The 261,400-nt window shown below is 54.6% G+C and overlaps 15 protein-coding genes and 2 long non-coding RNA genes across 54 annotated transcripts; 11 read left to right on the forward strand and 6 right to left on the reverse strand.

Moving 5' to 3' along the window:
- Positions 1 to 23,403: 23,403 nt before the first annotated feature.
- On the forward strand, positions 23,404 to 98,913 carry Arhgef18 (Rho/Rac guanine nucleotide exchange factor 18). Of its 6 annotated transcripts, XM_078034832.1 has the most exons (29): positions 23,404 to 23,525; positions 31,755 to 31,883; positions 38,771 to 39,038; positions 39,867 to 40,017; positions 40,999 to 41,113; positions 41,829 to 41,886; positions 42,209 to 42,253; positions 42,922 to 42,999; positions 43,689 to 43,791; positions 43,948 to 44,089; positions 77,841 to 77,979; positions 78,806 to 78,918; positions 79,031 to 79,171; positions 80,680 to 80,930; positions 81,732 to 81,857; positions 83,487 to 83,604; positions 84,439 to 84,687; positions 85,649 to 85,725; positions 88,538 to 88,716; positions 89,521 to 89,612; positions 91,004 to 91,186; positions 92,287 to 92,424; positions 92,881 to 92,990; positions 93,733 to 93,789; positions 93,877 to 93,924; positions 94,030 to 94,500; positions 95,279 to 95,612; positions 96,381 to 96,506; positions 96,585 to 98,913. In XM_078034832.1, the coding sequence occupies exons 2-29, from the start codon at positions 31,865 to 31,867 to the stop codon at positions 96,743 to 96,745; spliced, it is 4,092 nt and encodes a 1,363-aa protein (XP_077890958.1). In that variant the 5' UTR covers positions 23,404 to 23,525; positions 31,755 to 31,864; the 3' UTR covers positions 96,746 to 98,913. The 6 variants fall into 6 exon arrangements, with proteins under 6 accessions (XP_077890958.1, XP_077890964.1, XP_077890947.1 ...); XM_078034821.1 differs by lacking the exons at positions 23,404 to 23,525; positions 31,755 to 31,883; positions 38,771 to 39,038; ... (2 more) ...; positions 41,829 to 41,886; positions 42,209 to 42,253 and having other exon boundaries at positions 42,936 to 42,999; positions 79,013 to 79,171; positions 93,724 to 93,789; XM_078034824.1 differs by lacking the exons at positions 23,404 to 23,525; positions 31,755 to 31,883; positions 38,771 to 39,038; ... (2 more) ...; positions 41,829 to 41,886; positions 42,209 to 42,253 and having other exon boundaries at positions 42,938 to 42,999; positions 79,013 to 79,171.
- Positions 29,405 to 48,728, reverse strand: LOC120891533 (uncharacterized). Of its 2 annotated transcripts, XR_005736024.2 has the most exons (4): positions 48,598 to 48,728; positions 37,183 to 37,276; positions 32,916 to 37,082; positions 29,405 to 32,677 (listed from the first exon to the last, which is right to left on the reverse strand). It is a non-coding gene; the product is annotated as an uncharacterized LOC120891533 (long non-coding RNA). The 2 variants fall into 2 exon arrangements; XR_005736023.2 differs by having other exon boundaries at positions 29,405 to 37,082.
- Positions 98,914 to 100,587: 1,674 nt separating the features above from the next.
- On the reverse strand, positions 100,588 to 106,632 carry Pex11g (peroxisomal biogenesis factor 11 gamma). Of its 2 annotated transcripts, none has more exons than XM_005332101.5 (5): positions 106,475 to 106,632; positions 104,870 to 105,058; positions 103,273 to 103,451; positions 101,679 to 101,741; positions 100,588 to 101,214 (listed from the first exon to the last, which is right to left on the reverse strand). In XM_005332101.5, the coding sequence occupies exons 1-5, from the start codon at positions 106,532 to 106,534 to the stop codon at positions 100,980 to 100,982; spliced, it is 726 nt and encodes a 241-aa protein (XP_005332158.1). In that variant the 5' UTR covers positions 106,535 to 106,632; the 3' UTR covers positions 100,588 to 100,979. The 2 variants fall into 2 exon arrangements, with proteins under 2 accessions (XP_005332158.1, XP_021586621.1); XM_021730946.3 differs by lacking the exon at positions 106,475 to 106,632 and adding an exon at positions 105,620 to 106,216.
- Positions 106,633 to 112,574: 5,942 nt separating this feature from the next.
- On the forward strand, positions 112,575 to 116,498 carry Saxo5 (stabilizer of axonemal microtubules 5). The gene is made up of 8 exons (XM_040290561.2): positions 112,575 to 113,118; positions 114,021 to 114,124; positions 114,210 to 114,310; positions 114,556 to 114,668; positions 114,748 to 114,857; positions 115,105 to 115,306; positions 115,737 to 115,822; positions 116,244 to 116,498. Exons 1-8 carry the CDS (start codon positions 112,590 to 112,592, stop codon positions 116,466 to 116,468), a joined length of 1,470 nt encoding a protein of 489 aa, XP_040146495.2. The 5' UTR covers positions 112,575 to 112,589; the 3' UTR covers positions 116,469 to 116,498.
- Positions 116,499 to 118,436: 1,938 nt separating this feature from the next.
- On the reverse strand, positions 118,437 to 121,601 carry LOC120891534 (uncharacterized). The gene is made up of 2 exons (XR_005736025.2): positions 121,054 to 121,601; positions 118,437 to 120,257 (listed from the first exon to the last, which is right to left on the reverse strand). It is a non-coding gene; the product is annotated as an uncharacterized LOC120891534 (long non-coding RNA).
- Znf358 (zinc finger protein 358) lies at positions 120,101 to 125,337 on the forward strand. 2 transcript variants are annotated; one of them, XM_078034914.1, is made up of 2 exons: positions 120,101 to 120,185; positions 123,576 to 125,337. In XM_078034914.1, the coding sequence occupies exon 2, from the start codon at positions 123,614 to 123,616 to the stop codon at positions 125,267 to 125,269; it is 1,656 nt and encodes a 551-aa protein (XP_077891040.1). In that variant the 5' UTR covers positions 120,101 to 120,185; positions 123,576 to 123,613; the 3' UTR covers positions 125,270 to 125,337. The 2 variants fall into 2 exon arrangements, with proteins under 2 accessions (XP_077891040.1, XP_077891037.1); XM_078034911.1 differs by lacking the exon at positions 120,101 to 120,185 and adding an exon at positions 121,569 to 121,689.
- Positions 125,338 to 126,908: 1,571 nt separating this feature from the next.
- Positions 126,909 to 135,358, forward strand: Mcoln1 (mucolipin TRP cation channel 1). Its single transcript, XM_013361475.4, has 14 exons — positions 126,909 to 127,069; positions 128,955 to 129,160; positions 129,934 to 130,101; positions 130,179 to 130,344; positions 130,827 to 130,935; positions 131,164 to 131,260; positions 131,465 to 131,564; positions 131,803 to 131,909; positions 132,025 to 132,174; positions 132,313 to 132,414; positions 132,725 to 132,847; positions 133,245 to 133,460; positions 134,908 to 135,038; positions 135,140 to 135,358. The coding sequence occupies exons 1-14, from the start codon at positions 127,039 to 127,041 to the stop codon at positions 135,174 to 135,176; spliced, it is 1,743 nt and encodes a 580-aa protein (XP_013216929.1). The 5' UTR covers positions 126,909 to 127,038; the 3' UTR covers positions 135,177 to 135,358.
- Positions 135,359 to 135,447: 89 nt separating this feature from the next.
- Pnpla6 (patatin like domain 6, lysophospholipase) lies at positions 135,448 to 158,702 on the forward strand. 14 transcript variants are annotated; one of them, XM_078034866.1, is made up of 37 exons: positions 135,448 to 135,584; positions 135,792 to 135,940; positions 136,036 to 136,127; positions 136,553 to 136,698; positions 136,804 to 136,872; positions 137,205 to 137,292; positions 137,426 to 137,508; positions 137,668 to 137,765; positions 140,072 to 140,212; positions 140,307 to 140,466; positions 140,749 to 140,829; positions 141,018 to 141,146; positions 141,416 to 141,496; positions 141,578 to 141,740; positions 142,057 to 142,140; positions 142,553 to 142,662; positions 142,801 to 142,968; positions 143,070 to 143,147; positions 148,481 to 148,686; positions 149,164 to 149,295; positions 149,388 to 149,511; positions 149,873 to 149,986; positions 150,182 to 150,257; positions 151,542 to 151,685; positions 151,895 to 151,958; positions 152,243 to 152,411; positions 152,564 to 152,746; positions 152,860 to 152,978; positions 153,177 to 153,333; positions 153,680 to 153,796; positions 153,880 to 153,949; positions 154,395 to 154,511; positions 156,277 to 156,578; positions 157,358 to 157,474; positions 157,663 to 157,759; positions 157,845 to 157,954; positions 158,421 to 158,702. In XM_078034866.1, the coding sequence occupies exons 4-37, from the start codon at positions 136,675 to 136,677 to the stop codon at positions 158,493 to 158,495; spliced, it is 4,050 nt and encodes a 1,349-aa protein (XP_077890992.1). In that variant the 5' UTR covers positions 135,448 to 135,584; positions 135,792 to 135,940; positions 136,036 to 136,127; positions 136,553 to 136,674; the 3' UTR covers positions 158,496 to 158,702. The 14 variants fall into 14 exon arrangements, 13 of the variants coding, with proteins under 13 accessions (XP_077890992.1, XP_077891011.1, XP_021586622.1 ...); XM_078034885.1 differs by having other exon boundaries at positions 136,640 to 136,698; XM_021730947.3 differs by lacking the exon at positions 135,792 to 135,940 and having other exon boundaries at positions 135,454 to 135,584.
- A 22,798-nt stretch (positions 158,703 to 181,500) lies between these two features.
- Camsap3 (calmodulin regulated spectrin associated protein family member 3) lies at positions 181,501 to 196,174 on the forward strand. Of its 12 annotated transcripts, none has more exons than XM_078034959.1 (19): positions 181,521 to 181,745; positions 186,875 to 187,128; positions 187,657 to 187,794; positions 187,874 to 187,969; positions 188,144 to 188,176; positions 189,084 to 189,131; positions 189,389 to 189,527; positions 190,103 to 190,242; positions 190,317 to 190,410; positions 190,481 to 190,535; positions 190,737 to 190,810; positions 191,128 to 191,197; positions 191,344 to 192,790; positions 193,886 to 194,025; positions 194,121 to 194,428; positions 194,797 to 194,896; positions 195,170 to 195,282; positions 195,362 to 195,480; positions 195,565 to 196,174. In XM_078034959.1, the coding sequence occupies exons 1-19, from the start codon at positions 181,598 to 181,600 to the stop codon at positions 195,868 to 195,870; spliced, it is 3,822 nt and encodes a 1,273-aa protein (XP_077891085.1). In that variant the 5' UTR covers positions 181,521 to 181,597; the 3' UTR covers positions 195,871 to 196,174. The 12 variants fall into 12 exon arrangements, with proteins under 12 accessions (XP_077891112.1, XP_077891085.1, XP_077891062.1 ...); XM_078034936.1 differs by having other exon boundaries at positions 181,522 to 181,745; positions 191,293 to 192,790; XM_040290548.2 differs by having other exon boundaries at positions 181,522 to 181,745; positions 187,672 to 187,794; positions 191,293 to 192,790.
- A 1,029-nt stretch (positions 196,175 to 197,203) lies between these two features.
- On the reverse strand, positions 197,204 to 206,295 carry Xab2 (XPA binding protein 2). Its single transcript, XM_005332109.3, has 19 exons — positions 206,139 to 206,295; positions 204,820 to 204,968; positions 204,436 to 204,559; positions 203,977 to 204,174; positions 203,072 to 203,206; positions 202,821 to 202,985; positions 201,611 to 201,755; positions 201,052 to 201,203; positions 200,847 to 200,966; positions 200,580 to 200,711; positions 200,363 to 200,494; positions 200,176 to 200,289; positions 198,796 to 198,958; positions 198,527 to 198,717; positions 198,226 to 198,348; positions 197,940 to 198,111; positions 197,606 to 197,735; positions 197,395 to 197,504; positions 197,204 to 197,310 (listed from the first exon to the last, which is right to left on the reverse strand). The coding sequence occupies exons 1-19, from the start codon at positions 206,187 to 206,189 to the stop codon at positions 197,249 to 197,251; spliced, it is 2,568 nt and encodes an 855-aa protein (XP_005332166.1). The 5' UTR covers positions 206,190 to 206,295; the 3' UTR covers positions 197,204 to 197,248.
- A 76-nt stretch (positions 206,296 to 206,371) lies between these two features.
- On the forward strand, positions 206,372 to 207,901 carry Pet100 (PET100 cytochrome c oxidase chaperone). Its single transcript, XM_005332110.5, has 4 exons — positions 206,372 to 206,527; positions 207,188 to 207,274; positions 207,416 to 207,448; positions 207,754 to 207,901. Exons 1-4 carry the CDS (start codon positions 206,501 to 206,503, stop codon positions 207,835 to 207,837), a joined length of 231 nt encoding a protein of 76 aa, XP_005332167.1. The 5' UTR covers positions 206,372 to 206,500; the 3' UTR covers positions 207,838 to 207,901.
- Positions 207,897 to 209,784, reverse strand: Pcp2 (Purkinje cell protein 2). The gene is made up of 4 exons (XM_005332112.4): positions 209,669 to 209,784; positions 208,978 to 209,092; positions 208,690 to 208,814; positions 207,897 to 208,085 (listed from the first exon to the last, which is right to left on the reverse strand). The coding sequence occupies exons 1-4, from the start codon at positions 209,717 to 209,719 to the stop codon at positions 207,966 to 207,968; spliced, it is 411 nt and encodes a 136-aa protein (XP_005332169.1). The 5' UTR covers positions 209,720 to 209,784; the 3' UTR covers positions 207,897 to 207,965.
- A 4,705-nt stretch (positions 209,785 to 214,489) lies between these two features.
- On the forward strand, positions 214,490 to 224,443 carry Stxbp2 (syntaxin binding protein 2). 4 transcript variants are annotated; one of them, XM_078035006.1, is made up of 19 exons: positions 214,491 to 214,628; positions 215,763 to 215,812; positions 216,064 to 216,145; positions 216,654 to 216,730; positions 216,886 to 216,964; positions 217,051 to 217,154; positions 217,511 to 217,659; positions 217,872 to 217,956; positions 218,057 to 218,187; positions 218,290 to 218,397; positions 218,704 to 218,761; positions 218,917 to 218,982; positions 219,108 to 219,188; positions 219,473 to 219,611; positions 220,048 to 220,157; positions 220,864 to 220,959; positions 221,546 to 221,631; positions 221,721 to 221,878; positions 222,925 to 224,443. In XM_078035006.1, exons 1-19 carry the CDS (start codon positions 214,592 to 214,594, stop codon positions 223,038 to 223,040), a joined length of 1,812 nt encoding a protein of 603 aa, XP_077891132.1. In that variant the 5' UTR covers positions 214,491 to 214,591; the 3' UTR covers positions 223,041 to 224,443. The 4 variants fall into 4 exon arrangements, with proteins under 4 accessions (XP_077891144.1, XP_077891132.1, XP_040146480.1 ...); XM_040290546.2 differs by lacking the exon at positions 222,925 to 224,443 and adding an exon at positions 222,256 to 222,403 and having other exon boundaries at positions 221,721 to 221,751; XM_005332114.3 differs by lacking the exon at positions 222,925 to 224,443 and adding an exon at positions 222,256 to 222,403 and having other exon boundaries at positions 214,492 to 214,628.
- Positions 224,444 to 231,614: 7,171 nt separating this feature from the next.
- Positions 231,615 to 232,971, forward strand: Retn (resistin). The gene is made up of 4 exons (XM_005332117.5): positions 231,615 to 231,763; positions 231,905 to 232,032; positions 232,434 to 232,511; positions 232,765 to 232,971. The coding sequence occupies exons 2-4, from the start codon at positions 231,915 to 231,917 to the stop codon at positions 232,896 to 232,898; spliced, it is 330 nt and encodes a 109-aa protein (XP_005332174.1). The 5' UTR covers positions 231,615 to 231,763; positions 231,905 to 231,914; the 3' UTR covers positions 232,899 to 232,971.
- A 3,683-nt stretch (positions 232,972 to 236,654) lies between these two features.
- Mcemp1 (mast cell expressed membrane protein 1) lies at positions 236,655 to 239,219 on the forward strand. The gene is made up of 7 exons (XM_040290545.2): positions 236,655 to 237,273; positions 237,552 to 237,641; positions 238,102 to 238,239; positions 238,381 to 238,431; positions 238,509 to 238,655; positions 238,905 to 238,970; positions 239,075 to 239,219. Exons 1-7 carry the CDS (start codon positions 237,219 to 237,221, stop codon positions 239,089 to 239,091), a joined length of 564 nt encoding a protein of 187 aa, XP_040146479.2. The 5' UTR covers positions 236,655 to 237,218; the 3' UTR covers positions 239,092 to 239,219.
- Positions 239,220 to 240,396: 1,177 nt separating this feature from the next.
- On the forward strand, positions 240,397 to 242,029 carry Trappc5 (trafficking protein particle complex subunit 5). 3 transcript variants are annotated; one of them, XM_005332119.4, is made up of 2 exons: positions 240,397 to 240,486; positions 241,417 to 242,029. In XM_005332119.4, exon 2 carries the CDS (start codon positions 241,429 to 241,431, stop codon positions 241,993 to 241,995), a length of 567 nt encoding a protein of 188 aa, XP_005332176.1. In that variant the 5' UTR covers positions 240,397 to 240,486; positions 241,417 to 241,428; the 3' UTR covers positions 241,996 to 242,029. The 3 variants fall into 3 exon arrangements, with proteins under 3 accessions (XP_005332176.1, XP_005332175.1, XP_005332177.1); XM_005332118.5 differs by having other exon boundaries at positions 240,414 to 240,559; XM_005332120.5 differs by having other exon boundaries at positions 240,432 to 240,580.
- Positions 242,030 to 245,139: 3,110 nt separating this feature from the next.
- Fcer2 (Fc epsilon receptor II) lies at positions 245,140 to 250,192 on the reverse strand. Its single transcript, XM_005332248.3, has 9 exons — positions 250,081 to 250,192; positions 249,758 to 249,811; positions 249,267 to 249,329; positions 249,004 to 249,066; positions 248,813 to 248,875; positions 248,644 to 248,733; positions 246,423 to 246,574; positions 246,201 to 246,307; positions 245,140 to 245,963 (listed from the first exon to the last, which is right to left on the reverse strand). Exons 1-9 carry the CDS (start codon positions 250,130 to 250,132, stop codon positions 245,765 to 245,767), a joined length of 843 nt encoding a protein of 280 aa, XP_005332305.3. The 5' UTR covers positions 250,133 to 250,192; the 3' UTR covers positions 245,140 to 245,764.
- Between the last annotated feature and the right edge of the window lie 11,208 nt (positions 250,193 to 261,400).

A 261,400-nucleotide genomic window follows, 5' to 3' on the forward strand; every position in this document is an offset into this window, starting at 1 on the left:
TGTTTCAGTCAGTTTTTTCACTGCTGTGACTAAAAGGACCTGGTCAGAACAACTGTAAAGGAGGAAAGGTGTTTATTTAGGAGTTTACAGTTTCAGAGGTCTTGGTCCATAGAAGGCTGGCTCCACTCCTCAGGGCTAGAGGTCAGGCAGAACATCCTGGCCAAAGAGTGTGGCGGAGAGAAGCAGCTCACATGCTAGGGGAGGGGAGGGGGAAGGAGGGAGGGAGGGGGAGACTCACTCTCCAGATACAAAATATATACCCCAAAGCTACGCCCTCAAGGAACCACTTCCTCTGGCCACACCCCACCTGCCTCCAGTCATCACCCGGTTAATCCCATCAGGGATTAATTCACTGATTAGGTTAAGGCTGTAGCCCCATCATTTCTCCTCCAAACCCTTGCATTGTCTCACATGTGAGCTTTTGGGGGACACCTCACATCTTATTACAGGAGAGGCCCTGTAATAAGTTGGCTTGGTGGTATAGCACTTGCCCAGCAGGTACGAGGCCCAGATTCCATCCCCAGCACGGGGGAAAAAAAGAAAGAAAGAAATTATCTAGCTCTTAAAGATGATTATTATGTAAAATTTCAAAATTAAAGCAAAATTGCTTTTCCAACATAAATATTAGATATCATTCAGTGGAATGCCATGACCTTTTAAGAAAAAAAAATGAGCTAAATCTACATGCCTAGAAATGAAAACCTCCAAAATATAGATTATTATATGAAAATCATTAAATGAAGGCTTGTGTAAATAGAATCTACCATTTGTGTTTTAAAAGGATATAGGGTTACTGGAATACACACTAGCACATACATATTTATAGGTATTTCTAGAACCATGGAATCTCTCATGATGAATGCATAAAAACTAGCAATCCTTTTATTGTCTGTTTAAATTGTTTCAACCATGTGTCTTAGTTTGCTTTTTAAAAATCAGCATATGAAAGCTGTGTTTCTTTAGAATAAGATCACCATAGCTACAAAGTGTCATAAAATAAAATACAGTGGAAAAAATGTAACAGCAATGGCTCCGACCCAACTTTAAAAAAAAAAATGTAATGCTTAATAGAAAAACGCAAAATAAAACTTGAATAAATAAAGAAATATGACTTATTTCTGAGTAAAAGATCAGAATTTGGTATGGAGGCCATCCTTCTCCTCACTCCCCCTCCAAAATTTATAAATCCAATGCAAATCAAAATCTATATCTAAAAGAATCGAGAAAATTATTCTGAAACTCATGGAGCCTGAGGTGCTTAACCTCAGGACTGTGGACTTCGAGGATCAGATTACCCTCTGCAGTGCAGGGATGTCCTATGCATTGTAGAACATTCAGCGGGCTCCCTGATCTCTACCCTGCACAGGCTGGCAGCATGTCCCCAGATGTGACTACCAAAAATATCTCCAGACATTGTCAAGTGTCCCCTGAGGGAAAAAAATCATCCCCAGCTGAGAACCATCGGCCTAAACAAATAATTAAATCAGGATGGGGCAGAAAGAGGGCTAGGGGTGCCGCTCGGTGGAAGAGCACTTGCCTAGCATAGGAGAGGCCCTGGGTTCCATCCTCAGCACCACAGAAAGAAAAAAAAAGGTGGGAGAATGACCATCAAAAGTATATTTGGAAAAGGTGATGATATCACCAGGTGTTAAGATCTTATAAAGCTAAGATAAATTTAAACTGGCACTGGTATAGGCTATTGGATCGAGATACCAGAGAAATAATCTTAAAAGGAGACTCCAATTTTAATAATTTATTTTTAAATTTGTTTCCCAAACGTTTGGAAAGAGGAAAATCTCCCCAAACACCATTATTCAATAAAAAGGGGGGGTGAAGGAAACGGCCGAGCAACTTGAGAGGAAGATCCATAGTCTTTCATGAGCGGATTTTAAAAAACAGACCTAAAAGTTCATTTAAATATAATTTTCCAGGGCAAAATCGAAAGCACAGAATGAACTAGAAGAACATACAACGGGGAAGGTCTCCGTGGCCCAAGGGAAAGCCGTGGCTCAGCACGAAGTGGCCAGGGACACGGTGACCCCTGGAGCTCTCACTCTGAAGATGAAAAGGCTGCGTCTCCAACGAGGAAGGACCACAGTGGAAACAAGGGCACCAAGGGGCTGCTCCCAGGAGGTGATAAAACCCCACGGGCCACGTGTTCTGTCTCGGCTTAGCGGGGGTCATAGATCCCTAAATCCAACAGCTTAAAGAAGGGAACAAAGTTACAGACGGCGTCACCACATGAGCCAGCAATTCCACCTCTGAGCCTCTTCACCAAGGGGCTGGGAGAGGAACTCAGCCTGCACATCTGCGCTCAGAGCAGCACCCAGAGTGGCCCAAAGCTGCAGACAGCTGAGCCCGTTGACAGAATGTGGCATATTCCCACAGTGGACTATCATTCAGCCCGGAAAAAAAAAAAAAAAGGAACGTCTGCCTCCTGCTATGACTTGGATGGACCTGAGGACGCTGTGCTCAGTGAAACGCACCAGACACAGAAGCACGGGGCTGCAGGGTCCACTCGCGGGAGATCCCTGGAGTCTCAGAGCCAAACAGGAAGCAGCATGGAGGGTGGAGGGCGGGGAGGGGACAGAGCTGGTGTTGAAGGGGCAGAGCTTCAGTCTGGGGAGACCAGGAAGCCCTGGACAGGGGTGGTGGGCCCTGCTGCACAGCCCTGTGACTGCCCCATGCTGTGAAACCGTTCCTTGTGACGCTGTGATGGTGGAGACACATCCTCATGTGTTTGTCAGAACTTAGAACGAACAACACAGACAGCAAACCCCAACGTGGGCCGTGGACACTGGCTCACAATGGTGTCTCAGCCTGGGGTCATCGGTCATCACAAACATCCCTCCTAAGCAAGACACTGAGAAGGAGGGGTGTGGCACAGAGGGAGGGTACGAGGGACTCTGTACTTTCCAAGTGTTCTGTGAACCCAAAGAGCTCTACAAAATAAAAGCTACTAATTTAAAAATTAAAAAGGATATGGAGTGGTGTATCTCGGATGCCTTGGCCACCTACATCATCGGGATACAGTAAAACCAGCAAATGGGACAAGGGAAATGGATCAGAAAGCCTCTTTCCCGATTCCAGCCTGTGTCCCTGTGGCCGACATGGGCCAGTTCCCACCTTGAACTTGAACTCCCACCTTGGCCTCCTTGTCCCGAGGGCTGAGGGTGCCTGGACTGGAGCCCGCCTGGCACCTGGCTGCCTCTTGGCCCCTCTGGCTTAGAATTCCCCAGATCCTCCCTCCTCCCAGGTCCTAGCCCTGAGGTCACCCTCCCAGCACGTGTAAGACATGTTCATTGAGCGCTCACCGGGACACAGCAAGGAGTGTTCCCATGGCTACTTCAACACACTACCACAAACGTGGTGACATGATACGGCCCCGCATCACTAACGATGGGGACACATTCTGAGAAACGCATCATCAGGCAATTTCGTCATTGTGCCAAAATCACAGAGTGTGTACATGCACGAACCTGGATGGAGCAGGTCCCTGGCTGGACGCAGCATCCTGAAGTCCTCTAGAGACCAGGTCAGTGTGCTCATGGAGACTGCTGCCAGCCTAGCACGGCATACTGTTTTTACAGTAAATTTTTTTAAAAGTATAAATAGGAGTATACCCTGAAATAACAATAAAAAAAAATTGTGTAGACTGTGGTGGTGCACGCCTGTCATCCCAGCGACTTGAGAGGCTGATGCAGGAGGATCGCATGTTTGAGGCCAGCCTGGGCAGCTTTGTGAGACCAGGTCTCAAAATTAAAATAAATAAATAAATAAATGAAGAGGGCTGCGTTGTAGCTCAGTGGTAGAGCACCCTGTGTTCAATCCCCAGTGCCGCATGTGCACACACACACACACACACACACACACACACACACGTGCATGACAGTGACGATATAAACCAGTCACGTCGTGGTTCGCTGTCAAGTACTGCATGCTGTGTGAAATTGCACAGCCACACTGCCACATGACTGGCAGGACAGTAAATCTTTTTACGCCAGCACGAACCTGGGCCGAATGTGTTGCATCACGAGGTTGGGGTGAGCACAGCATCACGAGGTGACAGGAGTCCTCCAGCTCCATCATGAACTCCCAGGAGGCCCATGGCAGCCCATCCATCTTGCAGGGCATGACCTCGCACTCATCCCCTTACCTCTCTGGAGGTCCGAAGTCCATCGAAGGTCCACTGAGTTAGAACCCAGGTGTCTGCAGGGCAGATCCTGTCCAAGGCCCCCTCCAGCTTGCAGAAGCGCCTGTGTCCCTGGGCTCCGTCTTCAGGCTGAGCCTCCCTCCTACCTCCCACCTCTGGCTCTCCTCTCCTCCCTGCTTCTTCCACGGTAAGGACCCTGTGATCACCCTGGGTGACCTAATTCCCCTCTGCCATGGGACTGGCTGCCTTCACGGGCTCCGGGGCCAAGGACCCATACGTCCTTGTTGGTGGAGTTGACATCTCAGTTGGGGGGACACTGGCAATAAACATGGCGGGTGGGGAGGGCAATAAAGATGGCTGCAGAGAGCAGCAAGTGCTACCCCAAATTTAAACAACGGGACTGATAGGCCGTAGAGCAACACTGCCTTTAAGAGGGAAAGCCCTGAGGCAGGTCACTGGAGGCTTTCCTGGGGAGCGCTCCTCGTCCTGTACCCTGCTTTTACACTCACACTGAAGTCCAAGTTAGAAAAAGAGAACCCACGGGCTGGGGGGGTGCAGAGGTGAGCCCCTCCCGGCATGCACAAGGCCTGGCTTCAATTCCCAGCACCAGGAGAGGAAGAACTCTGAGACTCATAAAGAGAGAGGATCTTTGATACACAATTCTCCACCAGGAAATCAGCTGAGGAAAATCACTCCACATTGTATTCATTCAACTAGTATTTACTGAGAGCCTACTATGTACCAAGTGACCCAGCTCTCTTGGACCCTGAGTCTATAAATGTGTCATAGCATCTCGTCTTGGAGTGACAGCCCAGGGCAGGACTGGAAGATTCGCTAGATCTACCGCAGAATAATCCCCTCCATCAAACACTGCAAAGTTATGGTCCATGATGATTGTGTACAAGACTGTGCCACAAAGCTAAGTGGACAAAAAGATCTTAAAGAAGGCATGAGCACAACTATGCTTGGAGAGGGACGGAATGAACCAAGGTATTAACCGTACTTGGGTTGAAATAATAGAATTAGAGGTGACTCTTAGTCCTTCTCTGTGTTTTCTAAATGTTATGTAATTGTCCTGAAATATCAGAAGATGAGGCATCTTAAAAGTGGAAATTATGTAATATTTAGCACATTCATCTTGTCGTAAAGCACCACCCATCTAGTTCCAGAACATTCCACCACCCCCCAAAGGAAGCCCCACACCCATTAAGCAGGGGCTGCCCATTCCGTCCTGCTCCTTGGAAGCCAGTCCTACACTTTCTGTCTATGGGTTGCCTCTTATGGAAGTTCCCCACAAGGGAAGCCATACCACATGTGACCATCCAGGCCTGGCTCCTCCTCTTACTGAATGTAACATCCTTGAGGTTCACTCCTGTTGCAGGCCAGGATTTTGTTCTGTTGACAGCTGAATAATATTCCACCATAAGCACCTGCCACGTTCTGCTTCTCCATTCAGCAGTGACGGACACTTGAGTGGGCTTCGGCTTTTGGCTTACTCTGCGTCATGCTGCTCGGTCGAGTCTCTTTGAGATCCCGATTTCAATTCTTGTGTGTTTGAACCCAGAAGTAGAACTTCTGAGTTGCACGGTAGTTCCCTGTCCACCTTTCTTAGGAGCAGGAACACTGTTTCCCATGGTGGCTGCACATCTCACGTTCCCACCACCATGCCCAGGGGTCCCAGTTTCTCCACATCCATCAACATTTAGTGTACACCCTAATAAACATCCTGCACCCCAAATCCTTCCCACAGTCTGCTTTCAGGGTGCCCCACAGGTGACAGTCAGATCTCACCATGTGCGTTCCTAACCACTGCACCTCCCGGCCTCTTTCTGGAGGACACTGTCTTCAGAGCAAACTTGAGCCACAGAATGCCCACAAGGAGGGCTTCCAGCTGGCAGAGCCACTGAGGCACTGTAGCTCAGTGCACACAGACCGTCTCCAAATCCAGGGGACACTCTTTCCCTCACTCTTGGTCAATGCACCCCGTCCCCACGTCCCCTAACCTGATTCACACCTTCCCATTCTCAATTCCTGTGACCTGACCTCCCCCTTCTGCCTCAAACACACCCAGCTCGTGGCCTCCTGTCCCATTCCCAAGAGGAAGAGAGGTGTCCACCCACGACCTCCCAGCCTGACCTCCCAGCCTGGCCTCCCAGCCTGGCCTCCCAGCCTGGCCTCCCAGCCTGACCTGCCAGCCTGACCTCCCAGCCTGACCTCCCAGCCTGGCCTCCCAGCCTGACCTCCCAGCGGGACTCAGATCCACACCCACCTTGCCTTTGGCCTTTCCTCCTCCCTGTTCCCGCCTGGGACCAGCCCTCCCCGCATCTGGAGCCTGGCCCTCTGCTGCCTTTGGGACGGCTCCCACCAGTCAGTCCATCTCTCCTGAGCCTCTGCCCTTCCTGCTCCATCCGCAGCGCAGACACCGGGAGATTGGATTCCAGGACTCCGACCCCAGCAGCTGCATAAGAGGCAGGACCACCTCTTGCAGCCTCAAGCTCTTCTTGAGGCCTTAGCATGGGGAATCAGGAAAGACTCAGCCTCAAGTGTGCTGGAGGGATGATGAAGGAGAATGTGTAGGTGGAGGTTGGCATCTGCCACGGAGCCTCGAGGCTCAGTGAAAGGAGTCCCTCTTAAAATGACAAAACTGCAGGGTCCACTCCCAGGAGGCCCTTGGAGTCACACTGGAGCCTTTATCATCCCTCACAAGCATTAGAAACCACCCCACCCCCCAGCTGGGGATAGAACCAGGGCCTCCTGGATGGTAGGCAAGCACTCTACTAGTAAGCTACATGCCCAATTCTCCTTATTATTTTTTTTTTATTTTGAGACAGGGTCTCACTAAGTTGCTGAGGTTGGCCCCCAACTTGTAAGTCTCTTGTGATTGCAGGCGTGGCCAGGGCACCTGCTCCGCGCGTTAGAATTCTTCCTAGGCGCAGGTGCACACCCCAGTACAGTCTGCATTGCTGCGCACCAACCAAAGAGTGACCTCTTTGGGATTATCACATTTCACCAGTGCCCTTGGGAAGCCCTTGGAAGGAGCGCGCCTAAGGAGCTGTGGTATTTCCTGGAGTCGGTTTAGTGAGATCAATGACTGGAGTTGGCACAGACCTTTCAGGCGCTGAGGACGCTACTCCCTCTGGCGCAGGGAGGACCTAGCCTTCACCTGTTGCTCTCTACCCTCTGTGTTGTGGGTAAACAAGCCCTTAACATAAAGTTCACCCTCTCAGCGCGTTTCAGTGCAGTCGGGACATCGCACGTTCTCCCCACCCTCTGTCTCCAGAGCTCTCTCCCTTTCCCGACTGCAGGACTCACACCTGCGGAGCCACGCGGTTCTCCACAGCCGCAGCCCAGGTCTGCACCCCTGCGCACTGCGCACGGGCTTGCGTTCCTCCGCGTCCTCCCAGCGATTGTCATTCCACTGTGCACGCTGACCCCGGACAGGCAGGGGTCCACTCCGCCATGGTGTGGAGGAAATTCGCCTATCGTCGTTCTGGGTTTTGTTTTCAGCACAGTATCCTGTACATTATGCAAGTCACTCAGCATTTTATTATGAAATGGGCTCTGTGTGGGATGGTTCTGGTGTGGAGTGTTCTGAGCCCTTGAAAGGTCGGCTGGGCAGAGCAGGGACGTCTGCAGGGTGGGCGCACTGCGTCCGCCCCGGGGCCAGATCAAGGCGCAAACTCGGAAGTATGCTTCTGTTGCGTGCACATGGCTTCTGCCAAAATGTGTGAGCACCTGTGGCCGTCCACAGGTAGCTGGAAAAAGAAAAGGCAGATACACACCCTGGAATTCTGGACAGCCTTTAAAAATCAGGAAATCCTCCATTTGCAGCAACACGGACCAACCTGGAGGTCGCTGAGCTAGATGAGGGACAACGCCACATGGCCACTCTTACGTCTGAGGGAGGCCACCTTGCAGCGGGCGGAGGGATGGTGGCCAGGGACTAGGGTGGAAGAGGAGAACCCAGTCAAAGATGACAAGATTTCACGCCGGAGCAGTAGGTTTGAGACCTCTATCCCGGTTGCCTGTCATCCCAGCTACTCCAGAGGCCGAGGCAGGAGGATCCCAATTTGGAGAACAGCCTGGGTAATGACCCTGACTAGGGCCTCTAAAAATAAATAAATAAAACCGGCTGGGAATGGTAGAGCACCCTCGTATGCCATTCCCAGGACCAGCAGTGCCCCCATAGTGACTGCAGTTAATGACAATGTAATCTATACTTGAAAATTACTCAGATACTGGACACGAAAAACATCCCCGTGTGAAGGAGTGCTCTGGCTCTGAGCTTGATGTAGCCATTGCATGATACATATGTCAAAGCATCATGTCACACACCCCATAAACACATCCAATTTCTGTTGATTATTTAAAAACAACTTTTCTCATGCAGCTGGGAAGGCAGAGACCACAGGCAAAAAAAAAAATAGCTCAGGCACAAATTCTATCCAACTGGGGTGCACATGGTGGGTAAGATTGTGGATGAGATTGCCAGAGGGTGGGGGGTACAGTTTTGAATAGGGAGATCCAGGAAGCTCTCTCTGGTGTGGTGACATTTGAGCAGAGATCTGCAGGAGGAGAGGGAGGGGAGGGACCCAGTGACAGTGGGGGAAGGGTGTCTTAGGAAAGGAGAATAACCAGTGCCAAGGTCCTGAGGCTGGGAGGTGCCTGGTGGGTCGTCGCCGGGACCCCAAAGGCTGGCGTAGCTGAAGTCAAATGGGACAGAGGAGTTGGGACAGGTCAGAGGCAGCCCTCAGACACACAGGTCTCAGAGCACATTGTCAAGGCCAGATTTGACCTCCTCAGTCTCCCGGGCGTTCACAAGTTGTAGAAGCACTGAACTTACACTAAATCTGGCCTAGAGCAAATGTTCAGGGAATGAGAGCCAGGGCTTATTTCTCAAGACCATCAACAGAGCTGGGGGGAGGGGGGGCAGGGAGATTTCTGAAAATTTCAGTGAAAAATGAACAATTACAAGTAGCCCAGACACACACACACACACACACACACACACACACACACCAGGGACTTGCACATGCTAAGCATATACTCTGCTACAGGGCCATGACCCTGCCCTAGCCCCAGCCCTAAATTCACCCTCCTCCGCCGACCCAGCCGGGTTATCAACAGCCCACAGAGTCCCAGACGCCAGCCCCAGCGCTCCAGGCTCGGGTCTGTCCGAGGCCTGACATGTGTTTCGAACCCGGGAGAATCTGAAGGTCAGTGTTGAAATCACATCCTCAGCCACTATCAGGCAAGGCCAAAGCAAGGCCCCTCTGTGCCCAGCCGGCTGCACACCCAGCCCACCCCGTCCTAGAGGAAGACTCCTGTCTCCCTGGCCTTGGCCCAGAGGGTGCTCGACCCAGCAGAGGAAAACACAAGTCCCACACGCGGGGTCCCCTCCACCAGAACAGGGCCTCTGGCCCTCGGCACTGCGGATGTTCGGGGCTGGATCCTTCTCTTTTTTATGTTGTTATTTTCATTTTATTTTTAAACAGAGTCATTTTAATTGTTAGTGGACAAATTGAAATGAATTGACCAATAGTGGCAGTGCCCATCTACGAGGTGTGTGTGGGTTTCCACCCGTGCCCTTGTGGGCAGTGAGAGAATCAGCGGTCAGCAGATTGTCCTTCCAGATAGCCGTCACTTCTTGGTGATGAGAACATTCAAATTCTTCTTTCAGCTGTTTGTGCGTACACAGTGCATTGTTGGGAACAACTCCGGGAGTTACCAGTCCTAATTGCAGCTGATCCATAGCACACCAGTCTTGTCCCCTGTAGCGACACCCCCTCGACCCCCCGCAAGGCTCTGGTAACCACCGTTCTATGCTCGACTTCTGTGAGTTCATCTTTTTAATTTTTTAATCTAAAAAATATTTTAGTGGTGCTGGGGTGGACCCCAGGGCCTGGTGATGCTAGGCAAGCCCTCTACCCCCAAGCCCTGCGATGTGTTTGGATTTCATGCACAGAATCAGTCTCTCTAGGCCTAGCTCAGTCATTAACACCATGTCCTCTAGGTTGATCCATGTTGCCCCAAATGATGGAAATTTCTGGCTTTTTTAAAAGCTCAATTTTTTAAAGCTGAATATACCACTCTCCAACGTCTATTCGCCTTGGCGGCCTGGGCTGTTCCACTCTGTGGAGTTGTAAGTGGTGGCGCTTGGCGGTGTGGTGATCCCTCTGAAGGGCCTCCTGCGCATCCTGGAAGAGCATCTCCGCCAGATGCCAGCAGCCATCCTCCCCAACGCGGCCCAGCCATGTCTCCAGACCTTGTCACATGTCCCCTGGGAGGTCACACCCCTCTGAGTTAAGAACCAAGGGATTAGGACCCTGCTGGCTGCTATGACAGAGAGACCCCAAGATGTTAGACCTTTTCTGCTCACTTCAGTGGCAGTCTCTTTTTAGGCCTCAGTTTCCACACCTGCAAAATGGGTGCTCCCCAGGAAAGAGGACTCAGGGATGCGTCCTCCCTGCCAGCCCGTACGTTGGCCAAAACTTGAAAGACGGCTCTGTGCTCCAGCATCTGGTGGAAGAAGACAAAAGGGAAACAATTCCGCTCTCTATCAGCCGGCCGCCAAGGAAGTCAATGCTAAGGGACATTCCTGCCGTGGGCTATTACCCAGGGAGATCTATGCCGTTCATGTGGTCATTCAGTTGCGTCATGGAGGGACCCCCTTCTAGAGTCCAGCTGGCCTTTCGTCTCACTGTGACTAGAAGTTATTCCAACTGGAAAGAACCTCTTCGCCATCCAGAAAACTCCTATGCATCTGTCAACACCCAGCTGAGAGTTTGCCTCCCTTGGCCCCCCTCTCTCCCACACTTCACAAATGAGTTCCTCCCTTCTCCCTCCCTCTTTCCTCATTCAGAGTAAATCAGTTTTACCCTGAAGCGTTTAACTCAACAAGCTCTCTGTGTGTTCATCCGTGTGTCTGTCCATCTGTGTGAAAATAATAGTTCCCCACAACCACAGAGGCCAATGCTGGGAACATACGGGCCACAGTGTGCTGAAACGAACTTGTAATGGTTACAAGAGCTGCCAGGGACCAGCGCTTCCCAGCCCCTCACTCAGGGAGATTTGTTTGTAGCCTGAAATTCAAACCATGGGGATTGACCGATATCACTAATCAGGACTTTCCCCCTAGCGCTCTATCAAACATCAGGAAATCTTTTACGTAAAAGGCATTGTCGGTAAAAGAAAGAATCTTTTATCTTCTTATCTGTAGTTTCATTTCCATGGTTTCGGTTACACACAGTCAACCATGGACTGAAAATATTATATGGAAAATTCCAGAAATAAACAACTCATAAGGGCTGGGGTTGTGGCTCAGCGGTAGAGCGCTCGACTCACACGTGCGAGACCCTGGGTTCGATCTGCAGCACCACATTAAAAATAAATAAGTGAAATAAAGGTATTGTGTCCAACTGCAACTAAAACATTAAAAAAATAAAATAAACAACTCATAAGTTTTAAGTTGCACATAATTCTGAGTAGTGTGATGAAATCTCATGCTGTCCTGGCCAGGGTGTGAATCAACTCGGCCCAGTGTATCCACACTGTGTATGCTACCCTCCTATTAGTCATTTAGTAGCCACCTTGGTAATCAGATCAACCATTGCACTATCAAAAAAGCTTGTGTTCCAGCACAATTCTTTCACTTAATAATGGACCTGCAGCATGAGAGTAGTGATGCTGGCGAGTTGGATATGCCAAAGAGGAGCTGCAAAGGGCTTCCTGCTCTGTCTACTTAATGACCTCATTGGAATCCTAGGTCAGAACCATCTTCCTGTGTTCACACCGACATCCCAGACTAGAGAATTTCAACTGGGTTTTCAGCCCTGACCTGACTGAACTGTCCAGCCCCAAAGACAATGAGAAAGAGCCTGCCGTGAAGCCTGGGAAGAGGACACAGCCCTAGAAAAAGGCAAGAGCAGTTGCAAAGGCCCTGGGCCTGGGGAGAGGCTGTTGAAGGACAGATGTTAACCTGTGCAGCTGGAGTGCAGTGGTGCATCTGCTAGGAGCGAGGTCTCTGTAACTGCTGTGTCCTGGATCTGGCACGCAGCTGCACTTAGCCAACGTTACAATTGTTACAGCGGTGTCCTAAAAGGGGGCGCCATGGTAGCTGCCCGGAGGATGAATCTTGGGAAGTCCCCTGGCCTTCAGATGTGGCCACGGTGCACACAGGGTGCACACAGCTGCCGTGGGAACCTCTCCCGGGCCTGGTTCAGGAAGGCCCCGTCGCGGAAGCCAACTATTCACAGCGTCATCTCCCTCAGATCCTCCAGCACAGACCTGGGGTCACCCACCTGACAGGAAGACGGCTAGAGAGTCATCACCCCCTTCCCGTTCTCCCAAGAGCCTCCTGCCAGATGACAGCTGACTTTCTTACACAATAGCAGTGTTCGGGAAAGGAATCAGCAAAAACAGACCATTCAAAACCCATTCAAAATATGACGCGTATCAGACCTATTTTATGTACTGTAATGACCGCTGCTAAGGCAGGCCTCCTAAAGAGTGGACGCCATTTATGTTTCAGTGGGTGTTTGTGCCAACCAGGGGTAGCAAACCCTGTGGCAGGGGACAGAGACATTTAGGCCAGGCTCCGTTGGGAAGCACCGCCAGCCCTGAGCATCTGGCCTAGGTGGCTCGGGTGGATGAAAAGACTCGACTGCAGTTGCGGGTAACTCAGTGAGGAGGCGAAATCCACTTCCCCAGGCCTGGACGTGGCTTAACTAAGAGGACGTGGCGGGGTATGAGTGACAATCTGGGAGACGGGATGAATGAAGAGATTGACAGGTAGATGTAATAATAGAGGAATAGAATCAAAGCTAATTAGACAGATGATAAAGTAATGGATGGATGGATGGATGGGTGGATGGATAGAGTGTTAAAGGAACGGATGGGTGGATGGATGGATGGATGGGGTGTGTGGGTGTGTGGATGGTTGGATGAACGGATGAATGGATGGATGGATAAATGGATGGATGGTTGAATAGATGAGTAGATGGATGGGTGTGTCAATGGATGGATGTATGGATGGATAGAGTAGTTAGATGAATGGGTGGATGGATGGATGAGTTGATGAATAGATGAGTAGATGGATGGGTAGATCAATGGATGGATGGATAGAGTGGATAGATGGTGGGTGGGGAGGTGAATGGATCTATAAATTAATGTACAGATAGATAATGCTATAATGGTAGGTATATAGAGGTAGGCCTATAAGTGTGCCTAGATAGATGTGTACCTATACACTTATATGCCTATCTCTGCCTGTCCTCTGTTTCTCCGGATCATAGGTGTGTAGACACATAGCACTTGTCTCTGTGCCTACCTATGTCTACATGCTGTGTCTTTGTGTCTCTGTACCTTTGCATGCGTGTGCACATGTGTGTGCACGTTCACACTCAAACACGTGGAAGCTGACTTCCTTGGCCCGAGGCCCCAGCCTCCAGCAGCCTCGTGCCATCCGTCTGCAGCCTCCCTTCCGTCCTCACACCTCCTTCTCTGACTCCGACCCTCCTACCTCCTTCATTGGCCACTGGCCCTTTATGGGTCCATCTTATTGTGAGGCATCCGTCCTGCTTTGTGCGCCCACGTCACTTTTTAATGACTCTGGATTCCCCTTGGCCTGACGGACTCCCTGAAGCTCCTGACAACCTGCCGCAGGGCACCTGCGCCCGCCCCCTGGTCAGCTAGAGAAGCATCCCTGTCCTGGTGTGGGCCGTTTCATAGCAAGGGGCGCGGCCCTGGCCTCCACCCACTAGAGGTCAGCAGCACCCCACACGCAGCGACAACCAGAAAGAATTCCAGGCCTGGATCAGTGTCGCTGGGAGGCAACGGTCACGCCCCGGAGAGAACAACCCAGGCTGGGTTCAGATCCTGAGCCCTGGCCCTCCCGGGATTTAAAATGGGGACACTGTTGACACTGGCCCTCTGGTTGTGCTGAGGATTCTTGTACGGTAACCTCCAGGAAACACTGTGTGGGACAGACAGACTGCTCTTGTCTGCTTAGCCCCCTCCTCGTGCACAGGGACCCGTCCCAAGAGTCCCGAGGGACGTCTGCAGGCCTGAAACCACGATGGCACCAAATCCCATAGGGACTGTGTCTGCACCGACCTGAGAGGGGCGTGGCCAGAGATTCTCAATAGCAATAGAGAACCAACAATCGCAACACTGTGTCGTGATAAAATGTACTATTTAGATACTGCTTGTTCCTGGAAGTTTCCGTCTCATATTTTCAGACTGGGGTTGACTGCAAGCAACTCGGGGTGTGGAAAGCAGAACAGCAGACCACCAGGGACCACCCACGATCGTCCAGTTTCCTGTCTGAATGTTGGTGGGGGGTTATGGCGCTCAATTCGGCTGCCAGCAGAAGCTGCCCAGGGCACCCCGTGTCCCAGCCCCCCCCTCGGGGAGCCAGGAGCCCCTCCCAAGGACACCATTCTCCAGACAGCCCTGGATGCCTGTAGGGACGGCCAGGGGGCGAGGGGCAGCCCAAACCTGCCAGGAGGACTTTCCTGCTCTGCAACCTGGTTCTTGAGGCTTTGGCTCTGAGGGAGGCTATGAGGCTGAGTCGAGGCTGGGAGCCAGAGAGGGAGGCCAGGCTGGTCAGACTGTGCTTGGGGTGGACAGCATCCAGACACCCCTGGGACCAGGCTCATAGCTCTGAAGGCCCACAGGGCATCGCATGAGGCTGCACTCAGGTACACACACAGGCATGTCGGGGACACACGCATGTTCATATGGGCACATCCAAAGACATGCTCAAACATGCATTCACACGGGAGGGAACACATACCAAAGAATGCACTGAACCTTTCCTGTGTACATACACACACAGACACGCCCAGCACACTGGAGTTGAATACGCACAGCTGAGCCCTGATGCGCTCACGTGGGAGCCACAGGCTGCCCGGGTACATGTGTGTGCTCACCTGGGCTCATCCGTACATGTGTGCACTCAAGTGTGCATCTCCTGGCACACACAGGGTGCTCAGACCCACCATGGACAGGCTGGGTGGTCCTCATGGCTCATGCCTCTGTCCCCACTGCCCGGCTGCACACCCTTGTGGGGTGTCTGCAAGCACCTCGTGTATCCCTGGAAGGGGACCCAGGAGGGGCTAGAGGTGGGTGCACTGCCCTCCTCGGTGCACTCAAACCAGCGAGGGGCCCAGCATCTCAATCCAGCCTCCCACCGACCTGAAGTGGCCAGGAGAACCTAGAGGATGCTGGCTCTCCAGGCTGCCCTGGGCCGGGGGCCAGGCACGGAGCAGACTTGAACCTGCTCTGTGGACAGGGAGGGTGGCACTGGGACTTCCACAGGAGGAGGCACAGCCCGTGGGTTGCACCACCCCCCACACCCTTGTTGGTCCAGGTGCCCCAAGCCTGGGTCCTCCCGCCCCCACCACAGACCTGGACCTCCTGAGCCCTCACCCGCGGGCACCTGGTGGGGCCTGAGTCCCCGAGAGCTTGGGAAGAGAGGGCCCGTGGCTATGACCCCTGGCCTGCTTGCTGGACACCCTGCCCTTCCTCCCGGGTTCCCAGAGGCTCTGGCGCAGGTTCCCCCGGAGGAAGAGGAAGAGCGTCAGCCCAGGGCACCCTCTGCCCTTCTGCCAGTGCTGGGGTGGAGGACCCGGTTCCCGGCCTCCTCCTTCCAGGATGGCCAGGGGAGTGGCTGGGAAACTCAAGGCTCAGGAAACGCAGATGGCGGAAAGGGAGTAGGGATGCTACACCCACCCATGGCGGGAACAGAGGCCACAGGTCCACACTGCTGAGCCTCGAACCTCCCCAGGCTGCGTCCCTGGAGAACCGGCCGAGGACCAAGCCGCTCCCTTGCTGTCCACACCCAAATCTACACAGTCGGGCTCATTCTGCCTCCTGAATCCCCCTGCAAGTCACCGCTTTCCTCTCCCCGACGCCTGGGCCACGTCTTGTTCCCCTGAGTGACAACAGTACCACCTCTCCAGCCTCCAGGATTCACCCTCTGTTCATTGTCCTCATGCCCAACCAGAGGGAGCCTTCTACAAATGCCCTGCCACCCCTCTGCATAAAGCCCCCCATGGCTCCCCACTTCCCTGAGGATAAACCTAAAACTCTTGCCAAACCCGTGTCTTCAGACCCCGCACACCATGGCCTCGCACTTTAGCTTCCTCCAGTCTGGCCTGTCCCTGTCAGGGCTCCCCTGTGGCCCAGTGCCTGTCACGGGGTCCTCCTGCTCATTCTTCTGCCCAGTGTCTGCTGGGCATGGCTTCCTGACGAAGCCTCCTGTACTCCCAGGTCTGGGGCCAGGAGCTGCTCACCGGCTGCCCCTGTCTGTCATCCCAGTAGACCCGAGCCCCCACCCGGCACCCAGCTAGTGGACAGAGACGGTCAGCAGATAAGAGCCAAGTCCTGTGAGGGGCAGTGAGTCGCGGTCTGACGGTTGGGAGTGACAACCTGCTGGTCCACCACTGCTCCACGGCCGGGGGCAGCAGGGACCACCAAGTCCTTCACGGTTCACCCGGAGGTGGACACAGGTGGCCCGCCCTCTGCCCTCTTGTTTGGGATAAATTTCACGAGCTGGAAGAAACATGAAGTAAGTGGCGCAGGCTCAGACACCCCCTCCTCTGTCCCTCACCGCAGATGCTGGAAAGCCGGGGTTACGGAAGCCACGAGTAGGGAAGGCAGGGGACAGGGGAGACCCGATATAGCCACCCAATCCTGCAGAGGGGAGGGGGAGTTCTAGTGCCCTGTGACCCGGGGATGGCTACAGTCAGCAACCACTTATTGCACAGTTTATAAATAATTTGAAGAGAGGAGTTTGAAGGTTCCCAACGCCAAGAAATGATCAACTGTTAAGGAGGCGGAAGTGGTGCCCCCCATCTGACCATCGTACACTGAACACGTGTCCACGACCACACTGCGCCCCAGAAACATGGGCGATTAGCAGGCATCAGGGAAAATGTTTTGACTAAAAATGAAAAACAAAACAAAACAAAAACCACTTTTTCAATGGTGCCCAGGATAGAATTAAGGTCTAGAGGTGCCAAGCCGGACTCCCTCTGGTCAGGAGCATGCGTGACCCAGGTGCCGGGAGCTCACTGTCCCTGGTTGCTGGGTCAGGCCTGCCCGGCCTCTCTCTGTACCCCCAGCATCTGAGGAGGCCCTGCCGCACCCCGGATGACCTGGAGAGGGAGCCTTGGCTGAGGAAGCAGCCCCCCAGCTGGGGTCTGAGAGTGCAGAGTCGCAGCTCAGGGACCCCCGAGGCTGCAGATCCGAACGGCAGTGAGAAGGCAGTGATGGGCGCTGGACCTGGTGGCAGGCACCTGTCACTCAGCCACTGGGGAGGCTGAGGCAGGAGGCTGGCCTGAGCCCAGAAGTCTGAGGCCAGCCTGAGCAGCATGGTGAGACCCCGTCTCAAAAAAAGGAAAAAAAATAAAAATGCAGCGGCCAGAAGGAAGCGGTGGGCGTGGCCCCTGTGCCGCGCTGTCCTCCACAGGTACCGTGGGGGCAGGTGTCCGCTTCCCCAGCCTCCGTGCAGGGACAGTCGGGGAGCAGCACAGGTGCGGGGTCTGGTCCGGCGGCTTGACCGTCAGCTGCCCCAAGCTCCGTCCCTCAACACACCCTTCCCAGGCAGGTGTCTGGCTCTGCTGGCGGCCGCTGGGCGCAGGGCACCCGAGTCCTGCCCCCGCCTAGGACCCCTCTTCTGCACAGCGGACCCGAGAGCGCCCCCTCCCGGCAGGACCGAGATGACACCCTCCACGGCAAGCGTCCAGGGAGCGGCCACCCGTCTCCGTGGCCAGCCCCGGAAGCTGCTCTGGGTCACCTCTCCCCACTGGAAATCCGCGAGGCAGCGACGCTGTCGTCGGTGAACGTGTCGCTGCGAGGACACCGAGTTCTCGGTTATATTAAGATGTGGTTTTCCTGTGGAGGCGCTGAAGTCCCTTGTGGTTTCTCTGGGAATCCAGCAGCAGGGCAGGGCAGGTCCCCAGAGAAGGGTGGCCCCCAGGAAGGGCCCAGCAGCCCCCAGCCCCTGTCAGTCCCTGAACGGGGAAACCAGGCCCTGAGGGCTCAGAGTTCACCACGAAGGGCCACTAAGCAGGGTGGCCACACGTGGCCAATAAAAACACACGTCCAGTTCCTGTGCTTCACCAGGCGACCCCAGCCCTGAGACCCCCCCTTGTCCAGATAAGTGACGTCTCCTGCATAGAGGTAGGTCTGTGGTTCTAATGTGGGTGGCACAGCTTCATTTTTAAAATGCCAATGATCTAATGACATCATGGATTTAACTAGTGCACGCGTGTGCGGACACACCCACATACTCACCCTCTAAGTAAAGTACTTGAAAGAAGAACAGAAGAATACCCCAGCAGAGGGGACCTCAAGTGCAAAGGCCCTGGGGCTGCAAAGAGGCTGGCAGAAGAAACCATGGGAAGAACTGGCCGGTGTCCGTAGCCAGCGAGGAATTGTTCTGAGCCCTTCCTCTGCTCCTCTCCTCTAATCCTATGAGATGGGGATTCTGCCTCAATCAAAGGAAGGAACTCAGCAGGTAGCTGCTTCCCCACCAGAGTCACACAACACATGACTGGCAGAAGCAGGGGTTGAGCCTAGAGCCCCACACTCCTGCACCCTGCAAACGGGCAGGGGTGATGACTGATGCTCTAAAAGGAGACACTGTTACTGAACACAGGGAGAAGCTGTTACCTATCAGAATGGCTAAACTAGTAAATGATAGTACTAAGTGGTGACAAAGACACAGAGAATGGAACTGCCGATATTGCTGGTGGGGATGCAAGGTCATGCTACCACTTTGGCACACAGTTAAATGTTTCTTTTTTCTTTCTTTTTTGGAGGGGTGGAGCTGGGGATGAACCCTTGTGCCAGGCACGTGCTGTACCACGAAGCGACATCCCAGCCCCTTAAATGTTTCTTACAAAGCAAAATGTACATTTGCCACAGAATCTAATAATCCTACTCTTACGTATTTTCCCAAAATAAATGAAAACTTACGTTCACATGAGAGACTCAACCAAGACGCTCCTGGTGGGGTTATTTCATACCTAGATATGATTTTAATGGCGTTCAGCGGGTGAGAGCCTAAGGCAGCAGTGGTACACCACAGGATGGAGTACTACGCAACAAGGGCTCAAAAGGAACCACTGGCCTGCAGAGCCGTGTCACGTGTGTGCTGCATGAAAGGAGCCAGACGAAAGGCCAAAAGACGGTAGGATTCCATTTACATGCTGAAATGAAAAAGGCAAAACCACGGGGACAGAGAGTAAAAATGTGACTGGCAGGAGTAGGGAACGATGGCCACACAGGACAGGAGAGACTCTCGGGGCCAGTAGAATTGTTCCATGTTTTTATTGGGGTGATGGTTATGGGACTGTGTGGATCAATCCAGACTCACAGAAACGTGTGCTAGAAAGATTGAATTTTACCATGTGTACATCCTAATCCCAATTATAAAAACTCAACAGAAGGAGAAGCTCTACGCTCAGAAAATGAGAGCCTTCTGGATGTGTTCCTCCCTCGTGGGTCTTACACGGAGTGGGATGAAGAAACTCAGAATGAAGTCTCTTCACACCAGACGACTCAGAGCAGAGGGACCTCCTTAGATAGGAATCATGGACACATTGCCTGGCAGAATCTCAAGTGAACTTTCTAATTTCCAATACAATGTCCACTATAACAAGATGACAACCAGATACACGTTGTCTCTTTTTCTTTGTGACTGTGACTGTCACCTTCTTCAGTGTGAATGGTGCGTTGTACTCGGACCTCCTGAGACTATGTGGAACACATTCTGTGACTCTCAAAGTAGTGCTCATCACAGATGTGCTCCTTGGTATCCTTTCTCAGTTTTCTACTGATGGCGCCTTTTTCTTATCAAATGTGTGGAAACTCTTTACATAGGAAAGTACCAACCGTTCTCAGACAACCAACTTCTCTTTACTTATTTTTTATAGTATTTTTCTCTATAATACTATTTTCCCTGATCATTTATAAGATAATTTCCCTAAGTTATTGTGTGTGTATGGGTAGGTATGTGTACACACTGCACACACATATTAACTTGGCCGAATTAGATGGTTATATTGTGTGCATGTTCAAACATGTAACAATAAATCCCACCATTATGTACAACTATAGTGCACCAGTTAAGAACAGGGGAAAAGATCATATAGTGTTTTTTTTTTTAAAATGTGTATTTCTGTATTTTCATTTGTGGCTTCTGGGTTTTCTTAGTTTTTTTTATAAAAGCATGTTTTCAACTCTAAGTTATAAAAATAGCCTTGTAAATTCCTTGTGAGATCTGTATTGGTTTATTTTACATATTTTATCTTTAACCCATTTGGAAATTTGGGGGGTTTTCCCTCCACAGCACAGGATTTTTCTAACGCGTCTCCATCAAAAGCCCATCAAAAGCGGGAGAAGTGAGGGTGGACCCAGAGTCCCCTGGGCCTGGCTACTCAGGCCAGGCCTGGCCCCAAGGCCTGGGGTTTCCACGCCCAGCGGGTTTTGGGCTTCTCCCTGGTCTTAGCGGGTGGGAGCGAAGCCACGGGAAAGTGCTGCTCTCTAGCGGCCACATCGGTGATAGCAGTTAGGAGCCAAAGGGAAAGCCATCCTCTAAGTCTTTAAAGGAGGACGAAAGCAGGAACCTAAAGACAGGGGTACACCAGTGTCCTCAGGAGCAAGACTCACAACAGCCCAAGGGTCAAAATAACCCAGTTGTCCCTCGGCAGACTCATGGATGATGGGGTCCCTCTGTGCAGTGGAATACCACCCAGCCAGGAAAAGGAAGTTCTGATTTTCAGTACTGCGGGGTGCGCCTGGAGGTCGCTGTGTGCAGTGAGGTGAGCTGGACACAACAGGAGGACTGCAGGTCCACCCACAGGAGGACCCCGGAGCCTCAGATCCAGAGACAGGAAGCAGCCTGGTGGGAGCCTGGGGTGGGAGGGCCTGGGGCCGGGTTGGAGGGGTCAGAGCTCCTGCTTGGGAAGATGAGGAGGTTCTGGAGCTGGGGAGGGAGGGCTGCAGAGCCATGGGAGTGGACCAAAGCCACTGCACCGTGAGCCTAGAAATGGTTAAAAAGGCGGATTTCACCACCCACGCAAGCAAGATGGCAGCAGGCAGAGGACCCTGCTTGGAGGTGGCACAGTGTGGTGAAGGGGTGGAAGAGACCAGGTGTGTGTGGCTGAGGGGATGGTCCTGGATTCAGCCTCCAGGAGGCTGGTGGAGATGCCACCATGGTCAACGGAGCAGGGGACAGAAGCCAGGGGACGGGGGTGGGGTGTGTCGGCGGGGAGCACGGCCAGCTCTCCCTGCAGTCCTGTGCTGCCCTCTGTGCTGGCCCCAGCCACGCTGGCCTCCTGTGGCTCACCCACTCGGACTTGCCTCCCAGCCTTTGCCCTGGCAGGGCCTGCCACCGGCTCGCCTTTCCCCCAGATCTCGATTCACATGGTCCAAGACCTCAGCTCGAATGGCCTTTCCTGACCTTGCGACGGGAGCAACCGCCTCCCCCACCCAGCCCTGGCTTCTCGCTGTTTACTTCCTGTCGCACCAACTCATGCCATCTAAATTTACCTCCTGGGCCGTTTCCTGGTTCACGCTCTCCTCCTCCACTGCACCGTGAGCCCCTGCGGGGCAACAGGCATGTCTGACTCGTTTGCCAGACCGAGCCAGGCATGCAGTGGGTGCTCAATAAATGTGTGTGGCCTTAAAAGAAAGAACCCATTGATGATGGAATGCATGCTTGCAAATTTGGGCCATTCTGTGTCCCCTCCTGCCCCAGTGGGTCTTGGTTCTGTTCCTGGGGATGGCCCTGTGCAGGTCTCCGAGGACAAGCTGGAAGTTCTGTCGGAACAACCCAACTCTTGGGTATGACCAGAATGCACTGGTGAAAGAAGGGGCTGCCCCACCTGCAGGACCGCCGGGAGTTCCCCGCCCTCAGCACCTCTGGAAGCGCCTGGTCCTGCTCAGCTAACCCTGGTCTCCAGGGCTTCCTCTTGAAGTCTGATGATTGTAGGCCCATTTAAACATGTCTGCCGCTCTGCACAGGTCCAGGGAGAAGGTTCTCTACTAACATCTCAGAGTGTAAACATAAGGTCCAATTGATGTCACCACCGCCCTATTTTTTTGTGTGTCCTGAATTAAATGATATAAAAGTTAAAAAAAAAAAATCTGGATCTGTGTTTGTGTCGAAAGGCTTCCGAGTCCTGGAGTTTGTGACTTTGGGGGTGTCACATGACAGCCAGTGTGTAAGCCAGTGTCTCCACGGGTGTTGCAGGTGCCCAGATTCCTGTGTGTGTGTGTGTGTGTGTGTGTGTGTGTGTGTGTGTGTGTTGGAGTCTACGCGTGTATGTACGGGACATTCACTGTGTGTGTCTTCGTGTTCATCCTGTGTCCACGTGCTGGTGTGTGCTCAGGTGTGAACTTGTGCCTGTGGACGCTGGCGTCTGCGTTTGAGCCTCCTGTGTGCCCTGCTCTGAGTCACCTGGATGGCCAGGCAGGGGTGCTCAGGTAGGACCATCCACAAATGTGAGTCAAAGTATCTCCAGGGTCCATGTCCCCGGGGTGCACCCTTCACCTGCCTCTGTGTCTCCTCTCTGGCATCGTCGTCCTTGCCTGTGTCCCCTGAGCATGCATGGGACTCCACACAGCCCCACGTACAGTGCTGTGTCCACAGCCTGTGTGTGACACCAGTCCACCCAGGCCCCTGCATCACACTGCCATCTGCAGACCCTGTGCTGGGGGGCCGTGTGAGAGAGTGTGAGCACTTCTCCCTGACTCCACCCTCAGTGACTCGGTGAGGTCGCACGGGTGGGCAGCGTCAGCCATGGCCAGGGTACTTGCCCAGGAGAGTCGACCCAAAAACGCTACAACCCACAGAGGTGGTTGTGAGCCCTTCCCCGCACACCACGTGGACACCTGCGTCTCTCTCCCCGTGTGTTCCCTTGTGTTCCCGTGTGTGTTGAGTGCTGGTCTCTGTGGAGACACGTGATGCCTTGCACCCATGTGCCCGGGTGAGGCCCCCACACCCCGTTCCTCTTGAGCAGTTGGTTCTGCAGGAAGCTGTGGGGGAGGGGAGGGTGCTGAGCCTCCCAGGTCCTGCTCCACCTCCCACACCTGCCTGTGAGGGGCTGGGGGAGGGGAGGGCCCGCGCTCCTCCAGCCCCTGCTCTCTGCCCTCTTCCCAGACCCCTGGTCTGCCCACAGCTGGGGCCGGCGGTTGAGGAAGGGGAAGTTGGGGCAGAGTTGTATCATCCTGTGGCTTGCGCCAGGCTCTGGGGCCAACTCCCCTGCGCTGGCTGGAAACCCTAGCCACGGGCAGTGTGGGCTGCAGGAGCTGGTAGCCAGGCTGGGTACCCACCTCACCGAGAACCAGGCGCCCTCCGGTAAGTCACCTCCCAGACAGCGGGGTCAGATGGCCCCAGGGGACAGCAGCAGGGGACCTGGAGGCCTGCGGGGTAGCAGGCAGATGGACCGGGCATCACAGTCCAGCCACCTACTTCCTAAGAGGGTGGGGAGGCTGTCCACCCTTCTAGAGGGGTCTGTGGCCAGAAGAGAGGACGGGGCTGCTGGGGTCCCTGAGGAGCCACGGGGTCAGGGGAGAGTGGAGGCCCAGCAGCCAAGGAGTTGCTGGGGACAGGGGATGGAATGAATGGGGATCGGAGGACCCCGTGGCAGTCGCCAGTCATCCGCTGTTCCATCTGCAGATTCTGGGTCCCCCATGGGCCTCCCTGGAATCTGCAGATGGAACAGCGGACTGACTGGCGACTGCCACGGGGTCTCGATCCCCATTCATTCCATCCCTGTCACCCTGCAACTCCCTTGGTGCCTGGGCCCCTCCCACTCTCCCCTGACGTGGTTCCCAGGGACCCAGCAGCCCCGTCCTCCTTCTGGCCACAGACCCCTCTAGAAGGGTGGACAGCCTCCCATACCAGCTGTGGGGGGGGGGCGCGGCCGCGGGCTGTGGTCTGCATGGGCACGCCCTCTTCTCAGCTTCCTCCCAGCCCGGATGCCGCAGGGAAGGGCCCCCTGGGGTCCCAGGATGTGGCCCCCCGAGCTGACGGCTTGGACTGGGAAGGAAGGAACTGGTGGGTTCCACAGGGGCCATTCAAATGTCTACAGAACCTGTGGTTCTGAGGAAAGGGCTTGACACCCAAGGGCAGTCAAGAGAGGGCTGTCTCCACTGAGTTCCCCTGGGGTGACTGTGAGTCCCTCTAGGAGAACTTCCGGAAAAGGAAGCCTTTTCATGAAAAGCCAGCAGAAGGCGATCACAAACCCTTCAGCGTGACTCTGGGGGCTGTCTCCACAGCCTCCCTGCTGCCCCCAGCTCCTACACAGGGCTGGACACATGCTGGTGCTCGGTCCAGCTGTTGTCTATACTATGATGACTGTTGGGCAGACGTGGGTTCAAATCCCGGCTCCCCTGCCTCTGTGTGTTCACCAGCAAGTTGGCTTAACCTCTCTGGGCTTCAGCTGCTCATCCGTGAACCGGCGGCCGTGGGGTCTGGTGCGTGAGATCTTAGTGCAGTGCCTGACAAGCCACAGTGGCTCATCTTCCCCTTTATAATCTGTTCTTGCACCAGAGCCTTGGGCCTGGGCGGTCCCCACCCATGTGACTGTCACCTGTGTGTCACCAGAAACTTTGTGTTGTACTCAAGAAAGACCCAAAACTGGTCCCAACCTCAAAGCAAGTCCCGTGGTCCCTTGAGCCACAGCTACACCCTTTGTCGTTTCCTTTACCCGGTGAACTGCAGGCTCAAAACTGTAAGGGAGAGAGATCCCGTCTGCAAACGGTCACTAGCCTATTGTGAGGGTTGCTCTACTCTCAGTTCCTGTTGTCAATCTTTGTGCCTGATTTATAGATTAAACCTTGCCATAGGTGAGGGTGCTGGAGGGACAGGTGTGCAGGACTGGGTGCTGTCTGTGGTTTCCAGCATCCACGGGGGTCTTGAAGGCACCCCTGAAGATAAGGGGGACCGCTGTACCCCAGGGTGGGCTCCTTCAGGGTCCCATCTCAAACAGGACGACCATCACCTCCTGGGACCCTGCTCGAGGGCAGCTCTTCCCTGGCGGGGTGAGGTTTGGCAGCCAGGGAAGCTGCTCCTCCACGTGGGTCCATGGGAAGAGACTTCGGGCCCCCAAAGGAGAAGCGCCTTGAGTGAAGCAGGGGACCAGGGGCAGCAGAGACCTTCGTGGAGCTGGTGCTGGGCCCTGTCTAAAAGGGGGACCTGGGAGATCCAGCTTGCAATCCCCGGCAGAGCATGGCGGGAGGTGCGGCCGCCCGAGGAGCGCCAGGGCAGGGCCCGGGGGACAGGGCTGAGAGTGGGGTGCGGGTGCCTCGGGCCTCGGGGTCGCGTCTTCTTTCGGCTTCGGGGAACGCGCGGGTGCAGAGGTGGCCGGCACTTTGCCACCCGCCGTGGGCTCCTGTGAGCGCCTCCAGGCGGCTGGGCGGCGGGTTCCAGGGCCCCGGCCTCGGTGCGCAGGAAGAGCTCTGGGCTTCCACCACCAGGGGGCAGCACTGCGTGCATGGCCCCGGGTCCCGCGTACTCGCCGCGCACCACACAGGCGCCACACTTGGGCACACACGGGATACACACCTAGAAAGAGACTCACAAATTCCAGGCAGACGCCAGAAACCCTCAGACAGCACAGCACAGACCAGACACGGAGATGCATCCCAACAGAATCCCAGGGACCACACACACACACACACACACACACACACACACACACACACACACACACACACACAGTATCACCGACTTCCAAAACCACCTAGACGCTGACTACACTCCCATCTAGACAAGTTGACACCCAAGACTGGCAAGTAAACACTCACAAGCTCCCAAATATACCCTCTGTACACTGACATCAATGCACTGTCAAACAGAGACAGAGGCACACACTCACACACACACACACACACGCACACACACACACACACACACACAGGCTGCCTACAGGACCCAGGCTGCACGTGTTCTCTCCTATGATGTCTTGTCTGGCCAGGGCGAGAGGCCCTGGGACTGGGTAATCGGGGCGCTCAGGGCTTGACCCCCCAGCCTGGGGTCCTCTGGCCCCCCAGCTGGAAACCCGGCCCTCCTCCCCCAGCCCCGGGCTCCCATCAGCTGATGCGTCTGGCAGACCCTGGCTGCAGTCTCCGCCCCTTGCTGGCAGTGGGTCCTGGCAGGGATTCCCAGCCCGCTCCCAGCTCCTCGCCCGGCTGCTCATCACTCTCACTCGGGGCCCCATGGCAGGCGCCACGCTCAACCACTCCTGGCCGGCCTTCTCCAAGCTGTGGCTCAAGCGGTGGGCTTTCAAGAGAGGTAAGCGGCAGGCGGTGACCAGCGGGCACCATCCACTCAGGAAGGGACTCCGGGCGGCCGGCTCACAATCCCCTTTTTTTGGCTGGGGGACAGATACTGCCTGAGCTGCCCCAGATCCCATGACCCCCGATCGCCCGAGCCCTGGGGACATCACTGACCTGTGGGCCCCGCTGGTCTCCCTGGGCTCCTCCAGGAACTTGTCCCTTTCTAACTCTGGGGGGAGTTTAGCTCTTGAGGGTACCCAGGTGGCGTCTGGGCCCCCGAGATATGGGGGGTCATTGTGATAGGAGCTGGCCGTGCACCCATGGCCTCCAGATTTCCTCAGCCTCTGTGCCTCCACCCACCAACAGGAGCCCCTCCTGGTCAGGCCAGCTGCCCGGCTCAGCCTCACCAAACCTGCCACCGCTGCCCTCGTGAGCCAAGTCCTTGTTGGAGTGGCTTGTGTTCTGTGAAGGAGGGGGTCAGCATGGGGCTCACTAGCTCCTTCAACCCACAGACTCTCCCTAAAGGCCTATGGTGTACCAGACACTGTGCTGGGGTCAGGGAGCAGGTGAGAGTGTCAGGGGTCCCCAGCGGGTGTGATTGGGGCTGGAAAGAAATAGGGGAGCTGGGGAACTGGGAAGCAACAGAATAGTGGTCATAAAGGTAGAAATTACTGCCAGTTGTTGAGCCTTCGTGAAGTTGAGCTCAGAGAGGTTGAGTGACTTACTCAAAAGGTCACACAGCAAATACATGCTGGAGGAGCTAGAATTTGAAGCCAAGTTTGTTCTGGGGTCACCTTTGTGGTGGGTTCTGATCAGTAAATAAAGCAGCCAATGTGGACGGCCCAAGCACCTGGGGAGGGTATAAAAATCCATCAGTGGACGCGATCCTGAAGAATCAGTGCATGAACCGTGGATGGCGGTGGTGTCTCCTGTGACCTGGGTCCCCGGGGAGGTCTGTTAATCTTTGTTGTTAATCTCTGCTCCTGGCCGGTGCCTTCCCTCCAGGCAGGTTGAGGCCGTGATTTACAGGCTGCAGGTGGGGGAGTGAGCCAAGGGGACTGACAGTGATTCTTACACCCTTTTATGGCTGATGCTGCTGGGGCTGGCGGAGGCTACCCTGGACCTGAACCCAGGCGGGTGGGCGGCCCCCTGGAGAGCGGCAAAGGGTGAGGGGGGCCGAGTGCGGCTGAGCCCCATCCCTGACTTTCCTCCCCCAGTGACTCTCACAGCAGCATCCCTTCCTCTGGGCGCCCTGAGAACCACAGCCATAGCCATTCTGGGCCCCTCGGAAGCTCGGCCATTGGCTGCCCCGGACCTAAGGGGACTTGCCAGGGCAGCCGCGGGGTTGGCCCTGGAAGAGGGGACTGAGCCCTGCAGTGAGGGGCCCATTCTGTCCACACGCTTCCCCCTCCCCAGGGAGTGCCTAGGTAGTGCCTGTAGGTCACCTGTGTCCTCCCCGCCTGGCCCCTCCCCTCTTCCTCCCATTTCTCCCCCTGCATCTCCTCAGAATGCCATCTTCGGAATGTAGCCCATCACTGCCTCTGGACACAGACACTCCACCTTCCTCCAACGTGGACCCTCCGTCCACCCACCAGCCAGTCAAGCAGCCGACAAGTCACCACCTCACCCACCCGCCCACCCCATCCAACCACCATCCTCCTGTCCATCCACCACCATACATCTAATCTAACCATTCATCCATTTGTCCATCCCACCAACCCTCCATCCATACAGCCATCCGTCTGTCCATCCAGCCAACCCTGCATCCATACAGCCATCCATCTGTCCATCCAGCCAACCCTCCATCCATACAGCCATCCGTCTGTCCATCCAGCCAACCCTCCATCCATACAGCCATCCGTCTGTCCATCCAGCCAACCCTCCATCCATACAGCCATCCGTCTGTCCATCCAGCCAACCCTCCATCCATACAGCCATCCGTCTGTCCATCCAACCAGCCATCCAACCCTCCAGCCAGCCAATTAACCCTCCAACCATCCATCGTGAATCGATCCATTCATCAACAAGCCCGTGAGCACAGACCCTGCCCAGCCCGACACGGCCCAGGACAGGCTGGTGGGTGTGAGTCCTTGTTCTGAATTCAGAAATACACGTGTTCAACCTCAGCTCTGTCCTGTGCCAGTCTGGTGTGACCTTGGTAGAGTCAATGTACCTCTCCAAGCCTCCATTCCCCGCTCGATAAGTTAGGACTCCTGGGGACACTGGGGACAGGAGAATGAGAAGCACCTAGGCAGGCATCTAGGACGTGGTCCACACACCCAAGAGTTTACTGCTGGATGCCTGAGAACCCAGATTTGCTGAGCCGTGGTTTTGCAGAGCCCTGGTCCAGGAAGAGCAAACAACAACTCAGAGCAAGGCCGGAGTTCAGCTTCCTGCAGGAAGGGCAGGAAGGAGGAGGGAACAGGCCAGAGCCACAAGCAGAATGGGGAGGTGGGGACCCGTGAGGGAGGGGACGTGAGAGGGAAGGCTGCGGAGAGCTTTGAGTGACATTCTAAGGAGACTGGTGCCTATGGGGGAGGGCAGTAAAAGGACAGTGACCACCGAAGTGTGGTGCTGGGAAGACACACCCGCCCGAAGACAGAGATGGACTGGACGGGAGAGACTGGTGGCTGAAGGTTAGCGGGAGTTGTGGTTGGCAATTGATGGCGCTCACCTAGGACACTGGGGCCAGGGCTCAGCCCAGGACATGGGGACAAAGGTCTAGCCTATGAGAGGGCATGAAGACCAGTCTGTGACATCAGATCAGGGCTCGACAGGTGAGGGGTCTGTTCATGACACTGGGATTGGGCTCATTCCTCAGATGAGGACTCCGTCTGTGACCCTGGGATGGGGGCTCAGTCCAAGACCCAGTTCATGACACTGGGAACAGGCTCAGTCCTCAGGTGAGGACCCAGGCCATGACCGGGGGTCGGGGCTCAGTGATGACACCAGGCGTTGTTATAGGTTGTAGGAAGGGCTGAAACGGAGACAAGGACCGAGTACAGAGGGGACAGAGTGATGTCACAGAGGTGAAACCGATAAGGCTGGCGTCCTGGGGGGGTGAGGAAGAGGGAGGCCGGTCTCCACCCTGCGGCCTGCTCATCGGGAAGCTGCCTCAGTCTCGCAGGAGGAGACGGAGGAGGGCAGTGATGGGCTTGTGCTCTGCAGCCCGGGGCTGGGCTGCGCTGGGGGCAGTGACGGGGGACAAACCAGGAGCCTGGCCGAATCTGTCCCCAGTATCAGGGCTCCATGTGTGACCCGAGGCTCAGGGCCCAGTCTGTGTTGGGGTCCGGGTCCAGTGTGTGGCCCTGGATTGGAAGCTCCGTCTGTGACACCAGGGTTGGGGTTGGCTTGTGACACCGGGATCTGGGCTCATCCTGACAGCAAGATGAGGCCCGGACCGTGACACCAAGGTCAGGGCTCAGTCTGACACCAGGATGGGGCTCATCTGTGACTGGGACTCAGTCTCTGAAACAGGATCAGGGCTGAGTGTGTCACCAGGTCAGACTCTGGCTTGTCCCTGGGGTCAGAAACGTCCACATAAAGACTGACCCAGCCCTGACCCCTGATCCTTGGCCTTGGATCCCAGAGCTTCAGGATTCACTAGCACAGGGCGGGAGGGTCTGTCTGTCCTCAGGCCTCCTCACAGGCCCACCTACTGGGGCAGGCAGACCCCACTGCCCCCTGCTGCCCCTGGGGACTCCCGGTCCCCCAGGGCCCCCATCGGCCTCCAGGACGGACCCCTGCGCCTGTCTTTCCTCTTCCCTCGCAGACTGTTTAGTTCTGACCAAGGCAAGAAATGCCTTAGCTCTAGGGTGGGGAGAGGGGAGCTTCAAGGCTTGATGAGGACAGGGCACCGAGTGGCTCCGACCTGCCGCGGGTAGCGAGGGGTGGGGACGGTGTCCTGGTGGAGGCCACGGCTGGCCACAGCACGGCGTGTCCTCCACCACCGGTGCCTGCCTTCCAGGGCTTGGCCCGGGGCCCCCGCCACACTGTGTTGTAACTGTTTGTTGAGATATAATTCACTTACTATGCAATTTACCAACTTAAAGCATACAAGCCCAGGGTTTTTAGCACACTCACAGAGTTGTGCACCCGAGACCACATCAATTTTAGAATATTTTCATTAACCTAAAAAGAAATTCATGAGCCAGGCACGGTGGTGCACACCTGTCATCCCAGTGGCTCAGGAGGCTGAGGCAGGAGGAGAGCAAGTTCAAGGCCAGCCTCAGCAACTCAGTGAAGCCCTATCACAAAATAAAGAATAAAAATAAGGGCTGGAGTTGCGGCTCAGTGGTAGAGCACTTGTCTAGCATGTGTGAGGCACTGGGTTCGATTCTCAGCACCGCATATAAATAAGTGAATAAAATAAGGTCCATCAACATCTAAAAATATTTTAAAATATATATACCTAGGGGCTGGGGATGTGACTCTGTGTTTAAGTGCCCCTGAATTCAACCTAAAAATACAAAAGAAAAAAGAAAAGAAATTCACCTACTTGTATCTATTGACCTACAATCTCCACCTGCCCCAGCTCCCACCACTGAATATAAAGTGGGTACAGACAGCACTGCCCATCGCCCTCCCTCGGTTCATCCCACATTGGGGTGGGCAGGGGCGTCACCTCCCTCTCCGTCCCCTGCTGGCTACATCAGCTATGGACATGGTGCAGTGTATCTTCCTACCCTTTAGGGAGCAAACCCCAGAGCACCGTCATAAGTACCCTGGAACAGGAGGACCGGGAGATGGGATCCACCCAGCCGCGGGGAACCCCCGCTGTACAGTGAACAGGAACCCTGGATACTTTCCAAACTCGTACAACCATTACTGGAGGGTTCTGGAAGGACCTGTCTGGTGGACCCCAAAGCCCTTGTTTTCTCCTCTCCACTGTGCTGCCCACGGGTCCCCGGAACTCTGGGACTTTGGGACTTCAAGGTCAGAAGGGAGATGAGGGTATGTGGAAAGAAGAGGGAGACTGAATTCCCCCATTAGAGCCTCTCCTGCATCTGGAACTTGCATCTGGTGAAGCCACGTGGATCGGCTGGCCACGGCTGCTCAAAACAGAGCAAACGCTCAGCAGGAAAGAGCTCGCGCTTGACTAGGAATGTCTGCCGTAGGCTCAGGCTGAGGGAGGTAGCGCACACAGTGGCCTCGAGGTCACCGAAAGATCTTTGCCAAAAGCTCATCCCTCTTCCCATCATCCCAACAACCCGGGTGAGCAGGGCCAGGTGCAGAACCGACCGAAGTCCTGGCCTGCTCTGCCCTCCCAGCTCAGCCCTGACCCCTGCCCCTCCTTCCTCCACAGGCTCTGAGCCCAAGCCATGCGTCCAACCCTTTGACTCCAGAGCTGCCGCCTTGGCCACCAAGAGCAGTCACGAAGCCTGGACACCTGAGAGCCCCGACTCCGTCTCCACCATGGAGGATGAGCAGGCAGGTGTCTGGCTGTGAGAAGGGCAGGAGCCCGTGACAACAGGGGCAGCAAGTGCACTTTGTGTAGCACCCGTCTGTTACCCAGTCTCAGCGAGCTCTCACTGAAGAGGGGTGAAGTGGTTACCATCTTGTGTGACAGATGAGGGACTAGAGTCCTTTCTGGAATAAGAAGAGGGAGGGAATGATGGAGGATGGATGGATGGATGGATGGATGGGTTGATGGGTGGATGGGTGGATGGATGGGTGGATGGATGGATGGATGGATGGATGGGTGGGTGGATGGGTGGATGGATGGATGGATGGTAGGGACATGGATCGATAGATAGATGGGTGGGTAGATGGATGGATGGATAGATAAGTAGATTGATGGATGGATGGATGAATAGGCTAGACAGAAGGAAGACTTGCTTCACATCAGACCCTCTGCTGTGTGGTTGAAGCTTGGGCTAGGATTGAGATTTTGGCAAATGTCCTCATGACAACCTCCAGCCTGCTTCTGGGGAAAGGCCCCACTGGGATGGGGAGGTGTAATCCTGAGGAAGAAGGGGCTGAGTCATGGCTTCATGAACACAGCTCCACTCCAGCTCTGCTAGGGAGAGAGATGACCAAGTGGTGTGAATTGGATTCCCAGGGAGCACATGCAGAAGGAGTTGATCTGAGATGGTGTATTAGTCCACTTTTCATTGCTATAACAAAATACATGAGGAAATTAATTTATAAAGAGAAAAGGGTTGTTTTGTTTCATGGTTCTGGAGGTTCCCATGCAAGATTGAGGCTCTATCCCATGACTTTGGGGCTCTGGGGAGAGAAGCAGGAATGATAGCAGAGAAAACCACTCACCTCATAAACCAGAAAGCATAAGAGAGACTGAGAACCTGGTGTTCCCTCCACGGACATGCCCCTCCCTGGTGACCTCAGGAACTTCCGCTAGGCCCCACCTCTCAATGGCTCAGGCACCTCCCCAAAGTGCTCTGTGAGCCAACTTTTCACATGAGCACAATGCCTGGCAAAGCAACGTAGAGGAGGAAGGGTTTACCTGGGCTCATGGTCTCAGAGGTCCAGTCCGTGGTCAGGCGACTCCACTGCTCCAGGCCCAGGTGAGGCAGAGCATCGTGGCAGAAGGGCGTGGCCGAGGAAAGCAGCTGGGGACAGGGAGGCCAGGCAGCAGAGGGCAGGGAGCAGGAGGACAAGATACAGTCCCCCAGGGCATGGCCCCGGCCGGCTAACTCCTCCAACTACGCGGAAGCTGGGACCTGCCTGCTCAGTTCTCTCAGGTCAGGCTGGCCGGCTCAGGGGCCAGCTCAGGGGCCAGCTGCCGGGATCTCGCCATCCACCTCCTGCATCAACACAGGAGCGTCTGGGGCGCACCTCACGTCCAAACCAACAAGGCCAAACCGGGGGCCACGCCTGTAACCCACGGACCTCTGGGGTCACTGCCCACAACCAAATCATGGCAAGGCCCGAGGTCAGTGGCACCATGGCCAGAGCACATGTGGGAACGAGAGGCCACATCTCGAGACAGGAAGCCAGAGAGTCTGGGTCCCACGGGCACACTCCCAGCTGGCCCAGGGCCCTCCCACCGAGTCCCACCTCTGGAAGGTTCCGTGCTGCCTCCCAACACCACCGCCCTGAGGACCAAGCTTCCAACCACGGACTCGGGGAAAACACATGCCAACAGCGCAGATGGCCCTGCCTTCATGTCCCCAGGTCAGTCGGCCTCTGCTGGTAGGTTACCCAGGAAAGCAGGTGACTCCTGGGCAAGGGCTCAGAGGTGACTGCCCCCCCCCCCGAATCACCCTGCTTGGGTGAGAATGGCCCGGGTGTCAGTCCTAGCCCTGTCCTAGACCTGGACCACTTTAAAGAGGACCCAGGGCGGCAGGCAGTTGGGTGGGTGACACAGTGACAGAGAAACCACGGGTCCCGGAGAGACAGGAAGCCCCGGGTGTTCGGAAGGAGGATCTGTCCCTGCGGCAAGTCCGTCTCTCTTCTGCAATCCTGTCAACGTCACCCAGTCGGCCACCAGAGCTGGAGACCTGGGCCTTGTCCTGGTTCCCTCCCTCCTGTCGGCTGCCAAGTCCCTCGAACGCTGAGCCCTGGTGAGCCCTCAGTTCCACCCAGCTCGCCCTCCTGCCACCGCCCTGGTGGACGCCTCCGTGATGGCTCACCCTGGTGACCTCACGGGTCTTACCCGGTTCCCAGCCTTCATCCTGGCCCATCCAGCCCATCTCCGCTCTGCACCTCGAACGGGCTTTCTGAAGGAGGACTGTGGCCACCCCACCCGCCAGGCCCCCCATGGCTACTGGCGGAAGCTCCAGCTGGCCTGCTGACGTCTCACCGTCTCACCAGCAGCCTCTGCCTAGCAGCTCTTCTCATTCTGGCCTTTGTCGGGTGTCCCCTCCTCCAGGAAGCCCTCCTTAGCGCCCTGTGGACAAGGACAGCTGCCTCCCAGTTCTCCCCTAGCCCACTGCCTGGTCACTTCTATCGCAGTCGACAGTAGGAGCTGGGTGCCATCCCCAGCTTCTCCACTCAGCTCCATGAGGACAGGAAGCTGACTCCCTCTGGTGTCGTCATGGACGTGGAGGGCAGCGGTGCGCCCATTTTAGAGACGGGAAAACCAAGGGTCAGTCAGGCCTAGGAGCGGGTCTGGGGTCACGCTGAGCTAACGAAGCCGCGGCAGGAACGCCCAGTGGCTGTGGCCTCCATTCTGCAGCCTTGTTGCAGCTTGAGGATCCCTTATCCGAGTTGCTTGGGGCCAGAAGTGTTTGGGTTTCAGAATTCTTTTCTTTTGGATTTGGGAGTCATTGCGTATGGGAACTGAAGTTCGTTGACGCCTTGCATGCACCTCGTACACATAGTCCAAAGGTCCTTTTCCATTTTTAGGGTCTCTGAATTTTGCTCCTTTTGCTGTGACCGGACATAAGGTCGGGTGTGGGATTTTCCACTTGTGGTGTTATGTTGGGCTCAGAACGTTTCGGCTTTTGGAACACTTGGATCTGGGGTCAGGGACGCTCAGCCTGTACTTACTGGCCATCTTGTTTTGAAATTAAGTCACTTTTAAACAGAGCAAAATGAGACCAGAGAAGCAATACGCCTGACTCCTTGGGTGAGCTGTCTTCGTCTCCCGGCAGACACCAGGACGGATGGCCGCTGACACTTTTGAAATGAAAGCGTGTCTGTGCATTCCCTCCAGAATGGGGAGCCCTGGAATGTTTAGCCTTCTGGGTTTGACTTGGGGGAGCCCATCCCCCAGGCTCCCCTGGATCTGGACAGCGCGAGCCCGGGTGGATGGTCAGGACCAGCGTAATGTTTAACCAGAGCCAGCAAAGGCCCCCGCGGGCTGCCGCCTGTCTTTCCTCTCCCAGGAAATAAGTCAGAGGATGGGCACAAGCTTCCAAGCAAAGGGTGAGCCCTCCCCGGCTCAGGGCACCTTCTGGAGGAGGGCTGGACAGCCTGTGCCACCGTTGGCCAGGACCCCTCTCCCCCCAGCTCTGGCCTGGCTCCCACCTCTGCCTCCGATGAGGGAGGCCAGATGCAGGAGAAGGAGGGAGGCCCGGGCCGGGCCGAGAGGCTGTCCTGACGTGTTTATATTTGTAGAGGATGGAAACCAGAGACGCCAGGAAACCTTGGGGGGCAATGGTAAAGAGACGGCGTCAGAAGGAGGCTGTCCAGGCACCGGGGTTGGGAATGGACGGCCTGGGGAAAAAGGCCAGATCCGGAAGGAGGCTGCCCTGGAAGTCACATCGGGGCCAGGCGGTCCTTAGCCCACCCGAGCCAGAACCACAGGTATTCCATAGGATCCAGGGATGCGGTGTTTAAAGGAAGAGGGAGGAGGAAGAGAAGGAGGGAGCAGGGAAGCAGAGGGCAAGAATGACCGAGCCTCGGAGAGGTGCAAGAAGGGCTGAGGAGAACAGCACGGAGGGGCTGCGGAAAGGTGAGCTTCACCACCCATGGCCCAGCGACTCTGCCTCTGGGCGCTCACCCCCAAGAACGGAAAGCTGGGGCGCAAAGAGAGACGCGTTCTTCCCACCAGCCAGGCGGAAGTCGCCCTGGTGTCGGGTGATGCAGGAGTCACACCGCGTAAAGACGCGTGCTGTATCCAGACAGCAGAGCATCAGCCAGCCAGCCAGGGGCCTTCCATCACGTGCTCCAACTGCACAGACCCAGAGGACGCCGCTCGGGGAGAGCCAGACACAGGACACACTCTGCAGGATCCACTCACAGGAGGTCCCCGGGGAGCCCGGGCTGGAACGGAGCGGGAGCTGGTGCTGAAGGGGGCAGAGCTTCAGCATGGGGCCATGAGAGCGTTCTGAGCTGGGACATTGTGAGTGGGGACTAATGCCATTGAAATGGATTCGCAGAAATGGTCGTCGGATGGCAACTGTCATGCTATACACATTTTACCATAATAAGAAGAAAAGGAGGAAGAGGCCCAACCCGTGGAGAGGTTAATGCAGTTGGAGTGGCCTGCCTCGCCCCAGGCAGGTGGGGACCCTGTCCTCTGCCTCCTGTCTACCAAAATCCACAGCTGACCCAAGGCCTGGCTTTGGGCTGCCGGGTATTTTCCATCTCAGCCAAGAAACGCATCTGGGAATGCCCCCCACTACGTTTTAGTGGGGGGCTTCTGCATTCTTCCCTTACCTGGGAAAGACGGACCCAGCCGGGCTGGGCCGCCCTGGGGTAGGTTCGCAGGCAGAGCAAATGAAACTGCAAGACACCGGTTTGATTTGAATCTCAAATATTGCCACGTTTGGGGTAGACTCCTGAATCACGTGTTTGCTACTTATCTGAAATTCAAATTGAACTGGGTGTCTATGCTTTATCTGGCAATGCTATCATGGGGGCTTCCTATAGAATGTACAAAAGGGACCGGTTCCCCTCAGTGGCCTGCTTTAGGCCACCAATCAGCAGAGCCCATCAAGGGCTGCCTGAGATGGCCCAGAAGCCTAGTCCACGCCTGAGCATGGGCCTCACATGGAGCCATGGATCCGGCCCACCCACCCACCTCCCCACCAAAGCCTGGGGATAGTCCCAACCAAGACAGAGAAGGGGCAGCTCCTGTCTTGCAGATCCTCAAGGAGTCTGGGAGGCAGCCTGGAGTGCATTCCCATTCTGGGCTTTGAAGGATGCACAGGAGCTCGCCAGGCCATCTCTGGGTGGGTTGAGCGCAAGCAGAGGTTCTCCAAGCAGGGGAAAGGGCGGTTCTCTGCAAAGATAGCATGACTGGGAGAGGAAAGAGAAGCAAAGGCCAGAGAAGAGGAGAGAGAACAGTTCATGAGGAACATAAGGCTTCATTTTAAGCAAACCTGAGTTTGAGTCTGGCTCTGCTGGTCATTGTGTGGCCGGGGTGAGTCCTTTCTCCTCTTCTGATCTGCACCGCGGAAGGAAGCACAGCGACCCCTGGTGGAGCAGTCGAGGGATTAGCGATCAGGCAACTTGGGATCAGGGTGAGAAATTCCAGTAGCGCCTGGGCGTTGTCCACATCTCTGCCTCTTTGGTGTCTCACAGTGCCTGGCACCTCACTGCCTCCTGGGTGGGTTGGAGATGAGGCTGCAAGGGGGCCAGGCAGGAGGTGGACAAGCTTGGAATGTTTTGTGCTGAGCTGAGTAGCCTGGGTCTCCCTACCCTGCCGGGGAGAGAAGTTGCTAAAGGGGCTTCACAGCTCCGAGTTTCAGGCTCCACTGTGGTGGGAGATGTCTGGGCTGAGACCAGTGGAAGGTGGGTAAAGCGAGCAGCACAAACACAGGGTGCAATACAAACCGAGCATCCCTAATCTGGAAAACCCCAAATCCAAAGCCCCTCCCCCAAAGCCGAAACTTTCAGGAGCACTGACCAGACAGACCCTAAGAATAGAAAATTCCACTCCCGACTACATGGGACAGGTCACAGCCCAAACACAGGTGCACCACAAAATGTGCATAAAATGACTTCAGGCTATGTGCATAATGTGTACGTGAAACAGAAACAAATTTCATGCTTAGATTTGGATCCCATGCCCACATTACCTCATTGTGTACATGCCAATATTGTGAAATCTCAGAAAACCTGAAATCCGAAACTCTTCTGTTCCCAAACATTTTGAATAAGAGACATTCAGCCTATACTGTTATTATTTAAAATTTGGGTAACATACTCACCATGGATCACCTTGCATTACTTTTGAGTTTTAAAACATATTGCATTAAAATATTTACCTGAGCAACTGAGGGGTTTTTGGCACCCACTTGCATTTTGTATCCAAGGCAAGTGGCTCACCATTCCTGGCGTGGGAGAGATACTTAGGGTCCAGGAGACCTGCGAGGAGATCCCCTAAGCAGTCCAAGAAAAAGGCGAGGAGCTCGGACGCTGCCACCGTCGGCACCAACGATTACCTGTCTCCACACAGAGCTTTTACAGACTGGGATCACAGACATCAACTTTCATGTGCCTTAAAATAAGCTGGCAAGTTGGATAACAGGTCCCCAAAGCCAATTAGATAGGAAGAGTAAGCCCTAATGTTCTACAGCACAGTGGAATGACTATAGTTTACAATAATTTCTTACATATTTTATGAAGAATTCAAGAGGAATCCAAAGCCTCTCTGATATTTAAAATTATCCCATTAGATGGTTACATTGTATACATGTAGCAAAATTGTCACACTGTACCCGGTGAATATGTACAGTGATTGTATGTCAACCAGGAATAAACACTAGCTGGTGAGCAGGAGGGCAGAGGTGACTGTCCATGATGATCAGATGGGGATGATAAGGTGAGGCATGGCCCTTGAGGGACAGGTTGAACCGGAGGGACATAGGCAGGGCCTGGGTGCTGAGCATGGGGGTCTCATGGCCAGGAGATCCTGGGTCTGCTGCCCCAGGTCAATGCTTTCTTCTCCCACCAATCTATAGGAAGATGATTTTCCAGCGCCACTCAGTGAGAGCATAGAGGACCTCAGCCTGGATTTGGAAGCCCTTCGGGGCAGCGAATATCTCCAGGACCTGGGTCTAGGGGCCGCTTCCCATAACCAGCCTGGGGAGGCCATAGGCAGCACCCCCTGTAACAAAGAAGGTGGAAGAGATTCGCCCTTGTCCAGCTCAGCAGGGGCCCAGGTCCTGCCATGGAGACGGAGACGGAGACAGAGCTGGGAGAGGTCCCGGAGCTGCTCCGGGAGCTGGCAGAGGTGAGCCCGCTCTGCCCCACACCCCACCACTGCACACCTTCATGGTGCACCCCCAGGACAAGGCAGGGGTCTGGAAAGCCAGCATACACTGCTACCCCATGCCTGCATCGTCTAGCTCCAGGGCCACGAGGGTATCTGCACTGTCAGAGGCAGCCTGGACATGAGCTTGCATGAACACGTATGTGCCTACAAACCCGCGTGCATGTAGGCACACCCAGTGGCATGCAGAACACACCTGCATGCACTAGCATGGGAGCCTGTGAGGGCACACGAATTCACTTGTGTGCTGATCAAATGTGCGTGCCCAAGCCAAATCCAAGACTGTGCTGCACACTGCAGGCACACACCAGCCCGGGCACACGCCAGCCTGGGCACACTTTCCTGAGCACATCCACGTTCAGCCTACACACTTGTACATTTGCCCTTGGAAGCCTATAAGTGGCATGGTTTGCACACTGCCCATGCAACATACACCACGTCAGAGATCACTTGTGATCCAAACACAGATACATATTCAGCTCCATGCACCCCTCAGCAGCAGCAGCAATGAAGAGAGGTCTTAGCTGCCCATCCTTGTCCCTTCATTCCTCCCATCACCCCAAATAGGAATCTAGTCTGTGCCAAAAGGTGGGTCTTTGATGCAAATGTAGCATTGGCAAATCTAACCAGGCTTCCTCCGTGCTGATGCAGGCCCCTCCCATGTGGGGAAGCCCGGAGCTCTCTGTGGCCTACACACCCCTCCCCTGCAGGTCCCCTCAAGCCCTTGGATGCCTGGGGCAGTGGTCAGGTAAACAAGACTGAAGCCCTGATACTCTCCCTTCTCCCCAGGCTCAGCCTTGATGCCTCGGCCTCGGATGCGGGACCTTGTCTCCCTCGGACACTGGCTAGCCTTGCTCTGAATCTGTCAGGAGAGGGGCTGAAAACTTGGACCCAGCGGTGTCTGTCTGGGGATGAGACCCCAGCAGAACACCCAGGCAAGGTGGGTGTGGCCTGCAGCTGTGCACAATAGCGCACCTCTGCGTCTGGAGGCCTGTTGCACATGGAGAAGGTGCCTCCCAGAGCCGCAGAACTCACTTATGAAGGGGGCGTCTCCCCTCCTGAGAGTCCATCTGAGCAGGCCATGCTCTTTCTGTTGCTAATACCACAACCCCACAGACCCGATAAGTGGTAAGGAGGTCTGTTTGGGCTCATGATTCAAAGAAGTCCAAGGTTAAGGGACTACATCTGGTGATGGCCTTCTTGCTGCCAAAGTCCCAGCATGAGGGACAGGGAGCACACGCGTGTCTTCTGGTCTCTCTCTGTCTCTCTTCTTATATAGCCACCAGGCAGGATTCAATCATGGGAGCTCCACCCTGGTGACCTTATCTGAGCCAGTCACCTCTCAAAGGCCCTGACACCATACTGGGATGAAGTTTCTGTCCTCTGAGTTCCTCGCACTGGGCACAGACTCCAGCATGGGAGGGGGAGGGGGAGGCCATATGCAAACCACAGCAGCATCCCAGGTCCGTGAGGTGCCCCTGGGGTGGGCAGAGAACCTTGGCCACAAATGCAGCTGATGAGCGCCCGGCCAGGCCCAGAGGGCCTTTGGCTGGCTGCGTCTGCAGGGGAAGGGATCTGCAGCTAGGGAGGGCCCCTCTCGGACCTGAGGCCAGCCCACAGCTGGGGGATGTGTGGCTGGGCTAGGGCCTAGGCTGGGGCATCTTGGCCCCTGATGCAGGTGGGCATTCCTGCTCCTGCAGCTTGGGGGCTGGGGTTCCAGCCCACAGCTGGGGATCCTCGCCAGAACTCTGGCCCATGGCAATGGACATTATGGCCATGTCAGTGTCCTTCGGCTGGGGCAAGTGTGTCCCCAAGTTCTGTGACTATAGCCCTGGCTACACGTGGTTGGGGCCCTTGATCTGGGGAAACTGCCTGCAGCCAGGCTGTGTCCCAGGTTCAAGGAGGTGCTTACTCCCTGCAGGAACGTGGCAGCCCCCAGCCAAGAGTGAGGTCCAGGTCAGTTCCCCTGTCCTGCGAGGAGATCAGCTCCCTGGAACTTGCTCCTGGCTTGGAAGTGCCAGCCCCATCTGTGCAAGGTAGCCTGGTCTAGAGTGCTCCTCATTCACACCAGGTCTGGGAGGGAAGGGGACAGGGAATGGGGTTCCACTAAAGGGTCCCATGGGGGAAACTCAGGGACAAAGGCTGGTGGCGGGGCTGAGGGTCCCCTGGGTAGGAACTGGGCAGTGGGCTAAGAGTCCTGCTGGTCCAGAGGTGGGAAGACATCTTCTGCATCTGCCCTCCCTCCCCCGGGGTCCTCAAACCAGGGCAGATAGCCCATTGCAGTGACATTGCCATACACCCTGGGTCTCCCCTGCTCTCTCATGGGGCACATGCTCGCTCTCTCTCTCTCTCTCTCTCTCTCTCTCTCTCTCTCTCTCTCTCTCTCCCCTCCCCTTGCTCTCTCCTTGCCCCCTCCCCCTTTGTCTCTGAATCTCCAGTGTCAGTCAGACCTCCTGTCTAAACCCCAGTGGGCCACATTCAGGCCAGTCTGTGCCCCTGTGGCTTTCTCCATAAGGAGGGACAATGAGCCTGTCTCCTTTGGCCACTGGAGTTCGCTGAGCTCATGCCTGTGAAGGACTTAACAGAAAAGCTCAGGGAGCTGGGGACACTTTCCTCCCTGGCTCTCTGTCCTCTTTCCTCCTCTCCTCCCCAAGAGTGACAAGTCCCATCAGGGTGGTGTCCAGGGGACTGGGGTGGGCGGCTGCAGGGCTGGGCCCTCTCACCTGTGCCCTCGTTGGGGGCTGCTTCTAGGCCGGGACCCGCCCGTGCTGGAATGCCTGGAAAAGGACCACGTGGAGCCAGACCAGGTGTGAGTGTCTGCCCCGTGGAGGGCCTGGGGACTGGCTGGGGGTGGGGGCCAGGGCAGAGGGTACAAGGAGCAGCATGGCTGGCCATAAGTGTCCGGGGCCAGTCACCTGCCCACTTAGTCCTCATAACCTGGGACTTCTCTCCTAGACCATCCTTCTCCCAGGGAAGGGACACAGGCCCCTGGACTGGGTCTCAACCTGCCACTGGGAAGTGGGATGGGGCTCCCAGATCGGGTTGCACCAGGAGCCAAGCCCTGCCCAGGGCTCACGGCTCATCCTGGGGAGTGGGGTGACTGTGGGCTCCTTCCTCCCACCTATCCCCAGGTTGATTGTTCAGCAAGTGCTTCAAGAACTTCGCCAGTACCATGGGTAAGTGGGGAAGGGTCAGATGTGAGGAATAGGTAGGAGGGCAGGCGTAGGGGTGGACAGGCATGAGGGACAGATGCAGAGACAGGCGAGGGAAAAGTGTGAGGAACACAAGTTTAGAGGAACAGGTGTGAGGGGACAGACGTAGAGGAACAGGTATGAGAGGAGAGTGAGGCAACAGGTACAGCAGTGGACAGGTGTGGGGGACAGGTATAGGGAAGGACGGACGTGGAGACTGGTTGGGAGAAGTGTGGGAAACACAAGTTGAGGGTAACAGGTGTCAGGGGACAGGTATGGGGGTAGACAGCTATGAGGGACAGGTATAAAGAAGTCAGGGAGCAATGGGAGAAAAACAGGGACAGGAGAAGGGAGAGGACAGGGGACAGGATCGGGGAGGAGCCAGCTGCCGTGAGCCTGGCAGATGCGGAAGAGTGCCTCCTTCCTAAGACATCGCATCTGTCAGAGAACATTCCCCTCGTACTGGTATTGTCTGGCCGATGTCACTGGTCCCTGCCACAAACCCTGTCACAGGGTCTATGTGAGCAGGCTAACGGTCAAGGACTGGTGGGCTCTTAGCCCTGGCACCTGTGCCCTGAAGCCTGGGAGGAAGGTGGGGCAGGAGGAGAGTTGGGCGGCTGCTGACCCAGGCGTCTGTGCCTCTGATCCTGCAGGGCCCGGCAGAGGGCTCGCATGTCCTGCAGCCCTGGGGATGCCCAGTCGAACCTCACCTGGTTTGAGTTCCTGTCTGAGTAAGTGTCAAGAGCTGCTGCAGGTGGCTGCAGTGGGGCGGGGCATCCCTGGGTCAGGATTCCTGAGCACGGATTTTATCCTAAGCAGCAATGGGACTTCAGGCATAATCAGTGATGGTGACAGAGGATGGGGACCTCAGACAGGACAGAGGGTCCCTGACTCTCTCTCACACTCACGTATTCACTCAACAAACATTTATAGAGATTAGCATTGTTCCAGGAGCCTTGGGGGCTGGAGGAGCGGAGTCTCCCTCCAGGACATAGATTCTGCCAGGGCTGGAAGCGAGGCTGGCTTGTTTGTCACCGGCCTTATAAATATGTATTAAATGACTGTGTACCGGCAGTCATTTAGGGGAGACGTACAGTGACGGTGTTGGTGGGAGGGGGAGGATTAATACCAATAAGACCTGAGGCAGGTAGGTGTGGGTATGGATTAGAGGGAGGGGTCAGAGGTGGACGGAGCCATTTCTGGCCCAGGCTGGGACCTCAAGCTGGAGACTCTGTGGCGCTTCCCTCTGCAGACCCAGGCCCCCTAGCTCCAGAAACATTGCAAACCCTGCACATGTTTGTTGAGTGAATGAGCAGAGGAGCCGGGGATCCTGCAACGAGTAAGGCAGGATTGGGACGTCACGGGGGAGAGAGTCCAGGATGGCTGCAGCCCCTTTCTGACCGGCCTCCCCTGCCCCCAGGAGCGAGGATGGTGCCAGTAAGAACGAGAAGAGCGACAAGAGCACCAGGGTGAAGCGCAGTCTGAGCTCCCTCCGCAGCCGGGTCACCAGGCAGAAGGAAAAGGTCAGGGGGCTGGCCCAGGGCTCTCTTCTCCTTCTTCAGCTCCACAGAGCCCTCTTGACCCCGGAGCCCTGGGATTCAAGCTGGGGCTGATGCACAGGGTATGAAAGGACCAGCCCTGACAGAGGGCATCCTGTGACCCACCTCTGTCCCACACAGGGGAAGAGCCCAGCACACGTAAAGGACAAGACTCAGGAAGCCCGAGAGAGGCGGGAATGTGTCAACGGACACCAGCTGGTGCGAGGAACCTTCCTGGGCCACTCCAGCTGCCCGCTCTGCAGCAAACCCTTCCTGAGCTCCGGTGAGTCCAGCGGCCACCCAGTCCCTGGAGGCAGCCGCTCTCTTCCTTTCCAGTCTTCCAGTTCCTCTCTCGGCCACCTTTGCTCTGAATAGCCTCACTCCGTTTCACCCTTGCCCTGTGCAGCAGATCTTGGCGGCTCCCAGGAAAGAACTTGGGTTATGTGAGAAGTGGAAAAATTCCCTTTACATACCCACTTGTGTTATTACAAGAGTCCTCCTGCGGACTCTGGGTTCTGACAAGGTATTCCTTTGAGGGGGCTGCCGTGAGAAAGTGCCAGGTGCCCACTGGTTGAAACACCAGAAATGTATCGCCCCACAGTTCTGGAGGTTGGAAGTCTGAGATCAAGGTACCTCCAGGATGCAGCTCCCTCTGAAGTGCCAGAGAAGGATCGTTCCAGGTCCCTCTCCTGGCTTCTGACAGCACAGTTCCAGTCTTCACATGATGTTCTCCCTGTGTGCGCGCCAGGGTCCCAATTTCCCCTTTCTCTGAGGACACCAGTCGTGTTGGATTAGGGGCCCCACCCTACTCCAATGTGACTTCATCTTAACTAAGTACATCCGCAAAGATCTTATTTCCTAAAAAGGGCACATTCTGGAGTACTGGGTGTTGAGGAGGGTTGGACCGCAACATATGAATGGGGGGCAGGGACAGTGGAACCCATAACAGGCCTTCCACCCTGGAGCTCTCCGTGGTGGGGACAGCAAGAGTCTCTGCTCAGAAATAGCATCAGGCTCCAAAAGCTCTGAAAGAAGAGCTCTGGTTTTGTGTGTGTGTGTGTGTGTGTGTGTGTGTGTGTGTGTGTGTTTTGTATTGAGGATCCAATCTGCAGACTGTTTACAGGCAGGACTCAGGCAAGTTCAAAGTTCCTGGACCTCAGCGCTACTAACACTCAGGGCCAGGTAATTCCTCAGCATGGAGCATCCCTGGCCCCTCCCCACTAGACCCAATAGCAACCATCCTGTCTCCAGTTGTGACAACCAAAAATGTCTCCGAATGTTGCCCAAAGTCCCCTCTGAGATTGTCCTGGATGACACTCAACAGGCTAATAAGATAACTGCAGGCCCTAGAATGGACCCAGACCTCGCAGTGAAAGCGACATTCTCCACCCACTGGGCAGGAGCCTCCTCCTGACCTGAGCTGCAGGTTTTGCATTTCTTGACTCTGCTTGCCCCAGCCTTGGGTATTTTCCTTCTTCCTTGTCCCCACTCTTCCCAGAGTGCTCTTTTGCTGACTAAGGGGCTATGGGCCTTTCACTGATGTCCAGCTTTGAGCTTTCTCTCCAGAAGGTGATCTCCAATGAACTTTGTGACACATGAGCTGTGTTCAGCCAAGGCTTGCATGAGCTTTGCAAAGTCTTGCATGTGCTGACAACCCGGAGCATTATGAGGCCCTTAATTTTAAGTAGCAGGTAGCTTCCTGTTCCTCCTGTTATTCTATTCTCTTCTGCAGGGGGTGGAGTTCGCTGGATCTTTATTAGGCATCCAATTCAAGGGGCAGGTGGGATGTTGGCAGAAGAAAGGGCAGAAATCCAGAGTCAAGCCTGCATGCACAGAGCAGGTGCCGGAAGCCTGCTCCTGAGAGTGCTTGTTTGAACAGGTGCAGCCAAATCCCTCACTTATCACCTGCACTGCTGCTTCCTTGTTCATCACTGTCCTTTAATTTCTGTTCCGTTTTTTTTTTTTCCTCAGTGCTTTTCAGAAAAAATCCTGAGGTCTCTCTGCTCAATTTTTGTGTCATTAAAGGACTTGTGTGTCTTTGTGGGCCACTCACCTGCAGTCTCACTGTCTTTAGGGGACTTAGATAAACCCAACTGAGACCGATGGAAGTAGAATTTGCATTTTCACAAGATCCCCCTAGTGTTCTGGATGACATTAGTTGCCTACAAGCCTAAGGCAGGTTTTTCCACCTCCACTGCAGACGTTTGGGGCCAGTTCATTCTTCTGCATGAAGACCTAACTTGTGCACTGAACTGCAGTACACAGACTGCAGGGATGTTGACTGGCACCTCAATGCCAATAGCAATCTCTTTTGCCCCCCTGTTGTCACCATCACAAATGTTATGTCTCCTGACATTATCAAATGCCCGTGGAGGCAAAAATCACCTCTGGTTGAGAACCACTGTTCCTAGGAATCTTCCTGTCCACCTGTGTTTTCAGCCTCAGTGTCTACAGTTTTCTCTTAAAACAAGGCTAGTTTCCCACTCTCAGGTGCACTTAGGGTCAAATCCAGCTTTTGGTATGGCCTGCAGGCTAAGAATTTTTTCCTAACATTTTTAAGTGGCTGGAAATGAATATTTGGGGACACATGAAATAGTACAAAATTCATATTTCAGAGTGCATAAATAAGATTTTGTTAGTGTACAGCCATACTGGTTTGTACACGTATTACTTGTCCCTGCTTTCAGGCAACAATGGCAGAACTGAGTAGTTTGCATCAGGGCCTGCAAAGGTGGAAATATTTACTGGAGGGCACCCCTGAGCCAGGTTATCCAGCAGCAAACCAGCCAAACCCAGCAGGGTGGCTTACCGTGACCTGCAGAGCAATAAGTCCCTTACAAATATAGCCTTTGAGATCAAGGAAGATTTGAGTGTGTGTAAAAGGTAGCACTTCGCACAGTGCCTGGTGCACAGAGGCAGTGGTACCGTGTGTCACCCTCCTCCCCCTCCCCATCACCATCATTATTGTGTTTGTTGCTGTTGTCATCTAAGGTCTTTCACCAGCAAGAGGCAATGCAAGCATTTAAATCATGTGCTCTGACCACAGCCCCCTTCACACCTGTGTCGGGAGGCATGAACCACCAGTATATGCACCTCATTTCCAACAGGTGCCCCTGGTTATGCCTCAGAGGTATCCAGGGCCAGATGTGACTGTCATATAGAGGAGCAGCCTGGCAGTGTGGTAAACAGAATAGAGAATGGGTCATGTTCCAGGTAATTAGGGCAGGTGGTCTCCAGGGGAAAGCTGGGATGCTTTCCCAGAAACCAATCCACATAGTCCTATTCCTGGTCCTGACCTTTAATGCCCTTCAGGGTCTGACCCCACCTACCTTTCAACTTCTCTCCCACCATTTGGCCACCCAGACTCCATGACCTGGCCACTGGGAAGGACTGTCTGGTAAACTATGACTGTACCTTTCTGGAACCTCCTGTTCCTTAGACATGCTCCGTCTCTTGACTAAAAGTCTGGACCTAACCTGAGTGCTATCACTTGCCCCACACCGTACCCCACACCAGCTTCCATACTGAGAGCTCTTGACAATGTAACTGTGTGTGTTGAAGTGAATTTGGTTTGGGGAGATCTTCTTGGCCTATTAACCAGCCTGAACTTTGAGAGTCACTGGGCTCCACTCCTGGTTACTGCCCAACTGCCCCACCTGGGGTGGGAGGGACCTGGATTGGACAAATAGCTTCAGGGTTGGAATGTAATGGCACCTGGGGGACTGACACTGCGGCAGTATCTGGCATGTCTACAGGTAGTCTAACAGCACCTGGCAAGGAGGGATCTGGAATGTGTTTCAGATTCTCAACACCTGTTTGCAGGTGTCTGATAACATCTGCACTGGAAATATCTGGTGTGTGTTTTGGGGTAACTGAAAGCTCCCATGTAGGGTCTTGGATATGTTTCTGAGTGTCCAAAAGCTTGTTGAGGGTATTTGCTGGTTCCTAAGTAGAAGTGTCTGGTGCTTTCAGAATATTTGGCTTGATTTTTACACCTCAATGTTTGAGGATTTCCAACGGATCTAGGTGGGGTGTCTGACATATTTCAGGGTGGCTGGAAGCCGGTATGGAGTATTTGGTGGCACTTGCCTGGGTGTCTATGTGTTTGGGATAGCTGACGCTACCCGTGTTGGGGTGTCCGAGAACACCTGTGAGGTATATGACTCATTTTTCCCAGATCCACCTTGTAATCTATGCTGGGCTTTGTCAACAGACCCTGCCCTCTCTAATCCTTGCTGCCAGAGGAGGAGTTCCCCTTAGATACTGCCAAATGCAGCACCCCCCCCCCACCGCACATCCCCAGCCCCGCGCTCACACACCCTACTGATCCCCCAAGACATCCCTCCACCCTGTGGGGATCCTCCCCCAGGATTCCCTCCTCAGACGTGCTAATCACCTGGGCTCCCACTGGCCCTAGAAAATGCCTCCAATTCCTTGTCTCCCCATTCCCGGACATCCCAGGCCCCCGGTGCCCTCCCCAGCCACCTCCCCTACACACCCCACTGATCTTCCTTCAGGATCCTCCCAACTCCAACTTCCTCTCAGGCGCCCCTAACCCCAAGATCCCCCAGGCCCGCATTGTCTCTCAAAATAAAAGTCCCTTCCCCAGCTCCACGAATCACCCAGGACCCCAGCGCCGCCGACCTCTCAGGATCCCCCCAACACGGTCATCCCGGCCCCACACACAGGGTCTCCCATCCCAGCCGACATTCTGGCTCCGGTTGGCCCGCCTCTTATGAAGGAACGCCCCCAACCCCGCAGACCCGCCTCATAGGCTGCCATGGCCCTCACCATAAGGACCCTCCCGGTGGGGGTCCCCGCGCCTCCAACCTCCGCGGAGCCGACGCTCCGCCCCGCCGCGCCCCGCCCCGTCGCTCGGCGCCGAGCCTAAGGCAAAGTCCCAGGTGCGGGGATCTACCACCCTCGAGGCCACGCCCCCGGGACCACGCCCCCTCCGGACCACGCCCCCGGGCGGGTCGCGCAAGCGCCGCTCACCCCGCGCTGGCTCCCGCTTCCGGCTCCGAGCTGCGGGCGACTGTGGTTCCGCTGAGGCCGGGCGGAGGCGGCGGCGGCGGCTGCGGCTAGAGTGGTGGAGGAGCGGGAGGAGAGCGGCCTGCGGGGAGCCGGGTCGAGGTGAGGGCAGCGGGGCAGTCCCGAAGAGGACTGGGCTCGCGGGGGAGGCCTCAGTCCCCCTGGGGGCGGCCTGGGGCACGGACCCCCCGGGGCTGCCTCAGGCCTCCCGCCGGGCCCGGTAGACTACGTTGGGCAGGTGGATGGGAGTCCGGTTCTGGCTGCCCTTTCAATGCATGGGGACTCTGGGTGGCGAATGCAGTTGCAGAGGTGCAGACATTGTCCAGCCAGTGTTAGGGCGCAGCAGCCTCTCCTCCAAGAGAGGAAAGGTCGCTCGCCTGCAGCCTCTGCTCCTGGGTCAGGGGTGCCTGGGGGCAGGACCAGAGATGAAGAGATACCCAGGACAGAAATCAGCACCCTAGTGTTTTAGGCTTCCAAAACTCAGCAGGTGCAATGCAGCTTACCTTGCCGATGGGAATGAGAAGCCATTCCTTGAGTGTTTTGTTGTAGCTGTTTTCCCCTTACCTTTTACCTGTTGCTCTGTTGATATGGCTGGCCGGGAGGGTAAAAACTTTCTCAAAGTTTTAACACGGAAGTAAGGCTAAGAGCAAAACTTTTCCCCCTTTGCCGTGTTCTCAGAGAGATGGAACTCCAGCCTGTAGCTTTCAAGGGTCCCTACTCTTTTTAACCAGAATTCCCGAATATGTGGACAGTCCCTCAAGGGAAGATGGTTTGGGGATGGTTTTTGCAGGAATCCGAGTGAATGATTAATCCTGGAGCGGTAGTGGGAAATGTCAAGAGCATAGGTTTGAGTGTCACATCAGACCTGGATTCTAGTTTCTGTTCCACCACCTGTTGGCCATGTACCCTCACCAAGCCTTAGTCTCTTCCATTTTTAAAATGGGAATAAGGGTGAGTTGGGGATTCAGCTGGTTAAATATGTGTAAGGTGTATGGCAGAGTGCCTGGCATATGGTGCATGCCCAACATAATGTTATATAACCTGTGCCTAGGTACCCAATCCCAAACCTGTATTTTTTCTTTTTTTATTAATTTTTAAAAAATTTATGTGACATCAGAATACATTGCAATTCATATTACACATATAGAGCACAATTTTTCATATCTCTGGTTGTGTACAAAGTATATTCACACCAATTCATGTCTTCATACATGTACTTTGGATAGTGATGACCATCACAGTCCACCATCATTTTTAACCCCATGCCTCCTTCCTTTCCCTCCCACCTCTCTGCCCTATCCAGAGTTTGTCTATTCCTCCATGCTCCCTCTCCCTACCCCACTATGAATCAGCCTCCTTATATCAGATAAAACATTCTGCATTTGGTTTTTGGGGATTGACCAACTTCACTTAGCATTATCTCCTCCAGATCCATCCATTTACCTGCAAATGCCAAGATTTTATTCTCTTTTATTGCTGAGTAATATTCCATTGTGTATAAATGCCACATTTTTTTAATCCATTCTTCTACTGAAAGGCATCTAGGTTGGTTCCACAATTTAGCTGTTGTGAATTGTGCCGCTTTAAATATTGATGTGGCTGTGTCCCTGTAGTATGCTGTTTTTAAGTCCTTTGGTTATAGTCCAAGAAGAGGGATAACTGGGTCAAATGGTGGTTCCATTCCCAATTTTCCAAGGAATCTCCATACTGCTTTCCATATTGGCTGCACCAATCTGCAGTCCCACCAGCTGTGTATGAGTGTGCCTTTTCCCCCATATCCTTGCCAACACTTATTGTTGTTTGTCTTCATAATAGCTGCCATTCTGACTAGAGTGAGATGAAATCTTAGAGTAGCTTTGATTTGCATTTCTCTAATTGCTAGCAATGATGAACATTTTTTCATATATTTGTTGATTGATTGTATATCATCTTCTGAGAAGTATCTGTTCGGTTCCTTGGCCCATTTATAATGATTGGGTTTTTTTCTTTCTTTTTTGGTGTTTAGCTTTTTGAGTTCTTTATGTACCCTAGAGATTCTGTCTGATGTGTGAGGGGTAAAAATTTGCTCCCAGGATGTAGGCTCTCTGTTCACCTCACAGATTGTTTATTTTACTGAGAAGAAACTTTTTAGTTTGATTCCATCCCATTTATTGTTTCTTGGTTTTAGTTCTTGCACTATAGGAGTCTTATTAAGGAAGTTGGGGCCTAATCCCACATGATGGAGATGGGGGCCTACTTTTTCTTCTATTAGATGTAGGGTCTCTACTTTTATTCCTAGGTCCTTGGTCCACTTTGAGTTGAGTTTTGTGCATGGTGAGAGATAGGGGTTTAATTTCATTTTGTTGCATATGGATTTCAGTTTTCCCAGCACCATCTGTTGAAGAGGCTGTCTTTTCTCCAATGCATGTTTTTGGCACCTTTATCTAATATAAGATAATTGTAATTTTGTGGGTTAGTCTTTGTGTCCTCTATTCTGTACCATTTATCTACCTATTTGGGTGCCAATAACATGCTGTTTTTGTTACTATTGCTCTGTAGTATAGTTTAAGGTCTGGTATAGTGATGTCTCCTGCTTCATTTGTCTTGCTAAGGATTTCTTTAGCTAGTCTGGGTCTCTTATTTTCTCAGGTGAATTTCCAGACCTGTATTTTTAGTTCGACATTCCAAGTAATAAAGGATCCAGAAAAATTTAAGCATCTCGGGTGTCATTTGAACTGGGTCAGGGTTAACACTTATCAATCTTTTGCTATTTCTGTGGATCATTGAACCCTTCTGAGGAAAACACAAAAATGAAGACGTTTGTTCTATAGCAAATAAGAGTAAATTAATTTTAATTTAATCAAAGGCATAATTAATTATATTCCTGTAAAGGCAATTTGTTTTGGTTTTGTGTGGCTTATTTCACTTTTAAATTGCATAGAGAAATGAAAAAGAGGTGCTGTAATTCTTTCTCTCTCTCTCTTTCTTTTCTTTTTGGTAAATTGACTTGAGAAAGCCCCCACTTTGTGAATTGAAGAGGTACATAGGTTGTTTCTCATGAGTAGCTGTGGAATAATTTTCATTCTTGTCACATAGTAGCAATTAAGGCCCCAGCCACTGCACTTGTTGTCACCAGCCCCAGGGACTAGGGCTGTGGCAACCAGCTGTGCCTCCCTGGGTGTTTACCTCCCACATGTTTAACATAGTTCTGATCTTGTGTCAAGGTCTCCTTGGTTCACATATGCTGGGTCATATTTCCATTTCTTCAAACTCCATCTGTGACTTTTGAAACATTTTCACTTCCAGCTATCTTAAGTAATTTCAAGACCTTTGATAAGTCCAGCCAATCGTTTCTTTGTTGCTTGTTAAGTAAACTTCACTTTCCCCCCAAAGTGATCCAGAGCTGCTGTTTTTGAAAACCCTCTCTCCAGGTGCAAAACAGTTCCAGTCTGCGGCTCTGGAGCTGCCTGTAGGAATTTGTTTGGAGGAGGAATGCAGCAGATGGGGGAGGGAGGAAAACTGGTTAAAATAATGTCCTTTGGGGGGTCTCAGCTGCAGCTATGCTTTTTTGTGTGTGTTCATATCAAGTTGTGTATACTAATATCAGCTTGCTTGGCGTCTCTGTTTTCCCATGTATAGGTAGATTCGTAATTTCAACTAAGCATAAAGTTGTAGTTAATTATGTTCAAAGTAGCAAACATACTGATTTGTGATCAAACCTTGAAAAAATATTCTAGAGGTTTCACTGAGAGTATAAACACATTATAAATAGTTAAATTTTGAATTATGTCACTTTTTTAGTATAACAGCTTCATTGAGATACAGTTCATGTATCATAAAATTCACTTTTTAAAAATGTACTACTCGGAGATTTTTAGTATATTTCACAGAATTTGCCACTATCCTCAGTATCTAATTCCAGCACATTTACATTTTACCAGTTCATTAATCTTATGAGTGGGATTCAGGAGGAGAGAGATTCAAAAGAGGGCAGCAGTTGAAGCGAGCAGCCCCTCCACTGGAACATGGGGCTGAGGAAGGAGAGGACCATGTCAGATTCTTGGCAGGAGTCCAGCGTAATCCTGCATACAAGGACATCCCAGTTTCGCAGTGTTTATGGATAACTCTAATTTGCTGAGGTTTGTTTAAAGAGTAAAATTGAATCTAGAAAGAATAATAAATCATGAAGTCATACACAGTAGGAGGTCCATGTACTCAGTAGTCCCTTTACCAGGGTGAAATGGAGAGTGACTGACCAGATGCAGTGTAGAGCAAGAAGCTGAGCATCTGTGGACAGTGCAGGTAGTGAGAAAGCAGCTCTGCGGTGTCCACAACTCCAGGCTAGGATGATTAGTGCTGGGTCCTGTGACCCTCTGTGGTACCCACTTGGGGAGTCCTAAATGAAGAGAAATCTGAGAGAGATGGGAAGATAGAAAAATTAGGATTTTTATATAATACTTGTGGGAATACAGAATGGTATAGTTGCTGTGGAAGACTGTCTGGCAGTTCTCCAAAAGCTTGGACACAGAATGAACACACAACCCAGCAATTCTAGCTTAGGTATATGCTTGAAAAGAAGGAACCCACGGGGCTACCAAATCCCTTACTGATGGTCCTTGACTTAACCATGGAGTTACATGCTGATGTTGTTAAGTTGAAGACTCATTTAATAAGCCAACATAATGTCATCGTACACTTTCTACTGAATGCATACTGATTTTGCATAATCAAAACCAAGAAATCGATTTTGATTTTATGGTAACTGACACCATCGCAGGTGGGTAATGATCAGAGCAGCATTCCTTAAAAGTCTGTCTCCTGTTCAAACCCATTTCTACTATGCTAGAAACAATCCAGCTGCCCATCTTGCAGTGGGTAAATAAAATATGGCCCATCATACAATGGAATGTTGTTCAGTAATAAAAAGGATTGAAGTTCTAATACGTGGATGAACCTTGAAAACATCAAGCTTAGTGAAGTCCCCAGATTGTATGACTCCACTTACACCAAACATCCAGAACAGGCACATCCATGAAGACAATAAGCAGATTTGTGGTTGGCAGGGGCCAGGGTGGGGGAGCAGAGTGGAGATGACAGCCAAGGGGCTCAAGGTTTCTTTTTGGTGTGATAAAAACATTGTAAAACCGATGGTGATGGATGCACAACTCTGTGAGTAACTACAGGGAGAGGTGAGAAGAGAGCTAGAAGCACAGTGGAAATGGGTTTGGACATGGGACAGAATTTTAAGGAGCAACTTGGGACTGAGTAGCCAGAGGTTAAGGACTCTTAAAGCTCAGAGAACCCCAGAGACAGAGGAAACAACTTCCAACACAAATGGCGGCCTGGATTATTGCCTGAACAGATTGCCTCCTTTGTCAGACGCTGTGCCCAGGCACTGGGGATAGAATCATGTACGGACTCAGTCCCCTACCATGAAGGAGACGGTTACCAGGCATGTGCATGCAGTCCAGCATGGCCAGGGTGGAGGCAGAGGTGTAAAGAGAAAGTTCTGTGGGCGAAGCCCCAGCACAGGCAGGAAAACCCTCTCGAGCCACAGTGGTGGGCTGAGCCTCAGCGGCAGCTGGCAGATGAGGAAACAGCACACCCACCAGCTCAGAGCCAGGACACAGCGATGAGCCGTTGTCTAGTAGCACCCAGACGGTGTGCTCCGTTTAGGCCTCATGTTATTGTAGAGAAGTCTGTGGTTGTTTTCATCTGGAGTAGAGGATGGCTCAGGAAGGGCAGAGGCTGAGGACAGTGACCAAGGGAGAAAGGAGGAGAGTGGAGAGAGGACAGAATTCAGGTCTGTTTGAAGATAGATGTGACGGGGCTTAGGTGACAGTGGGGGGGAGAGAGGAGTGTCTTCCAGTCATTACAGGGGATGTGAGCTGGGCCAGGAAGATGACAGGACCAGAGGTTGTTATCTTTCCAGGTGACACAGTTCTTGCAGCCTACAGGTGCTGCCATCCATCGGTATGATCAGCTTCTCTAAAGGGTATTTTTCAGTGGGGATGCAGAAAGCTGTCTTCTGCCCCCAGAGCACAGATCTCTTCTCCCCACCTCTGCTGCATCCCAAGGTTGTCTGTTTTTTTCTTTTCTTGCCTGCTTTTTAAGTACTGAGGTTTGAACCCAGGGATTCTCTGCCATTGAGCTATATGGCAGCGCCTTACGTTTTGAAACAGCGTCTGGCTAAGTTGCTGAGGCTGGCCCCACACGATCCTCCTGCTTCAGCCTCCCAAGTTGCCTGAACTACAGGCATGTTTATAGTGCTTTGAGAGGGAGGGGGTGAGGCAGGACAATGTTTAGAGCTGTCAGCTCCAGGCCGGTGGAGGAGGGAGGCAGAGAACCTGGCAGCTGAGGGACGCAGAGTCCATCTGAGATGGAAACCTAGTCAACCTGTCAGCAGAGCAGTGATCTGGTTAACGTGCTTATGTAACCAGAGGCGACACCTCCAGCGGTTTCCGAGTCCTTGCAGGTCTCAGGCTGCCCTGTCCACACCCACAGGTGTCAGCACGTTGTTCATGGAGAGTGGAATATCCCTTTGGAGACTGAAGGCCATACAGGTCTCCTCTCTGTTCTGTAATTTATACTGGCCTCCCCACACGCTGCTCTGTGAAAACACCATGACTGTGGCCTGGCAGGCGGAGGGGAGCGGCCCCCAGGACATCCACAGGCTAGCCCCGAGGCCTGAAAACAGGCGCCCTCACATGACAAAAGGGACTTTGCAGGCATGATTAAGGGTCTTGAGATAGGAGATCATCCTGGATTATCCAGGTGGCCCAGTTTCATCACAGGGTCCCCATAAGAGGCAGACAGGAGGGTCAGCGACAGAGAGACTGGTGGATGCTGCACTGCTGGCTGTGAAGGTGGAGGGGTGAGGCGGCCCTAGAACCTAGGTGGACTAGGCCTCCTTGGAACCTCCGCGGGAACCAGCCCTGCCACACCTGGATCTCAGACTTCTGACCTCCAGCACTGCAGGCTAATACATTTGTGCTGATTTCGGCCACTGTTAGTTATTTGCTCTAGCACCCTCAGGAAGCTCACATTCCAGGTGTCTCATCCAAAATCCAAGATCTTGAACTTGCAGACTTGACCTGGGAGTCCCTACACTTACCCTCCCTTTCAGCCTTCCTCGCAGCTCGCAGCTCAGCGGCCCCTGGTGCTCTGGGTTGGGCAGCGTTGCCCCTTCAGCAGGCTTCTGCCCTTTCCCCTTCCCTGACCTGGTCCAGGGCCCTGTCTCCTCTCAAAGGGTGGCAGCACATGACTTGCCAGCAGGAGCCTGGGCACACTCCTGGGGTGTGAGAGATGCTCCTCAGCCCACTCCTTGGCTCTCACCCGTGGGACCCGGGACATAGCAGGGCTCCTCCTTTAGTTGGCTTGTGGTGGGCGTGCGGGTGTCAGGGCACGGTGCTCATTCATTTAGCAGGCAGCTGCTGTCACAGGCGCCAGTGGAGAACACAATTTAGCTATTACATTAAATTAGAATTTTAAATTAAAGCAATTTAAAAAAAATAACTCAGTGACGAATGAAGTGTAGCAACGAATGCCATAGAGGTCCACTCCAGAAGTTTGAGGAACAATTACAAGTCAAATCTCGTAAATGTGTGCTACTAAATTTGTCATTAGCTCCACCCAGCTTATATGACCAGGAAGATCAAACCTTCCTTTTAGGATCTCTTCCTCTTTCAGAATTTTTTAAAAGCTCCAGTCAAGGGGCAGCACCCCACCACCGCCACACAACTGGCTTCTCAGCTTGCTGGGGAAAGGCCTGTCGTTCACAGTTTTTTTTTTTAATTGTAATGTTATATTTGACATAAAATTCACCCTTTTATAGTGTGCAGTTCAGTGGTTTTAAGTTTATTCACAGAGCTGTACAAGCATCACTACTAATTCCAAAAACTTTTCTTCACTCTCAAAAGAAATCCCATTCCCAGCTGTCATTTCCCTTTACCCTGTCCTCCCAGCCCCTGGCAACCTCCCTCTCTGGATTTGTCTGTTCTGGACATTTCAGATCAATGGAAGACTACAACCTACGTGGCCTTTTGTATCTGGCTTCTGTAGCGTGACATTTTGAGGCTCACCCAGGCCTGAACTTTGCTGTTTTAATCTGTAACAACATGAATGTAGAAGCAGTAGTGACAGGGACGTGCCAGAGGGGAGCACGGCTGCCCTGGGGCTGTGTCAGTTTCACTTGGTTACCCTTATCCTGTGTCTCTGACTGTGGTTGATTCATCCTTGTCCTGTCTCTGGGGTGACAGTGAGTTAGCTCCTGGCTTGAAGGGCCTCTTAGTCCTACACTATCCCATAAATACTGCCCAAATTGGAGCACTAACTGGTTTAAAACTAGAATAAACAGAAACAGCTAAGGTGAGATCCAAAAGCCTTCTACATGGTTAAACTAAACACTGAGTGTCCCTGTCCTGGAGATTTTAAAGACTAGGGTTGCAGGGCTGGGCGTGTGGCTCAGTGGGAGAGTACTTGCCTGGCTTGCATGAGGCCCCAGGTTCAATCCCAAGCACTGTCCAAAAGTGGGAGAAGGAAAAAAACAAAGCTGGCCTTCCAATGGTCTAGAAGGTTCTCCCAATAGATGAGCTTGAGGACCAGAACGGCTGGGACTCTGAGATGGATGCAGTTTCATTTTGACCATGACCATGATAAAAATGAACATTGTAAACGGTGACCCAGAAGTTTTACCAAAGAAGACTCATCTGTGTGACCCTCAACAGACCGGTATTTTCTATTCTGTTTTATTTTGTGAAAAACATTTTTTATAACTTACAAATGGGCTCCAGCCCATAATGTCAAAGTGCTGCCTGGGGATTCCAGTGCACATACAGGAGGAAAATGTGTGAAAAAGATGAAGCACCCCGCCACACAACAGGCAGTTCTGCCTCGGACTCTGCGTCCGTTTCCAAGAGCTGCTGCAGCAGATCACCATGGCGGTTTAAAACAGCAGGAATGGCCTCTGGGTTTGTTTTTCACCACTATAACAAATACCTAAGATAACCAACTCATGGGAGAACTTTGCTTTGGCTCACACTTTCAGAGGGTTCAGTCCATGGTCGCTGGCCTGTTGCCTTTGGGCCTGGGATGGCACAATACCTCTAGTGGGAGCATGGGGGAGTAAGCTGCTCACCTCCAGGAAGCAGAAAGTAAGGGGCCACCCGATAACCCCTCCAGGGACAAGGCCCCGTGACCCAGCTTCCTCCCTCTAGGCCTCACCTCTTAAAGGCTCCACCACTCAACACAGGAGCTTTGGGGGAACACTTAAAAGGCAAACTCTTGGGCTGGAGTTGTAGCTCAATGGTAGAGTGCTTGCTTAGCATGTGTGAGGCACTGGGTTCGATTCTGAGCACTGCCTATAAATAAATAAATAAATAAAATAGAGGTCTATCAACAAGTAAAAATGTAGTTTTTAAAAAAGTCAAACTCTTGCAGTTCTGAGGGTGGAACACTGAAATCAAGTGTCTGCAGGGTTGGGCTCTCAGAAGGCACTAGGGAAGAATTTTTCCACGCCTCTTCCAGTTTTTAGAAGGTAGCCAGTGGCCAATTTCTCAAGTCTCTACCTCCCTATTCACTTGGGCTTCTCCTTTTTTTCTACAAAGACATCAGTCATTGACTCTAGGGCCCACCCAAAATTGAAATTGCACCTCAGGATCTTTACCTAAGACTCCCCACAGGCTGTCTTCCCATATAAGGCCACGAGGTTCTGGGTGGGTGTGAAAGTGAGGGGGACACTGTTCAGCCAAGCGCAAGAACCTTCTGTTACAAATGACTTCAATGAGGAGAAGTCTGCTGGGTACTAGTGCTCGTGTTTTTAGGTTCTCTATGGGGCAATACAGTTTCTCTGCATTTTCAAGTCACAGTGAGTGGTAAACTTGGGCTCATGCAGAAGCCAGTTAATTGCAGAAAGAAAGAAGAAAGCTCTTGGATTCTTTCTGGAAAGCTTTGGAATCTATTCTCTGAAGATAGCTTGTTATAAAGTATAAATAGGTTCTTATATTATAATCTGTCAAATGTTTCGCTGTTTGTCTATACTCTATGTAACTATTCTCTCCCTGTGCCTTCAAACACCACTTTCACCAAATACAGATGTTAACATGGGTGCAGTGGTGTGCATGTTAAGTCTCAGCTATGCGGGAAGATGACTGGGAGGATGACTTCAGCCCAGGACTTCAAGGACAGCTCGGGCAACATAGTGAGATCCCCGGCTCAAAACAAAACAAGTCTCGTACATTTAGAAAGGGAAAGAGTTGGAACCAGCCATCACCCCTGCACCTGTCTTACAGTCTGACCTTGAGATGCAGGATATATATTAAAATATATTCAAGCTCACACTGTTGAAGTTGTAAGTGGAATATTAATGAAGGTCTTTGCAAGGTTCTGGGATTAATAGTTACATCTGCATTCCTAAGATGGGGAACTTGAGAGGCTTGGAAACCAACCTCTGGGCCACCTGTTTGCCACAGCACAGGCTGTTTCAGGACTCTGGAATTCACTAATGACTCCCCCGTTAATCCACCTTGGGCTTCCTTTATTGGGATCCCTTCTGCACTTCAGGCATATCAGTGAGCCACCTGGCGGGGCTGACTGTGGAGAAGAGGTGCTTCCTTCCAGGACAAGCCAGTTTGGTTGTAGACTATGGGATCAGCAAACTTTCTGCAGAGACCCAGAGAGTAAATATTTTAGGCCAGGCTGCTGGCCAACCCATACAGTAGTGTCAAGCTTTTGAGCTTGTTTCTGGGGCCATGGCTGTGTAGCTTTGTAAATGTCCTCCTCACCTCAGGTCTCTCTGTCCTTGCAGGGACCCTTTTTATGCTGTGGTGCCTCTTGCAGGGGAATGATGATCCTCCATGGTATTTGCAGATCAGGGAGAGGGGTCTACATGACCCACACCCCAGATAAACAATGAGACTTAGTTGTTCAAGCCCCTGCTTTGAAAAGTGGGCTCAGCCCGCCTTGGGCAGGTTCAGACTGGAAAGACAGGTGAGTCTTTTCAAAGTTCCCTACCCCGTCCCATTGCAGTTGTCTTCTTCCAGAAATGCAGTGCCCTTGAATCATTTCCCAACTCATTGAAGGCAAACAGGTTTTTTCCTGGCATTCTGATGACTCTGTGCCCTGCCTCCCCTGTGACAGAATGCTCGTTATCTGCTGAAAGAAAACCCACTGGCCTCCACCAAGTATTTGATTTCCTCTGTCCTCTTTACGGCCACCTCTACTAACATTTGCACTTTATTACCCACATTAAAATTGTCTCTGACTTAAAAAAATAAAGCCAGAAGGGTTTTTCAGAAGGTTTCAGATGTGTAATAGCTACACCTGAATTAATCTTTTCAGAATCAATTGTTTTCATTAAAATGTTTTCCAGCCATGTCATTTTGATTTCTGCACAGCCAGTTGTTTTGACATAATTGTTTAAAAGATGCCCAAAGAAAGCTGCTGCCCTTCCTAGCTGGGCCCCAGTGGGCAGAATTGTTTTGCTGAGAACCAGCAGTTCAGCCTCCAGCTTTGCTCCAGGTCTAGAGAAACACTGTCCACAGGCCTACACTTCCTCAGTGTTGGAGTACCTGTGAATGACATGGGAGGTCCTCCATCCTGGTACCAGAAAATTGTGTGAAACATGAGCCAAAGGAAGTGAATAAGCTCCGGGACAAGCCTGGGCAGTTCAGAGCCATCTCCACCCCATTCTTGGCCTTTTGTGCTTTTTTTTTTTTTTTTTTAACCCCCAAATAGGGTAAAAAATGAGATCAGACCCCAAGCTTGTCTTTCTTCTCAGTCCCTTTCTGGCCTTGAGACAGGGCTCTGGCCTCCTGATTAGATTTGCCCCTTCCCACCTCCCTCTGAAGGGCCGCTTCCTCTTAGGGTTCTCACCTCTTCCTCCTCATGAGCAGCTCCAACACTCCTCCCCTGGCCCTGTGCAGCAGTCACCTTTGCTCATCAGGAGACTCCAGACGCCATATGGAGCCGTCTTAGGTCCCCTATCTCCACTCACAGTCCTGTGATTGCCCAGGGGTTCAGTGAGTGCAGGCTTAGAGGAGGACACCTTGTAGCACAAGCCAACTCGGCGGGGTGTGCTGGAACTGATCTCTTGGGAGGCTGCCTGGGTCCTGTCACCCAGACAGCTGGCAACGGAGGCGGTAGGAAGAGTCGCGGGTGTTGTTTAGCTTCTGCCTTGTGAATGCTGTCAGGCTCCTGTAGGAAATCTAAGTCCAACCTGCGAGGAGCCACAGCTCTGAGGTTCAGGTCTCCTCCAGCAGTCACATCCTTGTAAAACGCATTTTAACCATTTCTACATGCACCATTCAGTGGCATTAAGCACAGACACCTTGTTGCACAACCATCCCACAAACTGCCACCGCCCCTGTTAAGCGCTACCCCCAGCCCCTGGCACCACCTTTCTATTTTCTGTTCTCTGGATCTGGCGATTCCATGGGCCTCCTGGGACTGGCTCGTGCTGTGCTTGTCCCTTCATGGCTGTCCTACTTCCCTCAGCATAACATCCTCGAGGTTTGGCCATGAGGTAGCAGGTGTCAGAATTCCCTTTTTAAGGCCGAGTAATAGTCTAGCAAGTGTGTGTGTTGGGGGGTGGGGTGTCATACTTTATCTGTTTTTCTGCTGGTGGATGCTCAGCTGTGTCCACTTTGTGGCTGTTGTAATTCTGCTGGGAACATGGGGTACAAATACCTGCCTGAGTCCCTGCTTGAGGTAACCCTACAGAATGGGCTTTATGAGGCAGGCTAGATTCAGGAGCCTCAGAAGCCAGCACTGATCCTTATGGAGAAGCCCTTAGCCCCTCTGGCAGATGGACATCAAGTCCAGCTGGTCAGGAAATGGGGTTGACCACATGGAAATGGACAGCTCTGATTAGATCCTGCACATACTCTTGGGGGTAGGAGAGGCAGCACAGAGATGCGGAGATCTTTCTGAGCTAATCATCCTGTAACCAGGCTCCTAACTAGCTGGGTGAAAGTTCCTGAAGCTACTCATTAGTGCACTGGTACCAATAGGAGGTCACCACAGGTCCTCTGCACTGTCGGGGTTGTCTGCTTAACATGTCAGTGAAAAAGATGAAGATGTAAGAAGCTTCCTTATCAAAACTGGGCCTTGGGGCTGGGGTAGTGGCTCAGAGTAGAGGGTTCACCTAGCATGTTCGAGGCCCTGCGTTCGATCCTCAGTACCACATTAAAAAAATAAATAAAATAAAGGTATTATGTCCAACTACAACTAAAAAAAAAAACTGGGCCTTATGCATCACATGGCAGAGTCAGGACCCAAACAGCTCAGCAGTGGAAGCAGTTGGCTGAAGCACACAAGAAGGGTCTCAGTGTAAGGCATTTGGGTCTAAATCAGGTTTCCCAACCTGGACACGGTTGCCATTGGGACCAGATCATCGTGGTGGGCTGTCCTTGGCATCACAAGGTGTGGGGCAGCATCTTTGGCCTCCACCTTTTCTGAACCAGTAGCATTCTCTTCCCCCATGGTAACAATCAGAAATGTCAAGAGAAACTAGTGGTGCAGCTCAGTAGTGGACCACGGGCTTAGCATGCAAATGGCCCTGGGAACCAGAGTAGCCCCTGGTTGGGAACTACTGGCTTAAATGAGCAACTATGTGAATATAAGATGGGGAAAACAGACCTAATGACAGCTATGAGAAAGCGTCTTAAGGCTTTTAGCTGATTAAAAAAAAAAAAAAAAAAAAAGAAGTCTGAGCCAGTGGCTGTAACTCAGCAGTCCTCCCCCTTGTCCTCCAAAATAAATGACTGATGTAATTTGGCTGCTCTGGTACCCTGACCTCTCAACAAAGCCAGACCTTCAGGACAGTCAACTCCATCTTATCTTGATTAATCCTTCCATAAAGCTGCCACCAGATCTCTAGAATCTCACCCACTTCCTATGCCCCAATTTCCATCTCCCAGTCTAGAGCTCCCTCTGATGCCAGGCTCCTGGATCAGCTGCCATCAGCTGTGACTTTAAGTTCTCATGGGGGCAGGGGCTAGACTCCTACCCACAGTGGAACTGAACTTGCCACCTCTGCCTGGCCCAACCCAAGGTCCTGGGGCCTTGCACTGCCCTAGTGTCCTCTTTCTGCTGCTCCCCAGCCACAGGCCTGGGGGCCCCAGCGGTGTCCTCAGTGCTCCCAAGGCTACCTGCAGATCCAGTCCTCATGCTGCTGCCTTTTCAGGAGCTGAGCCCAGCCACTGCTCTGCATAAACCTCTGTGACTTCAGCTTCAGGGAGAGCATCAACCCCAAGAGCCCCAAAGGCCCCCGACAGGACCTTCACAACAAGGGATCCTCTCCATTCAGGGGGACCCCAGACCAGAGACCTCCTGGAGGTCCCCTCGCTGCCTCCCTGCCTCCCTGCCTCCAGTGAACATTATCCAGCAGCACCATGTCCCAGGCCATGCCAGCGGGAAACAGCACAGAGCCCCCTCCTCCAAGGAGAGCCCTCCTCAATAAACAAATACTGTCCAAATTCACCTGCTGGGTAAAATATCTCTGTAACCCCAGATCAGTACTCGAGATGCTTTCTTGGCCCTTCACATGTGTCCCCAGGGCAGGTCCCAGCTGGGGGGAGCTGGGGCACCTGCCTCTGGTTTTAGCTCTCCTGTGGAAGGGTTGCCCTCCTCCAGGGTGCGGAGGCCAGGCAGTTCGCACTTGTGTGCTTTTCATTCATGACTTCGAAATTGAACGTGGCTCCCAAGCACTCAGGCACTGTCCAGTGTCCCTTAGGGCAATTGGGCCGTGACACACCTCACAGAAACAATGTGTTCACCAGAGAAGCTCCACTTGGGCCCGAGTGGCAGTGCTGCTGGCCACGAGTCCAGCATGGGTGGCTTAACGGTGTCTATTAAATGAGGCATCTTGGGGTGGAAACATCAGTGAAGGTCGAGTATTGACAGGTCGACAAAAATATGGTGACAGGAGGCTGGCAGGAGCCTACCCTGCTTCCCCTGGGAGGTGGGTGCAGTGTTCTCTGGTTCGCTCTGCCCGGTGACTCAGTAGGCTGAGAGTGCTCAGAGGAAAACTACAACCAGGCAGGGAACAGGTGTGTGTGTTGGCTGGGGACATTTTAAATTGTGCAATGCAGGGGCCTTGGTGACCCAAAGGAGGTGGCACAGGCAGAAGGCGCGGTCAGTCACCAAACCCTGGTACTTTTTAATGCCACTGTTGGCATAAAAATCACTGCCATCCACTTTGAGCTTTTTTGGTAACTTTTATTTTAAAATAATTTAAGATTTTTTTTTTTTTTTTTTTTTTTAGATTATAGAAGAATTTAAAGAGATTGTGCAGAGTTCCCAGGAAGGGGCGTGGGGTGGTGGAGCTGTTCTCCCTGGGGGGCCCCTTCCTATGGTCACCACCACCCCAGATGGTTCTGAACCAGTGAAGCTGTGTCCCCTTGAGAAGGTGGGCAGCCTATCACCTGGACCAGAGCTGGCCTCAGGCTGATGTGGCTTCACAGTGATGCAATGTGTGGACTCCTCCAGTTCCCCAGGTTCTCAGAGGACCACTTTGCCTTTTGAATCAGAGTTGCCAAGTTTCATAAAGAACAGCCTGTGGATAAGCGCAAAGTCAGGCGACAGCGATCACACAGAGTTTGTGAAGATAGTTACAACAGTGAACCCAAGTATTCCTGAAGAGCCCGGCACTGCCCCCATGTCCATGTCGCTAGTGTCCCTGTGATGTGTCCAAGTCGCTAGTGTCTTTGGAAACGTCTGCAAGTGTTTTATTCATGAAAGGAAAAGGAAAAATAAACATTAAAATTAAAAAAAAAAAAGCCATGGGAGCCTAGCTCGGTGGCGCAGGCTTGTGATCCTGGGGTGTGGCCTGGTGGTGGCTCGCCCGTCTCCCACACAGAGGCCCCGTGTTCCCCCAGCACCTTTCCTTTTGCAAATCCTCTTTCCTTTTGTAAATGCTCTTGTGCTGCTGGGGGAGAGGGGTGGGATTCAGCCAAGAGTGAAAGGGGAGGTTCTCCAGAGCTCCTCCCGGAGTTTCCTAGGACCCTTCCTATCAGCCAGGAATCTGGGTGAAGGTTTGCACCTCAGGCACACTGCAGGGCCCTGCTGGGAGCTGGCAGGTCTTAGGCCCGAGAGTGTTCCACACGGTTCCTTTTTTAAAATATTTTTTAGTTGTAGATGGAGACGATACCTTTATTTTACTTATTTGTTTTTATGTGGTGCTGAGGAAGGAGCCCAGGGCCTCCCAGGTGCTAGGCAAGCGCTCTACGCTGAGCCCCAGCTCAGCCCCAGTGGTTCTTTTTTCCTCCTCCTAAGAGGACTCCCGGGCCGCAGAGTGCCTTGTTAGCTCTTGTCTGTTTTAAGGGAGAATGGAGCTCTGCAGATAAGACGCTGGTGTGGAGAAAATGCCACGTTGGCGTTTGTTAGTTTCCGTCCCGAATGTGCCCCACAGGCCTGTGTGCGCAAGGCTGGTCCCAGCCGAGGAAGGTGGTGGACCTTTGAGAGGTGACGCTGGTGAAGCTGGGTCACCAGGGACATACCCTTGAAGGGAACAGTGGGACTCTGGCCCCCGCTTTCTCGCTCTGCTTCCCAGCCACTCTGTGGTGAGGAGGCCTCTGCCGTTGCTCCCACTGACGTACTACGCCACCCCAGGGCCAAGTGGCCGTGGACTGAAACCTCAAACCAAGACCAGGATGAACCTTTCCTCCTTTAAATTGACCCCAACTTAAAGGCCTCTGTCACAGCAACAGAGAACTGACTAAATGTGGTAGTAGATGTTGACTTTTTAAATGCTGTCTACACCAATGGAATGGTTCAACTAACGGGTATGCTTCCACCTTAAAAAAAAACTTGGAGGGGCTGGGGTTCTAGCTCAGCATAGAGCGCTTGCCTCGCACGTGTGAGGCCCTGGGTTTGATCCTCAGCACCACATAAAAATAAATAAAGTAAAAATATTGTGTTCATCTTTTAAAAAATCTTAAAAATGAAATGAAGTTTTAGTAAGAATGATAAGGGAGGACTGGCCAGTTCCGGGCATCACACAGGAGGGCGGTGACGTCAGCTCAGGTAGCTGCCTGGTAGAGTCCCTGGAGAGCAGAGGATGGCATGAAGTCACTTTGTGGAACCAGATGGGGAGCAGACAGCTTTGCAGGGACACAGTCGGGTCAGGTGAGGGGGAGAGCTGGCCCGGTGGACCCCCTGGTGGTGAAGAAGTGGGGACCAGCGTGCCCATGTGAGCTGGGAGGGTGGGTGAGGCCTTCATCATTGGCCTCCTCCCATGGGCTCCTCAGCCTGGGACACCTGCCTGTAGTCAGCCTCTGCCCAAGGTCCTGGGTCGCTGTAAAAAACAAGAAATCTGGATTCTGGAATATGCCATCCCTTGAGTAGGAAAGAGCAGAGCAGAGGTGAAGGGCAGCAAGCCCAGCGCTGACAGCAAATCAAACACACCTGAGCCATGTCAGCCCCATGGCTTAACCGGCAGCTTCCAGAGTCAGCCACCTCTGTTACAGTCCTCCTGCTGCCGCCCCCGACTCTGTCCCCTTCATGCCTCTGTCCCTTTAGCCCTCGACCAGCACAGGCTTTATAGGTGAAGGTTTGGCTATGTGGGAAATCCAAAGGGAGTTTGAATTAAAGAGACAGGCTCGAATTACCTTTAAACCAGCTCCAGGACGGCTTCTTGAACCCCCAGCCTCCAGCTACCCATTAAAGTAGCGAGGTTTACTGAAGAGGCTTGAGAGAGAGAGAGAGAACATGGCAGGGAATGGACTTTTATTGGGGAACAAAAAATTCTGGGGAAAATCCCATCCAATGAAGATTAAGGGGGGCAGTGTCCCAAGGTCAGGTGAGACGATTGGGTCTTCAGGGGCTGTGGCCAGGCACACCTCCACACGGACAAGCCCTTGGACCTGAGAAGGGTGGGGAAAGCTCTGGACACAAAGATGTATCTAAGCACCTCTTGCCCAGCCGGGCAGGTAACTCAGATCACGTGCGAGGATTGCCTCCCACACCTCTCATCTTGGGGCACAAAATGGCACCAAGGTTCAGGTGAGAAGAAAAGGAGTTGACACATGTGTTTGGGCTTGGCATAGACCATGTGTGCATGTTGGCTGCAGCCACTCACCTCTCCCGACTCGGCCTGGCCTGGCCAGGTCCATGTCCTAATCCCCTAATCACGTCCACGGTTCCGTCATACTGTATGGCAAGAGCAAATTGAGGGTGCAGATGGGATTAAAGTGACTTATCAGCAGACCTTGAGATGGGGGATCGTCCGGGGTCATCCGGAGCCCAGGGCTATCACAGGATCCTCATGAGAAAGAGGCAGCAGGGTTGACCGTAGTGCCTCCAGGAGCTAGAGAAGGAGGGACTGGATTCTCCTGGGACCTCAGGAGGGACCATCCCCTACCTTAATCTTAGCACAGATAGGCCCACGCCAGATTATGACCCCCAGAACTGTGCAACAAGAAGTAGGTGTTGTTTGAGGCCACCGTTTCTGGTCATGTGTTGCAGCAGCTGGAGGGAGCTCAGGACTTTGGTGAGTGGGAAAGACACTCTGGCAAGTGACGGGAGCCTGTGGTCCAAGGGGCTTCAGGTGGAGACAGCTCCGTCTTCCAGGGGCCACCTCAGGCCCCCAAGGCCATCATTAGGCGGGATTAACATGCAGCAAAGGCAAGAAGAGAATCATGGTAACCTAACAAGGTGGAATAATAAAGAGGAAAAGCCAAGAAATTAAACATAGGAGGAGAAAATAGCCTCTGACTTAAAGGAATATGGCAAGATCGTGTCAAAACTCTGGCCCATGTTCAGAATTTAAATACAAATAAAAAATTGATAAGCCAGAAAGTAACTCAAAAGTCAATGCCTGTGATAATTTTAGTGTATCCAGGTGACATTAACTCACCTCTAAGAGCACCTGCTTGAGGAAGTTGCCGACATTTTTTGTTTTTGTGAGACCGATCGGGGTGAAGAGTAACTTAGCTGATGGGGTCAGTCTTCAGTCCTGAAGAACCCAGTTCTGCTTGAGTAGCAGCAGGGTGTAAACGCATTTCCTCAGGCAGTTTCCACTCCGTTTCATTCAGCAGGTAACTCCTGGCATTTTGAGGGTGTTCCTGGTGTCCTGCCTGTCTTACTGGGTGCCCACTTGTGACTAAGGAGCCTGGTGGCCACACAGCCTGTTGCGTGGAGACTTAAGTGGTACTTAAAATCCCACCAAAGCCCTCGAAGCCGCAGTTGTCCCTGATTCTGTATTAATTTCTTTACTTTTTTCAGTGCTGGAAATGGAACCCAGGTCCTTGCACACGCTAGTCGAGCTCGACCACTGGGCTGCGCCCCAGCCTGGCTTTTCTCCTTAAGACAAGTTCAGGTTTATGATGGGGTTTGCACTGGGCCCCTGCTGGCCTCGCCTTTGGATGCCGCCCTCATCCTGTCCTCATGTAGGGCAGGGATGCAGTAGCCCATGTTTTCATGCCAAGAGAGGCTGACTAAGCACACAGATCTGATGTGATGCCGGCACCCAGGTGGGGGCATGTGGCCTCTGCCTTTGAGGTCAGGTGTAGTGATGGCCCTTGCCAGTAGTGTGCTGGGCTACAGTGTAACAGGCACACTGGCCCACGCCATGTGCCATGGACTAGCCCAAAGCTAGCCAGGCATAGGGGGCCTGGGGCAAGGTGCCAGGGGCTCTGCAGACCTCCAGTGCTGCAGGACAGTGTTGTTGGGGTCCAGGATGCAAATGATGTCAAGAGGTGAGGCTAAGAAGGATCCCAGACACCAGAGATGGGGAGATGAGAGTGAGCAGTCACCAAGAGGCCACTGCCTGGGCAAGTGACCAGGGAGCAGCCTGAAGCCCATCGGTAGGCAGAAGACAGGCAGTGTTCTGTAGGCAGCCCAGCCTGGGCTCGTGCCTCAAACATGAGGGAGGAGGTTCCAGAAGAGCCCACAGGAATGGCCATGGGAAGAATGAGGCAGAATGTCAAGTTCCTGCAGAGGGAGTGCACCATCTCCTGGGAAGTGCTGTTGAGTCCAAGTCCCCTGCAGGGGGGACCACAGTCTCCCCAGCACACCACAGTGCTCAGTAGACATCCACTGAACAAACCAAAGACTCTGAGCAAGTGCTGGGCGTGATACTGGCCAAATTATATGGTTATACAGTGTGCAAGCACAAGTATGGAGCAACAGATCCCTCATTGTGTACAACTAATGCACCAATTTTAAAATGTGAGGAAAATAAATTAAAAAAGAAAGAATTTCCGACCCTCAACCCACTTGCAGAGTTGAAAGTGCAGTGCAGTTCACCTGCAGCCTGAAGTCTAATGCTCCCAGGAAGCTTCCAGAACTCAGGTAATCTGTTAATGAGGCCAGCAGGGCTGGGCAGGAAGACGCAGCTATCCGGGCATGGGGCGAGAGCATGTCTCATGTTCCTTCTGTCACCAGCCTCCACATCCCTAGGAACTCCCTCTCAGTGTCAGTTTGCATGGCTGTGGAGGGCTCAAAGTATGAGGAAGCCATCCCTCTGGCCGGTTTCTACCAGTGAGGACACATCCCAAGGAAGTGTTCAAGATCCTTCACCCGGATGTCCTTCACAGTTGTGTTTATGCACACAGTCACGCGTCACTCAACTTGGCATGGGGATGCATTCTGAAAAATGCCTCGCTAGATGATTTCGTCACTGTGTGGACCTCATAGAGTGCACTTAAAGGAACTAAGGTATCCACAGTGTCACATGTGATGTAATCTGTGGGACCACTATCTTACATGCAGTCCCCAAACCTAAACCACGCTATGTGGTGCTCAACTGCACATGAAATGTTGGAAGCAACCAGGTATGTGACATCTGTGGAGTGCTTCCCCGTGATCAGTGCAGAGGGTTTCTGAAATCTCTTCAGCAGTGCGTGTGGCACCCACGTACCCCGCTTTCTGCCAAAAGGAGAGGCAGAGTACCCCCACCATGTGCTCGGCCAGACTGTGTGCAGTGGTCCCTTCTGCAGCTCACAAATGATTGACCCCTCAGCAATAGATTCACCCTCCTTGGAGAAACTAACAGAAGTAAGAATGGGAAGGAACATGCTAGACAGGAGTCGCGTTGATTTCTGGTTGTGAACTGCTGAGCAGTTGCTATTTAAGTGATCTCAACAGGGTGCAGTGAAGGAGATGTCAAGAGACTTGGCACAGATAGACAGGTGGGTGGGCCCCACCTGTGCAGCAGAATGAATGAAAAAACTGGGGGTGAGGGGTGATTAGGAACCTGCCAGAAGCCTCAGAAAAGTTATAGCACAGTGTGTGCAGTCCTGGGTCACTTTAGGTCATATCAGCACCAATGCAGTGACAGGAACCTGGGGGCCAAGTTGCTGGCCAGCCAGGTTCACTGGAGTTGATCTCAAGTTCAGGAAGAAGGCCCACCGCGACACTGGAAGCTGTGTCCTGACGAGCACCCTAGTGGGTTTGGATGCAAGTGGGCTGCAGATTCTATGAGGACTCAGAGATTGAACAGCGACACAGGAGTGCAACCATGACTCAAGAGGAAGGATGAGAAAATGGGGATGTGTTTGTAGAAGAAGTAGCCGAGGATGGCAGGGATGGGTCGGTTCTCGTGAAGGCTGTCCCACCAGCAGGCAGAGGACAAGGCTCTTCTAGGGGCTCTGGGTGCAAGGGCAACATTGGTCCAGACAAGGATTTCTAGTTTTGAGTAGTTCTTAGATGGCAGCTGCCCCAGTGTCTCTGCCTCTGGGGTGTGACGACTCTGGGGAGCACCTGTGGTGGAGTTGCAGTGTTGGTCCTGCTGGGATGGCTCATGTCACTGAGCATGGTATCCTCGAGGTTCTCCACACTGTGTCTGTGTTGGTCCTCTTCATGGCTGAATCATGCTCCTTGGCATGGAGGGACCTCATGGTGCTCATCTTGTGTCCATCCCCAAGTGGCCTGGGTAGTGATCTGTGAGCACACCTGTGTGGCCATAGGCAGATGGACTAGTGTTGTGCACTGCACCGCCTCTGCCCTGACGGGGACCTGACTTGTCCTTTCCTAACATGACCTGGAGTCCCCCACCACCTACCTCTTCTTCTCAAAAAATAATTAATTAATGTTATTTCTCAGCATAATGAACTCAGCAATAAACTTGGAGGATAAGATGATGGATTCTTCCTGTTGTCATGCCTGTTTGTGTTTAAATTCACTACACACACCCACACGGCCAAGACAAACACCTCGGTTTCCTTGTTGTTTGTTGATGAATGCCCCAGTGTGGAACCAGACATAAAAAGAATACCTATGATCCCATTTATATTAGGTTCAGATGCAGGTAGAATCGGCTACGTCGCCAGATGTAGGAAAGGGACTGTCGCCTGTGGGAAGGAAGGAGGGGTCTTGAGGAGAGGACATGGCAGTGCCTGCAACTCCCGAATCCCATTTCTTGACTGAATGGTGGTTGTGCGGTGGTTTGCTTTATGTTAATTATTGAGCTGTTTGTTTGGGGTACTTTCCTGTATGTGATACGCCTCCTAATTTGAAAGACTTAAAATCTTGTGAGGCCCCGCAGAGTCTCTGAAGAGGCCCCATTCCCTGTGCCTGGCGGTCACTGGTATCCCACCTCCCTCCTCCCTGTGCCTGGAACTGGCAGGTCCCATCTCAGCTCCCCCGCTCATTCGCCAAGCACCTGGGGCAAATCTGCCTGTTTCCTTGGCTATGAAATATGACAGCGATCCCTGCTGTCGAGTCACTGGGAGGATGAAGGAGTGAAGAAGTGCACAGTGCTTAGAACTCAGCCTGGGTTGGGATTGTGCCTCAGCGGTAGAGGGCTCGCTTAGCACGGGCGGGACCCGGGTTCGATTCTCAGCACCACATAAAAATAAAGGCATCGTGTTGTGTCCATCTACAAAAAAGATTCTCACTATATCTCTGTCTCTCTCTTTAAAAAAAAAAAAAAAAAAAGAACTCAGCCTGGCACATAGTGAGTCAAGAGGAGGAGCTGCTGCTACAAATTAGCACAATTTTAAAAATTACCTGGCTCGCAGTGAGGCTGAGCGGAAGAGCACTTGTCTAGCACTTGCCCTGGTTTCCATCCCCAGCACAACAGAGTAATAAATAAGCATGCAAGTAAATGATGTCGACTGGACTTGAGTTTGCAGGTGGGAACTTACAGGCTGGCTGGTTGGTGGTTGAGTGGTGCAGTCATCCTCAGTATCCACAGGGCATTGGTTCCAAGACACTCCACCAAGACCAGGATCCGTGGATGCTCAAACCCCTCTATAAAATGGTACTGTGTTTGCGTGCAACCTGCCACTGGGGGGCCATGCAACCTGCCATCTGCGGGCCCAAGGAGTGTAAGCCGTCTCTAGATGACTGCACAATGTAAATTCCCTGTAACTAGCTATACTACATTGTTTGTGAAAATGGCCGGGGAGACATTTCTACATGTTCTGTACAGAACCAAACTTCTGTGTTTGGTTGGTCACGTCTATAGACACAAAACCCATAAATTGGGGGCAACTATTCCAGTTTGAGGAAGAAGATTCTTTCTGACTCATACTTATCTTCTAATCTTCAGTGTCTTTTTAAATTTTCCTTTGTCCCCTGAGGCGTGGAGTTAAGTGGGGGTTTTTTCCTCCTATATTTTCTCTTTTACAGTTGGCTTGTGTGACATCAAAATGAGGCACAGCAAAGAAATCAATGATTTTTCTTCTCATCGATTCAATCTCACCTCAGGCGGCCAGAAAGCCAGGAACTGTGAACTGAAAACTTCATTTTGCATCAAATTCTCTCTAATTGTCTCCAAAGCACTTGTCAGTAACTGGTGCTTGCTAGAATTCTCCAGAGCCAGTAGCATTCTCAGCCTTTAACAAAAGTCTTGGTGGAAACAGAGCACAGGTGGTTGGGTGGGGATGCGGGGCCTCACTGCATAGGAGGAAAGAAGCAGGTATTTCTTAGGCTGAGTCTGTATAACTGGGAGCTGCAGGTACCCTCTTCTGGTCTGCTTTTTCCTCTGGTGGCCTTTTGCAGAAAATGCAGTGATTTCTGTGCCAGTCATTTTGCCATCAAGGGGCAGCAGCAATCTGCAGTTTGGAATTTACAGTGGTTTCTTAAACACTGGCATTTCTCGGACTGGAGTGTGGCTCACTGGTAGAGAGCTTACCTAGCATGGGCAAAGCCCTGGGTCCAGCCCCAGCACACACACATACACAAAAGCTCCTGTTTCTAGAAGCCAGTGCATTTTTCTGGATTGTGTATAAATGGTGGTTTAAAACTGAGTAAGACTGTGAATGTATATTGGATTTCTTCAAAACTTACTTTCTATGGGCAGAAGCTGTATCTTCCTCTTAACTAATCTCACTGTTGGTCCTGATTCCTGCAGGAGCTAATGGGTTTGGGGCGTCAGGAAAAAGCCTGTGACTTAGAAGCATTCGTGAGAAACTGAGTCACGAAGGAACAAAGCTGCAGAAAAGCAGTCCCTGCGAACTGGAGCTCTCTAGCATGGGCTCTTTTGCCCACCTGGTTGGAGTTCCTGGGTGGGGTCATCACACCTGCCATGTAAGCTTCCTCAGATATCTGACTTGCTCCTACAGACACTCCAAAAAATCCAAAAGCCAACGCAAAACAGGTTTTAAAAATCATCATGAGGACAGGCTGTGGTCTGAGTGTTGCTGAGAACGAGTGTATTTTTCCATTTGGGCCAGAGGAGCTTTCACACTGTCACTGTTCATCCCTGCCTCTCCTCCAGGTCCCCTTGCAGGAGCAGCTCAGTGCCGCAGTCCCAGATCAATCGCTCCTCTCAGCAGGGGCAGACAGTGTTAATTGAGTGCCAAGGGCCCCCTTTTTCCCCTTTTCTTTCTGTCTTTCTCTCGGTCCAGTGCTGGGGATGGAACCCAGGCCTCCTGCATGCTAAGCAGAAGGACTTGCTACCTCCAGGCCAAGGGCGGAACGACTGACTCCTGCCAAACACTCAACTACAAATCGAGTCTGTCCCCTGCAGAAAGGTGGTTGTATGTGTGTCCCAGCAGCTTCAGTGAGATGCTACTCACATGCCATATAACTCACCCATTCTAGCGTGCCCTTCAGTACTCTTAATGTATTCACAGAGTCGCCGTAACTGATGTTAGGGCCCAAAGAGAAACCTCATTTCCATTAGCCATTACCCTCCAGTCTTCCACAGTCCTAGACTTGGTTGGTTTCTTTTGTGGTGCTGGGGATGAACCCAAGGCCTCACGCATTCTAGGCAGGGACTCCACCACCAAGCCACATTCCCATGTGCCCATTCTGGACACTTCCATAGATAACTCATCCTCTGGGTGGTCTTTTTTCTGACTTCCTCTGCTGGGCATGGCGTCCTCGGGCTTATCTGAGCTGCAGCATGTGTGTGGTTGAACATTTCCATTGTGTGGACACCCTGGACCACATTGTATCCATCCATTCATCAGTCAATGGACTTTGGGTGGTTTCCACTTGGCTGCCATAACTTGTGCACTGTGAACAATCCTGTGTGATATTTGTGCGGATGTGTGTCTCACTTCATAGGGCGTGTAACCAAGAGTATAGAAACTGTGTACCCCTTAGGAACACCAGGCTGTTTTTCAAAGCATCATTTTACATTCTTGCTGCAGCCTCAGGTTTGCATGTGGTAACCTCCCTCTGGACTGAAGAAAACTGTCACCCGGGAGACTGGAGGCTTTCCCTCCTCTGGCAACAGACTTGCAGGCCCCTGGGCAGCAGGTGTACTAGGGGTGGCTGGGATTTGTTTTAACCAGGTATGATAAGACTCAAAAATGCAGAAGTGACCCCTGTGAAAGAAGTCATGGAGGCAGGCATGATACATCATGCAGAGCTGCACCAGGAGGACCCAGGGTGGGTCAGAAGGCAGAGGTAGTGAAAGAGGAATGTAGGCATGAGCCTTCACTGCGGTTTCTGCAGGCAGGAGTAGGCAAGGCAGAGTAAGCAGGCCCCAGGCTGCTGATGTGAGTCATTTTAGCAGGCGCTGCACATAGGGCTGGTCCTGGGGTGGTCGTGACCTGGAGTGCCAGGGCCTGATGAGGAAGGGTGGCGCCTGAGCGCTGGGCTGGCTGGGTTGCATGTGAGAGGTTCGTGTGAGTCCTTACAGTGTCTAGAATTTGATTCACCTTGGGAGGGTCGATCCCCCAGGGTCAGCAAGGCAGATGTCAAAAGCATCAAAAGAATGAAAAGATGTGATTAATACAGCTGTTGGTGGCAGAGCTACTGGCTGCCACAGTTGCAGAGATGTGATTTGTGACTGTCTGCCCTGAGCCATGAAGCTTCATGTTGTCTCCTGAATCATCCAAGGCAGCATTGAGTCAATCACCAATAGTTTATTAGCATTTTTTGGACCAGGGACTCGTACGTGGTATTGATAATGGCTTTTCTTCCAGGGACTGTGTGATTAAAGCAGAACCCATGAGACATCAGGCAAGACCTTGCTTCCCAGGAAAGTTCTGCCAGCCAGGCCAGGAGGCTGAGCCAAGGCTGCATTTCAGGATTTGTCGCATATTTGTATATTTAGGTCATAATTGCCCGGGTAGGGTTTCACGTGGTGTGAAACTGGCAGGAAATGCCCGCCCTGAACCACATAGATGAGGAACGACTTATGATTTCTTTGTACACAGGTATTTATATATGAATGACATCTTGGGTGCTTTAGTCTACCATAACAATAGTAATCATTAGCCATTTATTAACATGATGTCTGACACATAAATGGCATCGCCATTGTGCAGGGACATAGTAAGGAATGAATAGCTATGAAAAATATGCGCAGTGTGGGATCGCACAGCTAATGATTGGCATCTTCATTTACAAGCTTTCTTCATTACTCTTCTGCCAGAAAATCTTAATACATAGTGTCTTAATCCATTTTCTGCTGCTATATCAAAATACCTGAGCCTTGATAATTTATAAAGAGCAGAGATTTATTTATCTAATGGTTCTGGAGGCTGGGGACTCTAAGATAATGGTGCTGGCATCTGGCGAGGGCCCCATGCTGTGCCAGGCCATGGCAGAAGGTGGAAGGGCAAGAGAGGATGGGGCAAGAGCCACTGGGGCGGGGGGCAGCTTGCTGTTATATCAAATCCACTCTCACCACAGCTGACCCACTTCAGTGAAAGCGAGATCAATCCATTCAGAAGGCAGAGACCTGGTTTCCTGATCACCTCTTACTAGACTTCACCTCCCAATGCTATCGCACTGGGGATTGAATTTCCAACAGATGGCCAGGCGCCATGGCCACGCCTGTAATCCCAGCAACTCAGGAGGTCAGGAGGCTAAAGCAGGAGGGTCAGAAGTTCCAGGCCAGCCTCAGCAACTCAGTGAGGCCCTGTTTCAAAATAAAAAAGGGTGGGGGATATGGCTCAGTGGTGAAGGGCCCCGGTTCAATCCCCAGTACAAAAAAAACACCTCAACACATAGACTTTGGGGGACACGTGCAAATTATGCACGTACCTATCTAACATTTGCAGCCATCCAAAATTTCTACCCAAATTAGTATTCACAATGCTGAGTCCACTCCCTGGGAAAGCCCCTGAGAGAAGCATGCTTCCTCCTGGGTCAGGATCCGCGCCTAGCCCCTTCACAGACTCCATGCTGCCTAGGACCAGCCACAGCTGCCCTCTTCCAGTGACCTAGAGAAACCAGTGGGTGAGTGCACCAGGGACACAGGAGTCAGGTGGGGAAGCCACCAGATTCCCTTCTAATCCTGCTATTTGTCCTCACCTGGAGAGCACCTCCGCCACGCAGCCCATCCTGACAAGACTGGACTTCAGTGGCTGGCTGGTCAAGCAGGAGGGCGAAACTCAGCCCAGCGCATGAGCCACAGTCGAGCTTTCATTAAGAGTCACATCTTGTGACTTGATGGTGTACACTTGTAATCCCGAAGGCTCAGGAGGCTGAGGCAGGAGGATTAAAATTCAAGGTCAGACTAAGGAAATTAGTAAGGCCCTAAGCAACTTAGCAAGACCCTGTCTCAAAATTAAAAAAAAAAAAAAAAAAGAATAAAAAGACTGGGAATGTGGCTCAGTGGTTAAGCAACCCTAGGTTCAATCCCTGGTACCTAATAATAGTAGTAATTTTTTGAAAAAGAAAAAAAATTGCATCTGTCTGAGCTGGGGTATAGCTCGGTAATAGAAACCCTGAGTTCAATCACTAGCAGTGAGAGAAAAAAAAGGGCATTTTTCCATCAATAGCAAACATTTCCACCAGTGAACACGTGCATCCTCCAATCCAGACCCTTACATTGATGGGCAGACGCGTGTGGACGACCCTCTGGAGCCCCGCCGCATGTTGGGTTGGTTTACAGTCACTGTGTAAAGAGCTGGAGCTTGGCGTCTTTGATGGCAACACTCTGTTCAAGTGCTGAGAACAGGGCAGCTAAATCAGCATCATGCCCTGCGGTCCCTGGGTCTTAGCGTCGCCCTGACATCAATCTCAGACTAATTATCCGTGTGTGTGTGTGTGTGTGTGTGTGTGTGTGTGTGTGTGTGTGTGTGTGTGTGTGTGTGGTGTCCGCACGAGCCACTCCAAGCGCAGGGCGCCTGCTTCATATGCATAGGTGATTTACAGCAAGCACAGCCCACCCTCAACTCTCCACCCCCTGCAAAGACCCAGGGGGGTGTAGGAGGGTTTTATTCTTTTTTACTGTTTTACTGAAGGAGAAAATACTATGCGGTTTCCACACTAAGCGATCACAGTGGGGACCCATTTCCTGCGCTCCAGCCCCGCTGTTTCAGCCAATACAGCAAGGGAAGGCGCAGCTGTATTTTCTAGAAGGATTCCGCCAAGGCATAAAAACGGTGCAGACCAGCCTGGCACGGCGCCGGGTCCCGGAGCCCCGAGCGCCAGCATGGGGAACACACATTCCAAGGGTGGCGACAGGCACGGGGCACTCCCTGGCCACCCTGAGCTGTCTTTTTACGGCTCTTTCCCCAGGAAATGGAGCGAGAACGTCTTCTTAGATAATGAGCTGTTGACCTCTAAGATCCTGTCGGTGCTGCGGCCCCAGTCGGAGCGGGGCTTCCGGACCGGTGACCTCCGCTACCCTGCCCACTTCTTGAGCACCAACTCTGTCTTTGCCTCTGTCGCAGCCTCACTGAAGGAGCACCCAAGGAGCAGCCTTCTGTCTGATGGCAGCCCAGCCCCATCCAGGAATGTCGGCATGACGGTCTCTCAGAAAGGGGGTCCCCAGCCAATACCAAGCCCGGCCGGACCTGGGGCACGACTCGGGTAAGCCAGGTCCTCTCTGCCACCAGGTGCAGAGGGAGGGATGGGGCAATGGGTGGCACTCATCAGTGGCTTCCACGAAAGGAGGCACATTTCTTGAAAGGAGGCACATTTCTTGTCTGTGTGAATCGGCAGGGTAGCCCCCCAGGCAAAGTTCCCATTAACACTTGCTTTTACAGGATTCTTGCTTTTTGCTTTTAGAAAATGATGCGTCCTAGGGTGGATTTGGCCACCATTGAGCCAGTTTGCTTAATACCCTTGGCTCTCATTGGACAGGGCTTCTTACTGCTCAAGACGATGCTGATGCCGAGTCCTACAGCCCGGTCTCTGGGCCTTGCCCGGCTCTACAGGATGCTGAGGGCCCCTGGGTGTGCATTCAGCAGTGCTGGGGCAGAAAGTACTGCAGAAACCCAGTGCATTTGCGGCGATCTCTCCATGAGTTCGTGGAGAAAGGAGCCAATTATCTTTTTTCTCTATGAACAGACTGTCTTCCCGCCCTCCATTGTGAGGCTATGTCCTTCTAAGTCCCATAGATAGAATTCCGTGGGCTCTGGTGGGCTCTGGTGGCCAGCAGTGGAAGCCCACAAATCACACCCCTCAGATGGACCTGGCCATTTAGGTCACTGTAATGGACAAAGTCCTGGTGGTTGGTGAGTAGTCTCCTATTTTAAAAAATGACCTGTGACCAAGTTAAAGGCCTCTACTGGAATCCGGAAAGTTCTCTGATCACATCTAATCAGGTGGAGTAGCAAACTGACTTGCCTCCATAGACTGGGGAGTGTGTTCAACTCAACCTTTTGAATTGGTGGTTGTGATTATTTCCACATAGACCAGCCACAGGAGAGATGGATGAAGCTGACTCTGTGGTTCTAAAATTCAAGCAGGCAACTGATGACTCCCTAGCACTCACGTCCTCCAATACCGAGTATGTTTTTGTAGAAGGTAAGTTGGTCCCAAGTCTTAAGGCTGCCACATGGTCCCCGTCCATACTGGGAGGTGCTGGCCAGGCTCTGCCAGGCTTTGACCCCCCCAGCAGCCCCCGTCCTTCCCTCAGATCCCTACACTGCCTCGCTGAGAAGCGAAGTCGAATCGGACACCCACGAGTTTGAGGCCGAGTCCTGGAGCCTGGCTGTAGACTTGGCCTATGCCAAGAAGCAAAAGAAAGAGGTGGTGAAGAGACAGGATGTCCTGTACGGTAGGAGGCCAGCACCGCACCCCAAGCCCATTGCTTCTCTTTCTTTGTATCTTTCTCCTTTTCTGCTCCCTAGTTCCATCTGGGCGTCTGGCCTCCATGGCCACATTACCCTCTCTGCGTTACCCTAACTCTAACCCTAAACCTCTGCGCCCCCGCCCTCAGGGCAGCCCTGCCTTCCAGCCTGGGGAAGAGGTGGCCAGGAAGGGCTTTGTTAGCACAGGTCCCTGTAGTTGAGCCTGGCCAGATGCCCAGGGCTGACTCATTCTTACCTTGTTGGTGGCTGTCTCCGTCCATTTGGGTACCTCTGACAGAATTCCATAGGCCAGGTGACTTGTAAACAACAGAAGTATATTGCTCACTGGGTTCACTTTGGTTCAGAGAGAGTCCAAGGTCAAGGCGCAGGCATGTTTGGTGTCTGGTGAGGTCCACTTCCTGGTTCGCAATTGGAGCCTTCTCACTGTGTCTTCACGAGGTGGAAGGGGCAGGAGCTCCCTGCATCCCTTTCATAAGGGCACAAATCACATCCTCGGCGACTGCACTCTTGTGGTCTCACCACCTCCCCAAGGCACCACCTCTGAATAGCATCACTTTGGGGTAAGGTTTTAACATATGAAATGGGGAGCACAGACATTCAGTCCTTTGCAGTTTGGTCTGATCACAGACACACAGAGGTGTGTTACACTACAGACCACAGACATGGAGTTCCTTAGAACAACCATCTTTTTTTTTTGGTACTAGGACTAAAACCCAGAGATGCTCCACCACTGAGCTGTATCCCCAGTCCTTTTTACTTTGAGACAAAGTCTCACTAAGTTGCTGAGGCTGGCCTCAGACTTGTGATGCACCCACCTCAGCCTCCCAAGTTGACGGGGATTACAGGCGTGCACCACTGTGCCCAGCTCAGAATGACCGCCTTGCTGGAAACAGCCTTGAAAGGTCTTTGTGACTTCAGGCATGCATCTCCTGGGTCCTCTCTTTATCCAGCTTCCTTTAGCCTGGGATTCCCACAGCGCTGGACAGGGGAGGACGGGAGGCCTGGGCAATAAGAATGGCCATAGGCGCATACCTGCAGTCCCAGCCACTCAGGAGGCTAAGGCAGGGGCGGTCACCTGAGCCCAGAAATTGAAGGCCAGCCTAGAAAACATAGTGAGACCCTAACTTGAAAAAATAAATAAAAATTTTAAAAATAATAATAATTAAAAAATAAGGGGCTAGGGCTGGGGCTCAGCGGTAGAGCGCTTGCCTAGCACATGCAAGGCCCTGGGTTCTGTCCTCAGCACCACATAAAAATAAATAAATAAAATAAAGGTAGAAAAAAATAAGCTTCATTTACTAAATAAATATATAAAGATAAACAAGAAAGGCCACAAAGGCAGACTGAGGTGGAAAGCTTCCAGGCCAGCCCCACCCAGGCAGGCAGGCAGCATCCACCAGTGCCCAGCAGGACCACGGAGCCCGTGTGGGTGAGCCCGCGTGGGTAAGCCCTGCTGGCCGTCTGCACCCCACAGAGCTGATGCAGACAGAGGCACACCACGTGCGGACCCTCAAGATCATGCTGAAGGTGTACTCCAAGGCCCTCCAGGAGGAGCTGCAGTTTGGCGGCCGGGCCATCAGCCGCCTTTTCCCCTGCGCAGACGACCTGCTGGAGATGCACAGCCACTTCCTGGCTCGGCTCAAGGAGCGGCGCCGGGAGGCTCTGGAGGAGGGCAGCGAGCGGAATTACATCATCCAGAAAATCGGGGACCTCTTGGTGCAGCAGGTGGGCACCGTTGTGACCGGGGTGGTGCCTCGTGAGTCCCCGCCCCATCTCCATTCCTTCTATTAATAGAATGTAAAGGCTCTGGTTTATCTGCATGGCTATTCCAGATAATACACAGCCTTGGGCCCTCCCCTCCAGCCTGCGGCTCACGTCCTAGGAACACAGAGGCCAGAGTAGCCAACATGTCTATCTGGACACTGTTCAGAGCTGTGCTCTTCTAGGCTGTTGTTTGGTTTTTGCTTTGAGATTCTAATCGCTGTTTCTGCTGGCTAGAAACATAGTTCTGACCAGGGCTGTCCATAGAAGGCCTGCAGAGTCCAGGCAGAGGTGGACAGCGGCAGCAGCACCCATCATCTGACCCAAGACTGCTTGCCCAGAGTGTCCCAGGTCAGGCAGTAGGAATTAGGAGCCAGCGGGAGGCTCCGTGGCAGGCACCTGCCTGGCACACACAGGCCCTGGGTTCCACCCCAGCAAAGACAAAACAAATGTAAAATTACAAGTAATATTTTTATTTTCCTAACATTCTTTTGACCTAAATTTCTTTTTCTTCTTGAATCTTTGCAAGCTTTGCAGCATCTATGAGAAGCAAAGCCCTAAAGCACAGTTTTCATGTTTTACTTCGATGGTACCTTATCATTAGACACCCGAGGCAAGCACATCCTTGGTGGTGGGTGTATTAAAAGGTGAAATTGCAAGTCAATTCAATATTCACTTTAGCATAATCAGGTGGACTAGGTGAAAACATTCTGTAGCAGATTCCGGGTTTCATTTTGGTGACATTTCCATCCTCTTTCATATTAGTTTTCAGGTGAAAACGGGGAGAGAATGAAAGAAAAATATGGTGTGTTTTGCAGCGGCCACAATGAAGCCGTCAGTCATTACAAGTTATTGCTGCAACAAAACAAGAAATTTCAAAACTTGATCAAGGTAAAAAAAAAGTTGTTTAAAATACTTCTTTGCTGTGGTTGTTTTCCACCAAACTGTAATATCTTGGATTCAGAAATAGTAAGTTGTTATAAAGCAATGGTTTTCACAGTCTGGTTTGGTTTGGGTGACACAAGCGTCCTTTCACAGGGCCGCCCCACCCTGGGAACTGCCCTGCAGAGCCACTCCATTCTGCGTGCAAAGGCTCCAGCAAGGCACAAGTTCCTCTGAACTCCATCTTCTCCCCGCCTGCCCCCTGAGGCCCATGGGATTCCCTTGACTGAGAGTGTACAGCCACTTGAACTCAGAACAGAGCCCCTCCACCCAGCCACAGTCCATGGAGTCAAGCTCTCCCCACCTCCCATGTCCCAGAAACGGCACTTAGGAGCCAAGTGCCTTGATGCATGCCTATAATCCCAGCGGCTCACAAGTTCAAAGCCAGCCTCAGCAACTTAGCAAGACCCTGTCTCAAAATAAAAAGGGCTGGGGATGTGGCTCAGTGGTTAAGCACTCCTAAGTTCAATCCCCAGTATCCAAGAGGGACAAGAAAGAAAGTAAGTCAGAAACGGCATCTAGGTCAGGCCACGCAGTTCATCCACAGTTGCCTCTGCAGCAGCCCCAGCTCCCTTGGTTCCAAGCTCCAGAACAGCTCTACAGTCTGTTCCCTGGGCCCTTGGGACTTTGTTCTGAAGTGGCATTCAACAACTAATGGGCTGAAATTAAGAATGATCTGCATTTAAATTTTGTTCCAGGCTTGGTGACTCACGTTCATAGTCCCTGCTCCTCAGTAGACTGAGGCTGGAGAATCACTTGAGCCCAAGAGTTCAAGGCCAGCCTGGGTGACATAGTGAGAAACCTCATCTCAAAAGAAAAAAACAAAACAAAAAATCTGCTCCATGATCCCCTCAGTAGATGGACTTGAAAGGGAAAGAGCAATTTCAGACCAAAATTCACTCAGCAATGGCTGTCAAGTGGCCCTTCTGACAGCATGAGCCATCTAGAAAGAGGGCAGAGGGTGGCAATGGAGAGAGTTCCCTTGAAACCTGCAACCACAGATTGTCACAGTCCCAGAAGGACACTTGGGTGCTGTGGAAGTGGCTCTTTGCTATTGCCGGCATTCCTAAAATACACAAGAGTAGTGGCGCTAATCCACGGAATGCGCGGAATGCTCCATGAGCACAGGAGACTGCTCTCCACCCCCCAGGAAGTAAGACTGTCAGCCAGAGGTGTGTGTGCATCAGCAGCCACCAGGGAGCCCGTTCTACCACAAAGGCACATGCCCAGGCTAGTTCCAGGAGCTTCTGGAATGACAGCCGAGCATGCATGTCTGATGTGCACGTGTGCATGCGTGTGTGCACGTGGTGAGCAGCTCAACAGGTGATCCCCACAACTGCCCCATGACTGGACCTCATTTTCTCTTTAACTGGTCTTTCAAGGCAAGGTCACCTTTGCTTGTGTGGCCTTCTGTATATCCAGTATGTGCTTTCAGATGGCCAGTGTGTCCCCAACAAAGCAGCAGGGAGAAGATCCCAGCAAGCTGGCAAGGAAGGCACCCCAGCCCTGGAGGCTGGTGGGCACAGTCAGCGGGAGAGGAGGTGTTAACGCGGAGCGGTTCTACTTTTTGTTTCCTAGAAAGTCGGCAGCTTCTCCATCGTGAGGCGGCTTGGTGTGCAGGAGTGCATCCTTCTGGTCACTCAGCGCATCACCAAATACCCTGTGCTGGTGGAGCGTATCATCCAGAACACAGAAGGTAGAGAAGCACACACCATGCCCAGGGGCCACAGCAGGGCAGGGGTCCCTGTCCACCTGATGCAGGTTTTACCAGTGGATTGGACAAATTCCCCTAGCAATCCATTATGCTGGGTGTTGGGGTTTCCCACCTGAGGAGGGTGGGGCAGTCATCACCATGAAGGCAGGGGCTGGGTCTCCTCCGCTCGTCACCACCCCTAGTGTAAACTGGGCCACAGAAGGCGCTGGGTCAGTATCTGTGACATGGATAAATGGATTGAGACCAGGTCATTCCTGGGTTGTCCAGATATGCCTGGAGATGACCTCTGTGTCACATGACCAGGGTCAAGAAACTGAGGAGCCTGGAGCTGTAGGGGACAGAGGAGAAAAGGCTGATAGCCAGCCCAGGAGTTCTCAGGGCCAGGCAGTGTTGATCATTGGGTTTAGTCTGTGGGAGAATGAGAAAGTTCCCCTGCCACATCCTCGGAGCAGGATGGGCCAGCTCCAGGTGACAGCAGGAGGTGGAGGGAATCTTTTATGATGAGCTGGAGGACTTGGGAGGAGTTTGTGTGCCAAGGAGAGACCAGAGAGCCATGCAGGGCAGTTGTTGTCACTTAAATTGCGCCTTAGCTTCCACATTTGACAGAAGCTCTACCTGAGTAAAAATGAAACTCTAGGCTATGGCATTTATTTTGGAGACCCATTTCTACCTCAGAAACTACAGTTGGGAGGTAATTCTTGAGGGTTCCTCTGACCCAGGGAATGTACCTCACAGATCCCATCTACTTAGTGAAGCCGTTTCCATTATGTTCTTGAGCACGGAAAAAGAAAGTGCTAACTCTGCTGTGTGTGGCAGCTGGCACCGAGGACCACGAAGACCTGACTCAAGCCCTGAACCTCATCAAAGACATCATCTCCCAAGTGGATGCCAAGGTCAGTGAGTGCGAGAAGGGCCAGCGCCTCAGGGAGATCGCAGGGAAGATGGACCTCAAGTCCTCCAGCAAACTCAAGAATGGACTCACCTTCCGCAAGGAGGACATGCTACAGCGGCAGCTGCATCTGGAGGGCATGCTGTGCTGGAAGACCACTTCAGGGCGCTTGAAAGGTAAAGCTCTGTCCCTGGCCACCTCCAGTGGGGGCCGTGTTGGACTGGGGGCACTGTCTTAGAGTGGCAGGTACTGTCTTGGATTGGTGAGTGCCCTCTTGAATTTGTGGGCATCCTCTTTGAGTGATGGGCACTGTCTTGGATTGGTGAGTGCCATCTTGAACTGGCACCAAGCCAAGTGGTACAAATATATCTCACAAGATGTGACCCTTGCCCTCCTGGGGCTTCAGCATGTGGGACAGAAAAAGAAACAAGTAAACATTTACCAAAAAAAAAAAAAAAAAAGTGGTTAAAAGTGTGGTAAATGCTTTGAAAGAACCAGCAGACTGCAGAGAGAGAGAATTGGATGAAAAAGGATTTCTGACTTTGCTAGTGGTATCAAAAATGGCTCTCCCAGAAGGTAATATTTGTGCTTCCTGCAACATGAATATACCTCAATTCAGGATTTGCACTTATATGCAAAAGCCTCATGATGCAAGATGTTCATCCAGAGACAAGGCACCAAGCAGGACTAGAGCATGAGGGGACGGAGATAAGCCCTCCCTAGTCACTGCAGTAGGGGGCAGGATGGGAGCACCAGCAGCTCATGGTTGGATGACCTGGGCAGGGAGCATGACAAGATTCGTCCACACTGAGCCATCAGCTAGAGCAGCTCCGAGGCCAGGCCTGGCCATGACAGCCACCTGTCATGATGGCCTGGTGGTGAGGCTGGAGTCCTGACTTCAGCTTTGAACCTTGTCAGCTGGAGCCGGAAGGGATACCTAAGAGGGGACTCCGGCATTCACTGGTGATAAATATGGAAACCCAGAGGGTTGGGAGGGTGTGAGTAGACAGGAAACTTCTAGGCTCAAGTAGAAAGGTCTGATGCAAGAGACCTCCTGGAGAGGCAGTGACTGTCGGGCTTCCCAGTGAGACCCGTGGCTGCACAACTTCTAAGACGCCCCCTCTGTGCTCTCTGCAGATGTCCTTGCTGTCCTCCTGACTGACGTGCTTCTACTGCTGCAAGAAAAGGACCAAAAATATGTCTTTGCCTCTGTGGTGCGTACCCAGTTTCTCTAGACAAGGTCCTGTCTGTGGGGTCTGGTGGGTGTGGCCATGAAGGAGGGGACAGGGGACAAGGAGAGGAAGTGCCACTAGAAGGCTGCACTGTGGCACCCCAGGCCCTCCCTTTCCTGACGAGGCCCAGGCTCCCATCCCCACAGGCTCTCCACCTCCCTTCTGTTTCCACGCATGTTCTTCCTCTTCCAAGGACTTGGATACTCACAAACGCCAGAATCCTGGCCGGGGGAGCCCTCCCTCTTCCCAGGGACGCACAGGCCCTATTATTAGATGCAAGCCCAAGCAGCCACTGCTCTGTGAGCTGTGACCATGTGGACCCCAGGACACCCTTGTCAGGGGAGCAGCACCCGCCCGGCTGTGTCACCCAGAACCCTACCCCAACACTGGCCCAGGACACCTTGGCACCTCACAGCACAGACCCAGCTGCAGGGCAAGGAGGTCAGACCCAGCCTTCCTGGGGCTCCAGCCCCATTGGCTTCCAGGTCACCTGGAGAAGAAGGCCCTCACCACTGAACCGAGGATCACATAGCTTCCCCCAAAATGTAAAGTGGCTGCTCAGGGGCTGGGGCCATGGTTCAGCAAAGCGCTTGCCTGGCCTGTGCACGGCCCTGTGTTCCATCTCAGTGGCTTCTCAAGAAGTCCCCCACTGCCACCTGGCCCTGTTCTTCCCATCTCAACCCCTTGCAACTGTGTCAGTCTGTTTTGTCAAACAGATGTCCTGCCTTGACCCATGCACCTCAGAGCCTGCCATGCCCGCACAGGAGGGTGACATGACAGGACAGTCCGCTGCCCTAGGTGGCTCTGTGTGCCTACTTTGCATCCCAGGACAGCCCTGCTGGGGGTTGGTCTCCTGCCTTGTCCTGTAGTTAGCCAAATGGGCCACTATGTATCCCAAGAGATGGGGGCTCTGGTCAGGGGTGAGACATAAAGTAGCATGTCTTGTACCCCAAAAATATAGGGGCAGGGAGACCACATTCATCTGGGTGTAACTTTGTTTCAGAAACTTTTACAGTTCAGAAAAGCACAAAAAAGGAAATCAGAATAATCCTGTCACCCAGGGACATCGACTTGACTGTCTTTACCATAGGGGGTCTGCTCAGCCGAGCTTTATGCCTTATAGGTGTTACAGGCGTCCACAGTGACCACTCCATGTTGCCACTGCACTCTGGAAACCACAGTAGAGAGTATGTACTAAGCCACATGCCAATAAAACCCTTTACACAGTCAGGCAGTGGGCCAGATTGGCCTTGGACTGGAGCTTGCTGACAGCTGGGTCTCCAGTGATAAATGCATGTATTTTAACACTGCATCTTCAAGCTTCATATTCTCTTACAACCTGCTTTTTTATTCCTGCTCAATACACTTTGAAGCTCCCTCCTCGGTGCATCCTTACCCTGTGGCATGGTGTTTAGTGGCTGCCTGCTCCTTCTATTTTATAGCCATCCTACATTCTATTGATTCTTTCCAAACAACTTAGATAAACGGTCTTTTATTAATCCGTTCTCCTGTTGGTGGATATGTGTGTGGTTTTGCAGTTTGGAAATTGGCAGGTGCTGGAGCTGCTTTGAATATCTGTTTTGGCTGTGTAGTCACATGCTCCTGACCATATCTTTTTGAGGGGAACGGGGTGTTTACTGGTTATTAAACCAGGGGTGCCATATAACTGAGCTCCATCCCGAGTTTTTTTGTTTGGTTGGTTTTTTTGTTGTTGTTTTTAATTTAAGACAGTGTCTCACTAAATTGCCCAGGCTGGTCTCAAACTTGCTATCCTCCGCCTCAGCCTTCTATGTAACTGGGATTACAGGCAGGTGCTGTCCTGACCATATCTTACAGGTTATGAAGAGAACATTCTCATGGGTGGAAAGCCAAGGCCTGGGGAAATTAATAGTTTTGGTCCAAATGGGCTGAGATCCCCCAGGGAACATTCAGACCCCCAATAAGGGACGGTTGGATGTGTTTGCTGTGGCTGCTGTGGATGTGCCTGTACAGACCAAGTGATTCACACTGGAGAAATTTAATGTCTCACCTTTTTGGAAGCTGGAAGTACAAGATGAGGGTGTGCACAGGATTGCTTCCTTCTGAAACTCTCTCCTTGGCAGTACATGCTGTCTTTTCCCTTGTTCTCACAGGGTCATCCCTCTATATATGTCTGTGTCTTCATCTCTTCTCCTGAAGACACAGTCATGTTGAAGTGGGATCCACAGTACTTGATAAATCTCTGTCTCCAAATACTGCCACATTCTGTCATGTCCTAGACTTTAGGACTTCAGCAGGTCTGGGGACGCAGTGAGCTCATGGCACAGTTGAGAGGTGCTTTTACTGGTCTGCTACAGCATTCTCTCTCACCAGTGCCCAATGGGCTGGGTGGACTGGTTGGCTCTGGGTGGCCTGTGATACAAAAAACAGATGAGGAGTTTTTGTTGTTGTTCCATACTGTGTTATGTTGTGTCCTGAGTTTTGTAGAATGTACCTGCATTACTAATTATTTTTAAGTTGTTACTGTGCCTATAGTTCCAGCTACTCCAGAGGCTGAGGCAGGAGGGTTACTAGAGACCAGGAGTTCAGGACCAGCCTGGGCAACAACATAGCAAGATAAAATTGACACATTAAAAGGATGTTAGGATATCATTGCAGTAGTGTTTTCCCCATTTGGCAAAATATCTGTGTTTCAGGTTGTTTGCAAGGAAACAGGGCACATGGCTTCCCTCTGTGTCCCCCGCCCCCAACCCTGAGACTCTGGTCCTGCTTTGGATGCAGCAGGTAAAATGTGACCTCCCCTCCACCTATGCAGGACTCGAAGCCACCTGTCATCTCTCTGCAAAAACTCATCGTGAGGGAAGTGGCCAATGAAGAGAAGGCCATGTTTCTGATCAGTGCCTCCCTGCAAGGACCTGAGATGTATGAGATCTACACCAGCTCCAAAGAGGACAGGAACTCCTGGATGACCCACATCCGCCAGGCCGTGGAGAGGTGAGAGGGCCTAGGGTCTCCCTCCCCGACTCGGGTGCATGTTCCAGGCTTCATGCCCTTGGCTTTGAGGGAGCCTCCGCCAGTCAGCAATGGCCTGTGCGGTCCCTGAGAGAGCCCTTGTTTTCCTGTCTCCCATCCCCCACTGATGTTCTGTCCATCTGCTTCTCAAAAATGGCACCATCTCTAAGATGGTGCCATTCCAACTCCTTCCAACAACAGTCCAACCTCTCAGGTGCCAAAAAGGCCTCAATGTGTCTGGCCAGCAGGGCTGAAGGGCCAGCAGATCTCACCTGGACCTTTTTGCACTCATGGGCCACTTGGCCAAACATAATGGGCTTTGCCTGCACACAAGTCTGAGACCAGACCGTTGCCATAGGTTGTGGCTTCCTGTCCTTCTTCCACCCATGCCACGCCCTCCTCTTTCCACCCGCCTGACTCCAGGTCTGCCTGGTAGATGGGCAGGGGGAGGCAGTTCAGCCAGCTCCCTGCTCCCCCTCCAGGTGCCTGGAGGCTTCTCACCACCTCAGCCTATTCCAAGCTCCATCGATGCTCAGAAGCTTCAGCCTCCCATGCCTATTGGTCCCCAGCAAGCACTGTCCAGTAGCAGCCTCTTCGAGGGTACAGCTGGACACTTGGAACCCTTGCCTGGTTACACTCTTGCCACTTAAAGACCATATGCATTCCCTCAGTTCCCTGAGGGAAAACCACTCCCAAAATCCGAGATACTCTTAGCAGCTGAATCTACAGAGCCAGCATAGTGTCAGAGGCCCACCAGTTAATTCTGTATGTCCCCTCTCTCTGTAGCTGTCCCGATGAGGAAGAGGGACCCTTCAGTGAGGTCGAGGAGGAGCGGAAGGTCGCTGAGGCCCGCACCATGAGACTCCGGGACTTTCAAGGTATGGGGTGTCAGCGTTATGGGCATGTCCCTTGTGTGGCCATGGCTCTGCAAAGCCCTCCTGAGACAGCCAGCCCTGAGCCCCCAGCCCTCAGAGGCGTCCCTGTTCCGTTCTGTGGAGACTGGATGTGGAGGATCTCACCACTACGCGGCCAGCCACTTCGCTGTGAGCCACTCACGCCCTGCAGCTCTGCGAGGGCTTCGGAAAAGGACTGCTGACAAGGCAGTGATGTCCCAGAGGCCTCCTGGTCTCTGCAGGGGTGTGGGAAGGGAGAGAGCTGACCTCGGGGCCTCCAGTCCCTTCCAGACCCACCTGTCTGCATTCAGGAAGGAGGTGCTAGCACGCAGAGGTCAGCAATCAGTTTTGGAGCATTTTCTTCACCCTGAAAACAAAACACCCCTTAGCAGTCACTTCAGCCCCTGGCCACCACCAGTCCCCATCCCATTTGTGGACACGCCCATTCTGGGCATCTCGGGTCAGTGGAGCCAGGTCCTTGCGCACCTGGCTTCCCTCACCAGGCACAGTGTCTTCAAGCCCCATCCACATCATGACATGTCAAAATCTCACTCCTTGTTAGTGGCGGAGGGGTGCTCCAGGGTGGATGGAGCACACGGTGTTGGTGTGTCCTCCTTCCTGTGCGGCAGATTCTGTGAGAGGTGGATGTGGTGACTGCCTGAGCAGCTCCTAGTGCCCGTGGGCTCGACAAGTCCCTTCCTCCTTCCCACTCACTGTGTTATTTATTTCTTTGATTAAGTGGTAGTTAGGCGATAAGTACATGTAATTTAATAGTCTATATTTTATTTCTTTTGTGGGGAGAGGTGCTTTAAGGACTTTATGTATTTTAATAAATTTGAGAGCATTAATTAATGTCCAGAAGAAAGACGGAAAGAATCCTGTTGAACCCTAGGAGGCCTGACACCTAACGTAGTGCAGATCTCCTCGGCTTACGCTGGGGTCCCATCCCAGTAACGTTGTGCTTACACTCAAGCTGCCAAACATCGCAGCCCGGCCACAGGGCCACTGTCACGTCTTAGTTGTTTCCTCTTGTGCCCAGGAGCTGCTGCTCACGGCCACTGCCCCTGCTCAGCTCACAAGAGACTAGCCCAGGAAAGCACGAGAAATCAAAGCTCAGACACATTTCCACGAACACATAGCGCTTTCGCATCATTATTAAATCAAACTACTACAAGTTGAACCATTGTGAGTGGAGGACCATCTGCATTAATTTCGTCTCGTGCTAACTGCTATTTTCTGCTGGGTGGTAACTCGAGTTTATCCCGCAGGGAAGCACCTCCAGGTGGGCTCTGTCCTCCTGCTTGGCCCCAGATCCAAGGGCACAGAATCCAGGGGAGGCCGACCCAGCTGACCACCTCCTCCATGTCCCTCCACAGAACGACTAAGTCAGAAAGACCAGCTGATCGCCCAGAGCCTCCTGGAGAAGCAGCAGATCTACCTGGAGATGGCAGAGATGAGCGGACTTGAGGACACAGCCCAGTCGCGTGGACTCTTCCGCGGAGGCGATGCCTCGGAGACCCTGCAGGGGGAGCAGATCCTCAAATTGGCCATGAATGAGAGTCAGTCAGCACCCCACCCTGCCGAGTGTGTGGGGAGGGGCTGTGTTCTGGGATCCCAGGCCAGGCCTGAGGCTGTCTCGCCTGACCCAGGTCCCGGTGCCTCACTGCAGACACACACTTTCTCTTTCTGTTGACACACACTCTCCAGGTGCCCCCACCAGCCCTGGGGATCTGAAGTTGACTGATACAGGCCCCCCTTCTTTCTGAATTATCCCCAGGAAAACACACGTGCACACTTGGCGGGCCGTTTCAGGGAACCCCCCCAGCCCAGCAGCTGCCAGCACTAGTAGCCTTGGCAAAGGCCGCAGGCCAGTGAGGTGCTCCCTGTCTCCACGCATGCTCTGCCCTTCTGCCAGCCGTGGCCAGGCCTGCTGCTCGAGCCCTCAGAGCACAGCAGAGCTCCCAACATGCCCAGTGTGGCCGCTGCACCCTCCACTGGCCCAGCATCATACCACTCTTTCAACAGCAAACAAGACAAGCACAGCCCCGTCCTTGGTAGCTTTCCTGCAAGAAAAGAACAGAAACCAGATGGCATGGGGGTCAGTCTTTCTCTCTCTGGCTGCACCCACAGTGTCCTTCCACCCATTTCTCCAGTAGCCATTGTCCTTGGCCCCTGAGGAACTTGCATATTCTGCACCTAGGCCTAGAATGTTCTCTCCACTTCTTCAGCTGGCCAGACTTTTGGTCCTGGAGGGCTATATGTGGAAAGCCCCTTCCCCCAAGAGTTACTCCCTGTGTGGCCCTCATGACACAGCATGGCCATGCTCACGTTTGCACTAGGCCGGGTGGAGCCTGGTCACTGCAGCCAGCGCCTGGGTGGGTTAGCAGGAAGGACATGAGAAGCCAGCACAGCCCTCCCATGTGGCCACTCCTGGCCTTGGCCTCTCACTTGGGATTGGCAGGTCCTGGTGGCAGTACCAGAAGTGAGGGAGTGCAGGAAGCACCGGGAGTGCAGGAAATCTGGGCTGGAAACTGGAATTCCACATCAGACAGTGGGCGGGGTGACCATCGCCCAGTGAGCTCCCTGGGGTCTCAGCTGCTCCCTGACACCCCCAGCGTGCCTCCACAGTGTGACTCCTTCCTCCTGTCTCCTTCCACAGTCGAGGGTATCCAGAACCTGATCTGCAGGCACCTGGGCTGCAGCAGTGGCCTAGCAGAAGAGGGAGGTGGCTCCACAGGCCTGCCTCGGAGGGCTGAGACCTTCGGAGGCTATGACAGCATGGGCAGCCCTAGCAAAAGTAAGTAGTGTCTCCTGCCTTGCCGCCTACCTGAGGGGCTCGTTAGCAACAGGTCTGAGTGTCCTCTGAGGTTGCACTGTTTCTCAGAACATTCAGCACCCAGTCCGGCCTAGCCATTTCTGCTGGTCTCTGTGCTGCAGAAGCCCTTGCCTTGGCTCACACCTGTCGTCCCAGCAACTTGGGAAGCTAAGGCAGGAGGATTGAATTTCAAGGCTAGCCTGCTGAACTTAGCAAGACTGACCCTGTCTCAGAATAAACAAGAAAATAAAAAGGCTGGGAATGTGGCTAAGTGGTAGAGCACCTGCCTATCACTGGCAAGGCCCTGAGTCCAAATCTCAGTACTGGGGTGGGGGAAGCCACCATGGATTTCCTACCTGGGCAGGGCTGAGGGCAGAGGAGGGCTCCAGATCCCATGGGATCCACAGTAGTCTCACAGGCCTGGCGTGGGCTTCCCAGATGGCAGTTTTAAGAAGAAAGTCTGCAACTGGCGAGGGCCTGCCAGCAGCCCAGACTCGAAGCTTGGAAACGGAGATGTCCCTGGGGGCTGCGAGGAGTCACCGCAGGCGGTACGTGACCTCTGGGGATGTTGTTCACTCCATACAGAATCAGTCCAAGTCATTGTAGTTGTCATCAACTAGTGCGACTAACTTCTGTTAGGGTTGTCTGTTTCTCTGTCATGGTGACTTCCCCAAGTGCTGCCGTTTTATGGCAAATTAAGGTTCTCTGACCCGAATGCTGTGCAGCCGGGTAATTTTGTCCTGCAGCCCCCTGGGAAAGGCAGCCAGTGTCAAGGAGGGAGGCGGGGAGGGGACAGGCTCAGGGCATAGCCATGGCTTCATCAGCAGGCCGGAAACCCCATACAGGAGCCTCAGGCTGTCGGCACAGGTATAGTAACACCTACCAGATGTGCCCACGACTCGCCGGCTCTTCCCTCTCCTTTGACTCAGAAGGCCCATCACGTGTCTGGCCTTGCCAAGGTTTGGGCTCAGAGGCCACAGCCAGCTGCCTCTGGCCAGCTGAGGCTTGGACTCGCCTCCATGCCCAGAGCTGGTGTACAGGCTTCGCATGTGGGCCTACACTCCCATGGACTGTGATGGCTGTCTCCCACCTCCAAAGCTGCCCTGTACCTTCATTCTGCAGACACCCAGATGGGCATGTCAGGTAGCCAGCAAGACTGCCCCCTACAGCGGCCCAGCCCTGGGTGCTTTCTGTTGCCCATGCCAAGGGAATGTCTTGCTGATCTCAGGCAGACTGCACCTCCTTGAATTAGTCCTAGATGCTCTGGGTTTGATGCTATAGTCTTTGCAGGTGGAGATGCCAGGTTCAGAGACTAGCCCCCGGCTGCCCACTTTCCTGGAGTCAGAGGTAGGTGGCATCTGGTCCACCTTGGGGATGGCACACAGGCCCCATGTGCTATTGGACAGAACCCAGAATCTGCCTTTCTCTCCACAGCTTGTCCAGCGGATCCAGACTTTATCACAGCTGCTCCTCAGCCTCCAGGTACTAGGGTGTCAGGGAGGGACCAGCCACACTTGCCCTTTCCTAGTTATCTGGGTCTGGGCAAGGACGTGGCTCTCACAGGCCCGGCTCTGACCCTATACACAGGCGGTCATCGCCCAGCAGGACAGCTACGTGGAGATGCAGCGGGCAGCCATCCAGGAGCGGGAGAAGCAGTTTCGACTGCAGTCGACGCGCGGGAACCTGCTGCTGGAGCAGGAGCGGCAGCGCAACTTTGAGAAGCAGCGAGAAGAGCGTGCTGACGTGGAGAAGCTACAGAATCAACTGCGACAGGAGCAGCAGCGCTGGGAGCGGGAATGCGCGCGCCAACGGCAGGAGTTGGAGCGTGCAGGCGCACGGCTGCAGGCGCGGGAAGGCGAAGCGCAGCAGCTGCGTGATCAGCTGGACCATGAACGTGCAGAGCTGGAGCGACAGCGCCGGGCCTACCAGCAAGACCTGGAACGACTGCGCGAGGGCATGCGCGCTGTAGAGCGTGAGCGCGAGCGCCTGGAGCAGCAGCGGAGGCTCAAGAAGCAGAACACAGTGCCAGGGGCACTACCGCCCGGGGCGCTGGTGGAGGTGAGCCAGAGCCTCGTGAGATTGGACTTTTGGGGTATCAGGTTGGCACATGCATTTGCAGGTGTGAGACCGAATGTCAGAAAACATGAGCATCTGGTGTAAGAGTGAATGTGTGGGCTGGGCGTGCAGTTCGGTGGTAGAGGGCTGGCCACACACACATGAAGCCCTGCATCCTACCTGTAGCACTGCAGATGAAGATCATAGTGATGACGTGTGAACGTGGTGGCACTCCTGTGGGCCCAGCACTGGGGAGGCCAAGGCAAAAGACTCAGTTGAGCCCCGGAGGACCGACCCACCTGGGGACACAGCCACATCCTCTTGAAAAAATATTTTTAAAGAGTGAATGTACAAGCATGTGTGTGTGCATACATGTGAGATAGCTGTAAAAGTGTATCTGCACACTGCAGCAGAAAACATAGTAAATGTCGATGTCTTCTTTTTTTCAAGAAGTAGTTTGTATAAGCAGCATAAATGTGAATGTGACTTTCGTGTGTGAGAGCATGTGTGGCTGAGTGTGAACATGAGTGTGCACAGCTTCAGGTTGAGCCCAGCTCTGCATGCAGAACAGACATCCCAGGGGCCATCTGGACCAGGTGCAGGGATCAGCCCTCTCAGCCCCGTCTCCCCATCGCCTGGCTCTCCCTGTCCCCCCAGAGCCTCCCTGCCCCCCAGGGCCTCAGCCTGGCAGGACCCTTGTGCACATCAGGGAGAGCGGCCCCGTGGGAGAACTCCCTGCAGATTCAGCAGCACTGGGACATATCTTCTGTCACTCTTTCAGGCCCAGCCGCCAAGCCACCCTCCTAGTTTCAACGGGGAGGGGCAAGAGGGACCCCTGGCCTTGGCTAAAACACCTGGGACCCGGGCGAACCTGCTGCTATCCGGTGCTGGGCCCGAGTATGTGGAGCGCCCTGAGGTGGCCCGCCGGGACAGTGCCCCAGCTGAGAGCCGGCCAACCAAGAGTGACGTGCCCATCCAGCTGCTAAGCACCACCAACCAGATTCAGAGGCAGGCGGCAGTGCAGCAGCAGATCCCCACCAAGCTGGCCGCCTCCACCAAGGGCAGCAAGGACAAGGGCAGCAAAAGCAGGGGTTCCCAGCGCTCGGAGAGCTCAGGTGAGCCCAGCCCCAGCTCCAAAGCCTGGGCCTGAAAGAAGTGGGCTGTCTCCAGTGCCCCTTCCCCCTGGACCCGGAGGTCCAGCCATGGGCAACTTGTGAGAAACTATAGGGGCTCAATGGGACCAAAAGCAGGATACTAGTGCCATCTAGAGAGGGTGCCAGAGGAAAACCAGAAGGTGCAGCTGTGACATGCCAGGGCCTCCCCTCCAAATGGAGGCCTTTTTCTCAAGCAGAATTGAAATGGCAAGCCAGGCCCCATGTGCTTTCCCACAACAGGCCTCAAACAGTAGGATGGGGGACAGGGGAGCTTCCGAGAGTCACAGGCCAAAAGTCAACCTGCTCACTTAGGACCATGTAGCTAGAGCACAGGACAAGTGCCAAGGGCTCTACACAGTGTCCTGGGTTAACAGAAGGGGACACTGCAGCCCAGAGAGGCACAGTCCCTTACCCTCGGGCACCTGCAATGAGTACCACCCAAGAGTAAGCCCAGGAACTCCTCTATGCCTGCCCACTGGGAAGTATTCCCCAGGTCACAACTAGGGATGTTCTGAGACAAGATCTTAAGGAGCAGAGCCTGTGTCCTGTGACCTCTGGGGCATGAGGGTCACTGGAAAGGGATACTTCCCCGAAAGCAGTGCCTTCCCTTTGTCCAGAGGATGGCTGACTCTGAGGGTCCGCCCTGGGCACTCTCAGGTGGGGAAGGTCCGGCATCCTCCCAGTCCTGAGGTGGCCTGCCGCAGGGCCCAAGCTCCTTCCCTCTTCCAGCTTCATTCGACCTCAAGCAGCAGCTGCTTCTCAACAAGTTGATGGGCAAGGACGAGACCACCTCTCGGAATCGCCGGTCACTGAGCCCCATCCTGCTCAGCAGCCACAGCTCCACGCCTGCCACAGGTGAGCCCAGCACCCCAGCAGCGGGGCAGTCTGCAGCACCTGGTGACATCTGACACCCCGGTCCCCTCTCTCTTCCAGACTCCTACGTCCCAGCCCCGAGTCCAGCCCCAACCGACATCCCTCCTGAGGCCTTCTTCATCAAGGCTGGGGGCACATCCTTCCCACCTGTGCCCCCGGCTCCTTCCCCACTACAGGCCACCAGGGAGGAAGCCAGCAAGGAAGACGTCATCTTCTTCTGAGGGGCTGTAGCTCCAGGGGCAGGCCCTCTGGCCTGTCTACCCTGAGTCTCTGGGGACCCCATGGGGTGACTGCCTGCCCAGCTATTGTCCTCTCCTGCCCAGGCACACGTGCCCTGATGTCCATCTGGCCTGGGTCAGCCTGTTGGTGCTTCGGGTCTCGTGGCTCTGTCTGTAGGATTAGTGGTAATGCCTGGGTAATTTCATAAACCTCTTTTTTTATTCATACATAAAAGAAAGTTTTTAATGGAAAGTTGAACCAACTAAAGCAAGGAGTTGTTTTAAGCCGTAGCACCCCTTTGGGTAGGAGAAAGGTCAATTCCCAGTTGTTTGCCCAGGCAGTGAGGAGTGCCAGGGGGCCCAAGCAGCTGGAGGACAGGCCAGGCCTGGGTCTGAGGAGCCGCTGGCCAGGCCAGGCTCCACAGGTACCAGGAAGCACTGAGTGAGTCAAGTCGTGAGGGCACCAGGAGGGGCCATGGCATCCATGTGTGTCTGCGAGTCAGGCAGAATCCCCCTCCAAAGCAGCCCCTTCCACGCTGGTCACCAAGAACCTCTGTCGGCAGGGGAGGGCAGGGCAGGGCCCACCCAGGAGTAGTGAGGACCAGAGGGAGGGGGCTGCCATGGCACTTCAGGCATGTTTTGTAGGTTCGGAAGCTCGTCCTGAAGGGGCCAACCAGGCATGGCTCCTTTAATTTGACAGAGGTTTCCCAACCGCTGGTCTGCTTCTCGAGGGCACCTGCCGTCCCCACCGCTCAGCCCATCCAGGGCACCAAGCCTCGGCTCAGCCAGGGCTGGCACAGGCACCCCAGCAGAGGTCCTCGGTCTCCTGTGAAATGGGCAGATTTTCCTGGGGCTTCTAGGAAGAAGCCCCTGGGCTGTGTCCGGCCAGAACGGGAGGGAATGCCTGGAGAGGCTGCCAGCAGGTGCACAGGGGGCCATCTTGGGGCGCCTCACTTGCACTGGCCTGTTGCGGCCTGGAGTTGGCTTCCCCTAGAGGACTTGGGGCAGGGCTTTAGGGGTGGCCCAGATGGTCAGATCCACATTCCAGCTGCAGCCAAAGCAGAGCCTGGCTGCCCAGGGCAGGAGGGGCGCGTTGCCAGCCTTGCCCCACACCCAGGCTTCCCCACGTTGGAAGTGTTGACAGCAGGGCCAGGTCCTGGGCTGGTCATTCTTGTTCCCAGAAAGGGGCACTTGGGCCCAAGCCAGGGCCAGTGTCCTGGGGAGCCTCAGTGGGGAACTCAGCCCTTCTCCTGCTATGTCAGCAGAGTCACCCCCTATGATGCCCAACATAGTAAGCTGGGGGACGTTTCCACCACTGAGGGACAGGTGGGCACAGAGGAGAGGAAACTGTTAGGACCTGTGCAGCCTGCCATCAGCTCCATGAAGCCAAGGTGCCTGCTTAGTGTCCCAGGTTCAGGAGGGGACTGGGCAGGTGCAGGCACTGACCAGGAGCCAGGGCCCAGCCAATGGCTAGCAGGGTTCTGAAAGCAACAGTGGTAGTGAGTGGTGTGGTGCCCAACCTCTTCTCCAGGCTTCTGGCCTCTGAGAACCTTGACTTTTCCCACCCTGGTCCTTTTCCATCAGCAGTGCTGTCCTGTGTCCCGAGTGTCCCCCGACCCACCAGATCTCATCTGTGCCATGTTTATAATCAGTGTTTTGTATTTTTGTACTGAGACGTATTGGAGCACTTTAGAAAGGCTAAATTCCTGCTCTATCGTGAAGAGAACATTCCTGGACTCCTGCGCTGGTGGCCTCCCAGCCCGTCTGTCTGGACCACCCACCCAGACATGAGGACTCCTTGAACTTAGACAAGCGCAAGGAATTTCTGCCCAACCACACAGCGGACCATCAGCAGGAAGGGGGCCTCCCCGTCAGGTGGCCAGGGAAGGGGGGGCTCAGTCAGGCTCCACACGCAGTAGGGCAGCATGGCTGGTTCACCCTGTTACCACACCCACGGTCACTCCTGGGTAGAGCCCAATTTTATTTGTAAAGCTGGTAGCTGCGTAGTTCCCCGTTTCTGTGGGTCCATGCTTGTGGTCTTGGGTGATCGTGACCATGACCTTAGCCAACGTGACAATTATTTCACAGTGATTATGTTTCCTACCACCAGGTGTTTGGGAACCACCCTAGAACTTAAGACCAGATTCTAGCAATAAAAGTGTCTAAGATGATCTCTGACTTAAGTGGCTGTTCTCGGGAGTTTGGGGGGCTATCTCTAGTCCAAGTGTCAGCCTCAGGGACACTGGGAAGCAGGGGAGGGGCAGGCAGGAGGTGATAGCCATCTGTACAACTTCTGTGGGGCTAAGTCCAGGCATAGGGATGCTAGCCCCTTGGGGGACTTTGAGCTGGCCCACTCCCTGGTCTGTCCCCTGCTAAGTTCCCCCAACTGCAGCTGTCCCCTTGTCAGGAGATCTGCCTGACAAGCCCCTTCCCCTGAGGCGCCCCTAGGCCTTCCTCTGCAGAAGTGCACGGGCTCCTGAGAGGTCGAGTCCTCCACCATGGGGTGTGCACGGATGTTCCAAAGGAAGGCCGTGCTCGGGGTCCACAGAGGGGCCAAGCCCTGAAGTTGAGAGCTACTGGGCCACAACAGACCAGCCTCCGAGACAGTGGATTAGTGGTCACAAGCCCAGGGGGAAAGAGGGCAGCGGGCGATGGCTAAGGGTGCAAGGTTCCTTTTCAAGGAGTGAAAACATTGTCAGCTGGTTGTGGGGGTGACTGCACAACTGAATCCACTAACCACTACTGACCCGTGCACCTGGAGCAGGAGAGGGGCAGGCAGGGGGAGTGTGCTGCTGTCAACTTCAGAGGGCTGGGTGGCTCAGTGGCAGGACGTGGGCTCAGCATAAGGCTCTGGGTCTTGTCCTCAACACAAACAGAAAAAACTAAAAAAACATGAAGAGCCACTGGACCCCTCAGAAGTGGGAAGGGGGCTCCCTTTTTTGGGAGCACCTACTTGCTCTGTGCCTGCACCCCATATGGTCAGTGTCCCAGGCCTTCTGGTCCAGCTTGTATGCCTAAGCCTGGCTTCCTTCTCTGGTTTCCTGTGGCCAGGCACCACATGGAGGCCCTTCCAGGTCTGAGCTGTTTGAGGCTGCAGAGGGGTTACTGGGTGTTGCCAAGACCCCACCCCTCATCTCCCTGGTGCCCCTGTGCTGAGGGCCAGGGTAGACTCGCACCCAACCACATGGACGGAGACTGACTGGGCCTGGCCCACATGTGGGTCCTGATGAGGAGGCCCACAGATTATCAGGACAGGGCACCTGGCCTGGGGACAGGGAAGGGGGAGTGTCCGTGCCACACGAGGCTCAAGGGAACACACACTGCCCCAGGGTCTTCCCAGGGGTGCGCAGACTCAAACATCCTTCTTTGCCTTCAGACTAGAGAACGAACATGTCCCAGCCCACCACATTTCCATGGTGTGGCACACATGGTGTGACACCAGTTCACATGGCCTAGCCTCAGTTCAGAGCCCATGAAATGCACATAATGGCCCAAATGGACCTCAGTGGCCATGGGTCTGTCAACGTGATATGAGTTAAGTGTAAGACCAGAGCCACAGTGAGCAGGAGGAGGGTGTGGCATGGGCGTGGCCTGTCAGGAAGCAGCATCCCTGTCCCAAAATCTGAGGCTGCGGGGAAGGGTGCTCAGGGCTAAGGCTGCCCAGGGTGAGTGGGCAGCACTTACTCGGAGACAGAGAGAAGCTGTGGGACCAAGAACATCCTGGAAGGCGAGCTGAGGAAGTGAGGTTCCAACTGGGCTGTGTCTGCTGGTGAGAGAGCCAGTGGGTGTGGGCAGGGGACGGCCAGGGTCCAGGAGCCATCAGTGTAATCATCTCACACTTGAACTGAGCACCAGCACCAGAATGTTTAATTGATTCTCGTTCCAGCTTTCCCAAGGTCCCACTTGAAGCATGGCATGTGTCTCTCCTGCTTGTCTTCATTTGCTTATAGGACCCGGCCAGCAGACACAAGGCTCTGCAGAGGCCCACACAGGGCCTTTCCAAGCTCTGCCTTGGCTTGGGAGTCCTGGGGTCTTCCCCATTTGGCCCTCCAAGAAGAGCTTTTCCCACCAAGGCCCTGGCTGGGATTCGAGGGTCCCCATACCAGCCCCTTCCCTCCCTACCTATGCACCTGCGCCAGGGCTGCTCAATCACAGACGCATTCCCTGGCTGGCGGTTGCTCTGTGGGAAGGGGCCCTCCGTCGGGTCCAGCTGCATCCACCTGCTCCTCACACCACGTCAGGGGCTGGCAGCCTCAGGCTGGCCGCTAGCCTGGGCCGCCTGGTAGATGCTGAGCAGGGAGGAGATGGTGCCCATGAGGCCCACCAGCCAGGGGGGGAAGCGGCCGGCCCACAGGACACCTGGTGGCAGCCAGTGCACGGCGTTGGCCAAGTCAGCCAGGTTGCTGAGGAGCGTCAGCACCTCCGAATGCATCCGCACCTCGATGGCCCTCTGCTTGCTCTGGGGCAGCCGACTGTGGGAGCAAAGCAGCCACTCACAGCCCGCCCAACCCCTCGCCCCAGGAAGGCCCCAGGCTGGAAAGAGGACGGAGGCTGCCTGTGAGAGGGAACGGCCGGCGGTGAGGCCATCCTGACCTTCCATAGGGCCTGCACCCCCAACTCCCCCATAGGGAGCCCCCAGCCTCAGACCCATACTCCAGACTCCCTGAAGAAGGTGGGGAGGTTGTATGGGGGCTACAGGGTTTTAGGAAGATACGTCAGTGACAGTGGCTACTGTCCTCAAAATCTTGCCTCAAGATCATCCTCCCAGCCAGGGGCACAGCCCTGAGCACCCAGCCCTGGGTCCTTGCTCTAGCAGGTTCTACTTCCCACCCAGAGGCCAAGGTGAGGCCCTGTGGCCTGCACACACGGGCCAGGGAGGGGATAGCTGACCACCAGCAGCCCAGCGGGGCACCTTCCCGGCAAGGGCCAGGCTTACCTGGTAAGGTTGGCCATGGGGCTCCTCAGCCTCTGCCTCAGCCTCAGCACTGTCCACAGGGACCTGTAACACCAGAGACAAGAGGGAGACCCGCTGGAGCAGCAGGTACCCTGGTGGGGCAGGGCCTGGCTCCCCGAGGCCACCTGTTACTACAGCCACAGGTTCCTTCAGAGTCTGCTGAGCTCTGGGACAAGCGCTCTTCCCTTTCCCTGCCACCAAGGATCCTGTGCCTGCAGGGCAGAGCTCCGCCCCTGGCAGTGCCTCAGAAGCCCCCAGGACAGGTCACACAGCCCCACGCTGCCCAGGCCACACCATGGACCTGCCCAGGGATGAAAGGCCATGAGCCAAGTCCCCCTCTGACCTACAGCCTCTGCCACATCCAGAGCCTGGCCCAGGAGTCTCTGAGCACATAGGGAGAGACAGGCAGGCTGCACCCACAGACAGCGACCTCAAGGGGACCTCTGAGATCAAGGGGTAGCCACTGCCACCAAACAGAACATGAGGAGACAGAGTGCCGGCAGCACGAAGACTAGAGACTGGAAGGAGCTGCTCGAGCCTAGGCAACGGGGCCTACTTTAGGGGGGAAGATCTTTCTGGTTTCCAGACTGTGGACAACCAGTACCTTGTCAGGGCATTGGTAAGGATGTGCCTCATCCTGGGACAAGTGACAGCAGATGCAGACACTGTCCCCAGAACAAAGAAGGTTCAGCCTCCCTTCAAGAAGTCAGGGATGGCTCCTCCCCACTCCAGGGATCTGGGGCTTCTCGGCCATCATGAACCTGGGGACTGGAGGACCCTGCTCCTCAACGTCTTCTCTAGGCCAGGGGTTCTGAACGAACTGTCTCAGCAAATTTGCAGAGGAACACATTTAGGAGGAACCCATTACTGTGAGGTTCTAGAAACAGTCAGCTTTCAGAGCACAAAGGCAGTCAGGAAACAGCTGGCTTGTTCCTTTGGGGATTCTGCTGACAAAGCAAGCAGAAGTCAGCGTCCAGGGAGAGGTCACCCTGCCGTCCGCCTCTCTAGTTCCTTCTCCTTCCTGGGTCTGGTCATCAGAATCACAGCCCCTTGCCCAAGAGGTCCCCAGAACATATGAATGTGTGGCTGCAGGAAGGATGAAGTACCCTACGGCGGGGGTCATCCCAGATATCAAAGGGGCCCAGCTTCACCACAGGATCCTCAAAAAAGGGAGGCAGGAGGGTCAGGGTCAGGGTCAGAGAGATCTGGAAGATGCTGCTGCTGGCCCTGGAGATGAGGAGGGGGCCACAAGCCAAGGGCTGCAGGTGCCTCTAGAAGCTGGGAAAGGTGGGACCAGCCGCTGAGGCCTTGACTTTAGCTCAGTGAGTCCTGTGTCGGATCCCAGCTGAAACATGACCTTCTAACTGCAGGACTGTGACATGATCAATTTCTGTTTAAAGCTACATTTACTACAGCAATTATTAGAAATAAACATGGCAGGGTGGCCAAGAAAGAGAAAAACTCCAAGAGCTGGAGACCAGACCCTCAGGCCAAGGCAGCCTGCCAATGCCACCGCAGCCCTGCTGAGGAGACTCCACCAGGGACCACGGGGCTCCCTCTGGCTGATGTCACTCACCTGGCAACCCCCAGGAGCAGGGAGAAACCCCAGAGGGCAGTGCTCAGGGTCCACCATCTGGCAGAGTCCATGCGGAGGACCTTGGCGTCAGCGGCCCAGGCCACGTGCTCGCATGGATAGTAGAGCTGGTCAGCTACGTTGCCCAGGACAGACAGCCAGCGGACAAAGACGTCCTTCTCCTGCAGCGCCAGGGAGATGAAGGGCCCGCAGTCAGACAGACACACTGCCCACTTCAGGGCTGTGGCCACGGCACTGTTTCTCCCCAACACAGTCCCAGGATCATGCCCAGGCCCAGAGGTTGTCCATGGCCAGCTGCTGCAGATGAGGACGGCCCGGGTCCCAGGGCTCGTTTCTGCTCGGAGCAGCAGGTCTCAACTCAGCTGGGCAATGGAATCCCCAGGGGGTTAAAAAAGCCCATGCCCCAACGCCAGCCCTAAGGATCCTGCCTCCATGGCAGGCGACGCCAGCTCTGGGATGTTGTCCGTGGATCTGTATTTTAAGTTCCTCGGGGATTCCCACATACGGCCAAGTGGACACACCTGCACCAGCCTGCCTTCCTGAAGGCTTCCAGTTCCTGCACAGGGCTCAGCTGAGGCTCTCTGATGCAGGACCCTGGGTGGGGGCCAGGGAAGGCCACATGCAGGGACCAGGGGGAGGAGGGTGCAGTGGGACATGAACACCAGCTGCCACACCCCAGTGTCAGCTGCATGCCAGGCCAGCACAACAGTGCAAGGCTTGTGTCACCTCCCCAAACCCAGGAGCTCAGCACCTCACATCACAGACTGCAGATGGAAGCCCCTCGCTCCTCCTCAAGCAAGGACTGGCCTCCTGGCAGATGAAACAGAGCCCCCAGGAGCTCTCGGTCTGCCCCATGCTGGGCCACCTGCCCCATGTGTTTGTTCTTTGGGTTTTTGTTCTGTTTGCAGTGCAGCATTTGAACCCAGAGCCTTGTGTGCTGAGCTCCACCCCCAGCACCTCTGCCCCCAAGTCCAGAGTAACTACCTGTATGTTACCCAGCCAAGCAGGCTCAGTGCAGAAGCAACAGATGCACAAAGCATACCAGGTGGCCATAAAGAAAACAGGAGATCTGTTTGGAGGGATCAGAATTGGCCTCCCAGTTGAACTGTTCGGAGGAAACGGTTAAGTGGTAGAAGAGAGTAAACGGTCCAACTAGCAACAACACACTTGCGCCTGCGTAGGTACAGGAAATCTCATCAAGGAGACGAGGAGCTGACCACAGCTCCTCTGAGGAGGAACTCTGGGGTCCCAGAGATCAGGGTGGATTATATACTCATGGGTCACACAAACAAGCAAGCTTTGTTTTTAAATTAAGGGCTGGGGATGTAGCTCAGTGGAAGAGCTCTTGCTAGCAAGTATGAGGCCCTGGGTTCCAACCCCAGCACTGCAAAAAATTAAAAATAATAAAATTCAAATTAAAATGAGAACATCTGATCATCTCAAAATAGAAAGTAAAATTTAAAAGATAATAAACTGTCCAACAGGGAGCCCTTTGGGACAAGCCCATAAAACACCAGCTGAGCCCAAGGCCACAGGCTTCCCAAGGGTGGGGACCCCTCCCTACAGCCCCTGCAGTTACCTCTGACCCCAGGCCGTACTGCTTGGTGTAGACAAACATGGCCAGGTCGTCAAAGAGTCTCAAGACGGTCCTGCAGTGGCTGAGCTGGGCCGACACCACCAGCAGGCGTGTGCCCATTTCGGACCTGGCAGGACACTGTTCAACCAGAACTCCGCCAACCAGCTGGCAGCAGTACCCCAGCGTTCGGATCTGTGGGAAACCAGAAGCGATCAACATGGCCCTGCTCCTGAGCTGCACTGGACCAACCGGCCGGGCCCCCAGCCCTGCAGGACTGAAGGTGCAAAAGTCAAAACCAACAAGCATCCAACAAAAGCTCAGTCGGAAAGCAGGACAAATGGAAAACCACCGGACAATGGTCCAAAAGGAGAGTCTAACAAGAGTCCTGGCTCATGTCACTGAGAGGCACAGCCTTTGGGGACAGTGGTAATGGGGACAAAGAAAAGAAAACTACTTCCCACCTCCTTGGTCCTCCTTTCCCAGAAGGCCAGAGGAGGGGGAGGTTGGAATGTACATTTGCATCTCCCTGGCTGGGCAAAGCCCTTAGCTGGGCCGCAAGCTGGGAGCAAGTGACCTGTCTCAACCCAGTGAACAGGACAGTAATTTGTTTGAATCACTTTAGTGACAAAGGGCCCACTCAATAAGTGATTTGGAGGATCACAAAAGAGATCAGGTTCACCACCCGTATGTCTTTCATTATTTCACCTGCTTCTCAGAAATTGCTAGTTCCTGTTGTTTTACATATTACTTTACCTGTAATTCCTTTTGAGCCCAGGTGTAATGGCAAAACACTGCCATTTAAGTGTCCAACTTAGGAGCTATTAAAACCTGACCATTCACCCATAGGGGACTTGGTTGGAACCTATCTGCCTCGCCACCCTGTTCAACCTAAATGCTACCTAGGAGGGACTGGCCAAGACAAGCTAAGAGTCCAACCTAAGGGACTTGGATGGAAAAACCTTAATGCTCAACTAGAGGAGATTTAGTTGGAACCTAAAAATCCAGACATAGGGGGAGTCCTGAATCATTCTAGATGCTGATGAGATCATTCACAGCAACCTAAGAAGCAACTTCAATGACCTAGTCAGATACTCATATCCAAATGTAGGAATCTGCTTGGTTAGTAAATGTCCAGTCAGGATGGGTTGGCAGGGACAATCTAAATGATCAAACTACAGGGGACTTGGATGAAACCCTCAATGGCTGGGTTACAGTAGGGGCCTGGCCATTGTGGGCTCCCTGGTACCAAGTTGGCTGAAACAACCTAAATGCTCAACTTGAGGGGATGCGGTCAGAACCTAAATGTCCAGCCACGGGGGAAGCCCTGCAACAGCCTAAGTCCCCAGAAGAAAAACCGTTCAGGACAACCCAGGAACTAACTTCAGTGGCTGATCAGATCCCAAGGGTTCACACGAGGGAACTGAGGCAGTGGTTTGGCAGGAACAACCTGTATGTCCACCCTTAGGGGGCGTGGCTTGAGCCTAGCTCAGGCAGGGCCTTTGCAGTGAACGATCCTGAGCGACCCTGTCCCCTCTCTGGCCTCAGTTGCCCCATCTCTGAACTTCGACGGAACTCGTGGCCTCCGGCCCCGCTCGGCCCCAGCCTCACCAGGCGGTCGCGGCCCCTGTAAGACTCCAGCGCCGACGCCAGACCGTTCAGCGCCGCCATGGCAACTCCGCCGTGACGTCAGCGCGACGCCAGCGCGTCGCGCCAGGGGGCGGAGCTAGACCGCGTCCCGGGAGCTTCCGAGCGGTCCGCGAGCACTCTGCGCAGGCGCGGCCGCTGCCCTTTGTCCCTGAACTGGACTTTTGTCTGTTCCACCCGACTTTGCAAAAGTTTGGCGGCCACGTGTGTGCCGCCCGGGCCTGTGACCGGATGAGCCAGCTGGCCATCATCTGCCCCATGGCGGCCTGATCAGCTGCCCACTCACAGGGCATTTCAAAATTGTGTGCAATAACTATGGATTAGCTCGCCCAAGACTTCTCAAAAAAGTGAACACCTCTTTCCTTTTTTTTCCTTCCCCTCTTTGAGGTGGAGTTCACATAACGTAAAGGCCTCCATTTTAAAATGCATAATCCAGTGCCACTTAATACATTCACAGGTTGTGCCCACACCTGCCCTCACTGGTTTCAAAGTATTTTCATCAGTCCCAAAGGAGACCTTCAGAGGAGACCAGAACCTGCCACCACAAAAACATGTGTTCTGTTTATTTTTCTAGTTGCCTGTCTCTCCTCCACAGATCATGAACTCCACCAGGGCAATGACGTTGGTCTGTCCTGGCACAGAGTGGTTCTCCATGAGTGGGATTGCTTGCAGGGCTCAGCTCCCTGTCCAGGGCTCTCTTCCCACACTCCATATGGCCCCGGGAGAACTTGTCCACTCCCAACTACAGGCATGTGGTTGGAACTCGCCACAGCTAGAGCTGGGAGGGGATGGCAACAAGTAAATGCCCAGTTAGAAGCATTTTGGCCGTAATCTAAATGCCCATCCGTAGGACAGCATCCTGAATCCTTATGTGACATCATTCAGCACAACCCAGGAACTCACCTCGGTGGCATGACCAGAACCTAAATGGTCAAACTGGAGATTCGGTTGGTATGGGAAGGTCCAGCCCAATCCAGTCCCCAGTACTCTTCCAAAAAAACAAGATCCCTGGCTGAGTGCCGTGGTGCACACCTGTCATCCCAGCAGCTCGGGAGGCTGAGGCAGGAGAACCTCAAGTTCAAAGCCAGTCTCGGCAAAAGCGAGGTGCTAAGCAACTCAGTGAGACCCTGTCTTTAAATAAAATACAAAAGAGGGCTGGGGATGTGGCTCAGTGATCAAATGCCCCTGCATTCAATCCCTGGTACCCCTGCCCCAAAGAAAAGATCCCTGGAACCCATCTATTTCTTCCTGGCCCACAGCCCCCTCCTTCAGCAGCCCCTGTTCTTGCTCATCTAAGACCCTGACTTCCCCACAACAGCCCAAGCAGTGCACCAGGCCTGACTTATGCTAGACAAGCGCTCCACCATTGAGCTACACCCCACTCAGCCCCACAAGAAAAAATAATTTTAACTCCCACATCCAACCAGTGCCAGTCCCTAGTAAGACTTGAGTGCAGGGGAGTTTGTGTGCATCATCCTTCTGTAATTGGGGTCACTGTTTCTGCAGCAGAAAAAGATCCAAGCCAAGATCTTTTCTTGGAAGCATGCAGAAGGAAGGAGGCCTCTAGTTTCTGCTGATGCACAATTGGGGGATCCTTTCTCTCAAGCCCGTGCAGTAACCCGCGACTTTGTGATACCACAGTGCATTTCTCTGGGCAGCTGCTGGGTACCAGGCCCTGTTCCAGGCACCCGAGACACATCAGTGAGCTTTGCAGGCACTGCCCAGCCTTCCCAGCACCCGCCATCTGGTTCGAGCTGAACTTGACCTTGGAGAAAGAGACTCAAGCTGGCCTGGCCTTCACAGCTGGCCTTGGTGTTGCTAGGCACTAGTCTGGCAGTCACAGCTGGGCCCCGGCCAACATCCTCCTGCTCAACATAAACAATCCCATGGAATGCCAGCATCAGACAAGGCCACTCTGTGACCCTGGGAGGGCAAGACAAAACAAGCCCGCTCAGCGATCACATCTGAACCCAGGCAGAGCAGGAACGTGGGTGACGGACCCCCTTCCCCTAAGGAGAACCTTGCTAATCCTTCACCCGTCGCAGATTTAGTCTTGCTGCATTCCTCCAACTTCTTCCTGAAAACGATTAAGATACACAGTAACAGAATGACCTCAATCCGGCTTCCTATGAGCTCCAGATCTGCCTCCCAGACCCTCCTTTTCCCAGCAGGCAGCAGGCCTAGGCTGAAGTATGAATTGCAGCCGTCTGGCTGGACCAAAGCCAGGAGCTGGCAGCAGGTGCTCAGACCTCAACCCAGGGGGCAAAATGATGATTAGCCTGAATTCAGTGCGAAGGAGCCATCTCGAACTGCGTCAGCTTCGCCACTCTGACATCATTATTTGGTTTTGGTTTTGATGCTTTTAATTTCTCAGTCAACTGGGCACAATGGTGCACACCTGTAATCCTGGCAGCCCAGGAGACTGAGGCAGGAGGATCGCGAGTTCAAAGCCAGCATCAGCAAGACCCTAAAGTACTCAAGTAGACCTGTCTCTAAATAAAGTATTAAAAGGGCTGGGGATGTGGCTTAGTGATTGAGCACCCCTCTGTTCAATCCCCAGTACCCCCCCAAAAAAATTTTCAATTAGTTTTACTGAAGTACAATTTATATACAATAAAATTTCCCTTTTTTCTCTTTTGGGGGTACTAGGGATTGAACTCAGGGGACACTTGACCACTGAGCCACATCCCCAGCCCTATTTTATATTTTAATTAGAGACAGGGTCTCACTTGAGTTGCTTAGCACCTTGCTTTTGCTGAGGCTGGCTTTGAACTTGCAATCCCCTCCTGACTCAGCCTCCCAAGCAGCTGGGATTATAGGTGTGTGTCACCACGCCTGGCTAAAATTCACCATTTTAAGTATACAGCTTAATGAGTTTCAGCAAGTGTACAGTTATATAATCTACCATAACATTCAAAATACAGAACATTTCTATCATTTCCCAAATCTCTCTTGCCTTTCTTGTGTGCTTTCTCCCTCAGTCCTGGGGACTGAACCCAGGGGTGTTTACCACTGAACTACATCCACAGTCTTTTTTTTTTTTTTTTTTTGAGACAGGTTCTCACTAAGTTGCTGAGGCTAGCCTCAAACTTGCAATTCTCCTGCCTCAGCCTCCCCAACCAATGGGATGACAGGCATGCACCACTGCTCCTCGCCTCCCCCTCCTTTTTAAAAAATATTTTCTAGTTGTCAATGGACCTTTATTTTTTATATGCATGCTGAGAATCAAACCCAGTGCCTCACACATGCTAGGCAAGCCCTCTACCACTGAGCCACACCCCCAGCCCTTGTATTTTTTTATTTTAATTTTTTAAAAAATTTCTTAGTTGTTGATGGACCTTTATTTTATGTATTTGTATGTGGTGCTGAGAATCAAACCCAGTGCCTCACACATGCTAGGCAAGTGCTCTACCATGGAGCCACAACCCCAGCCCCGCCCTTATATTTTTAAATTCACTAATTTTTAAAAACAACTTTAGATATAGGGTTTCATTAAATTACCCAGGCAGGCCTTGAACTCCGGGTTCAAATGACCCTCCTGCTTCAGCCCCCTTAGTGCTGAGATACAGGTACGCACAGTGGGTTTTGTACACTGTATGTTCATAGGGAACACAGCACGGTGTTTTGATATGTGCATGCTGGGCAATGACCTCCTCAAGCCCGTTAACATAGGCATTATCCCACACAGTTTTTGTGGTGAGAACATTTAAAATCTACTCTCTGGCTGGCGGCAGAGCTCAGTGGAAGGGTATTTGCCTAGCACGGGGGAAGCCCTAGGTTTGATTCCCCAGCACAGCAACTTTCAACTATACAGTACAATATTGTTATGCTCTTGTATTGTATATTATTTTTATTTGTCTGATCATCTCAAAAAAAAAAAAGTAAAATTTCCAACCACTGGGTATGAGGTGAATGCTTGTCTACTTAATAGGTATGAGGCCCTGGGTTCCATCCCCAGCAGCGTGAAAAAAGAAAAAGGGAAAAAAAAGTCCAACCAACAAATGCATCCAGCACAGAACCCAGTTCAGCGTCCTTCAACTCTCCCCCGACCATTCCTGGGCCCAAATCCTCCTCAGTGGGTTCTAACTCTCATGAGACTCCAAGAAGTCATGTCTAAAAGCCTCAGGAAGCAGGATTGAGAGCCAGGTCCCCACCGCCTACCTCCAGGGGTGCCAGAGGACCATTGTGACAGAATGGTCAGGGGACGCTCTTGGTCACAATGGGCTGAGCCGGACCACACTTGGATGGAGCCCTTGGAAGGACCACATGAGTGTCCTCTGGAAGATCTGGGACGGAAGGAGTCCAAGAGTCCCACCTGTGGCCAAGTGCAGGATTCCTTAGCTCCCATGTCATCTCTTGAGGTAGGTCTCTGTCCTTTTTTTTTTTTTTTTTTTTTTAAAGAGAGAGTGAGAGAGGGGGACAGAGAGAGAGAGAGAGAGAGAGAGAGAGAGAGAGAGATTTAACATTTATTTATTTATTAATTTATTTTTCTTAGTTCTCGGCGGACACAACATCTTTGTTGGTATGTGCTGCTGAGGATCGAACCCGGGCCGCACGCATGCCAGGCGAGCGCGCTACTGCTTGAGCCACATCCCCAGCCCCCTAGGTCTCTGTCCTTGTCCCTGTCCCTACATGGAAGGATACTCAAAACTACCTGGCCAGCAATCCTGGTTGTCAGACTCCCAGAAACTATTTTAGAAAGACAAGAAAGCCCCAAGTGGCTGAGTGGAGGGGCTGTGAGTCTGAAGTTGAAGGTCGGAGAAGGAAGGGAAGGGGAAGGTGTCTGACCCCCAGGCAGCCGGGAGACAGGAGGAGCCGGTGGGGAACCGGTAGGGCCCTGACGGCGGCAGACACAGAAGGAGCACGTGCTGCTTCAACAAGACAGTCGCAGGGGCTGCAGGGCTGGGGTCGAGCAGTGGGCCCAGGTGGGAAGGAGAGGAGCCGTGGCTGAGGATGAGAAGAGGGTTCCTGTGTGAGGCGCACATGGAATGCAGTGGTTAATATTAGGTTCTAGAATCAGAATCAGTCCTGGTTTCAAATCCTAGGCAAATGGCCACCTCCCTGAGTCTCAAGGTCATATACGAAGCCAAGGCTAAAACCCACCTCACAGGGTCCAGTGTATTAAAATGGTTGCAAAGTGAAAATCCCATACATACTAGCTGTGGATAGACATTTTCCCCCATAATAGTGACCCCCTCTGTTCTAAACCCTATTACCATCACCCCAACTTCATACTGAGAAAATGAGGTTCTCACCAGGGTCTTGCAGGCCCATTCATCTCCCATCTCATTGGCTATGGTGTTTTCATTCACCCACCTTATGTGTCTCTGGGCTTTTGCACTTTCTGTTCCCTCTGCCTGGGATGCTGTTCCCCCTAGATACTCAAGTTTCTCCTTTCCAGCTTTGTCAGATAGTTAACCAGCAGTCCTCTAGGGGATATGATCCCTGCTTAAAACTGCAACCCTGGACTGGGGTGTAGCTCAGTGTAGAGGGTTTGTCTAGTACCAGGGAGGCCTCGGTTCCATCTCCGGCACCACAAAAACAAAACAAAACACCTGTAACCCACCGAACCCCCATCCCTCTACCCTGCACGACTTTTCCCCCCACCACATTACCACCAAATGTACACTGCAACTGATGTTATTATATTTATTTACAATTGTAAGTTTCCGCGGACACAACATCTTTGTTGGTATGTGGTGCTGAGGATCAAACCGGGGCAGCACGCATGCCAGGCGAGTGCGCTACCGCTTGAGCCACATCCCCAGCCCTACGTATAGATTCTTGATCTGGATACTTAACTGATGCACCTGTCCCTCCCCGGGCCTAGAATAGTGCCTGGCACACGGCAGGCACCAACCGAATAATCATCCCTCCACTTTCCCTGGGGGCAGGCACAGCTGGGCCTGTATTCTGGTGTCCACCACCGCCCACCCTCCCCCAGCGGAGTGCTTGGTGTCAGGAAAGGAGTCAAAGGCAGCATTGTCCTCGGTGGCCACTTGCTCAGTCTCGTGTCTTTGCCCCCTCGCAGGTGGCACAATGTCCGGTGCTAGCAGCGAGCGCCCTCCTGCCGTGCCCGATGTCCCAACTGGACTTCCTCAAGGCCTCGCACTTCGCACTGGGGCCGGACCCCCGGCTGCACCAGGGCGTCATGCAGTCCACGATGCACCGGGACTTCCCGGCCTACCCGAGCCCCACCCCGAAGCAGCCGAGGGCTCCGCCTCCACTCTCGGCGCTCTTCCCCCCACACGACGCGCGCCGGGCGGGACCGGAGCAGGTGTCGGAGATGCACCGCGAGTTCACTCCACGCGAGGTGCAGCCCCCGGAGGAGACGCGGGAGCGCACGCTGGCCATGCAGTCCAGCAGCCTGCGCATGCACGCGGGCGAGCGCACCGGCGTCAGCTTCTCCAACGCGCGCGCCGCCTACGGCTGGCCTGAGCAGCCCGCGCACGCCCGCGAGCTGATACGCGGCGCGCGCCTCATCTTCGACCGCGACTCGCTGCCGCAGGGAGACCGAGACCAGCTGCGCGTCCCGCCCACCACGCATCAGGAGCTCTACCCGCCTCACGACGCGTGCCTGCCGCCGCGCGCGCCTTGCCACCACCTCGGTGAGCGCGCGCCAGGGCCCCCTGAGCGATTTGAGGGAAAACTTGGCCACGTCTGGGAACCTTGTTGGTTGTCACCCCTGAGGCTGAGCGTGCCGCTAGCGGGCAGCGGGTAGAAGCCAGGGAAGCTGCTAAGCATCCCACCGTGGGCAGAGCAGGCCGCCTGCGGAAAGGGAGTCGACAGTCCCACGGTCAGTAGTACCAGGCTCCGAAAACCTGCAGTCTCCCGGAGCCTTGGTTTCTGCCTCCGTGGAGCGGATTCTCTCCAGAGAGAAGTCCCCAATGCTAGTTTGAGGTCAGACAAATCTGCTGAGTTGCCTACCTAACCCCCAGCCTTTACGGCCTTAGTAACTAGGAGCAAATTGGCCTCCCCGAGCTTTACTTTTCTCATCTGCAAAATGGGTATGATCACAGGGCCCAACCTCACAGGAGCTGGTGGAGCTGAAGGAGCCCAGGCTGCGCGGGGTAGCTGGCAGGTAGAACCATGTTAGCCACCATCTGAGTGATTTTCCAATTCTGTCACTCCAGGGGTCCTTCCCGTGGACATCAGGAATCAGAGTCCCTCCAAGCTGGACTCGGGGATTGTCAGACTTGAATTTGACTCTTAGTTCTGGCCCCTAGTTTTTGTGACTTCAAGTAAGTTGCTCGCCACTCTGAATTTCAGGCAGCCTGTAAGACAAGGAGGTAACAGGCCCAAGAAGGCAGTGCAGAGCACTAACCCTAGAGCCCGGCTCAGGACTTGGTGGTTATTCGTGGTGCTGTTACCTTTATTATCATGGTGTTTTCTGGACTGGTCAGGGCTGCCCACCTTCCTTCCCAGGCAAGGAATCAGATCCCAGGGGGCCTGAGGCTGCAGGGAATGCATCCCACTGCCCTCTCTCTCCACCTCCTCTTCCCCTCCACAGGTGGTCCCAACACCCTCAAGTGGGGCTACAAGAAACAACAAGGGACCTCCTACCGGAGAGAGTTCCAGGCCCTGCCGGGCTCACCTGCCTTAATGTGTAGGAGGGTAAATCAAGGCTGGGCCGGGCTTGCTGGGGAGGGCAGCCGTGGGGGCTGGGTGGTCTTGGCCTTCCATCCCTCTCTGTGCACAGGCCTCCTCCTCTGTGCAACTTGGAGACTGCAAGCTGGGCTATGGGCTCATGTCTTCAGACCTGAAACAGGCCCACAGGCCCCAGGGGCTGCCCCCAGACAGGTACCAAAGGACCACCGCCTTCCCCTGCTCCGATGTGGACCGTGGCTCCCAACAGCACGTGGGGGTGCCACTTAGGTTCCTAAAACAGTTGCTTTCCAGGCCTCCCTCCTGGGCTGGAAGGTCCCACTGATGGGCCAGCTCACCCGCTGTCAGGGTGCTCTGGCTTGACCAGTGGGCAGTTGCCCTCCTCCCCTTTCCTGGGAGTTGCAGGGAAAACACCTGCACCCCCGCCTCCTTACCCACAGGTATGACAAGGCTCAGGCCGCCACTCACATCCACCAGGTGAATATTCGTCCTGGGGACGGCCTCTTCCACGGCAGGACCACTGTGACCGACCACTTCTACGCCCGCGAGCCAGGTGAGAACTTCTCCCTGCCCCGCTCCCGCTCCCTCGGCAGCTTTCCCTGGCTGCTCAGCACCTGCTCTACCACTGACAGAGCCTTTTGTTCTTCATGGGGATCAGACTCCCAAGTCCCACATCCTGAAAGGAAATTGGCACCCGGGCCCCGGCAGCCTCAGCACCTCCATGCAGTTCTTCCATGGCCAGGTCAGTGGGTAGGGAGAGGTGCCGGGGCTCGTGAGGGAAAAAGACTTAAAAGGCAGAGCAAAAAGCAGGTGCAAAGGCCCTGAGATGGATGTGAGCTGGACACACATGCCAGGATCTCTGGGGTCCCTTTGTACGATCTAGGGCAAGGCACTTCACACTTCCCAGCCTCACTGGCTCTGTCCAGAGCGGGAGGGAGCCTCCAGGGCCACCCATGGGAGGACATGGGAGCTTCCTGTGGGTCCCACAGGTACCACCAAGCACCCAACCACCTGGCCGCCACATGACTCATGAGAATTTGAAGAGCCACGTGATCCTAGGAGAGGAGAAGCTGCTGGGACACTTTTTCCAGACCACCACGGGCTCCCATTATTGCCCCCAGCATGTGGAGGGGTCACAGAAGATCCCCAGCCCCCAAATGACACAGAGCAACCTACCGAAGGGCACCTGTGGTGAGGGTAGTGGCCCTTCCCCCCTAGAAAGCCCCTCCCGGTCACAGCTCTGCCCTGGTTGACAGCTGTGGCTCTGCCACCTAAGGCTTAATCCCACCCAGAATTGACTAGGCCCCCAACCCACCCCTGGGCTGCCCCACCCCTGGTAGCCTTGGCCCACCCTCCCCCTGTCCCCCATGGCACAACCACCTACTTCCTGTCCCTTATCTTATCTTCCCTTACCTCCCGCAAACCCCTCCTCCTGTTGGACTCTAGCTCCTCAGGAGCCTGCCCTACCTGGTCTTGTCCCTAGTTCACCTGGACGGGCCTGCCCCACCCCCAGGCCGACCTTAGAGCTTGGCCTCTGAGCCCTCCCCCGCACCTCAGTCTGTCACATCACCGAGGCCTCGTCCTCTGCCCTCTCCCTGGCCACCCCCTTCCACATCTCCAGAGTTCGATTTTCTAACCATGAACCAGAAGATGCTGAAGCCGCACGGAAGAGCTAAAGCCCTGGTGACCGAAGAGTTGTTACAGAAGGTGAGACGGGGGAGGGGTCCAAATCAGTGTGGACTCCGAGTTGGTGTCAAGTCCACTAGGGTCACAGCCTGGTCAGGGTCACCCCTAGCTCACCGCCAGGGTCAGGTCAGCATCAATTCAGGGGTATCTTCATTTCACCAGCCAGAGTGAAATCTCAAGCTGAGGGGACTAACTTAGAGTCACCTGGGATCACGCCAGCCCTGGAGTCATTCCAGGGCACCCCTGGTTTCTCTCCAGTACCTGGGTCAGTCAAGACTGGGGCCCCTTTTGCCCACCTCCCCCAGAAACCAGTCACCAGCCAAACCTGGCTGAGCCTGTTCCCACTCTTTGATGACCCCAGGGTGGTCCAGGGCCCACAGGGTGGCCAGAATAGGTGGATTCAACAGGCTGCCCTCCCAAACCATCCACCCTGACTTCACAGTGCAAATACAGCCACCTGGAGCCCCCGCTGGGTGGACAGCGCTTCCTGTCAACCAACTACCAGGTTGACTTTCCCTTCAAGTACCAAGGCCCCGTAGTACTGAAGATGATGAATTTCCAGGAAAGCCACGTGCCCCTGGGCACACCTCGCCAGCCAGGCTGCAGGCGCAGGAAGGTAGATCCTCAGGCCCCACAGATGCCTATGTACCCATGCCCCAGCCAGTAGTAAATGTCACCTTGGTGGCATCCTGTCCCATTCCATGAGTCATCTGTTAAAGAGGATGCTTGGATGAGTGGGGGCCAGCGGAAGGAACCACACAGGAGAGAATGTCTCATGCATTCCATGCCCGACCAGACACATCGGCAAACCTTGGGGTTACTCTGAATGATGTGAGAGTATAGAGTCACAGTGTGTGACACAGGCATTGGGGTGGGGGTTGAGGATGCAGGCTCCTGACTCCTCCAGGTCCTGACTTCCCCAAACTTTATGGGGAGACTGGGGTTAATCTTGCTGGATCCCATTTCCTAGCAACTGATCTGCACCTGCCCAGAGCGTCTAGCTTGCCCCAGGACATAATTCTGTAAGCCTCTTTTCCTGGTGAGAGTCACTGTTACCTTAACCCCTGTGAGCCTCATCTGTAAAATGGAGCAAAAGAGCTAATCTCTCATGAGATCCTTACAACTGACGGGAAGCTGAGCGGTGCCCTGGTGGGCCACATGACCAGCCCTTAGATCAGAGCAGCACCCAGGAAAAACCAAAAGAAAGCCACGAGGACACAGTGAGGTCCCAGGAGGCAGGTGTGCAGCCAACCGAAAGTCAGAAGGAAAAAAGGTGGAGTCAGGCCCTAAAGCCCCCGAGTGACCAGTACCTTGGACAGCGACTGACCTTTAAGGTCTGGGGTCTGGTGAAGAAGTTACTTCTACCTGGAATAGCATGGGCCTTGGTGGCCAAGGCTGTTATAATCCTGTTTCAAAGAATGAACCTGGGGCCAGACCTCCAAAGGCCAAGGCGCCCCGTCCAACAGCCACAGGAGCCAACCCTGAGCCTGGTCCGGTGCCCTTTCCCCCCCCCCCCGCGGCATCAGCTTTTCGAGGCCAGGCTCTCATTTGCACAGCAAGGGACCCTACAGGAACAGGATGGCCCTTCTGGCTGCACTCATAGATAGTCCCACACTGGCCCCAAGAGGGTCTGCTGGCCACAGGACCCTTCTGTGCTTGCCTGCTCTGAAGACATTTTGCAAGACGCTGCTCCGAGTTGTGCTGTGAAAAATCTGGGTTCTCACTCTGGGCCCCACCGGCATCTTGGGTCAGATAATTCTTTGTTGGAGGCTGTCCCTGTGTATCACAGGGTGTCCTCGATCCATTAGTTGTTAATAGCGTACCCCCCCCACAACAGGTATTGCCAAATGTCCCCCATGGTCAGGTGTGGCGGAAATTGCCCTGGTTGGGAACCACGGCAACAGAACATCCTGTTCTGGTGAAGCTAGTCTGCCTTTTGACCAGATAACTAGAACAGAAAGACTTTCCTTTCTGCTTTAGCTGCTAGGAAGCTCAGGTCTCTGTAGCTCCAGTTACAGGGCTGCTTGTGCTCCTGTCTAGTTCCAGGGATGGTTTCCAGCAGCCCAGAGGCCAGGTGAAAAACAATGGGTAGGATTTCAGCACAACTGGAAGCATTTCCTAGTTATGGAACTGAGCAGCCCGGGGTGGCTGGCCAAGGGAGAACAGGCCCATGACTGGAAACGTTCAATGAGCAGGGGAAAACACTACAGGATGATTCTGGGTGTATTTTTGAATTTACATCCATTCCTCTATTACATTTAGCACCCCACCACACACACACCAAGGCTTCTGGGCCAGGATGAATAAAATAAGATTGAATGTGGGAAAACCGATTAATTTTTAAAGGAAAACAATTTCATCAAGTGTACGCAGCACCTGGCAACAGAACTCAGACCTGTCATTTTCCTGCCTTGGACAGGTGGTTTCGAACTCTGAAATTCCTCATTTCCTCACCTGTGAAATGGGGACACACAATAGTTCCTCCTTGGTAGACAGAGGGATTACAAGAATTAAGTAAAATGTGGCTGTGCTTGGTACAGGGCCTGAATTATCTGACCCACAGCTCAACGAATGGCACCTAAAAATTGTCTTAAGTAAATTTTTTTATAAGGGACAGAAACCAAGCTCTAGCCAGTCCAAGCAAAAAAGAATTTTATTGACTTAGAAACAAGAATGTCTGGAATTGGGAGCTGGGAGTGCCTCGGTGCTAGGCTTGGCATGCAGCATGCGGATGCCCAGGGTTGCATTTCCAGCAGAAACGGAGGGGGGGGGACAGGAGGAAAGAAGGAGGGAGGAAATAGAGAGGAAGGACAGAGGGAGGGAGAGAGATAAAGAGGGAAGGAAGAAGGAAAGAGGGAGGGAGGGAGGAAAGGAAAAAACCAAAACAAGGTCTGGAATTGGGTCTAACATGGGGTATGCTGGTTCCCCATCTGGACTGTCTTCCTCACCATCTTCCAATCCTATTTCCCTCCAAATGATGGAAAAGAGGATGAAGATAGCACCAAAGGAAGGAGCTACCTCCCCTTCTCCCAGTAGAATTTAAGAAACACGCTGATTGGTCCATTTGAGTCACATGCTCAGCCATGAATCAATCACTATGCTCAGAGGGATGGTGTACTAGGACTGGTTGGCCCACTTGAGTAGGCCACTCTGAAATTTTTGGTTCCCCAAACTTTACCCTGAGACTGGGGTTAACCTTGCTGGACCCCATTTCCTAGCAACTGATCTGCGCCTGCCCAGAGCATCTAGCGTGCCCCAGGGCATAATTCTGCAAACCTTCTCTTCCTAGAGAGAGTCATTGTTTCCTTTTGTGGAAAGAGAGTAGAAGGTGTTTGGGAGTGACCTAGAGACAACCAGTGTCCCCCAGCTATCTATGGTCCCAGTTTTACCTCCCACAGCATTACCTGTCCACTCTTTCAACTTGGAGCAGAGAACTTACTTTTAATAATCAAAATGGAGCAGATATCAGCTTTTGCTTCATAAGAAACCTAAAAAAAAAGCTTCCAAGACCTTGCTGAAGGCTGCATGAAAGCTCCCACAGATCCCAACATCCTGATATTTTTGTTAAAAGTCCCTCAATCCACAGTCTCAGGAGACATGTGATCGGAGTTTCAAGATAAAATAGGCTACAATTTAATTAGCTGTTTTTCTTCCACATAACAGATTTCTGAGGAATGTTCTTCTACGAGGCTGTCATATCCACCCAGACAGTCTGTGTACTGCACAAGCCTAGGGAGCCCTGTTCACTTTAGAATCCATGCAGGTGGTGGCCCAGCTTTGCTTAGCCAGATCCACATTTTAAGTTATTTTTCTCAACAGATGAATGAAAGGGATTTCTCTAAAACCAGTTCAAAACCCTGGAAATTTGTTTAGATTAGAAAGAAGGCTTCGGGCTTCAGGCACAAATCTAGCCAGAGCTCTCTCCTGGTCTAACCTCTACATTCTGGTGTATATTGGCCTCATTTCCCAGGCTGATCTGAACAACCGAGGATGTGACTGCAGACATGATGAGTCCCTATAGCTCATGATCCCCGATGAAGGGCAAAACCCACCAACTTCACATCATCATCCCAGACCTGGTTCTTGTGGCCATGTTCTTTGTTAGTACATGTAGATTCATATCAAACTGGGGAGCTTTAGACACAGATCCGACCACAAAAGCAAGGTGCTCAGATGAGCTGAGCAGAGAGAAACAACAGATGTCCTTACGCATGCTGTTGCTAATGAGATTATCCGGGGGGTGACAGGATCAGGCACCAGAGACCCCATCTGACTGAAGTCATCTCAGATCATTCAGATCCACTGTGAACTGGCAGGAAGGTCTCAGACCATAGTCCAGCACGGACTCACAAGGTTCAGGAAGGGACACATGCCTGGACATCTGGTTGGTTGCTCGGGGCTGTTGGTATTTGTGGGTGGGCGGTGTTCAACACACCAAAGATTCTCAGGAACCCACCTGTAGTCCAAAAAAAAAAAAAAAAAGTGATTTAGCTTCTTTAGTAAGGAGACAACCACCATGGGGAACCTTAGGGTCCCTCTAGAAGAGGGGAATTGGGATTTGGGGAGGATTTGGGCTTATGCTGGGTGGTTTTAAGGAAAGCTGAGGCGACTCCAGAATGTGCTGTGAGGAAGCAGAGAACAAATTCGTGGCAGAGGGTTCAGCGATTTTTAGCTCCGAGGTGGGAGGATTGAAAGAGTCTCTGCTGCCATTGGCAAGAAGCAGCAGCATTTGCATTAGTGGGGAGAGGAGGGTGGGCACTCATTTTTTTTTTTTTTGTGGTTGCAGTGTGTTCTCGTCTCTATCTTGGTTTAGATATGATCACAGAGTGGCCTTGTCTGATCATTGCTTATATTCTGTGGCCGTTGTTTATGTTTAATAAAGAACATCATGGCCCAGCTGCCAGCTGCCAGGGGCTGTTTTTTCTCCTCACCCCCTCCCCAGCGGGGAACTGTGTTGCCAGGTAGTGTGTCCAGAGCCCTCCCCAGGCCTGGCTAAGGTTTCCCAGAAATCAGCAGCCAAGACAGGCACTTGGAGTCCCCCAGGGACAGCAGCAACTCATCATCTGGGTAGGAGGCTGAAGACACTAAGGGAAAGAGAATATCTCAGACTCTGCTCCCCTGGGGGTGTAAAAGGGTGTTACCCAGAAAGAGTGAGGGGTTCCACTATCAAAAAAGAAAAAAAATTTGAGAAATTCTGGATTAAGTAAAGATAGACAAGTTTTTAAAACGCTGGGGCTTCTCAGAGGCCTCACCGCGCTCCTGTGCAAGGCGAGTCTGCCCCAGCCAGGTCACAGTTGCAGTCTTTTGAACAAAGGTAGTCGGAGACATGGACAGGAAGCCAAGACAGACACAGGCAGAAAGAGAAACAGAGACAGACACAAAGAGGGGGCAGAGGCAGAGAAAGTGAGGGGACGGGGCAACGCGATGAACAGAGGACAGGGATAAATAGATGAGGACCGAGAAAGGGACGGGGAGCTAGGGACTGGGAGAGGCAGGGCCAGAGAGAGAGAGACAGAGAGGGCCCGGGCCAGAGAAGGGCCGAGAGGGCCCGAGGACAGCCGCAGGGACGTAGCCAGAGCGGCGCGGGCGGGCGCGGCGCAGACAAAGGCGCGGTCGCGCGGCCGGGGCGGCCGGGCCGGGACAAAGGCTGGCCCGGGGGGCGGGGGCAGCGATGGCGACGGCCGTGGCGGGCGCGGGCGAACTACAAGTCCCAGCAGCTCCCGCTGCGGCCCTCGGCCGGCCCCTCTCGCTCCCCGGGAGCGCCTGGCGGGGCCGCTGGGCCGAGGGGGCCGCCGGCGGGGCTGGCGGGCGGGGGGCTTCCTGCAGGCCTGGGGGGCGCCGGCGGCCGGCGCGGGCGCGGCGGGCCGGGCAGGGGCTAGGGGCGCCGGGTGAGTGTCCTCGCGAGCGGGCCGGGCCGGGAGGGGACCAGGCGGGGGGCGGGCTGGGGGCCCCGCGTGGGGCGCGGTCGGGGGCGACCTCTGATCGCCCCCCGCCCGCAAGACGCCCGCTCCTGCTGGGACCAGGGACTCGGGGCGCGACGGGAGGGGGTCCCAGCGGCCGCCGGCCTAGCGCGTTCATCCCGCCGTGGCGGGGGAGGGCCCGGAGCCCCAGCCTCGGAGCCGGAGGGGCGGGGGCGCCTGCTATTCTGGGGTGCGGAGCTCAGGACGCTCCCTCCTGGAAACCACGCGGGGGGCCCTGGGCATTGATTTCCCACGTCCAGCTTGGGTGCGGGGATTCAGGAGGACCTTTCCTCAGGAAGGGGACCCAGGGGTTCCTTCTGCCCCCAGGACCCCAGGAAAGGGCCCAGCTATTGTTTGCCTCCCCTTCTGGTCCTGGGGTCTAGAGTTGGGGAAGCTCCTTCTCAAAAGGCTATTCAGGGGCCCAGCTGTCTCCAGGAGCTCCGTGCTTTCTCCTCCCGTCTTCCACCTAAGAGCTAGGAATTGAGGAGGTCTTTCCTCTGGAAGCAGTCTAAGGGTTCCTCTGCCTCCTAGGAATCCAGGAGGGGATCCAAGTAGTTCCCCCACCCTCCAACTATGGGGTCTGGGTTGAGGGGGCATTCAGAAGCTCAGCACTCTTTGTTTGCTTACCCCCTTGCAGCTATGGGGTTGTGGCTCAGTAGGTCCCCTTTCCTAGAAGGGAAAGCCGAGATTCCCCCACTCCCAGGAACTCAGCCCTGGGGTAACTCAAGACATCCCCCAACTGGTAATCCAGCTGAAGTGGCTCCAACTATTCTTCCTCCACCTCCCCACCTCTCCCTACCCCCAGCCATGAGGCTGGATTCAGCTCAGGATTTTTTCTCCAGGGGGGAACAAACACAAGTGTAGAGACATAATCCCCACATCCAAGCTGTGGGTTCATTGCTCAGAATCTCCCCTCCCTGGGGGTTCCCCCAGTAACCCAGAGGATCCCCAGGTATTATTTTCACCTACTCTCCAGCTAAGGGTTAGAATTCACAATCTTCTAGTCAACTGGGAAAACAGACATATTGGTAACTGACCCCCGCTTTCCCCTAAGGGATCTCTAAATCTCCCTGCTTCTACTTCCCCATCAGGAGGGGTCTCAAATATGGTTTCCCCCCCACACCACTAGCTTAGGGAACAGGCCTTAGGATCATCTCTCTAGGAGAGAATGTACTCCCTAAGCTGTAAGGTATGGAATTCAGATCGCCTCCTTCTCCTGTCTTCTCCCCCAGTGACTTAGGAGGGGTACCAGATGTCATCACCCCCCCCACAGTGCCTAGGTTATTCTCCAACCATAGTTTGTAGAGCTCAGCATACCACCTAAGAGTTGAGTCAGGGGCCCTTCTTTCTACAATCTGTCACCTCCAGTTTGGGTGAGAGGAGGGCAGGAATTTGGGCCATGTGCTCAGGACACTGGAACTCTGACACCACCCTTTTCCCAGGAGGGGGGCCAATTAAAGGTGTTGGAACCTAGGACTCCCTCTTTCACAGGATCCCCACAAGAGTTCAGGATGGACAGAGGGGCAGAGCCATGGGACTGGGCACTGGAGACCTAGTTTGGGGTCCCATGCTTTCATCCAGGTTCAGGGCTGAGAAGGGAGGGTCCCACCATGTCCCACCCAAGGTCCTTCTATACCACATCCTGACTGGCAAGTGAGAAGTCTTTCTGCAGAGTCAGGGAAAGATCCATGAGTGTGTTTAGGAGTAAGGTATGGGGGAATGGCTGAATCCCTCTCCCATCCCTGCCCAGACTCCAAAGAGATTCCCTGTTTCCCAGAACCTATTTCTACCTACTCTCTGTCCTCGCTCTGCAGATCCTGTCCCTGAAGCAGTCAGCAGTTTCACACCTGGGATGCGCCGCTCAGTCCTAGTCAGGAACCCAGGCCACAAGAGCCTGAGGCCTGTTTATGAAGAGCTTGACTCTGACAAAGAGGACCTGGACCCAGTTTCTGAAGACCCAGAGCCTGATCCGGAAGACCTCAACACTGTCTCAGAAGATGTGGACCCCAACTATGAAGGTCTGGACCCTGTCCCAGAGGATCTGGGTCCCGATGTGCAAGCTCCAGGCTCCATCTTGGGGAACCAAGATTCCGATCCCCAAGATTTGGACCCCATGTCTTCAAATTTCGACCTCGATCCAGATGTTATTGGCCCTGTACCCTTGGTTCTCGACCCTGACAGCGACACCCTAAGCCCAACCGCACCAGACGTGGACCCCCTTTCCTCCAGCCTCACTGCCACCCCCCAAGTCCTGGCCACCAGCCCCGAGGTGCTCCCTCCCCCAGCCAGCCCGCCCCGGCCCTTCTCCTGCCCGGATTGCGGGCGAGCCTTCCGTCGAAGCTCCGGGCTGAGCCAGCACCGTCGCACCCACAGCGGCGAGAAGCCGTACCGCTGCCCCGACTGCGGCAAGTCCTTCAGCCACGGCGCCACCCTGGCTCAGCATCGTGGCATCCACACCGGGGCCCGGCCCTACCAGTGCGCTGCCTGCGGCAAAGCCTTCGGCTGGCGCTCCACGCTGCTGAAGCACCGCAGCAGCCACAGTGGTGAGAAGCCCCACCACTGCCCCGTCTGTGGCAAAGCCTTTGGCCACGGCTCGCTGCTGGCGCAGCACCTGCGCACACATGGCGGCCCGCGGCCGCACAAGTGCCCAGTTTGCGCCAAAGGCTTTGGGCAGGGCTCCGCGCTGCTGAAGCACCTGCGCACGCACACCGGCGAGCGACCCTACCCCTGCCCGCAATGCGGCAAGGCCTTCGGGCAGAGCTCAGCGCTGCTGCAGCACCAGCGCACACACACCGCCGAGCGCCCCTACCGCTGTCCCCACTGTGGCAAGGCCTTCGGGCAGAGCTCCAACTTGCAGCACCACCTGCGCATCCACACCGGCGAGCGGCCCTATGCCTGCCCGCACTGCTCCAAGGCCTTTGGGCAGAGCTCGGCGCTGCTGCAGCACCTCCACGTGCATTCTGGCGAGCGCCCCTACCGCTGCCAGCTCTGTGGCAAGGCTTTTGGCCAAGCCTCGAGCCTCACCAAGCACAAGCGGGTGCACGAGGGCGCCGCAGCTGCTGCCGCCGCCGCCGCAGCAGCAGCCGCCGCGGCGGCTGGCCTGAGCCTGGGGCCTGGCTTGAGCCCTGCGTCCGTGATGAGGCCTGGGCAAGTCTCCTTCCTGGGTCCTGATGCTGTGTCTGTGCTGGGTTCTGGCCTGGGTCTCAGTCCTGGCCCCAGCTCTGGCCGCAGCCCTGACCCTGGCTCTGCTCTGGGCTCCCTTTCCAATCCCAGCCCTCAACCTCTCTCTGGCTCCACATCCACCCCCAGCCCTGAGCCTGTTGAATGTTCTGACCCTAAGCCTAGTGATGATGATGACCCTGACCTTGTGCCCAGCCCTGACCCCAACCCTGAGTCCCACCCTGATCCCTGCTCTCCTATCCGTGACACTGTCAGCCCAGCCCTCCCTACTGGTGAGAGTCCAGAGTGGGTAAAGGAGCAAGGGGCACTACTGGGGCCTGATGGCTGAAGGGGACACCAGCACCACAGGCCTGGGGAAGTTGTGTGTTGTGCAGTTAGTAAAATCCTCCCACTGCCTCCCGGCTCTGCGTTGTGGCTTGCCTTCTGCGCTTCCTCCCCTGATGCACAGCCTGGCCCCTTCCCACTAGCTGAGGGAACAGGCATCAGGATCATCTCTCTAGGAGATGCTTCTGGTTGCTGGGTGAGCAGAGATGGGAGGGTGTGGCCAAGGCCAACCATACACCTGGAGCCACACCCCACAAAATTCCTAGCTTCCCCTGTCTATAAGGTCTCACATTTGTCCATCCCACTGGTCACCACTCTGCCTCTCCAGGCCTGGGTTGGGGGGTCCTAGTCAGGGGAGACTTGCCCTGCAGGTGGCCTGACAGAGTCCCCTCCCTTTAGCTTAATCTCTGGCATGTTGTTGGTCCAGGTCTAGTGGGCTGTAATAGAGGTTGACAATGGACCATGGCAGCAGCCATCCCCATTTGCTCCCTGAGCCTACCCCTTGCCCTCGGAAGCCCACTAGGCAAATGGCGGCTGCACGTTTACGTGTTCAACAAACATCTGCTGCTTGTTAGTGTCTCCACAAGGGAGCAAGATAAGTATGGCCCTCACCCTGACAAAACACATCGTCAAATTGAAACTATTTCAAAAGTAATCAGAGGATGGCACATTCTGAAAGAAGCAGAACAAGACTTCTGATTTAGGTGGCATGAACACTATCCGGAGGAAGGGTTTTACAGGTCTAGTACCACTAAATGAATAATCAGCACTGCTGCCCAGCTTTGTCAGTGATCTTGCATTTGCTCATTTATTTCTTTCAACAGCCCTGAAAGTCCAGTAATTTGCCATTTTGCAAATAAGGAAACAGGCACGCAGTGTTAAGAGACACTGGAAAACAGAAGTAGCAGGTAGATGGCAATGCCTAGATTTAAACCTGAATTGTCTACCCTGCAGAGCCTGGTGTTCTTAACTATTATGCTCCAGGGCAAAAGTGTGTAAAGGCCTTGGGATCGTCAAGAGATGAACTAGAGGCAGAGGTGGGAGCTAGACCGGAGAGTACCGGGAGGCGGTGGTGGGGAGTTGTTTCCCAGCAATGGGAAGCCGCCAGCAGGTTCTCTGGCAGAGGACTGATATGAATAATTCTTTGAATGTGCTTCTGGTTACTGGGTGAACACTGGAGTCAGCGGGTAGCAGGAGGAAGTGCGCTAGGATGGAGGAGGTTGCTTCAGAGGTCCAGGCCAGGACTGCTGGGGGACTCCGGACTGTGGACAAAGGGTGGGTGGGGCGATAAGTGGTCCTATTTGGTTTAGAAAATTGGTTTGCTGATGGACCGGGAGGAAGGAGAACAATTCCTAGGTGGGTCGCAGAGTCGCGGAGGGTAAGGGGTCAAACTCTGAACATGGAAGTCACGAAGTTGGCGCCACACGCGGGGCCTGACAGGGAGCCAGGGGTGGGGCCGGTCACTGCCGCGCTCAGAGCCAGTCCATTTATCTCCTCTCCAGCAGCGGGATGTGACGCTAGGACCTCACGACCGCCATCGGCTCGCGAGTCGCAGGCTAAGGCACGCATGCGTGCATCTCCGGGAGGGGTCGTCGTGGCGCAGTGGGCGGGACTGGACCAGTCACGTGGACACCCGGGCGCCCTCGTCACGTGACCGCGGCGCGGGTCAGCTGATGCGGGAGGGTTTGAAGCGGGGCCGCGAGGGAGCGAGGCCGCAGTGACAGCGGCGGGCGCTCGGACCCAGGCTGCCCAGCCGCGCGCCCCGGCCCCGGCATGGCAGCCCCGGTGGGCCGGCGCGGCTCAGGTGAGGGCGGGCGGCGCGCGGGGCAGCTTCTCCGACCTCGGGCGGCGGAGCTGCCGGTGTCCCTTCCCCAACTCCAGTGCGGGCTTCTCAGCTGCTCCACGGTAGAGACGTGGGCAGATTGCTCCTAGAACTTGGGCGGCGGGTGGGCAGGCACCAAGCTTCCCCCCTTCCCAAACCCAAGCTCTGCTCCGGGGTCCTGAACTCAGGCAGCCAGCGGGCCGCCGGTTTCTCCGACTTGGGTGGCGAGATGTCCAGGATTTCCATTCCGAGCCCAAATTCTGATTGCACAACTTCGCTGGAACTGGGACAGCTGGCAGCAGCTTCTCTGACCCGCTCGCGAGACCCCAGGCTTCCCTTCCTGAATGCAGGAAGCAAATGCGCAGTTTCCCTGAACTCAGACGGTGGCTGCCCAACTTCCAAACCTCTTCAGAGGTCCTCTCCCATCCGGAATGTGGAGGAAGTGTGTTGTCCTCCCCTTGAGCTGGCTGGAAACACCTGATCGGCGTCAGGACTGGTAGGGTGGCGGTAGGCTAGCTGTTACCTAGCCAAGGCAGGAGCCGCCTTCTGGCTTCCCTTCCTCCGGGCTTGTAAACAACAAGCGCATCCAAGCTCCAAAGGGAGAGGCCAGAAGCTGGGACCTCCCTACACCACAGTTCTGACAGCACCCACGCTTATCCTGATGGCTTTTGTGCTGGGTTGTGGCTCAGTGGTGGACCACTTGCCTAGCATGTTCAAGGTCCTGGATCCCATCCCCAGTATTGAAAAGAAAAAATATATATATCTATTCTGACAGCTTGCCAGACAGGGTTCCATGTCCTAGAAAGAAAAAGCAAGGAGGTGATGGGGATGTTAGGGACAGTTCTGGGACATGGTCACCATGTCACAGTCACTGTGTGACCCCAACCTTTGCTGAAACTTTGGGTCTTCCTGTTAGTTTCAAAAGAAGAACTGTGCTCAGCACCGCTTGCTCACTGAGGAATGATGGTGGTCCTTACCTGCGTGGCCTTGCTAATTCAATGCAGCTTCAGGATCTGTGCCTGGGCATGAATGTTTTTGACTTCCACTTTTCAGATGAGGAGCTTAGGGAGATGTCCTGTGAGTTCCAGGACCAGTGCCCTTGGTGAGGATGGAGTGAGTGGTCTGCAAATGTGTTCTAGGGTTATTACTGTTACTGCAGAGCACCCCTTCCACAGGCCTATGGCTTGTGACAGTGTCAGCAGGACAGCCCAGGTTGTGATGAGTTCAAAGGTCATCTATTGGGTGTTTGTCCAGAGAAGCCTGGAATGTGAGGCTTGGAATTGGGATGAGCCCATGGGCTTCATATACCCTGTGGGAACCCAGTGCACGCAGTTCCTTCTCCCCACAAATCCGCAACAGGAACATAGATGAAGTGCTCTGATACTCACCACGTACCTGTCCCTGTGATAAACACTTTAAAAGCATCAATCCTTAGCTTCCTTGTGATGATTATTGCTCTGTTTTGCAGATGAGGAAGCTAAGGGTCAGCAAGGCTGAATGTCCTGTCTGAGCTGGTGAGCGGGACCACAAATCAGCTCAGGCTTTTTTTTTTTTTTTTTGAGAGTGGGTTTCCCTAGGTGGCCTGGCCCTCTTTCCTCACCTCCTGAGTAGCTGAGGCTATTAGCCTGTGCAATTGCACCTGGTCCTTTTGATTATCCAAAATGCCAGCTCAACACCTCTGTAAAGGACTGCTGCATACAGCCATAAAATGTTGCAGGTTTTCTGTGTTTTCTTAGACCTCTCACAGTTTTTCCTTGGCAGAAGCATGGATTAGGGGCAAGAAGGCAGAGGGAGTAGCCCAGGCCTTGGGCTGAACCTGTAGCAAGTAGAGCTGCCCAGGCCTTACAGCTTTCTCCTGATTCCATAGAGACCGAGCGACTCTTGACCCCCAACCCTGGGTATGGGACCCACTCAGGGGCTTTGCCAGCCCCTCCAACCCCCTCAGAGGAGGAGGATCTCCGCCGCCGGCTCAAGTACTTTTTCATGAGTCCCTGTGACAAGTTCCGGGCCAAGGGACGCAAGCCTTGCAAGTTGATGCTACAGGTGGTCAAGATCCTGGTGGTCACTGTGCAGGTGAGACCAGCCAAGCAGGTGGCCCAATCAAACGCTACTTGAAGCTGCTATTCCCCTGGAAGGAGAGGCTGGGAATGGGAGCCTCTTCCTGATCCCTCCAAGCAGCATAACCACATTGACAGTGCAGTAGCCAGCCAGGAGCATTGGAGATTTGTGCATGCAGCAGCTCCTTTTCAGCTCACAGAGGCCCAGTGCTGTAGTCTCATTGCATATGTGAGGCCAGAGAGGCTTGGAGAGGTTCAGGGACCTGTCCAAAGCCACATAGTGACTGAGCACTAGAAGATAGCATTTGAGCCCAGGCAGTCTGACACCACATGGACTCTCAAAGAGAACCAATCTAATGGCTGAAATAGGTGATCCTGCTTCCCCAAGCCAGGCCTGTGCTGGGCTTTGGGGACCCCACAATGAGTCACGCTCAGCCCCTGCCCTCAGCTCTTGCTTCTGATCCAAGGCTGTGGCTACCCTGGGTAAAGGGCCCAGTAGTGTGCTTACTGGGAGGTTTGGGTTTAGGCATCTGGTAAGCAGGTGATGAACGCTCACCGCTGCTGTGGGCTGTACAAGTGCCCACTGTGTGCTGCACCCTGAGGACATGATGGTGGTTGTGGCATGGAGCTTAGGCCCTGAGTGGAGGGTGAGGAGGGCAGCATTTTTCACTCCAAGCAGAGATGCCCATCCCCAGGATGCCTCTGGGGCCCACTCTTCCTCTTCCTCCTCCTGTGCCCCAAGGGAGGCCCTGCCCCAGCAGAGCCAACTTCCCCTGCCCCTCTTGCCAGCTCATCCTGTTCGGGCTCAGCAACCAGCTGGCAGTGACATTCCGGGAGGAGAACACCATCGCCTTCCGACACCTCTTCCTGCTGGGCTATTCAGATGGGGCAGATGACACCCTCGCAGCCTATACCAGGGAGCAGCTGTACCAGGCCATCTTCTACGCCGTGGACCAGGTGCGTGTGGACAGTCCGGGAGAGGGACACGCGACAGAGCCCTTGGGCTAACGAAGCCTCCCCTTCTCTGCCCACAGTACCTGATGCTGCCCGAGATGTCGCTGGGGCGGTACGCCTATGTTCAGGGTGGGGGTGGCCCTTGGGCCAACGGCTCAGCGCTGGCTCTCTGTCAGCGGTACTACCACCGTGGCCACGTGGACCCAGCCAACGACACGTTTGACATTGACCCAATGGTGGTCACTGGTGAGTGATCGGGGCAGGGCTTAGTGTTGGGAGCCTGGGCTTCTGGGATTCAAATCCTGGCCCAGGGCCTGGCTGTGGTTAGCACTCACCCAGCCTGCACAAGGCCCTGGTCCCAGCCCCAGTAAAAGAACCAAACCTCATAAAATCCTGGCCCTGCCACTTGCTCATCTGTGACATGGGGTTTTGATTTGGGATCATGATCATGAATAATTTGACATGTACAATGTGCTTGGTAGAACTCGTGGACAGAAAAAAGCCAGGAATGACTTCCTCATATCATTTGTTCTCTAACTTATGGGGTCCATGGAGCATCAGGCAGTAGGGTCTCTGTAGAGAATAAGCCCTGGGCCCTGCCCTAGGGGAGACAGCAGGTTTTCAAGCACAAAGTGCAAAGTGAGCAGGGACAGCCTGCGGGGGCTTAGGGGAGACCAGCCTAGGCCTGCCCTGCTCCCTGAGGCCCTTCCCTGACTGCCTGTCCTCAGACTGCATCCAGGTGGATCCCCCCGAGAGACCCCCTGTACCCCCCAGTGACGATCTCGCCCTCTCGGACGGCAGCTCCAGTTACAAGAACCTCACGCTCAAATTCCACAAGTACTGCCTGCTCGCTTGAGGGGCTGAGGGGGCCGCGGGCGGGGGCACAGGATGCCTGGCGTCCTGACCTGTAGACACTTCCCTGCAGGCGGGGGCAGGGCTGTTGCACAGATGCCCTGTGAGCAGTTCCCCTGCTAGCTGCAGAGTCAGCACAGCAGGGAAGGGGGGCTGGCATGGGGACTGGGAGGGACGGGCAGGGCCCCTCCGCTCACCTGAGCCTCCCCCTAGGCTGATCAACGTCACCATCCACTTCCAGCTGAAGACCATCAACCTCCAGAGCCTCATCAACAATGAGATCCCTGATTGCTACACCTTCAGTGTCCTGGTGAGGACCCTCCTGGGATCTGGAGCCCCACACGGCTTCTGAGTCCCAGAGCTGGCACTTGCCAGGTCAAGGAACGTGTGGGGAGCCTTGGCTGAAGGTGGGGGTGGGAAGGCTGGGGCCAGTGGACTGTCCATCAGGCAGGTCTGGCGGGGCTTGGGGCTGCTGGTCAGTCTGCCTCTGCCCTGCCCCACCTGGCCCCTGCAGATCACATTCGACAACAAGGCCCACAGCGGGCGTATCCCCATCCGTCTGGAGACCCAGGCCCACATCCAGGAGTGTAAGCACCCAAGTGTCTCCAGACATGGTGAGCCCCTGAGCCCCAGACCACACCCAGGCCAGCGGCAGTTGGGGGCCCCCCCTGACCTGCCCAGGGTTCCCCGAGCCTCAGACCAGCACTGACCAGGAATTCTGACCCCAGCCTTCAGAGTAACCCCTGAGTCCCATGACCACATAGCCCTTCGGGTCTCCAGCCCTGGCCTGCTTCAAGCCCCAGCCTCCCATGGTCCTGTGTCACCCTTGACCCCACCATCCTCTCTGTGCAGGAGACAACAGCTTCCGGCTGCTGTTTGACATGGTGGTCATCCTCACCTGCTCTCTGTCCTTCCTGCTGTGTGCTCGCTCACTGCTCCGTGGCTTCCTGCTGCAGAATGTGAGGCCCAGGGTCCCGTCTGCCAGTGCCCATCTTGCCCTGCCCTGGGGCCCTGAGGGCCAGGGCTTCCAGGCTTCTGTGCCTGGATGGACCCTCATCTCACCTCCTCCTGCAGGAGTTTGTCGGGTTCATGTGGCGGCAACGGGGACGGGTGATCAGCCTGTGGGAACGGCTAGAATTTGTCAATGGCTGGTACATCTTGTTGGTCACCAGCGATGTGCTCACCATCTCGGGCACCATCATGAAGATCGGTATCGAGGCTAAGGTGGGTCATGCCCATGCCCTGCCCTGGGTCCTTGTGCCATCTCGTCCCAGGTCCTGGCTTCACCACCAGGCCTGCCTGGGGCCACATTCCTCCCGGGAAGGGTGGGGTTGAATGAATTGACGCTGGTCTCACCCCTAGAACCTGGCCAGCTATGACGTCTGCAGCATCCTCCTGGGCACCTCCACGCTGCTTGTCTGGGTGGGCGTCATCCGCTACCTGACCTTCTTCCACAAGTACAATGTGAGCCTCATGCCCCTGAGTGGGCCTGGGCAGGGATGTATCTGGCCCTCTGAGTGACCACCATTGCCCCCCAAATACACCCACACACATAAAGCAGCCACAGCCCTTGAATGTGCCCAGTTGCAAGTCTCTTCCTCACCTGCCCACCATACACATACCTGTCCCTGCACCTGGGCAGGACCATGGGCACCTGCCCCTTCTTGTCCATAAGCTGGTCATCCATGGGGCTCCCTTGGACCCTCCTCCCCAGGATGGCCTGCTTTCCTCCCCTGGGTTGTGGCCACATTCTGAATCCTCCTGCTCCCCACAGATTCTCATTGCCACATTGCGGGTGGCTCTGCCTAGTGTCATGCGCTTCTGCTGCTGTGTGGCCGTCATCTACCTGGGCTATTGCTTCTGTGGCTGGATCGTGTTAGGGCCATACCACGTGAAGGTAGGAGCTTCTGGGGACAGGGGTGCTCGTGAATGCAGTCCAACGGTCCCCGGCTCCCTCCCTGAGCCCCCTTACCTCTCACCTCCCTGACCTGAAACCACCCACCCTGACCCTGGTACTGTTTCTACTAGTCTGTAGCAATTTTGCTGTCTGTCCCTTTTGACCCCCAGTAGCCCTAACATTGACTTTGTGACTATCATCATCACACCTGCTGATGATCCTGTGTTGGTCCCAGTTATTCTGTCCTCAGCTCTATCTGCTGATCCCTTTTAGCCCTGGGGAAATATGTCATTTACTATGTGACCTTGTCATTAACATGACGACTCTTCGATGGCCCCATCATGAATGCTGGTACTCTGCCCACTGACCCCCTGACCCCTGGTGACCCTGCCTACAGTTCCGCTCACTGTCGATGGTATCCGAGTGCCTGTTTTCACTCATCAACGGGGATGACATGTTTGTGACATTCGCGGCGATGCAAGCACAGCAGGGCCGCAGCAGTCTGGTGTGGCTCTTCTCCCAGCTCTACCTCTACTCGTTCATCAGCCTCTTCATCTACATGGTGCTCAGCCTTTTCATCGCGCTCATCACGGGCGCCTACGACACCATCAAGGTCAGCTGCCCAGCCTGCCTCCCTGGGCATCCCACACACATGCATGGCTCTGAGCTCTGTGGCTGCCTGCCACCAAAGAGTCCTGGGGACAGAGAAGGCTGAGCAAAGACACAGAGAGAATGTGGGAGACTCTGAAGTCCAAGGGAGGCCCAAGTGGGACTGAGGTGGCCCAAGTGGGACTGAGGCTGCCCAAGTATCATCAAAATGGGCTCAGGCCAGGACGGTTCCTGGGTTTGCTTTTACTAACAGGGAATCTGAGGCAGTGTCTCAGGAGCTCACCCTGTGTTAACTCCTGAGTGTGGAGCTGGGTTCAGCCCAGGGCCAACTGAATCTGCAAGACACTCTCTCAACCCCTGTGTCTTATGGAACTTCCAAGAATGCTGATCTTCCTGCAGGTTGCAGGGGTCAGAGAAAACAGAGCAGGACATGTGGGTAGCACAGGACAGGATTCTTTTAGAAAACATGTCCCAGGGTGTATTCTGAGCCAAGTTCTGTGCTGGGTGCTGGGCATCAAGAAAAAGCAGGCCTTAACAGTCTAAGGTCTTTGGGAAAGATGGTGATACAAGAGTGGACGTCCAGTGGCCACTGACCCACTGGCAAGAGGTATGAAGGAGTGTGGAAGGTAGATGGTACCCTGCTTTAGACTGATATTAGGGTGGATACAAGAAAGCCTCTAGAATGTTCTGTCCATGACTAGGCTTTAGCCACATGCAGCTATTTAAATTTTGATTTGAACTAAAAGGAAATTCAGTTTCACACTCTGACCATCCATGGGTCAAGTGCCCAGAAGCCAGTGCGGCTCATGGCGGCCCTGATAGACAGCTTAGATAATTGAGCATTCCCATCATCTCAGTTTCAGATTGAAGAGGTGGAAAACAAGGGAGAGGGCACCTGGGGTAGGAACAGTCACAAGCAGAGAGACCTAGAAGCCAGGAAACACTTGGAGAAGAGATGGTGCATGTAGTAGGTTGAAGGGGAAAAGGCTGTGCTAGGTCCTGTGGTGTCCTGTGTCACTGGCAGATGTGTGTCCACCCCATCCTGCCCCATGCACAGAGCTGCCCACCCCATCCCGCCCATGCTCAGAGCTGCCCACAGCCATGTTCCTGCCCATCAGACCCCAGGAGCCTTGCTCTAGCTCTTGGAAGTCCTACGTGTCCGCTCAGGACCTATGCCCACAGATGTGTGCCATCTTTGCCTCACGTCATAGATGTGTGTCTGGGCCTGCAGCAGAGGGCACCAGGACTGACCAAGATGAGGCTTGTGGGTCGGGGCAAGGGAACAAGAAACAACAGGTGGAGGTCATGGCGAGAGCAAAGGCCCGAAGGTGGGAGCCTGTCTAACCATCATTGGGACAAGGACACACAGATAGCAGGAGAGGGGTGCAGACCTCAAGGGCCTCAGAGTTGGGGGCCACTTTCATGCCGGATCTCCTGGCGTCTCTCCCCAGCACCCGGATGGTGCTGGTGCAGAGAAGAGCGAGCTCCAAGCCTACATCGCACAGTGCCAGGACAGCCCCACCTCTGGCAAGTTCCGACGCGGGAGCGGCTCAGCCTGCAGCCTGCTCTGCTGCTGCGCAAGGTTGGAATCCCTGTTAGGGTTGAGAACTGGGGCCCGCCCGAGCTTGAAGGGGAGCGTACCAAAGAGAACTGACACTTTTCCTTCCTACTCCCCTCCTCCAGGGATGCCTCGGAGGACCGTTCGCTGCTGGTGAATTGACTGGACCACCACTGCCCCTGGACTTCATCCCACCCGCACTGCGGAAACCCCTGCTTATTTATTTTCAGAATTTGCTTTTAAGAATTGGCTCCCTGTCGCGCCCTGTGAGGGCCTGGGCCAGTCAGGTCGGACACCGGGAAGGGGAGGGAAGAGGGTGAATGTTAAATAAATGGGAAAATAAACTTGTTCTCATTTCTAGAGGGGAGGGGGCGGCCCCAGCGGTAAAGGGTCCTCTATCCCTTTAAGGCGCCGCCAGACTCCGCCCGGCCCGCTAGGCCAGACCTTCCTAGCGAGGCGTGGGGCGGGGCTGGCGCTAGCCCTAAGGCGAATAATTTAAAGGGGCCGCGTGAGCAGAGCCGGGCGGAAAGCTAGCGGTGGCGCCGAGTGGATCCCGGTTGCGGCCCCTGGGTGAGTCCGGGTTCCATCGGCCCAGTAGGGACGTCCCCTTTGAGTATGGTTAGAGAGCTTTGGCTTTCCCAGGTTCTGTCCTGTTAAGAGTCCCGGTAGTTCCCGACTTTCTATTGCTCCCATCCTCCTAGTTCCTTGCGGATGTTTCCGCACCGTAGCCAGGTGCGCCTGGGGTGGAAGGACAGTAGACACTTAGGAATTTTCCAGGTAACGTCTCAGGGCCCGATGATTCCCGTGATTTCCTACTAACATTCTGTCGGTGTCGGCGCCAGAAACACCTTCAACGTCCCCGGAAAGTCCCAATAAGATTCAAGTATTACTCTGTATCTTCCGAGGAGCGTCCTTCCAGGCCCCCAGTAACGTACCCACCCAGCTCCCGGTTTTCCCATTAGTAGTCTTGGATTCCTCAGAATCTCGCAGTAACTTTCCATTGCTCCCCCAATAATCCCAGCGTCCCTGGTTACGCCTCCCAGCAATGGCGCCGGTTTCATTCCCAGAGCCCCAGTGATGCTCCGCACCGCCACCGACCCCATAACTTCTCGGGTACGTGACAGTAGACCCTAGCGTAAACCATTAGCACCTTTCGAGGCCAACCCACCCCCAGGACCCCTTCCATGGGAGCCTCCGACCGTATTCCCTCACGCCCCAGGTCCTGGGTCCTTCCGGGGACAGGCTTAGGCCAAGAGCCAAGTGTCCAGCCGACCTCTCAACCCCGTAGCTTGAGGGCTCCGGTTTCCTGGGGTGAAACATCCGATTTTCGTAGGGAGTACGAAGGAGGGATGCAGCCTAAGGGACCGGGGTCGAGACTGATCAATCTTGCAGAGGGTAGAGACGCCGGTATAAGGGCCACCAGCCGGAAGGGGCCATGCCGGGCGGGACCTGCCTGCGGGCTGCTGACCGTGCCGGGCTACCCTTTGGCCTCGGGGTGGGGTTGGACAGGCGGGGCGTCTGATTGGCCCTACTCGTAGGTGAAGGGAGCCAGGAAAGAAACCGAGACCCGCCTCGCTCCCTGGCCCGGTCGGGAGGTCAGTTTACCCTATCCCTCCGTTCCCCAGCGCCCCTCCAGCCGCTTCCACTCAACCCTAAGTGAATGGAGAAGCCACCCGAGCCGGAGGTACCTAGGGGGCGGGGCCTCAGGCAAAGGGCGGGGCTGAGGCAGGGGAGGGGCAGGTTCAGGTTGACGACTTGCGCGGGTTCCTTCTGCTCCTTGATTCCCCAGGACTCTGGGCTCTCAGACTTGCTGCCCAGCCTGAAGCAGTCAATGGAGGCCCCGCTGCAAACTGGAATGGTAAGGGGGTGTGGGGTTGTGAAGGGACTACAACTCCCAGCGTGCTCAGCGTGCGCCATCGCGGTCCCGCGATAACGAGAACTTGTCTGTTCGGGCGGAACTACGTTTCCCGGCGTGCACCGCGAGCCGCGGAGCCGCAGGAAAGAGTCGCGCCCCCGGGGAGGGAGCTGCGCTGGCCCATTCTGCAGATGGGGACAGCGAGTCACGGGCTGAATACGACTTCCTCGGGGGCGGAGGCGAAGTGGGATGAGACCCGGGACGTCCTTGCCCCCTCCGAGGAGGGCCCGGCCGGACGGACATGCGGTGCGCAGCCAGTGCCGTTCGTCCCACAGGTGCTGGGCGTGATGATCGGGGCCGGAGTGGCGGTGCTGGTCACGGCCGTGCTCATCCTCCTGGTGGTGCGGAGGCTGCGAGTGCCGAGTGAGACCCCGAGGGCCCCTCTGGGAGGACTGTGGGATGGGGCGCCGAAAAGCCCGGGTCTCCGAAGCCGGAGAGGTGGAGTTGCTGGAGTCTGCGCAGAGCTCAGAGCGCCCCTCTCCCTTCCTATCCCCAGAAACCCCAGCCCCCGAAGGCCCCCGGTATCGGTTCCGGAAGAGGGACAAAGTGCTTTTCTATGGCCGGAAGATTATGCGGAAGGTGAGTCCAGGACCCCCTGAGGCCGGCGCTGACCACACAGGGGCCCTGCCTTTTCCCTGTTTACACTTGTTAGTGGACACCCTTACCCGTCTTGGTTCAGGGCTCCTGGATCTGGCTCCCCTCTTCTCAGTTGACCCGTCCTCCCCTTAATTCTCCCAGGTGTCACAATCCACTTCCTCCCTGGTGGACGCCTCTGTCTCCACCACTTCCCGTCCCCGTATGAAGAAGAAACTTAAGATGCTCAACATTGCCAAGAAGTAAGACTGTCTTGGGTGTGTGCCTGGGGGCTGTCTCAGGGGCCTTTTGAGTGCTGTGTACACCAAAGTGTAGATATCAGGTTCGCCGAGCCCCGTGGACTGTCTTGGGAATCTTCCCACATAGGAGGGACATCCCGGGGCTCTCTTCTGAGAGGTCATGTCAGAGCTCTTGTTTATCACACGTGTGTGTGGGGTCTCTGTTCTTGAGGCTATCTCAGCGGTGTTCCCCTAACCACAGGGCTACCTCTGAAGGCTATTTGCCATGTTTTTAGGGATCCACACCTGAAGTCTCCCCATACTAGAAGGCTTATTGCAGTCGACCTCAAAACTTTCTGTCATCTGCTAGAGGAACCACCCCTAGCTTCCATTCTCCAGGGGTTAGAAAAATCTCCGCAGTCATTATACATCACAAGGCATCTCTTGTCATCTGCCTCGAGTTTCCGAGTTTCCGACACTAAGGAGGCTGTTTTGGGAATTTTTCTTCTCGGAAGACTATCTCAAAAACTTCTTTCACTAGAATTATAGGAAGGGGCCCCTTAAGTATCAAAGGGCTATCTCAAAGTGTCTGAGAAGGCTCTTCCAGATATATTTTTAAGTTGGGAGCTGGCTTTGGGGGTCCTGGCATCATGGGGTCCTTCACACCAGGGGGTCATCCCAGGACTCAATATGACCAGCCATAGCATCGCAAGGCTTCCTATGATTTGAGAAGGGCTATCCAAGTTTTCCAGGATCAGTAGAGAGTCTAATATCAGGTTTCTCTACATCATGAGGGTTGTATCCCCTGACTGCACACCCTTCAGGAGCAACCCTGATTTTTTTTTTTTTTTTTTTTTTTTTTTTGGTGCTGAGGATTAAATCCAGGGGTACTTAATCACTGAACTACATCCCCAATACTTTTTATTTTTATTATTATTTTTTTAAAAAAACTTTGAGTCAGGGTCTCACTAAGTTGCTAAGAGTCTTGCTAAGTTGCTGAGGCTAACCTTGAATTTGAAATCCTCCTGTGTCAGTCCCCCTGGTCACTGGGATTACAGACATGTATCACCGTGCCCAGTTTACCCTAATGTCTTAATGACTGTCAAAGGGCTATCCCAGAACTCTGTGACCTGAGAAAGGGCTAGTTCAAGATCTCTTTTGTCAGAAGAATTACTGTATTCAGATTTCTCTACATCCCTGAGTTTAACTCATGGGTCTGCTGATTCTAGAGAATCTGTCTCAGGGATCTTGTGCTAGGAGAAGGGCTATCACAGCAGAAACTGCAATTTGTGGAGAAGGACCCTCTTGCGTGATGAGAGGTGCTGTATCTGTATTCTCCATGTGTCATGAAGACTATCCCAGGGATCTCTGTGGCCTCAGAGAGGCTGTTTCAGGGTCCCTGAGACCCGAAAAGAAGGGGTATCTTAGGAAACTTTTATCTTTTGATTCTTTTTTTTCTTTTCTCCCTTATTTTAAAAATATATATATATTTTAAATGTTTTATTAGTTATTGATGGACCTTTATTTATTTATTTGTTTACATGTGGTGTTGAGGATCGAACCCAGTGCCTCACACATGCTAGGCAAGCGCTCTACCACTGAGCCACTAAAAATATTTTTTTAGTTGTAGATGGACAAAATATCTTTATTTTGTTTATTTTTTGTGGTGCTGAAGACCGAACCCAGTTCCTCACGCATGCAAGGCAAGCACTTTACCGCTGAGCTTCCACCCCAGCCCCTCTTTTCTTTTTTTTTTAACCTGAAGGATCTTTACAGAGAATATGGAGACTGTATCTGGAGTCTTATGTAACAGAAGCAACCTCAGAGGCATGCTCAAGCTAGGAAGACTGTTTTGGGAATCTACTCTGTGGCTATTGGAAACAAAATTTCAGGGCTCTTGTGACAAACAGACCTTCTTTCTTAGGTCTGCCCATGTTTTGGAAGCTATGTCAAGGTCTGCCAGGAGAACTAGAGGGTCCATTTTAGGGACTTATGACTAGTAGAAGGACAGTGTCAGGGCTTGATATCAGGGTTCACACATTTTTTCTGTAAAGGACCAGGTAATAAGCCTTTTAGGCTTTGCAAGCCACATTCAATCTTTGTCCCAGTTATTCAGCTCTGCTATTGTAGCGTGAAAGCTGCCGTAGATTTGTGAATGAACGAATGTGGCTGTGTGCAAACAAAACTTCATTTACAGAAATAGGTGACGGGCCTAATTTGGACAGTGGGCCAGAGTGCGCTCCATGTGAACCCTAGGAAGGGCTCTCTCAGGGCCTTAGGTCTGCCTGAGCCCTCTCTCTGCTCCCCACTTCACCCTGTCCTCCTACCAGGATCCTGCGTATCCAGAAGGAGACACCAACACTTCAGCGGAAGGAGCCCCCGCCCGCAGTGCTGGAGGCTGACCTGACTGAGGGTGACCTGGCCAACTCCCACCTGCCCTCCGAGGTGCTATACATGCTCAAGAATGTCCGGTCAGTGTTGGGGCGAGGGTGGTGTGGGAGGGGCCTGCAGCACTGGGACTGTCTGACCCTCTATGTCTCCCTGCCTCTACCACCCATCCAACAGGGTGCTGGGCCACTTTGAGAAGCCACTCTTCCTGGAGCTGTGCCGGCACATGGTCTTCCAGCGGCTCGGCCAGGGGGACTATGTCTTTCGGCCAGGCCAGCCGGATGCCAGCATCTACGTGGTGCAGGATGGGCTGCTGGAGCTCTGCCTGCCAGGGCCTGTGAGTGGGACGCCCGGGCCACCACGGGAAGCTGGGTACTGGAGATTGACCCTGGGGTCAGGCACTACTGTTGGTCCGCAGAGGTGGTCATCTTAGGGAGGGAATGGGGAATGGGAGGCCCTTCGGGGTGATCTGTGACAGTGCTGGCCAGGAGGTCTGGTGTGTTCAGGGAGGGGCCTCATGATGACTGGGGTAGGGGCAGAGGGGGCCAGTGGTGTGGTCAGGGGTGGGATGCCAGTTACCAGGGGAGGCCACCTGTGGTCAGTGGTCCCTGTGTCTCAGGATGGGAAGGAGTGTGTCGTGAAGGAAGTGGTCCCTGGAGACAGTGTCAACAGCCTCCTGAGCATCCTGGATGTCATCACTGTGAGTGACTGTTCGTGGGCAGCGGGATTGGGACTGGGAGGGAGGCTGGTTGTGAGGACTCCCGTCTCTCATTGGCCCCATGCTTGCTGCTGGTGGTTCCTGAAAGCACTGGCTGGAAGGATTGAGGGAACGGTGAGATGGCTCCCAACCCTTGACCTTGTCTCTCCTGATGCCTGCTCCCGCCCTAGGGTCACCAGCATCCCCAGCGGACCGTGTCTGCCCGGGCAGCCCGTGACTCCACCGTGCTTCGGCTGCCTGTGGAGGCCTTCTCTGCCGTCTTCACCAAGTACCCCGAGAGCTTGGTGCGAGTGGTGCAGGTCAGCAGGCCTTTAGTCTCCCTCCACACACCCCAGGGGCCCCACTTCGCGCACTAACCTCCACCCTAGCTGGTCCCAGGCATCAGTGGGGCGCAGCTCAGCAGCCGGCAGCCAGCAGGCCTGGAGCTGCTGCGCTTACACTGTGGTTATCACTCCTGGGCAGCAGACCTCTCCAGCTGCTGACTCCTCCTTAACTGCCTGGCCCATCCCCTCCCCTCTCTGGCCCCACCCATGACCCAGCTGCTGGCCCCACCCCTCACATCCTACAGATCATCATGGTAAGACTGCAGAGAGTCACCTTCCTGGCGCTTCACAACTACCTGGGTCTGACCAATGAGCTCTTCAGTCACGTGAGTTGAGAAGGAGCACAGTGGGTCGGGTGCAGGATGGGACTCCTGGGACATGCCATAAGCCGCTGTCTGTCCCGACAGGAGATCCAGCCCTTACGCCTGTTCCCTAGCCCTGGCCTCCCAAGCCGCACCAGCCCAGTGCGTGGCTCCAAGAGGATGATCAGCACATCAGCTACCGAGGAGCCACGGGAGACCCCTGGCCGGCCGCCTGACCCCACTGGGTCCTCACTGCCTGGACCTATAGGTACCCACGGTGACCCCCAGGGACTGAAGGCCAGCCCAGTCTAATCTCCTGCCTCAGCTCCCAGTTCTTTACTGAGTCCTGCAGATTCGACGTGAACCTTTCCATTCCCCCAGGAACCCCTTAGCTGGGTACCTAGGTCTGACTTCTGTCTGGTCAGGAATCCCCAACCTCAGCCTCAAGGACTCATTGGGGTCACTTTTCCTATTACCCCAGTCCCTAGGGACTCCCAGCTGACCCCTCTGCAGGCCCCCCTCCTAATCCTCGCTCTGGACCCAGGGGCTCCAATGGCCGGGGTCTGATCACAGGTCTCCCCCAGGGGACCCCACGAAGCCCACATCCTTGGAAGCACCCCCAGCCCCTCTGCTGAGTCGCTGCATCTCCATGCCAGTGGACATCTCAGGTTTGGAGCTGGGGACTCCGTGTGGGGTGAGGCACTGAGCTTGTGGATTCGAATTCAGGCAGGGCTGCCTCCAGCACTAACCTGTGGGCTCGGGATGTGACAGTGTTTCCTTGGGTGCCTTCGTTCTGGGTGTTCACTGGGATGACATTCTGCCAGCTGTGCTGAGAAGGGTGCGGAGGCAGAGAAGTCATGTCTGCCACCGATTAGTCATATCGGCCATGGCTGTGGCCGTCCACATGGACTTGGGGTTGGTCTTAGAAGGTGGCTGTGGTCACTCTTGAGTTTGTTTGTTTATTTGTTTGTTTTGTGGCATGGGGGTGGAACCCAGGGCCTCACACATGCTGGGGCAGTGTCCACCGTCGAGCCGCACCCAGCCGTGTCTTTACGTTTCTTCTGTCCCCCGTTCACTCAGGCTTGCAGGGCGGCCCCCGCTCTGACTTCGACATGGCATATGAACGTGGCCGGATCTCTGTGTCCCTGCAAGAAGAGGCCTCTGGGGGGCCCCAGGCAGCCCCTGCTCGGGTAGGGCCCTGCTCCTCTCTCTGCCCCGCAGTTTCTTTCTGGGACCCTGGCCTGGGTCTGGCCTGACCAAGGGTGTCGTCCCCCAAGGAGGGAGGCTGGGGAGGGCACAGCAGAGGTGACGGGCCCTGCCCTATGCAGACCCCAACTCAGGAGCCCCGGGAGCAGCCAGCGGGCGCCTGTGAGTACAGCTACTGTGAGGACGAGTCAGCCAGCGGTGGCTGCCCCTTCGGGCCCTACCAGGGCCGCCAGACAAGCAGCATCTTTGAAGCGGCAAAGCGGGAACTGGCCAAGCTGATGCGGATTGAGGTAGGTGGCTGGGGCGGGGGGTGGGGGGGGTGGGGGGGTCTGGGACTGGTGGTGGGAGGGGAGGCTTGACTGTGCCCCTCTCAACCCTTCTCCTTCCCCAGGACCCCTCCCTCCTCAATAGCCGAGTTTTGCTGCATCACGCCAAAGCTGGCACCGTCATTGCCCGCCAGGGGGACCAGGTGAGACTGAGCCCTGACCTCTACCCACGCACCCCCAGCACTCCCTCTGATCTGATCCCTGACCTTTGATGTGATGACTGACACCTCACTCCATGGGGTAGACCCTCATCCTGTGATCTTTACCTCCTCCCCTACACTATGTCCTCTGGACCCAGCAGCACTTCACCTCCAGTCCCCAGGGCCTTTCTCCTGGGGCCCCAGCCCCCAGATCTCTCCCACCTGCCCTGGCTCTTCTACGGCCTGTGTTCTCTGTGGGATGCTACAGTGCACCCCGTCATCTTGTCTGCTTCCAGCCCTGATCCCTGCTGCAATAGGTACTCAATCAAGGGGTGTGATTTGCAATCAGCACCTGGAAACCATGAGCCAGCCCCAGGGGTGGGTTCCAGGGTCTCCTGGAAGCACCAGGAGGTGTGGGAAAGTGTATCCTATTCACCCCTCCACACTGTGTCCCAGGAAACCGAGACCCACCAAGGGGAGCCCACCTGTCCATGATCTCATGGTCAGGAGGTGCGGAGGAGGAGGTTCTGAGTTGCACAGAGTTGAAACCCCAACTCTGTCCCAGCTCCCTGTATGATATTAGGCAAGTGATCTAGAAGGTTCTCAGCTTCCTCAGTCTGCGGAATGGGAGTAATAAGCAGAAACAGTGTTCAGAGATGTGCAAGGTTTACGAGAAACACAGGAAAGGGAGTGAAAGTTTAGCAGCAACTCACAGTGGTGGGGAAAAGGGTAGCTAGGGTAACACTTCAAGTGACATGACCAAGGTGTTGATACCCCAATACCACCTCTGGGTGAGAGAGGTGGTCAGTCCCCTGTTGGCTGGCTGGGGTTCTGGCACTTGGTAGGGCAGTCTTGCTGACTTCTGGAGCTGCTCATCATAGGGTGAGCCCCTTTGCCAAGAGGATGTTGAGTAAGGCCTGAGCCCACTGTTCCCAGTCCCTGGGGGACAGGCTGAGGCAGTGCAGGGCCCCAGGCCCTGCTTATCTGGGACACTGTTGAAGTTAACCCAGCCCTGTCCTGGCCCTCAAGAGACCATGCAGGTCTGCAATCCCAAGGCCTGCTTAGGTCTTCTAGGCTTTGTTAGAGACCATTCTGTCCTCCTCCCTCCAAAACTTCAGACCAGCCATTCTCAACTAGATGAGACTTTGCCCTGAGGGGTCGTTTGCTAGTGGCAAGAGACTTTGGATTGTCATGACATGGGTGGTACATTGGGTTGCCAGTGAGTAGATGCCTGGGATGCAAGAACACCAGGCCAGCATAAGGGAGTATCCACTCCAGGTGACCCCACTGGTGTGGGGAAGCCAGCTGCACATGGTTTCATGGAACCTCTATACAGGTGTTTTTATTTTTAATTTTTAAAAAGTATTTATTTGCTTATTCTAATTAGGTATATAGGACAGCAGAATGCATTTTGATTCATTGTACACAATTGCAGCACAACTTTTCCTTTCTGTGGTTGTACACAATGTAGTGTCACGCCTTCTGTGCAGTCATACATGTACCTAGGGTAATGATGTCCATCTCATTCCACCATCTATCCTGCACCCATGCTCCCTCCGTTTCCCTCCCTCCCCTTTGCCCAATCACAGTTCCTCCATTTTTCCCAGCCCCCCTCCAATATGGATCATCATCCACTTATTAGAGAGAATATTCAAACTTTGGTTTTTTTGGGATTGGCTTACTTCACTTAGCATGATATTCTTCAGCTCCATCGATTTACCTGCAAATGACATAATTTTATTCTCTTTTAATGCTGAGTAATATTCCACTACGTATATATACAACAGTTTTTTTTAACTATTCATCTATTGAAGGGCATCTAGGTTGGTTCCATAGTTTAGCTATTGTGAACTCAGCTGCTATGAACATTGATGTGGCTGTGTCCCTGTAGTATGCTGATTTAAGTCCTTTGGGTATAGACCTAGGAGTGGGATAGCGGGGTCAATTTGTGGTTCCATTCCAAGTTTTCTAAGGAATCTCCATACTGCTTTCCAGATTGGTTGCACCAATTTGCAGTCTCACCAGCAGTGTATGAGTGCGCCTTTCTCCCCACATCCTCACCAACACTTATTGTTGTTTATACTCTTGATAGCTGCCATTCTGACTGGCATGAGATAAAAATCTTAAAAGAGTAGTTTTGATTTTCATTTCTCTAAAGCCCATTTATTGATCCGGTTGTTTGTTTTTGTTTTTTTTGTTTTGGTGTTTTTTTAGTTCTTTATATATCCTGGATACTAGTGCTGTGTCTAACGTGCATGTGGCAAAAATTTGCTTCTACACAGGTTGACATCCTTAACCTGAAAAATCTAAAGCCCAGAGTGCTTCAAAATCCATAGCTTTTTAGTCCTAATCTGACACTACAAGTAAAAATATCACATCTGGCCTCACTGGAAGATCTGTAGTCAAGACAGATAACTTAGAAATAGCACATAAAATTACCTTACGTGTGTAAGAAACAAGTGAATCTCGTGCTTAAACTTGGGTCCAATCCCTAATATATTTAATTATGTATTAAATATCTAAATCCAGAAAAAAAAATGAAATCTAGAGCACTTCTGGTCCTAAGCATCTCGGATAAGAGATACTCAGCCTGTATTGCAAATGGGATCTGTGGTCAAACGGGTTTTTAGAGGCTCCTTGTGAACACTGTTAGCATAACCAGCTTTCTGAGATCTAAACAGGCACATAACATACTTCTGTGTGTTGACAAGTGGTAGCCTATTGTTGGTAGTGCCTGTGTATATCCGGGTCTGGAATTCTGTCATTGAAGGTTCTAGCAGGCAGGTATGTGTGTATACTCCTGGGCTGTGTCCTACCCAAGGACCCCTGAATGTTGTGGCAGGTGGAGCTTTGTTGGGTGCCAGACAGGGTGGCATGGTAGGTAGGGTAGGATCTTTCCTTCTCAGGGCAATTTCAATTCCTGATTTTTAAAGGGGTGGAAAGAGGAGGTGTCTGGCTGGTCAGGCTGATGCTAGGAAAGAGAAACCTGTGTTTACTGAGCAGCTGCTGTGTCCCACACCTTGTGCTGCCTACTGGACAAGAGGCTGGGAAAACCAGTGTGAACTCCGCCTTAGGGGAAGCTGCAGTTCTGACACATGACTCAAAGCATCACCCAGACCCTCGTAAAATCCTCAGGCTGGTTGCTACAAAGGAGATGTTCTAGGAACTAAGGATTCACCCCTATTTCTAGGATGGCGCCTCTCTCAGGACTCCAAGCTAAGGAGAAATGATGAAGAGCAGTTAACTGCTTAACTGCAGGAAAGGTCGTTCTAGGCAGAGAACAGCTTGTGTGAACGTCCTGTGGTTAATGCTTGCCCAGCATGTGGGAGATCCAGGTTCCTCCCCAAAAAATTAAAATGGAAAAAAGTTTTTCCAGCGTAGTGTAGGGAGAAGAAACAAAAGGAAACCAGCAGGGATCAAGGGCAATAACTGCAGAGGAGCAAAGAGGACTTTTATTGAGGGGCGGGGGTTGTGTTAGTCAGCTGTAATGCACCTCCCATGCAATTTAAAGGGCAAACTTTAGGGCTAAGGTGGAGCTCAGTGGTAGAGTACTTGCTCCAAACTCTGTCTGGCATTCAGGAGGCCCTGGGGTCTATATCCAGTACAAAAACAAACCCCCAAACACCCGGGAGTAAGGATGCACACCTGCAATCCCAGCAACTCCAGAGACTGAGGTAGGATTGCAAGTTCAAGACCAGCCTCAGCAACTTAGTATAATCCTGTCAAAAAAAAAAATAGGTATGTAGTTAAGTGGTAGAAGGCCCCTGGGTTCAACACCCCCAACCCTAACCCTACCCCCCCCCCAAAAAAAACACCTCTTAACTGTTTGTTTGTTTTTAATACAGAATTGTGCGGCCAGTTTACTTTCTCTAGATTTGCCTGTTCTGGACATTTCATGTAAAATGGAGTCATGCAATGTGTGGCCTTTTGTGTCAGGCTCCTTTTGTTGAGTGTGGCATTTTCGGGATTCCCCCATGCTGTGGCGTGTGTCAGAGCTTCACTGCTTTTGGCTGAATGAGCCATTCTATGGGTGGAGTGCTGGTTGTCCACTTGCCTGTTGACGAACAGTTTCCACTTTCCGGCTTTGGTGGAAATGCGGCTGTGAAGCTGATGGAGAGGTTTCTGCATGGACATACAATTTCATTTTGCCCAGTTTCATACCGAGAGTTAAATTGCTGGCTCATATGGCCACTCTATCTTTAGCTTTGGGAGACTGTTTTTAACTTTTGCCAGACTGTTTGCCCCAGCACCTGCGCCACTCACATCCCCACCAGCAGTGCTGAGGATTCCAAATTCTTCACATCCTAACACTTTCTGATTCTGGCTATCATACTGGGTATGAGGTGATATCTCACTATGGTTTTATTTTGCATTTTCCTAATTTGTGATTTTGATCCACTTTTCATGTGTTCATAAGCTATTTGAATAGCTTGTTTAGAGAAGACTCTTCCTAGCTTTTGCCTATTTTAAAATTATGAATCTTTTTTTTTTTTGCAGTGCCAGGAATGGAACCCAAGGTCTCACACATGTTTAACATAGAACACTCTATCACTGAGCCACACCCCCAGCCCACAGATTATGTTTTTTTTAATTATTATTGAGTTGTGTGTGTGTGTATGTGTATGTATACACTTACATACACACACACACACACAAATACAATTTTCTGTGCTGGGGATCTGACTCAGCCTTGTGCATGCCAGGCAAGCACTCTACTTTAGAGCTGCATCCCCAGCCTTCCCTATGTAGCTTTTACAGCCTCCCACTGTTTAGAAAATAATTAATGAGCTTAAATGTAGATTGAGTTCGGTGATCCGTTGGCAATGTCTGTCAAGTGCTGATTCAGGCAGATAGTCGTGCTACCTGTAGGTTCTACATTTGTGGATTTGGCCAACCAGGATAAAAATGTAGATAGGCCTATGATAGTTGTCTGTATGGACCATGTGCAGACCTTTCTTGTGCTTGTATTCTAAACAATACAGTGTAACAACCACTTACACGGCAGGCATTTACATTGTATTAGCTATTATAAGTCATCTAGAGATGACTGAGGTCTATGGGATGATGTGTGCAGGGTAGATGGAACTACATCTACCATTTTGTATAGGAAACTCAGCTGAGCATCGTGGATTCTGGTATCTAATTACAGGTGCCAGAACTAATTACAGGTGGATACCAGGGGAAGACTGTTGCTCATATCTAGTATATTCCCTCCTTTTATTTTTTCTTCCCAACATATCCTTCTTTCATCTTCCCTGGGTGCACTGGCCTGGATTTGGGGAGGGAGTGCTGTGGCTGGCTGGGTCTGTGCTCATCTCCCAGCCCCTGTCCCACAGGATGTGAGCCTGCACTTCGTGCTTTGGGGCTGCCTGCATGTATACCAGCGCATGATCGACAAGGCGGAGGACGTGTGTCTGTTCGTGGCACAGCCAGGGGAGCTGGTGGGGCAGCTGGCGGTGCTCACCGGGGAACCCCTCATCTTCACACTGCGTGCCCAGCGAGACTGCACCTTCCTGCGCATCTCCAAGTCCGACTTTTATGAGTACGACTGGGCCCAGGGTTGGGTGGGCAGAGCGCTGGGACCAACCCAACCCAACTCCTCTCAGTAGTGGGAGAAGCAAAGACCTCATCTGTCCACCCTAGTCCCAGAGGGGCAGAAGGGAGCTCCCAGATCTGGCCTCTCAGGGCCCTTTTAAAGTAATTTTGTAACTGGGCATGGTGGTGTGCACCTGTAATCCCAGTGTTTCTGGAAGCTGAGGCAGGGGGATTTCAATTTTAAAGCCAGCCTTAGCCACTTAGGGAGGCCCTAAGCAACTTAACAAGACCCTGTCTCAAAAAATAAACTACCAAAGGGTTGGGGATGTGGCTCAGTGGCCCTGGGTTCAATTTGCAGTACCACTGAAAATAAAATAATTTTGAACCCTTCCTGTTTGACCCCCAAGCTGTCACCCACTTTCTCCACTCCCTCTGAGGTGTTTCAGGGGGCCCCAGCCCATGCACACCCTCCTGTTGCCCGCAGGATCATGCGTGCACAGCCCAGTGTGGTGCTGAGCGCTGCGCACACGGTGGCCGCGAGGATGTCGCCCTTTGTGCGCCAGATGGACTTTGCCATAGACTGGACGGCGGTGGAGGCCGGACGAGCGTTGTACAGGTGTAGCACCGCAGCTTCCCCCTCTCCACTCAGGGCCTGCCTACGCCAAGGCCCCGACCTTCCCTGACCCACCCCTCTCATCCCCACCCCAGGCAGGGTGACCGCTCTGACTGCACCTACATAGTGCTCAATGGGCGGCTGCGCAGCGTCATCCAGCGTGGCAGCGGCAAGAAGGAGCTGGTGGGGGAGTATGGCCGTGGGGACCTCATCGGAGTGGTGAGCAAGGCCCCATCCCTGACCTGCACTCTCCTAGTCCAGGCCTCCCAGTACCCCTCATCCCTAATCTCTGTTGGCAGTCACCCCTTCCCCACCTCACGGGAGGAGTTTGACGTACTCCACTCTCAGTGTACCTTCAGAGCCAGAGTCAGAAGACTAATCTAATCTAATCTAATCTCTGTCCTGTCCCTATCTCCGGAGCACTATGTGTTGTGGGCGAGACAAGATTCACTCCGCTTCCATGTTGGGGGACCCTATGGGTAGGGTAGTGAGGCCCCGGGTGCCTGTGCTTGGCTTCCCCTCCCCTCCCCTTCCCGGGCCTCCTGACTCAGGCAGCCCCAGTCATGCACATGGCCCGCAGGTTGAGGCGCTGACCCGGCAGCCGAGAGCCACGACGGTGCACGCAGTGCGCGACACAGAGCTGGCCAAGCTCCCAGAGGGCACCTTGGGCCACATCAAACGTCGGTACCCGCAGGTGTGGCCCCTTGTGGGCAGGAAGATGGGAGTGGAGGCCCTAGATGGTGGGACCTAAAGCAGGGCTTCTGAGGGTGGGGGTCTTGGGGTGGGACCCAGGTAACGGGAACTCCAGACACCCCAATAGAAATGGGAAGAATGGGGCCCGCGTGGTCACTCTCTGGTTTCACTGGATCCCTGGTCTCCACACCCCCAGGTTGTAACTCGCCTTATCCACCTGTTAAGCCAGAAAATCCTAGGGAATTTGCAGCAGCTGCAAGGACCCTTCCCAGGTGAGAGCAGACCCTGCTGGGCTATGTTGGGGGATGTAGTTCGGCGCCCAGGGCATGCTGGGAAGTGGCATTCAGTGCGTAAATCTTGTGGGGTTGACACCAGAAGTGGAGTCTGAGAACCGATGCTTGTTGGGGCTTGGAGCTCGGATGCCTGTGCATGCTGGGAAACCGAGCCCTGGACCCCGGACGCTTCTTATGGACTCCTAAATGTCCGTAGCGCTCCAGGCAGAGTCTTAAGCAATGAATCTGCCCCTGGAATGGAGTCCGCATCCTGACCATTCTAGGAAGGGGGTCGTAGGATGTGACGGCGGTGGAGCCCGTGCGATGGCGTATAGGGCTCAGCGTGTGCTAGGAGGTGGTTGCTGAAGTTCCTGGCGCACTGCCGTCCTAGCCTGTGGTTTCTGTGAACTGAATACTTGGGAGAATGCGCTGTGCCAAAATGTGGGCCTAAGGTTCTACATTATGGCAACCCAGTTCCCCCTCAGCCCTGTCATTGGGCCCCCCTTGGGAGGATAGGGGCCATGGTGGCACGAAAGACATAACGTTAAAATTAAGAGAAAGAACAGATGTCAGGAGCCAACAAGTACAGTGAAAAAGCAAGATGGGACCATGATGCCGCCTGACTTCTGGAGGGAGAGAGAGGGAGGCTTCTCTGAAGACAGGGCCCAGATATGGGAAAGAACTTGGAAGGTGAAGTGCATAGGGCTTGGTGACTTTGAAGTGCTGCTGGGAGGAGACTGACTGAAGGGAGAGATGGGGTGGGGCAAGTCACATAGGGGTGTGGAACCTTGAAGGGCATTGGACCTTAAGGCTGTCACAGAAGGGGAGAGCTGAGCAGCGAGGAGGCAGTGGGTGAGGTCTGGGCAAGAAATGGGGGCTGCTGGCTCGGTGCCAGATGTTGGTGGGGAAGCTGGGCGGGAAGGTCTGGTAAAGGTGTGTTTATTCCTCATGGTTTTGTGTTTGGATGCAGGAGTCCAGGTCAGAATGGGGTGGGGAAAGGGCAGTTCTACACACCCCCAGTGAATCTGAGTAGTTGTAGAGTCATGCAATGGTCCCATTGAAGAGATTACTGCCTAAAGTGGAGGTTAGGTGCCCAAGCTTTAACCAGAGAGGTGGGTGAAGGTGTGGGCCAGGCCTGGCGCCCTGGCCTGCAGTGTGGTGGTGTCAGGGCGTGGCGCAGCCTGGGAGGAGGGCTGCAGCCTGGAGTAGACGGGGAGGATGGAGAAGGAGGTCCATCTCTCCAGACGCAGATTGCATGGCAAACCTCGTCTATTGGGTTCTCAGCAGGCTCCGGGCTGGGTGTCCCCCCACACTCGGAACTCACCAACCCAGCCAGCAACCTGTCTACGGTGGCCGTCCTGCCTGTGTGTGCTGAGGTGCCCATGATGGCCTTCACACTGGAGCTCCAGCACGCTCTGCAAGCCATTGGTCAGTGAGGGGAAGGGGTGTGGGCGAAGCAGGCTGGGAGTCACGGGGGCCGGCCGGTCTGTGCTGTGTGCAGTGAATATGGGCTGGGTACTGGGTGAGTGTGTGGGGACAGGCCCCGGGCCACATGCTGAGTGACAGGTGCTCTCTCCCGGGAGAGGCTCCAGCCTGTTGACTAAGGTTCCTAACCTTCTTTCCTCACCTACCCTTAGGTCCCACACTCCTCCTCAACAGTGACATCATCCGGGCACGCCTGGGAGCCTCTGCGCTGGATAGGTGCGTTGAGGGTGGGGGGCATTGCAGAGGAGAACCAAGAGGGTGAGGGACATGTCTGGAGCCTCAGACTCTGGTCTGGTTGGAGGCTTTGAATCAAGGAGCATGCAGCCTACCCATGAGTCATTTGGGAGACAGTGGGGTGGATCCCAGTCTAAGGTGTGAACTTCCATTGTGGGGGCCCGGGTGTCTAAGTTCTCCCCAGCAGTGGAGCCATGGGATCTGTGAGAGGGGAGGGTTCATGACCCCAGACAGTCCCAAGATGACCCTCTGCCATCCCATCCTAGCATCCAAGAGTTCCGCCTGTCAGGGTGGCTGGCGCAGCAGGAGGATGCGCACCGCATAGTGCTCTACCAGACAGACGCTTCACTGACGCCCTGGACCGTGCGCTGCCTGCGTCAGGCTGACTGTATTCTCATTGTGGGCCTGGGCGACCAGGAGCCCACTCTCGGCCAGGTCTGCAAGCCATACTCAGTAACCCCAGACCAGGACCCCATCCCTGCCCTCCTGTAGGCCACGTGCACCTATGTGACTTGGTGTCTAGGGACCCAGGCTGGGCTGGGCAGAAGTGGGGAAAAAGGTGACCTTCCGTTCTCCCTGTTCCGCAGCTGGAACAGATGCTTGAGAACACTGCAGTGCGAGCCCTCAAGCAGCTTGTGCTGCTGCACCGTGAGGAGGGCTCCGGCCCCACGCGCACGGTGGAGTGGCTCAACATGCGCAGCTGGTGCTCGGGGCACCTGCATCTGCGCTGTCCGCGCCGACTCTTCTCCCGCCGCAGCCCTGCCAAGCTGGTAAGGGCCCTAGGCGGAGCATGGCCTCTGGGGACGGGGTTGGGGGCTGGGGCGGGGTTGTGCCTTCCCCATGCCCCTGACCATGGCTGCCATTCTCTAATCCTCTGTCCTAGCATGAGCTCTATGAGAAGGTTTTCTCCAAGCGAGCAGACCGGCACAGCGACTTCTCCCGGTTGGCGCGGGTGCTCACAGGAAACACCATTGCCCTGGTATTGGGCGGGGGTGGAGCCAGGTGAGTGGCGGGGAGCTAGCTCCAGAGGCGGGGCCTGTGCATAGGCTTCGTTGGGTGGGGCTAGGCGCCTGAGGAGCGGAGTTTAGTCCCTGGGGAACCCCAGGGGTAGAAGCTGCTTGGCTATGGGGCAGTTGGGATCTGGGGAGCTTCTGAGGGCACTGCCCAGCGGATCTCCAGCTGCCCCCTCCTCCCCTGCAGAGGCTGCTCACATATTGGGGTGCTGAAGGCACTAGAGGAGGCAGGAGTACCAGTTGACCTTGTGGGTGGCACATCCATCGGCTCCTTCATTGGGGCTCTGTACGCAGAGGAGCGCAGTGCCAGCCGCACTAAGCAACGAGCCCGGGAATGGGCCAAGGTGTGTACTGGGGTGAGGGTTGTTATATCCAGGAACACTGAGACCTGTGATTCCCCCATAACTTGACATGGGTAGGGAGGGGGTTTCCAGGCTCAGTGACCCTGCCTGGTTTAATTTGTGGACACTGCCTGGACCCTATATAGAGATACCTCTGGGACCTTGTGACCCCTCTGTGACTTCTTGGCTAGCAACCCTAGTTCCCATCCCCAGGCTAGAGCAATCCAGACCCTTAGTGACCACTTTGTTAGTGGTCAGGGGTAACTATGTCACCATCCCTGTATGCTCCTGGCTCACCCCTGACTCCTGATCCCATTGTGACCCCAAGAGACTCCCGTTTGGCCCCTAGAGCATGACTTCAGTGCTGGAGCCCGTGTTGGACCTCACGTACCCCGTCACCTCCATGTTCACCGGTTCGGCCTTTAACCGCAGCATCCACCGTGTCTTCCAAGATAAGCAGATTGAGGTACACTGACCCTCGCGCCCCACCCTGCCGCCCTCCCTGCGGGTGTCCCCTCCCCTTCCCTACCTTGGTCCTTGTCCCCATAGGACCTGTGGCTGCCGTACTTCAACGTGACCACAGACATCACCGCCTCAGCCATGCGTGTCCACAAAGATGGTGGGTCATGTCCCACCTGGCCCTGCTAAAACGGCTGTGGCCGTGTGGGAATGGGGGGTACTTAAGGGAGGGCAGCTGAGCGTCTGGGACGTTGTTAACACGAGTGACCGTCCACCCTGGCCCAGCCACCGACCACTAACCACCACCCACTAATGCCCCGGAGGCCCCAGGTATGTCCATCTTCAGGGGTGGGGAGCCAGCAGGCTTGCCGGGCACCTCACCCCCTCCCGCCGTCCCCACAGGCTGCGTTTGGCGTTACGTCCGAGCCAGTGCCTCCTACTGCCCCTACCTGCCCCCACTCTGCGACCCCAAGGACGGGCACCTGCTGGTGGACGGGTGCTACGTTAACAACGTGCCAGGTCAGCGAGCCCACGGGGCTGGCCGGGCCTCCGAGCGTGTCTGAGCGTGTCTGTGCGTGTCTGTGTCTGTGTGTCCCAATGGGCAGGCTCCCTGTGGCGGTATGTGCGTGCCAGCATGACGCTCTCAGGCTACCTGCCCCCGCTGTGCGACCCGAAGGATGGGCACCTGCTCATGGACGGCGGCTACATCAACAACCTGCCAGGCAAGTGGCTGCCTGCATGCACTGCACACGCACTCGCTGGCACACGCACTTGCAGACCTGAGCAGGCAGGAGTGTGAGGTGGGCTCAGAGAGGACACACTCAATCCCACAAGGTGTAGATACATGAGCCCATACAGAGACACGAGCCCACACAGAGACACGAGCCCACACAGAGACACGAGCAGATAGCTGATGTGCCCATGAATAGCAGTGTGTGCAGCCACACACATGGTACATCTGTGTGCTTGTGTGTTGTGTTAGACATAAGTGGAGGCACACACACAAGGAACAGATTTATGCACAAATACATGACACATAGCAGGGAACAAGACTCTTACACATGCACACCAGGTATATGTGCCCATGTGTTCTCTATGCGTTCATGTGGTAGATAGCACGCACATGTTTGCACAGACATGTGCACAGATAAACACATGCATGGATGAAATGGCATTTATCTGCACATGCCAGGGTAGTCACCTTCATCCAGCATGCGCCATCCAGCGTGCATGTGTGTACATGTGTGGATAGAACTAGGAACCTACATGACCAGGTTAAGTGTTCTTTCACACACACTGACTTTATGAGTACAAATGAGAGGCAGACAGGTGTACAATTTAGAAAGTTCACACCCCTCGCTGGGCATGGGCAGGGGCCTGTAATCCCAGCAATTTGGGAGGCTGAGGCAGGAGGATCCCAAGTTCAAAGCTAACCTCAGCAACTTAGCGAGTCCCTAAGCAACTTAGTAAAACCCTCTAAGTAAAATATAAAAGGAAGATGAGGGTGTGGCTCAGTGGTTAAGCACCTCTGGGTTCAATCCCTAGCACCAAAGAAGTTTCACACCCTTGGGCCAGGTGCAGTGGCCACACCTGTAATCCTATCTAACTCGAGGCTAAGGCAAGAGGATCACAAATTCAAGGCCAGCATGGGCAACTCAGTAAGACCCTGTCTCAAAAATAAAAAGGGCTAGGGGTGTAGTTCAGCACTCAAGCACCATGGGTTCAATGCCCAGTAACCATTCCCACATGTAAAATCTCATGGCCCTGGAATATGATGTGCAGGTAGACCTGAATTGGCCACACTTAGGCTCGCAGTCCCACAGACCCAGAGCTAGCAAACTGCAGCCCCTAGGCCAGTGCTGTATGTTGTAGGTGGACATTGTATTGGGATAGCCATGCCCAGTTGTTCACCTGTTCTCTGTGCCACAGCAGCAGGGTTGGATCATTGGGTCAGAGATGGTGGCCCACAGAGCTGGGTTATTTTTCCGGTGGCTCTTTGCGGGCTCCGCATGCACTCCTGCCACCACTGTGGATGCACTCTACAGACTACCCACTGCCTTAGCACACATATACAGGGGGGCTGGCACGCGTGGACCCAAACATAGGCAGGCCTAGGCATGGCTACAGAGAGGCAGGTACACCCAGAGGCAGGCACCTCGTGTGGATGCGACACACCTGCCCAGCACTGTGAGCTCACAGGAGAAACGTGCAAAGTCTGATGGAGACTCAGTGTCTTCTTGGGCTGGGTGTAGCCATAGGACATGTCTTTGTGCCCCAGCCCCATTTGGGGGCCTTCCCAGGGGCACAGACGTCACCATCCTCCCGGCCCTCACCCTCCCTCATCCCTCACCTTGCATTTCCATGCCACTTGCATGTCGTTTGCATGACCTTTTGCATGACCATTTGCATGGTGTTTGGGGGACTGGGTTGAACATCCCTGCCCTGGGCCCTGGTGGGGAGCAGCCTGCTGACTCCCCGGCCCCACAGCGGACATCGCCCGCAGCATGGGTGCCAAAACAGTCATCGCCATCGACGTGGGGAGCCAGGACGAGACAGACCTCAGTACCTATGGGGACAGCCTGTCTGGCTGGTGGCTGCTGTGGAAGCGGCTGAACCCCTGGGCAGACAAGGTGAAGGTTCCAGACATGGCAGAGATCCAGTCCCGCCTGGCGTATGTGTCCTGTGTGCGGCAGCTTGAGGTCGTCAAGTCCAGCTCCTACTGCGAGTACCTGCGCCCACCCATTGACTGCTTCAAGACCATGGACTTCGGGAAATTCGACCAGATCTATGTGAGCCGGTGGAGAGACTCTTGCCTGCTGGGCATGAGACCAGTGTGAGGGGAAGGATTCTAGGGCTCTGTCTGGAACCTGTGGGAAAGAGATCACAGATGGATTAGTGATGTCTGCAGTGGTTGTACCCAGGAGTATGGCTGAGCATGTTCTGTGTTTGAGCTAAGTTTCTTGTTATGTGCCAGCTGCCCTGCCTGAAGCACTGTAGTGATTTCTAATGCCATTTCTGTGTGGGTGGGAATGTGAGTGGTGATCAATTAGTAATGCCTGCCACAGGTGTGGGAAAGGGATAAGCAGTGTGTATCATATGCCGTTGACCCTGAAATATGTCACAGCCCCTGCCGACTGGAATTAACTATTGGATGGTGACCAGAGGCCCTGAGTAAAAATGTCTGATATCCTTTCTGGGCTCTCAGGGAACATATGCTGTGATGGATTAGTGATGCCTGCTTTGGGCACAGGGGAGGGTGACATCCACAGATGTCCTGCATATTTGCAGACCTGGAGATATTTTTGCTCGCACCCTCCTGGGTCATTTGGTACCTTGCACACTGTATGGGACTGAGGGGAAAATAAGTGGAGAGGTTGGTAATGCTGGGTGGGGGCACAGACGGGCCATGAGGGGCCAGTGTGCTCCAGATGGCTGACTCTGAAATAGGTTTAACCTCAGATGCCCACTTCCCAGAGCATGAGGCACTTGAGGGGCCAGAGAAGAGGCGGGCAGAATGGGGATACTCAGAGGGGTGGCAGGCGTGGCCCCAGCCCCTTGCTTCCTGCAGGATGTGGGCTACCAGTACGGGAAGGCCGTGTTTGGAGGCTGGAGCCGGGGCGATGTCATCGAGAAGATGCTAACAGACCGGCGCTCTACAGACCTCAACGAGAGCCGCCGTGCCGACGTGAGCCTGTGACCCTCTCCCCTTAGGGCTCCTCTGGCTCTCCCCCAGACCACAAGTGACTCAGTGCCTCCCTTGGTTTCCCTGAGCCCCTCAACATGCACTGGCTCCTGAGAGCTCTGTCCCGGGGTCCCCTGTGAGCCCCAGGCCCGCGGACCCCACTCCCAGAGGCTCACCAGGGCCGCCCACAGGTGCTGGCCTTCCCAAGCTCTGGCTTCACTGACTTGGCGGAGATCGTGTCGCGGATTGAGCCCCCCACCAGCTACGTCTCCGACGGCTGTGCTGACGGTGAGGGCTCGGGGACCCCGGGGCGGGCTGGCTGGAGACGGCAGACCCTGGGTCTCGGCTCACCTGCGCCCACTCCGCGGTCCAGGGGAGGAGTCGGACTGCCTGACGGAGTACGAGGAGGACGCGGGCCCCGACTGCTCCAGGGACGAAGGCGGCTCCCCCGAGGGCGCGAGCCCCAGCACTGCCTCGGAGATGGTGAGAGCCCGCGGCCCGCGCCCAGGCCAGGCCCGCACGGGGCTGAGGGGCCCGAGACGTGGGGGGTGGGTGCTGTCTGTCCCAGGGGCCTCCTGTTCGGCCGCAGACACGAGGTCTGGGCTGGGAATGCCACATGTTGGGTGACATTGTGGGGCTTCACACTTGGGAAGCCCTGCTGAGTAGCCTTCGCTGGATCACAGACGTGGAGGAGAGGCAGCGGGTGCAGCATGAAGTGTCAGTGTCATCTTGCTGGACAGTGATGACCCTCAGGATCTTGGGGCTTCTGTGGAGCCACATAAGCCCTGGGGTGAAAGCTTTGAGGGGGTGGGTAACTCAAGTTAGGGCTGGCATGGAGATGCCTCAAGCTGGGTGTCCCTCACCCTGAATGGCATGCTGACTTGCACTCAGCGGCCCCAGGTATCAGGTCCTGTAGTGGATGACATGGCCGTGTGACCTGTCCCCACAGGAGGAGGAGAAGACAGCCCTCCGGCACCGGCGCTTCCTGCCCCAGGAGCCTCCCAGCTCAGCTGCAGACACTTGAGGACGTCCCCAGGGTCCCGTGCTCCGGACCTGGCTGGGGTTGGCCTGGGGAGCTGGCGCCCCCTCCTGCTGCTATGCCTGTGACACTCCTGGGTGCCCCAGGGCCTTCACACTGGACTGACTTGCCCTGCCCCAAGGGGAGGGCAGTGCTGCACTGATGACCCTCAACTGACTGTGTCCCCCCAGTAAACTCACCTCTTGGAAGTGACCTCATGCCGTCTTTGGGTCTGGGAGGCACCTCACCCACCCTCGTGCCCAGGGGTCTGGACTGGCCTGGAGCCTGTCCTCCCACCACTCTGCGGATGCTTCCCTGCACCCACCAGGTTCCAAGGCTCTTTGGGACCCCTCTCGCACACACCCCACCCTGTCCCTGCTAGGTTTCTGTGGCCTCTGCCCCCCTGGGTCAGGCAGTATTTCGTTGCTGTGACAAGTAACTGAGGAAGAAAGGCTCTTGGCTCATGGGTTCAGAGGCCTCAGCCCACAGCTGGCTGGCTCCGTTGCTTCAGGCCTAAGGTGAGGGAGGGCCTGGTGGCGGAGAGCTGCTCACCTCCCTGCAGCTGGGTGTCACCTCCCGGGCACACAGAGACACAGAGGTACAGACACAGGGCTCAAGAACTGTCCTCTAGGGGCTCCCAGGCACTGTCCCTACTGTGTGCTCATCTGTCCTGTGTGCAGCAGCTTGAGGTCATCAAGTCTGAAACACAGAGGAAGGAGCCAGATAGAGTCCCCAGGGATGCCCTGTAAGACTCCTTCCCTTCCCTAGGTCTCCCTCCTACACTTCCTACCAGCTTCCAGTGTCCATTCTAATTATTAATTCATCAAATGGATTAATCCACTGATGCGGTTAGAGCCCTCATCAGCCAGTCATCTGGTTGAGTCTTTGGGGACAGTTCATAATCAAGCCGTAACACCCTTGGCTAGTCCTACTGTGCGCTGGTACTCTGTGCTGAATGGTGTGTGGTGTGCGCTATTGAGTCAGTTCCCAAAGGGTAGCTCCACTTTGCCCCAGACAGACACACAGATATACACAGACACAGGGCTCAAGAACTCTCCTCTGGGGGCTCCCAGGCATTGTCCCTGCTGTGTGCTCATCTGAGATCATACAGAATGAGCTGGTCCCCACTGTGCTGAGGTCTGATCCAGGACTTTTGTTCACTGCCCCTTCCGTTAAAAAAGACACTGGCTCCAGGCTCCCTGCGGGGATCCCAGCCTGGCCTCATGGGTGGCCATGGCAAGTCACTTAATCTATGAAACCTGGTCACCTCTCCTGTGAAGAGATGACTGTGCCTTCTCGGGTGTTACTTTTATGGGACCCCAGCCTGAGCCTAGATCCCTTGAGGCTCCAATCAGGGCCCCTACATAGGCTGGACCCAGAGTGGAGCTGTGGCCGAGGACTGCCTGAGGCACAGGGCCACTTTGGTGCTTTGGAAGTCCTGTAGGATGGTGTGTGTGTGTGTGTGTGTTGTAAAATAGACACACTGATGCACCATTCATTTTAAGTGTAAAAACCGGTGGCACTTGGTGTGTTTGTATTATTGTGCAGCTGACCCCACCACCCATCTCTAGAACTTTCTCATCTTCCCAAACTGAACCTCTGCCCTGGTTAAGCACTGACTCCCCAGCCCACCCCCTGGCACCCCCGGGATACTTTCTGTCTCTATTGGTCTAACCTCCTGGGGCTTCAGGATGGGGTCATTTGCCCTTCCATGACTGGCTAGCCCACTGAGCATCCTGTCCTGAGGCTGAGCCACCTTACAGTGTGTGTCATAATTTCCTCCCTCACTCTTTTCTGGGTGCCAGGGATTGAACTCAACCACTGAGCCACATCTCCAGCCCTTTATTAAATTTTTTTAAAATTTAGAGACAGGGTCTCACAAAATTGCTTAGGGCCTCTCTAATCTGCTGAGGCTGGCTTTGAACTCGTGATCCTCCTGCCTCAGCCTCCTGGGCCCCTGGGATTGCAGGCATGTGCCACCACATCTGGCTAATTTCCTTTCTTTTTGTGACTAAGCCATATTTCACTGTGTGGATCTGCCCTGTTGTGCTCATTCATCCTTTGGCTGACAGCTGGATTGTTTCCACCTTTTCCCTGTGTGGATCGTGCCGCTGTGAACACTGGCCCACAAGTATCTCTTTGGGCTTCTGCTTCCAGTTTCTTTGGAGATGTGCGCAGGAGTGGGATTCCCGGGTCATCTGGTGGGTGGGTGTTCACTGAGGAACCTCAAAACTCTTCTCGGCACTGTGTTTGAAGTCCTACCAGCTGTCGTTCTCTTTGGCCGTCAGCACCATGGACAGTGAAGGCGCTGTCCGAGGTACTCCCAAGGCCCCCGCAGCCACTCCTTCCGAGCCCCCAACATCCTCAGCCCCTCCAGATTTCTGGATTTGGGGAGCACACTAAGCTCAAGGTTCAGCCCAAGATGTGCCCCTGGTCATGCCTCCATCCCAACTGAGCCACCGCGTCGTCCTCTTCATGTCCCAACTGCACCAGCTTCTTGCCCCTCAATCTGTCCTTTGATTCCTGGCTCCAAGGCCTTTACTCTTTATTCTTTGTGTGACTGAATAAATCTGTCCTCAAATGTTACATCTTCAGACTGCCTGAAGCCACAGTCAAAAATACCCCCTGCCTCATTTGCCCCCCATTCTCTACCTGTAAAGTATTTCTTCACAGTTGTTTCCCTGTTTATCACCAGTCTCTGCAATGATACTCCCCTATAAATCCTGTCACTGCGCAACCTTGTGTATGAGAGCACCTGGCTTATAGTAAAGTGTTTGGTAGATGTTTGCTGGCTGAGATCAAGCTCTGAAGACGGCCAGTTCCTGAGGTGTCTCTGGCTCTAGGAATTGGAGACACTCCTCACCCTAAAGCAACCTCATTTCTCTTCTCCCTTCAGACAAATTAATGCCACAAATAACAATAGCAATAACAGTTTATGGACCACGCCACACATCAGGCCTCGTGCTGATATATGCCTGTTCTTTTTGTGGTTGCTTTGGAGATGGGATCTTGCTGTGTTGCCCAGGTGGTCTTGAACTCCTGAACTCGAGCAGTCCTCCTGCCTGAGCATCCTGCAGAGCTGGAACCACAGGCTCATGACCGTGCCCAGCTTGGTGCACTATGAATTCTCTGAATTCTCACAAGAGCTCTGTGGGGTGTGTTGTTGTTATTCTATTTTATAAAAATGAAAACCAGAGCTCAGAAAGGGGCTCAGTGACAAATGATTAGAACATGGAGCCAGGATTCATATTCATCCTGTGTGTGTGGAACTGGGGACTGAACCCAGGGGCTTGCTCATGCCAGGCAAATATTCGGCTACCGAATCCCACCCCCTTCCACTGGGATTCATAATCACAAACGTACCTGCCACCCTAGGCCGTTCCCAGGAAGTTTCCAGCCTGGGGAAGCCCTGGATCCTCATGGGGGAAGGCCTCCGTGGACCTAGCCCGAGTGTGCCACTAGGGTGGCAGGCCTCCTCCCTGCTCAGGCTGTGTCGACCTCCTCTGCCTTCTCTCTCCGCTCCAGGCGGGCTGGACCCTGGCACCTTATTGTTGCCACGGAGCCTGTGACGAGCTGAACTGAACTTGCCTTGGAGTCTCCTGCTCAGGACCTCACTGTGTGACCGCATCCCGAGATGGGAGTCTGTAGAGAAGTCCCAGTTCAAATGAGGTCCTTAGGGTGGCTCCCTATAGGCAGTGGTGCACCCTGTAATCCCAGTGGCTCGAGAGCGAGGCAGGAGGGTCACAAGTTTGAAGCCACCCTCAGCAACTTAGCAAGACCCTAAGCAACTTAGTGAGATACTGTCTCAAAATACAAAATAAAAAAGGCTGGGGATGGGCTGGGGTTGTGGCTCAAGGCAGAGCACTCACCTAGCATGTGAGAGGCCCTCAGCAGCACATAAAAATAAATTAACGTATTGTGTCTAAATACAACATTATATATATATACATACACACACACACACACACACACACACACACACATATATATATATTAAAGGGGCAGAGCTGGGATGTGGCTCAGTTGTTAAGTACTCCTGGGTTCAATACCTGGTAACAACAACAATAACAAAAGGAAAATTGGACACAAAGAAGACGGTGTGAAGATAAGGAGAAATGCCTTCTACAGGCCAAGAAATCCTGGAACCACCAGAAGCTGGAGGAGAGACACAGAGCAATTCTTCCTCGCAGCCCTGGGAAGGAACCACCTGGTTGACACCTTGATCTTGGACTTCCAGCCTCCAGAACTGTGAGATGATACCCTGGTGGTGTTCCGGCCACATGGTGAGCTGCGGCAGCCCTAGCAAACCAGCCTGGGACACTTGGCTGGACTCCCATGCCATTATGTGCGTCTTTTGGTGTATCAGACAGGGTAAGTGAGGTCATGTCACTCTACCAAAGGACCCCACATGCCTGTGATGCCAGCTACTCAGGAGACCAAGGGGGAAGGTCCACATTTGAAGGCAACCCGGGCACCTTAGTGAGACCCTATCTCAAAATAACAAGGGCTGGGGGTGGAGCTCAGGGGTAAAGTGCTGCTTAGCATGGGCAGAGCCCAGGTGTCACATCCTCACCACACATCCACACCCTCCCCCACACAAACACCCCGACTGTAGATCATCCCCAGGAGAGGGGACAGCCACCTCTCAATGTTTCAGGTCACTTGAGCAGAGGAAAGACATCTGGGGAGGACCTCACATTGCAACGGAATCCTCTGGCTCAGAAATGGCTCATTTTTGCTCACTGCTCATTGGTCAGAACAGATCACATGGGGCGGATCATAAGGGGCAGGAAACAGCCCTAACACACACCCGGAAAACATCGCTGGGCACCTGGCAGACTTGGCCATGGGCCTTGGCTGGAGCCTCTTGGGCATCCCAGGCTGCCTCTCTCTGTGTCCAGAGCTCGAGGCTCATCTGGTGCCAGGACATCTTGGAGTTCCGCTGAGGACCTGAGCTCAGGTCAGCGGAACTGCCCTGCAGCCCACAGGAACAGCAGGAGGTGGGGTCAGAGACTGAAGGAGCCAGACTCACAAGAGGGTTTTCTTTGCGTTTCCAGCCCAGTCTCTGGAAATGGCCAGGTGGAGACAAGCACCAACTAGGTGTGGCCCCAGGACATCTGATAGGCCACAACAAAAGACCTCCCCTAAGCAAGGCGCAGTAGCCCATGCCTGTAATCCCAGCGACTTGGTAGGCTGAGGCAGGAGGATTGCAAGTTCAAAGCCAGCCTTGGCAAAAGTGAGGCCCTAAGCAATTCAGTGAGATCCTGTCTCTAAATAAAACACAGAATAGGGCTGGGCATGTGACTCAGTGGTTGAGTGCCCCTGAGTTCAATTTCCAGTACCCCCCCCCAAGAAAAAAAGACCTCTCCTAGCTGGGTGCTATGACACACACCTGTAATCTCAATAATTCAGGAGGCTGAGGCAAGAGGGTTGCAAGTTCAAGGCCAGCCCCAGCAACTGAGTGAGACCCTATCTCAAAATATAATAAAAAGGCCTGGGGATGTAGCTCAGTGGTAAAGCACTCCTGGGTTTCATCCACAGTACCACCACCACCACCATAACAAAGGCCTCCCCTACACAGAGATCCCAGCAATACCACTCCCAGGCAATTACCCAAGAGAAAAGAAAACATGTCCACCAAAATTTTATAGCAGCATGATCCATAATAATCAGAAAGTGTGAACAACTCAAATGCTTCATCAGTGGATGCATAGATAAGCCAATCACAAATATTCCATTCAGTTGAATATTATTTGGCCATGAAAAGGAATGGCCCTCTGATATATGTGACAGTGCAGATGATCCCCAAGCCCAAGACACTCAGTGAAAGAAGCCGGCCATAAAAGACCACCTCTTTCATGAATCGGTTGATATGAAATATCTACAGTAGGCAAAGTCTTAGAGAATGCAAATTAGTTGTTGTCAGGAGCTGGAGAAGGGGAAAGGAAAGTGACTGCTAACTGAGGACAGGGTCACTTTTTGGGGTGACTGGCTTTGGGGAGCAGAGAACACTGATTAACAATAAAGACCTGGCTTGCACAGGGGAGGATTCTGATGACCTTGTCTGTAGGTGACCGGTCATAACCTCTCCTGCTCAGATTTGTTTTTATACTGGGGACTTAACCCAGGGGTAATTTGTCACTGAGCCACATCCCTAACCTCTTCCCCCCAGCTTTTTTTTTTTTTTTTTTTTTACTATTTGAGGCTCCCTAATTGCTGAGGCTGGCCTTGAACTTGCAATTCTCCTGCCTCAGCCTTCCTAGCCACTGGGATTACAGGTGTGCACCACCACATCTGGCTCCTAGAGTCAGATTTGTCACCTATATATTCTTCCTTATTGTAGTCCTAGCATCGAAAGATGTTTTTGAGATTTAAGTAAAACTGGTCCTTCCAAAGGGACACACGCCCACACCTTCCTTGATCGGCTTCGTTTTTTCTGCCACCAGGGGGCGATCCTGCTGCGTATTTTGAGCATCAGTTCCCGGGGTTGGAGTTTCCTTTGCTTAACTGGGAGTCAGAATGAAAGGGCCGCCAAGTCTTTGCTCTTTTTCTTTTTTTCCTTTTCTTCTTCTTTTTTCTTTTTCTTTTCTTTTCTTTCTTTCTTTCTTTCTTTTCTTTCGTAGTCAGTGCTCGGGATGGAACCCAGGGCATCACAGGTGGTCTACCACTGAGCTACAGCCTTTATTTTACAAAAGGATCTTGCTAAATGGCTCAGGCTAATTTTGAACTTGCAATCCTCCTGCTTCCACCTCCAAATAGCTGGGGTTACAGGTATGTGCCACTGAGCCTGGGTCCTGGCTTTTTTATCTTTCAGGAAAAACATTTAGGGAAGGATGGGGGGGCGAGGGTATGTTTCTCATTATAAAATCATTATCTGTGTGCTTAAAATAAGTTTGTTAAACAAAGAAGCATAAAAACAATGGTCATGTGTGTTCATTTGGAAATAAAGATTCACTAAAACATTCGGAGGCTGGAGATGTACCTTAGGCTTAACATCGTGGAGGCCCTGGGTTCAACCAAGCATCAAACACACAGACACAAATGCACACACACACACACACACACACACACACACACACACACCAAAAAGAATTGGAAAGCACAGAAAAAAAGTCATAGGAGTGGAGTGTGGTGGTGCACACTCGTACTTCCAGTGACTCAGGAGGCTGAGGCAGGAGGATCACAAGTTGGAGACCAGCCTCAGCAACTTATTTAGACAAAATAAGAAACACAGAGGGCTGTGGGTGTAGCTCAAAGGTAGAGTGTTTGCTGTGCACAGCTCTGGGTGTGATCCCAAGTAACACACACACATACACACACACACACACACACACACACACACACACACACAAAGTCATTGCACCACCCAGACACGAGCTCTCTTAATGGTTTCCTCCATTTTCCCATAGTCAGTTTTTATTTTGCACTCAATTGAAATGTTCTGGGTTTGCTCTTACTGAAACTCAGTGACATGAACAGAAGGCAGGTTGGAAGGGTTAAAAACACACTGAACAAAGAAGAAAAAGCAACAGTCTGGAAGGGGATGCTTGCAATAAATTATAGGCAGAAGATCAGTCTTTGTGGGGTTTTCCTTTTTATTTTTCTCCCCCACCCTGTTAATGTTTATTGAATGCTTACTACATACCAAACACAGTTCTAGACTGTTTATATATCTCAAGGAATGGAATCCTCAACCCTGTGGGATAGCTAATATTATGATCTCCATTTTACAAATAAGAAACAGAGAAGTCATGTGACTTACCCAAAGTCACACAGCCTATAAACCTTAGAGCTTGCTCATGCCTAACCCCTACATCATGATGCTTCCCTATATAGCCTGGATTGATGTCCAGATTATGTAAACAAGCTGGAAATACATGTAGCAATAAACAAACAACTGCATGCCCAACTGGAGTAGCCATCAGGCAGATCTTGCTTTTCACACCTTAATTTAGCAAAGGCAATAATAATAATAATAATAATAACCATTAACACACTGTTGGGTAAATAAATGAGTTTTTGGGGGGAAGGGGAAAGGAAATTTGATTGTCGTCCAACAGAAAAATTAAAAGCACCTCACCTTTGGGCCAGCCAGTCTTCCTCCAGCCAGGGATGCCCACGAATGTTTGCGTCGAAGGATGAATGTTCAGCTCGGCATTTGGGGCAGTGATGTCGTTGCTTGCAAAAGTGGGAAAGGGACGGGGTTTCATGACGGGCAATGAGGGCGTGGTTTTTACAAACGCGGGAGCAGCGACTGTGGGAAGGCCATTAAGAAAAATAAGCAGACCCCTGTTCCGACCCGGGGAACCAACCCGGGGAACCAACCCGGGGAACCCTGTCCGGTGCTCGGTGCTCAGTGCTCGGTGCTCGGTGCTCGGTGCTCCGTGGGGAGGAGCGCGCTGCGCTGGGCGTTAGCAAGAGCACAGCGCTGCCCGGGCGGGTGCCTGCAGGGGCGCCGAGGGGGACCCAGACTCCGCAGGGGACGCGTCCCCATCTGACTTGGCCACTCGGGACCTTTCACAGGAAGATAATTCGTAAAGCCCCAGGAAACGTCGTGCGGATTACAGTTGAATTTCCCTTTCAATCGGGACCCTCCCTCCAGGGCTGTTTTTGGTTTTCGCTGTTGTCAATGAAGCTGGGAGGGGACCTTTGGGGTTGGGTTGGAGGTGCTGGGGACAGCATTAGGGCTTCGGGATCGCCCGGTCGATGCTTTGCCCCAGCCAGGCCCCAGCCCCGGGTGCGAGTCTCGGGTACTTCTTGGGTTTCCTGTCCCTCCTCTCCTCCCTTCCTTTCCCTTCCTCTTTCTTTCCTTCCGATTTTGGGAGGTGGGGGTGGTGCTGGGGATTGAACTCAGGGGCTTCAGCCACCGAGCCACACCCCAGCCCTATTTTGTATCTTATTTAGAGACAGGGGCTCTTAGCGCCGGCCTTGCTGAGGCTGGCTTTGAACTCCAGATCCTCCTGCCTCAGCCTCCCCAGCCGCTGGGATTACAGGGAGCTCCCCCTTCCTTTTGGGGGGACAAGGTCTTGCTCTGTTGCCACCATGCCCAGCTGCATGACTTCTTCATGCCAGGCCCAGGTGGTGGTTGAGGGAATAAACCGATAGGCACCTACTTAGTGTTCCTCTACTTATGTTCTTGGTGGTCATGGGGGCGCCTACACATGGAAGTCCTGGGTCAAAACCAAATGGTTTTATTATAGTGCTTGGTGCATTTTGCCAAGTTGCCCTGGAAAAAAGTAGTAATGGCTTAGACGTCCCCAGCAATGGACGCAAGGCCTTGTTTCAGAAAAAGTTGGAAGCACCAGACACAGGGGCTGTGGGGAAGCAGCTCAGTGGGAGAGCGCATGCCTGAGGCCCTGGGTTCCAGCCCAGTGTGGACAAGAAAGAAAGAAGCCCTACCAGATAGGAGACTTATGAGCGTGTGTGTGTGTGTGTGTGTGTGTGTGTGTACACATTTTTTTTTTCTTTTTGCATTTCTACAGTAGCAGGGATTGGATTCTAGAGCCCTCTACCACTGAGCCACATCCCCATCCTTTTTAATTTTTTATTTTGAAACAGGGTCTCCCCAAGTTGCCCAGGCTGGCCTCAGCCTCCTGAGATGCTGGGATTATAGGTATGCACCACCACACCAGACTGGGATAGCAATTTAAAAATCTTCTGATATAACCTAAAACAGATGGCTCACAGTCACGTAGCGATTTTATGGACCAAGACTCATTCTGTTTCTCACTTTCTTTCACTTAACCCTTATAACAACCCTACTCTGCTTTTTATTTTTATAAGTAAACTGAGTTACGGGAGGATAAAGTTGGCTCACTGGTCAGGTTTTTAAAAGTTTGTGTGTTTGTGGGTTGCTGGGGACTGAACTGTCCCCTCTCCCCCTGAGCCACATTCCCAGCGCCCACCCTGCTGCCTTTTTTGATACAGTATCTCACTGGGTCACCCAGGCTGCCGGGAACTCCTGGGCTCAGAGATCCGCCTGCCCCAGCCTCCCAAGCAGCTGGGACCACAGATGCCCTTGCACAACTACCCTGAGCTTCGTGGTCTGCCTTCTTAAATGAGACGATGACTGTAGACCCTCTGGGCAGGATGACTTGTGGCTCTGAGTTTTGTCATCTCTGACATCAGTGCACTCCTAACCTTTTCTGTAAAGGATCCATTCATAAATGCTTTTGGTTTTGCAAACCATAGTCTCTGTTATGACCAGCTGATTCTACCCTCGTTTCAGGTATTTGCTCTGTGTCAAAGATATCAGCCCATGGTAATTTGTGTTGCAAATATTTTTATACAAACTTCTTTTTATGGCTTCATTTTAATGCTCTTAATTCTTTATTGATCTGGAATTTTTGTTGTTTTATGATAAGATTGGAATTATGCTTTTCTCCAAATGGTAAAGCAGTTTCCCAAGTCATAATTACCGAAAATTCCATCTTTTCTCTACTAATTTGAAATGCCATCCTTACTATATTATTAAATCTTATTAATGGGTTATACTATAGTTTATAGATAGAAAGATATGAAGACATAGATTGAAACTAGAGTCTAGCTGGATGTGGTGGCAATATACCCATCATCCCAGTCGTTTGGGAGGCTGAGGCAGGACGATTGTGAGTTCAAAACCAGCCTCAGCAACTTAGCGAGGCCCTAAGCAACTCAGCAAGACCAGTGAGACCCTGTCTCATATATATATATATATATGTATACACACACACACACACGTATGTATGTATATGTGTGCATGTGTGTGTACATATATATATAAAAGGGCTGGGAATGTGGCTTAAGTGATTAAGCACTCCTGGGTTCAATCCCCAGTACAAAAACAAAAACAAACCCTCTAGAGTCTATTATTTTATTTTATCATTTATTCATCCTTATCATACTATCACACTATTGACATTATCATTTTCAGGTAGTTTCATTAATTTTTTCCGAAATTTTATTTTAACTTTCTTACTTGTTATTCTTCCAGGCATTTCCTAGATCAGTTTTTGAGTTCTTTCCCCAAATACCTTCTCCAAAGCCCATTGGAATTTTTTTGAGAGGCTTTTGTTACTGGAACTTGGCCTCATGCAGAATCAGCATGTGTGGTACACCCCCAGACCCTACATAGATTGACTTAGAGGTTTATAAAATTATTGATTTGCAGGTTTAGACAGTACTGACAACCTATAAATCAATTCAGAGAAACTCAAAACCTTATGGAATTCTCCATTCAATGACAGGTTTTGGTTCTCTGCTCAATCCAAACCTTCTGTTAGGTCTCTCCTAACATCATGCCTTGTGTACTCATTCATTTTACCCTGTTACCATTGAGAATGAGCATGTAAAAAATAATTGAGGGCTGGGGATGTGGCTCAAGCGGTAGCACGCTCGCCTCGCATGCGAGCGGCCTGGGTTCGATCCTCAGCACCACATACAAAGATGTTGTGTCCACCGAAAACTAAAAAATAAATATTAAAAAAAAATTTTAAAAATAATTGAATATCTCTGGTATTTAGGAAAGCAGTTGAATTTTCATCTTTAGTTTCTAGCTGGCCATACTTATTAGTTCTAATAATTTTCAGTTGCTTTTCTAAGAGAACATGCTGATGATAACATGCTCTTCTCCCATGATTACGTTATTTCTGGTTCCTGCCTTATCGCATTGACTACCACTTCTAGAACAAATCTATATGCTGAGGGTGATATTGGGTTTCTTCAACTCTTTTTTAAATATTTGTGTGAATTCCCCCCTAGCATGGTGTTGGCTTTGACTTGAGAGTTTTTGTCAGGGAAGAGTGTTAACTTGACCAGCCCCTTCCTAATGCATACTGACAGGGATGGGAGTAAGCTGGGACTTCTTTTAGAATTCCATCTGAAGGAAGTTTCCATGAATGCTTCTCATCTCTCTGTGACCAACTTGGGATTTTGTTACAGAATGCACATGGTCCAGAATTTCTTACATTGAATCCCTTAAGTTCTGTCTAGAAGTTACATAGGTTTCATTTTCTAAACAGTATCTTTGAAAAGAAAAAATGTTATGCCACCCAAGGTCTCAAGCATGCTAGGTGAGCACTCCACACTGAGCCCCAGCTTCAGCCATTTTTGAAAATTTTACTTTCAGCCATTTCTCACTATGTTGCTCAGGCTGGTATCGAATTTGTGATAATCCTGCCTCAGCCTCCCAAGTAGCTGGAATTGCAGGCATGCACTACCACACCCAGATCTCCAATGCAATGTTGGATGTAGCTAAGAGCATACATCTTGCCTTATATCGGATCTGAGGATGAGACACTCTGTCTTTGATTCTCAGTATGTTAGCAGTATTTCATAGATGCTTTATATTTAGTAGAGAAATTTCCCTTTTTTCCCTAGGCTGTTGAGAATTTATCCAGTATCATAAGTGAATGTTGATCTTTGTCAAATTATTTTTCTCTGTCAATCAAGATGATGATTTTTCTTATTTCAACGGCTCAATATTGCAAATTCCATCACTGATTTTCAAATGCTGAGCCAACTTTGCCTTCCTGGGTAAACTACCCTTGACCATAATGTGTTTTCCTTATTTGTTTATTTATTTATTTGTAAGGCAGACTGCATTTGCTGATATTTTGTTTAGGATTGTTTGTGTCTGTGTTCGTGAAGGATACGGGCCTGTCATCTTCTTATCTTATAGAGCCCTTATCTGGCTGTGGTAATAAAACAATGCTGCCTTAGCTGGGCGTGATGGCACATGCCTGTCATCCCAGAGACTTGGGAGGCTGAAGCAGGAGGGATGGCAAGTTCAAGGCAACTTAGCAAGACTCTGTCTCAAAATAAAAAAATAAAAATGATTGGAGATGTATCTCAGTGGTTAAATACCCCTGGCTTTAATTTCCAGTACCAAATAAATAAATAAACATGATAAATTCATTTTAAAAGTTAATAATGCTTTTGCCTTCCTAGCATTGGGAGTTGTTTTCTCATGTATTTCTTGAAAGAATTTGTGTAGAATCAGAATAATTTCTTTCTAATATTTTTGTAGGATTCACCCCTGAAGCCATCTGGACATGGAATCTCAATTGTAGGTAGTTTTTTTTTTTTTTTTTTTTTTGTAATCATACATTTCATTATTTCAAATAGACACAGGACTATTCCAGTTGTCTATACCTTCTGAAGTAAGCTTTGCCAACCAGAGAACGTATCTGTGTCATGTAAATTGTCAACTTTATGGACCTAAAGGTGTTGACAGAGTCCCTTCCTTAACCTTCTAATGTCTTTAGGGGCAGAGCGATAGCCCCTCTCTATTCCGCCAGCGAATGCTTCTCAGGCCTTTGCTCGTTTTATATTGGCCCAAGGAAGTCACACGGCCAAGCCCCAGGTCAGCATGGGGACAGGCTCACTGACAGCCTTGGGTACAAGTAGACATGGATAAATTTGGAGCCATTACTTCAACGACCTATCTCACAAGGCCTCTCCCTGTGATAAGATTCTACCACTAAGACACAAGTTTGTTGGCATTATCTGTCTGGTGTTTTATCTATCTAGGTGTAACAAGGATATTGTACATCAAGACCTCCTTGAATGGGGGTTGGGGATATAGCTCAGTTGGTAGAGTGCTTACCTCGCATTCACAAGGCCCTGGGTTCAATTCCCCAGCACCCCACATAAAAGAACCCCTCTTTTCTCCTTGCTATGCTGAGTACCTGTCATCACCCCTTCATCACAGTTCTAGTGAACGATTCAGGGTGTCCCGGTTCCACTAGAACGGAAGTTCCAGGGAATACAGAGGTCTGTATTTCTCCAGGTCATACCCTCAGCTGCCCGTACATAGTACATGCTGTGTTAACGCACTCACTCCAAAGGAAAGCCCATGGTTGCCATGAGTTACTCCACACTTTGAAGATTACATCTCTGCCTAGGACACATTGCATAATAGAGCACTGAGAAGTGAGGAGAGGGCAGGGACGGAGAGGATGACAAGGTCAAGGACTGAGAACCTTCTAGGAGGGCAGAGAACAGATTCCACAAACAGCGACTGAGGACCTCCTCTGCCCCGAGGAAGGGACATAACCAAAGGGCTGGGCTCCTTGAGCTCCGGGTAAAGCTTTGGAGTGGCTGATGCTGAAGGTTCCTTTATCTCCAAGACCCTAAGAAGGAGGAGGAAGAGGGCTGTGGGAGAGAACAGCCTGGCGGCAGCAGGGGAAAGGCGGAGTTCAGGCGGAGTGTGTGTGTCCAGCTGGGGACGGAACCCAGGGCTTCTCAAACCCTGGACGTGGGCTCTGCCCCTGAGCTGCACCCCAGCCCCCTGCTGACTCCCTACTGCTCCTCCCTGAGCCTCTCACAGAGCAGCCTTGAGGTGGCTTCCTCCAAGGTCACTTCTAACACACACCTCTGGGTGCTGCTGACCACGCCCACCTTCCCCAGGCCCTACTCTCTCCTGTGCTCCTCCCCCCCTCCTCCAGGAGCCCAGACACTCCTCCTCCATCCCCCTTCCTCTCAGCCCACCTCTCCCTCTCCTTGTGGCTGCCATGTCTCTAACTCTCACGCCTGTATTCCAAGCCTTGACCATGACTGGGAAGCGCAGACCTGTGCAGCTGGGGGTCCCAAGCTGCAGGGTCTTGGCCAGCTCATGTATCTGAAGGCTGTGGGTTTGTATGTGATGCACTTTCTCCTCTGTGTCCCTTAGCTGCACGTGTAAGGGCCAGAGGGCCCAGGGACAGCGGACCCCTCTTTTCTCCCTACTGCTTCCTCCCTTCTCCTCTCCCCACCCAGCTTGGTGTTTGTCTTTCAAACTTAAAAAGTTACTGCTTTGCTTCGGTTGGCCCCCAAACCTCCTCCTACCAGAGGGAGGGAGGGGAAGAGGCCACGGGTGGACAGAATGTTTCTTCCCATCAAGGACGGGCAAGTGACCCAGGCACGCTTGCAGGGATCTCTCTCCCCGGCCCACACCAATCCTGAGTGTGCACTCGTTTGTGTGTGTGTGGAGGTGTTTGTATTCGTGACAGCATTTGTGCAAGAACCACTAGGCACATTCAGGAGTGCCCGAGCATGTCTTGGTAGAGTGTTGATGGGTCCCCACGTGAGTGTGTGTTCAGGACAGACTTCATTTTCAGAATGATTTTAGGTTCACAGCAAAACTGAGCAGAGTACAGAGTTCACGCACGCACACACACACACACACACACACACACACACACACACATTCTGTCCCCACTGTTGATGTCCCATATCTGAGTGGCACATCTGTCACCCTGATGAACCCCCATGGACAAATCATTATCACTGAAACCCGTGATTCCCTCAGGGCTCACTCTTGATGTCATTGTCACAGGCACACAGTGACATGTCCCCGCCATCATGGTACACAGAGGGGTTCCACTGCCCCCAGAATCCTCTGGGCTCCACCCACTCATCTCTCCCCTGGCAACCTTTGATCCTTTTCTGGCTCCTCAGTCTGACTCTTCCAGAATGCTCTGCAGCTGGAGTCCTGTCCTACGTGGCTTTTCCTTGGTTGGCCTCTTTCCCTTCATAGAGTCGGCCTCCATCTTTGTGTGTTCTGTAGCCTCTGATTCCACCCCCAGCAGATTAAAAATATCTGAAAAAACAATGGTGCCTGCACTGACCCTGCTCAGACTTTTTCTTGTCATCAGTTCCTAAGTGACACAGGGTGACGACTATTTCCACAGCTTCGACATTGCGTTGGTTGTGGTGCATCATCGAGAGTTGATTTAAAGCACTCAAGAGGTGTGCGGGTTCTGAACAAACATTGGGCCATTTCATACAAGGGACTTGAGGATTTGTGGATTTGGGTATGCGCTAGAGGGGCCGGAACCTGTCCCCTGTGGACACCAACAGATGCTCCAACATGCACGTGAGCGTCCTCTGTCTTTTCATAGCTTGGATGCCACTTCTCTTCAGCACTGAGCAACGCACTGCTGTGCCAGTGAACAGCCATTTCTTTCTTTCTTTCTTTTTTTTTTAAAGAGAGAGTGAGAGAAGGAGAGAGAGAGAATTTTTTAATATTTTATTTTTTTAGTTCTCGGTGGACACAACATCTGTGTTGGTATGTGGTGCTGAGGATCGAACCCGGGCCACACGCATGCCAGGCGAGCGCGCTGCCACTTGAGCCACATCCCCAGCCCAACAGCCATTTCTTTATCCACTCACCTGCTGCAGGGGCTCTCAGGCTGCTTCCAGATCTCCCTGTTTTTGCACTGGAGAGAGGGAATGGGGTCCGTCCCTCCCGGGGGATCTCATCCCTTCCCAGAGGCTCATGGGTTACCCCTCAGATGACCTGGAGAGGAGGACAAGCTTCTGCCCCTGCCCATGGCCCGCAGCGACCTGAAACTCAACCTGTCCAAGACGAAACTCACCATCCTCACCCAACCCAGCCCCTCATCTCTTGTCCCCATCTCGGCACATGGCACCGCCATCTGCCCAGTTGTGAAAGGCAGCGATCTGGGCATCTTCCAAGGCTCCTCCCTTGCTCTCCTGCCCTCCTGCGTACTTTAATTGGCAAGTCCTGTCAATTCTGAATCCACTGAATCCTGCGCTCTCTGGCTCCGGAAACCACTCCCTGAGATTGGCCTCTTTAGCTTTATGGTCCTCATGACAGCCGTTGAGTTGATTGCTTTGAAACATGGGGTCCCTTGGGGGCCCCCCTCAGATGCACAGGTATGCATGAGATAGGTCTTTCTGTCCAAATTTGCAGACTTGCTTTGTCACCTACATGTGTGCATGGTTTTCAGGGTCAGTGATTATGCCCACTGTAGGAACATTTGCACATCTGGAGACACTTTGGGTTGGCACGACTGGAAGGGGCTTCTCCTGACATCAAGCAGGATGTTGCTAAACCGTGCAGGGCGGCCCCCATAGTCAAGAACGCTGCTGGGTCCCCAGACATTGAGAAACCCAGTGCCAGCACTGAAATGTGATCCACAGACCATGCGGGTCTCAAACTGTTGCTCACCATTCAAATGAGACAGTGCAGGAAATAATAAGTGTTCAGAAACTCAACAGAAAGTGACAGTAATTTTAGGATTTCTGGGCTCGAGTTTTGCATATCTTCTAAGTTCTTTATTATTATTATTATTATACCTTTACAGGAATAGTTTTTGCCTTTGCTTTGTTTGGTTTGCAGTTCTCAGGCCTGAACACACACATTGGACACATGCTCTACACCCAGCCATGCAGAATAGTTGCAAATTTATAAAAATTTAAACAGACATTAGGAGTCTCCATATTCTCCTTTTGCCCTCCTACAACACACAAACACACACACACACACACACACACACACACACACACCAGAGTTTCCAATTTCCTTTACTCAGGATTAACATTTTAAGCTAGTATGGTATGTTTGTAACAATCAATGAACCAACTTTGATACATTGTTATTAAAGTTATTAAGGTCCATACTCTGTTCAGATTCTCCAGTTTTCCCCTAACATTCTTATTCTGTCCCAGGACTCCCTTTAGGTTGTCACATACTCTGTGTGTGTGTCGCTGGGAATGGAACCCCGGGGTCTTGTAGCATACTGGGCAAACACACTGAGCCACATCCCAGCCCCCACATGACATTTAATTGTTGTGTTTCCTAGATTTCTCTTGAATAGGACAGTTTTTCTAATATTCATTTTTTCCCAAAGGGTTTTGGCTTTGTTTTATTTATTTATTTTTTTTATACTGGGGATAGAACACCCTACCACTGAGCTACATCCCAGCACATTGATTCATTCACTTTTATTATAAGATTGGGTCTCTTTAAGTTACCCAGGCTGTCCTTGAATTTGTGGTCCCTGACTCACAGGGACCCCAGGCATGTGCCACCACCACATCTGGCAGAAATATACCTTGATTGCCTTTTTAAAAAATCATTTTAGGGCTGGGGTTGTAGCTCAGTGGTAGAACACTTGCCTCACACGCATGAGGCTCTGGGTTCAATCCTCAGCACCACATGAAAAATAAATAAATAAAAATATTGTGTCCATCTACAATTAAAAATATTTTTAAAAATTATTTTAATTGTCTGTGGACCTTTATTTTATTTATTTATATGTGGTGCTGAGAATCGAACCTAGTGCTTTACCACTGAGATACAACCCCAGCCCCCTTGATTGCCTTTTATGGATCAGAACAAAGAAGGGCTTTTCCCCAGGAAAAGGAGTTTGAAATTCTTCTAAGAAGGCGCAGCAGCTCCTTCTCTGCTTCTCCTTTCAGGCCTTTCCTTGAACAGGCCAGCTTGTCGCTGCCCAGGGCCTGTGCTTGGGGGTTCCCTCTTCCTGGAGTGCTCTTTCCCAAAGCTTCTTTCCCCTATTTCAGTGGCGGCCCTCCCTACCCCTCCAGAAAAAAGTTTCCCCCAGCTGCCAGGGTGCAGGGCTCCACCCAGCTGCCTCTATCTCCCTAGTTTTGCTTTACTATCCTCCCCATATTTGGGGACGGGGGAGGTTCTGGAAACAAAACCTAGACCCTGGCCCATGCTGAGCATGCACTTAATCACGGAGCTGCAGCCCTAGCCATATCCCCAAATTTTATCCCTAGCTGAAATGTTCTCCTTCACACTTTTCCTCGCTGTACATTGCTACTAAATGCAAGCGTCACAAAGACAGGGCCCTTGGCATGTACCACACAACACACATCAAAACTTAGGTGGACCTATTTAGGACATATCTCCTGGAGGTCCCTAGAGGTCCCAATAATACTCAGGGATTTGAACTTCAGAGGGGCTACCAGTAGCCTGGCTCTGCCGCTCACTTTGGGCTGGAGGTACCAAGAGGGGACCCCAGACCTCCTCTTCTCTGAGATCCTCAAATTTATTGCCCTTCCCCAACTCCATGTGAGGATCACAGATGTTTAGAGATGGTGACACCAGCCTTGGAATAGAAGGGCAGCGCGTGTGTTTACTAGGGGACCTGGGATCCCCGCGACTCGGGCTCCTGTAGTGTGTTCCCAGCTACCAGGGAGGCTGAAGGAGAACTGCTTGAGGCCAGAGGCTCAAGGCAACAGAGTGAGGCCCCAGGGGGACAGAAAGAGAGGAGGACAGGAGGGGTGGTGTGTGGGGGAGAGATCATTGTGTTAGGCTCCTTCTAACGCTGGAGTCATTGAGGGTTTGGGATTAAAAGCAACGGTGCCAGGCCTAGAGCGCATCAACCCTCCTGACCTGTTAATAAGATCTGCCAAATGCACACAGGCGGGATTTTGCAGATGACTTTATAGGGATCCATACACCCCCCAGACCTGACCCCTGAACCCCGGGTCGACAAACCCTCTAAGTCATCGCCACCCCCAGCCTAATAACCAGGGCCTCTAATGAGCTGGAAGGCGTGAGAGCCCCAGGAGGCTCCAGGTGAGGGAGGAGGCGGGAGGCAGGAATCTGAGGAGGGGCGGAGGGGACCGCGCACAGGGGAGCCAGTGTGTCTGAGGCCGCCTGCGCCGCAGGAACAGGCCCCCGGGGGCAGGTGGGACCTCGATTCCAGCGGGCCACGTGTGGGTGGGGCCGTCCAGCCCAGCCTGGCGTTCCGGTCGGCCCGGTGTGGGGGCTGGGCCTCAGGAGGCCCCTGGCGCCCGGGCGAGGGCACCGAGCCGGCTCCTGCTGCCTCGCCACCCCCTACGCCCCCTGCACCTCCCAGCCCAGGGCGGCCTGGGCCCAGAGCCCCCTCCTGGGGCCGAAAAGGTGCGTGTTCTCTTCGGCCCTTAGAGTGTTTGCAGCAAGCAGCTGGAGGCACCTTCCCGGGGCTTGTTCCTGGGGTCCGCGGAGGTCATGGGAACTTTCCCAGAAAGAGAAACACGGAGTGTGAGCTGGCGTGCAGAAGGGACTGAGCACGAGGCCAACACCCTTCCCTGCCCGGAAACCCCCGCCCTGAGCCTTAGATCCCCCTAAGTGCTGCAGATTGGGAAACTGAGGGCTGGCGCAGAAACCACCCTGTTCAGGTGCTAGAAGGGATTGGGACAGGATCCGAGGCACGCGACCCGTGCGTCATGCACATTCACACGTGTGTTCCAACACACACACACTGGCCCTTTGTGTGCCCACACCCAATCTGGCACAGGCACATCCAGACAGGAGGGCACACGCCCAGCTCCCCTCTCTCGCCACACCCACACCCTTGCCTGGTCACACGCTCTAGACCATGAGACCCACACCTAAACACACGCGGGCAACATGTGGCAGCAGGACTCTGGAATTTCAATTCCGGCCTGCTCAGGGGCCACCATCTGGGGTGGGGTGTCTTGGAGGTAGGCATGATGTTTTTTCTATCTTAAAGCACTTATGTAGCCCTCTGTGTGTGTGTGATTGAAATCCCCTCTGTAGTTATAGATCACATACTTACATTTGCTCAGAAGTTGCCCACCCAGTCTCACTTGTATAAGACACATAAATACACTTCAATACAAATCAATACACGTATGTATGAACACAACCACTCAGGCATACAGACCTATATACTTGAGCACAGTCATCTGCTAATATCCAGACGCCACAAACACATACATATGCAGAGGTTCATTCAGATACTTGGTTTATATTCAGAAAACACATGCACATGCATGTACCTGGTCACCTTGTGGGTTTGATTTTTTTTAATATTTATTTTTTAGTTTTCGGCGGACACAACATCTTTGTTTGTATGTGGTGCTGAGGATCGAACCCGGGCCACACGCATGCCAGGTGAGCGCGCTACTGCTTGAGCCACATCCCCAGCCCACCTTGTGGGTTTGAATGCTCATACAGATCCATGTGCATTTCCAAAAATTTACACAGATGTAAACACCCAGCTCTAACCACACAAATACACTCAGAAATTGATACATAAAGAGAACAAACTCATATACATGTGTACACTTGTTATTTACACAGTCACACCCATGTATACACACCTGGACTTATAGATCTGGAAAGATCTAATACTTGCAAACACAAACACTTGTGCATTCACAATTTTACATAGCTAAGAGTCACACAGTGGGTTTTTTGTTTTGTTTTGTACTGGGAATTGAACCTGCGGGTACTCAACCATTGAGCCACATCCCTAGGCCTTATTTGTATTTTATTTAGTAACAGGGTCTCCCTGAGTTGTTTGGGGCCTCACTAAGTTGCTGAGACTGACTTTGAGCTTGCAGTCCTCCTGCCTCAGCCTCCTGAGCCACTGGGATTATAGGCATGGGTCACCACGCCCGGCTACACAGCTGTTTTGACAGAAAACTACAATGGAACACACAAATAAATGGTGAACAAATGTATACAAATATATCCACACAATTATGTTCATGTGCATACATAACACACACCTTCATATGGAAACAATCAGATTCATATCACTCATAAATACATTCAAGTACACAAATATACATTTCTTAGATAAATGTGCATGTGTGCACTCTCATGAATGCACTCAGAAATGGGAATTCTTGAACATTTATACCCACTTCCTTGACTTACAAAACCTGTCACCCTCAGGTTCACATCATATACTCGAAGCCATAGTACACTTACATGTAAACACACATAAAGTCATCCCTTGGTATTTGAAGAGGATTGGTTCTAGGACCCGCTGCAGATTCCAAACTACAGGTGCTTGAGTCTTATATAAAATGGCAAAATCTTACATAGAACATGTGCAGCCCTCCCATGTTTTAAATCACCTCTAGATGACTTAGAACAACTAATACAATGTAAATGCTGTCTACATAGTTGTTATACTGTATCATTTATGGAGTAATGTCATGAAAAAAGAATGTACATGCTTTGTTCTTTCAACTCAGATGCATTTTTTTTTGTACCAGAGACTGAACCTAGAGGTGTTTAACCACTAAGCAACACCCCCAGCCTTTTCTGTATTTTATTTAGAGACAGGGTCTTGCTGAGCTGCTTAGGGCCTCTCTAAGTTGCTGAAGCTGACTTTGAACTTGAAGTTCTCCTGCCTCAGCCTCCTGAGCCACTGGGATTATAGGCACCTGCCACCTGGCCAGCTCAGATGCATTTTTGTTTCTAAATATTTTAATACCTGGTTGGTTGAATCCATGGATGTAGAATCTGAGAATACAAAGGACTGATTACATGTGTACAAAACTAACACCCAGAAATTGTTTCTCGTATACACACACTGGTATGCATAGCCACATTCACATACTCATATACAAATCCACTTAGACTCAAAAGTGTCCTCATCTACACAGGATCAGAGCCTTCTCCCAACACGTACTGCAGATACCCAGGTACAAAGACATTCTCAAATACGCCCATTAACGACTATACATCCACACTCCTAGATACCGCCACACTCCTGCACCAATACATACATTCACTCTCAATTTCTCTTCCATGCTCCTGCATTGACACAAACATAACCACACACTTATACAAAGTACAAACACATTTAGACACCAATGAATACACTCATATATACACTCACAAAACAGATACCCTCACTCTTTTGTTCTCAGATATCTACCTAATATTGACCTTTCTACACACGAGTTAAAAACACTTATACACACTCTTACACATACATGCAGTGTCCCACTCAGGCACACATATACACACGCAGACGTCCTCCAAGTCACTACCCAAATATATTTAGAGATGCACAGAGATAGGAGGACACAGGTTCTTGTGCCTTAGAAGCAGGTGCACCCACGCACACGCTGCCTACTGGCCAGTCTTTACAAGCCCGCGCAGGTGTTCACAGATCTGAGTGTAGACATTCAGGCCTGCACACGCATCCAGAGGGTCCCTAATCCTTTTCAGTGCCCCAGACGCGCAAGCGCGCGCGCGCGCACACACAAACACACACACACACAGACACACACACTCCTCCGCAGCGCCCCTCCCCCTCCATCACTGCAGTCCCGCCCGCCGGGCCCTGGACATCGGCAGCTGGGGGCCAGGCAAAGCCTGGCGAGGCGAGGCCAGGCGAGGCGAGGCCAAACCAGAGGACCCGCCCCGGTCCGGGTCCGGTCCGGGGGGCGGAGCGCACCTGGGCTCCGCCCCGGGGCGGGGCCGACGCAGCGTCGCCCGCGCCAGCGGCCGCACCTGGTTCAGCAACGGCGGCGGCGGCGGGCCCGGCCAGGGCACGAGCGCGGCGCGGCGCAGCCCAGCCCAGCCTGAGCGCGGACCCGGCGCCCGCAGCCCCGGCGCCGCCATGGTGGAGGCGGCGCCCGCGGGGCCCGGGCCGCTGCGGAGGACCTTCCTGGTGCCCGAGATCAAGTCGCTGGACCAGTACGATTTCTCGCGGGCCAAGGCTGCTGCGAGCTTGGCGTGGGTGCTGCGGGCCGCATTCGGGGGCGCAGGTACCCGGCCGGGGGACGGCGGGCCGGACGTGGCAGGTGCGGGGGGCGGGGCGCCCGGCCCGGGAGGCCAGGGCCGTGGGAACAATAGCCCTGGTCGCGAGGGGTCCCCGGGCCCCGGCCCGCTGCTCCGGGCCTCAGAGCTTCCTGTTCGGCCCGGGCGGTGGACTTTGCCCACTGGGCTGCGGGAGCGCGATGGGGGTGGGGCGCCAGCACAGCTCCCCTTGGGGACCCTGGCGTCCCGAGTCCCAGGTGAGCGGGGCGGGATCTGCGGGTCGGGTGGGGTCGACGGGTGCCGGCCTTTGGGACCCGCCTCCCACACCCCCTAGCCTGGCTTTGCACGCCCTCCTCTCTTTACACACATCATGCGCCCTCGATGACCCCCTCCCCACTGTCCTCGGCCTCCCGCGGGGCCGTAAGCGCTGGGGTCCACAGCTCTGCACGCTCCCCGGCAGGACACACGCCCCGCGTCGGCCCTGCGTGCGCTGTGGGCGGCGGGGCGAGCTCTGGGAGCCCCCTGCCTCCACCGCCCGGCCTGCGGCTGGCAGCTGTGACTTATTGCCCCATTTACCAGGGAGGCAGGCGAGCCCTGTAACGCGAAATGGTTTGTCCAGGGTTGCCCCGGGTGGGGGCCTCCGCCTTAGGGCCTTCTCCCTTTAGGGCATTCCCCAGGCTTGCATATCTAAATAACCTAGGCCACCCCTACGGGGAAAATGCGGGTGGGTCCTCTGGATGAGAAGCTCTGGGCTCACTGTCTTGATTTTGGGCAGCTCCAGCGCCCTAGACCAGAGCTGGGAGCAAGGGCCTGGCCTTGGGGACTACAGGGGTTAATTAAGGTCTGGGCCTTCCGGGGAGCGGTGGGGGGACGCCCTGCCTTCCCACTGGTCCTGCCTACTGGTCTTGGCACTGGCTGGGCACAGCCCATCCCCCTTCTCAGTGGCCTTCCCAGACCAACCTGTTCTGGGTGTGGGTCTCAGTGACAGCTATCCCTCTCCTGCTTCCGCTCCAGCCTGTCCCTTCCACTTTCCCCTAGTATCCTTCCATGCATGACCCACTCTGAGGCCTGCCTACCCCCAGGGGTTTACTAGAGGAAGAAAGGATTGAGGATTGGGACCCGGGACTGCCTAGCCCCTCACATCCAAGGTTATGAGGCTGTAGAAAGCTTAACTTTGCAAGTCAGAATCGAGTTTGAGTGGCAGCTTCTGTAGGATGGGGAGGAATTATCTCAGTTCTGAGCTTCTGTGTCCCTCTCTGTAAAGGAAGGCTTTCATGGACTTATTTATCTATGTCTGAAAGTGTTTGTGGGTACACACATGTGGCAGGACAGCCTACTGGGGATTGAGACCCCGTACCTTTTGGGCAAGGTTGCTGGGAGGCATCAAAGAGGTACTGACTGAGGGATCACATCGGTGTTTGGCAACTGGTACGTGCTAAATGGTTTCTGTTGGTTCTGGTGTGATTGGAAAGGTGATTTTTATTAATACTATGAATATCATTCATTGTTCCTTGGCCAGGAGACAGAACAGTGGTTACTATCCCATTTCACAGAATAGAGAGCAGATCCTCCTGTGGGGGTTGTTAAGGTCCTGATGCTCTGACTCACCCTGCTGTATTCTGACCCAGCTCCCTCTGCTGTGTAACACCCTCCGGTGGCTGCCACTACCCTGAGGGTCAAGTTCAGCCTCTTTCCTATCCATCTCCCTGAAATGGAGGGGAGCAGAGCGCTCTGGATTCATGAACTCGGCGACTCTACCAGGGCTTGTCAGGTGCCTGCCGGTGCTGGGTGCTCAGGATGTGGAGTACAGGGGAGGGATACAGGAGAGGGGGGATGGGATGAAACCGGATCGTAGCTGCTTAGAGTGATAAGCTCCACGGTGTGATGCTTGGGGGGAGGAAATCCCTCAAATCTTCCTGGGAGGGAGGGAGAAGGGAAGGATCCCCAGAGGAGGAGGAGCTTGAGTCTTGAAGGATGTGTAGGAGTTTGCCAGGGGAAGGAGTCTCTGTAAAGCAGGGGGTGTGGATGGGCAAGGAGTTCTCGGAGAAGAACGCACAGGTCCCAGCAGTGGGTGGGGGGGAGGCTGGAGATGAGGGAGACTCTGAGACTTCAGGAGGTGGGGATCTGAGGACAGTGGGGAGCCATAGCAGGTGTTTGGGAACTGACAAGATCAGACTTGCCGTTGCCCAATGGGGCTTGAGGCTGGGGAAGGAATGGTTCTGATGGCCCTGAGGTACAGAACCGAGAGGCTTCTGCAGGAATGCAGGCAGATGGCCTCAGCAGAGCACACACTTGGAGATAAGAAAGTTTCTATGTTAAATAAGTCTGGGAAATCAGAACATCAGTAAGATATGCGAGGGAAGCAGTTTCTGTGGGTTCTGCAGTTTACTAGCTGTGCCATCTTGGACAAGTTAATTCAGCTCTCTGGATCTCGGTTTTCTCATCTGAACCATGGTGTAAGGTAAGGAAAGTGTCAGGATGGATTGAAGGGCACAATATACATAAACACTGTGCCCCAGAGCTTTGCTGTCTAGTAGGTTAGCCACTAGCCCCAAATGCTTGTGAGAGCACCTGCAGTGTGGCTGGTTGAATCCAGATGTGTTGTCAGGTAAACTAGACACTGGATCCAACTTGGTACAAAAAAAAAAAAAGTGAAATATCTCATAATGGTCTTATATTGATTACATGTTGAAATAATAATGTTTTGAATACATATTGGGTTGAATAAACTACACTATTAATGTTCCTTGTTTCTAATTTTTCAACATAGCTACTAGAAAACTTCATAAAACTACTTATGTGGCTCCCATTGTATTTCCATGGGACAGCTCTGCTCTGCAGTAGATGCTCAATAAACATTTTGTGGCATAGGGCAGTGTTTCTCAGCTTGTGATGTTTTGGTCTTTAGAAGACACTTGGCAGTGTCTGGAGACATTTTTGGTTGTCACTACCTGGGAGGAAGGTGCTGCTGGCATCTAGTTAGAGACCAGGGATTTTGTTAAAATCCTAAAATGCACATGACAGCCATTCCCACAACACAAATAGGGTCAAGGAAGACACTGGTACAGAGGGAATGCTTGCTTGAGAAACTTTGGCAATCAGTAGCTTAGCTCACTTGTTTTTTTTGTTTTTTTGTTTTTATTTTTTTTAATCATCTTGAAGGTTGAAGGCCCTGAGAAAAGTCTTAGGGGAAAGAAACTTGTTACATTTTGCTGGTGGGAGCAGGAAGTGCACTGGGCTGATCTCAGGGTCTGGGGAGATAGGAGGGTTTGGATTTGGGAGATGTCAGAGGGTTGAACTAGAGGACTGATTGGATGTGAGTGGGGATAAAGAAGGAGCCCACGCAGTGGTGCCCGCCTATAATCCCAGTGACTCAGGAGACTGAGACAGAAGGATTTCAAGTTTGAGGCCAGCCTCAGCAATTTAGTGACTCTGTCTCAAAAAATAAAATGGACTGGGGATGTAGCTAAGAGGCAGAGCTTCAACCCCTGGGGGTGGGGTGGGGTGGGGAAGGTGGGTGCACTGGTGCCTGTCTGTAGTCCCAGATACCTGGGAGGCAGAGATAGGAGGACTGCAACTTCAAATCCAGCCTCAGCAATTAGCAAGATCCTGTCTCAAAATTTAAAAAGGGCTGGAGATAGAGCTCAGTGGTAGAGTGCTTGCCTAGCATGCACGAGGCCCTGGTTCCATTCCCAGCACTGCAAGGAGGAGGAGAAAGAAAAGAAAGAAAGAAAAAAAAAAGGAATGGTGATTTGTCACTGTGATGGGGACAGGGAGGAGCAGGAGGTTTGGAGCAAGATGTTGAGGATAATGAAAGATCCTTGGTGGTGGTGGGGGAGTGGAACCCAGAGCCTGGGCAGCAGCAGGTAACAATCCTCAGATATATGGAAGCAGTCAAGGGGTGAGGTGAGGCATGTCCGGGTATACGGAGACCCCAGGGGGAAGGAGGTGGTGCTGGGCAGAGAGCCCAGGCGCATACAGGCCCCAGATGTGTGGCGGGGAGGCTGGAAACCTGAGGGCAGAAGCCAGGTCCAGGGGGTTGAATCGGCAGGGAAGGGGCAGGGGGCAGAGGGAGGAGGAAGTGAGAAATCCCTCTTGTGTCAGGAGGCTGGAGAAGGATGGCTCTACACAGGGGTGGGGCTTAAGTGGGAAGGTCAAGTGCAGGTTCAAGAGGTGGGAAAGTAGCCATGGCAGGAAGGGAGTTCTGTCAAGGATGCCTGGGTCCTTGCACTGGCTACAAAAGAGATGTGCTGCCTGGAACAGCAGCATGGGCAGTGTCCCCATGTTGACCGTGGTCATCTCCTCCCGACTCCCCACATCTGCCAGGCTTTCTCCTCTCCACCCTTGAGCCTATGCCGACTTCTTCCCCCTACCTAGGATTCTGGTGGCCACCTCTGACATGACCCCGCCGCTCCTCTAGGCTCCATCCCATCATGTTCTCTGCTCCAGGGTGTCCCTAAGGCCCTCACACTCTGCTTTTACCCTCTCACCGGCTGTCCCTCCTGTTCCCCTCTCAGCCACTGATCCCATTGCCCCTCTCTCTTCCCCCAGGCCCCTTGGAGCCCTAGATGCCTCCTCCTCTTCCCCTCCGCCTCTTTTTAGTTACCAAGTTCAGTTCCCTGGAAGCTCTGACCTCTGTCACCTCCCACTTTCCATGCCCTGCCCCCACCTCACACCTCACCCTGCCCAGCCACCAAGCTGGGTGTGGGTTTGCTTCTCAGTCTGGCATTGGAGAGCTGTGTGGCCCTGGGCGGGTTACTTTCCTTCTCTGTGCCTGCTCTGTAAGGCGCCCTGGCTGCTTCCTAGGGTTGAGAAGGGCTTTTGTGAAGCCAGCACCCGGTGCGCACGGGTAGGTTTCTGCGATTGGGCTGCCAGGGTCTTGTCTTTCCCTGTGGCCTCCCCTCGCTGTCCCACAGCCCACCGTCTCTGTGAGGCACTGTCCTTCCTCCCAGCCTCTGGCCTGTGCCAGCGCAGCCCTCTCTGCCGGCGCAGGACCCTCATTCCTTCCTGCGGCAAACGGCTCGCATTCCTTCCTTTCCGCTAGGTTCCTAGATCGCCCTCTTAGTCGGGGCCCTGTCACTGTGAGTGGTGTCTGTGGCCCTGACTCCCGGCATGCCCCTCCCACATGCCCCTGCAGAGCACGTGCCCCCGGAGCTGTGGGAGCCCTTCTATACTGACCAGTACGCGCAGGAGCACGTGAAGCCCCCGGTGACGCGGCTGCTCCTCTCGGCCGAGCTCTACTGCCGGGCCTGGCGCCAGGCGCTGCCGCAGCTCGAGACACCTCCTAGCCCCTCTGCACTGCTGGCCCTGCTGGCACGGAGGGGTACAGTGCCAGCACTGCCCGAGCGCCCTGTGCGCGAGGCTGACCTGAGACACCAGCCCATTCTCATGGTAGGCTCCGCCCCTGCCCAGTGGGTCCTTCCCGCCAGGCCTGGTTCCTTCCCTGAACCCCAAGTCCTGGGGCCCACCTTCCTCCAAGGCCTTTCCACCAGGCCTAGCCCTCACCTCGGGCCCCACCCACCAAACCTAGCTGTTCCCTTAAAGCTCCACCCATCGGTTAGCTCCTCCCACAAGGCCCCACCCACCAGGGTAGCTCCTCCTCACGAAGCTCCACCCATCAGGCTGGCTTTTCCTGCCAAGCCTTGCCCCGCCCCTCACCCCTCCTACCAGGCCTGGCTCCGCCCCCCGACACACTTCTGGCCCCAAAGCTTCCCTGCACGGCCAGGCCCGCTCTGTGCTGAGGCCTAGGTCTGATGTCAAGGCCCGGCCCATTTTGAGTGGTTCTTCCAGGACCACAGCCCGCAAGGACCCGCACCAACCCCGCCCCAGGCCCGTTGATCCCCTCCTACTTCACCCCCCTTCCGCCTCTAGCTTCTAGCCAAGGGAGCCCCCACCCTACCTTCTGGTCTCATTCTTTAGCCCTTACCCCCACAGGGAGCCCATCTAGCTGTTATTGATGCCCTCATGGTTGCCTTCTCCTTCGAGTGGACCAAGACGCTGCCTGGTCCTTTGGCTCTGACCAGCTTGGAGCACAAGCTTCTTTTCTGGGTGGACACGGTAGGTGGGGTTGGGCCAGGATGGGTGGGGACCAGGACCATCCTGCGAGCAGAGCTCTGAACTTCTTCTTGGCCCCCAGACTGTCAGGAGGCTGCAGGAAAAGACAGAGCAAGAAGCGGCCCAGCGTGCATCTCCTGCTGCCCCTGCAGATGGGGCAGCCCCGGTGCAGCCCTCGGTGAGGCCAGGGCAGTGCATGCCTGAAGGATGATGGATGGTTGGCTGCCAGAGGGCTGGGTGGTCAGGACCAGGTTGGGGGTGGCTGGAGGTGACTCTCTCTTTCCCTCTCTTTCTCTCTCTCTCTCCCCTCTCCCCTGCACCGGCCCCTGCTGTACCCCTCTCTGCCCCTCAGTGCCCCACGCGCTGGTATTGGAAGCTGGTTCCTGTAAGTGGGGCTGTCTGTCCGCCCCGTCTGCCTGCCCTGCTGTTGCTGTCTGTGTGTTCAGTTCTGCCTGCTTGTGTGCATCCTCTTCTCTTCCACTAGCTGTGAGCAAAGGGGGTGGGGCTGGGGAGGACCCCCCAGTGAACCAAGGAAGGGTACAGTCTTAATTATTACCCGAGAGGGCCAGCCCACCTGGGGAACTGGCAGTCGGTGAGCTTCCCGTTAGTCACCAGGGCAAACCTCTGCCACTAACTAAGAGGGCAGACCCCTGTTGTTAGTTGAAGTGGGGGAACCCCAATCCATCAGCTGCATGGATCCTGACCCCAGTGGGCAGGACACACGGGGGATCTCCCCAGCCAACAAGAAGAGCCTTAAACCTTCCTAACCAAGGCACTCAGTTTCCCTAAGGAAAAAATCCCGGCTTTGAGAGGAGGCCCATTTCTTGAAGCTTGACATTTGAATCTCTCTTCCCTAATTAGCTGTGTGACCTCGCACAAGCATTTAAACCTCTCTGTTTCATGGAATTTGTCTTTGCAACAGATAGACAGGGGGAAAGTGGCGGGGGTTTGGACTGGATGGCTCCCCACCTTTGCTCACGCCTTACCCCCACCCTGGGGTATGGGTTGGGGGGGTTCCCTTCCTGCCTACTTGCTTCCTCTGCATCCTCTCCTCAAGCTGGGGCCTGGGTTTCATATGGGAGGAGGGTTCCCTGCATGGGAGGCTGCTCTGTGGGGTCCCTCATGGCTGGGAGGAGCTGGGGTCCCCAAAGCCGGCCGGAACACAAGTCAGGGAGCTGGACGGCCAGCGCTCAGGACAGGGGTCAGGACCACTCCCCTCCTCGGAGGTGGGCTTGGGGGCCCGCAGGTCAGCATCCCTCCCGCCCTGCTGACGGCCGCTCCTCTCCCCCCAGCACGCAATTGCCTTCTGTTTGAAGGAGTCGGGGAACAAACCCCCCATGGTAATGTATCCCCCACTCCTGGGTCCCAGGAGTCCCTGTCCCCAGCCCCTGCTGCTGGCCTGGCTGCTCGCAGACACCTCCTCTGCCTCTCGCTGCTGCCCCTCCCCTGCTCCAGGCTGGCCCCCACCATCTGGCTCTGGGACCCCCGGCTTCCCGCCCCCTCGTGGCGGAAACCCCAGGCCTCCCCACCCAGCCTGCATGACCGCTGACCTGGGGGGCCAGCCAGACCTCTGATCTGACCTGGGTCCTCTCCACAGATCCGATACCGCAAGGACCGTGCTGTGGCCCGTCGTGCCCCCTGCTTCCCAACTGTGACGAGCCTCCAGGACCTGGCCAGCGGGGCGGCCCTGGCCGCCACGATCCACTGCTATTGCCCCCAGCTGTTACGACTCGAGGGTGAGTGAATGGCCCAGGCGCATCTGGAAGCCTGGGGTCCTCAGCCCCAGCCCCCAGGCTTCTGTCCCCAGGTCTGAGAGACCAGGATGATGCAGTGGTTATGCGTGCAGCTTCTGAAATCGGAAGACCTGGGTTTGCATCTCTAATCTCTCATAAGCTATGTGACCTTGAACAAGTTTCTAAACCTCTCTGTGCTTCAAAGAATTCTGCCTGTGGCAGGACTGTGTGCCAGGGACCCTGTGAGAATAGATAGAGGCACACTTCTCACCTGACCCCACAGATGCCCGTGGACACAGGGAGAGACAATAAATTCATCTAGAAGTACCTTTGGGATCAGGTGCCCCAGGGAGTGACGGGTGGTTAGACAAAGGTTTCCGAGTTGAGCTCTTGGGGGTGTAGTATTCCAGGCAGAGTCAAAGGCTGGAGGCATGGTCCGTCTTGGTATGCCCCTTGCAGAGGGCACCTGGCACGAGACCCAGCCCATCGTAGGTCCTCAGGTATTGGCTGCTGGGTTTCCCCGGGGCCCCCTTCCTCCTCCCCTTAGAGCTGGGGACCCAGGCCTCCTGTCCCCGCAGAGGTGTGCCTCAAGGACCCCATGTCTGTGGCGGACAGCCTGTACAATCTCCAGCTGGTGCAGGATTTCTGTGCCTCCCGCCTTCCTCGTGGCTGCCCGCTGTCCCTGGAGGACTTGCTTTATGTCCCACCACCCCTCAAGGTAAGGCTGCCTCGGGGGCCTGGGCGGGTGTCCAGGGAGGTATGGCCTGTTCGCTGACCCATTCCCGCCTGCAGGTCAACCTGGTGGTCCTGCTGGCCGAGATGTTCATGTGCTTCGAGGTGCTGAAGCCTGACTTTGTGCAGGCCAAGGACCTGCCGGACGGGCATGGTGAGCTTTGGCCGCTCTCTGGGTGGGGCTGGGGGCCACGCCATGCCTGACCCTCTTTTCTGTGTCACAGCTGCCTCCCCCCGGGGCACTGAGGCCTCCCCACCTCAGAACAATAGTGGCAGCAGGTATGGTCCTATGGGGTGCATCCGTGGGCTTGTCCCCCTCCCCCCAGGGGCTGGGGAGGGGGCGGGAATACCCGGAGGCGAGAGGGTGGGGGGGAGCGGGGGCAGGCGGCAGTTCGGGTGCAAGGTGGGGAGGGGACGTGGCAGTGGGGGAGCGAGGTGGCAATGGGGTGGGGTCCAAGGTTGATGCCTGTCTCCCGGCAGTTCTCCTGTCTTCAACTTCCGTCACCCGCTCCTGTCACCTGGCGGCCCCCAGTCCCCACTCCGAGGATCCACAGGTGAGGAATGGGGGCAGCTTCTACATGAGGGACTCACCCCCAGAGACTGCCCCAGTTGACCTTATGTCTTCTCAATGACCCCTCCAGTGGCCCCGCCCTGGGTCTCGCTGTCACCCCAAGGTGACCCCCGAGACTTCCCCTGTGGCTCCTCAGCATCCCTTAATGATACCAAGGGGCCCCCGGGACCCATTTCTGGAAACTTCTCATCTGACTAGACACATAATGACCCATCAGTGACTCATCTGGTGACCTTGCAGAGGACGCTGACCTCACCCAGGGCCCCAGTGACCCCACAGTGATCATTTGCCCCTCCCCAGGCTCCCTGAAGTCCTCTCCGTCCATGTCCCACATGGAGGCCCTTGGCAAGGCCTGGAACCGCCAGCTCAGGTGAGCACATCTCAAGGGCCTGGCGCCAGTGGAGGAGGCTGGGCGGGGCAGGGCGGAGGCCGGTCTGGGGGCTGACCCCTCCCTCTGGCCGCCAGCCGTCCCCTCTCCCAGGCTGTGTCGTTCAGCACCCCCTTTGGCCTGGACAGCGACGTGGATGTTGTCATGGGAGACCCCGTCTTGCTCCGCTCCGTCAGCTCGGATAGTCTCGGTCCCCCGCGTCCCGTGCCGGCCCGGACGCCCTCCCAGCCGCCCCCGGAGCCTGGCGACCTGCCCACCATCGAGGAGGCCTTGCAGATCATCCACAGTGCCGAGCCCCGGCTGCTCCCGGACGGGGCCGCCGACGGCAGCTTCTACCTCCACTCCCCGGAGGGGCTCTCCAAACCGCCGCTGGCCCCCTCCTACCTGCCCGAGGGGGCCTCGAAACCACTGTCTGATGGGCCTGCCAAAGCGCCCGTCTACGTGTCCCACCCAGAGGCCCCCTCAAAACCATCTCCCTGCCCATCAGGGGAGGTGTTGAAACTACCAGCCCCATCCGAGGGGTCTCCGAAGGCAGTGGCTTCATCCCCCGCAGCCACCAACTCTGAGGTGAAGATGACCAGTTTTGCTGAACGCAAGAAGCAGCTGGTGAAGGCTGAGGCTGAGGCCGGAGCAGGGTCCCCCACGTCCACTCCAGCAGCACCTGAGGCCCTGAGCTCAGAGATGAGTGAGCTGGGAGCCCGGCTGGAAGAGAAGCGCCGAGCCATAGAGGCCCAAAAGCGGCGCATTGAGGCCATCTTTGCCAAGCACCGCCAGCGGCTGGGCAAGAGCGCCTTTCTACAGGTGCAGCCGCGGGAGGCCGCAGGGGAGGCTGAGGCTGAGGCTGAGGCCGAGGCCGAGGCTGAGGCCGAGGCCGAGCCAGGCTTGGCCCCTGGTGGTGAGCGGCCAGCAGGTGAGGGCCAGGGTGAGCCATCCTCACGGCCTAAGTCAGTGACCTTCTCCCCAGAGCTGGGCCCAGTGCCCCCAGAGGGCCTGGGGGACTACAACCGAGCAGTCAGCAAGCTGAGTGCTGCGTTGAGCTCGCTGCAGCGGGACATGCAGAGGCTCACGGACCAGCAGCAGCGGCTTCTGGCCCCCCAGGAAGCCCCTGGACCTGCCCCACAACCTGCTGCGTGGGTCATTCCTGGCCCCACAGCGGGGCCCAAAGCTGCCTCCCCCAGCCCTGCCCGGCGTGCTCCCGCTGCTCGTCGCAGTCCGGGGCCTGGCCCCAGCCCGGCACCTCGCAGCCCCAAACACGCCCGGCCAGCGGAGCTGCGCCTGGCACCCCTGACCAGGGTGCTCACCCCGCCACACGACGTGGACAGCCTCCCTCATCTGCGCAAGTTCTCACCAAGCCAGGTGCCTGTACAGACGCGTTCCTCCATCCTCCTGGCGGAGGGGACACCTCCCGAGGAGCCCTCGGCCAGGCCTGGCCTCATCGAGATCCCCCTGGCTAGCCTGGGAGAGCCTGCTGCCGAGGAGGAGGGAGATGGGAGCCCCCCTGGGGCCGAGGACTCCTTAGAGGAAGAAGCATCTTCCGAGGGAGAGCCTCGGGCTGGCCTTGGCTTCTTCTATAAGGTGAGTCACAGAGGGGACGGGGGAACAGAATGGCTGGGCCAGGAAGTGAGGACACATCTGGGGTGTGTGGGGCCTGGAAGAGGCGGGTGGATAGTTGGACAGACAGACAGGGCATTACTAATGGATGGGTGGGAAGATGGGTAAATAGAGGGGTTGGACAGATGCATGGATAGGTTGTATGGGTGGATAGAAGGGTGGATAGCCAGGTATGAGTGGTCAGATGGGGCTGGGTTGCCAGATAGACACATGAATGGGGTGGGTGGGGAGACAGAGACTAGATGGTAGACAGATGGACAGGTAGTCGGTGGGTAGGTGAAGGATGGGTGGGTGATGGGCACATGGGCAGGAGTGGGTAGGTGGACAGACAGGGCGAGGTCTTCCATGGCACCTCTTCCCAGTGACCAGTTCCTCTCTGTGATCCTGTCCTGTGCTCTTCCTCTTCATGGCCCCTGCTTCCTGGACCATTGTGGTAGCCAGTGCGGTCACCTCCTGACCCATCTCTGCTACCTCCTTCCAATCCCACTCACTTTCCACTGAGCATTCAGCAATTTTGGCTCTTAGGATAAAAGTCCTCCCCACGACTTTGGGCTCTGCTCACCTCTGACCGTGTCCTCTGCCATTCCCTGTGAGCTGTGCATCCCAGCCACATCATCCTCACACCTCTGCTGGGCTTGTTCTGGCCTCAGGGCCTTTGCACTTGCTTTCTCTGAAAGGCTCTTCTCACCCATCACCCCTGCCCAGTTAAGCCCTTGTCATTCCCAGGGGTGCTTCTCCCAGGAAGCCTCCTCAGTGCTCCCAGGGTAGGATAGGCCTCTCCCTGCAGTGTAGACTTGCAGGGCCCCATTCCCTCCTCCTCGAGGTATTCACCTGCCTGGTGCTCCTTGTCTTCTCCGTTGGGTTAAGCACTTGGCGCGAGCAGTGCCACAGTCCTGCCCATCCCTCTGATACCTAGCGTAGGGCAGTGTAAAGTAGGCAGTTAAATCCTTTTAGTGCGTTTATAAAAGATGGATGAGTGGCTGGCCAGCTGGGTCAGTGGAGACGAGATTCCAGCCACGGCGGGGGAGGACTGGCCAGCTGGACTGTGTCTTCTCCCAGGATGAAGACAAGCCCGAGGATGAGATGGCTCAAAAGCGGGCCAGCCTCCTAGAGCGGCAGCAGCGGCGAGCAGAGGAGGCCCGGAGACGCAAACAGTGGCAGGAGGCTGAGAAGGAGCAGCGGAGGGAGGAGTCTGTGAGGTGAGGCTGGGCCCGGCTGGGGGACCCCTGCCTTTGGTTTTCCTGTCCCCAGGGACCCCGAGCCGTTTTGACTGCTGGCTTCCCCTCCTCTGCAGACTGGCCCAGGAGGCCCCTGGCCCCGCCCCTGCAGCACCCACGGCTCCTGTGGCCCCAGTGGCCACCCAGATCCCCGCTTCCCGGGCCCCAGCTGAGGAGGAGGTGGGCCCCCGGCGAGGGGACTTCACGAGACTTGAGTATGAACGCCGGGCCCAGCTAAAGCTGATGGATGACCTTGATAAGGTGCTGCGGCCCCGGGCCACGGGGACCGGGGGGCCGGGTCGGGGCGGGCGGAGGGCCCCCCGGCCACGCTCTGGTTGCTGCGATGACTCGGCCCTGGCACGAAGCCCAGCCCGCGGCCTGCTGGGTGAGGACACTGTGGGGGTGGGGCCTGCCCAGGGCCCTTTCTGGGGCTCTCTGGGGGAGGCCCCATGGATATGTGGGAGGGGGTCTGTAGGGGTGCTGGGCAGGGGTGGGCATGAGTGGTAAGGCCCCCAAGGGGGTTGACCCTGCCTTTGGGAGGATACAGGGGGGCAAGGCCTTCCCTCCGTGGCTGGTGAGGCCCTCTTGGGGGTGTTGGGCAAAGCCCCCTCACTGCGGGGGTGTGGGAGGCCAGAGCTGGGGGCTGCAGAGGGCTGGGGTCTTGGCAGGGCTGGCCTGCCTACACCCCGCAGCTGCTGGGTCAGGTAGATGAGGGGGCTTCAGGTGGGGCTGACCTGTGGGGTCTCTTCCCAGGCTCCAGGCTCAGCAAGATCTACTCTCAGTCCACCCTGTCCCTGTCCACTGTGGCCAACGAGGCCCCCAATCACCTCGGTGTGAAGAGGCCCACGTCACGGTGAGCTCTGGTGGGGTGACTGCCCAAGCTTGTGGGTGTGTGCACCCCCCATGCCTGGAGTGGGGCGTGGCCTGGGTGTGGATGCCCCCCGGGACAGAGGCACGCTTGCGCAGTGAGGCTGGGGCTGCCTGCGTCTGGCCCAGGGCCCTGGAGCCTGCGGTGCCTAGGGATGAGCACGGATCGGGCCAGCCCGTGTCAGTATCCGTGTCCTCTGCGGTGTGCTAGGCTCGTCTCTGCTAACACCTCACTCCTTCCACCCCTTTGCTGCTGCAGGGCGCCGTCCCCATCTGGCCTCATGTCCCCCAGCCGCCTGCCCGGAAGCCGAGAACGCGACTGGGAGAATGGCAGCAATGCCTCCTCCCCGGCGTCGGTGCCCGAGTACACAGGTGAGCGTGGCCCCAGGCAAGGTGTGAGCAGCAGGCTCCTCCTGGCCCCTGGTTGCCCCTGCTGACCTCCTCCCTCCAGGTCCAAGGCTGTACAAGGAGCCCAGCGCCAAGTCCAACAAGTTCATCATCCACAACGCCCTGTCGCATTGCTGCCTGGCGGGCAAGGTGAACGAGCCGCAGAAGAACCGCATTCTTGAGGTGAGCCTGCACCTGCCCAGCTGCCAGGCAGGGGAGGGGTCAGTGGTCCCACCTGGCTGGCTCACGGCTCTCACCACCCACTAGGAAATTGAGAAGAGCAAGGCCAACCACTTCCTGATCCTCTTCCGTGACTCGAGCTGCCAGTTCCGGGCGCTCTACACGTTGTCTGGGGAGACGGAGGAGCTGTCTCGGCTGGCGGGCTATGGCCCCCGAACTGTCACCCCCGCCATGGTGGAAGGCATCTACAAGTACAACTCAGACCGCAAGCGCTTCACTCAGATTCCCGCCAAGACCATGTCTATGAGCGTGGACGCCTTCACCATCCAGGGCCATCTCTGGCAGAGCAAGAAGCCCACCACTCCCAAGAAGGGCGGCAGCACCCCCAAATAGCCCCACCCTGGGTGTGCCCGGGCTGGGCCCCTGAGCTTTGGCCGCCGCCCCCTGGAGGACAGTTGGTCAGTATTCCTGGGTCCTGTCTCCGACCTTGTCTGGGTGGGGCTGGAGTCCTCACCCCCTAACTTTTGAGTCTGGTCCTACTGTGGGGACTGAGCTGGGAGGTTCAGGGACTCAGGGCTCAGCTCAGTCCCCTTGTCTGTCCTCCCCACCTTCTTGAATAAAATAATGTAAAGAGAAGCTGAGCCTTGTCACCTCCCCGAGGTTGGCTGGGTCTCGGTCTCCTGCTCTCTTGAACTAATTCTAGTTTGTCTCTTCTGTCCCCTAGATGGCCCCAACACCCCTCCTCCTAGGGTGTTCAGTGGCCTTTCAGCTGATATCTTGGTGCAGGAGGCTCATGACCAGCTCCTCTCCCGGGGCCTCCTCCGCTTCCCCATTTTCCTCCTGTGTGGCTGTTGTTATTGGCCTTTCCTGCATTTGGTCCAGGGCCAACTTCCAACTCCTCCTGTCCTCTCGCCTCCCCCTGGAGCCAGCCTGCCTGGTTTCTGTGCTGTCGATGCCTGAGGGCCAGGGCCTCTGTGCTGCCCTCCCGAGCCCTGCATCTTAGGATCCAGTTGCCTTCCTGGCATCGCACTAGCCGTCTCAGGTGCAGGCTCGTGTGGCTACCCGGGTCGAGCAGGGCCTGGCTTCCCTGCCACTGCCCAGTCCTGGGCAGCTCACCGCCTAAAGTGCTCTCTGGCCCCATGACCACCCCGAGTCCAATCCAACAGCCTGGACCTCCTCACGTCCCCAGCTGCCTCCTGCCCACACAGCATCTTGTGTGACCTGCTAAAGCAGAAATCGGATTATGTCCCCTGATGCCTAAAACCCCTTAATAGCTTAGAGCCTGCTTGTGGCTTCCCAGAGCTTAGGACTAAGGACCACACCCCGGACATGGCCTGGCTCCTTGCCAGGGACAGAAGCACCTTGCTAATAAGTCCACAGGGCTGGGCCAGAGCCCCCTGCCCCACACCCCACAGCTCAGGACTGTGGAGAGAGCCCCAGGACAGTCCTGGTGAGCAGGCGTTGGTGAGACCTGGGAAGTGGGGGTCAGGTGCTCCCAGGCTCTGGGCTCCAGGAGGCATCTGGGAAGCCCTGACTGGAGGCCTCAGGTGGTAGTGGGACTGGCCATGCAGCGTCCAGAACTGGCTCTGCAGGGTGAGGGCAGGGTGTCTATCTGGCCTGGGGCCCGGCTGCCCCACCTCCCTCACCAGCCAATCAGGGCCCAGGGCCAGGGCGCTCCTGAACTGGCAACTCTTGAAGCACCTAGTGGCAAGGAGAAGGCACAGACTGTGACATAAAAATAGACTGTATTGTGGGGGGTTTGCGGGAGGGGTCAGTCTTCCTTCAGGCTCCCAAACACAGCGGCTGGAACGCTCTGCTGCTCCAGCCGAACCTCTGTGGGAAAGGAGGGAGAGAGGGGGTTACTCCCCTGGAGGGGTTCCGGCCCCGGGCCTGCCCACTACTTGGGTGGTCACTGACCGTTGGGCTCCAAGTCCATCTCGTCCTCGTCCTCATCTTCACCCAGCTGGATCTCCTCGGGATTGGCTTGCTGAGCCAGCTCTGCCAGCTCCTCTCGAGACGCGTCACTCCTGGGAGAGTGGCCATGCTGCTTCAGCAGGGGGCCTCACCAGCCTCCCCCGTGCCTTCCCTTGCCCAGCACAGCTGGCTCCTGTCCTGCCCAGGTCCTCACCTCACAAAAAGAATCTTGCTCTGGGCCCGTGGGGGCTGGTCCCGCTCAGCCTCGGCCGCGAGCTGCTCTGCCCGCTGCTCCAGCAGCTTCATGTCATCCATGCCGCTCTGCCCAGGGGCCAGGTCAGACACTGGAGGGACAGGGGTTCAGACACTCAGTGGTTCTCCCTCAGGCATGTCACACACCCAAGGTCCCCAAGGAGTTCCCAGTGGAGGCGAGGAAGGCCAGGTTGAGCTCTCAGTGCTCCCAGGCCCACAAGGTCAAGGCTGGACGGTGGTACGCTGAGAGCAAGGTGCAGACATGGCCACGGCAGGGGAGTGATGGAGCTGCTCACCTGTGCCTGTCGCACTGCCCGACACCTTGAGCATCTGCGAGGCCATGAAGTTGACCTGTGTGTTATATGTGGCCTGCACACTGCGACGGATCCGCAGCATCTCCCTGATGGTGTCCTCGTTGCCGTGCCGAACTTCAAAGTCCTTCCACGTTTGCCAGAATGCCCCAGTGGTCTGTGGCGGTGGGAGGAGGGATTGGGCAAGGGGACAGGGGTGCATGTATGAGCCAGCTGCTGGGCTGCACCTCCTCAGTGCCTGTTCCTCCATCCCTGCTGGCCCCAGACCTACCCGGGGGTCACATATCTGGGAGCAGAAGCTGTAGATGGCCCTGGCGCGGTCAATCTCGCCGAGTTTGCACTCCATGTCTGCAAACCGCAGGCACATCTCCCGCGCATGCTCATCTGACAGCACCTGGGCGCCGGGAAATCAAGAAGGCAGGCATGAGGCAGAGGGGGCTTGGAGGGATCCCAACACTGTCACCAACAGATTGGGATTCCAGAATGAGGTGTGGGCCCCCAGCCCCCACGTGCAGGATCTTCCTGCCTACCAGGCGCCCCTCATCCACTCAGGGACCCCTGCTGGCGGGTACCTCAATGGCCTTCTGGTAGATGCCACGGGTATGGGTGACACCGTAGATCTCAGCAGCCCTCTTGATGTAGATGTTGAACATGTCATACTGCTGAGCGGGTTCCACAGCCCTGGTGGCACGATCATACACAGCCATGGCATGCCGGGCCAGGCCCCACTCCTCTTCCAGCTGCGCATACAGTAGGTACAGGGCTGCATGATGGGAGGAGAGGGTCAGTAGCCCAGCCCGCCACACCTCCCCAGGCACCAGGGAGTCCACAGCCTCCTCACTTTTAGCGTATTTGGGTGGGCAGCCATCCAGCGCCTGCTCAAAGAGGTCCCGTGCCCGCTCCAGCTTGCGGCCTCCGTAGCGGGCGATGAATTTGGTCAGGTAGGTGCTCCAGATGTCAGACACATTGGGCCACTTGAACAGGGAGATGCCACGCTCGTAGGCCTGTTTCAGGGGAGCAAGTGTAGGAGTGTGCAGGGGGTTGACCACCCTGTCACCCTCAGGTGGTCCTGGGAGGAGGCTGCCAAGTCTCCCTCAGGCTCAGCAAACAGGCCCCTGCCGTCCACTTCACAGCCTGCCTACATACATGCGCTGCCCTGTCTCCCTCAACGCACTGCAGGGATCTAAGGATAAAGAAGTGACAGGTCTCAGGGCTGGGGACGTGGCTCAAGCCGTAGCTGGGTCAAACGGTAGCGCGCTCGCCTGGCAGGTGCGGGGCGCTGGGTTCAATCCTCAGCACCGCATAAAAAATAAAAAAGATGTTGTGTCCACTGGGGGGAAAAAAAAAACAGTGGCAGGTCTCAATATGGTGTCTGTCACCTCTTAGGTGACATTATAGGTGAGGTAGAGGTGGTTCCTGACCTCTGCAGACATTGGTGCCCAGGGTGCCCTCCCATCTGTCTGCTGATGGGCTTCCCAATCACTCTGCCGGTGGAGTGGGGCCTCACACACATGGACACGTAAGAACCCCCCACCTATAACCTGTCCCCTGAGCAATGGAAGGACAGCCACATACTGCTAGCAACATCCTGCCCCATGTACTTGGAGGCAGGACTGCCTGTTAGACGCTGAACTGTGGCCTCCCACATGACCATGCTGACATTCTAACACCCAGAACCTCAGAACACAAGCCTGTTTGGAGATGAAGGCACTAAGTTCAAATGAGCTGTTAGAGTGGCCCTGATCTACTGTGGACTAGTGTTCTTGTAAAAGATGAGGCTGGGTGTAGTGGTGCACATCTGTACTGCCAGCTACTCAGGAGGCTGAGGCAGAAGGACCACAAGTTTGAGGCCAGTCTCAGCAACTTAGTAAAATCCGTCTCAAAAAAAAAAATTAATTAAAAAAGGGCTCGGTGGGTAGCTCAGTAGTAAATTGTCCCTGGGCTCAATCCTCAGTACCAAAAACAGAAGTGAACAGTACACAAATGCACACAGAGGGCTGACACATGAGGCACAGGGAGAGAAGGCATCTCTAAGCTGAGGTGAGAGGCCCCAGAGGCACCAACCCTGCCACACCTCCAGCCTACACCTTGAGAGTAAAGCTGCTGTTCCGAGTCCCCTACTCTGGGACACTCAGTCACCACAGTGACAGCTGAGCACACACACCATGCCCCCCACACTAGGAGCAGCCAGTCTGGGACCTCCATGTCCGTGTGCCCTCACCTTGAAGCTCTCCTCAAAGTACTTGTGTTCCTCCAGGAACATGGCGTAGTTGATGACGATCTGAGGCGTGGCTATGCGCAGGTCCAGGATACGGTCGTACACAGCCTTAGTGGACTGTGGGGAGAGGCAGGGGTTGGGGCATGCTCCAGGCTGGGCAGTCCCCACCGCTCTCCCCACGGCAGCTGACCTGGAAGGTGCCCAGGCTCTCCTCCAGGTCGGCCAGCATCGACCACACCTTCAGGGACTTGTACACGCGGTTCTGCACGGGCTCTGAGCCATCAAAGTACTCAGCCCTGCGTGCGGGCAGCGCTGTCGCCTTCTGCAAGGGAGATGGCAGCAGTGGGAGGGGCACTCAGGGGTTGTCCTGCCCACTGCACCCACCGGTGACCTGCGCCTCTCCTCACCCGCAGCAGCCGCAGGGCTTCATCATAGTTCTCGTGCCGGAGCTCCAGTTCCCCGCACTGGCACCACACACTTGCCAGGTCATCCACCTGCTTAAAGTTCACCTTGGTGGCCTTCTCCAAGATGATGCGGGCCTGTCAGGGACAGGCAGAGGACAGGCTGGGACCCTTCAATCTCACCACCCCACCATGAGAGTGCACGTGCAAGTGTACCCACAGATGAGGCTGTGCTCACACCCGCTCACACGTGCACACCAGTATGGCACTTACGTCGTCCAGCTGCCCGTTGTCCTCATAAAACTTGGCAAATGCGACCCACAGAGTGTGGGGCTTGCCTGTAGCCTTGAAGGGGTCCACCGTCTGCACGGCTTCCGTATAGGTGTTGATGATCTGGGGCAAGAGAGTCAACCAGGCTGCTGGGGCGGGCCCTATAGGTGAGGGTGGGGCGGGCTGGGGCCAGGGAGTCAGTACATACCTCCCGAGGGCGGCCCTGGTGCAGGGCCACACGCTTGTGCCACTCATGGACGTGGTGTGGGTTCTGGCGCAGCAGGACACTATTGAGGAGCAGGGGCCGCCGGCTGATGAGCTGCTCAAAGCGAGCCAGGCGCAGCTCCAGGTCCACGTCATCTGGGAACCACAGAGGCGGTCACAAGGGCCGGGGAGGTGGGGGTGTGGGCCTTGCTGCTTGGCCTCCTGGCCCCTTCCAGCCCCCAGCCAAGCAACCGCCTTGGCTCCAGCCCCAGTCCCTCAGGAAGCTTCTCCTCCCTGCACCAGTCCTCCAGCTCCCCTGCTCTGCCAGGCTCTGACCTGAGCCTGGGCAGTGCATCCAGCCCTTGTTGCTCCAGGACCCCCAACACCTCTAACCACCCTCCCTCCCCCATCTCTCCCCACATGCCCCTGGCTGAGCCTCCTGAAGATGTCCCCATGTGAGACCCACTCACTGCCTGCCCTGGCCAATCAGAATTGCCCTCTCCCCCACCCTCCAGGTCCACCCAATTCTCAGTGTCTCCAGCAAAGGCTGCTGCAGGGCTCACCCTCCTCCTCCCGCCCCAGCTCTGAGGCAGTCTCCATCTTGGCAGCAATCATGCTTTCCTCAAATTGGGCATAGCTGTCAAACACTTGTGTGAAGTCCCGCACGGTCATCACAGTGCGGATGGCCTCCTCGTACACGTCCCGGGCCTGTGGGATGGGAGCAGTGAGAGGGAAGCGCTGGCAGGGGGAAGCACGTGAGCTCACCGTCCCGGGCCCACGCTGGGATCCTGCAAGGCCTTTCCAGGTGCCCCAGTACCCGCAGGCTCTGAGGGGTGGCATGAAGCACTTCCCATCCCTCCCTGCCCTGGGAGCTGCAGAGTCCTCAGTAAACTGGGTGACAGCCCTTGTACAAAGGGACTTCGAGGCTCAACTGAGACACCACTGTAAAGCATTTTGTACCCAGTAAGGCCAACACCATGCCAGTCGCCATGGTCCTCCCCGAGGAACCACACCCTTACTTGTCACAGAGGGCTCCACCTTTGCTCCTGAGTACCCCTCACGCCCACCTCACCCTTTCTCCACCTCGTGTTCTCCCAACCACCAGCCCCACCCCCTCATGGCTCCATCTCTCCACTCCCGGCCCTGCCTGGTCCTGCCCACTGCCCCTGCTGGGCTTGGCAGGACACTCTTGTGGAAGGAGCAGAAGAGTCACCCCTGCCTGCAAGGCCCTCACTCCCCTTTCCCACCCTGCACTGCTCCTGCTTCTGCTCCCCCACTCACTCACTCCAGCCCTGTTCCCACCTTTCCTCAGGCCACAGGAGCCCCAGCCAGCCCTCTGGGGATTCCCAAAGCTCCACCCACTCCTCTGTCCCAAGCTTGCCACTCCACTCCCGATGATGAGAGCACCATGACAAGGACTAGGCACACAAGACCCTGAGGGATGGACCCCCACATCAGGCACCTGCTTGGTGCTCTGCTGAACCTCAGAGATAACTCCTCACAGGCAAGGGAACCCAGGTAGGGGCAGCCAGGCTTCGCAAGACTAAGGGCACTCAGCCAGGAGCCCGATCCTAAACCCAGATGTGCTGGCCCCAGGTGTGTTCAGCTGCAGGGCTGCCCCGCCTGGCCTTTCCATCAAGATGGCGCGTGTGTGTATACACATCACAAACAGCACGTCTGCATGTGTGTTCTGCCCATGCCCGATGTTCCTGAATGTCCCCCAAGTGTCAGAGGAAGACCTGCCCCACATGCAAGGCTAAGGGGCCCAAGCACCTTCTCAAAGTGGCCACTGCGGATGTAGTAGTCAGCCAGTGAACACCACAGCTTGCCCAGCTGGTCGGTGAAACGGGTGAGGCCACCGCGGATGATGGCGTCCACGTTGAGGGACTGCACCTTGTCTGGATTCTGGGAGATGAGGTCACACAGCTCGTGCCACAGCTGGAGGGAGCAGGGTGTGGGAGTCTTAGCCTTGGTCTTGGAGGGAGGAGCCCTCCTGCCTTGTCCCCATCTCCTCACAGGCCCACCTGGTAGTTGGACTTGCCAGCCTTGGACACAAAGCGCTCATCATTCACCACAGTGGCCAGGCGCTGTGCAGCCTCGTCCAGCCGGTCACTCGACTTGAGGTACTCGATGTATTCCTCAGCACTCTCTGGACTCAGCTGGGGACCCACCAACACCGCTGGAGTCAGAGGCGCCACAGGGCCACACCTCCCTCCTGATCCATTGCCTCTGGGCCTCCTATAACCCACCTACCCACCACTGTCCTCCTGGCCAAGAGCCTGCCCTGCTGACCCAGCCCCAGCCCCAAGGTGGTCCAGCCTGGGTCACTATTCCAGCCTCAATCCTGACTGGTCTGGTCTTAGCCCTTTTCTTCAACCTTGATCCCATTGGTCCAACCCCAGTCCTGAATGCTGCAGTTTAGGCTCCCAGGGTTGCTCTACACAAACCAGGACTGCTTCTGTCACAAGCCCCTATCCAAACAACATCATGCAAAGGGTTTGCCATGTAAAAAATGGTACAAGTTTGAGCAAATGATGTCCCACCCCACTTTGTCTGTACCTCTGCCCAATAGAAAGGCCTATTACACATCCCATAGCTGTTATCTCCCATTCTTGGCCCTCCCCATGGCATAGTTTTACTATGGCTCACACAGTCAACTCCTGTGTACCTGTCTACTCAGACTGCAAGTTTCATGCAGATGACAACCATCTATCTTATTTACTCTGTCCCCTGCATCTTCCCTATGTATAATGTGGAACACGTGCTAGCAAGTTATTTGGAAAATGAAGAATCAGAAATTCTAGGTGTCTCCAGGAGCCCTCTCCCCATATTCATATCCTGTTTGCTGGATGACATCTGCATGGGGCTAGTGTCCCAGTGAACCACCATTTGTGAACTCCAACCTGGGGAACCAGCCCCCTGGGCTCACCTTGAGGAAACGCCGATATCCTCGCACAGCTGTCTCAGGCAGTGGGTGGGAGCGCAGGAAGCGCAGGTATAGGGGCCAAATACGAGAGTGCTGGGTGATGGGTAGTGCCCGGAGGGCACGGTCGAAGGTGCGGCGGGTGTGTGTGACACGTCCCTGATCCATCAGGAACTGACAATAATCTAGCCATAGACGGGGCATCTGGAATTGTGGGAAAAGATGGTCAGGTCAGAGCTGTGGGCTCCATGGCCTGGCCACAGATGCCAGAGGTCTTATGGCCCAGTCACATCTGGAACATAAATATGGCAGAGCTCAGAAATCCCAATCCCAGGACTGACTCTGCACCAACATCTCATGCGGAGGCAACAGGACTTTAATCCTCCACCCCTTCCATCCTGAGCTCATCCCTCCTGCTTTGCCCACCTCTGTGGAGTCTGAGCTCCACTTTTCCCAGTTCCCCACCTTGTGCATAAACACAAAGGCCCTCTCATGGCAGTTGTTGACATCTTCATAGGCAGGGTCAGTCACGCAGCGATGCTTTACCTGTGCCCGACGTGCCTTTAGGTAGCGGTACCAGAGTTTGTAGCTAGGGAATAGGAAGGGACAGACACTAATGAATTATGAACCCACAGAACCCTTCCTCCTATCCCAGGAGGTAACTTTGGGGAGAAAGGCACTAAGGAAGGGTGACAAATCTCAGGAAGAGAGGGAAGGACTGGGACATCAGGGAATGCACATTCAGTGATGGAAACACATAGCAATCACCTGGGATCTATTTGCCAATTCCATTATGACTGAATCAGTGGGATGGGACCTGGTTGGCAGGTCAGTTAGAGGTGTGCCTACCTGCAGGGCAGCAGCTTGAGTGCCCGCTCATACAGCTGATTGAGCCTGGGCTTGGGAGCTCCCTGTTTGAATTCAATGTAGCGGAGCCAGCATTTGACTGAAAACTGGTTCCGCATGATTTCCTCCTCATAGGGAAGGTCCTCTTCTTCCTGCAAAGGCCAGAGAAAGAAGAGAAGAGAGACCTACCCTCAGAGTCTGAGGGCAGCAGCAGCCCACCACTGGAGTTCATGCCCAACCTCCAGATTTAAACTCAGATCACAGATCTCCTTGTCCACCATCAAATCCAAATCACCAGATGCCCAGACACCAGGATGCTGGTTCAGACCTTTGCCCATGATCTGGCCCAGTTAGTCTGACTTCTCAGTAGTAGAGATCTAAACCAGATAATGAGACCATAAAGCTTTAGCCCTCTCAAATCACACCACCTACTTGCTGGTCCACATCACCAGGCTCCTTATATACCAGGGCCCTGGTCCAGATGCCAGGTCTCTGCCTTACCTCCTCACAACACCTCTTCCCACACACCAAATCTTTGGACCCTCCAGCTCCCACTGCCACAACCATTCCAAGCCAGGTGAGTAGATCTTTATCTCAGTCACTAGGGTTCTCGGTACCAGACACCAAACTGCTGAACTCCTAAGATCCTACCAGCCAATAATATAGCTCAACTCTGCCCCAAGGCTTGGAGGTCAGGCCTTTGCTCCAGAAAGAGATGTATGGACCAGACGTGAAGCCCTTAACTCTGGATGCCAAGATCTGATGAAAATGGTAGACTTGACTCCAGACATCAAATCTTTGGCTATTTAGGATCTCGCTGGTCGTTGCCTCACAGGCTCCACATCACCAATTCCTTTCTTCACACTCCAGGGTTCTTGCAGCCCCCCCCACACCAGGCCTTTACCCCAGAAACCATAACACTTGGAACCAGACATAGGACGTTTTGCCGAACGCAAGCCTTTACCCACAAACCAGACCTGACCTGGTTCCTTTGCCTCCAAACACCAGTTCTTTCAGGGTCAAGATCCAGTTATGCGACTTCCCTTCTCCCCAGTTCCCGGCGCGCCCCCCATTTCCGCCCCCAGCCCGAAACTCCTGCCCCTTCGCCTCGGCAGCAGCTCCTTCTTTAGGCCACCGGGAATCCGGTTCTGACACTAGATCTTTACTTGTGGCCAGCTCGGTTGGGACTTCACCATCCGGTTCCGTCCTTGGAAAGGCACAGTGTTGGCCTAAATCCCTCGGGCATCCCGGCCCCGATCCCCCGCGGCATCTAGGCCCCGATGCGCTCCCGCGGGCCACCCGCAGTCCCGCCACGAACTCACAAAGACAAGGTCGGGCCGCTCGGGCCGCGAGACGCGCGCCATCACCACCATCTTCCCGGCTCTCTAGGTACTGGCGAGGTCGCGCACTTAAAGACGTCTCCCACTGAAGGCCCGCCCCTCCGAGCCAGACTCGTTTCCGATTGGCTGTACCCTTCTCGACCGTCAGGCTGGAGTTGTTGACTTCCGTGTGGACTGAGCCAACGACCGGAAGCGGGGATGAGGCGCTCGAACATTACGTCATCTTGGGGTTGATGGGCCAATCAGCTTCAGCAGCTGGACTCACGAAAGACCAATGAGCGGCTGTCTAGCTGCCGCGGGGTCAGCTTTGGGCGGAAGTGGGTTTATAGACCCAGACGAGCGAGATGGGGGTGAAGCTGGAGGTGTTTCGGGTCAGTGACTCGGGAGTAGGTTAGGTAACTGGTTGGGAGATTTCCTTGGTTTTGGGGCGAAGCTGTACAGAGTGGGGACTCCAAAGAGGGAGCCGCTCCTGGGAGAACGCACTGGAGACTTGAGAGAGACTTTGACGGTTGGGAACTGAGGAGGGGGCGTTACATTGTGGGGGTCGGAGTGGAGCGTCTGGATTTGGGGAATCTAAGAGTAGGGCCTCTCGGGGCTCAGTGAAGGCGGCTCAGTGAAGGAAAGCTCCAGATCCTGGTGGGTGGGCGGGCGCCTCCGACAGGGAGACTCCGAGACTTAGGGAAGCTAAGAACTTTGAAAGTTGAGAACTTCTGGCTTTGAGGTGTTCCCGGCATCTGATTAGGGGAGTAATGAGGTCTCAAGAAGGTGTCTTTGTAGTAAATGCTCTTGTGCTGCTGCTAGGATCTGTGTGTTCTTTGAGACAAAGACTTGGAGGGGACTCACAGGAATAAAGCCTCCTGGATTATGGGGACCAGGCTTTCTGTACCCTTAGTGGGAGTTCTGGGGTTCATAGGAGAGAGCATGAGGAGCTAGTCCTGGATTCTGCCGGAGAGTGTGTCTGTCCTCCAGGCACTGCAGTCTTCCTGGGGTGATGGTCCCAGGCCCTGTTCATGTACCCACTGCCTTTGCAGATGACACTCTACCTCACTTTCCCTGTGGCTATGTTCTGGATTTCCAATCAGGCTGAGTGGTTTGAGGACTATGTCATACAGCGCAAGGTGGGCATAGAGACAATATTCGCCTGTTCATTCAAGCGGTTGGTGAAGTGGGTGGGGCACCAGCGTACTGGGGACCAGACCTAGGTGTGGGGTTCTTGAGTCTCCTGGCTTGTGCCTTCAGTTGTGACTTTGTCCCCACAGAGGGAGCTATGGCCACCTGAGAAGGAGAGTCAGGTAAGTAACCTCCTTTTCATCCCATCAGAGGGAGAGAGGAGTCTGGGTCCCCATAGCCATGATGCATTTTGAATGGAAGTTTTCCCCTTAACCATGGGTAGGTAACTGAGAGAAGAAGGGCGTATGATTTCTTTTTTGCCTTCTTGAGGGATGAAGCTAGTCTCACTTAGACTCCCTATAATTGGCCTGGGGCATCCAGTTTAGATACTGAAATCTGAAGCCAGGGACAGGGTGGTGGGAGAGGGTCCAGCACCTGAGTATGTGCCCCTTCCTTCCTTCCCATTCCATCCCTTTCCCACTCCCAGCGTCAAGAGCTAGAAGAATTCAAAGAGAGGATACGGAAGCAGCGGGAGGAGAAGCTCCTTCGAGCTGCCCAGCAGAGCTCCTGAGGCCTCCAAATGCTTGAGTCCCAACCCCTCCACCCATGAAATAACACATACTCAGTTCCTTGTTGCTTGTGCTAGTGTTTTATTGTTTGCTTTCAGGGGCCCAGTGGGGCCCAGGACAGTTTGGGCCCTCAGGGTGCTTGTGTCTGGGGCTGGGGGCTGCTGTTCCTGCGGAAACCGAGAGCACTGGGGTCCTGAGGGGTGAGCAGGGGTTGAGGGCTGAGGGTCCCAGCTCGTTTCTGCGCTCCGTCCTGTGGATGAGAAGGTATCAGCCAGAGGGAGGACCAAGGGCAGCACAGGTCAGAGATGACACAAACATTGGAGAGAAGGTATTGATGGGAATCCGTGTCCTTCCTCCTCCTGTGTGACTTCCCCCTCTGTCCCCATAGAGAAATCTGTTTACCTTCATTATCTTCCATTTAGGGTGGTGTTTGGGTGTGAGGTGGCAGGTCTTAGGGCTCTTACTGGGGTCTTGATCAGAACTCAGCTGTGCATAGGTACGTGGGAATGTGTGGATGTGCTCCTTATGTGAGTGAGCTCCCGTGTCCTCCTCCCTGAGATGTCACCCCAGGAAGGTGGCCTGTTCTCTCCCTCTTTCTTTCTTAAAACCCTCAGATAAGGTAGGGGCAAGAGCCATGAGTTTCAGCCACAGCTCTGACACTAAATGGCCCTTGTGTGACCTTGAGCCCTTCTCAGGTCTGCTGTATCTGGGGCTTGCTTGGTCTTCTTAACTGAATTCTCAGCAGAAGATGGACAGAGATGAGGGAGGGGTCCCATTCACTCCTGGCCAGGGATGAGCAAGGTTAGAGAGTACAGCCTGGTAGGTGTCATCAGCATTGATGGAACATCACCTACCTTAGGGCCAATGGGCTGAAAGCCAGGCAGGGTGCTGACTGTCACACGCTGGTCATCCATTCGGCGGCCCTGGGTGCTGGCCAGCATGTCCATGAGACTGTCGATCTCGGGTGTGGAGCCATCTTCTGCACGGAGCAGAAACACGTGGCCATGAACATATAGACAGATTCCAGAGGAGCCTGGCGTGGTCATCTCCCTGCCGCCCCCACCCGCACCCCACAGGCTGCCCCTGCACACTGTACTTCCCCCATTCCCACCACCAGGCAGCATCCCCAGGCCCAGACTCACGGCTCTCAGAAGTCTGGCCCGGTCCGGCCTGCAGCGAACAGCGCTGCTCCTCCATCCGACCACCCTGAACGTGGCTCAGCAGGTTGAAGAAACCCTCCTGGTCTGGTGAGCCCGCCTGGGGACGGACACACTTGGTTTGACTGGGGATTCCTCCCCTTCTCTCCCAGTGAGCTGGCTCCCAACCCGTCCCTGAGCCTGCCCTCTTGGCTCCGCCAGCTCTTACCATGGTCCTTGTCGATCTGCTGCTCTGCAGAGCTACTCTGAATGAGACATGAGTCTCCTTGATGCTGGTCCCTGCCCCAAGGGCCCCAGCCAGCAGCATCACTTCACGTGGTGCCACCTCTAGGGACAGGCCTGCCTGTCACAGCGTCCTGCCTGCCGTCCTAGATTGGGTCCTGACTGGGATGGGCTGGGGTCTGGGGCACAAAGGAAGATAATGGGGTTCTGGAGCCACCCCTAAGTCCCAGCACCTGCCACCTTCTAGGGGTCAGTACCAGGATCCTTGCCCTCTGCCTTGGGGCTAGGGACCAATTCATAAACCTTCTGCCCATCAGCACCTCCATGTGGTGACAAATGGGTCAGGGGACCCCGGAGACTCACTTGCTAATTAGGTGCCCTACAAATTAACTAGTCCTGTCAGTTTCAGGCTCTGTGAGTTGGAGGAGCTGAGGTGGAGGTGGGGCGCTCTTACCTGGCTCGAGGGGTCTGAGCCCCCCTCCTCTCCTTTCTCTCCCTGCTCCATCGTTGTTCTTCCACTGGACTCCACTTTCTGCTCTTCTCTGTTCCAGCCCTGTGCCAGGAAGGCCTTTTAAACAACCAGGATGTGGGGGGAGTGGATACCCTCTCTAGTCCCAAATCCCCAGCTCATGCCCCATCTGCTCCCACCCAAGCTTAAGCCCCATAAAGATGATCCAGATAATTGTTTGCCCAGAATATTGCTGGGCCTGGCACAGGGTGGGAGGGAGGGTAGCCTGGGTGTGAACCTCACCAGACCCAGCGGCACTTACTAACTAGGCCCCAAGAGCTGACAGGTGGAGCGTGGAAGAAGCCTAGAGCAGTTTTGGAGAAGACAGGCCAACAGGGGAGTGTAAGGCTGCAGCCCACCTGTGGGATCCAGTGGAGTCTATGTCCACCCTGGCCAGCCCACTAGCTCCCTCACCATACTTATGGCCTCATCCTGCTGGAAGAGCAGTTGCCATTGGCAGGGGGAAGCAGAAGAGGAAGCTGGAGCCCAGGAGCCCTTCCCCACCTCCCTGCAACCTCCTCAGGCACCATCACCCAGCCTAACTCGAGCTCTGCCACTTGGACAGCATTTCCAAAGGACATCCTGGCCACCCTGCCCTCTGCTCATTGTCCTTGAGACCTGGTTGCCTCCCCACTGGACCCCAAGACAAAATCTGTGTTCCCCTGTCCACCTGCCACCCAGATGCAAGTTGAACTGCCTCTGATCCATCACCCCAGACCCATGTGGGAACAGGAGATGAAGTCCCTGCCCCCATGCCTTAACAACTTTATTTCAGTGACCTAGGAGCCTTGTCCCCCAAACAAGATGTCTTTCTGGAAACCAGTTACAGTTTCTTCTCAGAATCTCTGTCTCCACTATCCTACCCCTGCCTGGGACACCCTAATCCAGGGCTCAAGTCCTCAGTGATGATGGGATGTTCAGCAGTGGGTGCACACGTTTTCCAAGGGCAGACTGGGTGGTTTAAAGCAACACTATTGTCTAAAGGCTCTGGAGGATGGAGGTCTGAAATCAGTGTTACCGGGGCTGTGCTTCCTCTGCAACCCGGTTTCAGGGTCTGTCTTAGCTGTACTTCTGCTAGCTGCCGGCTACCTTTGCTGTGCCTTGGCTTGTAAGTACTGCACTCCAGCTGGCCTGTGTGGGCACAGGATGTTCTCTCTGTGTGTCTTCATAGGACAGTCTTATGTGAACACCAGTCATATTGGAATAGGGGCTCGCCTCCTCTGTGTGACCTCATATTAACTAACTAATCTGTGATGATATTACTTCCAAATAAGGTCACATTCTGAGGCACTGGGGATTAGAACTTCAACATCTTTGGTGGTGTGTGGGGGTGCTGATGGTAGGGACACAGTTCAACTCATAACACTGGAGGACCCTGGTTACCCCGTCAAGTACAGTGGGAGATGAGGTGCTTCTGGCTCCTCCTTTTGTACCTGCTGCCTGTTCTGTCTCCGAGGTCTGGAGGAGGTATCTCATCTTCTCTGCTCTTAACCCTCCCTTGGCCTCCATTATTCTCAAAAGCAAACCCAAATACCTTGGAGGTAAGGGAATGGCCAAAATGGATTGGGATGGAGGAACCGCCCTGAAGGTGCTGAAAGCCACTGACCCAGGCAGCTCCTTGGTTTTGCAAGTTTGAGCCCAACCTGAGCAACTTAGCAGGACACCATCTTAAAACAAAAAGGACTGGGTACATAGCTCAGTGTCAGAATGCCCCTGAGTAGTTCAATCCCCAGACACGGGGGTGGGGGGTGGGGGGGCACTGATGTACACTTCAGGTGGAGGGAACGTGTGGCTTATGAACTACTTACTGAGATCAAACTTTTGAAGAAGACAGAGGGAAGGCTGGGGGTAAAGCTCAGTGGTAGAGCGTTAGCCTAGCCTCCCCAGCACTACAGGGGGTAAAAAGGAAAAGAGCCTAAACTCCCGCCTAGGCTGGCAACCACCCTGGTTTGCCTGTGAGTGCAGCATTTTTATCACTGCAAGTCCTGTGCCCCGGAAAACCTCTCAATCTGGGCAAACCAGAATGGGTTATTCTGACATTGTCCTAAAGAAAACAGGCTCCTGTCACATTCCAGACTGTCACCTCCAGCTGCACATGTCAACCCCCTCCCCTTTCCTCCACAGGAATGGCTGTTCCTAGATGTCATTCAGAGGTTAGTCCCTCAGAGAGGCCGCCTGGCACCTCCCCCAGCTCATGTACTTGCTATAACTAGTCTATTTCCTTCAGGGAAGGATTGCTTCTTTTACTCCTTTAGCTTAACTTATGAGAGAAAACACACGACCTATGATCTTCTGAATTTGGCTTATTTCGATAAACATAATGGTCTCAAGTTTCATCTGTTTTCCTGCAAATGCCGTAATTTAATTTTTTCAATGGCAGAATAAAATTCCATTGTGTGTATATGCGTATATATATATATATATATATATATATATATATATCCCTTTTTCCTTATCCATTCATCTATCGATGGACCCTTAGGCTGGCTCCATGGTTTTGCTACTGTGAATTGTGCTGCTATATACATATATCACTATAGTATACTGATTTTTTGACAATCACTGAGCCACACCCCCAGCCCTTTTTATATTTTATTTTGAGACAGGATCTCATCAATTTGCTCAGGAACTTGCTAAGTTGCTGAGGCTGGCTTTGAACTCACGATCTTCCTGCCTCAGCTGGGATTACAGGTGGGCACTCCTGTGCCCAGCCCTGACTTAAATTCTTTAATATAAATACTGAGGAGTGGTATAGCTGGGTCATATGGTGGTTCCATGCTTAATCTTTTGAGGAACCTCCATAGTGATTTCCATACTGTTCATGCTAATTTACAATCCCACCAACTATTTAAAAATGCTCCTTTTTCTCCACATCCTCTCCAGCATTTATTAGTTTGTATTCTTTTTTTTAATTGGTTGCTCAAAACATTACAATGATCTTGACATATCATGTATCATACATTTGATTCAAATGGGGTATGAATTCTTATTTTTCCCAAGTGTAGTTTGTATTTTTTTAAGAGAGAGAGATGAGAGAGAGAATTTCAATATTTATTTTTTCTACTTCTCGGCAGACACAATATCCCTGTCTGCATGTGGCACCGAGGATTGAACCCGGGCTGCACGCATGCCAGGCGAGCGCGCCACCGCCTGAGCCACATGGCCAGCCCCTAGTTTGTATTCTTGATGACTGCCATTCTGACTGGAGAAAGAGCAAATATCAAATTTCACTGTAGTTTGATTTACATTTCCCTAATTGCTAATGATGTCAAACATTTTAAAATATATTTGTTGGCCATTCATATTTATTCTTTCAAGAAGTGTCTGCTTAATTTATTCGCTCATTTATTAATTTGGGTTACTTGGGTTTTGTTTTGTTTTTTTTTTTTGGTGTTGAGTTTTTTGAGTTCTTAGTACATTCTAGATATTAATCCTCTGTCAGAAGAGTAGCTAGCAAAGATTTTTCTCCCAGCACTTTTCACACTCTTGTTTCCTTTGCTGTGCAGAAGCTTTTTAATTTGATGCACTATTTTCTGAGCTTTAGGGGTCCTATGGAGAAATTCTTTGCCCCCCAAGCAACTTTAAGTGCCCCATGGGTGGGCAGGCCTTCTGCTCTTATTCACTCTTGTGTCCCATGTAAGTGGCAGGGGACTCCACACCTAGGAAACTGCCCCCACCCCTAGTACTGGGGATTGAACCCAGTGATAATATCTTATGGAGCTACATCTCTAGACCTACATCTCTAGGCTGGCCTCAATCTTGTAATCCTCTTGCCTCAGCCTCCTGAGTAGTTGGGGGTTACAGTTATGGGCCACTGTGCTGGGTTTGGAACATTCTTTTTTTTTTTTTTAAATTTTTTTTTTAATATTTATTTTTTAGTTCTCGGCGGACACAACATCTTTGTTGGTATGTGGTGCTGAGGATCAAACCCGGGTCGCACGCATGGCAGGCAAGCGCGCTACCGCTTGAGCCACATCCCCAGCCCTGGAACATTCTTAACATGGCTGAGTGAAGAAACCAGTTCAGATGAGCAGGACTCCCTATTCACACGTTACATCTGTAACCTCATTTGTATAGGTGATGCTGGGACTGTGCCCTCAGAAACAACAGGAATAAGCACTCAAATTATGAGTTGAATGTAACTGTGTGTGCATGTCACTCACCCCATGTGTATTTACTTGTGAATATGAGATTGTCAGCCTACGAGGGTAAGTGTCCTATCTAGTGACACGCATTCCTTCAGGTACAGGTTCCTGGATCAAATTCCAGTAGGTTCACTCATATGGTGTTAGGGCTCCTGCAGATCCTGTTTCCTCCACTGCACCAGGCTCCCTGTTGTAATGTCAGGCAGGACTGAAAGAAAATTGGATAGCTCAAGTGCATGGCACACAATGGGTGCCCAGGCTTCCTCGCTGCTGGTGGTGCTGCTGCTAATACAGAAGCTGCTGGAATACAGAAGACAAGTGGGTCCTGGTTCCAGACCAGGAGGAGGTTTGGGAGCCCCTGTCCTCGCAGAGACACTCTGTATCTCCCAGACAGAGGAACTTCTGGACAGGGTGCTGATTGCGACTGTGTAAGGCAAAGGGGTTATTGTCCTGCGGTCCTTCTTGCTCACCGCACACAAGACAGGGAAAGTGGCCGAACTCTCGTCTGTGAGCGCATGGGTTGGGGTGTGTCCCTCCGGAGCCTGCGTGGACACACCTGCCGGCCTAATCCGCGCTGGGGTTCCTTGGTCTCCCCAGCGCCTTCTGCGAGGCGGGCCAGGTGCGCAGGGGCGGGGAAGGGGGCGTGGCCCACGTGGGTGACGCGCAGAACCACGCCCCCACCTTGGGACAGACCCGGAAGCCGCGGCGTTGCTCGAGGGGGAAGATGGCGCCCTCGGGGCTGAAGGCGGTGGTGGGGGAAAGTGAGTGCCTTCGCGGGGCCGGGCTCCGTGTCCCCTGCGGGGCGGACGCCGGGGCGCACGGTCTCTGGGAGCCCAGGACCCCGGCGGGGAGTTGGGGGCTGAACTGGTTGGTGCCCAAGCGCCTGACCCTCGAGGGGGCGGGCGGGGACTTGGTTCCAGCGGACGCCCAGTTCCTCAGTTGCTGTAGCAGAACAGAGCTGGGCCCGGGTACCCAGAGGAGCCGGTAGTGGGTGGCGGAGGCTGGAGACATGACCCCTGGGCCCCCTAAACTGCCTGCAGGAGGAGGGCATAGTTGGACCTCTCCAGACTCGGTGTCTGAGCCGGGCAAAGTTCTCGGGCTGGACTCTAGTGGCCCCACCATGCGCTGGTCAGAGACTCCAGGTGGTTTGAGTGCTCAGGGGGCGTGTCCAGGCCCCACGGGGTGATGTGGGGGGCGCCTTCCTCCTTGCCCTATCCTCGGGAGCCCCTTGCAGCGACAGGACCCAGGCGTCCAGGCCTCGCGGGCGCAGGTCCTCTACCCCTCCCCCACCTCTGGTAGTTCCGGCCTCAGCTGCTCCTTCCGCCCTGGCGGTCCAGATAACAGTGGACGTGACACTCTGGCCGGGGCAAGCGAGGCCACCCTGTTCCTTTTCTCCATTCCTTCTTCTGGGCAGGGCAGACTGGCTCAGACCTCCAGCACTTCAGCCCCAAAGGGAGGCCCTTATACAGTGGGTGATGGGAAGAGGGGATACAGATGAGGAAACTGAGGACTCGTGGTTGATGGGATGAGCACAGCTAGGCACACATTAGAGCTGGGAACTTGAGGTCTTGCAGTGTAGTCTTAAGTGGATCTAATGGAGGTGGGGTGGGGGCCTGATTGGTAGGCCCACAGAAGGAAAATTGGAAGTGGGGAGGCAGACCCTTCCTCTCCATTCATTCATGGATATATGGAATGGCAACTTGTACCCCCAGCCCTGTGCTGCTTAGGATAGAGGGTACTTAGGCAAGTTGCCTGTTCTCTCAGAACCTGTTTCCCTGTCTGTAAATTGGGAAGGGGCTGATGCCAGGAGCTACCTCTCCAGATCAGGGGGCAGGGGTGAATGGGAGTTAAGATGAGGGTCTAGCATCCTGAGCCCTCCCCACTCTTCCCTGCAGAAATTCTGAGTGGAGTCATTCGAAGCGTCAAAAAGGATGGGGAGTGGAAGGTAGGGGTAACCAGAGTTGGCCCCTTGCCCCAGTCTACATGGGGGGTCCCTCTGTACCCACAAGAAATTTTTGAGGAGGCTGTTGATCCATGGGGTGGGAGCTGGGTGTATGGGTCTTGGGTCCTCCGTCACAGCCAACCCTTGAAACTGTTGACCTCTCCACTTCCCCCTGCCCCTTCTGGGGTCAGCCATAGCTCCTTCTGCCTCTTGCCTGCCCATTGGTCCATCTGTCTGTCCATTCACCTGGACAGGTGCTCATCATGGACCATCCAAGCATGCGTATCCTGTCGTCCTGCTGTAAAATGTCAGACATCCTGGCTGAGGGCATCACCAGTGAGTGGACCCCCACCTCATGCTCTGGGTAGAACCTGAGTATGGGATCCCCTGAATGTGGGGCCCTTGGATATAACTCTTAAATGTGAGATCCCCTAAAGTTATTCCAAACTCCCAAGTATGTCCCTGTCCCTGCATAGACCACCTAGAGCATGTGACCAAGTACATCTCTCAGGTATGCAAGCTGAGGGTCCCACGAAGGACCCTGTCTGCAGTCCTTACCAGGGACTGCTGAGGGCTCAGCCTCCTTGACTGCAGCCCCATGTAGAGCTCCCAGGGAGCCTCTGAGCCTGGCCCCTTGTGAATGCATAGCCTTCTGTGGGTGACCTGCAGGGTATATGGCTGTGTGGTCCTAAAGATACAAAACATGTAGCTCCTGGGTGTCTGTCTCCTGCTTAGAACTTCAGGTGATGCAGCTCCCCTAAGCATCCAATCCCCCAAGCCTGAGACTCTCCATGTGGCCCTGGCCTATGCCACCCACGAGTACCCCTTCTTCTGTTGCTATTAGTTGTTGAAGACATCAACAAGCGGCGTGAACCCATCCCCAGTCTGGAAGCCATTTATTTGCTGAGCCCCACGGAGAAGGTGCCTCTATGAGTGAGCATGCTCATGGGTGCATGCATGTGTGTGGCCTCTGGGCATGCTGTGTCCGGTGGAGGATGGGCAGTGGCTGGGGGGCCCAGGCAAAGGATGGGTCTGGGGTGTAGGGTCAGGCCCAGAGAGTGATCTGCATTCCCCAGTCGGTTCAGGCACTGATCGCAGACTTCCGGGGAACCCCGACCTTCACCTACAAAGCAGCACACATCTTCTTCACTGATAGTGAGTGAGGAGAGTGGGGGATGTGGAAGGGTAGTGGGTGAGAATGTGGGGTGGCTCTGGTCTGATGGCCCCTCTGCCCAACCCAGCCTGCCCCGAGCCCCTTTTCAATGAGCTGGGCCGCTCTCGCCTGGCAAAGGTGGTGAAGACGCTGAAAGAAATCCACCTTGCCTTCCTCCCCTACGAGGCCCAGGTACAGCCCAGGTGGAGGTGGGGTGTCTGTGACCAAATACAAAATATGTATAGAGATTCAGAGAGGGAAGGAGCCAACCTAGGAGCTTTGTGAACCCTGCAGATCTTGGCAACTGGTGTTCCATCCCTCTGGGCTGCTCCAGGGGTCAGCATGGAGTCTTCCCAAGGGGGAGGACTGGGGGACTTACCTGTGGACTCTTACGGGCATTGATTGGTGGCTGCCCCCAGACTGCCTTGAGACTAGCAGAGCAGACTCCGGAGACCAGGGAAGGCCCAGGCAGATAGATGCAGGTAGCAGCAGCTTCAAGTTAGGCAGGTTTGACCTACAGTGGTGGCCCTGGCACTTGTGTCCCCCAGGTGTTCTCCCTGGATGTCCCTCACAGCACTTACAACCTCTACTGCCCCTTCCGGGCAGGGGAGCGAGCACGGCAGCTTGAGGCACTGGCCCAGCAGATTGCTACACTGTGTGCCACTCTGCAGGAGTACCCAGCCATCCGCTACCGCAAGTGGGGACCCAGCCCAGCCCACAGGCCCCATGCTGCCCTCTGCCCTTGACCCCATCCTGCATCCGGTTTTTAGTCTCTCTTCGGACCCCAGTCCTAGTCCTCACTCTGACCCCTAACTCCCATCCTCAACCCCAACTTTAACCTCCTGACTGTGACCAGCCCTTCCAGACCCCATATTCTAATGTCCTTGTGTCTGACCATCCCACTTCTAGGGGTCCAGAGGACACAGCCCAGTTGGCCCATGCAGTCCTGGCCAAGCTGAATGCCTTCAAGGCGGACACTCCCAGTCTGGGCGAGGTGAGGGGGTGTTGGGGAAATGGGTCAAGGCCCTGCAGGTCAGGGTCAGGGTCAGCATTAGCATCCTTATCCCTGCCTCTAACTCTCCTGAGCCACCCAGGGCCCTGAGAAGACCCGCTCACAGCTGCTGATTGTGGACCGGGCAGCAGACCCTGTGTCCCCACTGCTGCATGAGCTAACGTTCCAGGCCATGGCTTATGACCTGTTAGACATTGAACAGGACACATACAGGTGGGTGGACCTTGGAGCCTGCTGACCCCAGTTGCCCCCAACCTGGGACCCTTGTGCTTACCGAGTGCCCTGACCCTCATGTCCCCCTTCCTGCCCTTACAGGTATGAGACCACCGGGCTGAGTGAGGCTCGGGAGAAGGCCGTGCTGCTGGACGAGGACGACGACCTGTGGGTGGAGCTTCGACACATGCACATTGCTGATGTGTCCAAGTGCGTGCTCGCAGTGGGTGCTGGAGGTGTGGGCCCCGCCTGGATGCCCCTAACTCCTTCCTCCTATGGGCCCGCTATGTGGCTATGGGATCCCTGCTGCCCCCAGGCTTTGGGTCTAGGCTTTGGACTGACCCTCCATAAGTCACACCCTTCAGTGGGACTCTTGACTGTCCTCCAGCCTCATCCTACCCCCTGGACCCCCAGGGACATGTCCCTGCCTGTCATTTCCATCTGCGAAACTACACTAACCTCACACTGAAGTCACAGCACCAGCCCCTATCTCACCCTGCCCTCCCTCTTGGCTAGGAGGGTCACGGAGCTTTTGAAGACATTCTGTGAGAGCAAGAGGATGACCACTGACAAGGTAGTCCCCACCCCAACCTTGGCTGGGAGTGGAGGAAAGCCCCTCCCACTTGGATGAGGGCGGGGCCTCATCCAAGATGCTGAGCCTGGAGTGGGATCCCGGTGGGCAGGGTTTGGCTTCAAGCCCACCCCCTGCGGTCTCCCACACTCCCTCAGGCCAACATCAAAGACCTGTCCCACATTCTGAAAAAGATGCCGCAGTACCAGAAGGAGCTGAACAAGGTGATAGAGCCCGGGTGGGTGGAACCTCCATCCCGGGGCTGCTGAGGCCCTCAGCCCCAGGCTCTGTCCTGCGCTCTGCCGTGACTCCACATTTGTGACCCCAACTCCCACACCCCACTCTGCAGTATTCTACGCACCTGCATCTAGCCGACGACTGCATGAAGCGCTTCAAGGGCTCCGTGGAGAAGCTGTGCAGTGTGGAGCAGGTGTGGTGGGGCCGGCCCAAAGGGCCATCCCCTGAGAGGGATGGGGTTTGGGAGAGGGCGGAGCCTGTTGGGGGGTCCTGGTGAGCAGGTGGGCGTGTGGAGTGGGAACCTCAGGGGTGGGACCTGGTTGGGGGGTGTGGTCTTGGAGAGGGGAGACTCGAGTGAGGGGTGGAGCTTGTGGGGAGGTGGTCCTGGGGCTGGGTTGAGGCCTGGGCCTATTTGGGAGCGGCAGCCTTGGAGAAGTGGGGCCTCAGGAGACCTGTTGAAAGATGAGGTGCCCGCAGGACCTGGCCATGGGCTCGGACGCAGAGGGCGAGAAGATCAAGGATGCCATGAAATTGATCGTCCCCGTGCTGCTGGATGCAGCGGTGCCACCTTATGACAAGATCCGCGTCCTGTTACTCTACATCCTCCTACGGAATGGTGGGTGGGCCTGGGGGTTCTTGGGACTTCCCTTTCACCGGTGTCTCTTAACAATCCCGGGAAACTTTCAGCCCTACAGCTTCCCAACACCAGGCATGCTGAATCCATCACATCCCCTTTCGGGGCCCTGTGACCCTTTTCCAACTATGAGATCCTCCACAGAGCCCTTCCCTCCTCCCATTAAACATGGAATTTATCCCAAATAAGCGTTTCTTTAAACTTGGTATCCCCTCTACTGATTCTGGAGGACCCCATTCTCCCTCAGGGATGCGGATCCATCGTCTCCCTGGCATGAGAATTTCCCTTTACACTAACTCCAGGGGATGCCTGGATCCTGAGGATCTCCCAACAGTGGGACGTGCTCATCCAAGTCCTGGGATACCTCTTAGCCCCGGATCCTGTGTAGCCACTTTCTGGCCCCCTTCCCCTTCCCCAGGTGTGAGCGAGGAGAACCTGGCCAAGCTGATCCAGCATGCCAACGTGCAGGCCTACAGCAGCCTTGTCCGGAACCTGGAGCAGCTGGGGGGCACCGTCACCAATCCTGGGGTATGCCAGGAGCAGGGTCAGAGGCTGGGTGGAAGGAGGCTGAGGGCTTGTGGGGGCAGCTGGGGAGAGGGCCTAGGTCAGAGCCTGGTCCTGTGGTGTGGCTGCACAGGCATGCGTGGCCCATGGGGACAGAGTGCCAGGGCCAATCCTAGGGCACACGGTAGGCAGCAGGGTGAGGTGTGCTCACTGCCACACTGGTCCTGGTGACAGTGCAATGTGGGGTATGTGCTCTGAGGGCTAGGGGTATGGTAGGGTCACCGGTGTTTGGGCAGCAAGGCACCCAGAGGACTTGGGGCTCCCTGAGGTCACAGTGGACACTCTACCCATGCAACACACACGGCAGCTTCCTGCACTCAGCTCTCGGTTTAGTCTCTCCTGTCTCTCTCTCTGGCCCTACGTGTCCCACCTCCCCTGATCCTGCCTCCTCTGCGGGCCCTGTGTGCCCTTGTCCCCATCTCTCTCGCTGGCCTCTGTCTTCCATCTTTCTGTCTTTCTCTTTGCTCTTGTCTCTCTCCTTCCACCCCACTTCCTTCCCTATCTGCTTCTGTCCTTGTCTCTCTCAGTCTCCTGAATCTCTCTCTCTCTCTCCTGTTCCACCTCTTCATCTTTGTCTGCCTACCCGCTAGCCAGATGAGGCCCCAGTCCCATCTGTGACCCACCTCCTTCTCCCTCACCCCCTACTGGCCCCACCTGGCCCTGCCCACAGGGCTCAGGGACTTCAATCCGGTTGGAGCGGAGGGAACGCTCGGAGCCCACCTACCAGCTGTCCCGCTGGACTCCGATCATCAAGGACGTGATGGAGGTACTTGGGTGGGGGCTCGGGCCCGTTCCCCCTGATCCTGTCAGCCTCCCTCCTCCTCCTCGTGCTAAGCCTCGGGGCTTAATGGAAAATCCCTCATTACTGGATTCTCCTGACACCCAGTCTGCTCTGGTCACCCCAAACACACACCCCAGGAATTAGGGCAGCAGAGAGCCCTTTAGCTGGGGAGTCTCTTCCTCTCCACCCACTGGCCCCCTCCTCTGCATCCCCCTCTGTTATCTTCCTACGACCCCTAGATGCCCTCCCCTCACCAGCCCCTGGCCATCCTGCGGCCTGAAAGCGCAACATCAAATAGCCATAGGCCAGGGGCGTGGCTTCCGTCTCCTTGGGGAGTTCTGGTACCCCTTTCTGCTTGGCAGCCCGGCCACCTGGCCTCCCCGCCCATGCAGCTTGGAAGTCTGAATTCCTAGGTCCCAAGGGCTGAGGATGTTGATTCGTGGGTCCCCAAGGGGCAGGAGGCGCAGACAGTGGCTCCGCTTTGCCAGGATCTTGACCTCTGTGAGGACTCCAGTCCTTGGTCCCCGTTGTCTGGGGCTCATCTCCTAAACCTCCCTCTCCGGCCCCCCAGGATGTGGTGGAGGACCGCCTGGACCGGAAGCTGTGGCCCTTCGTGTCTGACCCTGCTCCCTCCTCCAGCTCCCAGGCTGCTGTCAGGTGAGGCCCTGGAGATGCCCTTCACTATCATCCAGGCCCACATCTGAGGGTGGAGTGGACGGCCTACACTGACCTCTTCCCCCCCACAGTGCCCGCTTTGGCCACTGGCACAAGAACAAGGTGGGCACCGAGGCTCGGCCTGGACCTAGGCTCATTGTGTACATCGTGGGTGGTGTGGCCATGTCAGAGATGAGGGCCGCCTATGAAGTGACCAGGGCCACTGAGGGCAAGTGGGAGGTACTTATTGGTGAGTAGCCAGGACTGGGGTTCTCAGGGGGCTAGAGTTGGACTTGGGGGTCCCTGAGGGATTGGAGCTTAGGCCTCTGGGTGTCTAGGGATGGACTCTGGGGTCCCTGGAGGTCTGGTGTGGGTCCCTAGAGATTTGGGATTAGACTTTGGGAGCCCTAGGGGGCTGGATCCTGGACTCCAGGGTTTCTGAGGGGCTGGGAGTTAGGTTGCCAGGGAAGGGGTCATCTGGGGCCTGCACTCCCACATTCTCTAGACTCCTGGATCTTAGAAAGTCAGGCTCTTGGTTTGCTGAGGGGCAGGGACAGGCCTCCAACCAGCCAGGACCCAGAGGCCAAGGAAGCACCCTGTTCCTCCCCAATCTCCCCTGCTCACCAGGCTCGTCCCACATTCTCACCCCAACCCGATTCCTGGATGACCTCAAGACACTGGACCAGAAGCTGGAGGACATTTCCCTGCCCTGACCTTGTGCCCCACCTCTGATTCCTCCCTTTACAGAGAAATAAATCTTCCCTCTCTCTACCAACGAGCACCCACCTTGCTTTCTTCCCAGGGAAGACCCTGGGAGCTGAGCTGGATCAGGCCTGTGCTGCAGGCCTTACACACACTGCCAGAACCTTCCCCTGGCCCCGGGGGCATCCTCAGCCCTGGGGGAGGTTAAGAACCCTGCTCAGGTTTGACAGTGGGTGGCCCTGAGGTTTGCCGGCTGTGAGGCCCTGGCTACCTTGCTGGGTCCCCATGCAGAAATGAGGCCATCAATAGCAGCTGCTTTGCAGAGAAGATGACAGTGTGGGAGAACTGACGGCACAGGGCGATGGCAGGTTCTCCATGCCCTTGTGACAGGGCCGTTACTGTTACATTAACAAGCACAAAGGGCTGGTGGTGTTCTCCCCTCCTCCTCCCCCAGGACTGTCCCAAGGGGGCCTGCAGCCACATGCAGCTGAGGTTGTGCCCGGCTCTGGGAATGACGTTCTCCCCACCCCAGGTGTTCACGGGCTCCTGACTGCAGGACGGATCAGAGCCTTTACTGGAGCGTTTGTTTTCCAGGGTTGCCACAGACTGGCTGGCTTCACAGAAATTTATTGTCCTACGGTTCTGGAGGCTGCAAGTCTGCACCAAGGTGCCAGCCAGGTCGATTTCTTCCGAGGCCTCTTGGCGTGTAGACAGCGTCTTCTCCCTGTGCCCTCACATGGCTGTCCCTCAGTGTGTCTCGTCCCAGTTTTCTCTGTAAGGACACCAGTCGTCTTGGATTAGGGCCCACCTTATGACCTCATTTTTACTTGTCTCTTGAGAGACCCCATCTCCAGGTCATTCTGAGATCCTGGGGGTCAGGACCTCAGCGTGTGAATACCAGGGAGTCACAAGTAGCCTCCAGCACTTGGCTGAATGGAGTGTGAATAAGAGCGCGTGAGGACAGACTCAGCCCTGCAGGCCACCAGAGGCCCGGCAGGGGGCTGTGGGAGGCAGAGGGCCCCGAGGCAGGGTTGGTTAGGGGAGACTTTCCCTGCGAAGAGTGAAAATCCAGAGGGGCTGAGGAGGCTCAGTGGGGACAAAGGCTAGAAGGTGGAAGAGCAGTCGGCTGAGCTGGAGGGAGGGTATTGACCAGCCACAAGATCTGAGAGCACTAGGGCCACGCGGCCGGGTGAGGATTTGGGTCCCCGCTGGAGTGACGGGAACCACACGGTGTAACTGGCCCCGTGCCCTCTAGAAAGAGGTCCCTGAGGAGGGCCCGGGGAAGGGGCGGGGAGGCTGGGGACAGCGCCCCCTGGTGGGGAGCTGGTTGTTTCCTCTCGGTCACCTCCCGGGTTGTGGCCCATCCCAAGGCTGGGCCAGGAGTGGACACAGGGCACAGGGGACCCTCCTGATTTTGAGTCACAGATTTGTTTGAGAGTTTAGGGAAATTTAAGGACACTTCCCCCCAAATTGCACACATCTTTGTGCAGGTGGAGCCTGAGACAAACTGCGACTCAGCAGTTCAGGTAGATTTCTGGGCCTCCCACCCAGGGCAGAAGTTGGACACGCTGATGGGGAGCGGATGGGGTGCATGCGGGCAAGAAAGAAGATTTGACGCAAGCCCCTGAGACGGCGTCCTGAATACCCTGCGGCAGGGACCCGTTTTAACCGGCGGAAGACGGAGGGAGTGGGAGGGACATGGTTTTAAAGTTACTTAAACTCAGGGTCCTGGGAAGCCGCGGCTTGGCTCCAGGTCCCGCCGGTGTAGTTCAGCGCAGAGAGCGCCAGGGGGCGCTGCGGCCCGACTTTTGGCTTCTTTGCTCCTCCGTCTGTGTAACTGAGCTGGAAGTAGGTGGAGGGTTCTTCTGTGTTTCTCAGCGAAGACAAAATCCTGTTGTGTAAACCACCTCCGTTTCTGCTCCTTATACTTAGATGACACAATGTTTCTGCACTAAAGACAAATATTGTAAATATTCACAGGTCCCTGGGGACAACAGCCTCTGGCATTATTAGTCCTAGAAGGGCATCTCACCAAGCCCTCTACGCGCCTTCGGCAGATCCTCAAAACCTCGTATTTGGGAATAAACCCCAACCTCCTCTCTCTGCATCCAGTGATATTGACCTTCGCAACTCATTGTCCACCTCTTAGGCTGATGGCCCTCTAACAGGCCACACTGTTCCTGCCCAGGGCCCTTGCACCTGCTGCTCCTGGCCTGCAACTCTCTCTTCCTGCTTTTCCATCTCTGCTCAGTTGTCACTGCCTCAGAGAGCCTCACAGTATTGATTGCTGCTTGGCACATTTTCTTTTTTGTTTTCTTCCTGGCCCGTGGACTGTCTGACTTTCTAGATTGGTTGGTTGCTTCCTCATGACCTAGTGTTAACTTTTTCTCTAAAATACACTCCCCTTTGCCCTCCCATTTCTCCTGTCAACAGGTGCTTGGGACAGCAGCCTTGGTTACAACCAGATTTAGCTGTAGCCAGAATAACACATGAGGCTGGATACTTCCTTCCTCACGTGAGGGGCTCTGTAATGCCACCTAGCTAAGACTGGTCACCAGGCTCGGGGGCTGTCCCTTGTTCTCAGTAACGCTCCACCTGAAGAGGTTAGCAGCCACCAAGTCTAGGTCTATTATCCCTTGAGGATTATTTCCAGCTGCATCCTTCCTGCCGCTGGAATTAGCCCGGAGGGACAGAATTTTCTCTCTTAGCAACTAGTTGGTTTGTCCACAGTAACATCCTGATACATTTTCTTCAGTGTTATTCATGGGGTTCCTCAAGGTCACTGGACACATGAGCTCAGCAGGGAGGAATGGAGCGGGGACAAGTCTGAAGGTCATTTGCGGTTACATTGTAAATACCTTGTAATCCCCCGCCCCACCCCAGGCTGCGGCTGCCATGGCAACAGTGATGGGGCTTCCCGGGCAAGAACCCTGGTGGGTTTGTGTATTTATGTACATCACGGGGCCCAAGGGCTTCTCTTGTGTTGAACGGAGACTCTAGAATGATTGGTGGGATAGCAAGAGGGAAAGATTGGTGGGTTTGAACTTTCTCAACTTAAAAACAAAAAAGCCAAGTGCTGCAGGTGTGGCTCCTGCCGAGGGCTTGCCTAGCCTGGGGTGTCACCCCGGGCACCTCAGGGTCCAGGGCAACCTGGAGTTTCCAGCTGAACAGGAGAGGGGGCGCTGGGAGCCCTGGCAGGACAAATAGGGTATGGTGGAGAGCCCAGGGAGGGGCTGGGTGCCCGCAGGCAGGAAAGGGAAGTTAGCCCAGGAAACGCTGCGGAAATGACAAGAGTGGCGAGAGGACACCGGGTGCCCTGGGGGACCCAAGACGGTGAGCAAGCCAGGGAGCTTCCCTTTTTAAACATTTTTTTTTTTAGGGGAAAAGTTGCTCAAAATCTTAAAACACAAATTAACCAACAGTTTCACCCAAGGACATTGTGAAAAAGGGTCAGGTGGGGAAAGGTCCCTGCGAGCAGAGGGTTTTACTCCGGTGGAACCAGAAGTGAGGCTTCCCGGGGCCTTGGGAGTGGGCAGCAAGGACGGGGAAATCTCAGTCACAGGCCCCTCCACCACAGTTCTCTTCTGAGACCCCTCAGAATCTCAGTGGCTGAGCTGGGCACCGTGGACACACCCGCAATCCCAGCGGCTCGGGAGGCTGAGGCAGGAGGATCACCAGTTCAAAGCCAGCCTCAGCCACTCAGTGAGGCTCCGTCTCTAAATAAAATATAAAAAAGGGCTGGGGGTGTGGCTCAGTGGCTAAGCACCTCTGGGTTCCATTCCCAGTACCCCCCCTCCAAAAAAAAAAATCTCAGTGGTTGGGGAAAGTTCTAGAAAACTCATGAAAGGCAAAGTTTATGAAGCCCTTACTCTGTGCCAGGCCTCATCCTAGGTGCATGTACAACACTCTGTCCTCACCACGGCCCTGTGAGGTCATCACCACTAAGGCTCCTGTGACAGGTGGGGAAACTGAGGCCCTGAGGTGCTTAGCAGTGTACTGAAGTAAGGACTGTGGCCTTGACAAATGGCCATCTGAAATCCAGCCGTCTGGGGGGCCTTTCCCACACGGCTCCCCCGCAAGTTAGCTGTTGTCTGTGCACAGCTGCCCAGGGCTCCTGCGGCCGTGCGGAGGGGATGCGTGTTCACTCCTGGATGCTGAAGAGCTGGGTAAGGGGGCGCCCAACTTGATAGCAGGAAACCAGGCCAGTCGCGTCCTGCCCGCCACCTTGCCCTCTGGTCCCGAGTTCCTCATTTGGGGGTGGGCGGGTTTCTTCACCACCAACCCTTCATTCCTTTCATACTGTGAACTTGTGCGTTCTCTGTTTTTGTTTTCAAATAGGGATACTTTATTCCTGTAATTTCCTTAAGGGGAAGAGGAGATGTGGAGGAGCAGCTCAGAGGATTCAACACAGCAGATACGATACGCCGCTCCAGCAAGTCTGAGGTCCAGCGCGCCACACCAGGGCTGTGGGGGACACTATGGTGGGCAGGGTTTTTGCTAAGAGATCTTACCTGCTCTTCCGACACACGGGCACAAAAGTTGGTAACTGTGCAACGAGGATGTGTTAATTTGACTATTGTAACCATTTCACTACCTGCATTTCAAAACCTTACATTGTGCACCTTAAATATATTACAGTAAAATTTATTCTAGCTGGGTGAGGTGGTGCATGCCTGTAATCCCAGTGGCTCAGGAGGCTGAGACAGGAGGATAGAGAGTTCAAAGCCAGCCTCAGCAACTTAGTAAGGCCCTATAAGCAACTCAGCAAGATCCTGTTTCTAAATAAAAGGTAAAAAAGGGCTGGAGATGTGGTTCAGTGGTTAAGCACCCCTGGGTCTAATCCCCGGTACCAAAAAAAAAAAAAAAAAAAAAAATTAAAGAAAAAAGGTATAGGAATAGTCTCAAAAGATTTTTTTTTTTTTTAAGAAAAGCTACCACCCACACACCTTTTGGTGGTAAGAAATGATAGTCCTAAGGCCACTCCAATTTGAGATCAAATCTGGGCTTCTGCATGTACTGGCTGTGTGACCCAGGACAAGTTGCTTAGACTCTCTGGGCCTCACACTCTCCTTTTGTGAAGCAGAGGTAATAACCATATCTCCCTAACTGGATGGTTACACGGATTCAATAAGGTCATGTGTGTGAGTTGCTCAACACAGATTCAGGCATTGCACAAGTTGTCGATGGGGTTGTTTTACAACTCACAGGTGTTGGGGAGGGTGGTGGGGGGAGCCTGAAGCCAAAGAACTGTCGGATTCTGCCGGACTTCCCTTCCCCCTGGACGGAACCTGGAGAGGCAGGAGCGGGATTCCCAGAGAAAACCTCGGGTTGTTAACACCGGAAATCTCTCACTCTGTTCCTCCTGCTTCCCTGCCCAAGGCTCGCCTGCCCCCACAGGTCCTGCGGCCCCCCCTCCCGCCCATTCTGCACACTGGTTCTCCCCGGGTCAGGAGCGTTGGCCCAGATGGGCCGAGGGCGCGCCCCGGCACACTGCTCAAGAGACCCGACAGCGGCCAGGGCTCTCATTCCCCTTCATTCACAGTGGACGGGAAGCAAATGTCCGTGGTGATTCTTTTCTGGTTTGATAGAGCCACCTGCCATTGCGATCTTGTCACCAGGGCAACAAGTTATCACCTAGTAAGACGGCCAATCAGCAGCCAGGGCTTCCTCTGCAAGATGGCGACAGTTTCTAGGCTTCTGAGTGATACAAGTCCCCTTTGTTCAAAGAAGGCGTCAAGGACAGGTGTCTGTTAACAGCAAAGAGAGCAAGTTGGTGGCAGTTATGAATATTTATAAAGAAAACCAGTTGTATGAGGCAAAAAAAAATCCTATGTGGCTTCAGGGGACACAGAAGCCATTTCCTCTGGCTTTCAGAAAATCCTTTTTTCCTCACTATAAACTGTGAGCATTAAAAGGGGGGCGGCGGGGGGAGAGGGAGTGGCACACGCCTGTCATCCCAGCAGCTTGGGAGGCTGAAGCAGGAGGATCGAGAGTTCAAAGCCAGCCTCAGCAATGGTGAGGCCCTAAGCAACTCAGTGAGACCCTGTCTCTAAGTAAAATACAAAATAGGGCTGGGGATGGGGCTCAGTGGTCGAGTGCCCCTGAGCTCAATCCCTGGTGTGTGTGTGTGTATATATATATATATATATATATTAATTCCTGAATCTTTTTTTAAAAAAAAATATTTATTTTTTAGGTGTAGATGGACACAACACAATGCCTTTATTTTTATGTGGTGCTGAGGATCGAACCCCGGTCGCGCCCGTGCTAGGCGAGCTCTCTACCGCTGAGCCACAATCCCAGCCCCTGGTATATATATTTAAAAAAAAAAAGCAGGATTAAAAAAAAAAAACAACCTGTGAGCATTGGAGGTGCTGGTTCCGTGGCTGTGTGAAGGAGTTTGCTCTCTGTCAGGGATACCTTAATAAACCTTGATTTAAATAAACTCTACTTGGGAAAAACAAGACATTCACTCAGCATGCTGGCATCAAATGGAACACTTCAGAGTGCATTTTCTTACATATAAATTGCATTTCAATAAAATAGATTTTTTTTAAAGAGAGAGAGAGAATTATTTAATATTTATTTTTTAGTTCTCGGCAGACACAACATCTTTGTTGGTATGTGGTGCTGAGGATTGAACCTGGGCCACACGCATGCCAGGCGAGCGCGCTACCGCTTGAGCCACATCCCCAGCCCTAAAATAGATTTTTTAAAATTTGTGTTTGTTATTTGTGGAATTTCCTTGGGCAGCATCAGATGCAAAATTGAGGCCAGGAGAGCCCATTTTCACTGGTTGAAATTGGCAGGATGAAAGGGCTTTATTTTTTTTTTAAAGAGAATTAAGGCTCTTTCTTGTTTCTGACCCAAGGGTTTTCAAACTGAGACCCTAGGGAACCCCAGGGATCCCACACACTACGTCACTTTCTCTTCCAGTGTTCTCAGCTGCTCAGTTCTTCTAGCCTTTCAAAAGCTCTTATCTGAAAAGTTCTGTGGATAAAGTGTTTGAAAAGAAGAACTCTTAAAAAAAAGACCCCCCCTTTCTGTGTGTGATGCTGGGCAAATGCTCTACCTCGGATTGGCACCCCCAAGTCCCCAGATGACTTTTGCTTCCTTGTGCAAACTCTGTTGTGCGCAGGCTGTGTTGGGGTCTTCAGGGAGAAGGGCTGAGCTGGGACTTGTTCTGGACAAGATCTGGCAAGAAAGTGGACCTCAAAGTCCGCACCAGGACCCGTGCAGAGGGACAGGATTTCTTTCTTCCAACCAGGCTCCCGCCTTCCTGCCTCATTAGATTGCTCTCAGTTCCTCAAAACGGGGACACAATGTTCCCTCCACCCAGAAGGCCCTCCCTGGCTTGTTCCCTGGTTAACTCTCGCCTACCCTCCACGTATCCTCAGCCATCTCTCCCTCCACTGAAACCTTCTTGGATTCGTCCACATGGGGCCAGAGTGTTACGTTGGACGTTCTTATGGAACTAGGTTCTTCTCTGTACAGGAACAGCACCCGAGTCTGCGTGAATATCCTATTGGGTCTGTCTTCTCCCAACACATAAGGCCAACCAAGTTCCGCGGTGGCAGGAGCCGTGTCCACCTGCGCTCTATTGCATGCACAATACTAAGCACAGCACCTGGCACATAGTAGATGCACAATAAATAGCACCTCCACTTTGGACCTGTAGACACTGTTGTATTTACACAGCAATCTCATACATACATGTTACTTTTATGGAAACATAACGTGCATAGAGAAAATTACGCAAATGTAAGTGTACAGTTCAAATCGTGCATTAATCCCAGAAACCTTCCCTGTGTCCCCATATCCTTACTACCTTGGATTCTCTGGAAACTTCCTTCATCATTTCTAACAGCATAGATTAGATTTGTCCTTTTTTTTTTTCTTTTATGTCTGGCTTCTGTACTAACATGATAGCATGTGAATCATCCAGATTCTCACACAAAGTTGGAGTAGACAGCCTCATCTCTAGATGGCCAGAGGTGGGATTTTTGTTTTGTTTTGTTTTTGTTTCTGTAAAGAGCCATAGTAACTGTCACAACTACTCAACTCTCTCATTGATGTGTGAATGCCATTGACAGGTGAAAGCAGCCATAAATGTACTTTTAAAAGTGGGGGCTGGCGGGTAGCCCTGTGATCGAGTGCTTGCCTAGCCTGTGCAAGGCCCTGGGTTCCATCCCCAGCACCAAAATCAAAACTAACTAACTAATTAAAAGTGGGCATCTATGTTCTAAGAAAATTTCATTTATGGATACTGGAATTTGAATCTCATATCATTTTAAGTATCATAAAAGGTAAAAAAAATTTGGATTGGTTTAAAAAAATGCCAGAATGGGTGGCTTCTGAGAAAGTGAAGCATAGCCAGGGGTGGGGGGACACGCCTGTAATCCCAGGAACGTGGGAGACGGAGGCAGGAGGATCACAAGTTCAAAACCAGCCTCAGCAACTTAGTGAGGCCCTAAGCAAGTCAGTGAGACCCTGTCTCAAAATAGAACATAAGATATGGGCTGGGGAGTGCGGCTCAGTAGGTGAACACCCCTGGGTTTACTCCCTGGTACAAAAAAAGGAAAGCATAGAACTGGCCGATGATCAGGCAGCCTCTCTTCTGCATGGTGCTAAGTTTAACAAGCCAGAAACAAAGGGATCCATGTCCTATGACTCCAGGTATATGAGGTCCCTGGAGTGGACACATTGGCAGAGTAGAAGGGTGGGTGCTGGGGAGCGGGAACGGGAGAGAAGGGGGAATGAGCGTTGAACAGGGGCAGAGTTTGTGCTCTGGGTGAGGAGACAGTTCTGGAGATGCACGCTGGCCACCCAACACGGTGGAGGTGCTTAATGCCACTGAACTGTATGCTTAAAAAATGGCTGACTTTATGCTCCCGGTATTTTATTACAACCCAAATCTGTTGTGTTGGAAACTTTAAAAATAGCAAAAATATAACAATTGTTCTTAGCTAGGGGATGGCCCCAGATAAAACGTCTACACCTGGCCACCGGCCACAGTTGGCCAGCCTGCCTCACACAGAGAGTTCCGCAGAAGCAGTGGACATGGTCTTGTGTCTCTATTCCCTTGCTGATGGGCATTCAGGCATGAACAGGCAGAGCGAGGCCATCAGGGACAGCACCCTGTGTCCCTGCACGCAAACTTCTGCTTCTCTCTCCCTCCCGAAGATCTCGGCCCCTGGAGTGGTCACCCATGCTCCCTCCTGACCAGTCCCCAGTGGAGGCAGGGGGGCTGCTGAAGGAGAGGCTGTGGCGGGTGGGGGGGGGAGGCCTCCACTCCGGGGGCTTCCTCTTGGCCCGGATGTGGGCAGGGAGGGCCCAGAGACTGAGCTGTCAAGAAGGAAGCCCCACACCCAGACGCCTCAGGAGAGCTGTGTGGCACAGGATTCCGGCTGTTTCCTACTGAGTCCGCCAAGGGGTAAGTGAGAGCTCTCCCTGTCTCGTCCAGGGGCCCAGCGCAGACCCGTGTCCCCGGCTCCGGGCTTGGGGCACGGTGGGCCTGATCCTCCCCACCTTGGAAGGGAGCTGACCCGGGGGCGGGTCTTGTCTCCCCTCACAGCACCTGCAAGATGAGGGCTCTCTGCGTCCTTCTCCTCCCTGTCCTGGGGTTGCTGGTGTCCAGCAAGTCATCGTGTCCCATGGACGAAGCCGTCGATGAAAAGATCCAGGGGGGCATCAGCTCGCTAAGTGAGGATTCTCATATCTATTCCAGGATCAAACCCCAGCTCAGTGCTAACCAGACCTCACACCCTCTCCCAGCTGCGCCCAGCCCCCCCTGGAAACAGCTCCGAATCCAGTCCCAAACTAACCCCTCCTGTCACCTCAAACTCGGGGGCTTACTCCAGAACAGAGGACCCTGGAGGTGGTGGCTTTTCCACCAGGGCCTGGACCACCTGCCTGGGCCTTCCCTAGGGAGACTGTGGGTTTCTGGGGATGGAACCCAGGGCCTCCTGCCTGCCAGGCCAGCGCTCGACCACTGAGCTGCACCTGCCGCCGTCCCCAAGGGAACCTCTGCTCCCCTGCCTGGCTCCAAGCCTGCACCTGGGGAGGGCAGCTTGGTCTCACGGCCTCCCATCCGGCTTCTGCAGTTTTTGCAGCAATGCAGAACATCCGCCTGGACTGCAAGACCCTCACCTCCAGGGGGAACCTGGCTACCTGCCCTGCAGGTGAGTGCAGAGCCTGTAAGTTTGTCCCAAGCCCCTGGGAAGATCCCATCCTGAGCTTTTACTTCCTCAGTGTCCAGATCCCTCACCCAGCCTTGTCCCCCTCCACTCCAGCTCGGGTACCTCATTTCCTCAGGGCACTGGTGTCCAGGCCCCCAGCCTCTCTGCCCCCATGGGTCCTGTACCCACTCCCTGGTCGGAGCCCGAGGCCCCCACCCCGCCCCCACCCTCCCAACCTCCTGGCTCCCGCCCCCAGGCCACGCTGTCACCGCCTGCACGTGTGGCTCAGCCTGTGGCTCATGGGATGTGCGCGCCGAGACCACGTGCCACTGCCAGTGCGCGGGCATGGACTGGACCGGAGCGCGCTGCTGTCGTGTGCAGGCCGCCTGAGGTCGATGGCGCTGCGCCCCAGGGAGGGGTGGGGGGCGCTGCCGAAATAAACAGAAAGAGATGGTGACCAGCAGACCTGGCCCCGTGCGGTTTCCTCAGCTGGGCGGGGGGGGGGGGGGGGGGGGGGAAGGGGGGAGGACGGGCTGAGCGCGCCCCTGCGGAACCTGGGGAACCCACACGCGGGACCAGGACAGGGACGCCCCCTTCTTCTGTTCCTCCCTCTCCTTTGCCTGGTGTCTCCACCTCTTCCTCTGCTAGTGGGACCCCGACTTCCTCCATTAACACATACCGCCAGCTGAGGGCTCGGGCCACCTTCAAGAGCCAAGTGAGTCTCACCTTTGAGGCCACCTTGACGGCCTGGGTCTCCTGCCGCACAGGAAACCGCTAGTGTCGGCCCCACCCCCCCAAGACTTCACGCAGGATCTGGGTCAGTCCGTTGTGGGCAGGACACTCGGGGCCCTGAGTCCCCAGCGACCCCGGGCTCCAGGATTTTGTTCTAATGATGCTAAGAGGACTAATACACGTGGTCACACAGAGATGCCATAACTACAGGCACGCCCATGTCCCCACAGACACACAGCGATAAGAAAGGCACCCCTGAATCCACGTGAAGAATGACAGACACACCCATGTCGGAGGACACAGACTAAATGTCACAAACATATGTGTCCCTGACAGACTCTTGGCTTCTGGTAGCTGGTCCCCACCCCAACCTGGATGCACACCCAATGCCCTAGAGGGCCCCCAGCCCCACCCCCAGCATCCTTTACCACAGCTCCCAGGGCAGAGGACAAATCCAGGTGACTCAGGGTCCAGGTCCCCAGGAATCCTGACCCAGGGGCTAGGGATCCAGCCCCTGAGAGGCAGCTAGAATTCCTAGCACCCACTCTTGAAAGACCCAAGACTCTAATGTCACCCTGGAGGATTAGGGATAGAATGGTCCTTCCCCTCACTGCCTCCCACCTCTCATGGTGGCTCAGCCCCTTGAGCTGAGTGGCCATGAGCAGAGATCATTCTAATCCTGGGGGCTTCCCTCCTGACTACAGTGTGGCCTCAGGACTGAGTGGGATGGTGAGTCAGAGGCATGACCAGGACCAGAGAGGGCAAGTCTAGGCCTTGCATGTCCCTCCTATTCATGACGCAGGTGGGTAGGGGAGCTCCCTGGTCCCTAGACCCTAGTGTGAAGGCCCCACCCAACTGTCCTCCTGTATCTGGACCCCAAGAAGGGCCTCTTCAGAGCCCTCAATTCCAGCACAGCCATCTGCCTGTCCTAGCACACAGACTTGGATATTACATCTGCCCATGTGACCTTGGGCAGGCAAGCCCCGTTCTCGAGTCTCCGTTTCCTCAAACGTCAATGCCCTAGCTCCCTGTGGTGGCTCAGATTCTTGTGGACACGAGGGCCACAGACCCCAGGTCAAGCTAGCTTGAGTGCAGAGGGAGGAGGGAGGAAGTTTTGGTATGTGTAACTGCTGAGAGCCCCAGTGCCAGAACAGCAGGTTCAGGAATGGCTGGATCTAGGGTCTCACATGATGGCTCCTGGACCAGATTCCCCCTCAGCTCTGTTTTTCTCGGTGCTGGCTTCCTTCTCAAGCAGATTCTCCCCGTCACAATACCAGGCTTACATTATCCCAGTCTGGAAGCCTCCGTGGAAAGAAAAAAGAAAGAACGCCTTTTTTCCCCTTGTTAACACAACAGAAATCCCACACCAGAGTTTCATTGGCCACGCCTATGCCAAAGCTTAGTTTCTGATTGGTTGAGCCTGGGTCATGTGCTCACTCTAAGCCAATCCCAGTTTTGTGACCGACTGGACCGAGGGCAATTTTCTATCTTAAAGTCGAGATGGTTATCCTATGAAAGGTGGGCGTTGGTCAGGTTACCCCAGGAATGTGTCCTGCATGACAGGGTTGCTTGTGGGCCTCCCGTTCAGTGGCTTTTCCTCAAAGGAAGTCTAGAGGGCTGGAGCAGTCTCAGGCTCATCCAAGAGAAATATGCAAAGTGCCGCCCGCCCTCTGTGCCTGGCCCTCAGAGCAGAGCCGGCCTCCAATTGGTCCAGCCCCTCTGGGTCTGTTATGAATCTCAATGGCTTGTTTCTTTCTAAGACTGGATAGAGGATCTGGCATGGAAACACTATTAAATTGATCTTTCCTGGGGATTTGGCAATATTTCGAAAACAGCATGTTATCCTCACTAGATCACGGAGTCCATTCCAAAACGATTTCGAATTTAATTTCAAGTTTTAGGCCAAACACAGAATGCTCACTTTCCTGCATGTGGTCAGAAAGTCTTAGACTTCTCACCCCCCCCCCAAGGGAACAAACTCTAATACTCTTAAAACTCACACTGTCCAATAGCAGGCATTGAACCTTGAAATCCGACCAGTTCGAAATAGAAATGGATCCCAAATGCAAGTGCACCTTTGATTTCTAAGATGAGGAAGGAAGGAAAGAAAGAAGGAATGAAGGAGGAAGAAAATAATATAAACGATCTGTAAACAATTTTTATCGACTTCTTGTTGTTGGGATGGGGGAGGGGATTGCTTGAGCCCAGGAGTTCAAGTTCAGATGGCTATGTGGCCAGGCCGGCCTTGAACTCCCGGGCTCAAGCAATCCCTCTGCCTCAGCCCTGAGTAGCTGGGACCGCAGGAGCACGCTATGCCCAGGTTTGTTAATAATTTAAAAATATCACCTACATGCTGAAATAGTAGTTTGGTGTCTTATGCTAAATAAAAATAATATTGAAGTCAATTTAGGGCTGAGGGTGTGGCTTAGTGGTAGAGTGGGTTAGCATGTGGGAGGCCCTGGGTTTGATGCCCGGCACCCGCTCCCCGCCGGTAGACATGACGAGGCTGGGTGTGTAGCTGAGTGGCACAGCATTTGTAAGACCCTGAGTTTCATTCCCAGCACTACAAAAAAAAAAAAAAAAAAGTATTTAGCTTATCAGGTGCTTTTTTTTTAAATGCAGGTGCTAAAAAATTTTAAATTAAACGTGTGGGTTTGGGGGTGTAGCCCAGTGGCAGAGCACCTACTTAGCCTGTGCAAGGCCCTGGGTTCTATCTTCAGCACTGCGACAGTAATAACAATCACTAACTAAACACGTGTCTCACATATATCTACTGGAGACACAGCTCTAGACTTAGGCAAAAGTTCTTTAAATACTCTGTACCTTTTATAGTCCTCACTTTCCAGGTCAGAGAAACACAGAAGGATGTTCAGGTACCTTCTAGACAGAGTGCAGTTCGTGTTTCTCTGGTGGCACGTGTACAAGAAGAATGACCGCAGCTGAGCTGTGATGAGCCTCCAGGAGCCGACCGGTGGCTGCAGGGTGTGTACTTGGAGGTGTGTGTAGCCGGTCGCATGCCTGCTATCCCAGCAACCTGGGAGGCCGAGGCAGGAGGATTGCAGGTTCAAGGGCAGTCTCAGCAAATTGGTGAGACCCTGTCTCAAAAGTTAAAAAGGGCTGGAGATGTAGCTCAGGGGGGGAGTGTCCCTGGCTTCAATCCTCAGGATAAAAAAAAAAAAAAATGGAGGTGCGTGTACATGTTTGTACTGTGTGGCTGGTAGGGAGCCGAAAATGAGCGTCAGGGCTTGGGGGTGGCTCAGTGGTACAGAGTTGCTGGGCATGCATGAGGCTCTGGGCTTGATCTCCTGCCCTGGAGGAAAAAAAAAAAAGAAAAACAAAAGAAAAAGACCCCGCTGGGGTCTCGAGGGTGGGGGGAAAGCAGGGGCTGGGGTGTGCTCTGACCTCGGGGCCAGCGGAGGGTATGAGTCCCCATGGTGCCCTCATGACCTCAACTCTGTTCCTGTCCGCCACAGGGTCTTGGAGAAGCAGAACTTTTGGGGTTGGGGAAGAGCTGAGAAGCGGGAGTGGACTGGGCAGGGAGGAAGGTGTGAGGGGACCCAGGAAGCCCACCTCCAAGCCCGACAGCCTTTGCCCTAGAAGATGGGGCTCTAAGGTGGCCCAGCTCTTCTACAGACAGGAGACAGAGGAGGGAGGAGGGGAAAGTCCATCCTGGTAGGCTCTCTCCCGCCCTCTCTCCTTCTCTCCTCACTGCCTGTAACATGCCAATTCTGTCTCTGGGCCAAAGGGTTCCTCTTCTTGGCCACCCCTGAGACGTGTGACCTTCTTAATCTGAGGGGCAAGGATGCACCACGATGAGAGGGTCATGGATTTCTGAAAACCAGAAGGCAAACCCCTTTCTTCCTCTTCTGCCCCCAAATTTCCTCATCTCCCCAACACTTTCCGGTGGGTGTGGATGTGTGGACACTCTAGCAGGCCAGGGACCAAGCACCCTGAAATCTACATAACCAGCACTTCAAGATGCAGGCAGCAGCCTTCAGAGACAAGAAAGGGGGAAAGAAGGGCGATCACAAAGGTCAGGAACCTGGGCGTGGGCCGGGGGCGGTCAAGAAGGAGGGTTGAGAGAGGAGAGAGAAGGGGCCCAGGTGGGGGCTGGAGGGGTCCTCCTCCGCCAAGATGCACGGTCACCTGCTCTGCTTAACCACAAAGCAGACTTTAGTCTCTCACTCCTTTTTTTTGTCCCTGAAAACTTGCTGTGTTCAGGGACCGAGTGCACCAGGGTCTCCCTGTCCCCTTCCCTGCCTCTGGGTTCTCTGTAGGTCTCCATAACCTCTCCCACCAAATCTTCCATAGATGCCCATGACCCTGAGTATGAGAATATTACCTTGACCTTCAGAAACCGGGACCAGCCAAAGGGCAGTCATCTAGCGCCCGTGAATCAAGGTGAGCCAGGCCTGACCGCCCAGGCCGCCAACCTCAGGAAGGGGAATGTGGGAGGGCACAAGGGACAAGGGGCTGCTTCGAGGAGGTGAAGGTGTGGAGTGTGGTGGTATCAAGGACTGGGATGGTGGCCGTGGAGGTGGCTTTGCAGGTGGTAATGGTGATGGCACATCTGAAATGTGGTGTGGGTGAGTGCTGGATACCACAGGCATCGATGCTGGCGGGTGTTGGTGGCACTGGGTAAGGTCTGTAAGGGGGGTGTGTGACGGCGACGTGCTGGAAACGATCGCTGGTGGTGTGGGTGAGGGGGATGTTGTGGCAGCTGGTTGACAGTGACCATGAACGCTGCTGACGGTCACAGGTGCAGTGGTATTAAGAGCAAGCCGTCCATGGTGTCAGAGACAGAGCCAGGTCTGCCTGGCGGGGGGGCCCTGGGGGTCACCGGCCTACCTCTCTGTCTCAGTCTCAGCCCAGCCCAGGCCATCCTCGGACCCTGCCCAGGTCCCTGCTTGGTTGCACAGAGCCATCATGAGCCTGTTTGTCCTTCTCGCCCTGACCTTTCTGTTCTTCATCACCCTCTCCATCTTGATGCTGCTGAAAAGTGAGAGTTCTTGGGGGGGGGGAGGTCCGAGTGTCCACCTTACTCCCTCCCGATCCCAGCTCCCCTCCCTTTTCCCCAGCCCCGCTCCCAGGAGGGCTGACCCACGCAGCTTCCAGGTTTCCCCTGCCCTTTCCTGAACAGATTCGGAGATGTCTAGGGAGCTGCTGAGCTTGAAAAGGGAGCTTTGGAATGGTGAGTCGGGGGCCCCCGGGGAGAGCCACAGGGTGGTGTGGAGATCGGGTGGTCACCCTGCCAACCCATGCCCATAGCCACCAACGCGTCTCAGGAGGGCCAGGAGGAGCAGAGGACGCATTGGAGAGCCATCCTGCAGAACTCTGGGGAGGCCATGAAGGGCATCAGTGAGATCCAGAGCAAGGTCCAAAGTGGAAATGAAAAACTGAAGACAGTGGCAGCAGGTACCTCCAAGCCCCACCCTTTGTTGGGTGAATTTGTTTCAATGCTCAGCACCAGGCTGGGTGCTGGGGCCTGGGTGGGGAGGAGACGGCTGGGCTCCTGACCTCCCAAAGCCTAGGATTTGGAAGGGGTGATGGATGATGGCTTTGAGTTGCTTGGGTTTGCTGCAATCCAGGCTGGAGGCATGCAGGGAGGGGCCTCCAATGGAGGCCCCACCCCAGCCTCATCAGTCTCTCCTTCCCTCCCACCAGAAATATCCCAAATCAATAAAAACACACAGAGGATCCTGGAGGAGCTGGGGAAGAAGATGAGCACACGTAAGCCGGGGCCCAGGCACAGGGATCAGGGGAGCCTGGGCCTGGCCTCAGTGTCTCTCTCAGGGGGCTGGTGTGCCTGACCTTGGGTCTCTCCCCTCCCTCAGAGTCTACACCTCAATGAATAGGACATTGCAGCCACAGCCTGGAGGACAGGATTGCAGCTGCCATCAAGATGCAAAATGCACTGTCAGCCTCCCCCTTGTCCCACGTATAGAAAATCGAATGTCATCATGACTGTGTTTCAGAGTTGCACGACTCTGTGTGTGTGTGTGTGTGTGTGTGTGTGAGAGAGAGAGAGAGAGAGAGAGAGAGAGAGAGAGAGAGAGAGAGAATATAGCATTTGGGGAAGCATGGGAGTTTCTGTGTCTCCCACAGGAAGGTGTTATGGGTGAATGTGAATGTCACAGCAAATGTGATGTGTAGGCCTACGTCACTCTACATACAGCACACACATAAAAGTGGCATGACATGTGAGTATAGGCATGTCCCAGCCATCAAGTATCCCCAAAGTATGCCATTGTGGGTGTGGGTGGTGGTGACAGGTGATGCTCCTCTCACTGCATGAACATGAGTGCACTGTGCTGCGCCGTGCTGCGCCGTGCTGCGCCGTGTGTATACCTGTCATGGTGAGGTGGGAGCACACAGCTGTAGATGTGAGTGTCATGTGCCAGCGTGAACAGGCTGTGTCGTTCTGCATGTGCTGGGTTTTGTCACCCTGTGTGTTCAGAGCACAGATATGCATGTGGCCACTTATTTCTGCATTCAGGCTTTGTGATTCATGAAGGTAAAAGTCAGGGGAAAACAATGTGGTTCTTGGCCTTGCTATTGGCATGACTCTGGGACTTGAGAACTCTGGGAGAAAGTGCTTGGGCCCGGGGGTGGGGCGAGTCAGTCACACAGAGCATGGATATGATGTGGGGAACCAGGGCGGGGAGGAGTCAGCAAGAATATATACTTTGTGTAGGTCCCTGGGAGTTCCTGAATGTGTACTCAGGGTGTAACTGAGTCCCTATGCCCCAGAGTGTGTGCCCATGGGCACACATGTGCCCCTAAATGCATGCAGCCTGAGATATACAATATGTCCCTAAGATCCATGCGTGTAATTGTGCCCATAAAGTATTGGTGCCACTCAGCAGTACCTATGAGTATACCTCTCCCTGTCGCTCTACCCCACCACTTATGCCTTTAATTGATATAAGAGAACATGTGCTCAAGGGCATGCATGTGCTCCAGGGGCAAGAGACGTGTGCTCATCGTGGTACCTGTGCTCCTGAGCAGGAGACCACATGTACTACTGTGGTCCCGCTCATGGGCCAACCAAAGCCAGCCAGGCGGCTCCCTAGCCTGGCTGGATACTCAGCCGCTGGCCCGGTGGATACGCGCGCCCTCCAGCGGCCATTCTCGGGTAACGCCGCGCGCGCCCCGCCCACACTCCCGGACCCCCACGCGCCTGCGCACGCAGCGTCTTTTACGGCGTCGTAAAGAAGTGTGGCCGAACCGACGGCCTCAGTTCCCGGTGAGATCCTGCCCGCCTGCCTGCGACCCCTGCCCGCGCCAAGCCTCGACCGCTCCCCGACCCCTGCCCACGGGTCTGTGCGTCCAGTGCCGGGGTATCAGAGTCCATGTTCCTGGGTTCGCCCGCTTTGGCCCACCTGGGTGGTCGCGCGCTGGGTGGGCCCCTCCTGGGTGGGCCCCTCCTGGGTGGGCCCCTCCCCGCAGCGCTGCGCACCCCCCTCCGCAGCCTGGGCCGGGGCTCGACGCTCTGCCGCCACCTCGCGCGAGCTCGTAGGCGCCGTCTCGGCATCCCCGGACCCTCCAGCTTCTGGCCCGGGCTCTGCATGGTGGGGGCGGGATTCTCCGCTTCCCTTCTGAACCCCGGTGGCGGCACCCTCACCCCCGGATGGAGAGGGTGGAGAGGGAGGGCTTCTCGGCGCCCCCTCGCCCCACTTCCCCCTTGCACCCCCGGCAGCTGTGGCTTAGTGCGCTGCGGCGGGAGGACGCCGGCGCCCTCTTCTGGCTGCCCCGAGCTCGGCTCTGACAGCGCGTCCCTTCCTCTAGTGTCCCTCCACCCAGCTGCCTTTCCAGGGTGAGGGACCCCCCACCAGACTAAACCACCCAGGCCCACCCAGGTCACCGTGCAGCCAGGCTTCCCAACCGACAATCGGAGCTGCCGAAGGGTGTGGGAATAGAATGGGGCTTTCCTTCATCCTCCTGGCTCGACCCAGGGATCTCACCTGCCCCTGTCCCTCTAGGCCTTTGGGCTGGATGCAGCCCTTTCCTCCCTCCCCGTGTATTTTGTCTTGCCTAGGGGTTAGCCAGGAAAGTTCCTGAAGGTGGTCAGTGTTGCAGCGTGCCACTCTGATGCCGACAGGTGGGGTGGGTGGTCCCCGGGTTTCCCCCCCCCTTCCCATCGTCCCTGACATGGTGTTCCGTGGTCTCCCTACAGGGCCGCAGCGGCATGGAGGCGCGCTTCACGCGCGGGAAGTCTGCGTTGCTGGAGCGCGCACTGGCGCGGCCGCGCACTGAAGTGAGCCTGAGCGCCTTTGCGCTGCTCTTTTCCGAACTGGTGCAGCACTGCCAGAGCCGCGTCTTCTCGGTGGCTGAGCTGCAGGCGCGCCTGGCCGCGTTGGGCCGCCAGGTGGGCGCGCGCGTCCTCGACGCACTGGTGGCTCGGGAAAAGGGGTCCCGGCGGGAGACCAAGGTGCTGGGTGCGCTGCTCTTCGTCAAGGGGGCCGTGTGGAAGGCGCTCTTTGGCAAGGAGGCTGACAAGCTGGAGCAGGCCAATGACGACGCGCGCACCTTCTACATTATCGAGCGGGAGCCGCTCATCAACACCTACATCTCGGTGCCCAAGGAGAACAGCACGCTCAACTGCGCCAGCTTCACGGCCGGCATCGTGGAGGCCGTACTCACACACAGCGGCTTCCCTGCCAAGGTCACGGCGCACTGGCACAAGGGCACCACGCTCATGATCAAGTTTGAAGAGGCCGTCATTGCCCGAGACCGGGCCCTGGAGGGCCGCTGAGCCCAGGAGATAAAGAATGCAGAGAGCCCCTTTCCCACTTGTGTCTTGTGTCTTGTGTGGGGGCTTCAGAGATGCACTCAGCGCTGTGACCCAGGTCCTTTCCCGTGGAGCTTGTTTATAATAGGTGGGAAGGTGGAGGATTTGACCTAGGTTGGGCTTTCAGATAAGGTAGGGATTTGGGTGAGGGGTTTGGGAGGTCCGAAGATAAGCCAGGCAGCCAGAGATGGTGGGAGTGCCAGCACTTTGTGGAATCACAGAGGCTGTCTCCAGGGTGGAGGGATGGGGGGTGGGGGTTGAGATCAGGCTAAGATGGAGCCAGGGCTGGCCGACTTTGTGCCAGGGGCCAGAGAGTAGATGCTTTATGCCCTGTGGTGTGGTCCCATCACTCTGCTGACAGTCTAAAGGAATGGGTGTGGCCGTGTGCCCTTAAAACAGGGTAAGAGTGCTTGTTCTCTCTACCCCTAGACCTTTGTTACTCAATGTGGTCCAGGGACCCGCAGCACCAGTATCACCTGGGCTCTTGTCAGGGTGCAAAATCTCTTCATCAGAATCTAAACTGTGGCAGAATCTTCTGGGGACCCCTGTGTACCTTAGTTTCAGAAGCAGTGCTTTAGGACATCAGAGTTACCTGGAGAGTTTCTTAAAACAACTAGTTGGGGCATACCCTCAGAGTCTCAGATCCTGCAGGTTTGTGGTGTGCTCAAGAATTTGCATTCCTTGAGCTCCCGGAACTGCACTTTCAAGATCCATGGCTATCGGGACCTGTCTCTCAAAACGGGGGTGGGAGTCTAAAGTCATCTTTACACTTAAAATGTTTTAATTTTAAATACATTTGATATACCGATATTTTTCTTGCTGAAAAATTAAAAGATCGCACAAGTAGCCTTCCTTTCCCTTCTGCCTACCTACTGATCCCTCTTTCTCACCAGGAAGCATCCTCCTAATTTTTGGCCAAATCTCCACTTCCTTTTGCCCCCACTGCCAGGACCCATACAAGTGACTTCTGAACGGTTGCTATTTAGGTGCTCCATCTAGCTGTCCCATGACTGAGGGACACTGGTCTGGTCAGAGAGCAATTCCAGCAACCCAGCAAGAGGCGGCAGACCAGGATGGCCTCCAGCATGTTAGCAAGAAAGTGGTGTCAATAGGATGAATAAAACTAGTAAGTCAGGTGCGGTAGCATGCACCTGTAATTCCAGCAACTCAGGAGGCTGAGGCAGGAGTATTTCAAGTGTCAGGCCAGCCTCAGCAACTTAGCAAGACCTTCTCTCAAAATGAAAATAAAAGAGCTGGGGTTGTAGTTCGGTGGTAAAGCATCCCTAGGTTCGTTTCTTAGCACTGGAAAAACAAAAATGTTGAATCTTGGAGCACAGGTGGTCACAGAATAGTTGTCTGGGGCAGGGGTGACTCTGGGAGAGGGCTTGGGTGGGGTCAATCTAAGAGGCCAACAGGTGTACCTGTCTGGGAGTTGGGATCCCTGATTTCAGGAGAGGGGTCTGGGGCTGGTGCAGAGAGGAAGCCAGAGGCCTGGAGGAAGGACGAGGGGCTGGAGTCTTGGTAAACAGAAGAAGGTGCATATGTATGGAGGGAGATGCAGGTGTTTTTGAGCTTAGCATCCTCAAATACATCCTGGGGATCCTGGTAAGAGTGGCTTCCAGGGCCTGCTGGAGAGGAGGTGATCAGATTGCAGGAGCAAGAGGCAGGAGGGGAAGTGGAACAGCCAGGTCTACCCAGAGGCAGTGAGGATGCCAGAGAGAAATAGGGAAGACGGGAGAGGTGGTCAACTGGGAATGGAGGGCCCAGGGTCTGCTGCTCCTGCTGAAGAGGAGTATGGACAAGTTGTGGGATGCAGAGCTGGTCCCTGTTCAGGACGAGAGTAGAAGGGGAGGCAGCCTGTGATCACTACAGCTCTGACTTAGGATGCTTTGGGCTGCAAGTAAACTCCTTGGAGCCCCCAGACTGGTGGGTAGGGGAAGGAGGATGAGCCAAGCACCAGTCGGTGGTGAGCCATGCAAGACACATCATCATTTCATGGGCTACAAAGCAGAGTCCATGAGAGGTCATTTGTCCATGGTCATTCATATTTATTAGACAAATATTTATTGACCATCTATTATAAGCCAGACACAGGAGACACAGCTTAGAAGGAAATGAAGGTATCTGCCCTTGTGAAGCTCACATTCTAATTGAGAGTGGGAGAAACATCAGAGTGCAATTTGATCTATTTATTTATTTTGCAGTGCTGAGGATGAGCCCAGGGCTTTGCACATGTAAGGTGCGTCTACCACCGAGCTGCACTCCCATTCAGGGGTTGCAATTTTAAGTTGGGGGTGAGTGCGGGAGTTGGGACAAGCCCCACTGAGAGCAAAAACTTGGAGGGCGGATTGAGCAGGAGGAACTCATGCAAAGTCCCTGAGGTGGGCGAGCACACATGTCCGGGGAATAGTGAGGAGGTGGGGAGGGGGAGCGTAAGGGCTTCTGCCATCATACAGGGAACCTAAAGGACTTTGTTTTTTCCTCTGAGCTGTCGGAAAACTTATGGAAGGTTTGGGGACAATGAAGAGGGAGACTGGAGCTGGGTGCGGTGTCGTGTGCCTGTAGTTTCAGCTGCTCGGGTGGCTGAGGCAGGAGGATTACTTGAACCCAGGAGTTTGGGGCTAGCCTCGGCAACACAGACCCCATCTCAAAAGAGCAGGGAAGACTTGGAGCTGGAACACACCATATGGGGGTGAGGGTGGAGCAGGACCAAGGCAGCGGCAGGGTGAGAAGGAAGCGGGTTCTGAACGAGGCATTTCTGCAGACGCAGAGGGGTCTCCAGGGAAAAAGCCGGGGCCAAGGGGACCCCAGCCTTGGCCTGACCTGGGATCTTGACCTGCTTCCTCCCTCTGTCCCTGGCACTGGCTGACCCTTGTCAGTCTGGGTCCACCTTCTGCTGCCTCAGCCTCCCGGGCACTTCCAGACCTGAACTGGCCTGAGTCACCAGGTCCCCTCGTGTCTGCCTATCCAGAGAGCACTTTGTGAGCGCCTTCTCTGCACCAGCCGTGTTTGGACACTGCCCCTGCCTCGATTGTGCCCTCCCTCTGGGGCCCTGGGGTGGGGGGATTGGCTGGGGGTCCGCTGCCTGGACCCGCAGTCTTGGTCTGCAGGCCTCACCTAGCGCATATTTCTTGTGGTGAAGGAAGAGAAAGTCGGCAGGGAGGTACGAACTCCTCCTCAGCTGGGAGGCCCGGGGCACCAGACTCTGCAGTTTCCAGTGTGGAGACCAGACCCAGCCTGTCCTGAGGCAGGGACGAGAGCAGGGGCCACCGAGGCAGGCCGGGCAGCAGGCCTGGCTGCCTGAGCTGGGGTCTGTCCTAAGGTGCTGAAGACAGGGGAGGGGACAGGGCACTCCGATGGGGTGGGAGTCACAGACGAAGCACAGGGTGGCCCGAGGTGAGAGACCCTGTGTCCCCCTCAGTGCCCCGGGTGGCAGGGCTGCCAGTCTGTCCCAGCGCCGCGAGGGTCTTCCATCCTGCCAACGGCAGCACAGGCTCTGGGGGCACCCGGCCTTTGAAGGCGGGAAGCGGTGACGACCAGCTTAGCTGAAGAGCCAGGCGCAGGCCCTCTGGGGCGCTGACGGGAGCAGGGACGGGCCAGTTTGGGGAGGGATGTCACAGGGAACTTTTAGCACAAAGTGGCACCCAGGCCTTGCTGGGGTCCTTAGGGTCCCACTCTGGGCTCGGCTGTTCCTGTGGTGGAGGTGGGGGTGGGGGAGGTGGGCAGGGGTCTGTCAGTGCCCTTCTGTGGGTGCAGGCTCCAGCACATCCCCGGAGGCTGAGGGGGCGGGTGGCCCGCAGGTGGCCAGCTGCTCGCACACCCAGGCGTCCAGCTCGCCGCGGCAGGAGGCGTCGTTCCACTTGCCGGAGCCCAGCATCATCACGCAGTCCTCGCCCTGGTCCCCGTTGTTGGGCTCCCCCAGATTCCAGTTGCTGGGGGGAGAGGCTTGGGTCAGAGGGTGGCAGCCCCTCCCGGCCCCTGGCAGGTCCCCTGAGCCTGGGCCCGCCCCCGTCGTCCTCCCTTCTTGTCCCGGGTTCCCCTTTCTGGGTCTGTGACGGCCTCCCTCCCCTGTCCCCGCTCAGCCTCGCCTGAGCCTAGGCTTGCCGTCCACTCTGGGCCCTGCCGGGGCGCCCCCACCTCTGCACCTGTCCCCCAAGGCCCCCTCTCACCTGTAGTCCAGGGGGCTCCCGTCCATCCAGATAAACTCCCCCTCCAAGTCCAGGTCCCGGAGGCCGATCCAGGAGCCCCTCTTGTTGGCACGCTTGGTCAGGAAGTCCTGGAGGCAGGACCAGGCTGGAGACGGGCCCAGTCCCTCCCGCTCACTCCAGGAGGCTGGGGTGCGATGCCCGCCCCCCACCCTGCTGCCCCAGCCTCAGCGGAGCCCAGGCCACCTGCTCCTCCTGGCTGTGGATGCTGACCAGACGCCCTTCCAGGTCGTCGCAGGTGAACCGGGCCTGGACCCAGCGCTTGGCGCCCTGGCCGAAGTAGTAGCACTTCTGTCGGAAATGGAGCCACCCCTCGGGGCACGTGTTGCACGTGGTGCCTGGGATTGCACACGGAGGAGAGGCTCAGGGTGGCAGGGCGGTGGGCACCATGATGGGCAGGGTGGATGTCCCCTGAAGCCACTTGTGGGTCCTCCCCAGAGCCTGACAGTCTCGCAGGCTGACTTCTTCACTGGGCTCTGACTCGGCAGAGCACACACTCCAGGGCACACAGGGCACACCAGCCCACACCACCTCACAGCCAGAGGCCCCTCAACTGCTGGCATCGTCACTATACGTGAACCCACAGTCACCCACACTGTGCACATAACACAAGCCCAACCATCACTACCACAAACCCCTCCCGGGCACATTAATCACCACCGCCTTCGTCACAGATACGCCATGGCCGCATCACCTCATCACCACGGACACCTCCAGGGTCAGCAGGGCCGTGGTCACCGTCACCCTCATCCCACGTCCTCCAAGGTCAGCAGCCCCTTCATCACCAATGTCATCGCCACGGGCACCAACTGCCACAGCAACAGTCTCCATGGCCCACACCAGAGCAGACGCCACCTTTACCAACCTGGCCAGCCACGTCTCTGTCACCAGCACGCTGCCCTGTGCTCTGTCACCACAAACAGCTCCAGTGACAGCGGTGGCCACCATCACTGGCAGCACCCCCAGACCAGATCTCCTGGCCCCTTTCTGGGGAGCCAAGGTGGCTGGCTTCCCTCTGCTGAGAGGTACACGGACAGAGAAGGGACCTCAGCGCCAGTCCCCAAGCGCCCGTGTGAGGCCAGCTTGGTCTCCTTCTCCCCTGTCCCCACCCTGGGGAAGTCCTCAGAAACAGTCATGGTCCCCAGGACTCCTAGGTGGGAGCTTAGGCCTACCGTTACTGGCTGGTTCTCTCTTGCTTTCAAGCAGACCCCCCCCACACACACTTTTCTTTCTTCTTTTGGTGCTTGGGGTCGTACCCAGGGTCTCATGCAGGCTGAGCACTCGCTACACCAGGGGGCTCATCTCCAGCCCTGAACTAGACTTGTTTATAGTGTTGTGTAGGGAAGGCTCTGGAGATGGGGAGGGGGCTTGGGCTGGACATGCAGCCAGTCCCCAGCCCTCTGTGGGCACAGCACTGAATGGGAAGAGAACGACTCTAGGCCCCGAGAGAAAGCCTTAGGGCTGGATGTAGTGATGTGGGCTTGTGGCCCCAGCAGCTTGGGAGGCCGAGGCAGGAGGATCGCTTGACCTGGGAGCTCGAGGTGGGCCTGGGCAGCAGTAGCAAGACCCCAAGTCAATTTATAAACTAATAATAAAAAGAAAAGTTCAGGAAAGGTGTCTTGGCTGTCACCACAAGGTCACCCAGAGGCAGGGCCAGAGCTGGGCTCAGATCCCCGGCGGCGGGGGGAGTAGACCTCAAGGTGGAAGTGGGGAGGTGGGTCAGGGGTAGCCCCACCTGGAGCCCCGCATCCGCCACCCTCCCCAGGGGACCACAGCGGGGTTTCTTGCTGGGATTCCCAGAGCCACGCCACACCCTGGGGCCTGGGACTTCTTCTTCTGAAGCAGGGTCCTTCCTCCTCTTTACCCAGGGCGGGCAGCGGGGCCTCCCCGGAGGTGGAAAAGGGAAGATGGAGGGCAGGGGTGTTGGTGGGGGGCTGACCCCCACAGTCCAGGCACATGATCCTGGGCTCTCTGCCGCCTGCTGGCCTCCTGGTCAAGACCCCTCCCTCTCCCCGGACGGGTCAGTCTACCTGGGGGCTGCGGTGGTGAGTGAGGAGTGAATCCTGCTGTCTGCCCCCACCCCACCCCGCTGAGCCCCCTGGGTGGGCAGGACAGCAGAAAAGGGAACCCAGTAGGGGCCAATCCTGGACTGATTTGACCCAGAGCCGGCTGAAGGCTTGGGAGCCCCTGGAATCAGCGAGGGGCATCTCTGTCCTTCAGCTGCCCTCCTCCTCCACAAGCCCTGACCCATCCACATCCCCCGGCAAACCCTGCCGCACACACCCCCTGTGTCCCCAAGAGACACTGCTGCACAGACACACAGACACCCGACATGCACACACATGCTCATGTGTGTCTCCAGCACAGCTCAGTGAGCCGTGCCCCCACGGGTCCCAGACACACTCACCCTTGGACGCCAGTATCTCCATCCACAGCTTGGCCACCTCTTCCTGGAGCTTTTCCAGCGAGTCGGAGGCGGCGCGCCTCTCATTCAAGTCTTGGGGGACAGGAAGGGGGCGGTGCTCAGGGACAAGTGGCAGGCCCCCACCCCCACCCCCGACCTTCCCAAGCCTCACTCTGGGACTTGCTGTCGCTCAGGTCTGCTCGGAGTCTGTCCAGGTTCCAGGAGAGCTCGGAGTCTGGCGGATGTAAGAGGGCAGGGCTGGGGGACGATGCTTAGGGGCCCGAGGGTCCCCGGGCCTGGTCCCCTGTGGCTCTGGGGCTGTCCCTCCCACAGTCTGCCCCGGGCCCCTGCCCCGTCTCTCACCCTGAGATTCCAGTTGCGTCTGCTGGGCCTGGAGCCTTTCCACGTTCCGCGACAGCTGAGCAGCTGGTTCAGAGAAGTGGCCCCTGAGTCCCCAAGGCTCCCACATCCCCACCTGCTCCCAGCCTCTTTCTCTGGGTTCTCAGGGCTGCCTGCTCAGTCCCCAGGTGTGGCAAGGGTCACACGGGGCCCTGCCATGGTGTGTGCAGAGGCCACCCAAGCCCCCCTCCTCCCCCATCCCGAGCCCCCATCCAGAAGAGGCTCACCCTGGGACTTCTGGGCCATCTGGTCACTCTGGTATCTGTGCAGGTCCTTGGAAACCTGAGAGACTGGGGCGTGCGACAGAAGCGTCCTCAGCAACTACAAAGACGGGGCCTTGACCCCCTCCTGCCCCCGAAGCCAGGGGACCTCCTCCACATCGTCACTGACGGTGGCTTTTCGTTTCTCGAGGGTTTTGGGGGGAGGCGGGCATGTACTCAGGGAGACGCAGCAGGAAGAGCAGGGACCCATGGACCCTCCCCTCACCAGGGGGAAATGCAGAAGTCCCCCAGGGCTTTGGGCGTCTGCCCAGGCGCAGCCCACGGCTGACAGGGACCCACGGCAGAGGAGTGGACGAGGCTGGCTGGGCAGCCTCCAAGCCCGCGGGGAGGGGGGCGTCACGGGGGCACACTGAGGCCCAGGGAGGGGCCGTCCCCAGTGTCAGCGGTAGAAGGGGACAAGAGCAGGGTGTCCCAGCCTCCGCCTCGGCCTCCCCTACCGTTGCGGGCAGCAGAGTCTTCCAGCTGTCTCAGGTTCCGCTCCGTGTCCCAGTCTGGGGAGGGGAGAAGGTGAGGACCACCAGCTGCTTCCACGCACCCCTACCCCCTGCCAGCGGGGGACGGAGGCTTGGGGTACAGCTCGAGGGAGTTGCTCAAAGGCTGGGGGACAGGGAAGTGTGTGCGGGGGGCTCCAAGGAGGGACTGGCAATTGGGGAAATTGGGCTCCAAAGGGGGTGGGGCTCTCCTGGTGCTAAGATGAGGTGCGGGGGGGGGGGGATAAAAGGCCTGGGGGGGTGGGGCATGGGGCTGGGGGTGTCCTTACGCCACAGAAGAAGCAGGGTGAGCAGCCCAGCCCACAGCAGTGCGGTCAGCATCCCCAACAGTACGAGCGGCAGCCTCGGCCTGCAGCATCGCCTCCTGGGGGGCTCCAAGAACCCTGCCCGGGGTGGGGGGTTTAGGGAGCAATGAGGGGCCCAGGAGGAGGCTGGGCCCAGCTCTGCTCATCTCCCCAGAGCCCAGAGCCCCAGTATTCTGAGAACATGTCCAGAAGCCACACTGCAGCAGAGGGTCTCAGTGGACCCCCAGCTTCTCCTGCCCACTGTCTCCACATGCTGCTATGGTCCAGTGCCCCTGTCCACACTGTCCAGGGTGTTTGTCAGCCCTCCTGAGCTCTGTCTGTCCGTCTCTGCCTCTCTGAGTCTGCCCCTTCGGCTCTGCCTGTCCAGCTTGGTGCCTGCTCACACTCCAGCGGGCGGTGAGGCTGATGTGGGTCCAAGTCCTTTCCAGAGGCTATCCCTACACTTGGCCCCTCAAGATGTATCCAAATGCCTGTCACCAGCCCTGACCCCCTTCCCTGGGTCCCAGTCCTCCCCTGCACCTGGCTCCCCAAGCTCTCCCTGATCACCCACTTTGGCCCTGCCCCTCTTCACTCTGGCTTTGAGGGCTCATCATGCCAAATTCCACTTGACCCGGTCCCGCTCCCCTCGGCCTCCGCTCGGGGCACCAGCTCTGGCTGAGCGGGTTTTGTGGAGAGGCGTTGAGTCAGTGCAGGGAGGGGCCTGGCTTCCTCCTCCCGCCTGGCTCACCTCCCACCCGCGGGGCCTTTCTTAGAAATGTGCCCTGCTGCCGGGGGATCCCCTCCTCCCCTGGCGGACGTAGGACAGGGACCTGCTCTTGCCAGGTGACCCCGAGAGTCCTCCCACCTGCGTATTCGTGTCCCGCCATGGCAGTCCTGCTGGGATCTTCCTGGTGACGGGGCGCTCACTGCCCGCCAAGGCAGTCCCCCGAGGGCACGTCACAGCTCCGCCTGGGACCTGGGTTTTAATGCAGCACTGAGCTCTGGTCATCGGCACAGGATAGAATCTGGGACCTGGGGGGACCCAGTGTCCATTTGCTGATGGTTTTGATCACGAACCTCGGTCAACTGGGAGATAAGCTGGTGTGTCCTCAGCCACCTGAGACCACGCTACCCTGGCCCATCACCCGTGAGGCCCCGTAAACGTGTGCCAGCGAGGTCTTGGCGCACGACTGGACTTCAGCGTTTCTTTTCTTGTCCGTAAAATGGCGATATGAGAGTGTGGGGGATTCTCTGACCCAGGCCAGCCCAACAGAAGCACCCAGATACCACCAGCTCTGACCAGGATACTGTGCAGCCTCGACGGAAGGTTCAACCTCTCTGAGCCTCAGTTTTGTCCTTTGTAAAATGGGGCTGTGCCAGGATCAAAGAGATAGTGCCCGTGAGGGTGTCAGTGTGGTGCTGCCAGCAGGGGGTCTTCAGAGCCTAAATGTTTATCAAGCAGCTACTCTGTACTTCCTCCTGCTGAGAAGTGCAGGCACTCTGTCCTCCAGCGGCTCCTGGTCCTCTGACTCTAGGGCTCCACATGTGGGAGAGTGAGCCTGGGATCACAGCTGTCCCCCTCCTGGTGCCAAGTTGCCTGCCCTCTCTGAGTCTTAGGCAGGTGGCCATGAGGGCTGGCCAGGCTCCCATTAGCTGCAGCTCAAGCAGCTCCTCACCGTCACGGGAGGAGGCCAAGTGTCCCCATCCTGGGTAGCAGGACGTGCCTGACCCGAGCTCTGGCTTCTCCCTGGACGGGTGACTCAGTTTACCCATCTGTGCACTGGGAAGAGCCACAGAGCTGCCTCCACTCCTATGAAAGAGCCTCGTAATCCGTGGGCACCTCCCCACTCCACAGGGCCCCTCTCACGGGCCCTCGGAGACACCAAGAGGGTGTCTGCCTCCCATAGTGACAGGACTGGGACGGAAACCTTGGACACTTGATCAACCATCTGGAGACACAGGCTTCTTGGAAGGGTGTCTTCTGGCAAGTGGCAGGATCCTGACACCTGGCCATATTTTCAATCTGAGAGGTCTCGTCCCTGCCTACAACCTTCCATGGCTCCCCAGCACCTCCCAGATCAGCCCCAGGGCATCAAGCTCTCCTCTGCTCGGTCCAGCCTGCTGGCTGGGTTTCACGTCCCCAAACCTGGCGGCCCAGGCCTCCTGTTCTGTCCACACCACCCACCTCTCTTCCCGGGCTACAACCTCCTCCTGTCACCCCTGGAGGCTCAGCTCGAGGTGTGTCTTCCAAGACACGCGCACGTGCACACACAATCACATACCTGTGTTCAGCCTCCTCACAGCCACGGCCTCACTCAGGCCTGTAGCGCGTCCCTGTCCCCTTGGTGCGCGGGTGCCAATCCGTGCGGTCGGCGTGGCCCAGAGCGGTGGAGAGAGGCTGGAGCCACTGGTGGCTTCTACTGTCACAGACCTTGTGGGCTTGCCACCTGGACAACCGCAGTGCACACATGGTCCTCTCTGGGGCTCCCCGCAACCGGGGAAAGTCCGGGCTATTATTATCTCCAATTCTTAGGTAAGAGAACCGAGTGAAGGCCATGCCAGCCCTCGCCCTCCAGCTCTGGGGGAGGAAGTGGTGGAGTCGAGATCAGAACCACAGGCCTGGCACCTTGGTGCCTCACACATTTGGTTTTCACAACCACCTGGGAGGTTGGTACTTTGATTATCCATGCTGCCTATGGTTAAAGGACGTGGAGCACAGAGAGGTTAAGTAACGTGCCCAGGGTCACACAGTTCATAGATGACAGAGCTGGGATTTGAACTCAGGCAGTGTGGGCAGCCCTAACCACTATACCACCCAGCCTCCTATTGACACGGACCCCTTGGCCCTTCATCGAACGTGCTCTTCGTCTGTAAAACGTCCTCTGATCCTTGATGGAGGAATGGCCTTTCCCCACCCCACCCCCATGTCTCTTGGATGGGAAGGTGCCCACCTCCCCACCCCCCACCAGGCCTGTCCAGGCTGGGCTGTCCCCTGGAGCTGGACATCAGCCTCCCCACTGGCAGAGAGGCACCTGGCTGGGCTGTCCTCTGGATGGTGCCCTTCAGGACAGCAGGGACCCTCGCATGACAGGGGCTGGGTGGCCAGGGAGGAGCAGGCGGGAGGACCTTGGAGGGGCAGCTTGGGAGCGAGTCCTGTCAGGCAGGGGTGGGGGACGGGATGTGGTGTCCCCACTCCTGTCCACGGGAGCCCACTCTCCCCCCGGCGCCTCCCAGGCTCCATGCTGGGTCCTCGTCCAGACTCCACTCAGGCAAGAGGATGCTCTGGGGCCCAGGGGACCGGGCACGCGACGGTCCTGCCCCTTCCTCTCGGGGGCATCGACCCACATCTCCCGCACACTTTGGGGGAAAACAGGAAACGGGGCGGATGTGGGCCCCGGGTCTGAGGGCGTAGCTTCTCCTTTCAGGGTGGCGGTCACAGCCTGGGGTGGGGCCTTGCTCGCCCTGCGTCCAGGCTCTGGCCGCAGCAGGAGCCAGCCTGGGGGCCAGTCTCCACTGGGATCCAGCCAGGCCCAGCCCTGCCCAGAACCTCCACTCCTGCTTGACCCCAGCGGGTTCCCTTTCCCAACCCTCCTCGGGGCTCTGCGTGGGGCCCAGCCACGTCTGCCACACAGGGGTCCGGTCTGGACTGTGCACCTGGGTGGGCGCAGCCTGCAGCCCTGACCCAGCCCTGTCCCAGGACAGCCCCAGGCCCCCCGAACTGTTGGACCACTCCTGGGGTTTCCAAGTGCAGGGGAGCGGGAGACCTGGGGGCAAGGGAGGGCAGTGGGCATGCCAAATCCAGGGAGGCTCCCTGGAAGAGGTCCTTCCAGCCGCGCTGCTCATTTTCCACACTTTTGATCTTGGGGACCATCGCTGGGGACCACCCTGGCCCCTGCCTGCTCTGTGCCACCACTGATCACCTCTGTTTAGAATCGCGATTCCTAGACGCAGAGAAAGCAGTGACACGTTGTTCTGGTTCTGCTTTAACTGTGCTCAAATACGCACAACACCCTGACTGAGCGCAGAGTGCAGGGCGTTAAGCACAGTCACACTGTGCGGCCGTCCCCAGAGCTCTCACCCTCCGAGCTGAAGCTCCCAGCCCTCCCAGCCCCTGCCACCCACCCTCCTACTCCCTCTCTGTGGCTCCTAGGGCCTCCTGGGAGTGGATCTTGTTGTGTCCTCGGGAGGCTGACTCATCCCACTGGGCATCCCGTCCCCAGGCCCATGGTGGCATGAAGAAGAAGTTTGACACCACACATGTGCGGGCCGCTTTCAGGTGGTGAAGGCGGGTGGGCCTGGCGGCAGCTGGCTCCGACCCTCGCTGCTGGAGCCTGGCTTAGGAGGTGGCTTGAGTGGATCTTCAGGGAGGAGCAGAGCTTCTGTGCCTTTAGTGTCAAATGCTTCTGCCACTGTGGGTCCCCCCAGGGAGTCCCAGCCGTCATGTCTCCCCTGGGGAGGTCCATGCAAAGCCGGAGGCCCACGGCCCCCCAGCCCTGGATGCCTGGCTCTGCAGCCTCCGCACCCCGCCCCACAGGCTGTTCTCCAGGGGAGGCACCAACACCCGAGTGCTGGTCAGCTACCCTGTGGGCCAGGGACTTAGCCTCTTGAGGGACACAGCGGGAAACTGGGAATTCTGAAGTAGGGTGAGCCCAGTGAGGTCTCCCAGGATTCGGCAGTGCAAGGAATGCGGGGTGTGGGCCCCCCAACACACAGGCACACACCAACGAGTCACAGGCACCCAGCACACAGGCACCACACAGTAAAAGGACAAGCGGACACAACACACTTGTACACAAGGTACAGACACACAAACACAACACAATCCAACGGAACACAATAAGACCCCACACAGAGATATAACCCACAGACATCTACACAACACACACAAAGAGACCACACAGCACAAACACAGATACAGTAGACATACACAGGGTGTGCACAGACGCACAGAGACAAACAGAAACACAGACACAACACAGCCAAACCACACACACATCACAAAGAACACACGGAAGCCACCCATGGACACATGCGACATATATACAAAATACAGCCAAACTACAGACACACAACCACATGAGATACAACACCGTACAACCGCTGACACACAGGCACACACACAACACACAGCATGAGCCCAGAGATGTAGACCCACGCAATCAAACTATAGGTAGCACACCACACAACAGGACCATGCACATAAACACACACACACACACACACACACACACAGATATATGCACAGAAACACATAAACGAAAAGTAGGGACATACAGAGACACACAACCCAGATGTGCACGGCAGGAGGTGGTGGAGACGCAGGCGAGCGCCCTCTGCTGGTCTTCTGAGCTGCTCATGGAGGAAGCCACGCCCCCTCCCCTTGCTCTCCTCCAGCCTGCAGGCCTCGGTTTCCCGGGGACGCTCGCTCCTCCTCTTCTCCACCCTCAGCATCACCCTCCACCTGCTGATCCCCCACATCACTGTCTTCAGCCCAGGCCTCTCTCCTGAGCCTCTTTGTTCATCTTTTCCTACCCTCCCCCTCCCCCTATTCACCCAGTGGGTTTCCTGCTGCAGCCTGGCGCCCCCCCATGGGCAGAGCAGCACGTGGACCTGTCATTCCATCAGGGCTGCAGACCCATGTCTGATGGTGACATAGGAGCTGGCTCAGCAGGCTGGTCAGCAAAGCCCTCTGTGTGGGCCACATCTGAGCAGGGACCCCTGAGCTGTATGCAGGAACCAGCCTGTGGAGGAGGGGGAGGGGTTCCTGCAGAGGAACAGCCACCGCGAAGACCCTGGGCCCTGGTGCCTGGTGCTGGAGGACCACCAAGGAGGTCAGTGTGGCTGGAGTAGAGTGAGCCCCAGGCCAGCACAGCACTGCCCCTCACCACCGCTGGCCACCCGCCAGAGGCTGCAAGTCACCTGCCTCCTCCCTGCTTCTCCCTGCTCCTACCTCCACATGCACCATCGTTTGACGGCCCATCTCTTCTCTTGAATGCCCCCAACACCAGCCATCTTCCTTTGTCCCAGACAATGGCAGCAGGACCCTCCATGGTCTCCCTGAGGCCCCTCAGCCCATTCCCTGCACCACAGCCGTCCGACCACGTCTCCCTCCTGTGGGTCACCTTCTGGCTCCCTTCTACTCTGGTCCTAAAGCCCCAGCTCCCTGCAGCCTGGTGTTCAAGGTTGCACGCGGGCCTCTCCAGCTACACCTACCCCACTCCCTCCAGGACTCTCCAAGTGCCTGAACTTCCCAGAGCTCTTGGTACCTCCGGGTCATTGCATAGGCCATTGTCCCCACCTGGAGGGCCAGTTTGCACAAAAGCTGCCTTGATCATGGAGGCTGAGCCCCCATGGTCCTCTAAATCCCCTTCTCCAGCCCTGAGCTGTGTACTCTTCCCAGAAGGGCCAGGGCGGTGGCCCCAAGACCCAGTCACACCCCCCCCCCCATCAAGTGCTTCCCTACCCTGACCCCTGAACAGATCAACAGGAAGAGGGACGGGCAGTGGGATGAGCTCTGTGGCCTTCCTGGAGGCCCAGGTCTGGAGCCAGAGCCTGTTTGTTTGTGTGATGTTGGGGGCAGGGTCTGGAGAGGCTGGAAAGGCTGGTATTTGTGGGAGGGAGTCCCAGGAGGGGACACAGGTGGATTGTCCACACCCTCCCCTCTGCAAGGCTCCCCAGAGCTCAGGAGGGAGTCCTGGGCCCACATCCCCTGCTTCCTGCCTCCCTCAGCTCCTAGACACCCCACGGAGGAGGAGGCTGGGCAGGCCCAGCTGGGACTTCTGAGGGGGCCCTGGGCTAGACTGGGAGGTTAGGGGATTTCTCTCTGAGAATTCCCGAGTTCCCTGAGAGTTGGGGACTCTCAACCTTCAGAGACCCAGAAATCCTGGACTCCAAGCTCTACTCTGAGGCCCTCCACTCCCTGGAGACCAGGAAACCAGGCCTCTGCTCCCAGTCCTCACAGACCAGCCCGGGACCCGAGCCAGAACCCTTGACCTCACCCTCAGAGATCCAGAGATCCCCGACTCCTTAGGGGTCCGGGAGGCCTGGACCCCACCCTACCCCCAGGGCCCCAGGCCCCCAGCTCCTTATGGAGTCAGGAAGCTGGGACCCTAATCTGATCCTCAGGGTCCCAGGCTCAGTCCCTTAGGCACCCAGGAAGCCAGGACCCCAGACCCTTCCCTCAGGGACCCAGGGCTCCAACTTGTTAGGGCCTTTGGAGGAGGTCTGTGTGGTTTCCTTCTCCACTCCTGCTCCTGCTCCCCCTGGGTCTGGCAGGCAGTGGGGTCGCTGTCTTCTGCTGGACCCACACCTGGCCACTGCCTCTCACTGGGGACCCGGCTGTGGATAAGTGCAGTGGTGCGGTCCCAGCTCCGCCCCTGTACCTTCTCCCGGCTGCAGGGTGATTGCTTCTTTTCTGGGACCCAGTTTCCTCGTCTGTGGGGTGGGAGCAGGGCAATTCTCTCGCAGCCGTGTGTGCCCGAAGCCCTCAGCACGGTTCTGGGTTCCGGGAGCCTCAGAAACCGACAACATGTTTTTGCAGCATTTCTGGAAACCCATCTCCCAGGATCGACCAGCCCTTTACCCAGAGGCTCTTAGCCAACCCCCCGAAATCCCTGCAGGACACGAGGACCCACAGGGTGGGCATCCTCCTTGGCCCACTCACCCCGTTTGCTCCCTCAACCTGCACCAGCCGGGAGACCAACACCATCGTTCCTCCCCACTGCTGATGGGTAGATGGTCCTCTCCCTCCAGGGCTCTGCCCTCTGCAGGACATGACCCTGGCTGACATGCCCCTTGGCCCTGACCTCACCGCTGTGAGGTTTCGGTGTCCCTTCAGGTGTCTGGTTTGCTTCTTTATCATCCCCCACCAAGACAGGAGCTCCAGGAGGGCAGGGTGGTCTCTCTGGTCACCGCTGTGTCCCCAGCCCCAGGCTCAGGGCCTGGCACATAGTTAACACATGGGCATCACACCTGCGGGAAATTCCCATGGCACTGGAGGAAGCCACCACACGTCCAGTGGCCTACACACTGAGGTGGGATCTGGCAGGTCTAGAGGTTGGGAGCCCAAGATGGCTCTCCCCGGGCTACAGTCCAGATGAGGGCAGGGCCGGTCCCCTCTGGAGGGGCTGGGGAGAATCCGTGTCCCACCCTCGCCAGCTCCTAGCGGTGCCTGCCTCCCCTTCCTCCAGCTCCAGAGCCAGACGCGCAGCATCTTCCGGTCTTGCTTTGACTCTGGCCCTCTGCCTGCCTCTCAGGAGAGCCCTGCGGTGACACGGGGCCCCTGGGATAACCCAGGACCACCTCTGTTATGATTTAGGCACGAGGTGTCACCCCAAAGCTCATGTGTGAGACAATACCAGAAAATTCTGTGGTGAAATGACTGCGCTATGGGAGCCTCACCTGATGATGCATTGATCCACCGACAGGGATGAGCAGGGTGGCGACTGTAGGCAGGCTGTGGCTGGAGGAGGGGGGTCACTGGGGACATGCGTTTGGGGCATAAATTTTGTGCCCAGTGAGGATCTCTCTCTCTGCTTCCTGATGGTCACGTCCTGAGCCGCTGTCTTCCTCCTCACCCTTCCTCCATGGTGTTCTGCGTCACCTAGGCACAGAGCAGTGCAGTTGGCCGTCTATGGACTGAGACTTCTGATGAGCCCCAAATGAACGTTTCCTCCTCTAAAATTGCTCTTGTCAGGTCTTTTGATCACAGCAGCAAAGAAGCTGACTAAAACAGTCTCCCGCCCTCAGGGTCCTTCTCTTAATCCCTTCTGCACAGTTTCTTTTGCCATGTGAAATCACATATTCATGGATTCTGGGCATTAGGGTGTGGACATCTTGATCCACGTATCCATTGATCAGGGGCTCATTTAGCTGACCATGACACACTAGGTAGATACTGGCTTTACCTTCCCCCTGGAGATGCAAAAATTGAGGCTCAGAGAAGCAAAGCCACGAGCCCGAGTCCACACAGCAAGGTCGTGGCCCGCGCTGGTTTCAAGCTCTGGGCTTTCTTTCCGCACCTGCCAGATCCATCCATTTGAGCCACCTGTGTCCAGGCAAGAGTCCTGGCCTTCCCAGGGGGTGGGGATTGAGCCCCACGTGGACAGGCTGCCAGGGGCTGGAAGAGAGTGTGGCCTGCTGCTGCTTTGGAAGCCCCCGGGCTCTTCCCCTATTGCCTCCGCCTTCCTGGGAAGAAGCCCTCGGGAGCTGAGGGGGTTTCCTGGGCTTCGGAGGGGAGAGGTGGGAGACCAGGGAGGTCATCTCCAGGCTGCTTCCTTGGAAGGTGGCAACCGGGGTTATGGTGGGGCCAGAGCAACCAGGGAACCCCGATTGGGATCCAAGCTCCCCGCGACTTGCTGATTTAGCCCCAGAGGGGGTGGTCATGCAGTGCAGCCGCCCAACAGTGGGGCCACCCACTGCCCTCCCTGCCCCCACACTCTGCTTCCCAGCACAAGCTTTCCAAGGCACACCCTGCTTCCCTTTCGCATCCTCTACCCCCTCCCCCAAGGCCAGAAATGCAGCGAAAGGAGTTTTCCTTCTCTAGAATTTTCCATCTCTAATCCACCACCCGGGCACATCACTTCCATTCAACCTCATCACTCCCTCCTTTCCTGGCCAGACAGCAAACCCCAGGAGGGCAACCCTCACCACCCAGACCCCATATTTCATTAGGATGACTTTCAAGCATTCAGGAAAGTTGAATTTTGGAATGAACCACTCATCCCTGGAGTCTCCAAGGAACAGCCCCAGCACCACCATTAGAACCACCATTGGACCCAGCTCTCTTACTCCTCGGTCTATACCCAGAGGACTTAAATCAGCATACTCCAGGGACACGGCCACATCAATGTTTACAGCAGCTCAACTCACAATAGCTAAACTGTGGAACCTACCTAGATGCCCTTCAGTAGCTGAATGGATAAAGACAATGTGGTATACATACACGATGGGATATTCTTCAGCATTAAAGAGAATAAAATCGGGGCTGGGGTTGTGGCTTAGTAGAGTGCTTGCCTAGCACACGTGAGGCACTGGGTTCAATCCCCAGCACCACATAAAAATAAACGAATAAAATAAAGGTATCGTGGCCATCGAGAGAGAGAGAGAGAGAGAGAGAGAGAGAGAGAGAGAGAGAGAGAGAAATCATGGCATTTGCAGATAAATGGATTAAGTTGGAGAATATAATGCTAAGTGAAGTTAAGCCAATCCCAAAAAACCAAATGCCAAATGTTTTCTCTGATTTAAGGATGCTGATTCATAATGTGGTGGGGGGTGCTGCATGGGAGGACTAGACAAACTCTAGATAGGGCAAAGGGGAGGGACCGGAAGGGAGGGGAATGGGGTAGGAAAGACAGCGGAATGAGATGGATATCATTACCCTAAGTGCACAAATGGTGCATCTCTACTTTATGTACAACCAGAGAAATAAAAAAAATGTGCTGTATATGTGTAATGTGAATTGTAATGCATTCTGCTGTCATATATAACAAATTAAAATTAGAAAAGAAAGAAAATTGCTGAGAGTAGATTTTAGGTGTTTTCACCATGAAAAAAAAAATGACACATAACTGAGGCAGGGGCCCATGCCTGTCATCCTAGCTACTTGGGAGTCTGAGGTAGGAGGATCTGAAGTCAAGGGCCAGACTCAGCATCTTAGTGAGATCCTGTCTCAAAACAAAAATAAAAAGGCTGGGGATGCGGCTCAGTGGTAGAGCATTTGCCTAGCATGTACAAGGTCCTGAGTCCAATCTCCAGTACAGAAAGAAAAAAATCAACCATATATGTGAGGTGATGCATATGTTAATAGCTTATTTTAGCCAGTTCACTATGTGCATGGATCAAAAATCACATCATATGCCACGCAAATACAGTCAGCCCTTCGCATCTGTGGATTCAACCAACTCAGGTGGAAAATACTAGAAAAACAATCTGCGCTGAACATGCATGCAGTTTTTCTTCTCATTTTTCCCTAAGCAACTCAGTATAACAACTTTGCATTTACGTAGCACTCTAGGCCAACTCGAGATGATTTAGCCAGAGGTGCAGAGGCCCTCTACAAAGGCTATGCCTCTGTGTGTGAGGGGCTTGGGCATCCACGGGCTCTGGTACTGTGTTGGGGGGAAAGGTTCTGGGACCAATTCCCCACAAATTCCAGGGGATGACTATTACTTTTTCTATCGTTTATTTGCCAGATAAAAACATAAATTTAAAAGTTGCCTAGAATGAAATGCATGAATCCCAAGCACGCTTTCTGCAGGTTTTGATGAGTGCGTTCACCGATATGCTCCCAAATCATCAGCAAACA

The sequence above is a fragment of the Ictidomys tridecemlineatus genome, chromosome 2, assembly GCF_052094955.1.
Source record: "Ictidomys tridecemlineatus isolate mIctTri1 chromosome 2, mIctTri1.hap1, whole genome shotgun sequence".
In the NCBI taxonomy this organism is placed as follows: Eukaryota; Metazoa; Chordata; class Mammalia; order Rodentia; family Sciuridae; genus Ictidomys; species Ictidomys tridecemlineatus.

Bases quoted from the DNA above. Each gene is read 5' to 3' on its own strand.
- Stxbp2 (XM_078035006.1), top strand. From the start codon at position 214,592: ATGGCGCCCTCGGGGCTGAAGGCGGTGGTGGGGGAAA. The intron at 218,398-218,703 runs GTGCGTGCTCGC...CCTCTTGGCTAG, and splicing joins CACATTGCTGATGTGTCCAA to GAGGGTCACGGAGCTTTTGA. The intron at 221,632-221,720 runs GTGAGGCCCTGG...TCCCCCCCACAG, and splicing joins AGCTCCCAGGCTGCTGTCAG to TGCCCGCTTTGGCCACTGGC.
- Pet100 (XM_005332110.5), top strand. From the start codon at position 206,501: ATGGGGGTGAAGCTGGAGGTGTTTCGG. The intron at 206,528-207,187 runs GTCAGTGACTCG...CTGCCTTTGCAG, and splicing joins TGAAGCTGGAGGTGTTTCGG to ATGACACTCTACCTCACTTT. The intron at 207,275-207,415 runs GTGGGCATAGAG...TTGTCCCCACAG, and splicing joins ACTATGTCATACAGCGCAAG to AGGGAGCTATGGCCACCTGA.
- Trappc5 (XM_005332119.4), top strand. From the start codon at position 241,429: ATGGAGGCGCGCTTCACGCGCGGGAAGTCTGCGTTGCTGGAGCGCGCA.
- Arhgef18 (XM_078034832.1), top strand. The intron at 80,931-81,731 runs GTGGGCACCGTT...CTTTCATATTAG, and splicing joins GGGACCTCTTGGTGCAGCAG to TTTTCAGGTGAAAACGGGGA. The intron at 93,790-93,876 runs GTAGGTGGCATC...TTCTCTCCACAG, and splicing joins CCACTTTCCTGGAGTCAGAG to CTTGTCCAGCGGATCCAGAC.
- Pcp2 (XM_005332112.4), bottom strand. From the start codon at position 209,719: ATGGAGCAGGGAGAGAAAGGAGAGGAGGGGGGCTCAGACCCCTCGAGC. The intron at 208,815-208,977 runs GTGAGTCTGGGC...TGCTCCGTGCAG, and splicing joins GGGCCAGACTTCTGAGAGCC to AAGATGGCTCCACACCCGAG. The intron at 208,086-208,689 runs GTAGGTGATGTT...TCTCATCCACAG, and splicing joins TTCAGCCCATTGGCCCTAAG to GACGGAGCGCAGAAACGAGC.
- Fcer2 (XM_005332248.3), bottom strand. From the start codon at position 250,132: ATGCTGACCGCACTGCTGTGGGCTGGGCTGCTCACCCTGCTTCTTCTG. The intron at 248,876-249,003 runs GTGAGAGACGGG...TACATCCGCCAG, and splicing joins GACGCAACTGGAATCTCAGG to ACTCCGAGCTCTCCTGGAAC. The intron at 245,964-246,200 runs GTGAGAGGGGGC...CTCTCCCCCCAG, and splicing joins GGGAGCCCCCTGGACTACAG to CAACTGGAATCTGGGGGAGC.
- Xab2 (XM_005332109.3), bottom strand. From the start codon at position 206,189: ATGGTGGTGATGGCGCGCGTCTCGCGGCCCGAGCGGCCCGACCTTGTC. The intron at 203,207-203,976 runs GTGAGCCCAGGG...GTGGGTCCCCAG, and splicing joins GATATCGGCGTTTCCTCAAG to CTGAGTCCAGAGAGTGCTGA. The intron at 202,986-203,071 runs GTGGGCCTGTGA...TGCTCCCTCCAG, and splicing joins CTGGCAAGTCCAACTACCAG to CTGTGGCACGAGCTGTGTGA.
- Pnpla6 (XM_040290555.2), top strand. From the start codon at position 137,061: ATGGGGACAGCGAGTCACGGGCTGAATACGACTTCCTCGGGGGCGGAG. The intron at 137,293-137,425 runs GTGAGACCCCGA...TCCTATCCCCAG, and splicing joins GCGGAGGCTGCGAGTGCCGA to AAACCCCAGCCCCCGAAGGC. The intron at 141,147-141,415 runs GTCAGCAGGCCT...CACATCCTACAG, and splicing joins GCTTGGTGCGAGTGGTGCAG to ATCATCATGGTAAGACTGCA.
- Znf358 (XM_078034914.1), top strand. From the start codon at position 123,614: ATGCGCCGCTCAGTCCTAGTCAGGAACCCAGGCCACAAGAGCCTGAGG.
- Pex11g (XM_005332101.5), bottom strand. From the start codon at position 106,534: ATGGCGGCGCTGAACGGTCTGGCGTCGGCGCTGGAGTCTTACAGGGGC. The intron at 105,059-106,474 runs GTGAGGCTGGGG...GGTTTCCCACAG, and splicing joins ACAGGGGCCGCGACCGCCTG to ATCCGAACGCTGGGGTACTG. The intron at 103,452-104,869 runs GTAACTGCAGGG...CTGGCGCTGCAG, and splicing joins AGTACGGCCTGGGGTCAGAG to GAGAAGGACGTCTTTGTCCG.
- Camsap3 (XM_078034936.1), top strand. From the start codon at position 181,598: ATGGTGGAGGCGGCGCCCGCGGGGCCCGGGCCGCTGCGGAGGACCTTC. The intron at 187,970-188,143 runs GTGAGGCCAGGG...TCTGCCCCTCAG, and splicing joins CAGCCCCGGTGCAGCCCTCG to TGCCCCACGCGCTGGTATTG. The intron at 190,243-190,316 runs GTAAGGCTGCCT...TCCCGCCTGCAG, and splicing joins ATGTCCCACCACCCCTCAAG to GTCAACCTGGTGGTCCTGCT.
- Saxo5 (XM_040290561.2), top strand. From the start codon at position 112,590: ATGTCCCAACTGGACTTCCTCAAGGCCTCGCACTTCGCACTGGGGCCG. The intron at 114,858-115,104 runs GTCAGTGGGTAG...TGGGTCCCACAG, and splicing joins TGCAGTTCTTCCATGGCCAG to GTACCACCAAGCACCCAACC. The intron at 115,823-116,243 runs GTGAGACGGGGG...CTGACTTCACAG, and splicing joins CCGAAGAGTTGTTACAGAAG to TGCAAATACAGCCACCTGGA.
- Mcoln1 (XM_013361475.4), top strand. From the start codon at position 127,039: ATGGCAGCCCCGGTGGGCCGGCGCGGCTCAG. The intron at 130,102-130,178 runs GTGCGTGTGGAC...CTCTGCCCACAG, and splicing joins TCTTCTACGCCGTGGACCAG to TACCTGATGCTGCCCGAGAT. The intron at 132,415-132,724 runs GTGAGCCTCATG...TGCTCCCCACAG, and splicing joins CCTTCTTCCACAAGTACAAT to ATTCTCATTGCCACATTGCG.
- Mcemp1 (XM_040290545.2), top strand. From the start codon at position 237,219: ATGCAGGCAGCAGCCTTCAGAGACAAGAAAGGGGGAAAGAAGGGCGAT. The intron at 237,274-237,551 runs GTCAGGAACCTG...AATCTTCCATAG, and splicing joins AAAGAAGGGCGATCACAAAG to ATGCCCATGACCCTGAGTAT. The intron at 238,240-238,380 runs GTGAGAGTTCTT...TTTCCTGAACAG, and splicing joins CATCTTGATGCTGCTGAAAA to ATTCGGAGATGTCTAGGGAG.
- Retn (XM_005332117.5), top strand. From the start codon at position 231,915: ATGAGGGCTCTCTGCGTCCTTCTCCTCCCTGTCCTGGGGTTGCTGGTG. The intron at 232,033-232,433 runs GTGAGGATTCTC...CGGCTTCTGCAG, and splicing joins GGGGGGCATCAGCTCGCTAA to TTTTTGCAGCAATGCAGAAC. The intron at 232,512-232,764 runs GTGAGTGCAGAG...TCCCGCCCCCAG, and splicing joins CCTGGCTACCTGCCCTGCAG to GCCACGCTGTCACCGCCTGC.